Source organism: Mus musculus, chromosome 8, assembly GCF_000001635.26.
Source record: "Mus musculus strain C57BL/6J chromosome 8, GRCm38.p6 C57BL/6J".
Classification (NCBI taxonomy): Eukaryota; Metazoa; Chordata; class Mammalia; order Rodentia; family Muridae; genus Mus; species Mus musculus.
The window spans coordinates 71,588,457-71,812,174 of NC_000074.6; the positions used below are offsets into that span (position 1 = coordinate 71,588,457).

The following is a 223,718-nucleotide window of genomic DNA, read 5'->3' on the forward strand; positions in this document are numbered from 1 at the left end:
AGCAAGGCTATGTGTGTGTTAAGCTACATGAATCTGGGGAAAGCCATTTCAACAGCAACAGGACTCTGGCCTCCATGCTGGCCTGTACACACCAGGGGGACCTCAGGCAGGGGCACCAAGCAGGCATTCAGCTTGCTAATCTTGAGCTTCTGTAGATCCTCCAATTCCAGGATTGGGCCTTGGTGTCTCAGGGTACGGTGATGCATCTCCAAGTGGGGACCAGCAAGTGCTGAAGGAGGGCCTGGTATGCAGGCAGTTCGGCCCATCGATCGTCACAGTCCCACCATACACTTGAGGAATGATGGTGGTGGAGTGGGTCAGGCACGGCTAGTGAGAAACAGGCCCAAAGGCAGTCTGTTGTGTCAATGCAGGACATTGTTTGAATGCGTGTTTTAAAAGGAACAGCCACTTCTACTCAGCAGGCTGCACAGTGAGATGCTTTTTCAGAACAAAACAAAAAGAAGGGATAGCCAGCTGGGTGCAAAGACACCTGTAAAGCCCTTGGGAAACTGAGAAATAGGATGCCCAGTCCCAGGTCAACCCAGGCCCCACAGGAATACCCCACATCAAACAGCCAGAAGAGAACAATGCAAAAAAGGTGTTTTTGTATGTTTGAGACAGAGTTTCTCTGTGTAGCTTTGGGTGTCCTGAACTTACTCTGTAGGCCAGGCAGGCCTCGAGCTCTGATCTGCCTGCTTCTGCCTTCTGAATGTTCTGAGTGTTGGGGGGGATTAAAGGTGTATGGCACCACTGCCTGGAAAATGCCAGAAAATTTGAAAGCCTCAATTTTAAATTTGAAAAACAATGAGCCCATTGCCCTTCCCACCTCAGAGTTCTATCCATTCTTAACTCTCGTGAAGGGGATAGCATTGTGAACCAGTCTACACATTATTCACACTGAGAGGTTCCGGGGTTCACTGTCTCTTCACTCCTCCCTCCCCTCTTTCCTTTTGCATCTTTTAAGATGAATGAAGCCTTGGGACTCATGCACACAAGGTGGTGTTCAATGGTTAAGTCACACCCACAGCCCCTCATTCTACAAAAGGGTGCCACTCCTGAGTAGGGCAAGGAGCTAGCCAGAGGCAACAACCACCAGACAGGAACCACGGTGCCCGATGGAGCTAGTCTGAGATGACCATCAGTCTGGTGCTGCACATGCCTGGGGATTGCAACGCATGCCAGAAGTGACCCCTGCCCAGGACCATAATGCACATACGGGCTGCAGCACTTCTGAGATGTCCCTAGACACTCAGGTACTCCAGGTACCACTAAGAGAAGCAAGTAAGTGGTGGAGAAATGGAAGAAAAAGAGAAGCAGAAAGATGTGAGGCCAGGCATAGTGGCGCACGCCTTTAATCCCAGCACTCGGGAGGCAGAGGTAGTGGATTTCTGAGTTCAAAGCCGGTCTACAGAGTGAGTTCCAGGACAGCCAGGGCTACACAGAGCAACCCTGTCTCGAAGAAAGAGAACGAGAGAGAGAGAGAGAGAGAGAGAGAGAGAGAGAGAGAGAGAGAGAGAGAGAGAGAGAGAGAGAGAGAGAGAGAGAGGAAGAGGAGAGAGAGAGAGGAAGAGGAGAGAGAGAGAGAGACAAGCCAGTGATGTCTAGGACCATAGTGGGGCCCTGGCTTGTGCTGCCATTGAGGGCCATGTCTGGGTTTACAGCCCAGGTGCAGCCTGCCACCAAAGGCTAGGTGGACATCTCTGGTCTGGTCAGCTGCTGGAAGTCATGTTGATGCCTGAGGGCTGTGCAGAACTGGCCTTACTCCTCACTTGAGTGTCATGGGAGAGTTGGCACCTCCCATAGCCAGAGAGATGCCCTCTTTCCTCTCTTGTTCCTCACCACCTGTGGCAAGTCAGAGAGTTGGCCCTAGGTCATGAGAGTGGGAGAACTGGCCATGTCCCTCACCAGCTGAAGCATTCAGGAGAGTAGGCCCTATACCTACATTGGGCAGCATAGTACACCCTGGTTGCAGGGTTTGCTGGTGAGCTGTCCCCAAGGGTGTGAGAACCCCAGTGGGCTGACCAGCTCAGATACCTCTCAGGCCAAGACCCAGGGCTTTGAATTGACCCACCCCAACATCTACCCCACTGATGAACTACTGGGGTACATGAAGGGACCAGTCCTACATATCCAAAAGTACAATGACCTCTATGACACAGGGCAACAACAGGATATCCAAGACAGTCCCATTGACGGTTCAGTATTGATAGTGTAGCAGTAGCCAGAGACCTTGTAGCAGACCAAGTCATTGCAATGAACATTTGCAAGCAAAGAAGTGTGAACATCAGGTTATACTGTGGGACACACTGACACACTACAGCTTCCATGAGCATTTTCTCTACTGGGAGGGTGACAAGGGTGTGGGAAGTTATGAGCTGAAGGGGGGCGGTGAGAGAGGTTAGGGGGCATGATGTTAAATTCACAAACGATAAAAGGTTTTAAAATGTGTTCAAAGGCACATGCCTTTAATCCCAGCACTTGGGAAGGAGAGGCAGGCAGGTCTCTGTGAGTTGGAGGACAGCCTGGTCCACAGAGTTCCAGGACAGTCAGGGCAGCAGCAGCAGCAGCAGCATGTCTTGAATAACAACAAAGTTCTTGCAGTGTTTCACACTGTATAACTTGCCACTTGCAGCCTCACATGGGCACTCAGAAAGGCTGTAGGTTTAGGATTGGGGTCCAGCCAATGGTCTAGCCTGGGCTTAGCATGCAGAAGGCCCTGGGTTCAGTACCGACACAGTGACTGACTGCTTGGATTTTGGAGCTCTCTCGAGTTCAGGAGGGTGCAGTGGCTCAGGGGTTAAGATCACCGGTTCGGCTTTTTACCCTCCTTCCACACAGAGGACCACAACCATCTAACAGTTCCAGGGCATCCCATGCCCTCTCCTGGCCTCTGCATGCACTTGGTTCAAAGATATACATGCGGGAGAAAATTAAGAGAGAGGAACCAGAGGGGGTTTAATTGGGTCTTTGTGGTGGAAACAGCTGTCACCTTCTGACTGATCTACTTGGGTCAAGGCTCTTAACAGTCCTAAAGGTTCTGTATTTTCCTAAAATAGCACGGGCGACTGGGAGCCACCGGCTCAAGCACAAGAACCGGGGCAGTTTCACATTCAAATGCAGATGTTCAACTGTCGTGTGGCGGTTGTCTTGAGGAATCCTCTTTCTGCCGCAGACAGCTGTGAGCAGAAGACCTTACAAACTGCCGCATCCGCTGGAGTAACAGAGAAGGGGCGACTGGCCGAGATAGGCGAATGTGGGGAGAGCCGTGCAGGCATGGGGACGTCACAGCCTCTAACTCCCGGCTAGCCTCCTGTCCTTGCCACCTGAGAGCTTACTGACCTTATCACGCTGCAGCTGGCGCACTCTGTGCTTCCGACCGCACCCTGAAAAACGCTCAAGAGTGCTGTGGCACTCCGGTCACCCCAGCACTCCAATCAAGAACGATCAGGAGCGTGAGGCCAGTCGGAGCTACTAGACTCCAGCTTAAAAACTAAATAAAATGCGAGAAACCGGGCCAGCAAGGCGTGTCTCGCCCAGGGAAGCGCCGGGGACTGCCCGCCCACTACCCACCTCAAAGCCCTGCGGAGCACTGCGGTTTCGGGAACCACCCGCTAGCCCGGCCCCGGCGACGCTTCTTTTGTGCAACTGCACATGCGCCACGACCTTGGCTCAAAGTGCTCGGACCCATGGCAGCGCGGCCGTCGCGCAGGCGCACTGGCGTACTGGCCTCTGCCGGGAGCGCCGCCGCCTCCCCACCGCCATGGCAGCACCCGCGCCCAGTCTCATCTCGGTCTTCTCCAGCCCGCAAGAGCTGGGCGCGTCGCTGGCGCAGCTGGTGGCGCAGCGGGCCGCGAGCTGCCTGGAAGGGGACCGTGGCCGCTTCGCGCTTGGTCTGTCAGGCGGCAGCCTGGTCTCCATGCTAGCCCGAGACCTGCCCGCCGCCGCCGCTCCCGCTGGACCAGCCAGCTTTGCGCGCTGGACGCTCGGCTTCTGCGACGAGCGCCTCGTGCCCTTCGACCACGCCGAGAGCACGTACGGCCTCTACCGGGTGAGCGCTGCGGGGGCGCGCACCGTACGGGCTACGGGGGCCGCCGTGGGCCACGCCGAGCTGGCTCAGCCTACCGTGGAAACTCAAGATACAAGGGCCGCCGTGGGCCACGCGGAGTCGGCTCAGTCCGCCGAGGAAGCGCGGGCCACGCCGAACTGGCTCAGCCTGCCTAGGAAACGCAAGGATCTGCTTCAACGCCTACCCGCGGGCTCCGGGCCCCACGGGGTCTTGCTGGATGCGCAGTGATGTCCATCCAAGTGCAGCCTGACGGGCCTCCGTCCCCCGTATCTTCCTAAGGGCCGTACCTTGGCTGTGGGGCCTCGTGGGTCATGGCTGTTTGTGCACTCAGCCTGCCTCTAGTGTCCAGGGTGTGTTGGGTCTCAGTTTTCTTTAACAAGAGCCGTTGGCCATCGCCTCCCAGCAGCCTGGGGTATGATGGCCACAAGGCGCCCTATAGGTTACAGAGGTCCCTGCGTCACACACAGGGAAACTGAGGCATGGAGGATTGAGCTCTGAGCACACTTGGATGACTGCCACCACCTCCTAGGGGAAGCTGGTCCAGTGTCATGGGTCTGAAGCAGGGGAGGAAGGGCCATTACACTTACTTACAGGTGGGGAAACAGAAGATTCATGTCGCCTTGACCCTCATCTAGGGACCTGAAACTGCACCACTTTGAACACGATGCCTGCCCAAGAACTTCACTGAACTGGCTGTGTGTACTAGCACAAGGCTCAGTTGGTAGGGTACTTGTAGCTCAGTTGATATTGTGCTTGCCTAGAATGCTTAAGGTCCAGGCTTCATTTCCAGTGTCATATAAACCAGGAATGATGGTGCACCCCTGTCTTCCCAGCAATGAGGAAGTAGAGGCTGGAGGATCGGGAGTTCAAGGTCATTCCCAGCTACCCAGTTCGAGGCTAGCCTGTGCAACGTGAGACTTATTTTGATGCAGCCCACTCAAGAAAAATAAAGCTAAGACCCCTAAGTAGGCCCCTCTGAGGTGACCTGGTTAACAGCTGGGTCTTTGAAGGAAGCAGGATTTCATCACCAGGAATCTGTTGACACTTTGAGCAGTAGGTGTCTTGCCCAATGGGCTGAGACAGGAGCCATGTAGAGTGGACTCAGCGGCCAGTTCTCCTTTGCCTTCCTGGCTCACCTTCCTATGGCCTTCAGTCTGGAGCCCTGTGCTCCTCTGTTCTCCAGGGTCCCCAGCGCCCTGAGCATTGTTGGTTAACAGAGTCCCCAGCACCCCCATCTCTAGGGCACAGCATCCTGGCATTCTGACATTTGCCCCCAGCCTCTCCCTGGCATTGCTCCACTGAGCTGGACTTACTCCAAGAGCCAGACATGGAGACACAGGCAGGGTGTCTAAGAGTAGATCACAGTCTTCTTCCTGGAGTTCACCTCTGTATAGTCAGGTGCCAGCTGTGTACTGGATGCAGCCAGGCTGAGTCCCTGATTGAGGGAGCCCGAGCCACTCCGAAGAGTCAGCCAGGCTGTGGAGAAGAACGCCGTGTGACTCAGGGTTCCTGGCTTTAGGCAAGTCATGTTACTCCTTGACTATCCCTTCCCCTTCTACAGACACACCTGCTCTCAAAGCTGCCCATCCCAGACAGCCAGGTCCTTACCATCAATCCTGCCCTACCTGTGGAGGATGCTGCAGAGGACTATGCCAGGAAACTGAGACAGGTGGGTCCCGGGACAGGTAGGAAAGCTGTAAAAGACTGCGGCAGAGATGACTGCTTAGGGACACAGACTGTCACCATGGTGGGGAGACTTGGGCTGGAGCCTTACATCTCAGGGACACTCATCTGCAGACCTGAGGTTCTTGTCCACTAAAATGGGAAACAAGCCCCCGGACTGGATCAGTCAGGTGTGGTAGTGCATCTGTGACCCCTAGCACTTAGGAGACTAAGGCAGGAGGCTTTTTGAGGCCTGCTTGGGCTGGAGGGTAATGCTTACCCTCAAAAAAAAAAAAAAAAAAATCCTACAGACCTCATACCATGTTGAAGCTGCCCTGTGCAGGAGTGGCCACTGTTGTGTAGGGAATGTGCTGAGCGGGCACATTCAGCAGAAGGTGGTCTAAGCTGAGATAGAACCAGATTTCAGCTTTTTTGTGTGTTACCTCTGAGCTCGCACACACTTGACCCACCATCCTTCTGTCAGGCCTTGCAAGGAGACGCTGTCCCTGTGTTTGACCTGCTGATCCTGGGAGTGGGCCCTGACGGCCATACCTGTTCGCTCTTCCCTGACCATCCCCTCCTACAGGTGAGCGTGGGGGGGGGGGCCTCCTGGCCCTGATACACCAGGCTGTGTCAGTCTTCTGGGTATCTGAGCATCCGTGCCCCTCAGTTCCGCCCTGCCGAGCGTCAGCTCCCATGATGATGGTGGTGCATGTCTGTCATCACAGCATTTGCTGTGAGGGTGAGGGCCACCTGGATACTGAGTACGGCCCTGTCTCAGAAACCCAAGAGAGCAACAGGAAAACCTGTTGGCATTGTAGACCTGGTGCTTGGAGGGGCGGTTCCATCCCAGTCCTCACTGGCTGCCTTCCCCAGGAGCGGGAGAAGATCGTGGCTCCCATCAGTGACTCCCCAAAGCCACCACCGCAGAGGGTGACCCTAACGCTTCCTGTGCTGAACGCAGCCCAAAGTATCATCTTTGTGGCCACGGGGGAAGGCAAGGCAGCTGTGCTGAAGGTAAGAAATGGACAGTGGAGGCCAGTCAGGGGACAGACATACTGCCAGTGTGTGAGAGGGCAGTCATCGACAAGGCCACAGTGTCCTGGGGTAGAGTCCCTGCACCCCCTCCCCCAAACTCCTTCACAAAGAATACCAAGGCTCCTTGGCCAATGGTCTGTCTCCAGGCTCAGTGAAGGACTGTATGAAGGGGATGAGGTAGAAGGTGAGAGAGCAGGACACTAGACACACACATTTAAAGAGAAAGAATAGAAGGGGAAAAGAAAAGGAAGAAGAAAAAGGTCAGGGTCAGAGAGAGAGATAGCTACCAACCGGTGAGTACCCGACTTCCATTCTCAACTAGTTGTATCTCCAGCCCCAGGGAATCCAGCACCCTCCTCTGGCCTCTGTGGGCACCAGGCATGCTCATGGTACAAATACATATAGGAGTAACACCCATACACATTAAATAGAAATAAATAAGTAAATAAATAAAAAAGAATTTGCAAAAAGTGAAGGGCGGGGATGGGGCAAGATGGCTTAGTGTGGTTATAGATGCTTGCCCCCAAGCTTGACAACCTGAGTCCAGTCCCCAGTACCTCCTGTTGTCTCCATACTGGGGAGGCAGAAAGGAGGAGTCCTTGGCTACATAGCATGTTCAAGGGCAGCCCGTGCTAGATGAGGCCCTGCCTCCTAATAAAAACAAAAACCAAATCCAATTCCACACCTCGAAGCTTTGGATCCCACGGTGTGCGAGGCGGAGCGCAGAGCAAGGTTCCGTGGGTCCCGGGTCCCCTGTCCCCAGACCGAACAGACCAGTGTGAGCCCCAACTTGCTCTGCGTGGCCTCTGAGGCAGGTCCTGGTCTCGCACACAGCGCATCCTGGAGGACAAGGAGGGCACGTTGCCCGCCGCCTTGGTGCAGCCGCGCACGGGCGCCCTCTGCTGGTTCCTGGACGAGGCAGCTGCCCGGCTGCTGTCTGTGCCCTTCGAGAAGCATTCCACATTGTAGGGGGTGCGCCATGCACGCCGTGGGCACTTCGGGTGTTGTGGGAGCGGACTAGCTGCGGATTAAACAGCTTTGCTGGAACTATTGTTTCTGTGGTTCTTGTTGGGGGAGGGACAACAGAGCAGAGCATACACACGGATCAGAGAAGCGTGGCCTGGACTTCTGGCCCGGCAGTGTATGCTCTGTTCCAAGTCTGGCCACATTCTCTGCTCCAAGGGTCAGAACTAACTCACAGGTACCAGGCTCCTTGCGGTCCCGAGTGACTGCTTGTGTTCTAGCCATGGTGAAGAGAAGGGTTCACCTGGGGCCTCAGCCAGAGCCTTCATGGCCCCCTGAGGATGCACTGTCTCCTGCAAGCTTGTTCGGAGCCTTGAGCAGGGTGAGCTACCTGATAAGGTTCTCCTGATGTTGTCACAGGGCCCCCTACCGATGGGAGAAGTGTCTGGGGTGACTCTTGGGATGCTTTCTCCCTTAGACAGTTTTTTCTCTTGCCGCTTATAAAGACTGGGATGTGGGTCCAGAGACTGGAGTATAAGCAGCCAGCTTGGAGCATGAAGTGGGTCGGTGCATCATTGTCCTGACCCTGCCAGTTCCAAGGACCTAGTTGGAGAGGCTGGTGGGCTTGTCTGAGGGAACATCCCCTCACCAAGGTAATGCAAGCCAGGCAGGAGGTAGGAATTGAAGCCTCCCAGAACCGACTTGGCAGGTAGGCCAGAAGGGCGGGGCCAGAACCACAAATGTGAACTTTCTTTAGATGTCTGGTCCCTGAGGGCTCCTCAGCTGTGGCAAAGAGGAAGTAGGATAGGCTGGGGCAGAAGCCAGCAAAAGACACAGTGGAAAATCCTGGGGACTTCTACAAGAGCAGGTGCCACCCACGCACCAGCCAAGCAGAGGCTGAGACACCCTGAGAAAGGAAAGGGACATAGGCATGAGGACCCCATGTGAGCGCTGTGTCCCTTTCTCAAGGGGGAATTTACTGCTTTGCCATTGATGCATAGGACCTGCCTCATGCTTCAAGGTGGCCACTTACACTCCAGCCATCACATTCCAGCCTCTGGAAAGGGAAAAGAAAAGGAAGGTGCCTACATGTAAGGAAGCAGGCTACATGGGGATGGGTGTGTGTGTGTGTGTGTGTGTGTGTGTGTGTGTGGTGTCCCTCCATACTGATAACCTACTCCTTGCTCATTCATTTGTTCAGTCAGCAACCCATTCCTTTGGCTTTCAGAGATAGGACTTCATGTAGCCCAGGCTGGCCTCCATGGCCTAAACTCCCCATCCCCCTGCCTCTGCTTTCTGAGTGCTGGGATGGCAGAGATGTGCCCCACCCATCCATCTGTGCCAGGGCGTTGTTTTTTTTCTCACACTCCCTGGGTCTCCCCTGGGGCTGTCCCCACTACCCCTGACAGAAACCACCAGTCTTGGTCCAGCCTGTCCCTTGAGGCCAGGAGGAGGCAGGTGCAGACAGGAGGGGTGGAGAGTGGTACCAGATGGCCATATGTACCCTCCTGGCACTTGGGCCACTCAGCTGCCATCCAGTATCCTGAGCAGAGGGACCCAGGACAGCTCTGTATGGTGGCAGGATGGGGGCACAGCCTTCCTGCCCCCTGGGTAGACGGCAGCGGCAGCAGCTTCAGGGTAAGCAGACAGGTCAGGGTCAAGTCATGCTGCCATTGCATGCGAGGCCAATGCTGGCATGTGCTCCTGGTGCCAATACAGGGTTCATTATTTTAACTGTCTCTGGTCTTGTCAGGGGTGGGCTTGTGTTGGAAGATTTCAGATTTTTTTGTTCAGTTTTTCGAGACAGGGTTTTTCTGCGTAGCCATGGCTGTCCTGGAGCTCACTCTGTAGACCAGGCTGGCCTCGAACTCAGAGAGATCAAAGGCACACTCCATCCTGCCTGGCTCTGGAGGGCTCCAGATTTAAATGAAATCCAAGTAGCTGGATACAGTGTTACACACCTGCCATCCGAGCACTTGGGAGGCACAGGCAGGCAGATCTCTGGGAGTTTGAGGCCAGACTGGCCTAAAGAGTGAGTTCCAAGACAGCCTGGGCTATATGCAACTCTGTCTCAAGACAAAACAAAGTGAAATGTGAAGTTTTTGATTTGTTAGTGGAAGCTAGGGCCCCACTGAGGTTGGGGGTAAGGGCACGGTCAGGTGGTCTCTGAGGCTGGGAAGTCTGTCTGCATGGACACTGGGACTTGACTAAGGCTTAGCCAAGGCCAGGCTGAGCTTCAGCTCCCTGTCCTGTCCCACACCTTGACCTGGGAGAGTGTCTAGACCAGCAGGACTTGGTGGATGTCCCCAAGGGAGGTGGCTAGACCAGGCTGGAGGAGGGTGTGTGGTTACAGTGAGTATGAGAACAGCATTTGGGGAGGGGAACAGCCCATGCAAAACCCTGCATGTGCTGCTGAGTAATCTCTCCAAGTCCCAGGATTGACCACCACTTGTATTTGCTGTGTGCCACTGGGTGAATAAATTGCCCTCTCTGGGCCTCATTCTCCTGAGATGCAGCAACATATTTGGTTTTTTGGTTTTGTTTTTTTGAGACAGGGTTTCTTTGTATAGCTCTGGCTGTCCTGAAACTCACTTTGTAGACCAGACTGGCCTCGAACTCAGAAATCCACCTGCCTCTGCCTCCCGAGTGCTGGGATTAAAGGTGTGCGCCACCACGCCCGGCTTGCAGCAACATATTTGGAAGAAAGGCTTTTGTGTGTGTACATGTGCTTGCCAGTGATTAACATCAGCTGTCCTAAGACTGCTTTCCACCTTATTCACTGAGGCATGGTCTATGCTGGCACTCACCAGTTCTGGCTACTCCAGTGAGCCAGCTGGTCCTGGGATGACAGGCAGGTGTCCTGGTCCCATTGCTGATCCTTTCTCACTACAGGTCAGGTGAATGGCATGCTGAGGACCTTCCTGCCCTGTTACCGTAGGCAGCTGGCTGCAGCTGTGCTCAGACACATTTCCCAGGAGCTGGGACCCCAGGACCCAGCCGGATGCCAGCTGTCCCACACCAAAGTGAGTACCACCAAGGATGAGGCTACCTGCCAGGCACCCAGCTGTAGTTGTCTCTCTTGCATTCTCAGTGGTGCTGACATGAGACTGTGGGTGTGGGGCTGGGGAGGGCTGACCACAGGACCTTTGCACAGGTGGACCGGGACGCTCTGGAGGTGGAGGCAGGCTGAGGAGGCTTGGGGAAGTGAATTCCCTGCAGGGGCACAGCATGTGCAAAAGTCCTGAGGTTGGCAAAGACAGGTTAGATGTGAGCAGGGCCCCAGCTGTGCATGTGCTTGCTCCATCTGTTGCAGCCACCATGTCAGGGACACACTCTTCATAAGACCCCATGTCTTTTGTCCCCTTATCCCTCTGACTCTTGGCAGCTCAGAGGTTGTTACTCAGATCTAACAGCCTAGAGCTGGAGCTACTAATAGGGCCCAGGGCCTCCATCTGCCTCCTATCTTGGGAGAGTCTTTGATGAGGAAATTCAGGACCAGAGAGGTAGAGTGAGCACCTGAAGGCCACATGGCACTGATACAACTGGAACCTGGGATTTCCCACTGGCTCCTTTCCCTCTTTGCTGAGGAGAGGCTCTGTGGACAGAGGCCCCGCCTCTGGGGACTCTCCCTGTCCCATGCAGTCCATCACCCACACCTGATACAATTTTGTTTTTGCTTTGAGGTGGAGTGTCATGTAGCTGGTCTGGTCTTGAATTTGCTGTGTAGCTGACGCTCCTTCCTCAGCCTTCCCAATGCTGAACTAACAGGGTCTGGATAGCAGCTGCAGCTTTTGAGCTTTGGGAGTGTTGCTCGTATGTGACCAAACTGAAGAGTTCAGGCAACCCCAAGATCTGCTCGAGCCATAGTCAGCATCCTTTTGCAGAAGCTGCCTCGAGTCAGGGAGCACCAAGGGCCCTTGACCCTGCTTCAGGGCCACCCACCACAGTGGCAACCAACCTTCTGTGTTCTGCGTGGAGACGGACGTCTAGAATGGTTCAGTCACAAGGAGGTCAGTGGACAACCAGAGTCCCAGCTCAGAATCCCCCCAGTGAGGGGGTAGGGATGTGGCTCAAGGGTGGAGCCCTGGGCAATAACAGGCAAGGTCCTGAGTTGCATAGAGGGCATATAGAGGGGTCGTAGAGTGTGTTGTAAGCTGTGTGTGTGTTTGCTGACTTGCCCCCTGTATTGGGGAGTGGTAGCCAGTTTTGTCTCATGTCTTTGGTCACAGAACTATGAGTCTGGGGGTTGTCCGCTGGGCTTTGCAGCTCTGACAGGATATACACTGCTCACGTCCCAGCGTGAATACCTCTGCCTTTTGGATGACCTCTGCCCCAGCTCCTCTGGTAAGGACCTCTGGATCCCCTTAGTAATTCATTTCCCTTCCTCCCAGTCCTTTGGCCATTCCACCATCTCTGTGCACTTCACAAAGCTGCCCTGGGCTTCCTCCACCAGTAGCAATTTCCTACCCACAGCGTGTGTAACTTCCAACATGTTTGCAGATGTTGCCACCCACCCCTTGGTGTGTGGCATTGACCCTTGAGTGAGTACTCTTGCTTTGGGAAAGAAATGAAGCACCCCACTGTTCATGGGAGGAGGTCAACGGGACAAAACCCAAACAGCAAACCATCTAAGGAACAAAGCAAAGATACTGCTGGTGGTGCACGGGGAGGCGGTGCCCCGAGTTCTATGGCTGGCCAGGGGTTCTATGCCAGCCCGCTCTGCACAGTGAGCTTCAGGCTGCCAAGGCTACATAATGAGACACTCCCCCCTCCATCACCTACGTGGTGGTTCACAACCAGTTGTAACTCCAGTTCCAAGAGATCTGAAGCCCTCTTCTAACCTTTGCAGCTACCAGGCATGTTCTTGCTGTGTATACACACATACTGGGAAAACATTCCTACACATGAAATAAAGTAAAAAAGTTTTAAGATAAAAGTCAGATGTGGTGGAGCATGCTTTTTTTTTTTTTTTTTTTTTCCTCGAGACAGGGTTTCTCTGTGTAGCCTTGGCTGTCCTGGAACTCACTCTGTAGATCAGGCTGGCCTCAAACTCAGAAATCAGCCTGCCTCTGCCTCCCAAGTGCTGGGATTAAAGGCGTGCGCCACCAATGCCCGTCTTGGAACATGCATTTAATCCCAGCATTTGGAGGCAGAGACAGGTGAGTTTGAGGACAGTCTGGTCTACAGAGTGAGTTTCAGGACAGCCAGGGCTACACAGAGAAACCCTGTCTCAAAAAAACAAAACAAACCAACAAAAACAAAACTAAATTAAAAGGGGAGAGACTGGAAAGATGACTCAGTGGATTTGAGTTTGATCCTGGCACTCGCATCAGGCTCGGCTCTGACCTCAGGTGTCTGTACACACAGACAGACACACACAGAAGCATACAGGTAATTAAAAATTATAAAAAAAAAATGCAGTGTCAGTAATCTCTCCTTGCAGTCTCTCTGCAAGGACAGAGACAGTGGGAAGCAGTGGGCAGGTTTGGGCCACCTGGGTCCTGGGCTTCCGGTTTCTGTCCCTGTTCACCTGCTCCAACAAGATGAAGAAAATCGATCTTGCAGGGTCCACTCGTATTAGGGCTTCTGCTGTGTGTAGGTTCTTTTTTTGGGGGGAAGGGGTGGAGTTCGAGACCCTTTCTCTGTGTAGCCCTGGCTGTCCTGGAACTCACTCTAGACCAGGCTGGCCTCAAACTCAGAAATCAGCCTGCCTCTGCCTCCCAAGTGCTGGGATTAAAGGCGTGTGCCACCACTGCCTGGCTCTGTGTGTAGTTTTTGAGACAAGATTTTCCAGACTTCCAGACCGGTCTGTAAGTCACAATCCGATGACAGGACACCCTACACCGTGCTCTTTCAGGCTGCTGTCCTGAGAGAATGAACAGAGGCCTGAAGGGCTACTTCTCTTGCTTTCAGGAGATCTTGCCCTGGAGGAGCCCCTGCGGGTGCTGGAGGAGCCCGTGAGCTTCGCGCTCTTCCTCGTGCACCCCTTCCGGGCTCACCTCTGCTTCTGCGCTCGCTCTCGGAAGGCGCACCGCGCCTGGAGGCTCGGCCTGCAGGGTGCCATTCGTCTGAGAGCCACCGGTGCGTAGTGGGAGCAGCGGGGTGCAGGAGGGAGGGGGCGGGAGTTAGAACGGCAGCGGAGGTGCCGGGCTCCCTGAGCGCAGTGGGCTCTTGATTGGGCCTTCAGTCCTGCAGCGCAGCCGAGCGCCCGCGGCCTGCGCCTTCCTGGATGCCGTGCTGCTCTATCGACGACGCCGGGGCTACGCTGGTGGAGACGACGGGATACTGGGCTCCGACGCAGAGGTGAGCGGTGTCCCGCAGACCCCGGGCGCGTTCCGCCGTTCGCCGCCTAACAGCCCCACACCTCCCCTTCAGGTGCTGAGCGCGGAGCTGATGCGGGAGTTGTTGCCCGGGCTGCGAGCACAGACGCTCCGAAGCCTGCGCGGTGCGGGACGTGCCCGAGCCCGTGCTTGCGCGGAGGTGCGGAGCATGGGGTGGCAAGGCAAGGGGTGGAGGAGAGAGGGAGGGGACCTCCCTAGGACCCACAAGCTCACTCATGCTGCCTTCGAACTCTGCAGTTCCTCGACGCCGTGCACACGGCCGTCCTGGCCTGGGCATCCTCGGGGCTGCGTGCCTTCCAGCCAGAGAAAGACGCACTACTGGCGGCTCTGGAGAGGATGGTGCGCGCAGACCTCGAGCAGATCCTGCAGCAGCGCGCACTCGGAGCCCGGAGAATAGAAGGTGAGAGGGGCGGGGCGGGAGTGAGGCCTGGGATGAGAGGCGGGGCCACAGGTGAGAGGTGGAGCTAGGAATCCCCTGAGGGAGGGAGGGAAGGCTGCCTGGTGAGCAGGGTGAGGTCACGGAGCGAGGGGAGTGGCTTGGGGGTGTTGGCTCAGGGGGCCGAGGGACATGTTTATTAATATTAGGGGAGTGGCCTGCCCGGAGCAAGCCTGGAATTTCCAGAGCTGGACCAGCTAGCGAGAGTGGACTGGAGGCAGGATCAGGGCGGAGCTTGCAGGGAAGGCAATTGGTCTGTGGCGGTTGGAAGGCGGGACGTAGTAGAGCAAAGCGTGGGATCGAAATTTGGGGGAAGTAGCAGATTGGGTTTAGAGTCACACACTGGTTCCTAGTGGGAAGAAGCCCTGAGAAGTGCACCGCGAGAGGGTGTGGCCTGGAGCCTAGAGGGACCAGGCCTGTTAACTTGTGGGCCAGGTAGGGAGGCAAGGAGGTAGCTGTGGCCTTGCAGGATCTGCTCTGCTGCCCAATTATCAAGACCTGGGTTTGAATCTCCTTCCACTTCCTCTGCATACGCCTTTGGGCCAGGTCTCACTGCTCCTAGCCTCAGTTTTCCAAGCTGTAAAGTGAGTATACAGCTGGCCCAGCTGGTCTCTGCTCCTATACATCCACTGAGTGCCTGGTGGGGAAATCACCAGGCCCACATTTCCCCTCAGCCGAGATCCAGGGCGCAGTAGAGGCATGCCTGTGTCAGAAGGTGGACCCGCAACTGCCCCAGCTTACCCTTGCGCTGCTGAGCCCTGTGGAAGCCACGCTCCGAGCTGTTCGGACCCTTCTCATCCAGGGGATGGACCGGCTGTGTCACTACCTTCGCAAGAACCCTTCTGGCACTCGGCTGTGCAGGGAGGTTAGCACGTAGGCCAGTAGTGGCTTGTCCACTTTGGTGTGTCTGTATCAGAGGCGAAAGATAGTTTCTCATCCGACTGGTATGCATACATAGGTTTATGAATTTGGGGAGATACCATGGGACCCAGAGTTGATGCAGGCCTGCTACCGGGAGGCAGAGAGGAACCACAGCCATCTGGTCCAGCTGGCAAAACCCTTTGACTTCCTGGGGATGCGGAGCCTGGTGTTTGGGGCCCAGGACCTTGCACAACAGGTGAAGAAAGTGAATGGGAAGGATGCTTTGGGCACATCCCGAGGAGAGAGAGACGGGGTGGGGGAGGAGTGGGCAGCTGGTAGGAAGGCGGAGCCTGAAGAGAGTGCAGAGCCTGTGAAGGACAATATGGAGCTCATCCATCTTGGGTGTGAGCAGGGAGGGACATGGCTGGAGGTGAGACTGCTGTCAGGAGCTTCCTCTATAAAGGACAGAGGTGGAGGAGGCTGGGACAAGCCCTGATGCAGATGCAGGTGTTGTCGAACAGGCCTGTTCTAGCACAGAAGAGGTGGAGGCAGGGGCATCCGGATGTCAGGCTCGTTCTCAGCTTCATAGTGACATTATGTGAGGTCCTGTCTCAAAGAAGAAAGGCATGTTTGGAAGGCTGAGGGGTTGGGCCCTGCCATGAACATGGTGTATGAGGGAGGAGCAGACCGAGGTGATCCATCGAGCCTGACACAGTTTGTACACTACATAGCAGTTCTCCCTCTGGGAGCCTGATCCCTGGCTGCTACCATCTTCCAGACAGAGGGGGATCTTTCCTGAGACTAGAGCCTGGAGGACTAGGCAGGAGACAGGCCAAGTTCAGCTGCTGGGAGGCATCAGGCAGGCATTAGGAGCCTGAGGCCAGAGCAGGGGTCATCGGGCACCTTCTTCACAGCTCATGGCGGCCGCAGTTACCACCTTCCTGCAGCTGGCTGACCAGTGTCTGACATCAGCTCTGGATCGTAGCCAAGCAGCTGAGCAGCTGGGGAAAGTCAGGGGCCTTGTATTGAAGGTAAGGTGTGTGGATGGGTCCCCATGGGCAGAGTTCTGAGGGCCACTATACAGGCTGCCTGTGACTCCTGCAGAAGTTCACCTCAGACAGTGAGACTACGCGATGGAGGTTCACCCGGGACTGTCTGCTGAGGATCTTCTGGCCCTTTGTATGGAGCCAGCTCCGGCTGAGATGTAACTTGGTGAGTGGACACCTGAGACATCTGTCTGGCAGGGACAGAGTGCTCCTCGGGCTGGGTGGGGGACTTTCTTGGGCGTCCACCATGCTCTTTGCTTTCTCAGGAATCTTGGTTCCAAACCCCCACTTCCACCCCCACACCTACCTACTAGCCACACCCTCCCAGAGTTCTAGCCCACCTCTGCTGAGCATGCACAGGGGAGAACCAGCTGTGCAAAAGCCCTGGGGTAGGACTGGGCTCAGAGAAGAGTCAGCTGAAGCTGGAGTTGAGGGAAGAGACAGTGGGAAGAGTGTGGGTGGGGAGGGCCCAGCCGTCCAGTTACCTAAAGGTCAGGGCCATCAAGTATAGGTATGTCTCGGGTGCTAACAGGACACCCCAGGGCCACAACTGTGGCATTTGGGAGGCAGGATGGATGGATGGGCCGTAGTTCATTTCTGATACTGTGACACATGCTATGGCGTGTGGGGTTGTGGGTGAGCAAGTCCACGTTACAGAGAGGGAAACAAGCCAGAGAACCCAGCAGATCAGGCCAGGGCTGGGGGAGCACAGGCCCTGTCTCTAGCTACGTTCCTAGGAACCGCCAGAGGTGGATGGGGACATCCTGGCCATGGGCTGGCAGGTTCTGACCACTGAGGGTGTCTACAGAGATGTCATCCAGGGCCTCTTGCTGCAGAGGATTGACAGAGGTGAGCTCCCCACTGTGGCTCAGGGAGCTTCTTGTCCCTGTCTGTGCACACTGAGCCTCGTTCAGTCCCTGTCCTTTCCTGTGGACGCTGGCACAGGCCTGGAGGGTCCTGGGTGGACTATGTTGGGGCTGGATGAAGGGGAGACGCTGGGAGGAGATTTTCAGGTTTATGGTGAAGTTCTGAGGAAAATGAGAGGCAGTTGTCAATAAACATGTATTCATTCATCAAACACTCCCTGGTACCAGAGAGTTGATGGTCTGGAATGCCAATCAGGAGCTCCGGGAAGCTTACAAAGCCTGTTTTTGAAGATGGTAGAGGGAAGAGGGACCCAGAGGGTTAGAGGAGTGACAGAAACAAAGATGGTGGCACCCCTGGAGCCAGGGAACAGGAGGAGACTATGATGTGTGGCCAAACAAGAAAAATGGAGCTTTGGTGGTGATGGAAGCCTGCCATCTAAGCAATTCTCCTGCCTCAGACTCCTGAGTTTCTGAGCCCACATGGCCAGGAGAGTACAAGTTTGTTTGTTTTTATTATTTGCTTTTATTTTTTGTACATTGATGTTTTACCTCCAAGTCTCCAGTCCCCTGGGTCTGGAGTCACAGACAGCTGTGAACTGCTTTGTGGGTGCTAAGAATGGAACCCGAGCCATTCAGAAGAGCAGCCAGTATAAATTTTAAATGGCTCCAAGCTAAGTCCAAAAATGGTGCCCTGGATGAGCTTCTGATCCTAAGGCTGTGTTCATCCTTAGGGGAATTCCACTTACCGTTGATTTGTGACGTCTGCACAGAGCAGCTGTGTTGGGTAGAGATGCCAGTCTCCTGGCAAGGTGGAGTACAGGTATCAATTAGCAATATCTGTCCTCAGTGAGACATTGAAAGAGGTTTCTGAGAGCCAAAAGCTGGGCATCCTTAGCTAGGTCCAAGGGCTTATCTCTTATTCTAGAATTGAAGAAGATTCTCGGTGCCAGTGACAGAGCCTGCTCTCTAGCTGACTGCTCAGTAGCCCAGTGGGTCCAGGAAGGAGCAGGTGAGCACCTCACAGATTCTGGGCCATGACAAGGAATGGCTGTGGTTGTGCAGGGTGTTTAAGGGTGTGGCCAGGGTGGAGTGGATGGAAAAGAATGACTTTATCTCCTAACGTGGCCCCATTGGCCAGCATCATAGTGAGCAGGTAGAGAAGACCCAGGCTCTGACACACACATGGGTGGAGGTGTTTGGGGCCTAGTTCCTGCAGCCTAGACAACAGTGGGGTGGATATCTTCTTGGCAGTTACTTTGTGTTAACAATGCTGGGAGGGGGATAGTGATGGTGGCTTGCCATTGGCAAAAGCCCTTGGAGGCAAGATAACTCGAGCTCACTTGTTACACAGCCATTGTTGACTTGGACACTCTCACCTTGATGTGGGCCTAGTTAGTAGTTACATGAAGTCACATAAGAGGAAGGAGTCATCAAAAGACCCTTGGCATGGGGAGAGTTTTATGTACCCTCTGCCTGCCATATATACCAAGGTGACCTGAGTCCATCCCTTTAGGCACATTCAACACTATGGGTAAATCCCCATGGGGATCGCAGGGTGTGAAGAGGCAGGCTAGCATTTTTTCGGGAATCTCCAGAGTGTTCCACAACTGTGACCCATCCACATCTGGCCAATCCACTGTGTTCCACAGCACAGTCAGTCAGTTTTTCTTGATTTGTGAGTCCTGACCACACTTCCACCTCATTACCTGTGTGGATCCTTCAGGCCCCACACCCAGCTTGTAACAAGTGACATTCTTGTGCCTGGTAAGACAGGGAACATCCAGATGACAGCTGTCATTTCACAGAGGAGGAAGCTGACGCTCAGCTCTAAGAGAGAGAAAGAGAGAGAAAGAGAGAGAGACTTACTCTGCAGGCCAAATGCGGCCACTCCATACAACATGGCTTCCAAGAACAGTCGAGAGCAGAGTCTTGACCCACCCACACCCATCCTGGAGGACAGTGGATAAAGACCTGGAGTGGCCTCCCTGGGCCAAGGGTATGAACGCTTCTGGCTTTGTAACTTATGTATTCAACAAAGCATCATAGATGGTGTTCCTGCTAAAATTTGTACACTCAGGTTCTGAGCTAGCCTACCCTACCATAATAAGATACCGTCTCTAAAAAAACAACCCAAAACCTCTGTTAATATGATACATGTAATGACTTATTTTTTCATAAACATTTGTACCTTTCTTTTTAAATATGTTTACTTTGTATGTGTGTGTCCCGGCACATGTGTGAGCCTGTGGAGGTCAGAGGACAGTTTACAGGAGTTGGGTTTTCTCTTTCCATCTAGTGGGTCTTGAGGATCAAACTCACCAAGCTTAGTGGCAAGTACCTGCTAAGCTGTCTCACTGGCCCTGTTTTTACATTTATCAATTGCTTGATTAAAAACTGTTTGAATGACTAAATTGAACTTTAAAATGCCCAGGGCTTCAAGCTTGATTGACCAGAGCCTTGTCCTGGCTTCTGGGCCAGCACTGCCAACCTCTCCTTGCCCTGGCCCCCCACCCTAGGTCGCTGCTTCCCCAGCTGCTTCCAGGCAATTCCAGGGGCTTTCACTGGTGCTCCCTGCAGGGTCTGGAGGAAGTTGGGAAGGTGTGTGGACCAGGAGAGGTGGGGATGGGGGGTGGGGAGAGAGGACAACCACCCAAGCAGTCCAGCTGTGTCAGCTTCAGCCCTTATCTGCCCCCTTCACCCCGTACCTCCCGTCCATCCCACCCCATCCCTGCCTTTGCACTAGAACATTTTAATTTAACTTATACATCTTACGTCTATCTCTGTGGATGCAGCCAGTGTCCACTGTGACCCAGGCTACAATGCAGACGCTAATTCCAGAATCAAGGCATGCAAGAATGTGACCCACTGCCTTCTTTGAGAGCACCTGTTGGTTGCCAGCACCGGCTGTCATTTTAGTTTACTTCCGTAGGTTGAGATTTCATGAAGTCTACAGGGTATAGACTTTTTTTTTTTAAAGATTTATTTATTTATTATATGTAAGTACACTGTAGTTGTCTTCAGACACTCCAGAAGAGGGCATCAGATCTTGTTACAGATGGTTGTGAGCCACCATGTGGTTGCTGGGATTTGAACTCTGCACCTTCGGAAGAGCAGTCGGGTGCTCTTACCCACTGAGCCATCTCACCAGCCCCAGGGTATAGACTTTAAGGGTCTTGTAGTTTTTGTATTTTTTTTTTAAATAAAAAATTTCAAACATGCACTCAAACTGACACTCATATATGTGCCCCAACATTGACCTGTTAGCTTGCCCTGCCACCCCTCAGAATGAGTACTTTCTTTTCCAGAAATACACAAACATGTGTTTGACTTGAGGGAGTACCAGACATTTCTTTGTATGATAACAGGTCTGGATACTTTATAACCAAGGCAAGTGGCCAACTCCCAGGGATCCTCCTGTCTCAGCTTCCCAAGGGTTGGGATTTTAGATGAGTAATCCCAAACCTGGAGAAAAGTTTATTGTTGTTTTTTTCATTTTCTTTTGTTTTTCAGTTGAAACGTACACTCCTGTAGCCCCAGCTTCCCTGAACCTTTCTGGGTAGCTGAGGATGATCTTGAAACCTTATCTGGACCTGGGAGTGACAGGTTACCAGCACTAACTAGCTAAGAATTACTATTTATAAATGTTGTTAGCATGATTATGGGCAAATATACCCTGGAAGGGCTGGGACATGGTGGCACATGCTATTAATCCCAGCACTCCAGAGGCACAGACAGGAGAATCTCCTGAGTTCCAGACCTGGTCTACACAGTGAGTTCCAGGACAGCCAGAGCTACACAGAGAGACCCTGTTTCAGAAAAACAGAACAAAACAAAAAAGCCTGGAAGAGTTCCCATGGAAACATGATCAGTGTCTCCAGAAAACCTACTCAACTGGGTTCAAATGGGAATCACTCCTTTTACAGAAGGACATTGTGGGTGGTGGTTGTACACACCCTTTCTCATTCTCCCTTCCCCCACCGTGATGTCACTCAATCCTTGGGGCCAGTCAGCGAGTGCAGCTCCCCAGTAAAACTACCCATCTTTAATATAATCGAATCTGGCATAAATTGGCTCATTTCACCAGTGGTGGAGAAATAACCTATCAGGAGATGTCTTGTGGACCCTAGGGTCCTCTAGAGGCTAGGGACCAGAGTAGGAAAATCTATGTGGATTTTACCAGTCTGCTGGCCTGGTGGTATATGCCTGTCCCAGAACACAGGAGAATGAAGCAGAAGTATAGCTGTGAATTTATAGAGTGAGCTTGCCGAGTAAGAACCTGTTTTAAAAACAAACCAGGAGAAATGGGCTAGTGGGATGGTTCTGTAGGTAAAGGTGCTCAGACCTGAGTGGTGTTCTATTTCCAACACCACACAGTGGTTGACAACTATCCGCAACTCCAGTTCTAGAGGAGTTGATGCCCTCTTTTAACCTCCTTGGAGAACAGGGACACACACACACACACACACACACACACGTTATACAGCCGTACATGTAGGCAAAACACTGAAACACAGAAAATGAAAACAACAGTAAGAGCAGGAAGGGGCGCACACAAGCCATTTTTTTTTTTAAGATTTATTTGTTATTATAACAATAGTACACTGTAGCTGTCTTCAGACACACCAGAAGAGGGAGTCAGATCTTGTTACGGATGGTTGTGAGCCACCATGTGGTTGCTGGGATTTGAACTCTGGACCTTCGGAAGAGCAGTCGGGTGCTCTTACCCGCTGAGCCATCTCACCAGCCCCACACAAGCCATTTTTAAGAAGGCCAGAGGGCAATACAATTTGGGGACTGAGGATTCTGGATCCTCAGACATGGTAGCAAGCGATTTTACCCACTGAGCCATTTCGCTGGCTTTTTTTTTTTTTAATGATTTTTCGAGACAGGCTTTCTCTGTGTAGCCCTGGCTGTCCTGGAACTCACTCTGTGGACCAGGCTGGCCATGACCTCAGAAATCCGCCTGCCTCTGCCTCCCAAGTGTTGGGATTAAAGGCGTGGGCCACCACTGCCCGGCTCGATGGCTTCTTAAATGGAGCAACGAACAAACAAAAATAACCATGTCGCAACCTTGGAAACTGAGATGACATGGTTCTAAATAGAAGAAGCTTCTGTAAAGAGCCACCGCGTGAGATTAGAGGGCTCCAAAACAGAACACTCTCAGGGCGTGGTCAAAGAACTGTCTGTGTCTTTAAAGCTCGAGCTAGGGGCGGGGCTTCCGGAACCTCCCCGCAAGTGACGTCTTGTGACCGGGTTATTGCGGTCGGCGGAAAGCAGTGGAAGCTTTTAAAGGCGTAGCCTTGTCATGCCTCTCTCCAGGACTCACAGTATGACCCGCGGGCCACTTCCCTTTAAGGAGCGTGTCAGGGGTGGGACCTGGATGTGTCCTTCCCGCCGCCGACTCCTTTAAGGCGCGGCCCTCGTCCCCCGGCAGAAAAGCTGCTTAAAGGCGACGCGTGGCGCGATGGCGGCGTTGCCACGCGGGTCACGCGGGCTGCCGCTGCTGCCACTGCTCCTACTGCTGCCGCCGCTGGGCGGCCCGCGCGGCGCGGACGGCTACTTTCCAGAGGAGCGCTGGAGCCCCGAGTCCCCGCTACAGGCGCCGCGCGTGCTCATCGCGCTGCTGGCGCGGAACGCGGCACCCGCGCTGCCCGCCACGCTGGGCGCCCTGGAGCAGCTGCGCCACCCACGGGAGCGCACGGCGCTGTGGTGAGCTGCGGGCCCTTGCGCGGTGCACCGGGACTAGGCGGGACTCAAGTCTCTACCGGAGGGAGGTTGCTATGCACTTGGGCTCGGCTGTGCGCTGCGGAGACTCGGTCCTCTTTCTGAGGACCTGAGTTATGTACCCCAGGGATTACGCACTTGAGGGGGCTCGGCTCTATATCCATAGTGCCCGGGCTCGTCCCCACTGCGGCTTGGGACCCCAAGCTGCTGCCTCCTCCCCTCAGGTACTTAGGAATCTGTTCTGATTTGCTGCCAGCCCTCACAGCGAGCTACCATCCTAGAACCTCTGACTCCTTAGAATGGGCCAGGCTGGTGCTTCCAGACCCTTATAGCGAACTCCGGGACTTCCAGATAAGATTCCTGAGGCTCGGGCCAGCATTCCACGCTAACAAAGTTAATGAACTTATCTTTGTGACAGGGTCTCACACCAATGTGCTTTCCAAACCAGCAGGTTCTGTTCAGTTGTGTACTAGTGAGCTGGGTGTCATCTTTACTCCCCTGTCACCGATGGATGGGCAACAGGCTTGGAGTGTAGCGAGTTTTATCCAGGGTGTTATAGCTGATGGGTCTGAGCCAGGTTGGGAAACCCCCAGTGCCATCATCTTGTCCTGTCTGTGCTCACAGGGTGGCCACAGATCACAACACTGACAACACTTCAGCCATACTTCGAGAGTGGCTGGTGGCAGTGAAGGGTTTATACCACTCTGTGGAGTGGCGACCGGCAGAGGAACCCAGGTGAGCCTCAAATCCCCGACTGGAGTACTGAAGCTTGGGAAGGTAGGATCTAGAATGCTCCAGTTCTATCGTCAGCTTCCCCACCAGGTCCCTATCCTCTCAGCAGACCTTTGTCCCGTTGTCCTTCACTCCATTGTGCAACTTTGGACACAGCTGCCACACCTTTGTGGCTGAATTCCTTTGTGTCTGGTGGCTACCTACTGCTGTGTCTAGGGTCTTGCCAGCATCCACTCTCCTGTTTAACTTCCTGATAAGCCTGTCTTACTGTATAGTTCAGACTGAGGCCAGTTGCCAGCCTGTCTTATTGTGTAGTTCAGACTGAGGCAGTTGCCAGCCTCCTGTCTCAGTCTCCTGAGTGCTAGAATCACCCAGCACTACTGCATCAGGCTCAGAACCTGTAGGACAGTGTGCAATAATGTGTGTGCATGCTCACGCTCCTGTTCTCAGAGGCACTACGGTGGCCCCAGGCTCTCCCCAGCCATGCAGAGCTTTCCTTGGGTTTCAGCTTGCCAGTAGCTTTTGTGCCTCTGGACCCTTGCACATGCTGGGCTGGCATTTAGGCCCCTGTGTCCTGTCCCCCTCCCATGCTCCACACAGAGGTCTTCAGATCCACTTGCCTGCCACCTCTGTGAAGTCCTCTATGATCCCCTGTAACTGTGCTCTCTGGGTCCCCACGGTGCCCTATAATGTGCACACCATAGCTATTCCTTTGCAGCTCTTACCCAGACGAAGAAGGCCCCAAACACTGGTCCGATTCCCGCTACGAGCATGTCATGAAACTGCGCCAAGCAGCCTTGAAGTCAGCTAGGGACATGTGGGCTGACTACATTCTGGTGAGTCTCTGAGTTGGGGAATCTTCATTATCCACAGGGAGGATAGAATGGATGGATCTAGGAGCTACCAGTAGTAACCCATTTTTCAGAAAGGTAAACTGAGGATCAGAAAGGAAAGGGGAAGCTAGGTGGTAAGTACACCTTTAATCCCAGCCTTTGGGAGGCAGAAGCAGGTGGACCTCTGAGTTTGAGGCCAGTCTGTTGTACACAGTGAGTTCCAGGGCAGTCAGAACTACACAGAAACCTTGTCTTGAAAAGCCAGGAAGAAAAAAGGAGGGAGGGTTGTGGTTACAACTTTGTGTAGAGTGCTTGCTGAGCATACTTGAGGCCTTGGGTTCCACCTAGGCTCCCAAATAAGAACAAGTGGGCCTTTGTATCCTCTTAGGGCCAGGCACTAGATTGTATCTTTTTAAAATACCTATTTTAAAACAAAGTTATTTATTTGTGTGTGAGGGGCATGCGACTTCAGAGGACAAGCTGTCTTCTTGTCAGAGGACAAGTCACTTCCCTACTTCCACCAGGGGGGTTCTGGGGATTGAATTTTTGTGGCTTACTTTCGAGCAGCAAGGGTCACAAGCTTAGGTGGGCGTTAGTGACAAGTTGCTGCTGAGCCTGACCTCCACTTCCTGTTTCTGGCCTGCAGTGGCCTCTAAGGAGGAAGCAGCTGCAGTGCTCGGAGGTGACCTAGCTCCAGGACTCCTGAGGCAGGAGGATGGAGAATTATATGCCAGTCTGCAAGACTGTCCTGAAACTATGATGGGGCTGGAGAGCTGGCTGTTCTTGCAGAGGACCCAGAATGAGCTCACAACCCTCTGTAACCCAGGCCCTAGGGAAGCTGAAGTCCTTTCTAGCCTGCGCTGGCACGGCAGCCGCATGCTGGTGCTGGCGTGACCACCAGTGCAGTTTAAAGAGATCCTTTCTATTAAAGATGACTTATTTATTGTTTTTATTAATTCATTTATTTATTCTTGTATTTGGAGGCAAAGTTTCTCTATGTAGCCCTGGCTGTCTTGGAACTCCCCATGTAGATTAGCCTGACCTGGAACTCAGAGATCCACCTGCTTTCTGAATTTTAGAATTACAGGTGATAGCCCTCACACCCAGCTAGATTTATTTATTTTAATTTTCTGTTTATGGGTGTTTTGCCTGCATGACAATCTGTGTACCACATGAATGCCTGGTGCCAGCCGAGGTCAGAGTAGGGCTTTGGATGCCCTGAAACTATGGTTGCAGATGGTGTGAGCTGCCATGTGGGTGCTGGGAACAGAACCCAGGTCATCCACAAGGACTGCCAGTAGTGTTGACTGCTAAGCCATCTCTCCAGTCCCCAGTGAATTAAGAGTGTGTATGTGTGCACGCGTGTGTACATCAGGCTGGGTATCCAGGGATCCCTGTGTCCTGTCCTAAACAGCCTAAGGCTGCTTTGTTCAGTTGGTGGAGTCAGTCTGACTTGCAGCATGGTCCACAGCTATTGCTGTGGCCCTGAGGGTGACTACAGGTGGATCTCCAGGTCTCCTCAGTTTCCTTTGCTGAGCCATTGACTGACAGCTTGCTATAAATCCTGGCTGTGTAGCTTTCGCTAGCCTGGAACCCATGGTCCTCCTGCCTCAGCCTCTCAGGTACTGAGGTGACTTGTCATGAGCCCACTCACTTTAACATGGTTATCTTTGTGCAAGTGCTAAGAGGAACCCAGGTCGCCTGTGGTCTCATGTGTCCTGGGCAGGGCAGGGTTGGATTGCTCTGCTGCTGGTGGCGTTCTAGCTCTGTCCTCATGTGTCTGCAGGGTCCTTGGCCGCACAGGTTCAGCACAGTGAGGGAGGTGTCAAACCCAGGATAGCACCACAGGAGGGACTCAGGGGATGTAGAGGGTGGCTAGCGCCCAGCCATGCAGACACGGCCCCATTAGCTTTAACAGAGAGCTCTGTGCAGGGCAGGGCTGTGTCGGCTTGATGGTTTTCTGCAGTGCCACCCCTCACCCTGCCATGGGCAGCGGTGTTACATTGTTTTAGTTTCTCGGTTACATTTATGTATGGGTTGTCCCGAGTAGTCATAATCTTGTGGAGACTGGAGAACAACTCAGGGAAGTCTGTTCTCAGCTTCCACCCTGCAAGTCCTGGGGTGAGCTCCAATTATCAGGCTCAGCAGAGCCTCCTGCTGAGTGCCCAACTACACCTCACCTGGGATGGGGAGTCTGGTGACTTTAGCCTGGGGAGGCATGGAGACTCCAGAAGGAGGAAGGTGAGTCCTGCTCCTTAGCCCATTTCACAGATGAGAAAGTTGATGCCGATGGTAGGAAAAGTGATGTGGTATGGATCTGGAATGTTTTGTCAGTTTCTAGAAGCACCTGGAACTTTGTGGAGCCTTTTAGAGCCTTGTAGAGCAGACACCCTGCCCCACCCTTTCTGCTTGCTTTTACTTTTTTCACAGTTTCCCCTTGGCCAGCCTGTCTGGAGGTCACCCTGATGGTAACTCCTATAGAAAGTTATATATTTTTTGGTACTAGGGGACGTAGGAGCACAACACTGGAATATGAAGTCACTTCCTTGGTGCTTTAATTTTTTTGTTGTTGTTGTTTTTTTGAGACAGGGTTTCTGTGTAGCCCTGGCTGTCCTGGAACTCACTTTGTAGACCAGACTGGCCTCGAACTCAGAAATCTGCCTGCTTCTGCCTCCTAAGTGCTGGGATTAAAGGCGTGCACCACCACTGCCCAGCTTAATTTTTTAATGTATTATTATTATTATTATTATTATTATTATTATTATTATTATACAGCCCTAGTTTGCCTGAAACTCTCTCTGTAGACCAGGCTAGCCTCAAAATAGAGATCCTGCCTGCCTCATTCTCCCAAGTGCTGGGACAACAGGCATGCGGTGTCACACCAGGCTATCTATCTATCTATCTTTCTTTTTTTGTTTTTTTCGACAGGGTTTCTCTGTATAGCCCTGGCTGCCCTGGAACTTACTCTGTAGACCAGGCTGGCCTCGAACTCAGAAATCCACCTGCCTCTGCCTCCCAAGTGCTGGGATGAAAGGCGTGCGACACCACTGCCTGGCCAAATCAACCTTTTCATATGCGCATTTCTTCAACATTTAGCCATCACACTGTTCATGCAACTGTCACCTCTTTAGAACATTCTACCTCTGGGATGCAGTCTGCCATCCCTCGCCAGTCCCTGGCAGCTTCCAGTCTTCCTGCCTCCTGCCTGCATTTGCCTGTTTCAACCTGTTCCTGCCCTGGAGCCACACCCTGTGTGCCAGGACACAGCTTCTCAGTGCCATCTACTGTCATCCACTGTGAGGTCTGTGTGTTGTCGCGGCTGAGCAGTGTCCCGAATGGTGGCCTCCCTTTCGCTGCTCGGCAGCCTTTGTACATTTTCCTTTTGGTTCCTGTGATGGGTGCCGTGTTTGAACCCCTGCCTTCAGTATTTTGAGGTTCATTTCCCAGGATGGAAAGTTAGATTGTGTCTTTCTCTAACTGTGAGGGTTGGGGGACGGGTGAGTTGCCAGGCTACCTGGACTCACACATGATTCTAGTGTTTGCAGGGTCAGCACTTCACCCCAAAGCTCCCCAGAGGCAGTGCGGCCTCCTCAGCTGGAGACACCATGGAGCCGTGGAGACAGAGAGGCCCTGTGTCACCATGGCCCTGGGTGGTAGAGAGGCCTTGTGTCACCATGGCCCTGGGTGACAGAGAGGCCCTGTGTCACCATGGCTCTGGGTGGCAGAGAGGTGCGAATGGCGGTTGACATTGTGCATGGGCAGTGGAAGGTTGATCAGTGGCCAGAGCCACAGGAAAGCCACAGCTGTCCCTGGTGCAGGCTGAGTCCAGAATGTGGGGTCTGGCTTGTAGTATTTGCATGTATGTTGTGAGACATGTGACTCCCCTGTCATTTGCTGTACATCAGGTGACAGTACAATGGGGTAGAGCCGGGACTGGCTCTCTGCCACACCCCCAGCCCTAATGGCCAAGGTGGGTGGTAGTTGTTGTTGTTGTTTTAAAGATTTATTTATTATATCTAAGTACACTGTAGCTGTCTTCAGACACCCCAGAAGAGCATCAGATCTTATTACGGATGGTTGTGAGCCACTATGTGGTTGCTGGGATTTGAACTCAGGACCATCGGAAGAGCAGTCAGTGCTCTTAACTGCTGAGCCATCTCTCCAATCCCCCAAGGTTTTGTTTTTAAATAATATTAAAAAATGTTTTTTTATTTGTGAGTTACTCCCTGAGTCAGGGTCTCACTGAAGCTGACACCCACTTGTACCCACTGGCCCATCTCCTGTCTCCATTTCCAGTGCTGGGAGGCAGACACTGAGGGCACAGCTTACTGTTGGTGCTGGGCCTGTGGCTCCTGCTCCTATGCGTGTTCTGCAGTACTTTATCCCACTGAGCCATGCCCCAGCTTCCTCACCCCATTCTTTTTACTGAGCCACCACAGAGGCATTGAGAGAACTCGGGCTCCGTGGGACAGCCATGCCTCTCTACCTGCGCTGGTCAGGTTGACAACATGTGAACCTTTTGCAGTTCATGGACATCGACAACTTGATCACCAACCCCGACACTCTGAGCCTGCTCATCGCTGAGAACAAGACAGTGGTGGCCCCCATGCTGGACTCCCGAGCGGCATACTCCAACTTCTGGTGTGGGATGACTTCGCAGGTACAGTGGGGACTTGGACAGGCAGATTGAGCACCTGACAGACACTGTCAGGACAATCCTCAGACAATGGCGGGGCAGGATCTGGAGGCATTCCCAACCCCTTCATTACTGAGCTTGAAGCAGGGAGAGGGGGTGGTGGTGAGAATCTGGCCCAAATTCACACAGGAAGCAGCAGTGTGTTTGTGTGTAAGGTGGGGGAGTTGGTGCTTCAGGCATGGCTTGATCCAGGTGTTCTAGCATAAGGTAGTGATCCCAGTCAACCAGCCATGTCTACTCCATGGCTCTTGGGGTGCCTGTTGTGGCTGGATGCAAGGAAGCATCACAGGGTACCCCATTCTTGCCTCTGTGAGCTTCAGCGCCCCCTGACCACACCTCCCCATCCTCCTTCAGGGCTACTACAAGCGCACCCCTGCCTATATCCCCATCCGAAAACGAGACCGCAGGGGCTGCTTTGCAGTTCCCATGGTGCACTCTACCTTCCTCATTGACCTGCGTAAGGCTGCATCCAGGAACCTGGCCTTTTACCCAACACACCCAGACTACACCTGGTCTTTTGATGACATCATCGTCTTTGCCTTCTCCTGTAAACAGGCAGGTGAGTGAGGCCGGGCGCTGGACGGTGGTGTGGGCTCCACACTGAGAAAGTTTAGAGAACAAGCGTACAGAGTGCAGATGGGCCTCAGGCTCAGCTGTATTAGGGAGGTTTGGCTGTGCTCCTGGGACTCGATGTCTGTAGCATGGCTGCCTTATCAGCCTTACTCTAAAGCTCCTTAAGACCTGTTGATCATCAAGTATGGTAGTTCACACCTGTGATCCTGGGACGCTGAGGCAGGATGGTAAGTTTATGACACACAGGGTGAGATCCCAAATAACAACAAGGGGTATGATGGATATCACATCTCCCAGTATGTCTACTCTCAAGAGTGTTGTGTGCGTGCATGTGCATGCGTGGGTATGAGCTTGTTCGCCTGTGGGTGAGTAGAGACCAGAGGTCGTAATCAGGTGTCCTCCTCCTCTGCAGCATATTTACTCACTTACTTGTGCACACACCAAGGCACACTCATGAAAACTCCTACAGAGGATACTTTGCAGGAGTCAGGCCTTCCCTTCTGCTGTGGGTCCTGGGGATTGAACTCAGGTCTTTAGGCTTGGTAACAAGTACCTTTATCTCCTGAATCATCTCACTGGCCATGGAGTTTGCATTTAGTGTTCTCCATTTACTACATGGAACTAAAGCCAAAGAAAAAGGAAGATGGAGTAAGAGGGAGGCGGGAGGCGGCAGGGCGGGTGGAAAAGAACTCGCAGAGCATGGTGTGCTTACCTGTAATCTCAGCACTTGGAGGCAGAGGCAGGCGGATTTTTGAGTTTGAGGCCAGCCTGGTCTACAGAGTGAGTTCCAGGATAGCCTGGGCTACACAGAGAAACCTGTCTCAAAACCAACCAACCAACTAAACAAACAAAAAACAAAAAAAACAAACACACACGCGCGCGCGCCCGCGCGCACACACACACACACACAAAACCAAACAAAGAAAGAAAGAAACCTGGCTTACCTGTAAGTTTTTCCAAACCAGAGTTAAGTACACTGACTGGTGAGATCTGACCTCACTTGTGTTCCGCCTTCTCCCCCCCCCCCCCCCCACCTCCCCAGACAGGGTTTCTCTGTGTAGTCCTGGCTGTCCTGGAAATCACTCTGTAGACCAGGCTGGCCTTGAACTCAGAAATCTTCCTGCCTCTGCCTCCCAAGTGCTGGGATTAAAGGCCTGTGCCACCACGCCCGGCCTCACTTGTGCTTTTGAGCACCCTGTTTTCACATTTGTGAAGAATGACCAAAATCTGGAGTGAAGACCAGTGCTTGTTTGCCTGAGATAGGTATCGTGCAGCCCAGGCTAGCCTGCAGCTCACCACACCCCAGCCGCCATCTTGAGAGTGCACAGCACTGACTTGCCTCTTGTGCCCACCCTCAGAGGTGCAAATGTACGTGTGCAATAAGGAGGTGTACGGCTTCCTGCCCGTGCCACTGCGTGCGCACAGCAGCCTGCAGGACGAAGCAGAGAGCTTCATGCACGTGCAGCTGGAGGTCATGGGTGAGTCTCCTTGGGCCCTGGCCTCATTATCATGCATGCATCTCAAGAACTAATTGGGTACTGTTGGGTGGCAGTTCCTGTGTGTGGTGTGTGACTGAGGGAGACCATAGTCCCTGCCACTAGGGAGTTCTACAGTAGTCACAGGGTCAGCTGTCATCCTGGCAGATGCTGCCATACTCTTGTGTGCCTGTGCCCTTTGGTGTCCCCACACCACTGAGAAAACTGAAACATGAGCTGCTGTCTGTGGCACATGCCTGCCAACTTGGCAGTCTGGAGGCTGAGGCTGAGGCCCTGCATCCTGGGCTATAGCTTGAGACCATAGCCAAAAAGACTGCTCTTGTTTTGCAGCAAAGTTATTCTGTTCCTGAGGGTTGGTATACCTGTGTCGCTTTTAGGGGGTCGCATTTGGAGGGACAGCAGCCAGTGTGAACCTCACTGCATTTGTGTAAAGCTTCTGAGAGTTTCACTGAAGTTATCACACATGCACTGCTGGGATAATCCCTATGCATCTATTGAGTGCCTGCTGTTTACCAGGCACTGTTGGGCTCTGGGCATGCAATGTGTGTAGACAGATCCCACAGCCCTCCCAGGATGTTAGAGATGGAGTTAGAAAAGCAGGGATAGTGTCCTGATGGCCAAAGCCTGACACTTGGGCCAGAAGAGCCTGACCGGTCAGAGAGGCCTGGAGGCTCCCACTGGCTGGGCTGTCACAGCTGAGATCTGAGTTGCTCTGGGCAGGAACGTGGCAGGGGTGAAGGTCCTGGGGCATACCCTGGTTATACTGGGAGCTGGGAGAAGGGAGCATTGACCCCTCCTTTCTTACTCTCAGTGAAACATCCACCAGTGCAGCTCTCCCGATTCATCTCAGCACCCAGGAAGACTTCTGACAAGATGGGCTTCGATGAGGTGGGCTGGGGCCTCCTGGGTCGGGGGAGGCAGCCAACCTGACCCTGCCTCACTGAGGCTCTGGCTACAGGTCTTCATGATCAACCTGAAGCGGAGGCGGGACCGGCGAGAACGCATGCTGCGGGCACTACATGAGCAGGAGATTGACTGCCAGCTGGTGGAGGCTGTAGATGGCAAGTGAGTACTGTGTGTGTGTCCGTGTGTGTATGTGTGTGTGTGCACGTGCACATGTGTGTGTGTGCACGCGCACATGTGTGTGTGTGCATGTGTATGCCTATGTGTGTGTGTTCATGTGTATGCCGATGTGTGTGCGTCCTATGTGAGTGCAGCTACCTGTGTGTGTGCTTGTGTATGCATGTGTCTGCATGCACGTGTGCTTGTACACACAACCTTCTGGGAAGCATAGAAGGAATGGAGCTAGCTCTCGCAGACCTCACTCAGTACAGATGTGGTAGAGAAATGAATAAGTCCACAGCCAGGGAACAAGAAGGTTCTCATCCTGGGATAATCTGCCATGCTCTTGTACAAAGTGGTGGGGTGGGGTGGGGTGGGGGTGAGGGGAAGACCCAGAGGGTGAGGCCATTCTCAGGATTGCAGAGGTTCATCAGTAGGCAGGACTGCTTCTTTTGTCTTACCTCACCTCTTTCCATCTGCCCCCTATCACCTCCCTTCTCCCATTCTTCTCTTCATCCTTCTTTCATGCCACTCTCCCTCCTCCTGATCTTCAACCTCTTTCCTATCCCCTCTCCTTTTTCCCTACTCCGTATTCTCCTCCTATCCCCCTGTTTTCCTCCCAATCCCCATTGCTTTTCTCCTCATCCTTGCCCTGTCCCCCATTCTCTCCATCCTCCCCATCCTCCTCACTCTCCTCCCCATCCTCTCCGTCCTCCCCATCCTCTCCGTCCTCCCCATCCTTCTCACTCTCCTCCCCATCCTCCCCATCCTCTTTGCTCTCCTCACCATCCTCTCCATCCTCCCTGTCCTCGCTCTCTTCACCATCCTCCCCATCCTCCTTGCTCTCCTCCTTGCTCACCATCTTGTCCTCCTCTTTTTGCTAACATCTTCTTCCCTCTTGCATCCCCACAGAGCCATGAACACCAGCCAGGTGGAAGCCATGGGCATCCAGATGCTGCCTGGCTACCGGGACCCCTACCATGGGCGGCCACTCACCAAGGGAGAGCTGGGCTGCTTTCTCAGCCACTACAACATCTGGAAGGAGGTAGGTGTCTGGGATGAGGGAGGCCTGATCCACAGTTCTTGTTCTCTTCACAGATTAGGTCAGGTCCAGAGTCCCAGGGAGGAATTATGGTCCCCATGCTACCAGTGGCAGAATCTGTGACTACATTTTGGTGTCTGTTGCATGAACTGTCTTCACATTAGCCCTGATACACCAGAGTAGGGCAGCCACTGCCTTGGCATTGCCAAGATGCAGAAAGTGGACCTGGGGAATAAAGGGGCCTCAGGTAAAGTCTAAAGCTGTGATTCCCAAGTGAGAACTGCTTGCCTTGCAACCTGACTCTGCTCACTGTTTATTGAAGTGATGGCTTCTGGCTTTAATGCCACTGGACAACAGCTGGTGATGTGCCATGATGTCACACAAGAACCAGGTTTGGAACCTGCAAATGGGGCTGGATGGGTGGGGTGTTGGCTCCAGATGATAAGGTACAGGAAGTAGAGCATCTAACTGTTCAAGATGATGGGTGCTTATGTGAGCCACCCTTCTTTCCTAAAGTTCCTCACGGGCATTCCGTTAGCTTCATTAGTTTATAGTGAAGCCTCCTAGACTGGGGGCATTGCACCAAGGAGGAAGGGTAAGAGGAGCCTGCCTGTTGCCAAGAGGAAGGCTTCTTAGTATCACAGGCTAAACACAGGCAGAGGCCCTAGGCAAGAAAAGCCCAGGTAGACAGGCAGAAGAGTGGCATGGTGGGCAAATAGCTGGATGTGGAAGGTTGGGATGCATATTTCCTTCCTAGCAAGCAGTTCTGGGGCTGGGTCTCCTTGACTTGGAGTGGCTCCTTCCCTCAGGTGGTTGACCGGGGACTACAGAAATCACTAGTGTTTGAGGATGATCTGCGTTTTGAGATCTTCTTCAAGAGACGTCTGATGAACCTCATGCGGGATGTGGAGCGTGAGGGGCTGGACTGGGACCTCATGTGAGTGGAGATTGATGGAAGGGTTGGGGATGGGACACCAGCCTCGGGTACTAGCCCAGGCATGACCAGGGCTCAGGGGCAGAGCCTGGAGCTTAAGGACAAAGTAAGGCTAGAACCTGGAGGACGTCAGAGCTCTGCTGTCTGTTGGGTTGACTTGGGTTCTGTTCAATTTCCCTGTGCCAAGCCTTATGCCTTGTCTCTGTGTAGCATTCTCTGGCAGGTGGGGGACATGTAACAAGTCTCTTATTCTGCACCCCAGCTACGTGGGCCGGAAGCGCATGCAGGTGGAGCACCCTGAAAAGGCTGTGCCCCATGTAAGGAACCTGGTAGAGGCTGATTACTCCTACTGGACGCTAGCCTATGTAATCTCCCTGCAAGGTGCTCAGAAGTTGCTTGCTGCCAAGCCACTGGCCAAAATGCTACCTGTTGATGAGTTTCTGCCTGTCATGTTTGACAAGCACCCAATGTAAGAAGGCTATGAAGGGGTGGGTATTTGAGGGGGTTTGGGTGGCAGGCTCGGGTCTTTGAGTCTTGGAAGATCAGGGCAGGGGAGTGTTGGGCTCTGGCTAGGCATGGTGGGGTGAATCCTAGTGGACTCAAAGGAAAGTCTTTTTCTGGATCATTGGTCTCCATCTCCCCTATGTCTCTGCTATCTCCCATAGGTCAGAATACAAGAGTCACTTCTCTCCCCGCAACCTGCGTGCCTTCTCTGTGGAGCCCCTCCTTATCTACCCTACACACTACACAGGGGATGATGGCTATGTGAGTGACACAGAGACCTCAGTTGTGTGGAATAATGAGCAGGTTAAGACTGACTGGGACCGAGCCAAGTCCCAGAAGATGCGGGAACAGCAAGCACTGAGCCGTGAGGCCAAGAACTCAGATGTGCTCCAGTCTCCACTGGACAGCACTGCCCGTGATGAGCTTTGAGGCAACTGGCAAACAGCCAAAGCCACTGCTACACACCTAAACTTCATGTGCTTGCCTGGGACTATAGGGCCACTCAGGCAGACAACAGAGAGCTCTACAAGCACAGAGGTCTCCATGTCTTCCTGTTTAGCAGCCACTTACACACAGGCAGCATTTATGGAGTACTTACTGTATGCCAGAAATAGGGCTGACCACCAAGAGATTGGTCAGGAACAAGCACAGTCAGTTGGGTCCACCATGAAGGAAGTTCTCTTGTTAGAGCAATGAAAGAGGCATGATTCCCCCTTATCAGTGATGAACTGATCATCAGTCTTTTATTGTTCAGACTGAGTCAGGTATTAGGGATACATACTCATTTTTAAAATCCGTTTGAGTATTTATTGAGGGCTTACTGTATATTAGGTACCATTCTTAGCTCTGGGAATACTGAAATAAGAAAAAAAAATCAAGCAAAATATACCAAGCAGCTGCTATGTGCCAGGTCTTAGGAAGCACTGATGAGTTAAGTGTCTACTATGTGTCACTCAGTAGGTGCTGGAGATGGATGTCCCAGTGGTGCTTATCCTTGTAGTGGGCATGATATGCTTACGGTGGAAACAGTCTTATTGACCCTGTGTGCTAGGCTACACGCTGAGCACAATGACAGAGTCTAAACAGAATGTAACAAGCATTTATTGAGCACCTAGAGTATCAGGCCTTTGACTCCCAGTTGGTTGAGAAATAGCCACCCTCCAACCTGTCTGCCGGAGGACACTGGGCTTCCCTTGTCTAGAAGGGAGCATTGCTCTCCTTCCCTTGGTTGACTGCTAGGTTCAAGGATACTCATGACCTTGCAAGTCCCCCACCCCCCGTGTCCCTGGGCTGGGGCTCCCTTGCCCACCCCTTACTTCCAGAGCTTCTCTCTGCCCTTGTATCTCAGGTGTCCCTTGGCTGCTCATATGTTTGGGGCCTTGAGGTGCCCACCTGTATTGGGGTGCTCCTCTTGGCCTGAGCAGTGTGTTTACCAGCAGGCCAGGGTGTTGCTGTCCCTTCAAAACCAAATTGACTGTCAACTGGACAGTGGGTACCATCTTCTTGGGATGACTGCTTGCCTGCTCAGGTCTTGGTAACTTGCTCATGTTTGTATTAAATTCTTATTGGTTTTCACTGAAGTCTTTGGGTTTGGTGCCCCACGTCCCTGTCCCCGCCGGTCAAGATTTGGGGAGACAGTAGGGCTTGTAGGCATGTGTTGTTCAGACCACCAGGCACTGAAGGGAGTGTGGGTGTGGATATTTTGGGAATCCTATGCCCCTACCTCACAAAGGAGCTGTGGGAGAGTCTGGTGGATAGATTGTGCAAGGTCTCATGGTGGCCATTACAGCCTGTTTTCCTATAGAAACAGACTCTACAACTTGTTCAGGGAAGGAGCCCTTCAGGAGGTGACAGCAGTCACTGTCTCCCCTGGACAGAGAAACTGGGTTGCTAGTTTCAGTTCCTGTCTGATGAAGCAGGCCAAAAGCAGCTTGAAGGCAAACTCAAGGCCAGAATTATGAGGAAGCTGCTAACTGGCTAGCTCTGGCTTCTGCTCAGTCCAGGGCCACCTGCCTAGGAATGGTCCACAATGTAGATTCTTGATGTCAATCATCAATCAAAATGCCCTGGAGACATGGCCAAGGGCATGATGTCGTGAGCCCTGAGTAGGGATGACTCTCAGCTGTGTGGAGCTGATAGCTAGAAATCAGACAGAGCCTCTTATACCCAGATGCTAGGGTTTTCTGGATCAGGTTTACCAGGGCCCAGGATCACAGGGCTCTGGCCTGGGAGTGTAGGGATGGTTCTGGTGCTAAGGTCCTGTTCCCAAATCGGTTCTTGATCTATCAGTAAAGATGCCATGGGCCAATTGCTTGGTGGAAGGAATAGGCGAGACTTCTGGGTCCCCGCAGGTAACCTAGCAGTTGAAAGGAGGGGGAAAAGAGTTTTCACCGTGCTTCAGAGGGAGAAAAGCCAACCAGCCATGTGAGATCTCAGGCAGAGTGACCAGGCTGCATCTGCAGGTGGGGGATTGGGACTGTTGAGTTGGGACTGAAGTTGAGTACAGATTTAGGGTGCTGAGCTGGGTGTCCTGGTAAGTGCACGTTAGCTGAGGCAGATTGGAGGCATCCAGTAGTTGGGCCAAAAAGGCAGGTTAAAATTGAGCAATTGTGTGTGTCTGTGATGTTTTTCATCCACACATCCAATGTTCCCAGAGTTTAGGCAGGGTACCAAAAGCTACTCACTACATGGGAGCATGCACAAATGGTATGGTGACTGGTGTGGACTAAGAAACTGTCCGCACTCTGACCAGATGGCTCCTACCACACTGAGACTCATCAGCTTGTCTCTGGGTCTCCTCTGTACCCGCTAGGACAATGTCACTCAATGGCCCAGGTTCACAGGGCTCTTCTCTAACATTGTGTGGCACCCCACAGAGTATGTGCAATTATTTTCTAGGTTCTCATGTAGCCTAGGCTGTCCAACTATGTAACCAGGGGTGATCTTAAATTCTGATCTTTCTGCCTCTACCTCCCAGGGCTTGTGATGACAGAGAAGCACATGCCTAGTTCACGGTGCCGGGCACAGCCCAGGGCTTCCTGTGCTCAAGGCAGGCATTCCAACAACCAAGTGCCCCACCCCCTTCTAACAGGCCTCTGCTTCTCTGTTGGTTTGGGGTGCCCATGGGTATGCTTGCTGGCCGAGCAGGGTATACTTGTTCTGGGAGAAGAAATACTCTGAGTAAAGACAGCCTAGTCTTTTGCATATGTCTAGCCCCCAACAGTTTTAGTGTGTGGAGGTGAAAGGACAATTTCAGGGAGTCTTCCTTCCACCATGTGCATCCCCAGGGTTGAATTCAGCTTCCAGTTTGGCAGCAAGCACCTTTACCTACTAGGCCCCTACTGAGGTTTTGTCTAAAGGAGCTCAAGAACTCCAGCCAGTTTCAGGGATTCTGTGTTTTTTGTTTGTTTGTTTTTTGTTTTGTTTTTCTTTTTGTTTTTTTTTTTAATGTTAATAAAATATTTTTTACAGAGACCAAAAAGTCAAAATAGTGCAAAACATCTCAACGCCATGCACTCATGAACACTCCCCGGGTATGTGTCCCAAGTCACGTGTTGACTGAGAATTGAGGGCATCTTGAAAGATGCTGGACTAACGGGGTAGACCTAAAAAACCCTCCAAAAAAAAAAAAAAACCAAAAACAAAACCCCGAAAAACCAAAAGCACGATACTGGGATTCTACCTTTGCAGTCACATGCTAAGAAAGGCGAGTCAGAGGGGCTCCCTGGGCTGCATGGCAGGGGCTGGGGTCAGGAACCTTCTGGGGTGCAGGGGACTCTTGCTTGTCACCTGTGTCACCCGGATCCAACAGCTCAGCCGAATTTGATTTTTAAAACAATAAGATGTAAAGAGGAGAGGGAGGTGGGTTCGCAGAGCCAGCTTTGGTCCTGAAAGATGCTGGGGTAGATGGGTAGAGTGGGCAGAATCAAGCCGACCCTGGCCCTTGCCCCACCCCCAGCAGGGCTGCCCTTGAGACCTGAGAGGTCTGCGGTCCAGGCTGAGAGAGGTCCCCAGGAGTTCTGGGTGCACTTGATTTTTTGCATGTCTGATGGGGCAGGTGAGGGGACAGGCCCTGGGGCCTGAAACAGACTGGAGTGCAGACTTGCCCAGACATGGTGAGCTGACTGCAGGGCCTTTTAAAATTTTCAGCATTGGGAAAGAAACCTAGAACGATGCATGATTGGCAGGTGCTGAGCTCCACCCTAGGCCCCTGACTGAGGAAGTCTAGGTAGGGTATAGACAAGCCTGGACCCCAGCCCCTTCCACTTGCGCTTCCTCCTCCCTCTTCTGCCCACACTGCAGCCTCCCTCACCCCTTGGCATCTGCCTCTCCTGTGGGTGGGGCTGTGGCTTCTTCCTGCCTTCTGAAGGCGAGGCTAACCAGTCTCCAACCGTCCTTGACCTGTGGATTCTGGAGCTGCACCCCAGTATGTTTTAATGTAGGACTCCAGCAGCGAGGGGCCACCAGGGGAGGTGGTGAGAACTCAACCAGCCAGGCCCTGGAGTAACTTCCTTTCAGGACATTGCTATATCTGGGGCTGTCCTGAGATCAGAGCTCAGCCCTCTGCTCTACTTCCATCTATTGTGTCCTGGGCTCAGCTTGGACACCTCCCACATAGGGGTATCTGTCAAGTCGGGGGGGAACTGTAATGAAAACCATGCATGTGAATTGGGGTCACATGCAGACCGTCAGCCACTCTCATACAATTCAAGTCAGCACGACCTTCCTTCAATGACTGTGACCTGCTTATTCTGGGGAAGCTTGGGGCTCCCTTAAAGCCTCAGCCTGGAATTTAGCCAGAGCCAGGCAGACACCTCAGTCTCATGACATCAGGGCCAAATCAGAAGAGGGAAAGAATACTGGGGAATTCCTTGAGTAATGATTTTTGTACGGGAGTGGGGGTGTGACAGGGTTGTAATGGGTGCAGAGGGATGAATAGGAGGTCTCTAGGTAAATAAAAGGAAATTTCAAACAGTCCTAGCCTGGGAGTCAGAACAATTCCCTAAACAAACACTCCCATGTACTTCCTTCAACATTCTGGGGCTAGAAAACACACACACAGCCACACACACACATGTGCAGAGGTCACCAAAACTATCTTGGCTCTGTCAGTCACACAAACCCCCACATTCTTGCCAGCAATGTAGAAACTTTATATGATTGATCTCTGGTTAGACCACTTCCCCTTTAGCCATGTTTGTTGCCCTAAAGTGTAAATCACTCCCTCCTGAGCTCCAGTGTGGTCGGGATCAAGTCCCCCCTCAATGTATGGAATGTAGCCTCTGAACTCCCTGTCCATGGATGAAACTTGGATCCTATGTAAGAGCCTGAATTCTACCCTGTCACTGCACGTGACATTCAGGGGACATGCTGTGGTTCAAAGCCAATTAGAAAAGGGTCATCCCTTTATCACAAGCACAGGACACTCAGAAATGCACGTTCATATTCTCGCTTTCTCCCTCCTACCTAGTTTCTGATCTCTTATTTCCTGACTGGATTTGGAGAAAAGATGGGATGGGGGCCCTTGGCTCTGGGACACCCCCCCCCTTCTTGACTAGGCCGGTTCCGACTAAAGTCCCAGAAGGAAGGGCAAGGACAGAAACTTGTTTGGCAACCGGTTCAATTGGGGGGAGGGGGCGCCTGGCCTGTGGGGCCCTCGGGGAAGAATCAGGGAGATTCTAAATCGGGTATTTAGCAGCGATGGGGGCTGAGCCTTTCGTCGGAGCTCAGCCCACCGTGTGTGGCACGAGCAGGGTGTCGCCAGCTGCCAATGGGCCCGCTGCTGAGGGCGGGGTCCGCGGAGAGAGGCGCCCTCAGCCCCAGGTGTGCGCCGAGGGCGCGTGTGCTTTTGAGAGCCCATCCCACACTGTATTTTGCACAGACACCAGAGGCTACGACCCGGCCTCCCAGGCAGGCCTGCCCAGCCCATGCCCAGGGCACCGGACCCTCTATGGCTTTTCCAGGGGCAGGAGGCAGGGCCTCACCAGCCAAGGCCACTGAGGTGCAGGGGCGTGGCCTCTGGAGAGACGGTGGCCTACGGAAGGCGGGGTCTCATCCGTTCCCAGGCCCCGCCCCGCCACCGAAACGCGCGCTAGGGCGCAGGCGCGGCACCGCCCTCCTCGGCTGAGCGCGTGTCCGACTTGAGCTTGACGAATTCCTTGGCCACCTCATCGTTGCTGCGCTGCGACAGGATGCGCAGCACTGTGAGCCCCGTGTCGTCCATGTGGATGCGGCGGCCGAGTGGAAGCCAGCACGCGGCGCTCCCGCGCTGGGCCAGCTCTCGCAGTTGCAGCACCGCCAGCCCCACCGTGCGGTCTTCGCGCGCAAAGCAGTAGTCCTTCACGCACACCTGCAGCTCGTAGCACTCGGGGCCCGCGTCGGCGCTCAGGGAGCTGTGGGCAAGGACCGGCTCAGCGAGAGGCCACCGTGAGCCCAGTCACCCGCCGTCACGCAGGGGAGCTACCAGCGAGCGGTTCACACCACACCGCCACATACGTTAGTAGTTCGTACTCCTAGAAAGTTGGCTAGAGAACCCCTTCCACGCTACCCAGGTTGCGCCCAGAAAAAGCCCTCCAACTAGGCCACGCCCACTAGGAAACCCACAGCCCAGACCCGATCTGCCCAGCGCATCCCGTAGGGCAGGCGACTAAGTGAACCCCACAGCGCAGCTGAGATCCTTAAGGCGCAGCAGCTTGAGTTTGGGCTCCGGCCACGCCCACTCCTTCCACCCATTCTGGCCACGCCCCATTCCCGGCCCTGCTGCACCCTGCCTTCTGCTCAGTTTCCTGGGATCGGGCCACGCCAGTCAGCCTCCTGTAGCCCCCGACTATCATCCCATCTCCCCAGTACCCACCTCTGCCGCGTATGGCGGCCATCCCTACCCTGCACCACACTCGAGCCAACTACTCTAAATGACAAAGCTATTGGCCGGAGCAGGCCAGTTGTTCTTAGGCCCTGACCTCTGTGACCTCACTCCCGCGCCCAGGATCCTCTCGCCCATCTTCTCTTCCCTCCTACTCCTACCCCAAGCATATCACCTCCCCAGGGACCTGCCTATCTGAGAACGGGACGGTGACCCGAAAGTCCCCCTTTGCACCTTGGCAATGGCTGTGCCCACCACCCCTGGGCACCAGTGGCACCCACTGGTCCCGAGGTTCATCTGAGGGTGTCCCCACCCGACTCACAACTGGAAGCTCTCGTTATACTTGGGCGCCCAGCTGTTGTTTTTGGATTTGGTGGCGAACTTGCGTTTCTTGTCGCTAAGCTGAGGTCCAACGATGTTGACCTCGATGAACGGGCGGAAGATGCCAGAAGTCTGCCACTTGAGGTCATTGGCGGCCACCACTGTTGGGGTAGAGGGGAAGTCTAGTGATGTTCCTCGTGTGACAAAACCACTCTCTGGTTTTTCAGGTCAGAAAGAGACTCCAGCAAGCCTCTCTGACAGGAGACGGGGGAAGAGGGACTAAGGCTTGGGGTCCTGTTGGAATTCCCGGATGCAGCCAAGCCTGACAAGGATTTAGCTCAGGATTTTTCCATTTTCTAAACCACCAAAGAAATCAATTCCCTGCCCTTGACCTTCAGTGAGTCTGAACTTGGTTCCTTCCCTCATCGGGCCAACTCACCCTTCACTGTGACCTTCTGTTCCCCAGTTCCTGGATGTGTGAACAGCTCCACGTGGACGGACACTTCACCTACAGGGTCCTCCACACCAGAGCCTGGGTGGGACAGGGAAGATGCCTGATGTGAACTAGGCTCTTCCCCACCCACCAGGAGCACCCTCAGTCACCTCCCCCACCCTGTGCTGGCAGCCACAGGTCACCGAAGCACTGAGGGGAGGGATGGCAGGTGCCACTAGGAAGCCAAGAGTCCTAAGTTGTGGGGTTTCGCTGCTTTGATGTGTGACTTGAGGCAAAAATCTCTTTTTTTGTTTGTTTGTTTGTTTGTTTGTTTTTCGAGACAGGATTTCTCTGTATAGCCCTGGCTGTCCTGGAACTCACCCTGTAGACCAGGCTGGCCTCGAACTCAGAAATCCGCCTGCCTCTGCCTCCCGAGTGCTGGGATTAAAGGTGTGCGCCACCACGCCCGGTCCGAGGCAAAAATCTCTTAACCTCCCTGAGCCGAGTGCATCTGCCTCATTTTCTCCTGGGCTCTCTCTCCCGCCTCCTGAGCCTGCTTCAATGATTCTCTCTGGCTGTCAGTGCTGCCGACTCTTCCACAGCTTTTCTCCCTCTCGCCTCTGTCCACCCAATTCCCTGTCCTCACACTAGCCCGAGGTGGTGGGACCCAGAAAAGTCCTGACTATGTTGCCTTCAAAATGTATCTGGAATCTGCTCATGTCCTGCACAGACCTGGCCCAGCTCCCACCCTGACACCCTGGCTAGTAGCTTCCCAGGGTCGGCTCTCCTCCCTCTCGGCCACCAATACAACAGTAAAAACGGCCTGGCCTAGCCCATCCCTCCTCTGCTCAAGAGCCTCCCGTGGCTCCCATCTCAGGCTCCAAGGAAGCACTTGTGTCTTCTTGCAGGCTCCCTCCCAAGAGGCCCTTAGAGTCCAGTGCCCCACCCACAGGCTCCTTCCCAGCCTTCTGAAGCCTCCCAGAATGCCCTGCCCTCTGACATGACAGCTTCTGTCGCCCCTGTCCTGACTCCAGATCTACTGGCAAACTTCAGTTCCCACTGAGCAGCTCTTCAAAAGCTGTGGTGACTTAGAGAGCTACAACAGTCCACATAGGGCATTTCCTGCCCGGGAAGCAGATTGCCCTCTGCATGGTCATGTGATCCAGGCTGGGCTAATAGAAACTCAGTTCCTAATTTTTATTGTAATCTGGCCACAAAGGTCTCCAAGGATACCAATTGACCAATGGCATTGGAATCTGGATCCAGCCATTCCTGATGTCAACAAACCCCTAATATTAGTTTCCTAGTCAACTAATTTGTCTGTGTGGTAGCCATGTGCAGGGCTCCTCCCAATCACCATTAAGTGTCATGCTGGTTATGCTGGGGACTCATGAGGGGTCAGTTTAAAAACTACTGCTTTAACCATCCAGACCTGTGACTCAGATGCACATCCCAGGGCCTGTGAGGCTGTGGCCACCAGCACCTCATCAATACCCCCCACCCCACCCAGCCCCGCCCCGCCCCAGGCAGCTCTCCACTCCCAGGGCACCCCATGCACGGGCATGGCAAGGAAGAGAATGTGGAAGGCAAGATGATCATCAGAGGTCCATCCAGGTTACCTGTGCTGGACAGGAAGTGATGGGGATCAGGAAACAGGGCGGCCAGGAGACTCCTGCGCTCATGGCCCCAGCACTGTCCACCTCAGGTGGTCACCCATATCATCTCAGATACCTCCCCAGTCACATGCTCAGCCCCCTCCCCCCAGGCCAATGCTTCAGCAAGCTCAGTCCGGGCCAGAGGTGGGGTGCTGGGGAGTTAGACATGGTGGGTTGTGTAAAAGGTCAGATCAAGGCCCAGGCTAGTAAGAAGTGAGGAGGGGGCGGTGCCAGCCCCCACCCCAGGTTTGCTGGCTCCACCAGGAAGGGGCTGTCACACACTCCACCCTCCCACCATAACCAGAGTCTCTTGTAGGGGAAGGAGGCTGCCTTGACCCTCAACCACAGGAAACCTCAGGTGCCTGTGGGAAGACTGGACAGGATGCAAGTTCTTTTTGGATGGGGGCGGGTATTTGACTAAGATTGGTGGGAACATGTGATCCCCCTATCACTGCTTCCCAAGTACAGGGACCACAGGCCTGTGCCATCAGGCACACCTGGAAATGTCCATCTTGACTATCCCTGTTTTCCAGGGGACAGAACAGTCAGGGAGGAGGCTGGCTGCAGAATGGCTGACTTAGGATCTGAGCACACTTCATTGTTTAGTTTTCTTGTGCTTTTCTGGGAATGGAAGCCGCAGGCCCAGCCTGGGATGCGTGTGTCTTGGGAGAAAGGGATGGGGACTCCTTCCCTGGGTGGAGCCAGCAAGCCGCCCTTCCCCATGTGCGAGGACATGGCGCCCCCGTGCGGGAAGGCCGGGGTCTTACTAGCCGGGCAGGGGGAAGGGCGCAGGCACCGGGCACCGCGTGCGGGTGGCGGGCGGCGCAGGCACGTACCCATCTCAGGACAAACGTCTTCACTAAGGGTAAACCTAGTCCCTTTTCCACCATGGACTGACCAGGATGGACAGGGAGGGAGGAGGAGAGGAGGGAGGAGTGTACGTGGCGGGGGGGGGGGCGGGGGGGGGAGGCGCAGAAAGGGGGCAGCGAGTGACAGGAAGAACAAGAGAGCAAGAGAGAGAGCAAGAGAGAATGAGAGAGTGAGAGAGAGAGAGAAAGAGAGAGAGAGAAGGGGAGAGAGAAAGAAACGTCAGTGCAGACGGACGGACAGACAGACAGCCTCCCACTCCGGGAACACTAGGGACACCAAAAGCAACAAGAACAGGAGAGGAAACTGAGGCTTGGGCTCCACCCGCTGTGCGGGGTTGGGGGCCATGGATAACAACCTCCCTCGTTCCACCACAAGAACAAAGCCTGAGGTCACCAACCTCTGCCCAGATGGCACCTTTGGGGTAATTCTGAACGGGGGTCCCGAGAGAGAGAGAGAGAGAGAGAGAGAGAGATACTAGGACCTTGGACCCCTGCCCTGTGGCCTCAGCTGCTGCATGGAGAGAGCTCAGAGGGACGGGGACAGAAGCAACACAGACAGACAGAGGGATCGGGGAGACCTGAGGCCCAGCACCTCCCAGGTCCCCACAACTCCCAGGGCCAGATCCTTGAACCTCCTAGACCTGTCAATCATTCCACATCTTTGACTTAGCGCAGAGGCCCCGCCCCCAAGGAGGAAGCCACGCTTTGAATCCATGACATCAGATTTCACCTAGAGCTGTCAATTTTCTCTTATTCTAAGAGTACCATAGAAGTCCTGCCCCAGAGCGGACAACCAGGTCCCGCCCCTCAATGACAGTCACTCCGTTGCCCTGGAAGCTTTAAAATCCTGGCTTCTGGAGTCAGTGAGGTTCCCTCCAACGGCTGCCCATCACCCCTTGTTTCTTTGTCTTGAAAGAATCACCTTTGGTGCCTAGATGTCGGATGCCCCGCCCCCATGGAGTTCTGTCAGTCATTCAGGGGAGGAGCCTGCGGCTGGGCGGGGAGACTCTGGTTGGCTCGGGAAGAAAGCACCAGATTCCCTTACCCTGCGCTGACTGCGTCTGCACGAAGGTTTTGATGAGCAGGTCGGTGGCTTGCGTGTAGAGCGACAGGGCGTAGCGCAGGGACTGGAGGTCCGGGCTCTTCTCCAGGAAGGTCTTCTTGAGGCCAACGCCCCCCGCGTGGAAGTATTGCTGAGGGTGGACACAGTGAGGCTTCAGATGGCTCCCAGCACCTCTCACCCTCCCCATCTTCACCAGGCCACAGCTGCCCCAGGACCACTGTATTTACTGTATGCACAGATGGAAAGTTACTCCCTGCTCGCTACCCATATACTTTACTTTGTAAATTCCTATGCATTCCTCAAATCCCACTTTCTCATGCCCTCTCTTAAAACCCTCTGTAGCCCCTCCCTTACCTTGATGGTGTCCAGGGCCAGTTCAACAACAGCACACTGCTTCGGGGTCAAGCTCTTGGCTTCTTCCCGCACCATGTGATCCTGTGGGGATGGCAGGGAGAGGTTAGGTGGGCAAAGCTTTTACACTGTGAGCCTTTGCTTTCCATGCTGTGGATCAAGTGATCTGTATCCTTGATCCATTATACTCAAGGACATTTTAAGTGGGATTCAGGTCTGGGAGCAGGGATTTTTGCCTGTTGATCTGTTCCTAGTCTTTCTCCTGAGAGCTTCTGCCCCCTCACCTTAAGTTTGGACAGCTGGCCCAGCTCCTTGGCAGCATTGAAGATCATTTGTGTCCCCTGTGGAAAACAGCAGGTAGCTCGGGTGAGAGTGTGCGTTTTCTAAATAGTTCCCCATCCTGAGTGACCCAAACCCAACTGCCAACTTGGTTCCTGTCCAAAGGTTCAAGCAATGCTTGAGACCCATGGACAGCAGGATCAGGAGCTCCAGTGAGATCCAGGGGCACATGGCACCTTGTTGCAGGAGAAGCCCGGTTCTCTGGGAAGACTGCCCACCCTGTCATACCCACCATGACCTCACAACTGGAAGACATAAGAGAAACAGGCATGTGGCCGCCTGTCCATGTGTGGCGTGATGAGGGAGGACAGAGATGGGCTTGTTAGTGGCAATGGGTCCTGAGCCAGGCTGGGCATTCAGGGACCCACCTTGGGGGAATTTCCTTTCCCCTGGTCACCCCTGGGGGTGGTGTGGAGGACTCTTTGAGCATCAGGAAGACTCCTCACATACTGGCATCTGCATACACTTCCCCTCTCCCCAAGATGCCCACCAGATGCCAACTATGGCTATGCAGAGCCAGGCAGGTCTTGGTGAAAACTCCAGCCAGGCTATGCAGCCCTGGATAGGTGACTTAACCCCTCTGAAACTGCTACCCCTTTAGATGGTGGTCACAGCCACCCTATGGCCTTGAAAGAATGTGTAATTCCTTGATGTCTTGTTTGCTGTCTTGGTCTCATCACAGGTAATGCCTGGCAGAATGGGTCCCATCCTCAGATTCTCCACTGAACTGCAAGACCTCAGGCCTAGTCTTTTCTGGGCCTGGTATCTCCATGCTAATTAGTAACTTGTGGGAGGGAAGCTGGCTCCACCAGCTAGGATGGCCCAGGGCTATGGTTGGCCTGTTTAGCAGAGGATGTTTGGAAACACCACCTGGCTTTGAGACTTCAGGCTGTCACTCTGTGCTATTCTGTCCTGCTGGGGATGGAAACCAGGCCCTCACACACACATCAGGACAAAAGTCACAGTCTGGCCCCGTGAGTGCTCAGTGAGCGGCTTCTGCTGCACTACAGCCCTGTAGTCTTAGGGTTCCCTGAGGCTGTGAGCTGGAGTTACCAGAGCCTACCTGTCTGAGCCTCAGTTTCCCTTGTTGCACCCACCTGTGCTCCAGTGCAAAGCAGGGGGCCCTCCTGAGCACCCTCCACGCCTCCCACTGCCCTTCCCTACCCACCAACAAACAAGTCAGACAGACAGAGGAAGAAGAAATAACAGACAGGGCCACAGGATGCCCCCGACGGCACGGACCACAGAGAGGAAGGGCAGGGAGGAAGAGGGATGGGGTGGGAGCCAGACAGACAGTGAGAGGCCAGGCTTACGTCTGAGTGGCTTGGCAGTTTCACCCTGCCCTGTGGAGAGAACCAGGCGGAGGTCAGAGTTCTGATGCGTGTTGGGAGGATACTCAGTGGGACTTCCCTGCCCCTTGGAATCATAGGGTGAGCTCCCCCCAGTCATTGAAGTGGATACTAGTGCCTCCCATCTGAGGCATCTACCTTTGTCTCTGAATGTAGACTTCTTGACCACTGCACATATTGGGGACTCCTAGAAGGCTATAACCCCGACTACAGGAGAAGGCAAGGAGAGGGAGGGCTCGAGGTCTCTGTACCCCCCACATGCCCCAAGCCAGTGTTGGGGAGGCCTGAAATGCCCTGATTAGTCCTGCAAGCTCCAAGTGCCTTCACACACACACACACACACACACACACACACACTCACACACACACATAAACACATATGCTTACATGTACACACAGACACACATGCTTGCACACAGACATGCACACACAGGAGAACATGTGCATGAACACACATACATACATTCTCACACATATGCACGCACACACAGACATACACATGCACACACAGATACGTATGCTTGCACACTCAGACACACACCACCCAGGCAGACCCATACATACACACAGGCAAGCACACATATGCACACAGACACATACTCACTCTAGACCTGCAGACTGATTCTGCAGACATTTAAAATAATAATTAAAAAAACCAATCAATTCACACATTCAGGAACCTCTCAGGCCAGAACACACAACATGCTTTGCATGATCACATGTAAACTCATACATCGTTGACCACAGTGCCTCCAGGAGTGACTGGGAGTGGAAATACCCTATGCTCCAGTCATAACACCAAGACCCATTCAGGGCATGGAGAGGCCCTGATACATTCATTCTGTGCAATCAAGTTCGCAGTCAAGCAACTGCCCACATTTGGCCACATTTGGCCTTACAATAAACATTCATTAAAGCAATAAGAATCCATGTCTCAGTGCAGGGCCATCCAGGATGTGGTCCTTGGAAGAAACCACAGATATCAGCTGAGTCTGGGGCTGAGGGACAGAAGGGCTATGCACACACTCCCCCTCCCCCCACCTCCAGAAAAGGATCTGAGCTCTGACTTTCAGTTCCTAGGGACCAGATCAAGATCAGCCTCCCACTGTGGCATCAGCTGATCTTCCTACCCAAGTAGGAACCACAGGAGCACTCACGCCCGGACACCCGGACCCCGGCAAGCCGAGGCCCTCATTACCTTTTCTAGGCCCTTGCCATGTTTTCTCAAGAGGGTGCCCTGCAGAGACAATGTCATATGGAGGTCAGGACCCAGGAGAATCAGTCTCCCATGTGGGAACAGGAGGGCTGCACTGACTAAGGGTTGGGGAATGCTGGGGAATGTGGAGGCTCACTCCTAAGAGACAGAGGAAGGAGAGGAGACGCTGTATGATCCAGAGAGAGAAAAAGGGGAGGAGGGTGAGGGGAGGAGTGAAAAGGAAGGCAGGGAGGAAGCTGGAAAACAAGGAGGAGGGATGATGGGGAAGAGGGAAGAGAAGGGAGAGACAGACATGGGGGGGTGGGAGAAATCCAGGAAGAGGAGGGAGAGGAAGGATGGGAAGGGAGATGAAAGGTGAGGGAAGGGGATGGGGAGAAAGAGGAGGAGAAGAGTGCCAGGGCCAGAGCCAGCAAGAGCACAAGGTAAACGCCACTGTCAAAATACAAGCCATTTACATTTGGTGTACAAAGAAACCTGCTGGATCCCAGATTAACAGAAGCATCCCCGGTCTGCACTGAGACAGATCCAAACTGACGCCATCACTAAGCTATGGCCTGAGCCAGAAGGCTGCTCTCCCTCCCAGCCTTGGCTTTTCCCACTAGATTGATTGTATTGAGACTTCCCTCAGAGGGCTGTCATGAAGGTAAGCTGTGACAGGCACTGGCTTGTCACAAGCTGTCAGTGTCTTGTTTTCCTTTACGGTTTGCCTACAACTACAACCTGGGCACTGGGCATGATGCCATGCTGCGTCCTCTGGGAAGGTGAGTTTGGGACAAAGTAAAATGTCATGGTGGCCTCGCCTGACCCATAGAGAATTGTTGGAGGGGATGGTTTTACTGAGGGGTCTGTGGGTCACTGGGCAAACGTTTGGATACCGTGATTGCTCCCTTTCACTCTGGTAGCTCAGAAAGCCCTGGCATGGAATTCTTTCCAATTCTTTCCCATTCCCAGAAACCAAGGTTGGGAGTTTCTCCCAGGTGATGGTCTGGACAAAGTGGTGACACCCAGACTGCCTACATACTCTCCAGGTCCCCCAGCTGGGCCTCCACATGTATTGGTGTGTGCCTGTGCACTAGGGGAGTCATGGGGGTGTGCTGAGCAGGCCACATGGCAGACACCTGCATGCGAGAGGGAGGACTCCACCTCCCTCTTTCTACCCTTCAGACTGGGTGGGTTTCCATCTAAAGGACAGGGACAGGATTGGACAGGAAGGAATAGACTGACAGTGTGGATGTAGGTAGGCTCTGCTTTTGAATCTGGGAGGGGTGTGGCCTCCAAGCCCCATGTCCCACCCACCAGCACACAGATACAAAGTCAAGGTGAGGGGAGGAGGGGGCACTGGGAGGGTGGGGGCGGCCCCAGTCCAAACACACAGCGAACGAAAAAGGACGATGGACAGACAGACGGACAAACGGGTCTCTACTTACAATCATCTGCCAGCCGGAATGGGGGCAGGGTGGGGAGAGGGGAATAAGTCACTGTGAGTGGCTCTGGGAAGACACTGAGGCGATGTCGCCCCGCCCCAGCCCTGGCCTTGCCCAGAGGACCAGTCCTGAGTGCCCAGCTACAGGCACCTGGCTGAGGCCTCGCCACCCTCCTCCATGTGAGTGTCCACCCCTGGGCATCCTGCTGCCAGCCCTGGGCCCTCAGCCTGTGTTATCAGTGTCATGTGCAGGCACATCTGGCTCTTATCTCAGATTCCCCAGCTCCTCACTGGATGTTAGGGAAACAATTGGCCTGAGATATCTATGGGCTCTGACTTTCCAATTGTCCCCAGTGTTCACCCTTGATTACACCTGAGTGACCCCCTAAACCCCAGTGTCAGTGTCTTGATCCCTTATCTTGGAGGCACCGCATTCCCTGGGCTTCCCTCACAGAGATGGCCAAGTGTCCTGGGACAGGAGTCTCACCGTCTGGTCAGTGAGCGGTGGCAGGACGATGGTCTTCTCCATTGTGTTCATCACCAGCTTCCAGAGCTCCTTCAGCACCCGCTTCAGAACTGTCTTCTCACAGATTTTGGCAAACAGGGTGAGGCTGAGGGTGAGGCTGAGGTCAGAGAGAGGGGCCACCACCCTCTATGCACAGGTTTGGCCCTGACAGGGTGACAGGGTGAGCACCGCACAGTGTGTGCAGGGAAGTCCAACAGCGGGGCTCTGGGGAAAACACCTGGGTAACATGGTGAAGGTAGGCTGGCTACAGAGTGCTCAGGGCAGACTTGGCAAGATATTCAAATATGAACAAACACTGTGTGCAGTCAAGTGAAATGTGAGGCCTGAAGACATGATACACAGGGATTGAGGTCATAGCCAAAGACAAGGGAGGACAAGACAATTCCTGAAGACTTAGGTAACTTGAAGAGAGGGACAATCTGCCAGCATGGGCTTCCCAGCTGACCCCTCATCTACCAACCTTACCCCCAAATTCACCACCATTATCCCCCAAACCATGTTATCAATGCACCATCCATCCACCCACTACTCACCCACCACAAATCCATCTACTCACCTCTCATCTATCCACCCATCCATCTACCCTCTCACTCATCCATCTACCCATTATCCACCCACTCATCCATCCACCTACCCACCCATTCCCCCATCCATCCATCCATCCATCCATCCATCCATCCATCCATCCATCCATCCACCCACCCACTCATCCATCCACCCATCCATCTACCCTCTCATTCATCCATCCACCCACTCATCCATCCACCTACCCACCCATTCCCCCATCCATCCATCCATCCATCCACCCACCCACCCACTAATCCATCCACCCACCCATCCACCCATCCATCCATCTACCCTCTCACTCATCCATCCACCCACTCATCCATCCACCTACCCACCCATTCCCCCATCCATCTATCCATCCATCCACCCACCCACTCATCCATCCACCCATCCATCTACCCTCTCACTCATCCATCCACCCACTCATCCATCCACCTACCCACCCATTCCCCCATCCATCCATCCATCCATCCATCCATCCATCCATCCATCCACCCACCCACACACCCACTCATCCATCCATCCACCCACCCACTTATCCATCCACCCACTCATCCATCTACCCATCCACTCATCCATCCATCCAACCATCCATCCATCCACCCACCCACCCACACATCCATCCACCCACCCACCCACCTATTTATCCATCTATCTATCCATCCATCCATCCATCCATTCATCCACCCACCCACTCATCCATCCACCTACCCACTCACCCATTCACCCATTCATCCATCTATCCACCCACCCACCTACCCACTCATCCATCCATCCATCCATCCACCCATTCATCCATCCACCCATCCACTCATCCACCCACCCACCCACCTATCCATCCATCCACCCACCCACCTTTCAAGGGCCTGTCCACCATATTTTAAACATCTGTCCTCCATCCACTCTTGTAAGTATTTTGTGACTCAGCCCACCTCATGCACATGCCATTGGTCTATCATGGCACCCTACATGCACAGAAACAGCATCAGGCACACATGCACCTGGCCTCCTTCCCTCCTTCCCCTCGCCCCCTCTTCTTTCCACCCTCACTTGCTGTCCAGAAGATCCATGATGGGCTGCAGCACATTGTCTGCATCCTGGGCCACGCTGCTGCAGGCACTGGCAGGTACATTGCCTGTGCCCTTCACCTGGCTCAGGATGTCACCCATCTGTCTGACGCATTCCTCAATGTGTGGCTGGAAGCTGTGGACACATCAGAAAGGTACTCAGCCCAGGTTCTGTGTCCCAGAGGGTGAGGCCACTCAATGAGGATCTGTGGCCTGGGTCCCCAACACTAGGAGGCAACAGCACCAACAAGCCCAGATGGCGGACATTCTCCCCTGAGACTTCCTATGTGACTATCGGGCCAGAATTCCTTCTCTTCTGGTTCACTGAGGCCGGAATTGGTTAAATGACTCACAGGTACCCCTATGGCCATGCTGTGGGAAAGAATGTCTGAGTCTGCCCCTGGCATGAGCCAAACATCAGAAGCCCAAGATTCGGGGTCTTCCCTGCTCACGTGTCTCTATCCTGGAGATGCCACTCACCTGGTGGCAAACACATGGCTGAGTTCATCCAGGACATTGTTGAGTTTCACCTGCAGCTCCTTCAGGGTGCCACTGGCCTCGGCATCCAGCTGAGGGAGGCAAAGTTGTTAACACCCCTGTCTTCACATGCCCCCGGGAAAGTGTCTAATGGACTGGGGAAAGCAACTGAGGCTCAGGCAGCCAGGTCTCCCTGGTAAGACTGCAATTCACACCCAAGCCATGATCTCAGGAATGGGACTATGGGCAAGATCCTCCAAAATGCATCCTGGTGCCTACCTCCTTCCCGCCCATCGCCTCAAACATCTTCTCCAGCTGCACTCGTAGTTGCTGTGTGTTGTTCATGAGGATGCAGGGCTGGGAAGAGCAAAAGTCAGGCTGGTGACTTCCCACCACCTCTTGGGGACTGGGAAATGGGGGTCCCCTAGGGGATGGGAGACAATAGCCCTGGACATGCATAAACTGGGGAAAGGATCCCGTGGACCAGATGGAGCAGGTCTGTAGCAATATCTCTCTGCTTGTAGGAAGGCCAAAAAGGGGCAGAGAGGAGTCCTCATAATCCCCCTGTCTCTGCTGAAGCTACACCCTGGAAGTCACCCTGGGCACCCAGGAAAGCATATCCTTACCCTCATGTGCACTCATAGGACCCCCCAGATTCACAGTCTCAGTCACACAGGCATGAACACACTCATGACCCAGGCCTCAATACAGCTATACCAAACAGTTAGATGGTTGGGCCCAGAGGCACATAGCTGTCACCCTAGCACTTAGAAAGTAGAGACAAGAGATCAGGGATTAAGGCCAGCCTGAGCTACATAGCCGGTCTGAAGCTACCTGGGCAGTGTAGCTAGCTGGCACTGAGCCTATAATGCATAGCAAGTTCAAGGCCAGTTTGGGCTACACACTGGATTAAAGGCCACCTTGACCTACATAGCAAGGTTGAAGCTAATCTGGGCTACATGGGAAGCTCAAAGCCAGTCTGGGCTTCATTTTGAGAGCTTGTCTCAAAAACCCAAACAAACAAGTAACCACTACCAAACCCCACACAACCAGACAGACAGACAGACAGACAAATCAACACAATCCACACAATCACACATGATCTTGCTGATTCATGTCCCTTCAGTGGAATTTGTTGTCTCAAGTCTCATGTCAGAGCCTGGGAGCCTGAACCCTGAGGGAAGCTGGGCGGGGCCAGGAGGGACGGGGCTGGGAGAGAGCAGGGCCGGCGCCCCAGGTCACCACTTTCTCCTTCTCCTTGGAGCAGTAGGAGGCGAAGTCCTTGGAAACGATGTCTGCATACTGGAGAAGCACATTGCTAATGGTCTGTGGACAGAGAGAGGGGTGAGAGAGCTGCAGCTTCAGGGACCCTGGTCCCCGCCACCATCCACTGCAGACATTATGGTGATTGTGCTGCACAGTGTGCAGGGTGGACATTAGGATGCTTGTCTATCCCAGAGAACCACTAGGACCCAGAGGAGACCCCGCCCCATGGAAGTATTGCTTTCTGTACACTAACTAACTGTTTGTTTGTTTGTTTGTTTGTTTGTTTGTTTGAGACTAGGTCTTGCTGTGTAGTGAGGCTAGCCTGGCCTTCCCAGAGCAAGGATTAAATATAAACCCCACCATGCCCCATGTGCCGTCCTCTTCTGCTTTGAAGGAACCAACCACAGTATTAAACCCCTGATCCCACATGGGACCCAGATGCCAGTGTTTGATCCCAGGTGAATGGCCACTCAGTGAAACTCACCAGAGCCAGCTGTGCCCGTGTGAGTACTCAACACTGGAGAGCCATGCAGAACCCAACCTGCAGCTCCAAGCCCACCCAACCCAGGACACTCACCTCCCCAACATTTGAATTCCTTGGAGTTGATCAATTGTCTTGGTTTTCTACATTTGTCTACTTTTGCTTTGTTTTATTTAACTTTTCTTTGTGTAGTACTGGGTGGGAGTGAGCCCCTGGGCCTCGCACACATCAGGCAAGTCTCTCTCTCTCTCTCTCTCTCTCTCTCTCTCTCTCTCTCTCTCTCTCTCTCTCTCTCGTCTCCTACCTCCCCAACAGAAACTTTTTTTGGTTTGCTTTTGTTTTTGTTTGAGACAGGGTTTCTCTGTGTAGCCCTGGCTGTCCTGGAACTCACTCTGTAGATCAGGCTGGCCTCGAACTCAGAAATTCAACTGCCTCCGAAGTGCTGGGATTAAAGGCATGTGCCACCATGCCCGGCCAGAAACTTTAAAAATGTAATTAATTTGTGTGTGGGGTGGGGTGGGTGGGTGTGAATGTGTGTGCCTGTGTGAGACAGATGACAGGCTTGTAGGACTCAGCTCTCTCCTTCCATTCTATGAATCTCGGGGATTGAACTTGGGTCTTCAGGCTTGGTGGCAAGTACCTGCACCCACTGAGTCATCTCACTAACCCTCCTCAATTTTTTTTTTCCTAGAGTTATCAGGAAAGTTTCACTTTGTTCTTTTGGCTTTTCTTTTTGAGGTACTGGGGATGATGCCAGGGCCTTGGAGACGTTGGATCATAGCTTCGCTGCTAGAATGCCTCCTATCCCTCTACTTCAGTATTGACTCTAACCTCTCCCCTCTAGCCCTGAAGCAACCTGACTTCATCTGCAGTGGCATGGCCCTCCGCCTCTGTCATCCAACTGAATACCATGCCTTAACCCTGTTCCATCTTGCCTCACCAGTCCCAGGTCGCACCTTGGCAAAACGCCGCATGTAATGGCCCACGATCTGGGGGTCAGGACACTCCAGCTTCTTGATGATCTCGAAACTCTGGTTAAGCTGGGAGAAGACGTCCACCACTGAGCAAGAGAACAGGGCGTGCTCTGAGGTCTGCTGGAACTGCAGGGAGAAGACGGTGTCAGGCTAGACCATGGCATTGCTCCCTGAGGGCTCAGGCCACAGGAGGGCGGAGGCCTTGGGCTGGGTGATGACCTCAAACTTCACAACTGCTGAATGTGTGCAGGAGGTACCCACAAACAGGACAGGACAGTGGCCACCACCCATGGCCTGCTCACCCCGTCCTTCTTGTCCCGCTCGAGGGCACCATGCAGGAAGTCCCGGGACACCTCCTCATTCTCATCCAACCACTGGATGACGAAGGGCTCAAACCACCTGGAAAGGGACAGACCAGCTGGGATGCCCCTGTGCACTCTGTTGCCAGCTCCACCCACCTCACCCACTGTGTGCTGGGCCTGCCTCCGACCTGTTACTAGGGTGCAGGCTTTAACCCCAGCTCTTGGACATGGTGACCTGAGCTCTGTCCCCAGATTCCATCCCCAATGGATTTGTCACTTCAGTTTGGTTAGAGTTTCCTTAATATAGTTATTTAAATACAGGGTTGATATAGCCCAGGCTACCCTCAAACTCACTAAGTACCCGAGGATGACTCTGAAGAGGGAGGAGGATAAAAAGAAGTAGCTTCAGTTTGATTAGAGTTTCTTAATTATTTAAATATGGGGTCAGTGTAGTTTAGGCTACCCTCAAACTCACTAGGTTCCTGAGGATGATGACTCTGAAGAGGGAGGAGGATAAAGAGGACAGGAAGGAGGAGGAGCAAGGAGAAGGGAGAAGGGGGAAGAAGAGGAAGGAGGAGAATGGAGGAGGAGGGGGGGGAGCTTTCAGCTTTTACAGGCTGAAAATATTTTAATCATGGCTTTTGTTTCAATATGGTGGCTTCCTTCTTGCCCTGACCTTCTGAACCACGTGATGCAGATGCTTTCCCAGTACCGATGAGGTGCTGGGCTCACTGCCCTGAGTACCAGGGAGTTGGGATCTGACACCCATAGGTCCTGGAATCCTCTTAGGTCTTGGTGACATCAGGACTTACGCAGGGTACTCAGGCACACGGTCCTTGAAGGTGGGCAGCTCGGCCACGTACTCATTGTACAGCCACTTCACCTTGAAGTGCAGGTTCATGTAATCTGCGCTCTTACACAGCCGGTGTTTGTCATGTTCTGCCAGGAGGCACAGAGGCTCAGCCAGGAGGTTTGGGCCTGCACTGCCCATCACTGTTGCTACCCACCTGGGTTCAGGGACTCACCCTCCATGGCGTACTTCATGTCTTGGGCAAATAGGCTCCACATCACCTCAGCACTGATCTTCCCCACATTGAGCTCCTGGGGAAACCTGGGAAATGGATGGAAGCCTGGTACTAGGACAGAGTGAGGGTGTCTGGACCTCCCTGCACCTATCCACAGCTATACACACACACACACACACACATACTAGGATTTCTAGGATTTATGCTCCCCACCCCCACTCTATGGCTCACTTTGAAAGAAACTGACCAAATGGCTCCTTGAGCTACTTGATAAATATTTCACAGAGCCAATCTATAACCAGCTGTGTCCATGCTTCTGCACGACCGCACAGTGCACGGCACTGCGCTGCACCGTGCTGTGTTTGTATAAACTGCATGATTTGCTATGGTTTCTGAAACAGGGATTCTCCACCTCATGAGTAGCTGGGACTGCAGGTGTGCACACTGAGCTAAGCACAAGTATATTAAACAATTATATAAAAGTTCATTTCCAGGCCAGTAGCACGGCTCAGTGGGTAAAGGCACATGCCGCCAAGCCTGAAGACAATCCCTAGAATTCACAGGGTGGACATAGAGAACTGACTCCCACAAGTTGTCCTGTGACCTCTGTGGGAGGTGAAACCATGCCAGGAAGTTTGGTAAGGTAGAGCAGGTCGAGACCCAGAGACTCAGTGGCCACACACCTGAGGCTTAGGTGACTCCCAGCTCCCTGCCAGACTCCTGACTTGGAACATGTGCCATGCTTCTCATGTAAAAGAAATATGTCCTGTGGTCACATAGGCCCCAAACAGAGTTCTCCAAGCTAATGACGTGCCTAGCCTGAGGGCTTAGCCAATAAGCTTCCTTTCTAGACATTCCTCCCTGCAAAAGGTATTTAATCTCAGGCCCACCCTGAGAAGTGGGGTATGGTTTTACGCATTCATTTTTCCACCATGACAATAAACTGTTTAGAACCATAGGCTGTCTCTTTCTGCTGTGGGAAGCCAAAAAGAAGGCCTTTGCCTACAGAGCTGCAGCCTAATCTCCTGTAGAAAGCCTCTCTGTGCTCCCAGCCACAACAGCCACCAAGCCTGCTGCCACCAAGCTAAGGACAATCACCCCCATGGGACAAGCCAGAACTCCCCTTCCCCCCACCTCCACCCCAACTCCATTCTCTGCTCTTCTGCAACTCCCAGCCTGGATGTCCAAGAGTCTGAGAACCCCACAGCGCTGACCTTATCAGGGCCTGTGGACCCCAAACCAGCTCCGGTTCCCTACAGTCCAGCACCAGCCCAGCTGCAGCATGGGATAAGTGCTTTTCGCCTCCCCAAGCAGCCATGCCCTCTGGCAAAGTGGACAAGGGCCTATAGACCTCCACAGTTAACTCTGTGACACACATACACACATATACACATACACACATACACACAGGACCCAGGTTCGATTTCCATCACCCACATGACAGTTGAAACCATTTGCAACCAAAGATCCAGGGGACCTAATGTCCTCTTAGGGTCTCCACAGGTACTAGGCACAAACATGGTTCACAGACACATGCAGGCACAACACCCAAACACGTATAGTAATAAATATTTAAAAGTAAAATAAAGTAAATGCTAATTTAAACATTTTCAAAGTTCATGCTCCAGTTGTAAACACACACACACACACACACTTTTTTGCACACTCATATAATAAGACGCTAAATTTCACAGGTGGATCTGTGGCTCAGGCCTGTCTTCACAGCTTCTCGGAAGACCAAGGCAGAGAAGGCCCTGAAGCTAAGGGCCAACCTGGGCTACAGAGTAAGCATGAAGTCATCTTTACAGAGACCCTACCTCAAAATGAACAGTAAAGAAAGCCAACCTATGGGGCCTCTCTTTCTCACACAGACACACAGACAGACAGACACACACACACACACACACACACACACGAATGGAGTTTTCAGATAGGGTCACTCTGTGACCAAAAACCTAGCACACACTTGCGAAGCCTCTCCCGTGGCCCCAGCCCAAGCTCACTGATTGAGGCAGGGTGTGTAAGAATTCTTATCCTCCTCGATGATAGACACGATGAGGGTGATCAGCTTGGACCAGAAATCCAGGTTCTTGATGCTAGGGCCTTGCTCCTCTGGGGGAACCTCCCCCTTCTTGGCCTGAAAGGGGAGAAAGGGACAATTCGTAGCAGTTAGGGTGTCAGGGGTACTGCAGGCCACACTCTTGCACCACAGACTTGGGACCAAATGGGCTTCATGGTAAGACTCTCATTTCAAACAAACAAACTGAAAAAGGACGAAAAACTGAAAGAAATTCAATCCAAGCCAGTATCTTTTCTTTTCTGAAGCAGAAACTTAAGATGTAGCCCAGGCTGGCCTGGAACAGTCCATCCTCACGTCTCAGTGTCCTGAGGGCCAGGCTGGCATAGGGATAGGCTGTCTTTCTACACCATGCGGGTCTCATGGACGAACCACAGGTAACCAGGTTTGGTGGCAAGCCCTAGCCTGCCCTCTTACCTCTCACCAGCTTTCAAATCTTTCTTTTTAAGATTTCTTTGACTTTATACGTATGTTTGCGTGTCTGTATGTACACCATGTGCATGTGGGTGCCCAAGGAGGCCAGAGGCACTGCAGTTATAGGTGGCTGTGGGCCACCATGTGGGTGCTGGGAATCAAACTCTAGTCCTCTGGAGGAGCAGTAAGTACTCTTAACCACTGAACTTAACTCTAACAGACCAGACTCACTGAACCTTTTGCAAATAGAAACTTTCTACTAACCATAAGGCTTTAAGCCAAACTCAGAGAGCTCATTCTTGACTGCCTGCTGTGTGCTTGGTGCTGTGTGCTCGGTACTGAGTGCTTGGTGCTGTGTGCTCAGTGCTGTGTGTTCTGTGCTGAGTGCTTGGTGCTAAGTGCCCTATGCTGTGTGTTCTGTCAGTCTGAATTCCAGAAGACAACACTGAGGGTCTGAGCACAGCATGTCCCAGGGCTCCTGTGAAGGTGAAGTCCCATCCAAGTCTCACCGGATCCGTTTGGTACTCCCGGCCATAGAGCTCATGGCAGTTGTTGAAGATGTACTCATAGGTGGAGTTGAGGCAGGCCTTCACACAGTCTTTCACTACCTGGCTGGCACGCGGCGGGCTCTGCAGTTCCTGAACCTGAAAGCAGAGAGACTGGGTGAGGAGGCTGGAGCCATAGCGTACAGACCAGGTATGAGCTGCTATGAGTTGGCTGTCTGGTGGGCTTCCCCACAATATTCCTGTTGTTTGTTACTGATTTGTCTCGTTATGTAGACCAGGCTCGGCCTCAGACTCCGAGATTCTCTTCTTCTGCTTCCCAAGGGCTATGACATGGGTGGGTATGTGCCACCACACCTATGTAATTTTCTTGTTTTTAAATCATACGTATTTTTAGCATGTGTGTGTGTGGTATGCATGTGAGCGTGTGATACATGCACATATGGAGGCCAGAGGACACCCTGTGGGGGTCGGTTCTCCCTTCCACCATGTGGGTCCAGGGGATTGAACTCACGGAGTCAGGTTTGGTGGCAAGCACCTTTTCCCACTGCACCATTTTGCTGGCCCCCATTATCTGTTTTGTTTAAGGGTACACTGTAGTAGTGGCCACAGTCAGGCCACGAGGTTTCTTCACGTGGCTGTGCGCGGGCACCCACCTTCATCCGGAAGAAGGTGATGCTGGTGAGCAGGTCCACCGTGGACTTGAGATCCTGCAGCCGCTCAGGGCTGCTGGCTGGGAAGTTGTTCTGTTGGCAGCAAGTGGGTAATGAGAGACTGGGGTCAGTGCCACATGGTGCACTGGTGAGCACGTGTCAGTCCCCCAGACAGCACAGTGGGGCATGTCCATGAGAGGATGCAGGAGCATGTGCAGGCTGTGCTGGGTCCCCAGGCCCTCTCTCTGGGTGACTGTCCCCCCCCCCCAGGTAAACAAGGGGCAGCAGACTCAGGCCCACCAGCCTCACCCGGTACATGGACAGGTCGATCCGCAGAGAATTGTGTAGCTGGTCCAGAAGTTTCACAAAGCGCTCTTTCTAAGTGGAAGATTGGGGTGGGGGTGAAGACAGACCTGGGGGAGTCTGGTGACGTCACTGAATGTAGGCTGCTAAGCTGGCTGAGTGCTCCCTAACCACTAAGCTTTGCCACCCAACCACACCCCGTTTCTTTTTGACAAAAGATCTCTGTAGCCCAGGCTGGCCAGGACCTGAGATCATCCTGCCTCAGCCTCCTAGGAGCTGCGATGACAGCATGCATATTACCATGCCTGTTTTATGTGCGGTGCAGATAGAACCCAGTACCTCATTTATCCAGCCCTCTGAGCTTCGAATGCTCTACCCATTCTTTTTGGGGTTTAGGGAGTTTGTTTTTAGATAGGGTTTCTGTGTGTAGCCCTGGGTATCCTAGAACTGTAAAGCAGGCTGGCCTTGAACTCTAAAGATCCTCCTGCCTCTGCCTCCTGAGTGCTGGGATTAAAGGCGTGAACCACCAACACCTGGACGCTCTACCCACTCATCATGTCTGATTCCATTCTACAGATGAGCAAACTGAGGCTCCGAGACAGGGAAACACTGGGCAGAGGCACACGAGGTGCTACTATGGACCAAAGAAGTCTGTCCAGCCCTAGCCCCTGAGACTGACCCCGAAATTAGAGGCAGCGAAGCGGTCAGAGGCAGACACGTTGGTGGAGGCGGTGGTGTGTGCGTAGTAGGCGTTGATGTTGGCAAGCAGGGTGCTCATGACAGCGGGTACCCCAGGGCACATATACTTGGAGGAGAGGCAGGCAAAGTGGCTGGCGGGTGGAAGCAGAAGGCACTAGGTCTGAGAACCAAGATGTGGGGTCCCCAGAACTCCAAGACACCACCCTCTTCCTGTGTCCTTTCCCTCTGGCTCAGTCCTTTGAGTTTCTATGAAATGCCTGTGTCCTTTCTTCCATGACTTTGAATTTAAGTTTTCATCTTGTAGCCCGATGGTTTCCCACCCAGTATGTAGCCAAGGATGGTCCTGTGCTCCAGATCCTTTGGCCTCAGCCTGAATGCTGATGCCTCGGGTGCGCCCCTGCCTATCCCCATGCCCTCCTCTAGTTCTTGGCCAGTTGCCGCTTTTCTCACCTCTCCCTGGTTCTCTAGCCCCTACCTCCCAATAGCGGCATCCTGATAATCTCCCGGGATTGTGGTATACCCCCTTCCCCAGATCTGCCAGTGTCGCCTAGGCCCCGCCAACCCGCTGCTCCCTCACGTCATGGCTTGGTAGATGGACTCAACACCATAGCGCATGGCAAACTCATCCACGATCTCCTGGGCCGTCTCATCGTAGTAAACCTTCCAGGCGTCGTCACCCTTGGCATCGGGAATCTTCACCACACCATTGTTCTGCACGTCCGTCACAAAGTGGAACAGGTTCTGTACCAAGGAGACGTGGCATTGGGAATGGGGAAGAAGCTGACCTCAGCCAACCTTCCAGGCCCTTGCCCATCATCCTCCAGCACCCAGGTTCCACATGCGCACTAACACTCGTCCTTAGCCACACACCCATCCACCCACCACCTGAGTCCCCCCACAAATCGTATCCATTTCTTGCATTTCCATTTGTCCATCTGTCTGTCCACCTACCAATTTGTCTCCCCATCCACCAACCACTTTTCCGAGTATCCAACTATCCACAAATCCACCCAAGACCATTCAACATTCCGTGCACCCTTTGTCATCTACCTGATCTCTCAGCCATGCCCCAATTGCTCCCTAACTCTGTTGACCTTATTCTTTATTCCTCCAGTTAGTAATCCATACATCGAGTCACACTCATTTGAGAAGCTCCACTTAGGGACAGATTTCTCTGCAGAAGGCCAGGCAGGAGCAGGAGCGCTCAGCACTGGAGCCCAGCTACGAGTGCAGCCATGAGAGCTGGCTTGGAGGCCCACAGGAAGGGTCCCTGGATCGGGGCCTTGATGCAGAGTAGTGGTTTCTCAGGCAGAGGGGACTGTGTAAGGAACCACACAGTGTGTGGGGGAGGAAGGATGTGGTGATGAAGGAGCCAGCTGTATGCGTCTTGGTCCTGTTGGGCTCACCTCATGCAGACAGGTGTACTGGACATGGTAGGGCGCCACCTTCTCCTCCCCTTTGATCTCCACACTGATGTGAAGCCGGATGGCCCCCGACACCGCCGACTTGTCCGTTCTCTTGTCTGTGGTTATGAGGGAGGACATGAGGGGGGTCTCAGGGCAGCAGGTCTGATTCAATACACAGAAGCCTTGCGGCCTCCCTGACGCCCAGGGTCTCTCTTGTCCCGCATATCCTGGGCCATCTCTTTCTCCGACTTCAAGCCCCCCTAAGCTCTGCCCTCACTCACCCAGATTGTACCACACATCCATCTCGCCGCTAAGCGTCCGCACCTCGATGATTGTCTGCCCTAGGAAGTCATCAGACTCCCTCTTAAACCTTTGTTTCACACGGGATTTTATGTCGTCATCTTCATCCCAAACACGAACCTTGATCCGGTCAGAGGAGTTGTGACATTCACTGTGTAGGGAGTTAGACCGAAGGGCAGGCATCAGGCTGCTGCCCTGTGTCCAGTTTCAGAGGTCCCTAAAAACTAACCTAGAAGCAAGGCTGGGAACCCAGCCAGTTACTCACAAATGAAAATTCTCTTCCCACACTGGGTTGAGGTTCCCGTAGATGGTTTTTGTCCTTTTCTTGGTCTTCCCAACCTGGACGGTGACATAAGGGTCACTGGATCCTGTCTTGTCCTTGGCCTGCAAGCCCTGGGCACAGACCACTGAAAGACACACCACACACATGTGCTTTCAAGATGGGGGAACTTGCCAAAAGCAGTCACTAGCACGTGCCCCAGGAGATCTGTGACATGGGCCAGCCACGGCGACAGCCCAGCTAGTCTTGCTAGAGAGTTGCCACAGGGCTCCAAAGCTGATGCATCTACCCTTCCCATATATCCATTTACCCATCTGTCTCTCAGTCCACCCATTCATACAATAAATCCTGCAGCTACCCAACCTTCTATCCACCCACCTATCTATCCATCCACCATCCATCCATCCATCCCTCCCTCTCTCTCTCGTATTTTCCATCTACCCTGCCATCCTGCCACCTACCCACCTATCCAAGCCTTTATCCACTCATCCTTCCACCCACTACCCATCAACCTATCCACCCACCCTTCCATTCACCCACTCCTCTCTCCTATTGTCCACCTACCCATTCATCGATATGCTAGCTCCCTACTCATTCACTCACCACTCTTCCACCCATCTATCTATTGTCATCCATCCATCCATCCTCCCTCATACCCAAGCCTTAAACCTCATCCATCCACCTATCTATCCATCCAGCTACCCATCCATCACCCATCCACTTATGCACCATAGGTGGGACCACTCTCACATGCATGCTAGAGGCAGCTTCCCTGAGGTCCACCTCAAGCTGCAGCCCTCTCTCGGTTCCAGGCACCCCTCGGTTCTCTCCCCAGGGCTGTCTGTGCACGCACACCTGTGATGCTAATTTTGGCAGACCACTTGGATGTGCCGTCCAGCACACTCTGCTTGACAGCTTTCATCTGCTGTGTGTGTGCGCTCTTGGTGACCGCGAAGATCTCTTGGATAAGCTCGAAGATCTCAGGCTTGTTGCGCTCGCGGATCTTCATGCGGTCCTTCAGCACCATGATGATGTTCTGCGTGCGGTCTTCAGCGCCATGCTTGGAACTCTTCTCAGCCGCCCCTGAGTTGCAGATGTACTTGGCCTTAGTGACCAGCTGCTAGCTTCCAACCCTCCAACCCCGGCAGGTCACCAAAGCGCCCTACCCTCTGAGGCTACTCTGGATTGGCCACTCCTATGAGGTTCTCCTCACCTGGAATCTCCTTCCCTCCCAGGGCCCAGTCTCTTGAGACTCTCCCACCCTGAGTCTCTGCCCATCTTTAGGCCCTACCCTAGGCATTTCCCTGTCAGTCATACCCTGAATTTTCTGTCCACTGAGTCCTGCCCCAGACATCACGGTGAGTCATGCCTACACAGAGTCTCTACCTACCTACAAACCTAGTGCCAGCTGAGGGCACATCCCACTGAGATGCGGTCCTCCAAGCCACACCCTCTAGGACACACTGCATAAGGCCCCGTCCCCTCCAAGACTTCCTTGTCACTCACCTATCACCCTGTCTGAGCATCACAGCCTTCCTGCCAGGTGGGCATCCTTCCTCTCAAAGCCCTGCCCTGTTAGATCATCAGCACATTGGGACTCAGTCTCTTAGTCCCCTCCCCTCCTGAGGACCTCCTTTCTCTAAGGCAGGCAGAGTAGGAGGGCAGTCGCCTGTCTCACCCGAAAGCCCCTGTACAGACCAGCACCTGCTGCCTCTACCTCCTCAGCTTTTCTCCACTCCTGCAGCCTCATGGCCTGTCCCAGCTCATAAAATTCTCAACATTCCAATGCAGCCCCTTAATACAGTTCCTCATGTTGTAATGACCCACAATCAATTATTTGGTTGCTACTTCACAACTGTAATTTTGCTATAGTGTTACGAATCATAATGAAAATATGCAGGATATCTGATATGTTTGGGGTCGCGACCTACAAGTTGAGAACCACTTTGCAGAAACCTTGAGGAGCCCGGTCCTTAAGCTAAGCCCCGCCCACATAGCCATGCCTGTTGCCTTACCTCTGGCTCATTATACCAGTAGCATCTCCATTTCACCGCCAGAAGAACCCTGAGCTATTGCAGCCAGCGATTGAGGGCTTCCCCTCAGCCAAGCTGACCACGCAGCTCAACCTTCCCGGCCTGGTCCACTCCAGCCTGGTTCTTCCCCTCTGGTCTTGGGCCTCTACCTGTCCCTCACGGTGCAGGCGGTCTTGCTAACCCTGACCACACCCACCCGTCTCAGTCCCGCCCCTCAGTGCCTGGCCCCGCCCCTTACGCTGCAGGCAATCCGCATTGAGCAGGTCCTGGCACTTCTCGTGGCACTTAACGCCGCACTCGGTGCATCGCATGCCCTGCCGCGCGATGCCCCACAGCAGCCCCTCGCACTCATAGCAGTAGGTGGGCGTGGTGGCCGTCCACACCTCGAAATTGTGCGGCGTGGTGCAGGAGATGGGGTAGATTAAGGCTTGCAGGGTCTTCTTGTAAACGTGATTTTTCTGCAGAGGAACAAGGGCCGTATGTAACGCGGGAGTCTCGGACACCCCGGCTCCCCCCAACCCCCGCTCTTACATCATCGCGGAGTCCCTTCCCGAGCCCCCTACTCACCAGCTCTTCATTGTTCAACGTGCTGGAGGCCAAGGCCGAGGTGATGCCTGCCTTCCGAGACTGCACCAATGACTGTGGTGAGAAGGTCGCCAGTGAGTGCAGGCCACACAAGGGGAGTCTCGGTGCTGGGACTGGGGGCTGGGTCAGAAGGAATCCTGGGGGGCGAATTTCCCACACCCCTAAGGTGGGACTTGGGAGACACCCACTGAGCAAAACTCTCAGCTGGGTCGTGGTGAATAAAGGTAGCTCCCGAGTATGAGAACACCTGTTCTTCTCACCCATGAGCCTTAGCACCCACACAGGGGTGACAGCTGAAAGATCCCCCAATAAGCATGTCTGGGGAGAGACCCCCCCCATCTCCGTTACTCACCATAGCCTGAGGTCCAGGATGCAGGAGGGTGGAAATTAAGGTACATTAGTCTCAAGGACTGCCTGGGCAGTCCCCAGCCTCAGGGCCACCCTGGGCAGTGGTACAGGCCGTGCACTGCTCCTAGCAGTCCCACTCAGGGTGGGAGCATGGAGCTGCTCACCAGGTCGCTCACGAGGGGAATGGGCTTCCGTTTCCTGATGTCTGGCATGCTGTCAATGATGATAAGGCCACCACCAGGACTGCAAGATACACGGGGACATTGAGGGCCCAGTCTTGTGCCCCAGCCTTACACCCATCACTAGAGGTGCAGAACCCCCAACCTCCCCATGGGCTGAGAGTTCAACTGTCAGGCAAAGACAAACTCAAGCAAGCCTAGGAGTGTGACCTTTCTTTGGAATTCCGGCTCTCAGATGGGTAAGTTGGCATAGACTAGTACTCTTAACAAAAGAAAACAAAAAAAGACTGAGCCAGGTGATAGTGGCACATGCCTTTAGTCACAACTTTAAAGGCAAAGGCAGGCATATCTCTGTGAGTTCGAGGCCAGCCTGGTCTACAGAGTGAGTTCCCGGACAGTCAGGGCTACACAGAGAAACCTTTTCTCAAAAATAAATAATAAATAAATAACAACAAACTATTTTCTCCTCTCAATATGAGATCCTCTTGACATTCCACCCCTGTGTGAGCAACAGGTGTGAACCAACCTTGATCTCTGGTTTTAAAATATCCCCCCTTAACCAGGATGCACTGCTCACCCGCCTTTGAACCATAGAGACTTAGACATATCCCCTTCTCCTCGGGCCTGCAGGACAGACAGAAAACAGACACACTGGTCACCCCTCTATTCCTGAGGCAAGCTATTCACCCCCTTCTGTCTCCCACGTGGGTGAAGAATTGGGAAAGCCAGGTCCTACATCTCCCTGTGTAGCCCTGGGTTTTCTGGACCCTAGCCTGTAAAACAGTCTGCAAGAGGCAGAGAGCCTCTCTGTCAATCAAATCCATCGATTCTGAACACTTGACATCATTTTCCCCACTCAGTCTTGTTGCGCTCTCTCTCTCTCTCTCTCTCTCTCTCTCTCTCTCTCTCTCTCTCTCTCTCTCTCTCTCTCTCTCTCTCTCTCTCTCTGTGTGTGTGTGTGTGTGTGTGTCTGACCTGCAATCCCCCTGCCTCAGCCTCTCAAGTGCTGAGGAATGACTGCCCTGTGTCATCATATCCAGCTAAACATCTCTAATTTTTTGTTTGTTTGTTTGTTTTCGAGACAGGGTTTCTCTGTGTAGCCCTGGCTGTCCTTGAACTCACTCTGTAGACCAGGCTGGCCTCGGACTCAGAAATCCACCTGCCTCTGCCTCCCAAGTGCTGGGATTAAAGGCGTGCGCCACCACCGCCTGGTTCTAATTTTTTTTATTGTTTCATTTATTTACATTCCAAATGTTGCCCCCTTCCTGGTCCCCCCTCCAAGAGGTCTTTTCACCCCACCCCCACCCCTTTGCCTCTGAAAGGGTGCTCCCCATCCCACCCCTAAGCATCCCTAACTTAAATTTTTTATTATGATTATTTTTACGTGTATGGATGTTTTGTCTGCATTTGTATCTGTGCATCATGTGTGTGCTCCAGGTGCCCACAGAAGCCAGAAGAGGATGTTTGGTCCTTTGGATCTGGAGTTACAGACAGTTCTGAGCTGCCATATGGGTGCTGAGAGCCAAATTTGGGGTCCTCTGTAAGAGCAGCCAGTTCTCTTAACTATTTAGCCAGTTCCTTAAATACTATTCTTAAATGGGTAAGAAATCTGGTTTGTAATGTCTGTAGTGTGACTTCGGGTGGTCAGTGGTCTTCGGGTGTTCTGCTTCCTGGCGCTCCTGCCCAGTTTGGATGGCCATCTGGACATCAACACAGTTCTTTGCAAAGCTGAACTAAACTAAGGAGCCTTCAGAAGACTCACTGTGACGTCCAACTTCACCTGTCACTCTTCCTGCAGGTGGTGAGGACCTCTCTGCCAAATGTCAATTCTAACACTGACCTCTGACCTCTCACCGCTGTCCTAACCTCTGTCTTTACCCGTGAGATTGATTCCTTACATGGCTTTTCCAGTCTCGGGCCTCCAATTCGGATCATTACAGATTTGGGAAGTCCAGCTTCCGTGGGGCCAGCATGTAGAGCCAGAGCATCCGATAGGGCCACGAGAGTTGAAGCAGGGACCCTCACATCTGTCTGCAAAGGGGCTATAGAACTGAGTTTGTGGGTGGTGGGTGTGGTATTGCTGGGTGTGAGTAGGTGTGGTCTTTTGGGGTTGGGTGGGCGTGGCCTGCTGGCTGTGGTAGGTGGTGAGCATGGATTTATTGGGTAGGGGGTGAAATGATGAGTATAATATTGTTGAGGAGGGGAAGGGTGTTGAATGTGGTCTTGCTGGTGTATGGGCTGATGGGCAGGTCTTGGTGGGAGTGGCCTCTGTGGTGGGCGTGGCCTCCATGGTGGCTGTAGACATGGACTGACTGTGCCACTCACCTCCTGCAGCTGCATGCGCACCTTGTTGAAGGCTCGCAACCAGTTGGCTTTGGCTCTGGACATGGCATCCTGCCCTTCCTGGCCCTCTTCCTCCTCTCGAGATCTGAAACTAAGCCGGGGAAGGCGGGCAGGGGCTCAGAACGTCTCTGTGGGATCCCAGCCTCCCGCTCCAGCTCTGCCTACACAACGTGCTGCTCTCAGAGGCCCACAGAGCCCTCTCAATGCTGCCCTGCACCTCAGTTCCTCCAGATACCTCTCCTCAGACTTGGGGGGCTCGGCTTCCTGCGCACGCTCTGCAGCTGCCTTCTCCTCGGGTGTGGCTGCTTTGGGGATGCCTTTGGCCACCTCGGGGGCCTCTGTAGGCACAGCTGAAACCTTGTCATCCTTCTGAGGCGCAGCCGTTGGGAAGCTGATCCGCTTGAACTCTTTGGGCTCAGCCACAGTGGTGTCCTCCTGCTGGGTGTAGCTGGCCAGGTCATCAGGCACCTCCTCCTCCTCCTCCAAATCCTCTTCCTCCAATTCCTCCTCCCCCTCCTCCTCCAACTCCTCCTCCTCCTCGGGCAGCTCCTCATCTTCCAGGTCCTCCAGGTCCTCCAGGTCCTCATCGTCCTGGTCCCAGCGGGGTGAGTCCTTGTGGTAACTCACGGAGCTGTGACAGGAGTGATAAGAATCGCGGTCCCTCTCGTCATCCAGCTCCGAGCCCTGCAGGCTGTGCTCATCAGGGTCGAAGTCCTCGCTCAGCTGTGAGCTTCCCTGGCTCAGCTCCCCGGAAGAAGCATAGCGGCTGCTGCCTGTGGGGCTGTGGAGAAACGGTCAGACCTTGGCCACACCACCATCCCTCCCCCTGCCAACACCATCACCCAGGGTGTGCTCAACAAAGTCAGAGTGCCTACTGTGTGCTCATTCTTGCTCAAGAGACCAGGAGCAAGACTGCATCACCCAGGCCCGTAAGCGGCATGAAATGAGTGCTTATGTGTGCTCGATGCTGGAACATGGACCACACATCTGCTCATCGTAGAATGAGCACCTACTGGGGGGGCTCATCCCTTTTGGCTCCAGGAACACAGGTCCACCTATCAGCCACATGTGTGCTTATCATGGATCAAGCAGCCATTGTGTCTATGTTACTGCTCAAGACATTAGAAACACGGGGCACAGGAGCCACGCACTTACTCGGCATGAATTGAGCCCCTGTTGGGTACATGCTGCTGTTCAGGCACCGAGCACTGGCTTAACTGAGACTCACAGACCCTTGCTCTACTGGTATAGCTTCAGCCATCTCAACAGTCTCAACCTGTGCACCCACTCTTCCTTCCCTGCAGCCCGTGACACTCTGCCACGCCCAGTCATCTATTATAAGCTCCTAATGTTCAACCTAGATTATTCCAAACGGAACCTGTCCCTGCCCATAGCCAAACCACCTTGTTTGGCAGTTTGGATGTCAACCAGGGGTGATGTGCACACACACACTCCTAGTAGTGAGGTTTTGAAGTGCACCGCAGGGCTGAGCTGGCCGAGAGGCTGGAGTCCACCACCCCTGCTTACTAAAGGGTAGGATTGGCTGTACCAAGAGTCTTCCCTACTGGCTTCCATAGGCTGGGTCTGAATCCATTCCAATGAGTCCCCTGGCTCCTCGAACCCTTGATGGAAACCTTCACCTTTGATGGGGAGATCCCAGCACCATGCTCGTCCCTGTCCTCAACTGACCCCACAGCAGGTCCTGGTCCACTCATGCCCTTTGCAGATGCATGAGCTAGCACTAGCCACAACAGGCAACATGGGGATCAGGGTAGTGGTCTCAGTACACAGACTCTGCCTTGAGTCCATTGCTGTTCCTTAGGCCTCTCCACAGACAAGCTTAGGGGGCCCACACCCTGTCCCACCATCTGTCCCTCCCAGAGATTGCCACCAGACACCACCAGTCAAGCATGAGAGTACTTGCAGTTCAGTTGGCATAGTGCCTGAGTAGCATGTGTGAAGCCTTGGCTTTCATCCCTGGCATAGCATAAACCAGGAGTGGTACCTGTCATTGTTACAGCTGGTAGGTTAGGGCAGGAAGCACATGGAGCCAGAACATTTAAAAGGGGACTCGTACACAGGAAGAGAGGTGGCACCTAAGCCTTGCTTTTGTTTTTTTGAGACAGGGTCTCATGTAGTCCAGGCTATCCCACAACTCCCTACACAACTAGGAAAGGCTCTGGAAGCTACAAGAAAAGTGCCAAGGACTAACATAGGTCTCAGTGGGGTATAAGGGCTTGCCACCAAGCCTGGTGACCTGAGTTCAAAGCCACAAAGCAGTGGGGAGAGAGGGAAGCCAACAACTTGTTATATATAACACACGTACCCCCAAACAAAATAAATGTAATTTTAAAATGTAAATAGAAATGTTCTGTGAGATGAGCCCGTGCATTCCCGGCCACTCCCCCGCTCCACAGCCACCTGAGCGCCCGCGGCTCAGAGAACTCCTCATAGCTGTGCATGGAGTCACTGTAGGACTCCCGGGACCCCAGAGGGGGCGGTCGCACGGAGTACTGGTGCACAGAGGCGTTGGGCTGCGAAGTCGTATAGTAGGGCGGTGGGATGCTGTTGCTGGTCTCACTCCTATAGTCACTGTCCCGGTCATCCACCGCACTGTCGGGGTCGTCATCTGCAAGGAAGAGGAGGGAGAGGAAGGGTGAAGACTGGAGAGCACACAGTGGGTCTAAGCCAGCCTCCCTCTGGGGCGTCGTCAAACTCTGCTATAGCACTGACATAGGCTCTAGCAGGACAGAAGGAAGCTTCCGGTGTGTCAGCTCTCCGGCCTGGAAGGACAGGGACCCAGCTGTGCGGCCTGGGAGGATGGAAATTCAGTTGTGCCACCTGGGAGGACGGTGATCCATCGACTGGGATACGACCAGTGCTGTGAAGGGGACTCTGGTTTCACGGAGCCGCTCATGCTCACTTCCTAGCAGAGCGCGCCCTCTAGCGGTCGCTGAACAAATGTCAATCAGGACCGTTAGCCGCGCTCACTGCAGAAACTAGACCTGGTTATCTAGCTTTTGTTTTTAGCTAAAGCTACATACAGGAAAGACACCCAAACTGGAGTCTGTGCTTTCTACCAACTGTTTATAAAAGTATTATATTATTCTGGACGTGGTGGCGCATGCCTTTAATCCCAGCACTTGGGAGTCAGAGGCAGGTGGATCTCTGAGTCTGAGGCCAGCCTATCTACATACACAGTAAGTTCCAGGACAGTCAGGGCAACACAGAGAAACCCTGCCTCGAAAAAAAAAATATTACATGTATTCATTGTAGGGGCACGTGTGACACAGCACGTGTATAGAAGCCAGAGAAAATATTGCAGGAATCAGCTCTCGCCTTCTGCTGTGGGTGACAGAGACTGAGCTCAGATCCCTGAGTTCCCACTGAGCCATCCCACCTGCTCCAACATAGGGTTTTTGACCAAACTGCCTACCACTTTGGCTTGGAGAGAATCATCTACTTTGGGCCCCACTAGCTTCCCTGTGACACAACCAGACTGAGGCTTTAACCAGAAGTATCTGCTTTGTACAGGCGACACTGGAACCAAGGGCCTCATGGATGTTGGGCTAATGGTCGACAAGGGTAAGGATGTCTTAGGAAACTGGTTTTCCCTCAAGGACATGGCCCTGGCTGCTGTTGACGACCAGGCCCCATTCTCCTGCATCAGTGTGACATGGGGTCACTTCTAGAGTGGTGACAGGGGAACAGAGATGGGGATGTGAGGGTGAGGTCACATATGGGGCCACGTAATGAGGGGCCTTGGGGTCTTCAAGATGCCCACTTCTCTTTACTTACTCTGTTCTCCCCAGCCAAAGTAATTCCAGTTGCCTAGGAGGGAACAGGCACAGTGAACCTCAGCTGCCCTCTCTTCCCGCAGCCCCACCCCCACCCCCCAGCAAGGAAGGCTTATGACTTTCCCCCAGGGCACCACCTTTCCAAGCCCCCATACTATCTCCAGCAGGGGGATTTTAAAAAGCAAAACAAAAGACAAACCTACAAACAAACAAACAAAACCCCCCCAGGGGCTGTGCCTCCCCCTCCTCCTCTTGGTCTGAGGATCTGAGATAGAGTCTCTCATAGGCTCTTGTGCTCCCCAACCAGGCTGGACCACACTGGGCTGTGAGCTACTTCAGTGACAGGCAGGAACAGTGCAGTAGCTCAGCAGTAGCTCGCTGCTGCTCAGAAACCTGAGGCAGGAGGATGGCTGAAGCCCAGGATTTCTAGTCAGGCGGGGTCACACAGGAGTCAAACCCTAAGACAGTGGTGGCTGATGTAGTGGGATGGGGTCCCTCAGCCCTGGACTCCATGTCTGGCTTGGCCCTGGCTGTCACTTTTTCAGGCCATCCAGGCAGCTGCTGGGACACAGCAAAGCAGGAATTGCACACCAGGCTTGGCTGCTAGACCGAGCAGAGGGGGAGTGGGCAGAGGGGGAGCAGGAGCGGGCGGGTGGCACTCACAGCACTGGCTGCTGGGCACTGGCAGCGGCTTGTCCTGCTGGTCCTGGAAGGAGTACTGGGGAGGGGACGGTGTGTCAGGGACAGTGGACACGGCTCACTCTGGTAAGCCCACTGCATCTGACTTTGTGCAGCCACGGAGCAGGACAGAGAGACAAAGAAGGCAAACCAAGAGGAGCAGCCAGACAGCCCTTTGCTGTGTCCCTCCTTCCCCCAAGCCCCAAGAACACCGCATGAGTTTGAGCTGTGGATTGGGACACTCTGAGCACAGAAGGGAGAGCTGCCTAAGGCTGGGATGGCAGGGAAGATGGGGCATTTCATGTCTCCATGTGTCCCTGGAGAGGTTGGGTCAGGAAGCTCACCTGGAGGTGACTCACCTCATCCTGGTCACGCATGGCATTCAGCTGCTCCAGCTTCTTGGCCCAGTAGCGTGCCTCCTCCTCAGGGATGTCTACAAGCAGAACCTTCACGTCCCGGGCTCTGGGGACCCCTGGCCTCCCTCCCTTGGGCCCTGGTTCAGTGATTGGGGAGTTCCTGGGGAACCCCAGGAACAGATGGATGGGGAGGGGCAGGAAGCCAGGAGCTCTGGGAGGGATTGTGAGGACCTTGAAGGATACAGCCTCCCCAGCCCAGTCCCCAAGTGGGCACTGTGACCTTGGGTCTGGCCACACACCCTGGGACTCACCCAACGGCAGCTCGAAATGAGCGTCCAGGAGGATGCGATGGAAGGTGGGGTCCTTGGTCCCACAGATCTCACTGTCCGCCATGATGGCCTGAGAGTCCAGTGTGAGCCACTCTCCTGGGCCCTCCTGGGCATGGGTGAAGGCACGGGACAGGGGTCAGAGCCCCCCGGGGGGAGGCAGGGCCCAAACACTGGCTGCACACTAGCTTCTCTTGAGGTAGCCTCCTCAACCTGCTCTCTCTCACCTTACAGCAAAGGTTAGACCCCACTTCCCAGGTGAAGGATTTTACAGTTGTGCCTCCAGACAGTAAACCCAGTTCCTGGTCACCCTCAGAAAGCTGCCCAAGGGAGTGAGGCCCCCACACTGCTCAGGAAAACAAGCACTGTGAGCAACTGGGGTCCTTCTGACTCTCTATTTCTTTACTACTCATACGATGATAATCTTCCATGGAGAACACTGGCTGCTCCTATAGGGTTCAGGCTACCGTCAACCTGGCCACTGAGAACATCCTGGGTCCCCTTCAAGATACTTCTGGCTCTGGGTCTCATGGCTGCTGCGTGTCTGCTACATGTCTGCGGCGAGTATGCTGCGTGACTGCTGTGTGGCTGCTGTGTTGCTGCTGCATGGCTGCTGCATGATTGCTGTGTGGCAGCTGCTGTGTGGCTGCTGCGTTTGTTCCCTTCCTTTCTTCAGTTATTTATGGATTAAATGACAAGCACAAGCCTTGTCAAAGCCTGGACCACCCTGGGTGCTGTTAGTCCCCAGGAGATCCTGGTCACCAGCCTGGCTTCTGAGGAGCCCACAGTCCTGGGACCCACAAGGCCAGGAAAGAGCAGGTTGGGCCCTTAACTGGCAATACATCTGGAATTCTCTGGTGAATGCTTTAAATCACTAGGTGGTGACCCAAGCTGAGTACATGGGTAGGGGGAGCAAGTCTTACTTTCCTTAGACACAGCCCCTGGGTCTCTGCCAGGCCCTCTTCTCCACCTGTCACTCACCTCATTGGACTGGCGGATGGTCCGCAGCGGGATCCACACAGTACCCACCATCGTGTCCCAGATGAGACCCTTGTTCCACACCTCCACGGTCAGGCCTAGATCCAGGCGGTTGATCTCACTGTGTGCACAGCACAGGGGGATGAGAAGGAGAGAAGGCAGGCTCAGAGAGGTCAGTGCGCTGGCCTGAAGACACATAGCATACTGCAGTAGGAAGCCAGACCTGGAGGAGCCAGTGCCAAGAAAGGCAACACACTGATTCATTCTATGGAGGGGAAACTGAGGCCACAGGGAAGAGCTTGTAGCTCAGACTATTGTAGGCACCCAGAGTTGAATCTGGAAGAGAAGGGCTAGGAACAGAAGGTAGCAACTCACCCTTATCTTACTGGCCCTTTGTGGGGTCATGAGACCCCAGCAAGGCTGGGCAGGCGAGGAACACGTTCCTCCCTGACCATTCTCTTCTGGAGGTATAACTCGGGGCTCACTCTTGTAACATGTGACTTCTCTGGGCCTCCCTTTCTTCATCTATTAAATGGGACTCATGGTAGCAACCCCCCAGTGCAATGTGCACAGTTGATTTAAAAGAATGAAAATAATCACAAAATAGGATGCACCCAGGTGCTGGACATCAGAACAGATGTGATGAGGAACAGGTGTGTTGGCACACACCTGTGCGATCAGCACGGGGGGGGGGGGGGACTGAAGCAGGAGGATCAGGTTTCAGGTCATCTTCAGTGATATAGTGAGGTGAGGTCAGCCTGGGCTACTTGAGACCCTGTCTTAGAAACAGATAAAGCTGAGCCTAACAGAGAGACTGTTTTTAAAATGTGGATGGTGTGGCCTGCCTGGCTGGGGCTTGACAGAGGAAGGAATAGGTATTCAGTGACTAGTGTTTGTTGTGCACTCCCCACCCGACTGATTCCGGTGTAGTGTACCCTCAGAGGTCACCGTGGGCTTCCACCCTCCTTACAGCAGAGGGAGGCTGGGAGCTGAACAAGGCAGGAGTGAGGAACCCCTCCGTGGTGAAGTGTGCAGAGGAGCCAAGATACCTCCGCAGCTTGGCAGCGGGTCAGGGAAGGCGTCCTGGAGGGGGTGGCCATCTGGGGGGGGGGTGCAAAGGCTGAGAGGATGGAACTGAGGGAGCTGCTGGGTGACACTGAGGTGGCTTTCAGCATTTATAATCTTTTCCTCTGCCTGGAGGGGAGCACCCTACAGGAAGTAAAGGGGAGGGCGGAGGAGCAGGTCTTGGGGTAGAGGGGCCGGGAAGTGTGGTAGCTGTGGCCTGTGGGCACGGGAGGTGGGGCCTCACTGTCTCGAAAAGAAAAAAAAAAGAAAAAAGAAAAAAAGAAAAAAAAAGAAGGGCCCTGGAGGCAGGTGTAGAGCCTGGGCTTGTAGTGTGGTCACAAAGGAGATAGGGAGAGGACTGGGCAAGAAGCAATGCAGGGTGGGGGTGGGGTTGTAGGAGGAGCCAGCTATGGAGCCGGATTATTGTGGGTGGGGTTTGTGGTGGGTCAAGTGTGCTTCAGTGGGATGGCCTGAAGAGGGGTGTGGGCGTGGTTGTGGGCGGGGCTTTCTGGTGGGAGGGGATGCTTAGGGGGGCGTGTTTGTTTGGGCGGGGCCTGTTCGGGTTGGGGCTTTGTGTGGGCGGGACAGTGGTGGACCAGACTTTTCAGCAGCTGGAGGGTTTTTGTGGACAGGGCTTCTGGCTGAAGCAGTCCTTAGTGGGGGGGACCTTGTGGGATCTGTGGTGGGCGTGTCAGATGCGGCTGCTGTGGGCTTGGTTCCTATTGACCTGGCCGGGGAGGGCGGGGCTGCACACTCACAACATGAAGTCCTGCTCCCAGCTGGGCTGGCTGCCACGTACAGCTATGGTAGTGCTCTTCACGTTCTGCACCTTCAGCGTCACGTATGTGTTGAACTTCTCTGCAGCGGGAGAGCGGGGCAATGGCCAGCTGTTCCCTCCTGGGTCCGTATGCTCACCTCAACTCGGAGGGTGGCCCAGCAGACCCGGGTCCCAGAACCGCCAGTTATCATCCATTCTTAAATTACACGGGGAAATGGATGCCAAGTCTAAAGGGTTTGGTTTTCATCTGGGACGACCGACAGGAGGGATTAACAAGTCATATAGGAGATGGTGAGTTCAAGGCTAGCCTTAGCTACAGAATGAGTTCCAAGCTAGCCTAGCCAGCTTAGGGAGACCCTGACGTAAAATATACAGACAGTTTGGGGCTAGGGCTGGAGTTTGGTGCGGGCATGTGCAAGCCTCAGATTCCCCTTGGGTCTCAGGCGCTGTCTACCCCTGGGTTCCTCTCCAGGAGGAACCTGACCTAGTTGGGGGACAAAGCTCACACCTAAGATGAACCTGCCCTCTGCATGGCAGCAGCTGCCAAAGTCCTTCCTCAGGCCAAGGAGACCAGACGAACAGACAGGACCACAGCTGACAGTTGACGGGGACAGTACAGGACAGTTAGGACAGAATACTTACCTTGGGCACCGTCAAACTTGGCTTTTTTGACTGTGAAGAGAGAGATGGAGAGAGCCAGGAAGGTTGTGGGGATGAGAGAGAGAGAGAAAGATGCAGAGATGGAGACACAGAGAGACATGGGGAAAAGAGACATAGGAGAGAGAGAGATGGAGGGAGGATTATCAGAGGCAGGGAGGAGGAGGAGGAGAGAGAAGAAGCCATCAGAGAGCCGCAGAGCAGAAGGCATCAGGCCCATGGGCACAGCCCTCCCCTTTCCCCAGCCTCCCTATGGGCTCTTGACCCCATCTCAAATAAAGCTGGAACTGGGGAACTGGCAGGAGGCCTTCCCTTAGAGGCCTTCCAGGATGACATAGACATATGGAGATGAGGGGACAATCCTGAGATCCTGGCTCAGCTGTCACCTCACTCAGTCCAAAGCCTGGTGTAGGTAGAGCCTGAGGTTAGATCCACCAGTCCCTCCCTCTGTCCCTTCTTTGGTTTTCCAGACAGTAGGCAAACCCAGAGCATGGAGGATAAAAGACTTGGAAAGTCAGGCTCTCCTGTCTTCTCAGCCCTCGCTCCCAGACACCATCAGCACAGCTGGCTCCTGGTGACTAGGAACAGCCCATGAGAGACAATCTCATACACACGAGTGATTTTCACTTCACAAATAACAACACACGCACACACGCATGCACACGTTCCAGACCTTGAGATTCTCAGTGTCTGAGCTCCTATGCCATCACCCAGCCCCTGTTGAAAAACTCATTTTTAAAATGCCAATAAATTTGTCTTCGTGCCTTGCACACAAAGGATTGTGGAGTGTGAGTGGGGGAGGGGAAAGGCATTCAGTCCCAGAGTGAGGAAAGGCTGAGCTACATCCTAAAGCTCTGAGCCTTCATCCTAAGTTCACTGTGTTCTCCACATCTTCCCAGACCTCCAGGCTGCTGTCTCCTCCATCTCTCTGTCATGTCCCCCCTTCTCTGTGACCCTCAGCCTCCATGCAGCAGGCCCTGGGGCTGGAGGGTTAAGGCTGTTCAGGTCCTGCAAACCCTTGCTGGCTGGCTGCTCTGACCACCCAAGCCAGGCTTACTCTGAGCTAGGACTCAGGAAACCCAGGACCTGAGTAAGGACAATCTGTAGAGGAGAGGGCCTTGGGGGGGGGGGGCAGCCACAGTGGGGGAGGAGCCCGGAGGAGGGTGGTTAGGGGTGAAGTTTCTGGGAGAGAAAGGGAGTCTGAGAAGGAGAAAGGTGGGATATTCACAAGCGGAGGATTTAGGTTGTCTGTGCAAGGATTCCATGTGTCTGGGGGCAGGGAAGGGTGTCTTGGAGCAGTGGGTGTCAGAGCAGGGAGAGGGAGAGGATACCTGGGGGAGGGATGGGTGACAGCTGGGGGAGGGAGAATGTCAGAGCAGGGGAGGGGGAAAGTATCTGGGGAAAGGTGTGTCACAGCAGGGAAAGGGAGGGTGTCTGGGAGTAGAAGTAGGGTTTAGACCTGGGTGGGGGCGGGTGTGTCAGATAGGGGAGGGTGTCTGGGGGAAGGCTGTGTCAGAGCAGGGGGAGGAGGCCAGGAATCTGGGAGATGCAGGTCAGAAGTTCCGGGTGTCTGGGGTGTTAGAGGGTTGGGTCCTGCTAGTGCAACTGCTCCGTGTATATGTGTGTGTGTTCCCCATCACGTCCCCAGAGTCACTGCCGCGTCACATCCCGCCACCTCCCAGTGCTGGGGTCAGCGGGCGGAAGTGCCTGGTCTGCTCAGCTATTTATAGCGCACCGAGGCTGCTAGCGATTCAGGTTCTGGCATCGATTCAGGTTCTGTCGCCTTTCACGGCCTCAGTTTCCCCGCTGCCCCTCCTTTTGATCCCTTGTCACCCGCACTATTTTTATTCTCTGGCTGGCAGCCTCGGATACTCAGATCCGTTTTCTGATTAAAGACTGTCTAGGGGAGACTTGTCCATATCCATAGGGTAGGGTGGGGAACCTGGTCACCAGGGAAGCATCTAGAAGGGCACAGGGCATACTAAGCAAGGCCACCAGACCTTCAAGGAGCCATGGATGACAACAGTAAGATGCTAGCTGCTGCCTGGGCACCGGGGATGGACAAAGCCAGGGCTGTCACCCTCCATCCTACAGTAACATGAAGGAGACAGGAGGCAGCACAGACAGTCGCAGGGGGCAGGTCCCTGTTGCTGGATAGTGTCAGCTGTAGGGCAGCTGGGAACTGCGTTTTGCAAAGGATTCTGGGAGAGGAGGAAGGAAACAGACCGTGGAGGTCAGGCACCTCACTGAAGGACCCTGACCCAACCTTCTTGCCCAGCCCACAGTTAGCCAGGGAGTCCTCTCCCTGCTGTGTGTTTCTAGGCAAGTGGATGAACCTCTCTGGGGCTCAGTTTTCCTCGTCTGTGTAGTGGGGTTACTATGATGGACGGGCAGGTTCAACTCTGGTACTATTCAAGTTTCAAGACAAATTTATACCCACACCCCAGCTCTCTCTCTCTCTCTCTCTCTCTCTCTCTCTCTCTCTCTCTCATAGTGATTGTTTGTGTTTGTAGATCTTTTTCTTTTTCTTTTTTTTCTATCTTTGGAGACAGGGTTTCTCTCCATAGCCCCAGCTGTCTTGGAACTCACTCTGTAGACTAGGCTGGCCTCAAACTCAGAGAGATCCACCTGCCTCTGTCTCCCAGGTACTAGGATTAAGGTGTATACCACCATGCCCGGTTAAAATATATCTTTTTTTTTTTTTAAATGGAGGAAAGAGCTGTAAGCTAGCTACTATGAAAAAACTAAAACCTGAGTCAGATCCCCTAGAGAGTCAGACTGGATTTGTCTTTTGTAACCGCAGCTCTAGGGAAGCAGGAACAAATGGATCCTGGGATCCCCTGGCCAGCCAATCTGTGTGCTCAGTTTCAGTAAGAGAGTCTGTCTCAACAAAGTGGGAGATGCCTCAGCAGACTTCTTGCCACCAAACCTAATGGCCGAGGCATCTGGGATCTACACAGTGGAGGAGGGAGAGAGCAGACACCCCAAATTGTTTTTTTGACCTCCTCATACCTACATACAGTCAGGTGAGATCACAGGTCTAAGATGTACGTAGTGTATCTGCCTGTGACCAAGTGTGTTTCAGGAGGTGTGGTCAAGTATGTGCCTGTGTTGAGATGGGAAGGGATATTTTTTCCTACATTTTCCTCTGTATGTGTGACAAGGCTTGTTTAGCCCCGGCTGGCCTCAACTCCTGAGTCCCTGCCGATGCCTCCCAAGTTCTGAGGTGATTGGCATGTGCTGACAGGTTTGATGTATGCAGTGCTGGGGATGAAACACAGGCCTTTGTGCATCCTGGGCATCACTGTTTGAACTGAGCTATGAGCACTGTACCAACTGAGCTGCAAGCACTATACCAACCGAGTTATGAGCACTGTACCAACTGAGCTATGAGCACTGTAGCAAGCACTATGCATACTGAGCCTCAGCTCCTGCCTATCTATGTGTATATACTAAACGTTCCTTAGCATCCTGTGTGTACAATCTAGATCTGTATCTGCAACATGGAAGCTTCCATTGCAGAGGAGCCTGGAGCCCCCATATATCCAATGGCAGCCCTAGCCATAAAGCGTCCGTGGGGAGGGTCGTGGGTGGTTGGAATGAAGGTGTTCCCTGACTGTGAGGGTGAGTTCAGGTCCACTGGACACCTCCAGGCCCAGCTTTACCACGCCCAGCGCCCCACTCAGGCCCCACCTGCACCTCCCTACCTCTCTGCCTGTTTCCTCTCCCCAGAGCCCTACCCTTCATTCCCTGTTCTGCCCACCATGGTATCCAGGGAATTCAGTACAAATGTCTCCTGGGCCTGGCTTTCTGGAAGCCTCCTTTCTTAGGCTGCACGCCCTCCACCCCCACAGCTGAGCCTCCGGTTTGCGTCAGAGTTGGGGTGACGCGCCCCCCCCCCCCCGCCCCAGGAGGCAGGATGGGAGGACACGGGATTCAGGGAGCTCCCGAGGTGAGGATCCCCTTCACGTTCAGCTCCGCTTACTTCCCAGGTCTGGAAGCCGCGGATACCCAGTAATCCTGGGCAGTCGGAACCTTCGAGGCACAGGGTCAGAGAAAAGAGTTCCTGCTCCTTTAAGAACACCCGCGTCCAACAGACTAGAGCGATGCACCGCGGGGCGCGGGCGGGCTGGGCCGGGTTTGTGAATGGAGCAGCGAGCGGAGGGGGAGGGGGGGACAGGGAGGGGGAGGGGCAGAGGGGCGGGGCCATCTAGGGCTACACAGCCGCGGAGCTCAAATCCGCACACCGCCGCCCAGGTCTCCCGCCGCCTGGGTTCTGAGGGGATGGAGACTCGCCCTCTTCCTTACACAGCTTCCTGGAGGTGGGAAGGGGAAAGGGAGTAGGGGGTTCACCCCCCACCCTCCAAACCTAGAGCTCACAACGGTATCGGCACGCATCGCTACATGGCCAGTCGGTCGCCCAAGGTCTCCCGCTGTAGAGTTACCTGGCAGCCGTGCCTAGCCCCACCCGGAACTTCGAGGGGTGCAGGGGTCACACCTCTCCCGTTATTCCCTCCCTACTCTCCAAATGCGGAGCGTGGGCCTGGGCGTGGGCCTCGGTGCAGATGGCGTTTTGGCCCCAAAATAGCTGCTCCCCCACATCTCCTTCCCTTCCTCCAGCCCTAGGGGTGAGGCGAAGAGGGAGCCACGAGCTTCCGCGGAGCCTGCTGCACTGTTTAGGGCATACTGGGGATCGGAGAGGTTGCTCCTACGCTCAGTCCGGGCCCATTACCCCTAAACGCCCCACCCTCGCGCGCACGGTCCGCCGTCTCCTCAGCCCCAACCAGGGCCTATAAACCGTCTACACAGGCGCCCCGAGTCCCTCATCCACTCGTGTGAGTGACAGGAAGAGCACCTAGGGCTGATCCAAGTGCGCCCTGAAGCGCGCACCGGGGGTCCCCCTGCTGTGCAGCCCGACTCGGCTCATCCACGCACACCCCGCACTTTTCCCGCGTCCACGCAGAACCTACCTCCCACGCACAGCAGAGACATGACTCCAGGCGGCTAGAGCGCGGCGGGTGCAGCGCGGGGCTCAGGGCTTATGCCGGGGCCCGGCCGCCGGCCATGTCGCTTCAGCACCGGGGGCGCGGACAGCGCCTGACGCGCTCTGACGCTGCGGCGTGGGCGGAGCCGGAGACGCGTGACGGGGCGGGGCCGGGCAGACGCCTTAAAGGGCTCGTAAACTGCGGGGAGTCCAGGCCAGGTCGTATCTGTTTCAAAGCCCTTTGCTTTCTGGCTCAGCCTCGATGAGTATTTCTGTCCGTGCTCCACCTACCTAGGTCTCCACGTTTCTATTTCCTCTCTGAGCCACCTAACCTGTGCTCTTGTTTTACATTCTCCTGGGTAACAGAACTGCTATTTGCTGTCAATTCCCCATCTTCAGTGCCGCAGGAAGCTGTTTGTTTATTGGTTTTTTTGTTTGTTTTTTAATCCGGGTACTGACACTTGCGAGACATGTGCCTTACCTTCCCCGTATGAGGCATATACTCTACCACAGGCACATATCTCTGCCCATTTTATAACTTTACTTCTTGCGGGCCATGGACGTAATAGATCTCTGCGAGTCTGTGGCCATCCTAGTCTGCATAGTGAGATTCTATCTCTAAAAACCAAAACAAACAAAAAACACACGTTTATTGGGTCTGGAGAGCTGCCCAGAGGTTAAGAGCACCAGCTGGTCTTCCAGAGACCCCAGCCTTCTGTTCCTCGCACCCACATGGTAGCTCCCAACCATCCACAGACATGCACAGAAAGCAAAATAAATCTAAAATTTTTTTTATACATTACATTGTTTATGTGTGTAGAAATGAGGCACACACATATCACAGCGCCCATGGAGATCAGAAGGCAACTTTCCAGACTTGATTCTCTTTCCACTATGTGGGTTCCAGGAATAGAATTCATGGCTTCAGGCTTGGCAGGAGGAGCTCACTGGGATATTGTGCAGAGCTTCTTGATTTTTTTCCATGTGTGGAATGTGTGTGTGTGTGTGTGTGTAAGACAGAGTTTGCATGTGCCTGTGTGTGCATGTGAGTATGTTTGTGTGTGTCCATGTGTCTGTGTGTGTGAGTGTGTCTGTATGTGTCTATGTGAGTGTGTTTGTGCTTGTGTGTCTGTGTCTGTATAAGTGTGTGTGTATGAGTGTGTCTGTATGTGTTTATGTCTGAGTGTGTGTTTGTGTATCTGTGTGTCTGAGTGTATGTGTCTGTATCTGATAGTGTGTGTGTATGTGAGTGTGTCTGAGCACACACACCTGTGCATGTAAGCCCAGTGAACAACCCTGGATGCTGTTCCTCATGCACAGGTCACTTATTCATCATTGTAGCTGTTGGTAGCAGTGTCTTACTGGCCCTAAGCTCACAGCTTAGACTGGCAGCTCCTGGAGAAGGGCCTGGAGGTATGTATCAGCAGCTCCTCCTGTAGGCTTTGGAGACAGAATGGCGGCCACCCTGGCACCTCCACTTCCCTTAGGCACCTCAGGAGCATGGTAGCTACCCAGCCATCTTCACAGCCCTCTGCTGCTCTAATTAAAATTTATTTGCATTTATTTTACATTTGTGACTGTTCTGCTTGTATGTCTGTGTCCCACCTCAGTGCTTGGTGCCCACACAGGCCAGGAGAGGGTGTCAGGTCACTGACACAGGGGTTGCAGTGGTGCTGAGCCACCTTGTGGGTGCTAGGAATCAAACTTGGGTCCTCTGGAGGAGCCAGTACTCCTAACCACTGAGATGCTCAATTCCCCTGCCCCCTTCCCCCTTTGCAGAGTGACCTTCATGCTTGCTCACATGCTGAGCTAATTATGTGTTGGTGTAAATTCTAGACTCCTCCTCACTGTTTATAGGGGTGGCCCTGAGTGAACTGCCCCAGACAGCTAAGCCTCCTGTCTTGCGCTGCGCAGCCTCCACTCCCACCTGTGAGCCAGCTCCTCGCAGCCTGAGCTCCTTCCTTTAGTGTCCTTGGCTCCTGTTTTCTTTTTTTTTTTTTTGTTTTTAAGATTTATTTATTGATTATATGCAAGTACACTGTAGCTGTCCTCAGACACTCCAGAAGAGGGAGTCAGATCTTGTTACGGATGGTTGTGAGCCACCATGTGGTTGCTGGGATTTGAACTCCTGACCTTCGGAAGAGCAGTCGGTGCTCTTAACCGCTGAGCCATCTCTCCAGCCCGGCTCCTGTTTTCAATACTGCCATGCTCACTGTCCTCCATACAACCTACTGGGCTCCTCCTGTTAAGCCTCAAAAATCTATGTAAGGCCAGGTTGACCTCCAGCTATCTCTGTCCTAGAACAAGGCAGAAGTTTCCTAGAGCACAGAGTGTTTGGGACAGGAGCCTCATTCAGGTCTTACCCAGAATATTTTGTGACTGGCTGGACATGACTCAGGGGCAGACCCTATCCTATCTTAGTCTTCTATTGCTGTGAAGAGAACTTGACCAAGGAAACTCTTACAAAAGTAAACATTTAGTTGGGGCTGTCTTACAGTTTCAGAGGTTTAGCCCACTATCACCATGGAAACCTGGAAGTGCCCAGGCAGACATGATATTTCTCCATCTGGATCGACAGGCAGCAAGAAGACAGAAACTCTGAGCCTAGTTTAAGCATTTGAAACTACAAAGCCCCAGTGACTCTTCCTCCAATAAGACCATGCCTCCTAATGGTGCCTCTTCCTGATGAGCCTATAGGGGACAGTCTTACTCAACCCCTACACACCGCTGCCTAGGATACCACAGTGTATGTGTGTTGGGGGGACTGGATTGCACAGTGTCCTAGGTTCCATTCCCAATATTCCACCCCCATATCTCCCAACTCTTGGTGCCTCAGTTTTGCCATCTGCAAAAGAGGGATTATAACAAATGACTTTGTGTTTTTGAATCCAAACCTACAAACTCGGGAATCCTAAGGGCTCCAATTCTTTTTTTTTTTTTTTAAAGATTTACTTATTATTATATCTAAGTACACTGTAGCTGTCTTCAGATGCACCAGAAGTGGGCATCAGGTCTCATTATGGATGGTTGTGAGCCACCATGTGGTTGCTGGGATTTGAACTCAGGACCTTCGGAAGAGCCGTCGGTGCTCTTAACCACTGAGCCATCTCTCCAGCCCAAGGGCTCCAATTCTTATGAGTACTTGTTTCGCCGGGTGTGGTGGTGCACGCCTTTAATCCCAGCATTTGGGAGGCAGAGACAGGTGGATTTCTGAGTTCGAGGCCAGCCTGGTCTACAAAGTGAGTTCCAGGGCTATACAGAGAAACCCTGACTCGACCCCCCCCCCCAAAAAAAAAAGAGTACCCGTTTCACTTTTTAAAAAATTTTAATTAGCTTTCAGCAGTAAGGCAGAGGTGAGGCCACTCCAGGACAGAATGGAGGATGACAGGCCCTGCAGGCTCCCTATTGCCCCCCAAATTTAATTCCCTTATTTTGCTGCTTCTTGCTTCTCACAAATATTGCTATGTTCCATGTGCTTTGAACTATTTGTAACAGAACCCAACAGTTGCCTTTTTCTTCTTTTCTTAAAATTTTTTTAAAATTTATTTTGTAAGACAAGGTTTAGTTGTATAGTCTGAGCTGGTCTGAAACTTTCTATGTGGACCAGGCTTGGCTCAGACTGGCAGCAATCCTCCTGCCTTGGCCTCCTGAGTGGTGGGATTGTCACACATGTGCTACAATGGCCTGTTGGTGTCTTCTTCGTGTCCTACATGGGTAGGGCCAGAGAAGGAGCTATGCTGGTGGCCAGTAACAACCCAGCCATACTCCTACCTCCATCCAGCTGTTTTACATGGCAACTGGGATGAAATCTCAGGTATTGGTGCTTATGCAAATGTTCCACCCCTGAGTCGTGTCCCCAGCCCCTCACTGGGGGATTCTAGGTAGGAGCTCCACCAGTGAGCTGTGTGGCACATATTGGTTTGTTCTGCCAGTCTTCTGCCTCATCGTCTGCATCACACCTGCTATCTCTTCACGTTTCCATTCCTGGCATCTGTTTCCTCACGTCATCCTCTCTCAGACAGAGGCCTGACCTGCTGTGTGTGGTGTTAAAGGACTTGTGGATGCTCTGGGTCCCAGGCACCCACCAGGAGGGGCATCTGAGAACAGAACTTGGCATGCTTTAGGGAAGCACAGCTGCACAGTTCTCTCCCCCAGGATCACTCTTAGTTCTACCCCATGCAGCAGACACTGCCACTGGCAACAGATGGGTAAACGGAGGCACCAGGGTGCATAGCCAGGGATGGAGGACTGGAGAACGGGCTCCTGCCATCACCATCTGAGGCCTAGGAGTTCTTTTCAGAATCCTCCAAGCTGTACCTGTGGGTTCCAGTGATGGAACTCAAGTCGATTTGTGTGGCGATAGCGTATACTCCTCAGCCTTCTAGCAAGCCTCATCTCATAGCTTTTGAGCAGAATAAAAGGCGAGGTTTTCAGAGGAAGTGGGGGCACGCCCAGCAAGCAGGTGGGCTTCCCAGGAGAAGGCCCCTCTTAGTTCATTAGGACTGGAGGCCCAGAGGTTTGGTTTTTTTCCGCCCGTAATTTTTTTTTTTAAACATTACGCAGTGTGTCTTTTAGGAGGTTAAAGGTTGGAGGCGGAGTGGAAACTGAAGCCTGAAATGTGTTCTAGCCGCAGCAAGTCCCTGCCCGGGCTGGCTCAGGTTGTTCCAAGGACATGCAAAGACAGGAGCCCGAGGCGGGGAGTGCTCTGTAAGCTCAGGTCCCCAGCAGCACCCCAGCCTTTCTGTCTCTGCACAGCTCCCACCCCAGAAGGGTGGCCTGCGGCACAGGTTTCTAGTCTCCCCCGGGCTTCCCGCCCCGCCCCGCCCCCAGGGCGCCCTGACTTTCCGTAAATGACGGCGGCCAGGAAGCTCAGGGGCCGCACAGGAAGGAGCAGGGACTTTCCTGTCGCAGCCTCGGCTGTCCTTTGCCTCGGCACAGCTGCAGGTAGGAGCGCGGGGCACAGGTTCAGGGCGCGGGTGTGCGGGCGCGGGAGCGGGAGCGGGGCGCTGCCTAGACACCGCATTGGCGGCTCAGCAGCGCGCATGCGCGGCGGGCTCCCCAACCCCACCCTCCCTGTTCTAGGAGTGGGGAAGTAAAGGGCCTGAACTTTCCATTTGGTATAATCTCATACTTCTTTAATATTCGTGTCCGCTTTGTTGTTTTATGTCTTATATTTTGAGGATGGCTCTCCGTCCGTAGCCCTGCTGGCTTAGAAGTCACTATGTAGCCCCAAACTCATAGCAATCCTCCTGCAGCCTTCCCAGGAGCAAAAGAACAGGGAAGACAATGTTGATGGTTTTATTTTTGTACACTTCTATAACATTTTAATCTGTTTTATTCTGCGTGTGTGTGCGTTGCACATGTTCCGAGGTCAGAGGAGTGGGTTCGCGCCTTCTAACATGTGGATCCTGGGGACCAGCAGGCTAGGTGGCAAGCGCGTCTTTACTCCCTAAGCCATGTTGGTCACCCTAATTTGTTTCTTGAGACAGGGTCTGACCTTGAACATATAATGACAGTTGTGTACCACCACCTCTGGTAATAGGTTAATGACTTCTTCAGTTCTCGATTTGAGACAGGGTTTCTCTGTGTAGCCCTGGAACTCACTCTGTAGCCCAGGTTGGCTTCCAACTCACAGAGATTCACATGCCTCTGACTCCAGAGTGCTGGGATTAAAGGCATGCACCACCACCACCGCCAAGCTAGATTTTTTTATTTTTTAAAATACAGTCTCATGCGCTGGCCTGGGACTTCTCTCTCTCTCTCTTTCTTTTTTCGAGACAGGGTTTCTCTATGTAGCCCTGGCTGTCCTGGAACTCACTTTGTAGACCAGGCTGGCCTCCAACTCAGAATCCACCTGCCTCTGCCTCCCAAGTGCTGGGATTAAAGACGTGTGCCACCACTGCCCTTCTTGGCCTTGGCCTTCTAATCTTCTGCCTCCCCCTCTGGAGTTTTCTGGTCAAAAGTGTGTGCTGCTATGCCTACTTTTGTTGTCTTATCATGGGAGGGGTGCACATGAAGAGGCCAGAGGGCAAATTTATGCAGTTAGCATACCCTTTTCACAGCTTTGTTTGGACTTGGTTGTGAGCCTTCTTCCTGGCCTTGAGGACTGGTCTGAGCAGCTGAAGGGCTGTTTCCTGCCTTTTCTCTCAGGCCCAGGCCCCACCCCTTGCCCTCAGCAGCTCTGAAGGGTGGGAAGTGTATTTTCACACAGGCCACTGCAGAGAACCTCCCTACTGTGAGGACCAAAGAGGAGCATAAAATAGATGTTGGACATGGGGTTAAATGGGCTGAAGAGAGACCAGAAAGGGTTGGGAGACAACATAGGTCCCTGTGCGCATATCTACAGATTTATGCACAGGACACCCATCACAGAAGCTTCTGGTTCCAGTCAAGATGGTCCTGTGACCTTTAGACCTGTAGGGAATAAGACAACTGTCCCCATCCTTCTGTACACCCCTGTTTCCTGTTCAGACCTGTTTCTATATCTGCTGTCAATTGCTCCTGCCTGCCTGGAATATTGGCTTGGCTGACTATGCTAGGATGTGGAGGTCTGTGGATCAATTGGTGATGTCTGCAGGGGTGCAGACATGCACAGACTCAAAGACACCTAGTCCCCAGCTTGGCTGTCACTTGGGGGCATGTGGCTCTTCTTCCCTCTTTCAGTCACACCCCCTTCCATGCCTCTTCAGGTTATACTCATGGCACCTCCAAGTGAGGAGACACCTCTGATCCCTCAGCGCTCTTGCAGCCTCTCATCCTCAGAGGCAGGAGCCCTGCATGTGCTCCTTCCTCCCCGGGGACCTGGGCCTCCCCAGCGATTGTCATTCTCTTTTGGGGACTACTTGGCTGAGGATTTATGTGTGCGAGCTGCCAAGGCCTGTGGTGAGTGGGTCCCTAGATGACCATGCCATGTAATAGCAACATCTATTGAGAAAGGGGATGCTGGGGTTTTGAGGGGTGTGGAATTTTGGTAAGGGAGGATCATGGGATCAGCCCGTGTAGTTGACTTGGGTGAACTGATGTGCCCATCCCTTCAGGCATCCTGCCTGTTTATCATTCGCTTTTCGCTCTGGCCACTGAGGACTTCTCTTGCTGGTTTCCCCCAAGCCACATCTTCTGCATAGAGGACGTGGACACTCAAGTCTTGGTCTACAGGCTACGGTAGGAAGTGAACCCCTTGATTTATCTTCAGGGTAGTATTTCTATTCAGTCTATAGTAGAGGCTCTTGAAACCAGAGAGGTTGGGCTGTTTGCTGTAGGCCACACTGCACTTCAGTGACCCAACTTGGGCTCTGGGAAGCCAGAGCTGAGTGGGCCACCCCATTCTGAAACCCACAGCTTTTATTTCCCTGACTGGTTTGGGCTGGAGACATGTCACCGCTTTGGGCTGCGCAAAGATTTGACCAGTGCCATCCTTGACTTACACGTTTTAGAACATCTCTTTGCTCAGGTTGGTATTCTTCGGTGGGGAAGGCTCAACCCAGGGATGGGGGACCCCAAGGTAACAAATCCCAGCACCCAGGACGGAACCTCACCTAACCACCCTTCTGTGGCTGACCCAGCACCGCAGTGACCTGGTGAGTGGGCGCCTCCCGGTGGGCCTTAGCATGAAGGAGCAGGGAGAGTTCCTGAGCCTGGCCGTGCTGGACTTGGCCCAGATGGCTCGTGAGCAGGCCCAGCGCCCAGGAGAGCTGCTGAAGACGGTCAGGTGAGGGCCTCGGGCCACCCCTTCGTGGTCTTCTTTGGCTGCGGATCTAGGGCCCTATCGTTTTCCCTTACTGGAACACATACCTCCTTCCCAACTTGTGCAGCCACCCTCTCCGTCAGCCTGCCCCTGCCGAAAGGTCCCCTATGTCTGTCTCGTGTGTCCTTCGGGCCCCCTCACCACCCTAAGAGCTCGGCGTGCCCCCCCCCCACAGTTACAAAGCCTGTCTGCCGCCCAGCCTGCGCGATGTGATCCAGGGCCAGAACTTCGTGACACGCAGGCGCATCCGCAGGACCGTGGTCTTGGCGCTGCGCCGTGTGGTCGCCTGCCAGGCCGACCGCTACGCGCTCATGGCCAAGTATATTTTGGACCTGGAGCGGCTACATCCAGCGGCCACCACCGAGACCTTCCGTGTGGGGCTCCCGGGCGCCCAGGAGGAGCCGGGGCTTCTGCGTGTGGCGGGGGACAACGGCATCTCCTGGAGCTCCGGGGACCAGGAGGTGCTGGGGCTGGGCCTTGAGAAGCTGGGTCCGCGGGGAGGCGTGGCGGTTAGTAAAGAAGCCCGTCCGAACAATCAGGAAAGTGGCTAGTCCGGGCGGGACTGATTGCACTACGGGGCAGGGGGGCGGGGTCAATTAAAGGTGGGTCCGGGGATGGAGCTACCCAGGGACTGGACCTGGGGGCGTGACTAGAAGGGTGAGACTAGATAGGGGGCGGGGACGGACAGAAGGCGATAGTATGGATTGGATCGGTGGGTGTGACCCGACCAGGCCTGTCTCAGTCCCCTAACCTCGTCCCCCGACCCCATCCACCCCCCTCCCCCCCGTAAGTGGAGGTGGGAAGGAGGAAGAAGGGGAGGCTGTGCTGGGTCAGGTCTGTAATCCTCTGGCTTCTGCCTGTCTCTCTTTCTCTCTTTTTTTTAATGGTTTTGCGAGACAGGGTTTCTCTGTATAGCTCTGGCTGTCCTGGAACTCACTTTGTAGACCAGGCTGGCCTGGAACTCAGAAATCCGCCTGCCTCTGCCTCTCGAGTGCTGTGATTAAAGGCGTGCGCCACTACACCCAGCTACTGCCTGTCCTTTCTTCCTCAGCTTTTCCAGACCTTCTGTGACTTTCCGGAAATCGTGGATGTCAGCATCAAGCAGGCCCCACGTGTGGGTCCGGCAGGGGAACACCGGCTGGTCACCGTCACCAGGATGGACGGCCACATCCTGGTGGGTCTTGGCACCCGTTATTCTGGTGCTGATCCTGGGAAAGGGGTGGGTTCCGTTGTTGCTGAAGAGTTCTCCTGCGCAGGAAGCGGAGTTTCCGGGGCTGCCTGAGGCGCTGTCCTTCGTGGCCCTTGTGGATGGGTACTTCCGCCTGATCTGCGACTCCAGGCATTATTTCTGCAAGGAGGTGGCGCCGCCGCGGCTGCTGGAGGAGGAGGCGGAGCTGTGCCATGGACCCATCACGTTAGGAGCTAGTTGGGGTCACAGTGGGGATGGGGCTGGGCAGCGAGGACTGTCTGGGTTGGACCTGGCTGCTGTCTTGGCCTAGGTTAGACTTTGCCATCCACAAGCTGAAGGCCGCTGGCTCCCTCCCAGGCACCTACATTCTCCGCCGCAGCCCGCAGGACTATGACAGCTTTCTTCTTACCGCCTGCGTCCAGGTTGGTTTACTGCTGGTGCCAGGATGGCTTCCTGGAGGAAGTGACACCTGAGCTGGGACAGAAAGAGGCGTTTCTATTTTTCCTTGAAGAGCACTGGCCTGTAATCCTAGAATTTAAGAGACTGAGGCAGGATCAAGTTTACAGGCCTGCCTGAGCTATATAGAGAAATTATGTTTTCTCATGGAGGAAAAGGTTTTTTCCACCAAGCCTGAGGGTGCTCTTTCATCCATGGCATTCACAGCATGAGAGGACAGAACTGACACCCATAAATCGCGTCTGACCTCCACAGTGCACGGTGACTTGCATCTACACAGAAACACACATAAGTGAATGTAATTTTAAGAACTCGAAAGAGCTCAGGAAACAGTCTCAGCATGGCGGGGGGGGGGGGGGGAGAAGCATCCTTAGAGGTTGGAGACAGAACTGAGCATACAGTCTTCCAGAAAGACGAGAAGGGGTGGGTAGCTCTGCTCCACATCTGGCTCAGGTCGAGGTCCTCTTTGCAGACTCCTCTTGGCCCCGACTACAAGGGCTGCCTCATCCGCCAGGACCCCAGCGGGGCTTTCTCCCTGGTTGGCCTCAGCCAGCCCCACAGAAGCCTGCGGGAGCTGCTTGCAGCCTGCTGGAATTCTGGGCTGCGAGTAGACGGTGCTGCCCTGAACCTAACATCCTGCTGCGCTCCCAGACCCAAGGGTGAGTCAGTTCCTCCCCTAACCAGCCCGGCAGCTCTTGGGTGGTAGCAGAAACCAAGGACCATGGCGATTAGGACAGAGAACACGACTTTTTGGCACAGTCTTCAGACATCAAGTCAGTTATTTTCAGTTGGCCGCCGTTTCTTCCCATGGGTGAATGCCACTAAGGCGAACCCCTGCTGGGACACATCTCCCCTCTGTGGTGTCCTGGCTAACAAAGACCACGGCGGCCTGGAGGGAACCCAGTACGTTCAAATGTTCAAATCAGCCCCAAGTCAGAATCTCAGGAGCGACTTCCCGGGGCGCCCCAGGCTAAGTATGAGGAGTCGAAATCTTGGAAACCTTTGCCTCTGACCTCTGCTTTCTTGCCATCCAGAAAAGTCCAATTTGATCGTGGTGCGAAGGGGCTGCACCCCCGCGCCTGCCCCTGGCTGCTCCCCGTCCTGCTGTGCGCTGACACAGCTGAGCTTCCACACAATTCCAACGGACAGCCTGGAGTGGGTGAGGGTCCCCAGGGTGGAAGCCAGGGCCGGGCCCTTTTGGGAGGACGTGGAAGCCACCTTCAACTGTCCTCGCCTGGGTGTCTCCCCCGCAGCACGAGAACCTGGGTCACGGTTCTTTTACCAAGATCTTCCGTGGCCGCAGGCGGGAGGTCGTGGATGGTGAGACACATGACTCGGAAGTCCTCCTGAAGGTCATGGACTCCAGACATCGGAACTGCATGGAGGTGCGACGGGGACCAGAGAAGGCCTTGCAGAACTGCATGGAACTGGGACCTGGCAGGAGGGTTACTGGAACCTAGAAGTTCAAGACCAGACTGGGGGACATAGTGGGACTCCATCAAACCAAAGTAGAGTTAGCCATGCTGAGCTTGGTTGTAAAACACAGCATGAGGAGGCTGGGGAGGAACTTGCTCTCTCTCTCTCTCTCTCTCTCTCTCTCTCTCTCTCTCTCTCTCTGTCTCTCTCTCTCTCTCTGTGTGTGTGTGTGTGTGTACACGTACGCACATGCAGATGTCATGTCCAACTGATGGTGAGCATGACATCTGTAAGGCCAAGGGCAGGACCAAGGGAGGGTGAGAGTTCAGCTCTCCCCCAAGCCCATCACAGCATGAGAGACTTGAAGTAGCTTCTAGTGGGACTTCTGACCCACTCTGGGCCTAACTGGGAACCAGTGGGGAGGAATCCATCTGTCTGCTCTCCTCTCCCCTTAGTCTTTTCTGGAAGCCGCAAGCTTGATGAGCCAAGTATCCTACCCGCACCTGGTGTTACTGCACGGCGTCTGCATGGCTGGAGACAGTGAGCCCCGCGCCACACCCCACGCCAGCCCTGGCCTCTCCTCCACCCTGCTCTACCTGCATGCCTCTGATACCCTTAAGATCATCACCCCGTACGCACCCACCTCACATCCCAGGCCCACACCCGGGCACACCGATCCATTTCCACCTTGCCAGCTAATTGCTATGCAACATTCCCTCCCACCCCACCCCGTGCCAACCCCTCCTGAATCTTGGCTGTATCTATTCAGTTGAGCTGATAGGAAACAGAAGTCCAGCCTGTGCAAAGAGCAGAGGGAAGATGGGGGCAGGGCCTGCTGAGTACCTGTCACCTGAATCACCACCACCCCACTCTCCCCCTGTCCCCAGGCATCATGGTGCAGGAATTTGTGTATCTAGGAGCAATTGACATGTACCTGCGCAAGCGTGGCCACCTGGTGTCAGCCAGCTGGAAACTGCAGGTGACCAAGCAGCTGGCATATGCCCTTAACTACTTGGTGAGTGTCCCTGTGTCCATAAGGAGGCTTCCTCTATGGATGGGGAAATGAGAGTAGGTTCTGTAGTTTGGATAGGAGCTTGGTAAGGACACAAGCAAACGTTCCAGAATGACGTGAGCAGGCTCAGAGGGCTGTAAGTGTCAAGGGAGAGCACTGTGAACCCATGGGTGTCTAGGGAAGCAGTGAGTGAGGAGGCCAGGCTGAGGGGGTGGGCGGGGTGTAGAGATGGAAACTGGTGAGAAGAGGGGGTGTCTTGAATGGCGGGATGTGGGGCTTTAACTGTCCCTAAAGTCGTGGGAAGGTAGAGAAAGGGGTGTGGTGCTTAAGGATGGGTATGGTCAGTGTAAGGGGAGGTTAGGGTTACAAGACATGACTTCACGGGCCTACAGTGGTTGCCAAAGCCTGTTGTGTGTAGGCAGCATCAGATAGGCTTTGAAGGATGCAGGAGAGTTTGCTCACAACATACTTCCCTGTTCCCTCCTGTAACACTTAGGAGGACAAAGGCCTTCCTCACGGCAACGTCTCAGCACGGAAGGTGCTCCTGGCTCGTGAGGGGGGTGATGGGAATCCACCTTTCATTAAGCTGAGTGATCCTGGTGTCAGTCCCACTGTGCTGAGCCTGGAAAGTGAGTACAGGCTAGCCTCACCCACTATACCCCGTGTCTGCAGCCACACGTGGTCACACAGGGCCTGCACTGGCAAAGGGGACCCTTTGTGCAAAGGTGACCATGACAGTTCTCACTCCCACGTTCTCCAGTGCTCACCGACAGAATACCCTGGGTGGCCCCCGAATGTCTCCAGGAGGCTCAGACACTCGGCTTGGAGGCTGACAAGTGGGGCTTTGGAGCCACCACGTGGGAGGTGTTCAGCGGGGGACCCGCCCACATCACCTCGCTGGAGCCCGCCAAAGTCAGAACCGGTGGTCTCGGCCTTCTGGGCCCGGTGAGGGGAGGGGGATATCGTGAGGGTAGGGTTAAATCGCGAGCTGAGCATCGCAACACCGAAGTGAACCCTCGTCCCTTAGAAGCTGAAGTTCTATGAGGACCAGGGACAGCTGCCCGCTCTCAAATGGACAGAACTGGCGGGACTTATCACACAGTGCATGGCCTATGATCCTGGCCGGCGCCCCTCCTTCCGAGCTATCCTCAGAGACCTCAACGGCCTCATTACATCAGGTGCCGGAGAGGGGGGGGCGGCAGGGGCGGAGAGGGTCCCTGAGCTGGGTCCAGGAAGTTTGCTGGTTCTAGCAGTCAGCGTGAACTAAGACAGCTGCTGCAACAAACCTAAGACCCGATCTGCATTTGTTTTGCAGTGTAGCCCAGGTTGGTGTTTTACAATGTAGCCCAAACTAGCATCTCAGGCTGGATTTCTCCCTGCTTCACCATCATGGGTGCTGGGATTTGGTTTTATTTTGTTATTCTTAAATTTTGTCGACAAGATGTTCTCATCTGAGGGTATCCAAGTCACAGACTGGCGTCACTGCATGGCTCTGTCTCTCGGGTCCCCTTTTGTCTGTAGCCGTTGGGGTCCCACAGAGTGTGCCTTTGCCCGGACAGTGGTCGTTCTCATTCCCCATTAAGTACTTGTGGGCGTCTCATAACGCACAGAGAGAGCAAGGTTCAGGTGGAGTTTACACACCAATTCAGTTTGGGATTGAGGCAGAGACTTACCACTTACCCCACTTCCTCACGTGATCCCCGCCCTAGATTACGAGCTCCTCTCAGACCCCACACCTGGCATCCCGAGTCCTCGAGATGAGCTGTGCGGTGGCGCCCAGCTCTATGCCTGCCAGGACCCCGCCATATTCGAGGAGAGACACCTTAAGTACATCTCTTTGCTGGGCAAGGTGAGTGGGCGGGCATGTGGGGGAGGAACGTGGGTGGGTGGATGGGTCAGGTGGACACTGCCCTCTCATCCTCCCACAGGGCAACTTTGGCAGCGTGGAGCTGTGCCGCTATGACCCCCTGGGGGACAATACGGGACCCCTGGTGGCAGTGAAACAGCTACAGCACAGCGGGCCAGACCAGCAGAGGGACTTCCAGCGGGAGATTCAGATCCTTAAGGCTCTGCACAGCGACTTCATCGTCAAGTACCGGGGAGTCAGCTATGGGCCAGGTGAGCGGCAGCAGCATCTCGGGAACGGGTTCGAGTCCCGCTTCTACCCTTTCCCAGTAGGGCCCTGTTGAACAAGGTCGTTAACTCCCATGAATCCCAGCTTCTATAGCTGGAGGTTGAACGAATCAATACACCCAGTAGAAGGTGCTCGAGAGCTACTGTCGCTGTTCGCAGGTCGCCAGAGCCTGCGGTTGGTGATGGAGTACCTGCCCAGCGGCTGCCTGCGAGACTTCCTGCAGCGCCATCGCGCGCGCCTGCACACCGACCGCCTACTGCTGTTCGCTTGGCAGATCTGCAAGGTGCGAGCATCGCGGAGATCGGGATGGGGTCTCTGGGGTCCGGGATCCCGGGCCCACGTGCTATCATGGCTCTCTGCAGGGCATGGAGTACCTGGGTGCGCGCCGCTGCGTACACCGTGACCTGGCTGCGCGCAACATCTTGGTGGAGAGCGAGGCTCATGTGAAGATCGCGGACTTCGGCCTCGCTAAGCTGCTGCCCCTGGGAAAGGACTACTACGTGGTCCGCGAGCCTGGCCAAAGCCCCATCTTTTGGTACAAGACCAAGACTCCAGACGTCACGCCCACTGAGCCCCAACTCCCGCACTCTACAGCCTTAAACCGGTCCAGACCCAGCTCCACCTCAGTAGCTTTGCCCTCGCAAAGGCCTTGCCCACAGCAGGGTCAGCCCTATAGCCACGATCCACGAAGCCATGCTCACAACTCTACAGATGTACCCCTCTCAACTTAGTCAGGACTACCCCACCCACCCCACAGAGTGATGCTCCACTCGGTTTAGCCACGCCCCCCATTGTTCTGGCTCCATCCTCCTTGACCAGTCTGCAAAGCCCGTCACAGGTCTCTTTTCTAGCTCCGTCCCTCCGCAGGGCCCTGCCTTTCACGCTCTATGGGGTCCGCCCCTCTTAGCGTCTTCTACTTCTCCGTCCATCTTACTCTGCTTTCCCGTCGCTGGCTCCTCCCCTTATGACATTTACGCCTATCTGCCCAGGCACTTTTCCAGCTGCCTGTCATCCAATGCTGACCCACTCAAAGCCCCGTCCTTAACACTTAGAGTCCCTCTCTCAGCCTGGCCACGCCCACAGGTCACCAGACAGCCTCTGAGTCGCCTTCTGGGGGCCGTGCTAGTAGGAAGTCTCCTGTTCACGCCCCTTTCCTCACCCCAGACTGGCCATACTTCACATTGACGACTCCCTCCCCAGGCCACTGTTTCACACCCTGCCCACTCTCCTCACTGGCCACACCACACCTCTGTCCGGCTCTCAGGTATGCCCCGGAGTCCCTATCTGACAACATCTTCTCCCGCCAATCTGACGTGTGGAGCTTCGGAGTGGTGTTGTACGAGCTCTTCACCTACTGCGACAAGAGCTGCAGCCCATCCGCTGTGCGTCGCCTGCCCCATCCCTCGGTCCTCCCTCTTGATCTCCAAATCCCCTCCTGACCTCTAGCCCCTATCCTGACCCCAGCCCTTCCTCCTGACCTCCAGATCATCTCCTGACCTCAGTCCTCCCTCCGGAATCCCAGCCCTTCCTCCTCATCTCCAGATCCCTTCTTGACCCCAGCCCTTCCCCTGACCCCCAGCCCTTCCTCATGACGTCAGCCCCCTTCCTGACCCTAACAGTCCTGCCCTAACTTGCTCCTCTCCCACAGGAGTTCCTGAGCATGATGGGGCCTGAGCGTGAAGGACCCCCGCTCTGCCGCCTCCTGGAGCTGCTGGCAGAGGGCCGACGCCTCCCACCACCTCCCACCTGCCCCACCGAGGTGAGGAAGGAGGACTCAAGTTTCTCAGTTTCAATTCTTGATTGACAGCAGCGGTGCCTGACTGGGAATACTTTACAGGATGAGGGACGCTCAGCTTCAAGGGCTTCAGAAATGTGGTTTTCACTTTTGTTGAGGCAAGGTCTTGCTATGTAGCCTTGTCTGGCCTGGAACTCGACATCCTCCTGCCTCAGTTTCTCCTGGACTGAGAAGACAAATGTATGTGCCACCACAACCACCCCCCAACTCCATATTTCAATTTTTCTTTTATTATTTACTTATTTATTTTTTACAGTGCTGAGATTTGAAGCCAGGGTCTTACTCATGCTAGGCAAGCACGCACCCTGTGTCATGATAATTCGGGGGATGGGGGTTGGGGAAGGGAGGCGCAGCCGCTTCCAGGAGTGAATGGCGCCTATTGGAGGAGCCAGGAGAGGTCATTCCCAGTAGGAGACATGGCTGTGGGCTGGGGTGGAGTAAGAGAAGCAGATGTGCGGCGAGATGGGGGATGTGTGCCTGTCACCCTAGCCATCTGCAGGCCAGGGCAGGAGTGTTGCCACAGGCAAACTTAGTTTCTGTTCAGAGATCCATAAGGAGCCATGGAGAGCTGTGGAGAAGAGTAGGGGGCCATTAAACTGAGTGGAAACCACGCCTCTCAGCTCAGGCACCCCCCACCTTGCTTCCCACCACCAGGTTCAGGAGCTCATGCAGCTGTGCTGGGCGCCCAGCCCGCACGACCGGCCAGCCTTCGGCACCCTGAGCCCCCAGCTGGACGCGCTGTGGCGTGGAAGACCCGGATAGCAGCCAGGGGCGAGAGTGAGCTTGGTTCCTATGATCTGGCTGTGTGACCTCAGGCAGGAAACTGTCCCTTTCTGGGCCCCATCACCCCCTTATCCCCTCTGGCCACTCCTTCCCATCATTCTTTCTTCCCAGAATGGGGATATTAAATATGTGACCCCAGGCTCTGCGCGGTTGTCAGCACCTCTGGAAATGCCTTACTGGCACGTCTGCCTTCTGCAAAACTCAGAACCCCATGTCCCAGCAGCACCCTAGTCTTGGCCAGAAACCCACCCAGACCCCCAAACCCTCTCTTGACTCCAGGTCTGTGCCCAGTCCCTTGCTCCCCTGACTGTGGGCTTTTAGGGGCTGTGAAAGCCTTAGCCTGACCTCCTGACAGTCTGGGTTCTGTGAGTGTTTGTTGAATGAATTCAATAGAAAAGATGGTTTGTGACTGGAGTTGGGGGTGTAGAAGAGCTGGCTTACAGGGTGTGGTATAGGCTGGGGGGACAAGTGTGGGGCTGGAGGGAGGCACATCTGGGAGAGTAGAGGTCTTGGCCAGATCCCAAGGACACCCCATCCCCTCCTGCTCAGCTGTGGTCCTTGGCTCGCCAGGGGAACTGGTTCCGGGCAGAGGCGGTTCTAGGGGCAGAGGCCAAGGCTGGAGCTAGACTGAGCCAGCCCTGTGCACCCCAGGACAGTGCCTGCCGTCACCCAGAACAGTCCGGAGGTGGTGAAACAGGAAAGGAACCATTTAGACTTATCCTTCTGTCTTCCAGCCTTAATTTCCCTCTTTGACAAAACCAAGTCATAAATACCTCCTCCCACCTCCTTTACAACCTAAACTGCCTCCAACTCACAGCAATTCTCCTGCCTCAACTTTTTCAGTGCTAGTAAGACATGTGGGCTTCACCCTTACAAAGGGGCGCTTGGCTTGTTTTAAATGTTGGGGAGCGGCTCCTGGCACAGCGCCGCACCTGGGAGAGGACTTCAAGGTCCCAAGCTGGACACACAGCCCCTGACCGTGACTCGAGCCTCGACCTTTTGGGTGCTGCTTGCCTGTGTTCCCGCCAAGGCCCATGGGCGGCGCGAGGCAGTTATAAGGAGCATCCCTGCCCACTGCCTCCTGCCACCATGCGCGCGCCGCTGCTACTGATGCTCCTGGCTCTGGGGTCCGCGCTGCGCTCCCCGCAGCCCCCCGAGGCACGCGCCAAGCTCTGCGGCCACCACCTGGTGCGCACGCTGGTGCGGGTGTGCGGCGGCCCACGCTGGTCGCCCGAGGCCACGCAGCCTGTGGAGACCCGGGACCGTGAGTGGGGACAAGCGGGGCGGTTGGACACGCGTGGATAACCGAGGGGGAGACGCTGGCACGGTGGCGCCCCCTCCTGATAGCAAAGACTGGAGTCCTCATGGATTTTTAGATTTTAATTTTTCCCTATTTTTGGATTTTTGGGACGGGGGTCTCATGTGGACCAGGCTGGATTCAAACTTACAATGTAGTCAAGCTGAGCTGTTTGCCTTACTTAGGCTTGAGTACTTAGCTGACTGGCATAAGCCACCACTCGGTTTATAAGCCACCACTCGGTTTATTATTTATTAAAGACAGACTCTTATTAGAGTCAACCTAAAGTCATTTCAAAGTCGCGGAATCCTCCTGCCTCGGCAGTTCTGGGGTCACTGGGATATGGCCCTTTCTGGGGATTCTGGGCAGGAACTCTACCTCCAGGCCCAGAGGACGGAAGAGGACAGAGGTCCCTGTGTCCCTGTGCACAGCCGTGGGTGGCGATTGTAGGAATGTATGGTCCCCTCCTGAAACAGAGAGTGCCGTCCAGGGGTTCACAGGGCGAACCCGGGACTGCGTGCAGTTCTAGGGACTCTCACCCTTCCATGGCCACAAACTGGGGTGCACAGGAGGTATATGGGCACACGCAGTTGGGAGGTGAGTGTGGCACCAGGTGAGAGTTACATGGTATTCAGCAGGCGCTCTATGTGTGCTCCTATGTCTCTGGCCGGTGTGGGGGAGGGACTTAAGCTGACTTCTGTTCCAGGGGAGCTGCTGCAGTGGCTAGAGCAGAGACATCTCCTGCACGCGCTGGTGGCCGACGTGGACCCAGCGCTAGACCCGCAGCTTCCTCTCCAGGCTTCTCAGCGCCAGCGCCGCAGTGCCGCCACCAACGCTGTGCACCGCTGCTGTCTTACTGGCTGCACCCAGCAAGACCTGTTGGGTCTGTGTCCCCACTGAAGGGGCACAGGGCTCAGGCGGTGCGTCCTTAATTGCTCCCCACCTCCTGGCTATGTCATTGCAACAATCCAGTTTGCCTTGGAGGATCCCTAGTTTATTCATAGATCGCAGTAAGCAAGGACCACAGGCCCTGTCCCCAAGAAGCCCCATCATGACCTGTGCCCACCTCCTCCCTGTGTCCCAAAAAGTCTAAATAAAAAAGCAACTTCATACTTTTTTTCCCCCCTGGGAAAAGCAACAAGGAGGGGGGGGCAGGAGGATGTGACTCTGCTCTGGTCACACACAGACCAGACCGGAGGCACCACCAGGATCTACTGGGGCAACCAAGGCGTGTCAGGAGCTCTTTACAAGGCTGTGAAGTACACAGTAGGTGCACAATAGACAGTACAAGCACTCCTGAAGCACCAAACACACCAGGTATGTTGTACAATGTTATCCTAGGCTGGTGAGGTGGAGGCAAGGGGATTAGGAGTTTAAGATCATTCTTGGCTCTAAGGGTCAGCCTTGGCTATCAAGGCCAGCCTGGACAAATGAGACCCTGTGTCTAAAGAAAAACAAACAAACAAAATAACTACAAGGTGGTAGGCAGTGTAGGATCAGAACTGAGCTCAACCAGGGCTGAGGCAGCCAGGTGGGGAGACCAGATTGGTCTGGAAGGTTCCCTGTTCTACAGCTGAGGTTTCAGGAGCTATGAAGGGTGCGAGAGCTGGGCTGGGGAGAGCAGAGATGCGCTGAGATTCACTACAAGGTATCCACCATGTCTTTTGGGAAAGAACCTCAAAAGTGAATGGGGGAGCATAATGAGAATTCGGGTTTCTTTTAAAAAACAGAAATATTACCGGGCGGTGGTGGTGTACACTTTTAATCCCAGTACTCAGGAGGCAGAGGCAGGTGGATTTTTGAGTTCAAGGCCAGCCTGGTCTACAAAGTGAGTTCCAAGACAGCCAGGGCTACACAGAGAAACCATGTCTTGAATAAACAAAAACAAACAAACAAGTAACCAGAAATCTTATAGGAAAGTGTTCTCATTTTGATCCCAGGTATGGGGTGTGGGAATGCTTCTGCCAGTCCCCAGCACCTGACTATGCATTGCTTTGTGCTATAGCAGATGCGATTTTGCAGCTTCTGCAATTGTGTGATGTTTGGAATTCTGGGGACTCATTAGAGGGTTTATAAATGCTAGGGACCCAGAGGGTGGGTTGTTCTTGTTAGTGGAGGTTTGCTAAGTAGTCATCCTCGAAGAAGAAACAAGGACAAGAAAAAACTAGATATTTTGACAGGGAAGATCAAAACTTGCCCCAAGGAATCAGCAGGATTAACAGTAACAGCAGGTCTAAAAGTAACATTACCACCTTTCCAAGCGCTGAGACTTTATTGGGTAATCTCTTTTCTTTCCTCTATACTTTTTTCTCTCCTGTCTGGTGTTGGGGAGGGGTTGCAATTTTGGAAGAAAAAGAACCCACAAAGTAGCTACAGGGAAGGGAGCAAGGGGAGGCAGGAGCCACATACAGCCATGCTGTAGATGTGAACATGTTGCAATGAGTTAATATTGAAGGTCAAAGAGAGGTGGGGTAGAGCAGCCGGTGTTAAAACATGAGTAGTGCTGAAAACTAAAAAGGCACTGGCGAGATGACTCAGTTAATGGAGGCACTTGCTGCCAAGCCTGAAGATTTGAGTTCAAGTCCCAGGACCCAAACAGAGAGGAAGACAGGACCTGGCTCCCTTCCTAAATAGATAAAATTAAAACGTGGCAGAGCCCTGAGTTTTATCTTAACCTTCCCCCTACAATCACGTTCAACCTTCTATGGACTTTATTTCCTGCCAGCCCGGTCTGTGGGACACAGGACCCCTCCTGCCCCTGTGGTTCTCCAAGTTCTTGGGAGACACTAGTGGGGGTCAAGTCAAGATCTCTGAGCACCTCAGTTTAAAATCCACCTTGTTCCTCTGCCCAATTCCTTGGGGGCCTGAGAGAGGCCAAGGCCCAGAGCCTAAAACCCATGGGCTCTGTCCACAGCAGTTTTTGCTTAGCGGCCACTTAGAGCCACTCAGAGTTGGCTAGACTCAGAGTTCCTGCTGTGAACAGTACCAAGAGGGTTTCCAAGCGTACTTAGGAGTTTGCCCTATGAACTCCTCAGACCCACCTTTCTGCCCCTCACTTTGAACTTCTCCTTGAAGCCAGCCCTTTGCACGTGGATGAGGCAGGACATGAGCTAGGGGATGTCAACTCCCCCAAACCTCTCAGTAGGCGGGGCTCTGCCTGCCGCAGAGGAGCTGGGGCTGGTTCAGCGCATCCCACATCAGCAGCATCTCGAAGGGCAGGAAGCGGTGCACGAGGAGCAGGTCGCGGTAGAAGCAGGGGTCGAAGGATGACACACGTGGGCTAGGGGGGAAAACCCCCGCAGTGCGCACTCCGCTGTGCGTCCCGGGAGCCAGACCCTGCTGCTGCAGACACATGCCCAGGAACACGTCGTCGATTGGGAACATGGGGAGGACGCGCGCGGCGCGACGTAGGGCGGCCACGGTAAAACGCGACAGCAGGAAGCCGCCGCCACCACAGTAGGGCGGGTATCTGTCCTCCGCCATCACCAGAGCGGGGATGAAGTACTTGCTCCAGGGCACCCGGATGGGACCCACGTTCTGGATCAGGTGCCCCACGAAGAGGTGTTGGTCCGGGTCGTGGTCCTGCAGGTAGGTGACCATGTTGTCCGTGTGTGCGAACACATCGTCGTCCCCATTGAGCACGAAGCTGGCGTTGGTACAGTAGGTTAGCTGCCACTCCAGGAAAAGGACCTACGGATGGAAGGGGTGGGGGCAGGAGCGGGTTTGTGGGCTGGCAAAGCACCAGAAGTCCTCCCTGTTGTAAACCCTCCCCTCTCCCGATATCTCTACGTGGGTCTCGTATGCATACTTCAAAACCCCACGTCCCGTGCCTTCCCCCACGTCTCACCCACCTGCTTAAGCGTCAGGTTAAAGAAGGAGTCATGGAAATCCCACTGGAGAATGTCGCCGTATTTCTGCGCTTCCAGCTCCAGCAGTCGGTTGTATTTGCGTGCTTGTTGTGGGTCGCGGTCTGAGCCCACAAGGAAGAGGCGGCGCAGTGGCGCCCCACGCACCCGTCTCTCGCGCGCCCACGTCGTGCGCAGCATCTGGCGGCGCCCATAGTTTGCAGGCGAGGACTTGATGGCGAGCAGCAGGAACACGGGCTCCGCGCACTTGGTAACCCGCGGCTCTCGGAGCACTGGGAAGTCGCGGCAGTGGCGGTAGAACAAGAAGTCGCGCACGTGTAAGGGCAGCCCCGCGAAGTCGGGGTGCGAGGACACGGATAGATTAGCTCGGCACCGGGCGGGGTGTGTGCGTGGGTGGCCCGTGGCCCACCCGGGGTTGTCTTCAGGCTCCTTGGACCTCTCAGGGGCAGAGCAGCTGGGCGGTGACTTGCTGGTCAGGAGCAGCAGCAGCACCAGCAAGGCGACCAAGACCAGGAGGAGGATCTCGTAGGGGCTCTGCCTTGGCAGCCGCATGGCGTGGGGGCGGAGCCTAGAGCAAGGTCACAGATCTGTGAGTTCCCGCCGACCCAGCCTCCTCGCTCCCCTCCCCGAAGCCGGCATTGACTGGCGCTGAACTTGAACCCACCCCTGGTCCCCACGGCCCTTCGACCCCACCGAAGTTTTCTTCAAACTCAGAGAGATCCTCCTGCCTCTACCCCCTGAGTGCTGGGGCTAAAGATGTGAATGCCTGTCCCACCAGGAAACTTTTATTCCTCCCTCAAAACCCATTTTGGATGATCGTTTTTTCCAGGCTTCCCTCATTCACGCCCCACCCCACCCCCGCCCCGCCTTGACCCGTCAGGTCCCATTGTGGCCTCTCCCAGCATGAGTTGGGCACAGAGGCAGAGGCAGACAGAACTTGATGTTTGTGATAAACTCTTACAAATCTGTCAGCTCCCAGCTCTAATGATCTCGATTTTAGGAAGCCCAGGCTGACCTCAAACTTGCTCTGGAGATGAGGATGGACCTGAGCTGTCCTCAGGTCCTGAGAGCTGGGATGAGAGCTTTCATTAGGCCTGGCTCTCTTGTCTGATGTTAGCCCTCCCCAGAGCTGCAACCCCCCCCTCCCCGGCTCCCAGCCTCCTGTGTATGGCCTGTGTTGTCTGTGGTGTGTTCTAGTCCTAAAGGGTGTTGCTGCAGCATACAAGTGTTAGATCAAACTCTTACTCCTTCATCAAACACTGTTGGCACTCAGGAGCACACCTTCACCCCTGGGACCCAGAGTTGTCCCCCCATCCTGGCTATGTGCCCCACATGCACTGACAATCTTGTCTGCAGGAATGCAGGGACACCATGCCACCCCTAAGTCATAGCACACAAAGTGTTTGTTGAAAGACTATCGAACCTTCCCCCTTACCTCAGTTTGTTTTGGGGTATCCGCTGTCCTGAGTGGTACCTAGAACCCTGTGCGCCATTAACAAGTGTCCTTGAGACTGTAGGCATCAAGCAAACCCATGGCGCTAGTGCCTGCACAGAGGCTGGTTTCCTGGTTCTTTGCCATGGGTTCTGCTGTGTGACTCTGACACAGTGGCTTAACCTCTCTGAACCTCCAGGTATAACAAGATGAACCCTATGCAAAAGCACCAGCGATCTCCTGCCACAGGACCTTAGCACAGACTGTTACAGATTTGTAAAAATCCTTCACTGTAGCTGTCTTTTTGCTACATTGTGAGAGTTTTTGTTCCAACCTTCTCCACCCTTTCAACCCCCTAGTACTAGATAGCAGAGAAGAAAAGAGAAAGGGGAAAGTGGTGGTGTTATCATTACAAGACTTTCTGATGCTTAAAAGTGACTAGTTCCTTGGGGGCAAGTTTGATTTTCACCATCAGGAGAAGCTAATTTCTTCTTTGCTTGCGACTACTTAACAAACAAGTAACAACCACCACCCATCCCCCACCTCTCTGGGTCTAAGCATTTATATACTATGGAGGTTTGAATATGCTTGGTCCAACACTATTAGGAAGTGTAGCCTTGTGGGACCCTCCTCCTAACCACATGAGTGCCAGTCTTTTCCTTTCTGCCTTTGGACCCACATCTGCCTGGATGCTGCCTGGAGACTAAACCTCTGAAACCGTAAGCCAGCCCCAATTAAATGCCCTTTATAAGAGTTGCTGTGGGCTCTCTAATGCCAGCACCACCTCTCGCTTGCCAAGCTCCAGCCGAAGGAGAAATGGGGTAACTAAGGAGGTGCCCATACCATGGCTCGTACAAAGCAGATTGCCCTCAAATCCACCGGTGGTAAAGCACCCAGGAAACAACTGGCTACAAAAGCCGCTCGCAAGAGTGCGCCCTCTACTGGAGGGGTGGAGAAACCTCATCGTTACAGGCCTGGTACTGTGGCACTCTGAAATCAGACGCTATCAGAAGTCCACTGAACTTCTGATCCGAAAGCTCCCCTTTCAGCGTCTGGTGCAAGAAATTGCTCAGGACTTCAAAACAGATCTGCGCTTCCAGAGTGCAGCTATTGGTGCTTTACAGGAGTCAAGTGAGGCCTATCTGGTTAGCTTTTTTGAAGATACCAATCTGTGTGCTATCCATGCCAAATGTGTAACAATTACACCAAAAGAGATCCAGCTAGCACAGCCGCATACGCGGAGAACGTGCTTAAGAGTCCACTATGAGGGGAAACATTTCATTCTCAAAAAAATTTTGTTTCCTCTCCTTCCTGTTATCAGTAGTTCTGAATGTTAGATATTTTTTCCATGGGGTCAAAGGTACCTAAGTATATGATTGCGAGTGGAAACACAGGGGACAGAATCAGGTATTAGCAGTTTCTCCATGTTCATTTGTGTGTGAATTTTTAATATAAATGCAAGATGTAAAGCATTAATGCAAGCAAAATGCTTCAGTGAACACATTTCAACAGTTCTACTCTATAACAATTATAAATAAACCTGCTAAAATTTTCTGGACAATGCCAGCATTTAGTTTTTTAAAAAATAAGTGAACTTCTTATTGACAGCAACTAAATGGAGTCTGTAGCATTTTTATCACACAGTAGATTCCATCCGTTCACTGTACTTTTCTAACTGGGTTGTCCTACATACAAGTACATGTTTTTAGTGTCTATCTTCTGTGCTGTTCCTGTAAGTTTGCTATTAAAATACACACACACACACACACACACACACATATACACATATATACACAGAGAGAGAGAGATGCAGTGGTCATGGTGTCTCTTCACAGCAATGGAAACCCTAAGACACACACCTTCTGAAAAGTCCCCACAATTCCAGTAGTCACACAATTGCAGAAATCATCTGCAACTAGCAAAATTACACTTCTGCTAGAGCATGAAGCAAATCATAGTCAGCTGCTGTGGACAGTCCGAAGTAGCACTATATCCCACACCTGGGATTAAAATGAAAAACATATAATATTTCTGTGTTTTTCAAAGAAACCAAAACTCCAAAAGTCTTACTACACCTTGCATAGGAAACATTTCATAAGCTGCACAGTTTGCCCAGGCTATGGACAGATTCTATGAGCCACACCCCTTGCTATGGATTGGAAATACTTTCATTAGTTCATTCATTCATTCATTCATTCATTCACTTGATAAGTACATATTGGACTCTCAGGTTTTTCTGAAGTTTGAGCAGCTTTAGCTGATTTATTTTGTGTGCCTGGCCCTTTAAAGGACCCTATGGCCTTCAATGTTGACTGCCTCTTGGAATTCTGGGAACAGGGAGCGTAAAAATAAAAATGCCAGCCAAGGCTGAGAGGAGGGTAGGATCAGAGAAGGACATTGCTGTGAGAAGAAAGACTGAGAGGGAGAGATGAAGACAGCTGATAGGGCAGAGGGCTAGCAGACCAAGAAGAGAAGACAGTTGGTGACAATTGTGTCAGGAGAAGCTGAGCTGAGCTGAGCCAGAGAAAACATTGTGAGGAGAACCCAGGGGAAACCCACAAAAAGCACCTGAAAATAAAGAAAGAGGACAAAAGAGAGAAAAGAGAGAAAGAAGAAAGGGGGGGGGTAGAGAGATGGCTTAGTGCTTAAGAGCACTGACTGCTCTTCCAGAGGTCCTGAGTTCAATTCCCAGCAACCACATGGTGGCTCACAACCATCTGTAATGGGATCTGATGCCCTCTTTTGGGGTGTCTGAAGATAGCAATGGTGTACACACACACACACACACACATCTTTCAAGGAAGGAAGGAAGGAAGGAAGGAAGGAAGGAAGGAAGGAAGGAATAGCTACAGGCAGGGAAGAGACTCCTCCTATCTAGGCTTGACCTAACACCTAGGCTAGACCTCTTCTTTGCCTGTGAGACCACCTAAGGCCTAGGCTAGACCTCTTGCTGGGAAGCAGAGAGCGATCCCTTCTCTCTCTCTCTCTCTCTCTCTCTCTCTCTCTCTCTCTCTCTCTCTCTCTCTCACACACACACACACACACACACACACACACACACACACACACACACACACACACACCCCAATGTGGAAGTCTGTAGTTAGGGTCTGGTTTCTTAAATAACCCAGTTATGTTATGAAAACATGTTTTTCTTTAAATCCTGGGTGGGATGTGGGGCTGCTTCAGACTCCATGGAAGCTGACCATTTGCCTTATGTGTGTTCCAGCAGGGGCGTGATCCTGCCAGCTGCAGATAGTTCAATTCTGAGGACTCGGGGGAGGGTATAAATGCCAGAGGCCAGAGAGGGGCAAGAGAGCTTGAAAGAGAGGTGGAGGTTTGGAGGAGGAGGAGGAGGAGGAGGAGGAGGAGGAGGAGGGGGAGGAGGAGGAGGAGGAGGAGGAGGAGGAGGAGGGGGAGGAGGAGGAGAACACTCCTCCTGGTTGCTATTGTTGCAGTTTGAAAAGAAGTTTGAGATATCCTGACAAAATGAATTGGACTTGCACCTATTCAGCAGGAAGTAGTCTAAAGAGAACAACACCCCTTTTTCCTGAAACCTTCTTTCTCCCCTATCTGGAGTTGGTGTGTTGGAAGGAATCAGGGATGGGAGAGTGGTATACAAAACCCCAATAAAGTAGTTATACATACAGGAGAGGGAGGTGGCTGGCCTGGCTGGGGACCTTGAAGAATATGTATGGGGAGATGAGAAACCTCTGGGGCTTTGTATAGGGACACTGGGGAGGGAACCTGTGTGGGTGGGTGGGGTGTAGCCTGTGAGTGAATGCTGCTGGCCTGGATGCCCCGACCATCAGCAGGGCACTGTGGGACATGGTGTCAAGAAACACAAGGTTACAGATGTGAGGATTCAGAGTGATTCTGCTCTGCCCCTGACTGTCAGACAAGTTCTGCCCAGGGCTGTTTGTACCAGGAAGCAATTTGAGCTGCTTCCTCCCAGTTCCGGAAGTTGAAATAAGACAGAGGAAGCAGGCCTTTCCTTGTGCTTCCAGCATCAGTACAGCGATGGCTGCTGCCTGCATTGGCAATGGGAATTACACCAAGGAGACATCATATCACCAGTGTCTGCTGGAGAGATGGGGCTAAAGAGGGCAAAGGGAATCCTGTAGTGAGGGGCTCGGAGGTGGCTCAGGGGTGGAGCTCCTGCCGAGCTGTGCTAGGCACTGGGCTTACTGCCCCTCACCCACTGCATTGGTAGTGAATACCTTTAGTCCCAGCAGGCAGAGGCAGGAGGATCTCTATGACTGTGTGGCCAGCCTGGCCTATAGAGTGAATTCCAGGACAGCCAGGGCTACACAAAGAAACCCTGTTCCCAAAAAAAACAAAGACAAACAAAAACCAAAACTCAAAAAGCATAAAAAGCCATGGGTGTGTGCCCAGAGACCCAATGACTAATTCCTGAATATTTGAATAGTTCCTAAGCCCCCAAGACTCACAGCTGCTGTGCTATCTTGTCCAAGAAGCAAAAAATAAACAGTTTGAGAACTGCTCACAAAACCTTCTTCCTGGGTGCTAGGCTGGAAAAGGGCCATGACCCATGTCATAGACAATATTGCCCTGAAAAACACAGTTCCCAGACACTGGCTACACAATTAATTATTGACCAGTTAATATTGCTGAATTCGGTCATTAATTACAACAAACTAACCAAATGTTAATGAGCCACAGAACATAAGAAAATGTTGCTTCTTCTGCCGGGAGTGGTGGCGCATGCCTTTAATCCCAGCACTTGGGAGGCAGAGGCAGGCGGATTTCTGAGTTTGAGACCAGCCTGGTCTACAGAGATAGTTCCAGGACAGCCAAGGCTACACAGAGAAACTCTGTCTCGAAAAAAACCACACACACACACACACACACACACACACACAAAACCACAAAAAAAAGAAAGAAAAGAAAAGAAAATGTTGCTTCTTAATGAGACGTTGCGTATTAATTATTCACTGCATATTGATGAGCCATTGCATAGGAAGGACACATTGGATACTGAAGAGGCACTGGCTAATCAATGTGTCAAAGTTGAACTGGATGCCTCATCAGTCGACATGCACGCACAGGTCGATGGCCAATGACCTGACTTTTGGCTCACAGACCGAGGTTCATAGCGCTGCTGCTGTGACTATTAATGAACTTCATCGGAATATTAATGACTTTAGCTAAATATTAATGAGATTCATCTTGATATTAATGACCCATAGAATGCTCATTACTATGTGTGGTTCAAACACTGAGTCTTAATGATGGGCTTGGTTATTTCTTTATGAATATTCATGAGCCCTGGCTCCCCCTGCCCTGGGTGGAAACGGTCTTGTGCCCTTGGCCCTGACTTGGCAGCGGCCTTCAGAAGGCTACTGAGGTAGAGGAATGACACGTGCTCAAAGAGGCATCAGGGTGGATACTGACACGCTCAGACGTTCTGGATCATTCTCCCAGAGTGAGGGATGCGGAGGATGCTGGGTGCTTCAGGGACAGTTCCTTCTGTGCGTCCCAGCTGGACGTGGGGTCCCCAGGTTGGTGTTTGTCCCTGTGACCCTGAGCCCGGGGTCACCCAGCGCTTAGCTGGGTAGGACGAGCTGATCAACTGACCCCATGGCAGCTCCGTTCAGGTTTGTACTAGCTCCTTAACCCTGGGCAATTTTCTTTTTACGAGGAACTTGGAATTTTACCGACAAAAAGAGAGTTCCTATAAAGATAAAGCTTCGGAGGCCCAGGTCTTGATGGCCCTGCTTTCACACCCCAGCTTTCCGGAGGTAACGCCCTGCCTTCACACAGCTTCTCCGAGGCTACACAGCGTCCCCCAGCCCCCCACCCCCAACCGGGAAAGAAAGCCCAGCCCGGCCCACTTCCCAGACAAGGAAACGGAGGCTGGGAAGGTGCTGGCCATTTCCTTGCCCTTCCAATTAGCAGAGCAGCCTCATAGGCCTGGCGTCTGGGGTCACCCTAGATCCCTACCCTCTAAGCGGGTCCCATTCTCTCGTCCCTCTTCCGGTGACGTTTACACCAGGATTACAATAACCTCTTTAATTTTTACAATCAAGATAAAATGTCACAGACACAAGATCCCTGTAATCAAGAGTAAAGTAAACACGCCGGCCCCAGCCCCACCCTTGCTGGGCTGTTAGCGCCTCCTGAGGGGACCCGAGGCAGGGGATCAGCTTAGCACAGGGACTTGGACCAGGCACCCACTTCTGCCTCCAGCGCCCCTCCACGCAGGACAGGGAACAAAAGTCCGCGGGGTTCCAGACCTCGGAGGGGGCAGCAGAGTAGTCTCCTGGGGCCCCTACAGGATCTTCGCAATCTCAGCTATTGAGGGGAAACGCCACGCCCAGGGGAAGGGATCCGGCCTGGGCTGGCTGCGCAAACACTGACCAGATGGGCACCAACTAATGTCCCCTAAGCGGCCGCACCTTCTCCTCCTGACTCCACAGAGTGTGACAGGCCAGGATGAGAAAGTGAAAGTGGGGACCCGAGACCAAGCACTCAGGAGGAAGGTAGACTGTTCAAAGACAGTCTCAGAAAAAAAAGGAGAAAAAAGAAAAGAATGGGAAATTTACCCCAAAGCGTCAGAACCTCGGTTAGCAATACAGACTATCAATTTAACTATGCTGCCACCACCACGCCTCGCAGTTTACTTCACCACAGCCTAACTCCCATACAGGGAAAGTTTCACAAACTCGAACAGGGGAAACCGAGTCAGAGCCGAGGCCACCCGGCTGTGCAGACACTGGGGAAAACGCGGGCTTCTGATCCTGGAAAGTAGCGGGGCTACTTCGCGGCGTCTAAGAGACCCGGAGCCCAGGAGTATGGCCGGGGCTGCGGAGCATCTTCAGCACGGTGCAGCTAGAAAGCGCCACAGATTTCAACTTCGCACCACCCCACCCGAGACCCTGGCACTCACTGCGATCGCGGGCTCCAGACAACCCCGGAGGCCACACTGTTTACCTGGGCGACCGCCTTGAGCTGGCTCTTGGCTACTCGCCTTCCTCCGCTTCTTCCCTGTTCTCCCTTTCCCGCTCCTCCCTCCAGTGAGTCGAGCTTCCTAGTAGCCAAGGAGAAAGTCTCCCTCCTTCCGCCCTCACCCCCCCCCCCCCCCCGTCTAGTTCCTTTCCCTTGCCCCTCCCCGTCCTGTTCTTCACTGTGGTCATGTTCTTCCCCACCTGTCTTTCTACCTGGACTTTGGCCCTTCCCCTCCCTCTAGGCGCCACCCTGCGTCCAGATTTACCCGAGAAGGTCCACGTCTCCACCCTCCTTCCCTCTTTCTTGGCCATGCCCATTCACTTTTATCCCTAACCCCCACCTCCTCCAGTGGACCTCTATTCCCAACCTGACCTCTTCCTCCTCCAGTCCTACCCCTCCCCTGGGAGTCTAACTCCCTCCAACCCCTCCTTCATTTAGAGCCCCATCTTCCTCTTCCACGCCACGAGAGGGAGCAGGAGCTCCCCTGTCCTGAGCAAGTCTGTCTGTCTGTCCCCTACTGCAGCGCCTCTCCCACAGCTCAGCCCAGGCTTCAACCTCCGCCCTCCTTCCTCATTTCAGCCCCTGCTGTAGCCTCTTGCCTCCCTCCCAGCCCCCCAGCTCAGCCAATGCTGCAGCTGCCCCCCCTCCTCCCTCTTCTCCTGAGGAAACATTCAGCCTGGAGGAGAGTGAGCTCAGAGACTTAGAAGATCCCAGGACCTTAAAACCTGTTGGTAGGCCCTCCAACTCCTAAATGCCAGGATCAGGTGTAAATCTCCTAGGAGCGTCCCCAACCACGCCCTTCCTCAGAAGTTACCTCAAAAACTTGGTGGTCTTAACTCTGAGTCCCAGGCCCTAGTAGCCTGCTGGAGGGAGAAGTAAGCTCCTAAACCGGAAACTGAGTCCTCCTGACACTGGCTCCCTGGACCAGTACACAGTGGGCAGAGCTCCAGGATTGTCCCTTGACGTGGTAATCCTTCCCTGAGTGCACCCAGAGGTCACAGCAGCCCTATTCACGGGCACTGGGATATTAGTGAACCATAAAAATGATTGAAGAGGCCCTGCTGTTGAGTGACAGCAGCTAGTACAAACGTCCCACCTGTGTCACACGGCAGAAAAATCCACAGACAAGGAGCAGGTCAGGGGCGGGAGGGATGATCTTGTGGGGGCAACCATGTTCTGGCAATGCAGCAGGTAAGGCTGCCGGGGGCCATGTTAACTGCCACTCACTCCAGCTCCCTGCCACAGAAAACACCTCTTCTGGCTCCTGCTCAGAATGCAGGTGACTCAGCCTGGACCTGCCTGACAAATGTTCACTCACTGCATAGTTGAGGTTTTGGAGTCACTTCGGTGAAAACGGCAATGGCATTATAAACAGGCAAGGACACCCCACCCAAGGCTCTGCCCCAGCTGCTGGGACTCACCCTCCTGAGATAAGCACCTATCTCCCTGGCTCTGGGAGGCCTGGTGAGGGAAGCCAGGCCAGAGAAAAAGGACTCCTGTGTTTTCAAAGCTGCCCTGCCTTCCTGTACCCCAAGGAGAGCAAATTAAAGCCACCAGGAGGTGCCATGTTCTCAGCACTTATCAGATGGGCCAGTGTCTTAGTTAGGGTTTTACTGCTGTGAACAGACATCATGATCAAGGCAAGTCTTATAAGGACAACATTTAATTGGGGCAGGCTTACAGGTTCAGAGGTTCAGTCCATTACCATCAAGGTGGGAGCATGGCAGCAGCATCCAGGCAGGCATGGTGCAGGAGGAGCTGAGAGTTCTGCATCTTCATCTGAAGGCTGTTAGGAGAACACTGACTTCCAGGCAGCTAGGACAAGGGTCTTAAAGCCTAGGCCCACAGTGACACACCCACTCCAACAAGGCCACACCTCCTAATACTGCCACTCCCTGGGCTAAGCATATACAAACCATCACATTCCACTCCATGGCCCCCATAGACTTGTTCAAATACATGAGTCTTTGGGGGCCATATCTAGTCATAGCATAATAAAAAAGTACAATAAATTCAACTTTCAAGATCCCTGTAGTCTATAGCAGTTTCAACAATGCTAAAAGTTCAAAGTTTAGTTTCTTCTGACATTTATCCAATCACTTAACTGTAATCCCCAAAGCAAGATAGGAAACCAGGTGGGCAAGCTCCAAACTCTGCATCTCCATGTCTGATGTCAAAGCAGTCTTCAGATTTCCAACTCCTATTCATTTTTTTTTAAGAGTCATAGACATTTTACTGGTTTGTTTCAGACATCCTGGAGATTTAAAAAAGTGTCCATGGAGCCATGGATGCTGGTGGCAGGAGGCAGCAGAGGGGCATGAAGACGAGGAAGACTTGTTTACAAGTTCAGAGCAAACCCCCTCCTGGATCTAAAATAAAGGCATCTTTAAACAAAAACCCAAAGTCTCTGCTTGGAGCAGATGCAGGTCACAGTCGGCATGGTGCACGGACCGCATGGTGCACGCACCATCACTGCTGCATGTTGTTGATCATGGCCAAGATGCTCATCTTCTCCTGGGCACAGTCCACATCCTCATTCTGCTTCTGGGCCACCCCTGTGCCCAGGCCATAGAGGCGCCCACAATACTTGGCATCGTCAATACTGTCCTCAAAGAATAGCTCTTTCATCCTGAAGAAAGCCATCCCTGTCAGCAGAGAGTCTGAGCCTGCTTGATGCTGCCTTCCAATCCTCTGCAGATCCAACTGATCAGCCACCTCCTGAAGGCCTCCCTTCAGATTTTGCAGCTCTTCATCAGGTATTTCACATTGTAAATGGACGGGAAGAAAAGATTCAGGATGTGAAAGAACTCGTGTTCTTCTTCCGGCAGTCGAGAGTCTGTTAGCAGCTTTACCATGTAGCCAAAATCATAACCACTGTGAAATGAAAGCCACTTGACGTTGTCACAGAGAACCACTCCCGATGTCATAAGCAGCTCTGCAAAGTGCAGTGTATCAATCCCTTTCTCCTCGTGTTTCTGGAACTGCAGCCTTGAGTTTGCAAGCAGATCTATGGAATCCTGGGAGTACATATCCTCAGTCAGGTTGAACTTGAAGTTGAACTGCCACGTGTTGATTCCAGATGGGTACTCCCCCTTCTCGTTGGTGAACGTAAGGCCCAGCTGGATGATTTTAAGAAGGTCAACATTGCACCGCAGAAGCTGATACTGGTAATCTATGGAGCTTTGAAATTCACCGATCGGCCATACAACAACACCTGGGAACTCTGTGTCCCTGGCTGGCAGCCCCCGCCGAGTGCGGGGCACGGCAGCGGCCCTTGACTCCTCCCTCTCCTCCCTCTTGCCCCCCTCCTTTTCATTTTTGTTGACTGCAACAAACTTCTTTTCCTGGGCTGGTCTCACTCCCTGTTAGCAGCTTTCCTCAGCAGATAGCCCACGGCTCTGGCACCTCAAACATCTTAGCAGCTTCAATGTCACAACTTCTTGTTTCAGTGTCTTGAGATCCACACATGATCTTCTGGGCTCCTCCAAAGGGCTTGGGTCACATCTTCAGCTTTGCCCTTTGTAGCACTCTAAGCTCAGGTTGATCCACTCCACTACCACTGCTGTTCTTGGTGATCATCTTATGGTACTGACATCTCCAATACACCGGGGTCTTCCGCTGCAACTAGGCTTCACCAATAGCCTCTCATAGGCTCTCTTCATGGTACCAAGCCTCACCTCCTTTGCATGACCCCTTCAGTCCTGGGCCATTAATTGCAAGCGAGGCTGCATCTTCACCAATGGCCTTCCATGGCCTCTTACAGTGCCAAGCCCCAGCTGTTCGTCATGACTCCTTCATGCCTTCAAAACCAGTACCATCTGGGTTACTCTTACACATTACCAAGTCCAGCCACAGCATGAAGTACAACCTTGACTATCTCTGGAACACAGCCTCTGTCTCAGAAAACAGTTCCCAGAAGATTTCACCTCAGCAATGCTGGTTTCTTCTTCTTCTTCTTCTTCTTCTTCTTCTTCTTCTTCTTCTTCTTCTTCTTCTTCTTCTTCTTCTTCTTCTTCTTCTTCTTCTTCTTCTTCTCCTCCTCCTCCTCCTTCTCCTCCTTCTCCTCCTTCTCCTCCTTCTCCTTCTCCTTCTCCTTCTCCTTCTCCTCCTTCTCCTTCTCCTCCTCCTTCTTTCTTTAATGATTTGTTTATTTATTATATGTAAGTACACTGTAGCTGTCTTCAGACACACCAGAAGAGGGTATCAGGTCTCATTAAGGGTGGTTGTGAGCCACCATGTGGTTGCTGGGATTTGAACTCAGGACCTTTGGAAGAGCAGTCAGTGCTCTTACCTGCTGAGCCATCTCGCCAGCCCCGCTGGTCTCTTCTTCTTCTTTTTTTTTTTAAAGATTTATTTATTTATTATATGTAAGTACACTGTAGCTGTCTTCAGACACTCCAGAAGAGGGTGTCAGATTTTGTTATAGATGGTTGTGAGCCACCATGTGGTTGCTGGGATTTGAACTCCGGACCTTCGGAACAGCAGTCGGGTGCTCTTACCCACTGAGCCATCTCACCAGCCCCCGCTGGTCTCTTCTTAATCACCACTAATTTCTTAGCTTCAGCTAACCAGCATCAATAGTACCAGTAGTCTCCCTCTCTTGACTATAAAGCCAGAGCTGAAGTTTCCAAGTTCTGCTGCTTGTAGGAGCTTTAACTAACATGGCTTCCTTGTTCTATTACATTATCACTAGCTTCCTCTTTTCCAACTCCTTCACTGCCTAAGCTTGGCTGTCCTGGATCTTGCTCTGGACATTGAACTTGAACTCAGAAATCTGCATGGTTGTGTCCTGGGATTAAAGGTGTGTACCACCATGCCTGGATTTAAGCTTTTCTTCACCTAGAACTTGCTCTGTTTCAGGCTGGCCTTGAAGTCAGAGATCTGCTTGTTTTTATCTCCTGGGATAACACACACACACACACACACACACACACACACACACACACACACACACACACACACAATGGTCTCTAGGCCACACATTCAAATTCTCCACTGAAACCTCTTGGGCCAGGTCTGCACAATTCAAATCACTCTCAGTAACAAAGTCTTCCATATTCCTACTAGGATATCCCACTAAGCCCTATTTAAAGCATTTTCCACTGCTTTCCAGATCTAAAGGTCCCAAATCCATATTTTTCCAAACAAAAGCATGGTCAGGCCTATCACAGCAATACCCTAGTCCCTGGTACCAACTTCTGTCTTAGTTAGGGTTTTATTGCTTTGAACAGACACCATGGCCAAGGCAACTCTTATAAGACAACATTTAATTGTGGCTGGCTTACAGGTTCAGAGGTTTAGTCCATTATCATTAAGTTGGGAACATGGCAGCATGGTGCAGGCTGAGCTAAGAGTTCTACATCTTCATCTGACGGCTGCTAGCAGATACTGGCTTCCAGGTAGCTAGGATGGGGGTCTTAAATCCCATACTCACAGTGACACAACTACTCCACAACTGCTTCCAATAGTGCCACTCTCTGGACCAAGCACATACAAACCATCACAGCTGGGAAACACGTGCAAACCTGTGCTGCAGGCTGCTGATGGTGACCCCCAGGCATGGGGTGGGGGGGAATGCTGATGGTGACCTACCACGTAGTGTCTGTAGGGCCATCAACAGGGTCCAGCCACCAATCTACAAACACAGATGAGAAGGGTGGAAAGACAGGTCTGGTGGTACCTGCTGGGATCCCCCTGCTGAGACCCCACTTTCCAGAGACTGAGGAGGGGACCTTACAAATGGGAAGTTGAGGCATGGAACAATATATGAGATAGTCCAGGGCAACTCAGACCCCATCTTAGCAGAGGAAGATGGGAAGGCCAGAGAACAAGAGGGTTTCAAGGCATAGCCTTCCTTTTTCTTATTTATAACACTAGGCAGTGTTCCACCTGAGCCTCCCGACCCTCACAGGGTGGCGGGGGGGATTCTGGGTAGGAGTAGTCCTCCTTCCACTCCACCCCTCCCCGCCCCTGCCCCTCAGCTACACTCCCAGCTTCTAGGTTATGGATCTGCAGTCCAGTCTTGGTCAGGGATCTTCAGAGCCGTAAGGTTGAACCGAGGTCCCTGAGGTCCTTTGAGGTTCATGACCTGCTGGTTCTCCAGTAGAAGCTAGGAAGCTGGAGTACTGACGTGGATCACACCCAGTCTTCTCGTGCATATGTCAAGTGCTCGGCCTCCCCACAGAACCTTGACCAGCCAGTCGCAGATAAACCCGAGTTGCACTCACATCCTTCTGGTTACTATGGCTCGCAAGAAATGTTTTGTTTGTTAAAACTAGTTCTACTTTCATTCATGTATCTTCTTCCTACATCCACATGAGTGCAGTGCCCTTGGAGGCCAAAAGAGGGCGCAAGGTCCCTTGACTCTGAGTGCTGGGAGGACAATCAGGTCCGGCCTTTCAGCTGCTGAGCCTAGACTATCAGGAACTTTATCCTGCTTCCCACCCTGTCTGTCCCTGAGTTGACTGCTGGCTTCCTCACCAAGCCCAGCTCTCCCTCAGGTGCCCGTCCTTCTCTAGTTTATACACTCCTATGTATACTTCAGAACCCTCTAGGTAGCAGTTTACTTCTACCCCTTTGGAGGGCTCAAATATAAGATATCCTGCATATCAGATATTTACATTATGATTGACAACAGCGGCAAAAATCACAGCTATGAAGTAGAAATGAAATAATTTTATGGTTGGGGGGTCACCACAACATGAGTAAGTATATTAAAGGGTCTCAGCATTAGGAGGGTGGAGAAGCAGTGTTCTAGGGGTTCATCTACTTCTCCCTCCCTGTAGCCTAGCTGTGTGTCAGCAGGAATAGGCAGCTCACACAGCCCTGGAGATGAACCGCACAGTAGGTATCAGCTCCTCCTTCCCCCCTCCCCATCCTTCCCGGTCTGAACCGGAAAGAGGATTCCTCTTTATTTTGTTAGAAAACTGTTTATTTAAAGAATACTAAAGGCCAGGGCCTGCTTGTGGACGGAGGAGTTGGCTGAGCCAGGCTGAAATGGGTGTTCCTGTCCACGGAGTCCAGCCTGGGGGAGCCGGCAGAGGCAGGAGAGCAGGCAGTCCCCAGCACTAGGAACCTCAGCAGCTGACGAGGTACATCCCTGTGGGGATAAAACAGCGTGGGGGCTTGCGTGAGCTCCCCCTCCCGACTACCCACCCCACCCTGCTTCTCCAGCCCCAAAGGGCAGCAACTACCTGTAGCGAATCTCCGCTTCACCAGGGACATGCGGTAGCCACCACCTAGCAGCTCCAGGTCCAGGCCAGACAGCGTGGCGCCCTCACTGGTGAATTGTGCGGCCACGGGGCTGGGAGTGCTGGGCCCCGACTGCGGCTGCCAACTGGCTGACAGGTGGCCTGAGCCTACGGGGTGAGGGGTCAGCCTCGACTAAATCAGACCTCGCATACCCCTTGCCTAGACCACGGGTCCAGGATGTGCTCCTGTCACAGGCTCTTTGTCACAGGCTCAGGATACAGGTGGTCCTGTATCCTGAGAACCCTCCTCTAGAATTCGTCAGTTCCCACGAACTATGTCCAGTTTTAACAATCTGCCCACCCGCGATTTCTCCCACGCAGCAGCCCTCATCAGAGCTGTGACTCACCCCCTGCCTCACACACATCTGGAAGCTTCCACGTGAACCTCTTTTCCTCTGTGTTCCTGGTGGCAAGGAATCTGGGTCAGACTCGACAGAGAGGTCTCTGGCAGTCAGTTAACTGTGTAGCCTTTGCAAACCCATGCCCAGCCAAGCCTCAGTCTCCCCACCCGTGCAGGGGTGTGTCGTGGCACAGCTATCCCAGGGCTCTTGTTGGCTGGCTTGTATGTTCCCAGCTGGGCAGGGTGGCTTACCAGGTGGCCGCAGGCTGCAGCCGCACACTGGTCACCGGCTCCCCCACGGGCAGGAGGATCTGGACATTAGTGAGTGGCGTGGACACAGCAGTGGCGCCCGCACGGTAGCTGTACTCCACCGAGACCCGCGTGAGTGTGGGCCCGCACTGCCAGTGGGCGCTCATTTGCAGGGGCACTGACTCAGGTCCAGGGCGGGAGAACTTAGGAACGAAAAGACAGAGGTGGCTGGGCGACATAGCCACGGCCGGTCACAAGGGCTATGCTGCCCCCAGCCTAGTCCAAGCAATGTGCAACCACCAGTATCATACGCAGTACCGCGAGTGGCCAGCAGAGAGCAGGAGAGCTCAGAGGACACAGCACTATCTATTATTTGCATTATTTATGTAACCCGCCCTCGCCCCGCCCCCGCGCAGCCCCACCTGGTACCGCAATAGCACCAGGTTGTAGTAGGAGGCGGTGGGGTTCTGCTCAGCCTGGTGCTGTAGGGCCTCCGTCAGCGCCGCCATATTCAGCCAGAAGTCTTTGGTCTCCGGGTCACTCTGGGAGGGGTCACTGTAGAGACAGGGACAGAATATCCTCACCCCTCGGGAGACGCTCTCCCATTCCAGACTGGGCTGCTGTGGGTGCAGTAGTAGGTCCAGAGAGGAACAGCCACTTGCCCCATGCCACACAGCAACTAGCAGGGGGCGCTATAGGCATTTAAGGCCCTGGGCCCCTGGCTCCACTGACATCTGGGACCCTCTCCCACGGCCCATGCAAGGCACCTGAAGATCAGGTCAGCGTTGGGCTGGAAGTGTTCTACAGGGGCCGTGTTCACCAGCCGGAAGCTGAGGACAGGTGGTGGTGGGGTGCCACTGAACACACGCACAATGCCCGCAGGGAAGGTCATGGTTAACTCCCCGGTGACTCGAGCCAGGCAACTAGGAAACCAGGGACAGTATGGGATCAGGGCTCCGCTTGGCACTGGACCCTCCTGGTTATACTTGCAGCCAAAGCTCCTGTGGGGCTCTGATTATTCTCAGCATTGTCTCCCCAACTTCTTACTCTTCCTTCCCTGCCTGGCAAGATGAATTTCTCCAACCCAGCCTACATTTAAGTACTAATGAAAGTACCATCCCTAGATCCTCTTCTCCTGGGCCACTAGGAGTCCCAACCTAGAATCAACTGGGTGTTCTGAGCATCCCTAGGTTGGGTGTAGAGTCTAACACTCTACTCTTCTTTGTGGCTTAATGCTAATGTCTCCTCTTGCATATGGCAACCCCAGGGAGGGCAAGCCAGCTTCAGAGCCCCCAGTTCACCCTTGACCTGTTTCTACTACAAGTCCCTTTGGCTCAGTGCCCATGGACTCCTTAGAATGGCCTCAGGATTGCTAGCCTCACACAAAAGCCCTCTGGTTGACCCCACACTTGCCATCACTGCCTACCTGGGGCTGTGGCCACGGAAATAGGCATGGACATACTCAGTGAAGGCTGTGGCCACGGGCAGGGCGTCCTGAGATCCCAGGACCACTGGGCTGGGGCCACGGGAGATGCCTGTGGGAAGGTTAGGGTCAGAAGCAGGGCAGGCCTCACCCACTCAGACACCATCCCAGACAGAGAAGGGGCCCGAGGCTCCAAGGTTCCCCACAAACCATGTCCCATCTGGGTGGAGAAGCTAGGCCGATCGGGGGGGATGGTGGGGGCAGAGGATCCCAGTGGGGATGGGCTGAGCGACCGGCACTGGAAGACAAGAGAGAATGGGGCTGTGAGCTACCCAAAGCTGTCTGCAGGGGCAGCTTCTGGCCTCTTCCCAACCTGGAGTCATCAGCCTATCACCCACCAGGTCCCCATTGCTCCTGGTGAGTGGGCAGGACACTTTCCTGGACCGTGGTCTTCTCAGTGTGGCAGCTAGGCCCTCCCTGGTGGGGTCAGCCGGCGTCAGTGAATCTAGAGGAAGGACACGGCTGGACTGAGACTCCCAGGAGTTGAGAGTATTAACCCTCAAGAAGAGACAATGTTTCAAGGGTTTCTGGCTAATACCCTAGGCCCCAGATGTGCTCAGATGGGTAAGGGAGGGTGCTGTTACTGGGTCTGTACCAGGAAGGACTGATGGGTTAGGAGGTGGGTAAGCCACAGATCTGGTGATTCAGTAGCCTACATCTTCAGAGTGACAGAGTCCCCCACATCAGCTGTGCCTCTGTCGGTAACTCTGATGTCCCACCCCCTTAGCTCTGTCAGGAACCAGATTCTTTCCCTTGCATGCCAGCTAGCTGCCTGAGTTGGCTTCCTGCTTCAATGACATCTCCATCCATTGGTGGCCACAGGATCCACCCGCACTTTCTCCAGCACAGGTGTTTAAGCTCACCCCCTCCTCATGGGGACCAACTTAACATCCCCCTCCTGCCTCAGGGCCTTTGCTTGGTCATCAGATGGTACCCCCTATGAAGGCCTCCATCTGTGCCCAGCTTGCCTGGGACACCTGCTGGGTTCCAGCTTACCTGCACCTCCCTCAGGCCCCCAGGGACCTGGTGAGGGTGCACGGGGCATTAGGCCCCTGGGCTCAGGGTGCTGTGCCCTGCAGGTGGGTGGGCTCTGCGGGGTGCCTGGCCGGGGGACCCAGGACTCAGGTGACGGACCAGGGGCAGCATGTGACGGAGAATCCAGGCCCGAGTCCTCCACATTCTCCGGAGATGAGGATGAGAAAGGAGACGGGCTGGATGTGAAGCCCAGGCTGCTGGAGCCTAGGAAGGAGGGCACAGTCAGAGGTCACCGTAGTCCATGCCTAGTTGTCACCGCCAATGTCCGCAGACCCTCCACTCTGTCCCTGCCCCCTAGTCGAGCCTCCATGACTCCCATTCCAACCAAATCCCCACCCAATATGGCCTTCTGCCCCTCCTGCTGTGCACACCCCCTCTACCTGTGAAGTCATCGTGGTCGAAGGCGGACTCCAGCGGCGGCCCAAAGAGGCTCTTGGATAGTGGCTCCTCCGAGGCCAGGGGCTTCTCTGCGCAACTGGGAACAGCGACAGGAGCGAGTTCGAGCTTGCTACCTTCCCACAGGCTGTTCCTGTTCCCAGCGCGTGACTTCACCCGCAAATCCTAGGCCTTTCGGGTTTAGTAGTTACATCTTCCCCCAGGACCCTGCCTATGCAGCATGGCCACATCCCACTCATCCGCGCATCCAGAATTTTGACCCTTGTCTACAGGCTTCCCAGAGCCAGCACAGCACAAGTACACAGCTGGCACTTAATAAGTGTCCAATAGCTGGACCTTAGGCCAGGGTGAGGGAGCTAGAGGCAAGGACTTGGGGCCCATCTGCCTGCTCCATCATGTCCCGGTGAGACCCACCTGCCAGTGCGTGGGGCCGAACGAGGTCTCTGTGGCTTCCCAGAAGTGTCCCCTAGGATGGACAAAGCCTTGAGTTTCTGTCCCACTAGGACCATAGCTGGCATTTGTCAGCCACAGGCCCAAGGTCAGCAGAGGGACTGAGCTGGCGGTAGCTCCGTGCATCTGTGTGGCCCAGGCTAGCTGAAAAATCCTGCCTCTGCCCCTGCCCCTGCCCCTGCTCCTGAGTCCCGCTTGGCTCTAGGTCTGGCCCTGCTGCCAGTCCAGTTCCCGTTGTGTAATGATGCTGCTTTGTAGAAAAGGCGAGCAGCTCAGCAGCCATCTCCAACTAACTCTAACTCACAGCCATTCAAGGAATTACTCAGTTCCCTCCAAGGCACTTCCAAACCCAGCCAGCTACTCACGTGATGAATGACGTTTCATGGTGCCCTGCGGAACAAAATCAAGAATCAAGCAACACTAGGCGCAGCTGCATCCAGTTGTACCCCCGTGCCCACACGTTAACAACCCCACCTCACCCCTGGGCCTGGAGGGAGGATGAGGCTGCCAGCCGTGGCCCTGAGCTGGGCAGCTGCAGCCTCAGAGCTGCAGGCCACGGCGCGGGTGGGGGCGGGCTTGATGTGAACATAGAACTTTCTAGGCTCCTCATCGTCAAAATCAGAGTCACTAGAGGAGAAGCGTGGGGGCTCAGCCCCATGTGGGTTGCTGTCAAGGAACCAACCCTGAATCTGACCACATTCCTCCCACCCAGAGGTCCTGTACAGTATGCCCAACCACTAAACCACAACACTGGTGCCCTTCCTCCAGGATGCTGCCCTGGATTTTCCCCCAGAAAAGTCCATCTGTCTTGCCTGTCTGTCTTTATTTTGAAATAGAATCTCTCTACATAGCCCTGGTTGGCCTGGAACTCACAGACTGGGATCACATTCAGAAATCTGCCTGCCTCTGTCTCCTATGCTAGATTAAGGGACACACCACCACTGCCGGCTCTCAGCCTCCATATCTTTACCATCCTGAAGCACACAGGACAGGTGCCTATACCCAGCCCTCTCAGGTACACAGAGTCGCCAAAAAGGATATTGTTCTGAGATATATCGGGGCGCACAGTGAAGCCTTCGTCATCTACCTCTGGAGGCACCTGGGGAGAGGTGGGGGTCAGGCTTCATCTTGCCCACTCAGGACCCAGAATATATTCCAGGAATGTAGGCAAATCCAAGGGAGAAAACTGAGGCACAGCAGAGTTCTCAGTTCTTCACATGGGGGCCACAGAGGTGAGATTTGATTCTGAGCCCCGCACTGGGCCCCTCTTGGCCCCTCCTTCTGGGCCTTGAAGACCAATCCCACCCACCTGCTGCCCCTCCCCACCAGTACTCACCCCTGAGTCAGACTCCAGGAAATCACTGGGGACAAAGGAACAGGGGTGAGTGACCAGAGCCCCTACAGGGTGCTCTATCGTATTATTTCAAGCTAGCCTATAAAGTGGGGGCCTTGGGGCTTCTTTGAGACTGTAGCGGACATCTAGAGGGAGCTGAGTCAGAGATAGCCTCAAACAGTAGAACAGGTGGGAGCTAGACTTGACAATGCAAGGGATCATGGCCAGCCTAAGGCTACAATGGGCCAAGCAGCTTTTGGCCCAGCCTGGGTTAGAGGAAGAATTCTAGATCAGCCTGAAGAATGGCATTATTGGGCTAGCCTGGGACAGGTTTTTCTGGAGTAACCCAGGCAGAGATGATACTGGGTCAGAGTCATATAGGGGACTTCCATTTTTGGGGTAGCCTGGGCAAGAGTGGAGCACTTCCTCACACAGATGCACGTGGCTCCCGACGGCTCAATCCTGGAAGGCGGAAAGCCTTGGCTCCACGGAGACGTTTCATTGCTATTGACAGAAGGGGGTAGCTGAACTCTGGATGGTTCTTTCCCTCTCTATTCAGTTCCCCCTCCCACACCCTGGGTCTAGCCTGGGCATCCAGGCCCAGACGTACTTGCCTTCCTGCAGGGCAGCTGAGCTGTATGCATCGAAGTCCAGAGGCCCTGGGGTAGGGGGAGATGGAGATGTCTGAGGGGTAGAACCAGGTCTGCTAGGGACGGCAGCACCCAGACTCCACAATGGAAGCCATGGAGGGGTGAGAAGGGTCCTAGGCATGGCAGACCTGGGGCTGACAATGTAAAGACAGCAAGGAGCGCTTGGCTTTCCTGGCCACCTGGACCAGGGGATACAGCGTGCCAGCAGGGAGGGGGTTGTGATCTCCACTGCAGCAAAGAGGAACTGGCTCAGGTGAGTCAGGACATGCGACTAAGGTCACACAGCAAGGAATGAGAAAGGACGCAAGCCCAACCTGGCTATAAAACTCTCAACAAAGACGTTTGTGCCCAGTGCCTTCAATGGCTTTCTTACACTATGGAGGCGGCAAGAAACAGCCAAACCTCTGAGCTGACCTTTCATAACCCCCCTTGGGAATCAGGTCTAGGAAGCCAATATGTGAGAGCAGCCATCAGGCGCCTTCTGGGGGACCTAGAACTGCACTACCCTATTTTTGTAAAGAAGAAACTGAGGATCAGAGAAGTCCTGATGTCACTCACCAGGCTTCTCGCGCCCGGTGCCCTTGCTCTCTGCAAATTTCCTGAGGAGCATGTCCACCGTCACATTTTCCACATTCTGCTTAAATTCCTCATGCACCTGGGTAGGGGAAAGTGTGAGGGGCGGGGGATGAGGGGGTGAGGCCCCGGTGGTGTGACATGAGGGCGGAGCCTCTCGCTTGCCCAGCTTACATTTGTGGCCCGTTCTCACCTGCCCAATTTGCACATGGGTGTCCTCCACAGAGTGCGCATAGGAGCCCAGCAAGGCCTTCATGTGCTGCAGATGTGCCTCCTCCATGGCCTGAAAACGCTGAGGTGGGAGGGGCATGTGACCAAGCTAACCAATCCAGTCAGCCCAGCTCCTGTCTGCTCTGCCTGGCTTAGAGAAGCTTAGCATTTTTGATGCAAGTCACAGTCTTTATGAGTTCATGGAACAGCCTGGCCTACATAGTGAGACCTGTCTCACGAAAAGAAAAATCACCGTGCTGGATTAGAGATATTCTACGCTTCACACACACAAACCTCCCAGTACATCCTCTGTCAGGCTAGGAGTTCCTAGAAAGCAGTGACCAATGGCAGAGATGACATCTTAACTAATGACACCATTGGAATGCCTGGATCCAGCCTGATGCCACTGCACTCATTGATCAAGGATGTTTTCACTTTAGTAAACCCATATATATAATCCGTTTAAACAAGGACTTCTACTTTCTTTCTCAGAATGCCCAGGCTAACCTTAAATTCACACTCACACACACACATACACACACACACACGTATATACACATTTGTAATATATATATATGTATATATACGTGTGTATATATATATACATATATATACACACATACATACATATGTGTGTGTGTATGTATGTATATATATATATATATATAAAATCTTGAACGCCTGATCCTCTTGCCTTGAGTCCTAACTGCTAGGTAACAGGTGTGTGTTACCATAGCCATAGCTTGGCTTCCCAGCCCATGACTCTAAAGCTCCTACAGCTGAGAGACAGCTCCTCCAAGGATGGGGAGCCCCAGCAGGGACTGTGAGATCTACAGAGCGGAGCGGGCTTCTCACCAGGGCTGAATCAAGCATCTTGATCTCAAAGTCGGCTCGGGCTGAGTTGTATTTATCCACAGAGCGCCGCAGGCTGTCGGCAGCCTTCTTGCTTTTGGTTTCTGCCTAGAAACCATAGATGGGGGACAGTCAGGTGGCTTTACCACCCTGCCAGTGTAGTGCCTATCACTTTGTGGCATGCTTGCTCTCTCTCTCTGGTCACGAGACTAACAAACCTTGTCCATCTCCTTCTGGCTGGTGTTCTCTCTACGCAGCCTCTCCAGGTCCATACAGCGGCTCAAGTAATTCTCGCGAGACTTTGGCAGGAGCTGCCCGACGCCTGACAACATCTGCACTGCATCCACAGTGCCTAGAACTTCCTCCTTACACTGTGGTGGGATGAGGAGGCAAGCAGGGAAGGAGTGTGGCTTGGGGGTGGAACCCTGCCTAGGATTTCCCCCCAACCTCCGGAGAGGCTGGGTTGTGGCTCTCATGCATGCTCTTCTGGGCCCATCCATACACACTAAGTTACAGATGTGTACACAAGCTCATCTGGGGTCCCGGGAGCCCCAATGACCCTGCATACCTGCTGGGGCAGCCCATTACCTTCTTGTGGGTCTTGAGCTGCTCCTCGCCGTAGCGCAGCACATCCTTAAGGAGATCGTGCAGCTTCCGAGTAAGCTCCAGGTGGCACAGTGCCAGTTTGTCCGAGGACACACGGAAGACCTCCCAGAGCGGGGCAAAGGTCCTGGGGACAGGCAGAGTCCAGCTCATCTGATACCCCAGGGGCCCCTCACACACAACACTGCCGTCATTGCTGATATGGTACTTGGCAGTTGTGTCCATCTGGTCCCAGGCCAAGGTCACTTGAGTGTCCCTCACCCATCCAGCTGCACTTACCCCATGGGGGTCCCGTTGCTGGCTAGCTTGGAGAGTTTGGCCATGGCCTTCGAGTATGTCTCCTCGATGTTGGCCCTGGGTCAGAGAAGGGGCAAAGAGCAGATTACAGTACCCTGAGAAAGGCATTTTCCTGCCTCAGTTTTCCCATCTCTACAGCTTGCTCTCAAAAAAGAGTTCCAAGTTGACTGGATAATTATTTCCTTTGGGTAATTTTGTATTTCCTTAAGTAATATTTTTATTTTATTTAGCTGTTTTTTGTTGTTGTTTATTTTATTTTACTTTGACACAGGAACTGGCCATGTGTGTGGCCTAGATGGGCCTCAAACTCATGGTAATTCTCTGGCTTCAACTACCCCCAGTGCCAGCAATATATATATTTTCACTTCTGATGCTAGCACTCAGAATCATAACTCTCCCTATGAGTAGTGATCTTCATTTCAGTAGAGGAGACATCAGACCCCTGGGGCATGATTTAAAAGGGGCATGCAGCCCAGTGCAATGGCTCAATGGATGAAGGTGCTTGCAGCCAAGCCCAGTGACATGAGTTCAAACCCCAGAACACACACGATGGAAGCAGAGAACCAGGTCCTCTGCCCATCACATGCCCCATGCACACAGACCCTCTACACAGATAAGATCAAAATAGAAAGTAAAATAAAGATAAACAAAGGCATCTCAAGGCAGAAGTGGGCCTGCGGGATTGGAGGAACTGGGATGAACAGGTCATTTGATTCCCAGAACCCCAGAAGATCTGCCCCCTTGACCCTTCCTGGAGTCCCAGGGAAGGTGCTTTGAGGGAGAGCTCTGGTGGGCGTGTCCCAGCACCCAGTCTCCGAGTGGGTGTGGCTCACCTTTCCCTAATGAAGTCAGCCAGCTCCTTGGTGGCCACAGGACCCTGCTTCACACAATGGTAGAGGACCTCAAAGCCATGGTTTTTGTCGCCCTGTAAGGGATGAGAGGAGATGTAGAAGTCAGAGAAGGGCATTTAGGTTGCCTAGCAACACAGACCAGCCTTGGAGACCAAGGAGCCAAATGACTGTAGAGATGGAGGAGAGACCTAACCAATCAGCAGGCTGCATTTCCCCACTGGCTTGAGGGAAGCATCCTTGAGACCTCCACTTCCTGGGTCTCTGTGTGGCCAGAGGTCCACTTAATGTGTCTTCCTCCATCGTCCTCCATCTCATTTTCTGAGTCAGAGTCTCTTACTGAACCAGAAACCCGTAATTAAAGCCCCAGAGATCCGTCTCCCTCCAACTCCCCAGTCCTGGGGTTATCGCCAGCTTTTAACTTGGCTGCTGGGGTCTAAAAATGAAATCCTGATGCTTGCAATAACAAGCACTTTTCCTACCAAAGCCAAGAGAGGGACAAACCCATGTCAGCCTCAGGCCCAAATGTCCCAGCCACAGCAATGACAAGCACTTTTCCTACCAAAGCCAAGAGAGGGACAAACCCATGTCAACCTCAGGCCCAAATGTCCCAGCCACAGCCCACCATTCCTCACTTTAGAGTCATTGTAATCAGTAGCTCCTACTGTCCATTAGCTGCCCCAAAAGTCCTTAGGGTATTTCTGCCTCCCCCAACCCCCTCCGCCCCAGCTTCCCTACAGACCATTCCACAGCTCCATAGCTACGCAGAGCTCCAGCCTCCCGACAGGTCATGGTCTGTTCCTCCACTCCCTATTTTCTCTCTTCCAACTGAAGTGCAATGGGCCACTTGGGGCAGTGGCTGCACCTCTCTGAGCCTTAATTCTGTCGTGTGAGAAAAATAGAGGCGATGATGGTAGCAGCTGCCACACAATGGCTTTATGAGTGAGATGTGTCTGGCACTCTGCTAGACACACAGGCCTTCTGGGTAATAATGAGGGCTCCACACACAGCTCCCACTGAGCCTACCTGCTGCTGCTGGGGATCCTGGGTGAGGCTGCACCAGGCACTGCCGCCCAGGGCATTATCTGGGGCTAACACAGAGCCACCCACTGGCCCAGTTCCCAGACCTGGCAAGCCCTCGGCACTTTCTGTCTCCACAGAGTGGGCAGGCAGCAAGGGTCTGAGGAGGGACTTCTAGGGCCTGTGTCTCTGATCACAACTCCTGGGTGACAGCCAAAGGACATTCTAACACGGTTTGATATCTACTGCTTACACATCTGCCGTAGCTCCTCAGTGCTCTCTAGGCTTTTGACCTGGACTTACCTCAAAGGAACTGGGGCACACCAATACCAGTCAGCATTGGGCTCTCAGTGAGGAGCTGGGCATGTGGCTCATGAGTGGAACCCCTGCCTAGAATCCTCCAGTGAGGGGCTGGGGGTGTGGCTCAGGGGTAGAGCCCCTACCTATTACATGTGAGGCCCTGAGTTCTATCCCCAGCAGAGCAAAATCAGAAAAGGATTCCTATATATCAGCCACAGACCTATGTGCAAAGATGCAACTTTCATTCATTTCCTGTCCTAGGCACACTGAGGCTGGTTGGCCAGCCCCTTCCTAGGGAGAACCTCTGAGCCAGTGGGATCCTGAATCAACGGTCTGAGCCCCTTTCAGCCATGCTATCTTGGGGTATGCATGGGAGGGAAGTTGGGGTGGCTTCTATTTTCTCTTTGCTCATTGACTTCTCCTCTCCCCCGCCCCCCCGTTTTTCACACCTCGTGGAATATAAAACACTGACAATCCACCGAGGTGCTACTGCCACCCCTCCTAAATGTGGGTGTCTCTTGGGCTGCTGCTGCAGGACAGAGGTTCCATGTAGACCAGAGGACGACACCTCCAGGGGGACACTCAGCCATTCAGAGGCCATGGGAGAATATGAGTCTTAGGGAGAAGCCTGAGCCCTGCAGGTGGCAAGGGATGGTGGGCCCTTTAAGAAAGCAGAGGCAAGTTAAGAAGAGCTCCAGCTGGGGAGGGAGTGGGGATTGTTGCTAGGGGCAACGGGTTGCTTAGCAACCAGCTACCACTTTGCAAGCTGTGGGCCTACCAAGGAGGAAGGGGCTTTTGAGCCTGGTGTCTCTCTGACTCCATGCTGCTCCTACATCCTTGGTGGCTCTCCAGTTCCCTGGCCAGACCAACCCGGAGGAGACCTCGGTCCTTGACTGCCACCCAGTGTCACACCTCTCAGATAGATTCAGGATATTTCCTGATGTTGTAATGGCATTTGCACATCCTGAAAAGTAGCCTTCGGGGCTGCAACAAACTGGGCTGTAGGTTGCACTGAGATGGACTGAGCTGCAGGATCAGGTTGGCTCTCTAGGTCCCCAAGAATGGAAGTGGCTCTCTCAGAGCTCAGATGCAGCTTTGTGAGAGTCTCTCATTCCCAGACCTGGTTTGCAGCAGGACCTAGATGGCCAAGGGTGCAGAGGTCAGGAGGGAGTCAATTTACTCCTTAAAAAAACCCCAAATTCCCAAGATGGAAATAAACACGGAATTTCCCTGGCTGGGTTGGCCTTGATCTGGGAAATTTGATTTGACCCCAGGTTCGAGGCCAGGTTACGCTGACATGTTATCGTGGAAACATGTTCCTCTGCAGCTCAGGCAGGTTTGAAGCTGCCATTCTTCTGCCTCAGCCTTCCTCAGTCCGCAATCCCAGGTGTGTACCCCCACACCCAGCTTTGTACTGCTGTACTGTGTGATTCTCAGAACACACATGCTGCTCTGGGCTGAGTTCTCAGTGCATTAATCTGTTCCTTGCTTAGGGTCAAGGCAATCCGTGATTTAACCTCTGTCTTTCATCTGCCTAGTCTCCCCTTGACCATAAAAGTCCTTCTATCCCTTTGTGAGCTCCCACAGAAATGATAGCAAAGAACAAAACAGAAGAAACAGCAGGTCTTACCCAAAAATGTTCCCCAAAATAGGACATCCTGGTGGCCTCTGTCCTGCGTCTGTCTGAAAAGAGAGGTAGGGTGGAGGGCTTGGGCCATAACTAAGGGCCTGAGTAGGGAAACTCCAAACACCTTCCCTGTTACAGGGACTAAGGGAGTGAAAGCCCAGATCAGGAGCAAGTCCAGCCTTAGTCCTGTAGCCCTAGGCAACAGGAACACATGGGGCTGGGATGGGACAGGGGGAAGGGGACAGGAGCTGGAGGGGAGGGAGCAGGTGGGGTTTTAAAGCATGGATTTGTGGGGCCAGAGTGGTATTGGATGAACTGAATTATAGACGATGGTTCTGGGCCATTTCAGATGTAGGGAAACTGAGTTACACCCCAAAAGGAGAAGCTACTTGCCAAGGTCAAATGGCAGGAAGGGACAGTGGATTTTGCGACTGAAACAATGGGGTGGTTTCTGTGGGAACAGTCTCAGCATGATGAGCCTGGGAGGGCAGGGTCCCCTTGGGCATCACGGTCAGTTCCCACATCAGGGGCCCCAGGAATACCAACCACTGCTCAGAGGCCACTGCTCACCTGGCTCCAATTCACTCAGCTCTGTGCCTCAGTTTCTCCATCTGTAGGAGACAGAACACCCAGAGAAGGTTTAGCTAGAGACTTCAGGTCACTTTGTATAGGGGTGGGGCCAAGCAGCAGCAGAAGGATGTGTAGAATCCTGGGCACAGGGAGGCTCGCTGTCATAGGAGCCTGTCTGTTCTCATCCATACTTCATGAGCTGCTGGGCTGTGTGGTGACAGCTGGAGCCCAGGAGGCCCAGCGACAGATGAGACGGGGCAGTTGACCACAGGACCACAGGACCGGACCACCCGGGCCCCACTGGGAGGGTACTCACTTAACCCTTAGCTTCAGTTTACCTAACATTGAAATTAGCTGCCCCCCTTTTTTTCTCTGTAGCCCAACCTGGTCTAGAACTCTGGGTCCTCCTGCCTCAGCCTCTGCAGGGACTCAACTGCATGTCACTGCACCTGACTGGAGCTGATGGGGAGCAGGGGACCTGGGCACAGGCTCCCCTGGGCCAGCCTAGAGAGGCAATGTGTCCCAGATACAGGAAGGATGCTGGGGATTTTAGGTCCAACAGGAGGGATCTGGCAGCTGGGGTCCTTCAGCAGATTATGAGTGCATTGGGCAAATGATGATTTCATTTTCCAATGGACACCCTCCAGCCTTGGCTTGGACCATGCCTCTCTTGTGTAAGACTGGCTGATACTCTAGGGTGGAAAACAGCAAATGTCCATATTGGGAGGTTTTTGTTTGATTATTTTTTTAAGCAGAGCCATACCCTGTATCCCAGGCTGACTGCTAACTCAGGGTCATCCTCCTGCCTCAGTCTCCCAAGTATTGGGGTGACAGGTTGGAGCATTACACCCACCTTTCCCTGCTTATCCTGGTGTCTAGCTAGGACCAGGCAGCCTATCTGAACCCCCTAAAGTGTCCCGAGGGACCAGGACCCTACACCAATGTGGCAGCTTGATCTTTATATAAGTAAAATCCATGTCCCCTGTGAACCAAGCCCTCCTGCACACATGCCTGGGGGCCACGCTGGGTAGATGACAGTTGTCTTCGTCATCTTGGGCAACAGTCTCCCGGAAGCCATCAATGTCCCCAGAGCTCATGTTAGACAGCACCCTGCTTCCCGCCACCCTAACATAAAAGCCACTCTTAGGGGGCATACTTCATGCTGTTCCCTACCCCACCTGGCTAGATACCAGCTATCAGGGCCATGACCACCCATCTGGCTCTACCCAGCAGCCCTTGATGGGCCACAACCTGCACCCAGATCAGGGCCTCCCGCCTGAAGAGTAGGGCCAAGGATAGGCCCAGAGGCTGCCACCTGGCCAGGAAGTGACAGACCGACCGTTGGCCCCAGACCCGGAGCCACGGCTGTGGGATAACTTCCTGCTCTGAGGAGACAAAGATTGGGGTCAAACTCACCGATGGGCACTGAGAGTTGGGGCCCCTGAAGGATGGGGTAGGCACCGGGAGGCTATGACCCCTGACACTTCCGCCAGCACTAACTGGAGGCCTCTGTGTCTGGGGGAGGACAGGAAGCCTGGCCCGCCCTGCCTGCCACCCAACCGTCACCTCCCCGCCCAGCATCCCTGGGACCTCCCCATAGTCACAGGGCAGCCACACAAATGGGGGAGGTGAGGGAGCAGACTGGAGGCGACATGATCATTACCAGAGAGACAGACAGCCACAAGTGTCTACCTTGGCCTGCGCTAGGTCAGTATGCCCATGAGTGGAAACCGAGGCTTGAAGACAGGTGAAGCCTCACCCTCAGAAAGGGAAACTCAAATATTCTTACAATTACTTTAGGATCAACAGATTAAAGTTTGTTTTTAGAAATGGTCTCAAGTAGCTGAGGCTGGCCTCAAAATTCACTATGTAGCAGAGGATGGCCTCACATTTTTGATCCTCCTGTCTCCTCCTCTGGGTGCTAGGGTGATGGTGTGGTGTAAATATTAAGTACTACAAGGCGTCTCTCAGCCCCTTGTTCTTGGGGTTTCGTTTTGTGTTTTTAAACCGTGTGATTTGGAAAGAAGTTAAAACACCAATAGAGGCCTCTGAAAATGTTTTAGCCTAAGACAGTTTACCTAATGTAACCTGGGGCTTTCTGGGCTCTACAATACTAGAATAAGGTCCAGGGACAGACACTGCTCAGAGGCACAGAGCAAGCACCCCATCTCCTGACACCGAGTCCCCAAAACCTGAGGCTTAGGTGGGTGAACAGCACCAGGGAACTGAGCCAGGCAAGACTAGACCAGAGCTGCACTCTGGGGGTTGGATACAGGCTGGCTGTGCCCACAGCCATTGATCCCTAGTGTGACCCTCACTGCCTCCCCTCCCACACCAGCCAGAAATCTACAGGGAAACTGAGGCCACTGTGCAAGCCTTCCACTGAGTCATTTCATTTGTCACACATACTTTGAGCACCACTGTGTACCCAAGTCCTTGGGGTGCTAGTGACACTGGTCACACCCTTCAAAGACATCTCACTGCCTCCTTGGCTGTGACCCCATTTAATGAATGCAATATCATAATTACTATCATAGGAGTGGGTGTTTACGGCGCGCTGTCACTCCCACAACCACCTCTGATCTTCCTACAGACTTTCAGTCCACTTCACAGAAGGCTCAGTTTAAGTCCAGTCTGGGCACACAAATTTGGGGGTGTCAGGCTTCCTGCCTGGGACTCACCCTACTATCCTGCAAGAGGCAGGGACTAAGACCTGACCTTCCACTTGGGACCCCGCCCAGGAACCAGCCTAGGAACCCTATTGTAGGTGATGGTATGTGGGTCAGGGTGTGACCTGGGCAGCCACATGGGTGGGACCACAGTGACAAAGTCTGGGTCTTGATTGGAGGCCCGTCCATCTTATGGTCAGATAGAAACTGTCCTCTGCTGGCCTTAGGTCTCGCTGCTCCGCCCCAGGCTAGACTGTATCCATCAATCAAAATCATGGTTTGTTTTGTTTATGCTTTTTTAATGAGGCAGAGTCTGTGAATGTAGCCCAGGCTGGCCTCAAGCTGCAGATCTTCCAGCCTCAGCCACCAGAGGATTGTAATGACCACACCAGGCTCAACCCCTTTTAAAGTGCCAAAACCAGAGTGCCCTAACATTTGACTAAAGATTGTGGTCCCCATCTGGAGAAAATGGGGCACAGGTGTTGGGAATTTGAGACAGATAGTCTGGCTTCCTCAACCTCTATATTCTGAGGAGGAGACTAAGGATCAGGGAGGTGCTGTCACCTGCCCAAGGTCACCATGAAGCAGGTCCTGCGACGCTGAGGGCAAGTGGAGGGGCGGCCATCCCCGACCTTCTCTGCACCCCATCCTCATTCACCTAGACTAATTCTGTCCCTTGGAGCAGATGCCGGCTGCCCCCCTAACAGGGCGCGGGAGTCCCTGGTGCAGGCTCCAGGCCTCTCCAGGCCCCGTTCCCCCGGGAGGGGATCCCGCGCTCCATACTCCAGATACCCCGCAATTCCACCACACTCGCCCTACAGAACCCCCACCAGCCTACCAACCCTAGAGCGGGTGCAAAGGAAAGGAGGAGACCCTCGTTCCCAGGCGAGGAAGAGGGGCAGCGAGGGAGGCGGCCCCCAGCTTAGGGCCAGGCTAGAGACCCGGAAGAGGGATTGGGGGTCCTGGGGGGGGTCTCAGCCTCCCAGCCCAGGATTGAGAGATGCCATAGAGTGGCGCCCCGCCTTCTGCAGACGGCACCTGCGCTCGGGCCGGGTCAGGATGGAGGCTGCGTCCCCGCCCCGCACCCCGCCCCCGCGTCCTGCACCCCGCACCCCGCACCGGAGCCCCGCGCCGGGGACACTCACCGCCTCTCGCGGCGCTACCTGCGCGCTCCAGACCCGCGCCCCGCCCTCCCCGCGCGCTGCGGAGCGCGCTGCTGGCCCCGCCATGGGTGTGGTCAGGAGGAGCTCCGCCCCGCGGTGCTTCATAAACCCTGCACTGGTTGGCTGAGCCTGGAAATTCATCCGCAGGCTATTTGCATATTTTAAAGTGACAGGAGAAGCTCCTTGATCTCTGCACCTGTCAAGTCTCTCGGGAGACTGGGAGGGAAAGAGGGGATAGCTTTTATTAAGTACCTACTGCATACATGGCTCTTTGGAGAACCCCTCCGAGGCTGTGAATTAGGTGACATTTAATATTGAGCCTCATTTTACAAACAAAGGAATCAAGGAACATGGCTAGGAGTTGCTTTGGAGGTCATATAGCAACTCTGGTCTATCCATTCATGTGACATGCCATTTATTTATTCAGGCTGTGTGCTGGTGATGAAGCCAGGCTGCCCCAGCATTAAGCAAGAGCCACATGTCCACTCCACTCCCATATGACAACTTCGAGAGACTTAACTCCCCGGCCTGGGCTCCGTTTCTTGTTCAGGGTCACATGGCAGCATGATGATCCTCAGGACTACTGAGCCATCTCTCTCCCTGCCCCAGAAGCACCTCCAAGGAAGTGGGACCACTGGCCTGGGCACAACCAGAAAGCTAAGTGCCCTTCATCTCCAGTACATGCCCCTGCAGCCTTGGACCCCAGACACCTCAGTTTGGGCATTTTCCTGTGGTGGGAATCAAATCCAGGTCCATCCCAGACTGAGGCTGCCCCACTTCTTACTTGAACCATCTACTGCAGCTCTGCCCCAAATGATGCCGGGTTCTGATGGCAACCATACATAGCTAAATACTAGCTTCAGGGCCGGTGAGATGGCTCAGTGGGCAAAGATGCTTGTAGCAAAGCCTGGATTTTTTGAGAGAGTCCTGAAAAGTATCCTCTAACCTGTGGCATGTGCACACTACCAATGAATCAATTAATCAATTTATGCATCAATTCAAACAATAAAGATTAAACATTTAGATAGGCCCCACACCCAGCTGACTGGTGACCATCTGCCACAATTGGTAAGATAGCCCGCTCTCCATTCTCCATGCTGTTCACATTTTTCACATGTCCTTTTGTTGGCCCAAGAGCCCTCGAGTCACCTTTGGGTTCTGGGATTTGAGAATGGTAAGAAAAGCATCTCTCTCTCTCTCTCTCTCTCCCTCCCTCCCTCCCTCCCTCCCTTCCTTCCTCCCTCTCTCTCCTCCCCATATGTGTGTGGATGTGTGCATGCATGCCATTGCTGTGTCCAGAGCTGGAGTAGGGTGGGTTCCAGGGGCTGAAGCAAAGCCATCAGAGTCGGATGGAACAGGTTTTGACCTGTGATCACTGTCACCTGTCATTGACTGGTTCTAGGCAGGTGCTGGTCTAGAACTCAAGACTTCCCAGGCCCTTTCAGGGGTGTGCACCCCCATAGCAGCCCTCATTCTCGACATGACTCAGTCGTATCTCCGTGATGAGGACACAGGAAATGGGAGAAAGTTTCCCCGAATGTGGACTATCAGGAGGAAAAGTGTGATTGTAATTGTGTGTGTGTGTGTACCATTTATACACATATCTCAACTGGTGACTATTTGATGACCGTGTGTCAACATGACACAAGCTAGAGTCATCTAGAGAGGAAGGAGCCTCAGTTGAGATAAAGCTTCATGAGATACAGCTGTGAGGCATTTTCTTAATTAGATATTGATGGGGGCAGTATAGCCCATTGTGGGTGGTCATCCCTGGGGTGGTGGTCCTGGATTCTGTAAGAAAGCAGGCTGAGAAATCCACAGGGAACAAACCAGTAAGCAGCTCCCCTCCGTGGCCTCAGCACCAGCTCCTGCCTTCAGGTTCCTGCCCCGTGTGAGTTTCTATCCCTACTTCCTTCGGTGATGAACGACAGCCAGTGATTGCAATATTCCCACCCCATTACTTTATGTTCATCACAATAAAATACTTTGCACTAGAGCCTTGAAAGGAACGGGTCAGGTGTGGGATGTCCTCCCAAGGGTATAAAACCTGCGGAGCGAACCACTGACTGCCATAGTACTTCCTGCTTGGATCCCAGCACTTCAGAGGCTAGCCTGGGCTCCTACATTGAAAAATTCTGCGGGCTGGAGAGATGGTTCAGTGGTTAAGAGCACTGACTGTTCTTCCAGAGGTCCTGAGTTCAATTCCCAGCAACCACATGGTGGCTCACAACCATCTGTAATGAGGTCTGATGCCCTCTTTTGGTGAGTCTGAAGACAGCTACAGTGTACTCACATACATCAAAACAAAACAAAACAAAACAAAAAAACCTTCTGGGATGCACCAATGGGTTGAGTCCACCAATAACTCTCAGCTAAAGGACCGAAGAGATGATGGACACATTAGGAGGCGTGGCTTCAGTTGGAGGAAAGGGTCACTTCTCCCTTTCTTGGGCTCTGAGTGGTGAGGTGGTGAGCAGATTTGCTCTCCCATGATGCTCTGATATGACCAGGGCTGGCAAACTATGATCTGGGTGGCCTTTTCTAGGTGACCGTGGTCTGAGCCCAAGACGCACGCCAGGCCCTGCCCAGTCCCCGTGCATGTCCCACCCGCCTTGCAGGAACCTCCCAACACTGTACGGTGTTTTTTATTTTTATTTATTTATTTATTTTTGGTGGGGTGGAAGATAAGGTGGGATTGAGACGTCTGCGCACACTCAGATGATGTGCTACACTGGGCCACGCCCCCATCCGCCAGCTCCCCTACTGATTGGTCATCTTCTCGCCTTTAGCTATTCTGGCTCCAAAGCCTCCTGAGAACCTTGGAAAGGTTACCCAGTGTGGGCTCTGTCCTCGAAAGGCCGGGAACCTGGGGAGATGTGATGCCTCACACAGCTGTCAAACGAGGTGTCACCCACATTCCCACACCCGACCCTCCTTGCAAATCTGAGCCAGGAACGAGCTCAAAGAGGAAGCCAAAGCTCAGAGGCTGTGGCTAAGACCAGGAAAGGCGATACTGAAGCCTCAGGAACACGCCAGGGCGGAGAAGGCGCAGCCTCTAGACAACAGCGCGAGTCCCTGAAGGCTCCTTCCCCCTGCCCCACCCCCGCTTCACACGTGTGTGTGTGTGTGTGTGTGTGTGTGTGTGTGTGTGTGTGTGTGTGTGTGCATGTATATAGGGTGATCCTGGGGAATCAGCAAGTCCAAGCACCTTCCTTTCTTCGCTGTCCCCCTCAGTGTTGGGATTACAGGGCTGTGCCACTTTTTTTGTTGTATTATTTTATTTATTTTACGCATGTAAGTACATTGTCTTCAGACACACCAGAAGAGGGCTTTGGATCCCATTGTGAGCTACCATGTGGTTGCTGGGAATTTAACTCAGGACTTCTGGAAGAGCAGTCATAACGGCTGAACGTTCACATCTCTCTAGCCCCACAAGAGCAGTTTTTTTTTAAGCAGGGTTCTGGGAATCTAACTCAGGCTTGCAAGGCAAATGCCGCTTTTGATTTTTTTCTCCTCCTCCTCCTCCTCCTCCTCCTCCTCCTCCTCCTCCTCCTCCTCCTCCTCCTCCTCCTCCTCCTCCTCCTCCTCCTCCTTCTCCTCCTCCTCCTCAATTTCAGACAGTCTTACCACGTAGCTCGGGCTGGCCTCAATGTCAATCTTCTTCTGCCTCAGCATCCTGGAAACTGCGAAGGTACTTGGCTCCACCCCTGCCTAAGACTCATCTCCGCCTCTGCACCAGCCCTTCTCCGCCGCCCCTCCTGCCCTCAGTCCCAGCCCCTTCCCGCCCTGCGCTGTGCTAATTCCTCTCACCAACCTTCCCCCAAACCAGCCTCCCTCCGTGCCCGCCCCTCCCCACCCCAAACAGGATTCCTTGTAGCCCTATCAGTCAGACCCCGGGCCACCTGGGTCCTGAGTCCCTGCTGAGTTGCCAGGGGAGTGGGTACCATGGAAATCAGGTGCCAAGTTAGGCCACTTGCTCAATGTTACACTATGGCACTGTAGTGACACACATTAAAGTGTTGACAAGAGTCATCTGAATGGCAGCCTCAGGACCCTGGGCCGTTCTGTGTCTTCCCTAGAACAGTTCTCAGGAGGAAGGACTACAAGCACTTACCCACTCTTTTTTTTTTTTTTCCTTTTAACTTTTAAAAAAAGATTTTATTTATTTTTTTATTAGTTATTTTCCTCATTTACATTTCCAATGCTATCCCAAAAGTCCCCCATACCCTCCCCCCCCCAATTTTTTTGGTTTTTCGAGACAGGGTTTCTCTGTATAGCCCTGGCTGTCCTGCAACTCACTTTGTAGACCAGGCTGACCCCTCCCAAGTGCTGGGATCAAAGGCGTGTGCCAACACTGCCCGGCTAAAAGATTCTTTTTTTTTTTTTTTTTTTTTTTTTTTTAGTTTTTTTCGAGACAGGGTTTCTCTGTGTAGCCCTGGCTGTCCTGGAACTCACTCTGTAAACCAGGCTGGCCTCGAACTCAGAAATTCGCCTGCCTCTGCCTCCCAAGTGCTGGGATTAAAGGCATGGGCCACCACCGCCCACTCACCCACTCCTTGGCCATCTGTTAGCTCAAGAAGCCCTAATGGAATGACTGGTGGTGAGATGTCCACACATCGCCATTTGTTTACAGCTTGCTCAGGGTCAGGGACGGGGTGAGGGTGAGGGACCACTGAGTTGCATCCTAGTGAGACCATCAGGGCACCCTCACTTCTGTGGAGTCCTTTTGGGGGTGTTGCTATCCAGGACTGCTAGGAGGAGCAATGGACAGAGCTGCATAGAACCTCTGGCCACAACACAGCAAAATGGCCTCAGCTTGATCTGTTCCCAGCCACCTGAATCCACACTCCATCTAGGGTAGATTGCTAAGCACCCACATTCTCCTTAGGACCCCAAGCCCATCTCAGTCTGGTCAGGACATGTTTTCTGTCCCTCCATGACCCTACACGGTCTAGGGGAGAGCGCTAACCCAGACCCATGACTGAATGGACAAGACAGGCCTGCCACCTCCATGCCCATCATGAGCCTCCTGCCTGTGCATCCTTCTGATTGGACGCTGTCTTCTTCCCTTCTTCCCCAGGGGACCTTCCAGGCCTGGACTTCTGGAAGTTTCTAGAGTGAGAACACAAGTTGGTGCAGAGAGTCTGCTTACCAGTTCATTTCAAGCAGTGGCAGATACCTGGCTATGCCAGTCTGAGAAGGTAATGTGGGAAAATAGACACGGAGGCCTTGCAGACCTGTAAAGGTCTGGTATCTCGTCCTCAGGAGGGGAACCTGGTCCAGGGCCAGAAGGGGGCTTGGTATATTACCATCTTATGTGGGGTTGTGCCAGGATTCCCCTTCCCTAAGGAGGCATCCCTTGAGGAAGAAAGGATTCTGCCAAAACTGCCTTAAATCTCTCCCCTGGAGGGGAAAGCTATGTATGATTCAGTTTCTCATGGGGCTAGAGTCTGTTTTCTGAACCCTGAGCAGACTGGCTTTGAAAGGGAGGTCACAGAAGAGGTAGAAACGGACAGAGATGAATTCCTGTCATCTGTATGATTCCCACATAAACTCTTCGTCTTTGCATTCATGGGCTGTAGCTAAATCCCCTCTCTACCCTGGGTGGCTGAGGATAAATGTGTGTGTATGAATAAACAGGCAGGTAATCCAATCTCAGCCCAACCTCGAGCCCTTTGTACAGTTACCCCAGCCAACAGCTGGAGTGGGGCTATTGTCTGTCTCCTTAAAGCCCCATTAGGAGTCCTCTTCTCTAAAGCAACTAGTGGGAGGTTTGATTGGTTAGGGCTGGACAGGAGCTCAGGCACTGGCAGCCTGCCCCAAGTAGAGCTTTCCTTATTTACTGACAGGAGAGTTGCTTTTGGTTAGGGTTGGGTACTGAGCTAGATGTGGGTCTCTCTGTTGAGTTCTGTCAGCCTCTGCTCAGCAGACAGAACTTTAGAGAGCTCTCACCATTTAATTCTCCTGCATGGGAGTAACCCATTCCCAGGGTGGTACTGGGTTGTTACTATTTCCTGTTGTGACAACCCCATCTTTATGCCAAAGCTAGACACTTCTCACATTGTTTGTGAGGTCCTGTTGTTTGCAGCATTAAAAAAAAAAAAGTCTGGCTGCTTCCCCCAGCTGCTGCCTCTCAGGTCTGGACCACTGCTGTGGCACCTACCTTTATGTTTTTGGTGTGCAGCCTCAAGTGGCCCCAGGGCTCCACCTGCTGGTACTTGTCCCTTCTTGTGGTCCTTGAGGAGGCAGGGCCTGTGTTACTGCTGACAAACAGAAGCACAGTGAAGGAGCATAGCTATGGGAAGATGTGGTTCTGCCTTCCCTTATTTGGAATCAGAGCCATTGGCCCAGCAGAGAGCTGTCCCGGGTGAGGAGAAGGTACGTGTCCTTCAGCTGCCACCACAAGACATCCTTGGCCCCACTGGCACCAGGACCTTGATCTCAAGGTTCTGGCTGGACCCAGTCCAGTTCCTGACCCACAGAATTCATGAGTCTATCCCTACATGTTTTATGTTGCTAATTCGGGAGCTGTCTATTTAACTGTAGTAACTGACCATTGCACCCACACTCTGTCTCCAACAGCCAGAGAAGATTCCATGAAAGACCCAAGTTGCCTCACATTGGCAACTTTGTCTTTATGGCCACCTCCTGCCTCCTGTGTCCCTATCCCATCCTCTTCCTCCCCTCCAGCTGCCTTGGGCTGTTCTGTTCTCAGAGCGTTTGCTCATCCTCTGCAAGGGATGCTGTTCTCTATGACCCATGGATTACTCAGTGCTCACATTCTTCCCTATGGGTCCTTCCCAGCCCTACCTTGCTAACTCCTCCCACTGTCCTAGAACTTGCTAAACACCAGACTCTTCACAACCAGGAAATAGGCAATCAGGAGAGCAGGGTTTTGCCCTGTGATTATTTTATTTTATTTTATTTTATTTTATTTTATTTTATTTTATTTTATTTTATTTTATTTTATTTTTTTATTCCCTGCTCCCCATCTCAGGCCCAGAGCAGTGTCTGATGTACCCGCCTCTGGCCTTTCCTTTCCAAGAACTAGTGAGTTTATGAGCCAATGATTTTCACAGAGATATGAAGGTCACAATAGAGGGGTCCCTTCAGGTTCTGCAATATTCATGCCTGACAGGAAATCCTCATAAAGGTTTCCCACTGTGATGATAGAAATGTTACCTTCAGAATCAGTCCTAACCATCAGATTGTGTAGACCACACAATACTCTTGGCACTAGCCTGTGCTGATAGTTGAGGCTTAATGTAGGACCCTTTGGTTAATGACTCAACAGGTTACAACCCATTCCTCTTACTGGAGGTGTAACTTGGTGGCACAGGATGTGTAGTTGGAGCCTTGTCTCCTCTGTCAGTTTTTGGCTCCATAAGGATCCCTTGCATAAATGTATAGGAGGCTGCTAGAGTAGCCGATTTCCATATAGCTTTTCAAAGGGCCTTTAGTGTTTGTGGTCCCTCCCCTTATTTCCTACTTTAGCTAGGCCTGCATGCCAGGGCTGTGGGTGCTTGCATAACCAAAGGAAACGGACCCTCTACATTTTCAGGTAGGAATCCCTGGGCCCATTCTAATGGGCAGCCAGCATGGGTAACCTGGATACAACGGAGAGACTCAACTCCAGTCAATATCATGGTCATGAATAGGAGGGGCAGGTAACGGAGCCTGAAAGAGGTGAGGGCTGTGGAAGGGTGTACCCCATGCCTCTACCTTTCTCTCCCAATTGCCTCTTATTAAACCCTCCTGTTCTAGCTTTTCTTTATCTCTTTATAACACTATACACTACTTCTTCTTCCTTGGGAGATAGTCTTTTCCCACTGGTTTCTTACAAGATACTAATCCTGTGTGGTTATTTAGATCATAGTTCTCATTTCAGATCCTTGAACACTAACATCCTTATAAGAAACCACATGACATATTTGTGGTGTTGGGTCTGGGTTTGGCAACACAGGATGATTATTTTTGCCCCATCAGGCCAGTTAGGTCCACATATTGGCAGGGCTGCAGGGTTGCAAAGGATCTGAACCATCACCTATCTGCCCTCAGTATTCCCTTTGAAGGCCATGCACGAAGATCTAGTGCAGAGTCAAAACTGACAGTGCTTTGCCCAGGCACCCAGGAGGGTGGGCTCCTGCCACCACAGTCTGAGGCAGCCATGCTTAGAGCATAAGCATAGCACCATTGTGTGCTCAGAGGATGTCACTGTGGTGGTGCTAGCAGGGCTGTACTGCTGCTACGTGCTGAAGTACAGTTCACTTCACAGTGAACTGGCTGTGCTCTCCTGCTTTTTAGTTACAAGACTTGCCTTTTTTTTTTTTAATTATAGAATTTGGGAGGCAGCGATTAGCTAAAGGGAAGGGAAGAGAGGGAAGAAGGTTCGTGGGCGACCCTAGGCCCCAATAATGGAGGAAGATCTTAACTATGATGCCCTGACAATAAACATCCCCAGAAGGGGACGCTGGTACACCTGCCTGTGGCATTCATGTCTGGGCCTTAGATGCATGCATCCTCAGAAAAAGAAGAAATTTCCCCTCTACTGGATTGGCTATGACCCCATGGGTCCATTACAATGAGCTGCCAGTGTGGGTGACCTTGATACAACAGAGAATTTAATCCACTCCAGTCAACATCATGTGGATGAGGGGGGTGGGACCTGTCAGGAATACTCAGAGCCAAGCAGGGAGAAAAACTTCCAGGATTACATCCTAATGGAGGAGAGATGGCATGCTTAGGTTCATTTTCTCTGGGGTCCCCTGCATTGTCTACGTGTTTAATGCTCTTAGGCATATGAGACCTGCATACCCTAGAAAACCAGCTCCTAGGCCTTAATCAAACTACATTGTTTTACTATTATGTTTATAATTAAATTTTGTAGACATACACAGCACAGCACACACAAACACACTCTCTCTCTCTCTCTCTCACACACACACACACAGGTGTTTTGTCTATGTGCATTTTTCTTTTTCTTTCTTTCTTTTTTTTTTTTTTTTTTTGAGACAGGATTTCTCTGTATAGCCCTGGCTGTTCTGGAACTCACTCTGTAGACCAGGCTGGCCTCGAACTCAGAAATCTGCCTGCCTCTGCCTCCCAAGTGCTGGGATTAAAGGCGTGTGCCACCATGCCCAGAGTCTATGTGCATTTTCAATGCTCCTTGTGTGATAGAATCAGGTACTTGGTCCCCTGGAACGGAGCTATACACAGTTGTGAGCTGCCATGTGGGTACTAGCAATCAAAACTGAGTGCTCTATAAAACATACCTAGAGCTGTTAACTACCAAACCATCTGTCTAGATTTGTCTCAATATATAGACCATTAACACTAATATACAACACTGAAAAATTTATCATAAGATAAATCGTCAACTTTAATGCAAAAAAAATCACTAAGAAATCTCAGATCAATATGACCCATTTTTGCTAATGGATCAAAGACATTTTGAACTGGAACAATGACACAGTCCCCCGCCACCACCAACCCCGGTTCTCATCATATGTACATGTTATTTATGCATTGATACACATGTGAAGGGACTGACATTGTCTTCCTCCTACTTTTTTGTGTCCCACACATGCGGAACTAAATGTGGGGTGATCAGAGAAATCACCACTTGACAGTTCTCTTCTGCCACATTGTGGGTTCTGGGGACTGAACTCTGGCCATCAGAGCCCCTGATGGGTTCCACCCAATGGTCCCTCAGTTTTAGAGACATGTTCACTCACCCAAATCCCATGGTATGTTTGATTTACTCTCTTGGAGCACATTGATTCTCAGACTTGCAGGCAAGTAAGGTTTAGGGATTCCCATATCCCCACATCTGCATTCAGGTTTCCAGGGCAAGTGTTTTACCAATTGAGTTTTACCAACCATCCCAGCCCCTCATTCTTATTTCCTATTTTTAGGTTGTACTAGGTTGTGACAATGACACAACTGTAGACTTCCTGTAGTCCACATGCTTCTTGAACATTTTGTAGTTCTAAGAGGCTTTAAGTTGGAGCTTCATATAAATAATAGATGAATAAATTATAAATTATAGTTTCAAGATATTGTTTTGCTTATTAAATGTCTTCTTTAAAGACACTGAGTTGTCCAACTGTAGTTTTTCATTCTGTCAGCCCATTCATTCCCCACACATAACTTAGATATCTACTGTGAAGAATACACATTCTGCTCTCTCTCCAGATCTTTCCATTCTTATACCATTATGTTTCTCTGCCCAGTCAAACTTCTTTACATTCTATAAATTTAAATGTTAAATGAACTGAAGCATGTTCATTGGAACCCTAGTTTCATTGTGTTTATAGCCTTTTGAATATCAAGCATAGGAGCTAGGATGGCATAGGTTATCACCTTGTATGGATATTGACCCAATTTTGGTGTGAGTCCAGGAGCACATTGACCATTTTATGGCACAGCATGAGGTCCTCCTTTGCTACCATCTAGTGCCTGGATTACCATGGATACTGTATCTATTACCTAAGGACTAGGTTGTGCTCCCCCTGCTACCAGGTATGGAAACACTACTCATGGGCATAAAAAAATTTGAACTGTAGAAATGAAAAAAAAAATCAAAGAGCAGGGCAGCCTATTTGTGGTATATGAGGCCATAATTTGAAGCCATGTGTTTAGCGGATGAACTTATTCCCCAGCTAAAAGGAGAGAGCTGGCGTTAGGGCAGAATGGGCTGAGAGGTGGGGGATCCTCCACAACCAGCAGTTCCTCTCTGTTTCCTGTGGCCCTCAGTTTATTTTTCTATTGTCTGTGTTTGTATCCTCTTCCCACCCCACAGACAGGGTCTGACTAGGCTGGCCTGGAATAATTCATCCTCTTGCCTCTATCTCTAGAGGGATTAGGATCACAGGCAGGTGTGAACCACCATACCCATCACCTAATTACTATTTGGAAGCAGAATCCAAAATGTGCTGATGAAGGACTGAAAGCAGCTGATCAGACAGGTGCAGATATCACAGCTGTAGGAGCCTCCTCAGACAATGACCCACAGATATAAGATGGTCTCTCAATGCAAAGGCCATCTGGGAGTTAACAGAGCATCTCACAGCTCAGCTTCTAGGTGGATAGTCCAGTGTCCATAGGAGGAGCTCACAAGAGGAATTCCCTCCCCCAAGTAGAGATGGGCTGGGGGCGTGGCTCAGGGGTGAAGTCCCTGCCTAGAACCCTCAGTGAGGAACTGTGGGGATATAGCCTAGTGCTACAGCACTTGCCTCCAATTCAGAAGGTCCTGGTTTCCATTCCAAACACATTGAAAAGAAAAAAAAAAGTGTAGGTGGCCCTAGGAATGAATCATGGGTTGGCTGGACTCCAGCCAAAGTCCAACAGGGAATACCAGGAGAACTGTAGGTAACTACTTGGCTCAGCCACTGCTGAGAGGCGTGTTGCGGGGAATATTTACAAAGATCATCCAGCCATCTCTCCTGCTCTGCTGCCTGCTCTAGGACCGGTACTGGCAGGCCACAACCTATGTCCCAGTGGGGTCCAGCTTGGCATGTTCCCACCGCTAAGCTACTCTCTCTCAGCTCGTGAGTTCATCACACTTCCATACAACACCCCACACACCCCACGATCAACCATCTCAGCACCTAGTTACCCAGTAGAAACAGAACTCTTAAAGCTTAATTATCCAATCAGATTTATGTAACAATAAGAACACAAGATGCCAATACAATAATTTCAGAGCCAAATGATAAAACTTTAACCCAATTATTCTAACCTTGTTAAATATAAAATCTTAGCTACTTGTGGCTGTTTAAAACCATGTGGGATCAGGATCTTCTTCCTGTTTGTCTGCCTCCATGTTGGCTTCCCATCTTCTCTCCCCTGCTACCTCTCTCTCTCTCTCTCCTTGTTCCCCAAACTCCTAGTTCCTCCTTCTTCCCTTTTCCTGACCAATCACAGGCCTGCCACTGCCCTAATGTGAATGGACAGAGAAAATCCTGTAACAGAGGCACATCCCAGGATGCCCAAGGGACACAAGGCTTCGGAGGAAAGGCAGGGGTATATAATAACTTCCAGCCAGAACTCTCAGCTTAAGCCAGCAGCATGGTGCCATCCTTCAGATTGGCAGTTGGTTGTGCTCCTCCCTGGGATTCACATCCACCGAGAGCCTCTGAGTGTGAAGCTACTTGGGAAGAGGGCCATGACAGAAGCCAGGGATTCAGAAGATATCATAGGAAGGTAGAATGAGCTCTAAGTGGCACCCTTAGAAGACACGGGCGAGCCGGGCGTGGTGGCGCATGCCTTTAATTCCAGCACTCGGGAGGCAGAGGCAGGTGGATTTCTGAGTTCGAGGCCAGCCTGGTCTACAAAGTGAGTTCCAGGACAGCCAGGGCTATACAGAGAAACCCTGTCTCGAAAACAAAACAAAACAAAACAAAACAAAACAAAACAAAACAAAACAAAACAAAACAAAACAAAAAAGACACAAGGCCAGCTTGAATGGTGGCACACTCCTGTGTTTATAGCACTTGAGCCAGGATCTCAAACACTGCTCCCCCCGACCCAAGACTGAACACACACTGGAGATGTTAAGGTAGGAGGGTCTAGCAGTTCAGGCCACCAGGGATACTCATCAAGACCATGTGTCAAATAAGGCCATAATAAAGGACACAAGAGATGGAGACTGCTGGGATGAGACCTGAACCATGGGCCACTCAAGTCCCAGATATAGAGGAGGCAGGAAGGAGTCCCCCTGGAGCCTCTCAAGACTGTAGTCTCCAGGATTTGGGACTTAAGGCCTCCAGAGCCAGAAAATTTCATTCTTGCTGTTTTAAGACAGCTGGCTATGGGCACTTAAAACAACCCAGCACTGCCTCTAGGGGATATGGGGTGTTCTACATGCAGTGGTTCTGTGGTGTGCTAGCAAGCCCTGCACTTTGCTGTGGCCTTCTGCCTCCCCAGTATGAACATGGTGAGAAGGCACCCTTGGAGCCTCCCCTAACTCCACAGCAGAGCTCAGAACAAGACATTCTTCCTTTCTGAGGCCAGGAGACAGCACCCCTCCAAGCATGAGCTAGGCCACCCTAACTACCATCTGACACCCATCTTTCAAGACAGATGCCTGGAGTCTACCTGCCTGTGTCCCAAAATTCCAGTATCTGTTTTGTCTGTCTCTTTCTCTCTCAAAAATGTCTCATGTAGCTCAGGCTGGCCTCCAAATCACCATGCAGCTGAGGCTAACCTTCCAATTCCCAGACTTCCTTCCTGCCTGGATGTTAAAGTGTGTTTATGTGGTGCTGAGATAGAGTTCAGGGTTCTATGTACCATAGGAAAGCTTTTCAACAACTGAACCCCAGCCCTGATCTACCTGTCTTCTTTGAGGCAGAGTTTCTGTAGCTCAGGATGGTCTAGCACACCTCATCTTCCTAGGTCTTTTTCCTCAATGCTAGGATGACAGGCTTGTGTCCTTCACACCTTTCTTTCCAAACAATGAACACCCCCTCAGCATTCTCAGGGTCTGGTACTGGGTTACCATATGGCCATGAGGGAGGTAAATGACACTCAGCCAAAATAAAGGCACATTCCCACAGTCACAGAGACAGCCTGGACAGGACTGACATGATCAGCACCATTTTTGACTGCCATTGCTTGAAGCAAGGTCCTCCAGTGTCAGGATAACCATCCATACAGCAAAGAAGGATCTGCCCCAAGCATCTGAGAGTGGGGAGACCCAGAAACCCATGTGTCAATATGGGCATTTGGGACAGGGAGGTAGGGAGGCAGGGAAGCAGCCAGAGCTGGACACAGCTGGAGGGAACCAGGCACACAGGGAACATGGGGGCAGGGACCACATGAGGGCAGGGCCATAGGCCATCTGGGGTTAGTTTGGAACAGGGCTTCAGTTTGGTATGAGAGGAGGCAAAGTAGGAATGGTCAGATTCTGAGGCCCCATAAATGCGGGAAGGAGCTTAGACGGTCACTGGGCCATATAGGGACATTATGGGCACAGATGGAGGGTCTGGGGGTTGCAGGGTCCCCTGTAGTGGTCTCTACAGGTGTCAGGGGAGCTTACAGTGGCTCTATCAGACCTACAACAAGTAGTTAGGGGACAGGCCCTGTGTGCAGTCAGGTTCTAGAACATTTCCATTTTGTGAAATAAAGGCAAAGGATACTGGGAAGCAGGTGGGTTCCATGCACAGGACATACATAGCTGTAGACCTTTCTAGAATTTCTACAGACCATCTGTCACTATCCTCACCATGGAAGGTACCAACATCCTGCCTTCTACTTAAACTTGGTGAGACAGCTAGTCTAACTCCAGTAGCAAGGCCTCAGAAAAGTCAGGAAAGCAATCACACCCCACCCCCTTTACTATTGAAACAGGGTCTCCCTATGGAACCTACAGTGGCCTTAAGGTCCTAATCCTCCTGCCTCAGAGTGATTGGAGACCTCAATAGGCCTTCAAGAGCAGTTGATTTATAGATTACTGCCCTGTGGTTGGAACTATCTAAGGCCCCAGGGTGGTAGGATTACTAGGGACCTAGTGGGCTTCTCCAGCCTAACAGTGCAGCCTGAGTCAGCTCTGCTCTGAGAACCCCTCCACCCTCCCAGTGACATCACACCATGGGACTCTCTATCTCACATAGGCTGCTATGGAATGAAGTAGCCACTCAAAAAATACTGGCTTGGACTCCTACAGGTCAATAATCCTCTGTGGGAAATGCCTGGAACCACAGCATTTTAGATTTTGGATCCTTCTGGCTTTTAGAACACTTATAAATATAAAAAATAGGAGATGGGCATAGTAATGTATGCCTGTAATCCCAGGCATGGGAAATTGAGTCAGGAGGACTGAAGACTGTAAGTTCCAGGCCACCCTGTGTTTCAAGAAAAACAAGTCATGGTGAAGATTCCACTCAAGTAGAAACCAAAAGGCTTCCACATGGGCCCTGCCATCTACTGGTCAGCCCTCCCACCCTCACAGCCCCAGGGAGACACTCTGCAGCATTTCCCACGGTCTCTCTTTGGATGGCAATCCATCCCATGATTCCATGTGAGGAATCTTCCAAACATGGCACCATGTGAGTGACCCAGAAAGTTCCAGGTTTGGGAGAATTTAGGAGTTTACATATAGGGATGATCTACTGCTGTGGTGGAGCCCTTGCCCAGCACGTGGGGGCCCCAGGTTTGGTCCCAACAGTAAACACAAAATCCTAAATAATAACACCAACAAAACGTCATGAAGCCAACACTCCTGACCAGTCTCCTCAAAAGTCCACAGGGACCTGGCTCCACATTTAGGACAGAGCACAGCCTCTGTGACCTGTGAGAAGGGATCTAACGGGGAACCTTTGTGGATCCCTTTGGTGTCAGTCATTACCCAACCCCTTGGAAACCCATCTATATGGGGGCTCATCACTCACATCACCAAGAAAGCCCAGGCCCTAGGGCCAGCATGGACAGGTGGTGTAGAAAGCATGTCTCTCATGAATATCAGTTGCTGCCCCTGGGCTGACTCTCTCCTCAGGGGACATCACCCCAGAAAGTATGGGTGTCAATTGGCTCTTCACAGGCCAAGGCTGGGACACTACTCAAGTTCCTCAATGCACAGCACTGCACACTACTGACCATGACATGTCCCCAGTACACACCTCTCAGAGGCAGAGTAGCAAGCTTCAACAGAAGTGACTGTCACACAACTCAGGGTCCCCTGGAGCCTCAGGACATTTACACAGCTGGGGGGAGGAGACTGCCCTGAAGCCTCACAGGGACAGGAGCTGGTAGTCTTTCTCCTTCCCCATGCCCACAAGCCTCATGACAGGTCTAGCAAAGGGCTGTGAGCACAGTGACCTGGAAGGATAAGCCCCGCCTCAGGGTTGAGTCAAGACACCTGTATTTACATGTCATCCCCTAACCTCATCTTTCCCCCCAGTTGCCACCTTAGCCATGTCCTCTCCGCAGCCTCTGCAGTCACTATTCAAAGCCAAGGTAAGGCCGACAGACTCAACTCCCCTCAGCGTCCCCATGTCCCCAGCCCTCGCGCCTCAGGACCACAGGAGTAAGCCGTCCCCAAGTCCCCAGCCCTCACGCTTCAGGACCACAGGAGTAAGCCAGTGAGCAACCGGCTTGTCTCCACTCACCTGGCCTTGGCCTCGGAGGGCTGCCTATTCCTGGGCAGTCCTCTTGCTGCACCAAAACAACCAGCCTTGCGCGGTGCTTCCAAAGGGGCTAGGTGGGCGGGGCACCGGCGGGTGGGAGAGGCGGGGCGCCTCGAGATCACGCCCCACCTGAAAAGGCACATCGAACCCCCCACTGGGGTTGGTGCATTCCCTTTGCCAAGAGTTCTACAGCTGAGAGGGGCGGGTGCCAAGATAGCCACGCCCCTCGCCAGCAGTATTTTTTGCACACTCTTGAGTGGCGCTTCTGGTCTGTCCAACTTCTTGAAGCTACTCCTGTAGGACAATGGCCGATTCATCAGAGCGGAGCACAGGGTGAGTCCGGAGCCCAGGCTAGGCGGAATTTAGGGGCACCTGAGGCTTGACTAAGGCCAGATCCTGGGCTGACAGGCAGCCGAGCTGGAGAACTGGCATCCCCAGAGTAACTGCCCAAATTCCTCCCAGTTTGGAAGGCTTCTATTCTTTGAGCGTGTTAGTGAGCTAAGGTCCCAGATGCAGCTCAGAACTGGGGTTGTGCTGGCAGCAGGTGGCTTACCTCAAAGTGCTTAACTTTCGCATCTGCAGCCCATTCAAACTTCTCTGTTTTATGTTAGGCATTTTCTGGTATAGTTTTGAGATGGGTGTCTTGTAGCCCGAACTCGCTTTGAACACACTGTAGCAAAACAAAAACAAAAACAAAAAAACCCCAAACAAACAAAACCAAAACCAAAAACCGAATCCTCCAACCCCTCCTGAGTCGAGGGATTCCCACCTCCAGCTGTGACCATTTTATTGTGGCATCAGAGGCATCTGTGTTAGAGTGAGCTTTGGAAGTATTGTGGCGCCTATTGTTCCTTAGCATTCAGGTTTCTTTATTTCCTGAAAGGAGTTTTGTGACATGATGAAGATTTGGGAGTTACAAAGTAATTACTTTAGAGTAGCACACCTGGTGGCACCCGGGTGTGCTCAGTGAAGGTCAAGAGTGAAGCATGCCTGTTAGCACCAGAGTGAAAGTGGGAGGATCCAGGGTTCAAGGACAGCCTGATTTACCTACCTAACATCCTATCTCAACAACAAAATATTTTTAATTTTTTTTTCTTATTTATCTGTGAGACAAGTTCTTACTTTGTAGCCTTGGCTGTCCTGGAACTCACAAAGATCCACCTGTCTCTGCCTCCCAATTGCTGGAATTAAATGCATGTGCTGCCGAGTCTGGCCACTAGTTAGTTTTTAATTGAACATGCTGGCACACACCATTAATCCCAGTGCTCAAGAGGCAGAGGCTGTTGCAGTAAATCTCTCCATCCCAAATATGACTGGCAATGAAAACACGACTCAGTTAATATGATTTCATGCTGTGCACCTAGATTGGGCAGATCTACCACTACACTACCATCTTCCCCATCTATGAGACCCCTTAGAACTTGCGGTTTCTCCAGGCTACATGCTTCTGCTCCATTTTATTTTCACCTCCTCCTCCATCGTCCTCTCTCTCCCACTCCTCCTCCTTCTCTCTCTCCACTTTCAGTTCCACCTTTCCTTTATCTGCCCAGTCACTGGCTCTAGCCTTGATTTTACAAATTAAGGTGGGAAGAAGGTGTACAGGAAATCACCTAAGTGCTGACTCATTCCTTATTCGCAGCCACTCACATTGGAGATCGGAATTAACATCAAATATAATTAGCTCCAGGGCTATCCACAACCAGTCACATATCTAATTTCCAGGCCAGTCTGGTCTACAGAGAGAGTTCCAGAACAGCCAGGGCTAAACAGAGAAACCCTGTCTTAAAAAATCAACAACAAAAAATATTTTCTTAAAAAATAGCGGAATGATTTAAGAGAGGATTAGAGGAAGAGATCCAAGAGACAGTGGGCAATGCAGAGTCTGGCTTCTGAGCATGCCTGGACACTGGGGTGGGTGGGGTGGGGGAGTTATGGTGAGGATTCTCATAGTGGCGTCAGGGATGGAAGGCTTAGTCAGAATTCTCAGTCAAGAAGGTGCTGTAGGATGGTGTTGAGCAGTTCATGCTCCACAGACCCTAGGAGATGTCCTAGAAGTCAACGAGGCTGAGCTGTGCGGATGGCAGGTCTTCAGGAGAGAGAAATGATAACCAAAGCCACTAAGAAATTCCTGAATCATAGCATCTGTTAACAAGATATTTTGTTTACTAAGAGGCTCTGAGTCACACAGAGGCATCTGAGGAGTGAGGGGAGCCCTGTAGCCATTGTTCTGACACCCACTAGGGTGTGAGAAAGGTGGTATTCTTCCTGTGGAGCCTGTCCTGGGAGCAGCCCTCACCTAGGGCCCAGCTCCCACTGTCAGCAGGAGGCAGGCAGCTCTGGTCTTTGCACATCTCTCTCCTCTCTTGCAGGAAGTCTGCAGCTGCTGGTGCTTGTGCTGTTCCCAAGACAAAGGGAAGGAGAGTGCAAGGTGAGGGCTGCCAGGGTCCTTTTAGGAAGTGTCTGTCTGTTTTGTCTTCACTAATATTTCTGTTAAATTTTGTTATTCCATGTGTATTCATCTCATTGGAGGGGTGTGTGTAGAAGGTAGAGGACAAACCATGGGAGTCACTTTGACCTACCATGTGTGGTCTCAGGCGCTGAAGTGGGTCATTGAGCTTGGCTACAAGGACCCTACATGCTGAAATTCTTCCTGGCTCTGATTTGAGACAGACAGACAGAGAGAGAGACAGAGTGAGAGAGAGAGAGACAGACAGAGAGAGACAGAGAGAGACAGAGACAGAGACAGAGAGACAGAGACAGACAGAGAGAGAGAGACAGACAGACACACTGATTCATAGAGCCCAGTTTTGTCCACTAAAGTCCTGATCCTCCTGCCTCAATGTATTGCCACCTAGTTCATGAAAGGGTTCATGTTATTGGGGGAGGGCACAGAAACGAGTCTGAAGCTTTCTCTGCTCAGTGGCATGCCTTTGGGGACTGGTTGTTTCCATCATGAGGTGTCATTTGACTGCAGTGGGCCTCTGGAGAGTTGGAGTCTCTTTTGTCATGGCGTCAGGCTCTCAAGACAGGCCTCAAAGGTGCAGGTCTGGAGGCCAGGCCTGCATTCCTCTTCAGAAGCTGCATTCCCCACCCTGGACGATGCTGGTGGCACAGGGCTACATATCCAGTTCCTCCCTGAAACCTGCTGAGCTGGGTGGTGTGGGTGCTGGGAAGCAAATCCAGGTCTCTTGCAAGGGCAACAGCAAGTGCCTGTCAACCCCATACTCTTGCTTTTCTTAAATATACTCGGCATGGGGGCACACATGGCATCCATGTGGGGGTCAGGCACAAATCAGGGGAGTTGTTTCTCCTCTTGTACCATGGCAGTCCTGAGGGTTGACAGTGATCCCTGGACCTGGTGGGTTTGGGGTAGGGAATGGGTGTTGATGGATGGAGCCCAGGACCTCACATATGCTAGGCCAGGGCCTAATCACTGAGCTACACCCCCAGCAGATTCTGTTTGCTTGTTAATAAGATGGCAGGGATGGAACTTGGGCCTTCATCATGCCAAAAGCACCCTATCACTTAGTGGCCCCAGCCTGGTAGTCTTGTTTGTAACCTCTGGTCTGTTTGCATGCTGCCTGGTTTTATTAATATAGTCATGTCCTCAGGGTGACACAATCTTCATGGAGACTCCTACTGTTAGATAACTGCAGACAGGGACTCTCCCGGTGCTTTTGTGAAGCACTTGCATGGTCATGAAGCTTTAGTTCTCAAAACTGTGACTCAGCAGTAAAGTCCCTGTCTCTCTTAGTGTCTCTGTCTCTGTGTATAGGTTTTTATCTTTGAGCCAGGCTTTCATTGATTTAAAACCCTATTTCCCCCACTTTACCCCCAAGTGCTTGTGGGCAGCTGGACAAAGGTTTGAAGGTGGGTACCATGCTGCTTTCAGGAAGGCTTCATCCTTGCATCAGGATGCTCCTGTAGGGGATGGCTAGTGGACAAAGGCTCCCTAGGCAGGTCCCATGGGAGGGATTTTCCAGGAAGTAGGCACTCTAACATGGGAAAAGAGAGTTGTCAAAGGAACAGTCTCCTAACACGACACTAGCTGACTTTCTTGCCCTCCTCTGCCCACAGCCTGGCAGGGCTACAAGCATTATGAGCAAGAAACCTTATCAATATCCTTCCGGTTTGGGATGGAGCTTGCTGACCTAGCTCTGTTAGTTTTCCCCGTTAGCCTTATGCCCCAGGGACTAGACAGAACCTATCAACAGACCTTTCTGGACTTTCCCATGGGAGACAGTCCCTGTTAGGTACTGGGTGGGCAGCAGTGTAACCCCTGGCCACCAGTTTCCAGGCAGCCTGTTGGCAAACAAACCAGGGCTCCTGCGCCTGCAGTTGACAGGCACACTGGAGTCACCTCCCAGAACGCAAGCTCTAGGAGGGGTAGTTTTCACTGAACCTGGCTGTGGGCAAGTTTCTGTGGTATTGGGCATGGACCCAAGGGTGCATGTCTGAAGGCTCATGTGTATAAATGTGTGGCAGAGCTTGCATGAGGGCATGTTTGTATGATCTTGTGTGCACAGGGCAAGTGTGTTTGTGTGTGTACTCACGAGCATGTGCATTTGTGGGTCCACAAGTAGTGTGCAGTCAGGTCTCATTTGGCAGATGTTTTTCAATGTACATCATTAGTCTTTGTTGTCATTTTGCAAATATCATGCAGCAGACTAAGTATCTACACCATCACTAGTTGATGTCATCTGCATGACCCCCTGTTGATTCTATAGGCCATCTTTGATTGAAGGCCAACAGGCAGTGAATAACTGGCATGTAGGTGTGTTAAGGCATGTAGGTGTAGACTGATTAAGGCATAGAATTTCAGTTTGAGTCCCTGTGTTTCTCACACAAAATGTTCTTGAACTCTGGTGTCACCACCTGGAACTTTCTATGATTGAGTTTCAGAGTGGCCTGAACTGCCAGGCAAGTATGGCTGTGAACCCCATCCCAACCCCTTACTGTTCCTACAGACTCCCAACCCTGTCCTTGCTGAATGAAGCAGGGTCTGTCTAGTTGTTGTCCAGGCTGGCCTAGAACTAGGGATCCTCTTGTCTCAGCCTCGCAAGTACTGCTATGCATTACCAAGCCTATTTCTTACTTTTTGATCAGTGGGATTTGTTCGACTTTCCATTTTGTTAGTGTGTAAGTGTTAGTGTTCTGTGGAGCTCACAGGACACATTGTGGGAGTAGGTGCTCTGCTTCAAGCAGAGGTGATCCTAAAAATTCACTTCTTTTCAGACTCGGTGGGCACTGTCACCTGCAGTGTTGTCCTCCCTCTGTGGTCCAGGCCATCCTCAATATAAAAGTGTGAACCTGTCACAGGAAGTTTGTGTGGCATTGTAGGTTGTGGTATAAGCCTGCTACTATGACCAAGATCAGAAGCACATGGGTCTCCTGACCCTCTGTATCTTGTCACCCAGAAGCAGCCAGCAGCCAGCAGTCAACAGTCAGCAGCCAGCAGCCAGCAGCCAGCAGTCAGCTAGCTTCCTGTGTGGCTAGCTGGGTTTTAGAGAATGGAATACACACCCTGAGTACTTCCACTTTATTGAAATTGTGTAAAATTCATGATTGAAAGCAGACAGTTCCTCAGTAGTTCAGTGTTGTGCAACCCTCACAGCTGTCCATTCCAGAACTTGTCCATAGCCCTAGAATACCCATCACTCCAACCCCTGGCAGCCTCTGTTCTGCTTCCTGCCTCAGTGGACTGGCTTGTTCTGGACATTGCTTGTCAGTGGGGGTACACACACACACACACACACACACACACACACACACACACTGTCTGTGCTGGGATATTTCTTTGTTTTTGTCATGCAGACCAGGCTGGCCAAAACTCCCTATGTAACCAAGGATGTCCTTGCATTCCTGATCCTCCTGCTTCCACTGCCCCAGTGCTGGGGTGGCAGGTGCAACCACCTTCAGACTACATTTTGGGGGATGGAACCCAGGACTCCACATGCTGGGTAGTCACCCTGCCAGCTGAGCAATAGCCACATCATGTTTCCTAACTTCACCCATGTGCTGTGGACTAGTGCAGCATTCCTACTGTACCTGAGGGCTGTTCCCCCTGTGGTTGGACTATATTTTATTTATCCATTCATCATTAGTGTGTTTCTGCCTTTAAATGCAAGCCACACTGCATACAGTCCCATCCTGGGATTTGAGTTCCTGAGCTTTGGGGTGTAGAAGAGCAGAATTGTCAGGTCTGTGTGTAGTGTTTGGGGGCCAGTGTTTTTCCAGTTTTGTGGTTCCATCTAAGTATCAGAGGGTGGTACCTTTTGGTACCTGTGCTATGTTGAAGTTGTCCATCCTCTAGCTATGGCTGCTGTGGTGGTTTCTAGCTCAGGGATCTTAGAAACACAGTGCTGGGGATGTTCACCTGCCTCCTCTTTGTTTCTCTAGAGAGATTCATGGAGGGTGGGAATGACTGGTATCTGCTGGATTAAAATGATTAACATTTAAACCAGCTTCCAGGGGCCAGTGAGATGGCTCAGCAAGTAGAGGTGCTTACTGCTAAACCCAGTGATCTGAGTTCAATCCCCAAAATCCACATGGTGGAATCCTGCAAATTGTCCTCTGATACGCACTTGTGCATCCTGACACAGGTGCAAACACAAAATATGGAAAGAAACAAATGTCCCAAGGCCTGTGGTGTACAACTGGGACCCTAGCACTCAGGAGGCAGAGGCAGGACCTAGACCACAGGACCTTGGCTGGTCAGGCCACAGTGTGAGACTGTCTGAAACTACAACAACAACTAAACCAGAACATGGCCCTCCAGAAGTAGAGGCAGGCCTGTGGATTGAGCCAGCCTGATTCACATAATGGGTTCCAGGGTACCCAGGTCTTCATAGTGAGATCTGTCTGAAAAGACAGGCCCAAAACAGCAACGGAGGTCACAGGACTTTTGAGAGATGAGTTTCCTTGCCGGGTGATGGTGACACACACCTTTAATCCCAGCACTTGGGAGGCAGAGGCAGGACGGATTTCTGAGTTCGAGGCCAGTCTGATCTACAAAGTGAGTTCCAGGACAGCCAGGCTACACAGAGAAACCCTGTCTTGAACCCCCACCCCAAATTATTACCTGAGATGAGTTTTCTCTCCTTCCTTTTTAATTTTTTTCATTATTGTTTGATTTTTTTTTTTTTTGAGACATGGTCTGATGTATCCTAAGCTTGCCTCCAACTTGTTATATATGGGAGGCTGGCTTTGAACTCAATGATCCTTCTGCCTCTGACTTCCAAATACCAAGGTGACAATAGTGTGCCACCTCACCTAACCTCTGCCTTGTTTCTGAGTCACAGTCTCCCGTTTCTGCAGCAGTGGTGCTGTGTACCCCAGGCAAGCTGGGCTTTGAGCTTCTGAGTACCTCCTATCTCCTCCTGTCTCACTGTGGAACTACAGACTTGCACTGACACATCTGGCTCTCTGTGTGGGCTCCAGGAATCCAGTCTAGTTGTCAGGCACTTCTGCCCTCAGGGCCATCAACTTTTGGTCCTGAAGACAGTAAACCATGTCTAGATGTCTTTTATTTTTTAATTTTTAAATTTTTTTACTGTGTATATGTGTTTTGCATGTATATATGTGTCTGTACCACTGCATTCCTTTTGGTAGTTAGGACATTTAGAAGTAGAGGCTTCAGAACTGACCATGTATTAAAAGCACTGGTTGCTCTTCCAGAGGGCCCAGGTTTAGTTCCCAGCACCCACATGGCTGCTCACAACCATCTGCAACTGCAGTTGCAGGGGATCCAGTGCCCTCTTGTGGCCTCTTTGGGCACTAGGCATTAGTGGCACTGATCCACAGATGGGAGTTTTCTGCAGATTGTGGATCTGGCTATGGGGCTGGCTGCGTGTGTTTGGGCTTTACCTACTTGAGAGTTTGTTTCCTGCTGTTTTGAAACACTGTATGTTGAAGGCCTTTAGGCTTGTGCTGTAGAGTCACACCTGTGATTTCAGGTCTGAGAGCATCCAAAATGGGAGATGGGAGCAGCGGGGCTCACATGTCTGGTGTTCAACTGCCCTTCAGGTCCTGGGCCAACAGATTGATGTGCTCATGTTGAACATCACAGGGCATTCCAGGGGCGGCAGGGAAATGGTGCTACAGCATATTGGAGGGAGACCACTTCGGATCCCGCACCTTATGCCTGCTGCCCAGGATCCCAAGTAACTAAATTTCACGGGAAACATTAATATTTCACTGTGGGCAAGCCTTCTGGGCATGGGTGACAGAAGGGATGAGTGAGTGAGCCCAGCTCTGGGTATTTTAAGGCAAGATATCAACATGTCTCAGGTCATAGTACATGAAGGTCAAAGGTGACTGGGCTGGGATCTGCAGTTGAGGTCCCAGAAACAGCTCCACTTGGCTCTTCCTCTCTCCCCCTCTCCCCCTTCCCTTCTCTCTCCCTTCCCCCCTCTCTCCCTCTCTCCCTCTCTCCCTCCCTCCCTCTCCCCCTTCCCTCCTCTCTCCCTTCCCCCTCTCTCCCTCTCTCCCCCTCTCCCCCTTCCCTCCTCTCTCCCTTCTCCCCTCTCTCCCTCTCTCCCTCTCCCTCTCTCCCCCTCTCCCCCTCTCCCTCTTTCCCTCTCCCCCTCTCTCCCCCTCCATTCCCCCTCCCCTCCATTCCTCCTCCCCTCCCCCTCTCTGTCTGTTTCTCTTTCTTAGTGATAAGCTTTTATTCATTGTGTATGTGTGTGTTGTGTATGTGTGCAAAAGTATGCTGGTGTGTGTGTGTACACATGCATATGTATGTGTATGTATGTGCATACATGGGTGTTTGGCTTGCATTCGTGTCTGTAACTGGTGCCTGCAGAAACCAGCAGAGGTATCAAATTCCCTGGAACTAAGTTATGGGCAGTTGTGAGCTTCCATGAGGGGACTGGGAATTGAACCTGGGGCCTTTAGAAGAGCAGCTGGTGCACTTGAGCCATCTTGTCAGCCCTTCTTTCTCAATAGGCTTTTTAAAAAGTCCATTAATTTTATAAGTGGATATGTGTGTGCCATAGTGCACACCTAGATGTCAGCAGACAACTTTCTGAGGTTAGTTTTCCCAAGGTGTGGATCCCAGGGATCAAACTCAGATCTCCACATGCCTTACCCACTGAACTACATTGCTGGTGCCAGTGGGCTTTGGTTTTTTTCTTTTGTTTTGTTTTCTTTCTGAGACAGGGTCTCACTTTCTACTCACTTTGTAGAACAGGCTGGCCTCAGAACTCACAGAGATCCACCTGCCTCTGCCTCTCAAGTTCTGGGATTTAAAGTGTGCCACCACCAGGCTCAGTAGGATTTCTTTCAAGGCCAGAGAGCGATGAGCAGGTAACAGACCTCTCAGGTACCTCCTCTCAACTTTGCGTCTTCTGCTTCGTTGCACTGTGGTGTGCTATTATATCTGAAGCCAGTGTGCTGGGCTGATTTTACCCAAGTCTATAATGCACCTCAGAGCTGTGTCTCCATGTACGTGGGTACCAGTGTGACATCCTGGGCTGCCACCTTAGTGTGGTGCAGTGTCTCCATCACCCTGTGAACCTGGTTTTCTTCCTTGTCCATCCCCACCTACAGTCTTCATCCCTCCACAGGCTCACTGGTCACAGGGCTAGGCTCACTATGCCCCACTTGCTGTTTGGTCCTATGAATGCAATTGTTCCTGGGTGTCCTCAGCCTTTTGCGACTCTTTTTTCTTCCCCTTGCTAAGTAGCATCCCCTGACAGTTGATCCTCCATATGTGCAGGCTCTGTGTCCAGCTGACTGAAGGCTGGTCCATGTGGGCACTAGGGGTCAGCAGAGTGCTTTCCTTAACAGCACAAGAACTTGGGTTTGACCTGCAGAACCCTGGGAAATGCTGGGCATGGCTGTGTGCAAATTCCAGCACTAGGGGCAGAAACAGGAGGCTGGGGCTTGTGGGCCAGCCAGACTAGGGTAAGGGCTGAGCTCCAGGCCAGGGAGAGGCCTGCCCCAGAGGATGCCAGCAGTGTCCCAGGTATGACACCCAAGCTGTCCCCAGCCTCCAAATGCTGCTCACTTGCATGCATGTCCACCAATGCATGCACAAACTTTGAAAGATCAAATGGGGCTGGAGAGATGGCACAGCAGTTAAGGAAACGTAGTGATCTTGCAGAGGACCAAAGTTCAATTCTCAGCACCCACATGATTTGTCACTGCCATTTGTGATGCCAGTTCCAGAAGATCTGGTCACCAAGAGCTCCTACACATGCCATGCACATAAACTCATGCAAACAAACACGCAGAACAAATAAAATACATAGGCAATGTTTTTTAAAAGGCAAAAATGGGAATATGGGGAACACATTTGATGAGTTCTTCCCTGTCATTATCCTCAAGCAGATTCTTAGTGATGTAGAGATTGGCATGGGAAAAGTTTCAGGAATGTGTGGCCTGGAGGGTCTTGAACCAAGTCTACCACCACCCCTGCCCCATGAGTGCCAAACCAGAATGAGGCATGACCCTGATGTCAGAGACTTCTTTATCCCTGAGGGTCCCTGGAGTAAGGAGCTGGAGTTGGTGGCTCCCATTGACCTATGACCTCTTGCTCCCACCTCCCCTACCTCCCACCCTGTGTGGATGGCTGCTGTCTGATGTGCAGATTCACTACAGTTGCTTCTAGCCTGCTGTGTTCATCTAGGTTCCTCTTCCACCAAGATCATTGTAGGCCATCATGTGAGGTCACAGGACTCAGATTCACACCAGCTTGGGTGTTGGTTCTGCTTTTTGCTCAACAAGCCAAAGGAAGGTTCAGCATCCCATGGTGCATAAACTTAAAAAAAAAAAAAACAAACCAACAAACTAATCTGGGATCCAAAGGGTAGAGGTAGGAAATCAACTCCAGAAGGCTGTCCCCTGACCACCTGCACATAAGTATGTGTGTGCATACACACACTCAAACAAATTTTAAAAGCTGAATGTAAAGTTTGACTTGTTTCTCTTTCTGGTGACGGATCTGGCTTCACACATTAAGGACGCTGTGCTGCACTCCTGACCCTGGTTTCTTTTAAGTCAAGCAAGGTTTCTCCGTGTGTCCTTGGTCGTCCTGGAGCTTACTCTGTAGACCAGGCTGTAGACCAGGCATGGCCCTGTGCCTTGTGTTTCAGTCTTTCCTATTTTCTCACTAGGTTGTTGGTCTGATTACTGAGCTCTGTGCTGCTGTACAGAAAGCACAAGGCAGTCCTCGCACTCACTGGGCAGGCACTCTATGGCTGTCCTGCACCCATTCCCTCTTGATGAATTATGTGTCCATCTACAGTGTCAGAGTGACACGTGTGCCAGAGCATGCGTGGGGGTGGCTGGGAGTGCCTCGTCTCCTCTACCTTGTTGAGGCAGAATATCTGTCCTAGACTGCTGGGATAAAAACACTCTGACCAATGGCCACTTAGAGAGGAGATCAAGACAAGCCCCCAGACAGCCCAGGGCCAGTCTGATCCAGGCTATCTGTCAATCATAGCTTTCCTCACAGATTGACTCTTGGCAGTCAGGTGACAAGGACAGCTAACTGGAATTGCATGCACCTGTTTGTGGCTCTGCATACTATGGGCTCTCTAGCCTGCAGCTTCTAGCTGATTCTGTCTTCTCTGAATCCTATCTCTCTCTGTAGGAGTGTGGGGACGACAGATAAACACCACAAATGGCTTTTCATACGGGTTTGTTGCTATGGAACTCTGGCTGTCAGGTTGGGGAGGCCAGTGCTTTACCCACTGAACCATGGCCTTGGCTGCCCCCGCTTTCCCTTCTGCTGAAGAGTAGGGGCATCTGACACACACAGGTCCCTGGCTGCATCCATACCATTTGCCTCTATAGAGCTACGTTTCCTCCCAGTTAAGTTCAGGGCACCCATGAGGTAGGGGAGCAAAAGGGACTACAGTGTCCTCAAAGCCCAGGCTTGACACTGATGCAGCTCGGGTCCCCTCATCACTAAACACTTCCAACTACAACTATTTTGAAAATTTCCAAGTATTCACTTTAATATTTTTAAATTTTGAATCTTCTGTGTTTGTGTATTTATGTGATATATATGTTTGTGCATGTAGGTGACTGAAGAGGCCAGCAGAGAGTGTCAGGTCCCTTGGTACTACAGTTACAGATGGTTGTGAGCTGCCATGTGGGCACTGAGAACCAGTTCTTGGAGGCCCTCTGAAGGAGCAGCTGGTGTTTCTCTGCTGATGTCTTGCCTTGCTTTCCAGTGACTGATTTGCACGCTTCTCCACTGCATTGACAATCTGTGGTGAGAAGTAGGGATGGAATCCAGAGTACACAGGCATCGCAGAGTATCATGCACATACTCTTCCACATATAGCACATAGTCTTTCGGGGACATGGCGGGGTCAGTTACATGTGTGTATGTGGGTGTCTGTGCATGTGGAAGCCTCAAGTCTTTCTGGATCTGTTTCTACCTTACCTACTGAATCATGGCTCTGGCCACCATATACACTTAGGCAGGGTCTCACTGAGCTCACCCATTTGGCCTGTCTAGTTGGCTGGCTTGCTCTGGGGACCCCTCCTCTCAGCCTCATGAGCACTGGGATGACAGGCAGCTGCCACACTCCAGTGCTCAGCCTTCATACGTGTTCTGGGGATTCAAACCCTGGTGCTCACGGCATTTTAGTACCTTAACCATCCCCCAGGACCTCTCAGGTCCTCTACAGGATATCTTTAGTTCTGAGTGGGGCATGTCCCTCCAACCACAGGCATGCATGCACCTTCCAGCCATGCTGCTTGATGACTTGGGGAACCCAGAACAGCTTGGATGCTTGGGCCGCAGGAGTAACAGTGAGCGTTCCCTGGGGACCTGTGATGTTCCAGGCACCATCTTAGGCATTTTCAGGGAATCCTCCCACACACGAGGGTGGGTGCAGTAGTTCTCAATGACAGATGAGGAGCTGAGGCCACTACAGAACACTATGGGAAAGAAAGGTTCTAATCAGATCTCTCCACACCCACTGATATGTAGACCTCTCCACCTGAGCCCGGTTTTTAATTTTATTTGTCTTGTGTTGTTGTGAGACATGGTCTCACTGTGTGTGTTCCTGGCTGTGTAGACCAGGCTGGCCCTGAATTCTTGGGAGATCTGCCTGTCTCTGTAGGACAGTGCCATTAAGCCTGCAGGCCTGTGGGGAAACTCAGAGTGCAGGGCAGGTTCTGAAGGCACTGCTTGGACTCTTTGATTCCCTTAGAAGGAGCTGAAGAGACTTAGTGTTTAAGAGCAGCTGCTCTTCCAGAGAACCCGGGTTCCATTCCCAGCACTGACAACCATTTGTAAGTCCAGCTTCTTGAGATCTACCACCCTCTTCTGGCCTCTGTGGGTACCACACATACCTGGCCAAGCTGTGTCAGTGCTGTGTGTCTGCTGGCTTCACTGAGCTTCTCCCTTGCAGCTGCACAGGGCTAGACTTCTCCTTTGAGTGCTCTGAGGAGCTGGATGTTAACGCTTTTGAGGAAGGACATCATGGCTTTCTATGAGAGCAGGAAGTAAGTAGCAGCCTTCGCACCAAGACCAGGGAGGCACAGGCCAGAGCCACCATCTGGGAGCTCAGAGCAGCATCCTTCCTGGGGACACACTGCCATATTTGGCCATGTAGGGCATATGTGGGGCTGGTAGGAGCCCCTGCTCTGAGCTTTCTAGACAGGAAGGCTGCGCAGCAAGTAAAGGGACCCATCAACTCGGTGTCACCCATGTTGTTTTTTGCTCTTGTGTCTCCCTGGAGAGCGAGGGAATGGAGGTAAGTATGGCATCCATCTGGACACGAGGCATGGTGCAAGTATCATAGTATGGGGCTGCATACAGGGCCACCTTCAGGTCAACTGTCAGAGCCTAAACATGCTTTTAGTGAGTGAGGCTGGCAAGATGGCCCAGTGGTTTGTAAAGGTGCTTGCCACAAGGCTAACCCACCTCATTTGAATCCATGAATCCACATGGTGGAGAGATCCTATTCCTGCAAGTTGTCCTCCGACCTCCACATATGTCAGGGTCCAATCTCAACACAGGATGGGAGTTTTCACCTGGAAGCAGGGATATTTGGAAGGTGCATAATAAATATACACAGACTACTTTTTGGGTAAAAGCTGACAGGCAATTTTTCAAGGCTTAAAGTTTCTTTCTCTTAAAGAAAGCAATCACAAGTGGGGAGGGAAGAAGGGACTTGGGAGGGAAAGTAGATGGGGGGGAGGGAGTAGGGGGAAGAGGGGAACCTGATCTGGTATTGTGTGAGGGAAAAGGACTGAAGCCCTGAGGGCCAGCAGAAAGAATGGAAACAGGCAACCTTAGGAAATAGGAGGCTGGGGGCACCCTCCAGAATGTACAGAGATCTGGGAGGTAAGATACTCTCAGGAATCAAAAGGAGGGACCTTAGATGAAACACCTGACAGTAGAGAGAGGGAACTTATAGAGCCCACCTCCAGCAGGAAGACAGGACATCAAGTGAGGGATAGGGTTGCCATCCCACAGTCACATCTCTGACCCATAATTGTTCCTATCTGAAAGAATTACAGGGATGGAAAGAGACTGGAGGCCCCAGGGAGTTTAGAGGTCAGGTGGGGTGGGGATTGGGGTCTCCACATGAAGATGGGGCTGGGGTGTGGGGAGGAGGTGTGGGATGTGGAGCAGTTGAAGGGTGAATGGGGGGCAGGGAATGGAATATGGAGTGTAAAATAAATTCATTTAATAAAAAAAAGGTTCTCTATTCTCTGGTCTCTCTCTGTCTCTCTCTGTCTGTCTGTCTGTCTCTCTCTGTCTCTCATTCACTCTTAGCCTGAGGCTGCACACACTCTTCTGTGCACTCTGCTTTTCTTGAACTCCCACATGCATACACACCTCTGTGTGTTCCCCTCACTCTCACACACACTCTTCACACACATCTCACACACACCATATGCACTCTCCTTTCACTCTCAAAACTCTTCTTACACGCCTCAAATTCTCTCCTCACTCACTCTCCACATTCTCTCCTCACTCACTCTCACAGTCTCTCCTCACTCACTCTTCACATTCTCTCCTCACTCACTCTCCACATTCTCTCTTCACTCACTCTCCACATTCTCTCCTCACTCACTCTCCACATTCTCTCCTCACTCACTCTCCACATTCTCTCCTCACTCACTCTCCACATTCTCTCCTCACTCACTCTCCACATTCTCTCCTCACTCACTCTCCACATTCTCTCCTCACTCACTCTCCACATTCTCTCCTCACTCACTCTCCACATTCTCTCCTCACTCACTCTCACATGCTCTCCTCACTCACTCTCTACATTCTCTCCTCACTCACTCTCCACATTCTCTCCTCACTCACTCTCCACATTCTCTCCTCACTCACTCTCCACATTCTCTCCTCACTCACTCTCACATGCTCTCCTCACTCACTCTCCACATTCTCTCCTCACTCACTCTCCACATTCTCTCCTCACTCACTCTCCACATTCTCTCCTCACTCACTCTCACATGCTCTCCTCACTCACTCTCCACATTCTTTCCTCACTCACTCTCCACATTCTCTCCTCACTCACTCTCCACATTCTCTCCTCACTCACTCTCCACATTCTCTCCTCACTCACTCTCCACATTCTCTCCTCACTCACTCTCCACATTCTCTCCTCACTCACTCTCACATGCTCTCCTCACTCTCCACATTCTCTCCTCACTCACTCTCCACATTCTCTCCTCACTCACTCTCCACATTCTCTCCTCACTCACTCTCAATGCTCTTCTCATGCTCTCTGCATTCACTCTCTCACCTGCTCTTCACATGCTCACCACTCACTCTCTACATTCACCTCACATACTCCTCACTCGCTTTCTACATGCTCACTACTCGAACTCTTGCCTTTCTCTTATTGCCCCAGTCTTTTATTGATATTCCAAATGGAGGTAAAAAAAAAAGACATTGTATAATTGTTGCCAAGTTAGATTTAAAGGAATAACCACAACCCACAAAGAACCAAGAATTACAATTGCTCTCCAAAGTTTCAAGGCCTGTTCCTAGGCCTATAGCCAAAGTAATAATAATTGCAAGTTTATCATTGTTTAAACTTTAACTTTGATTCATTATACACAGTAGCTCAGAGGCCAGCTACTTGCATTTTCCTGTGAAGCTCTAATGATAAATGACATGGGCAAAGCTGCCAGGCAGTGGCCAGAAAGAATCAAGTTAACCCTTAACTCAGCAGTTCTGCTAGCTTTCTGTGTCTGCACATTGCACACAATGCTATAGCTGTCTCTTGTGACTACGCCGGGGCCTAGCAAACACAGAAGTGGATGCTCACAGTCAACTATTGGATGGATCACAGGGCCCCCAATGGAGGAGCTAGAGAAAGTACCCAAGGAGCTAAAGGGATCTGCAACCCTATAGGTGGAACAACATTATGAACTAACCAGTACCCCAGAGCTCTTGACTCTAGCTGCATATGTATCAGAAGATGGTCTATCGGCCATCAGTGGAAAGAGAGGCCCATTGGTTGTGCAAACTTTATATGCCCCAGTACAGGGGAACGCCAGGGCCAAGAAGTGGGAGTGGGTGGGTGGGGGAGTGGGTGGGGGAGCATGTGGGGGACTTTTGGGATAGCATTGGAAATGTAAATGAGGAAAATACCTAATTAAAAAAAAGAGTCCCAGTGTTTTGACTTAGTTTTACTAGTGTAAGGTTTTACATATTCTATACTTGTTTATTCAGGAACCATTCTCAAATGTTGTGCAAAGCTCATTTCATGGGCTGGAAAGATGGCTCAGCAGTTAAGAGCACTGACTGCTCTTCCAGGCGTCCTGAGTTCAATTCCCAGAACCCACATGGTGGATCATAACCATCTGTAATGGGGTCTGACACCCTCTTCTGGTGTGTGTTGAAGACAGTTATAATTGTACATAAAATAAATATTTTTAAAGAAAACTCATTTCATAGCATCAATAGTTTTTTTCTTTCTTGGGGTCCTAATGTTGGCTCTAATTCATTTTCTAATAAGTTTTTCAAACTTTCTCTGCAAGTCAAGCATTAATCTGGAGCTACCATTGTGCAGTTATTACATTGTTTCCAAGATGAGAGCACACAGCATGCCTCAGTTTTTAATTGTTTAAGAATCATTATATCAAGAAACATCTAGTTTCACAGAATTCATTAGAGCAGAAGGAGAAAGAAATAAGAAAGTCAGCTATAATAGAATAATTATGCACACCAGGGCCAACTGAAAAGCAGTCATGCACAAATGAATCAGCTGTTGTTCAGGGCTATGTTTAGGGGAAATGGGAACAACTGTTTTTTTTTTTTTTTAAACAAAGAGTTGCCATGGGTTACTAAGATGTCTCTACTTCGGCCTACTGCACGCAATCCCTGTCATTGTATGCTGTTCCCAGCACACACACGCATCCTCACACACACATAACTGCATCCACACACATGCACTGTCACATGCACACACAGACACAAACACATACACATGCATCCTCAGACACACATGCATGTGCCCACACACATGCACATACACACGCACCCTCAGACACATGCGCACAAACAGACACATGCGCACAAACATATAGGTAAATACTGAAGAGCAAGTGAGAATCAGGGCGAAGCTCAGTAGCAGAGCAGCTGCCCAGGATGTGTGGGCCTTGGGCACCGTGCTGGCAAACGTGTGGGCACAGAAGTGGCTCAGTATTGTTGCAGAGGACCCACCTGCCAGTGTTCTCGTGGGCCAGCTCACAATTATCTGTAGTTCCATTGCCAAGTGTTCTGACCCTCTCTTTCAGTCTTCATGGTCACCGCACTCGTGTTCACAATCCCATACATATCTACATGCTTATGCACGTAGTTAAAATAAATTTTTAGTGCCAAAAGTACCAAACCCTAGAAAGAACAGTCAAATGTCCCCATGTCTGGACACAGATTGGTCCCTTGGGGCTAGAAAGAGGAAGCTTGGTCACCAGCTGAGAAGTACCAGACAATGAGGGGCTCTATGGGCTTCCAGGGAGGTCAAGTCTGAGCCATGCTCTGCAGACCCAGCCAATTTCACACAAATTACAAAGATCATACAAGATCCCAGCTAGCCGAACAGCTCAGGAGAAAGGTGCTCGCTGCCACACCTGATGCTCTTGCATTTGCTCTCCAAGTCCCCACATGATAGAAGGAAAACTGGCTGCTTGGAGCTGTCCTCTGACTTCCAGAGTTTGTGACGTGTCTCCCAAGATATAAATTAAAGCCACTTAAAAATAGAAGACCATGACACTTGAAAGATGGCCCGCAGTTGGGAGCATTTGCTGTTGAACTAGAGTCTAGATCCTAGCACCCACATGGGCTACTCACAAATGCTAGTCACTCCAGGTCTGAGGCACACAGCATCTGCTCTGGCTTCTAGCATACCTAAGCTATGATGGGCTACCCTTGACTGAGAAGATCTCCCACTGGAGACCGGCCTTCACCTGCCTGGCTGTCCTGGGCTGCTTCGTGTCACTGCTGGCCATGGGCCCGTGCTATGGGGCCACCCTTTGTGCACTGGTGGCCAATGGCCAGCGCTACAGCCATGCACTCAGACTGACAGCCCTGGTACTGTTCTCAGCAGTGGCCTCTTTCACACCTAGCAATGTGCTGCTGGTGCTGCACTATTCAAACCCGAGCCCTGAGGCCTGGGGCAATCTCTATGGAGCCTATGTGCCCAGCCTGGCACTCAGCACCCTCAACAGCTGCGTAGACCCTTTCATCTACTACTATGTGTCCCGTGAGTTCAGGGAGAAGGTACGCGCTATGTTGTGTCGCCAGCCGGAGGCCAGCAGCTCCTCTCAGGCCTCCAGGGAGGCTGGAAGCCGAGGGACTACCATTTGCTCCTCTACACTTCTGTGACTGGTAGCTGAGGTGGGAAGGGGGCATTCTGGCTTGACTGGGTCTCCCCTTAAACTACGTCCCTCTTGAACCCTCAGGACATGACCTTATTTGGATATGCAGTTGGTGCGACCTTCATTAGTGGAGCTGAGGTCCATTGGAAATAGTGGGAGGCTTCAATACCCCACTCTCACCAATGGACGATCATAGAAACAAACTAAACAGAGACACAGTGAAACTAACTGAAGTTATAAACCAAGTACATTTAACAGATATCTACAGAACATTTCACTCTAAAACAATAGAATATTGTTCTACCTTCTTCACAGCACCTTATTTACAGTGCCTTCTCCAAAACTGACCATATAATTGGACACAAAACAAGCCTCAACAGATACAAGAAGATTGAAATAATCCTATGCATCCTATCAGATCATCACGGGCTAAGGCTGGTCTTCAATAACAAAAAGAACAGAGAGCCCATATATTCATGGAAACTGAACAACTCTTTACTCAGTGCTAACTTGGTGAAGGAAGAAATAAAGAAATAAAAGACTTTTTAGAATTCAGTGAAAATGAAGGCACAGCATACCCAAACTTATGGGACACAATGAATGCAGTCCTAAGAGGAAAACTCATAGCTCTGAGTGCCTTCATAAAAAAATTGGTGAGATCATACAGTAGCAGCTTAATAGCACACCTGAAAGCTTCAGAAGAAAAAGAAATACACCCAAGAGGAGCAGATGGCAGGAAATAATCAAATTTAGGACTGAAATCAACCAAGTAGAAACAAAGCTATACAAAGAATCAACAAAACAAAAAGCTACTTCTTTGAGAAAACCAACAAGATGTATAAACCCTTAGCCAACCTAACTAGAGGGCACAGAGACAGTATCCCAATTAACAAAAACAGAAATGAAAATGGAGACATAACAGAAACTGAAGAAATTCAACAAATCATCACATCCTACTACAAAATCCTATACTCAACAAAACTGAAAAGTCTAGATGAAATGGATGATTTTCTGGACAGATACCAGATACCAAAGTTAAATCAGGACCAGATAAACCATTTAACAGTTCTATAACCCCTAAGGAAATAGAAGCAGTCATTAAAACTCTCCCAACTTAATAAGTCCAGGGACAGAAGATTTTACTGCAGAATTCTATCAGACCTTCAAAGAAGACCTACTACCAATACTTCTCAAACTATTTCATAAAATAGAAACAGAAAGAACACTGCCCAATACATTCTATGAAGCCACAATTACACTGATACCGAAACCACACAAAGATCCAACAAAGAAAGAGAACCTCAGACCAATTTCCCATATGAATATCGATGCAAAATACTCAATAAAAATCTTGCATACCAAACACATGAAACTGAAGAAGAATGAAGACCAAAGTGTGGACACTTTGCCCCTTCTTAGAATTGGAAACAATCACCCATGGAAGGAGTTACAGAGACAAAGTTTGGAGCTGAGACAAAAGGATGGACCATCTAGAGACTGCCATATCCAGGGATCCATCCCATAATTAGCCTCCAAACGATGACACCATTGCATACACTAGCAAGCGTTTGATGCAAGGACCCTGATATAGCTGTCTCTTGTGAGACTAGGCCGGGGCCTAGCAAACACAGAAGTGGATGCTCACAGTCAACTATTGGATGGATCACAGGGCCCCCAATGGAGGAGCTAGAGAAAGTATCCAAGGAGCTAAAGAGCTCTGCAACCCTGTAGGTGCAACATTATGAACTAACCAGCAACCCGGAGCTCTTGTCTCTAGCTGCATATGTATCAGAAGATGGTCTAGTCGGCCATCACTGGAAAGAGAGGCCCATTGGACAGGCAAACTTTATATGCCCCAGTACAGGGGAATGCCAGGGCCAAAAAATGGGAATGGGTGGGTAGGGGAGTGGTGGGGGGGAGGGTGTGGGGGACTTTTGGGATAGCATTGGAAATGTAATTGAGGAAAATACGTAATAAAAAAATATAAAAAAAAAAAGAAAAAAAATCTTGCATACCAAATCCAAGAAAGAACACATCAAAACAAGCATTCACCACCATCAAGTAGGCTTCATCCTAGGGATGCAGGGATGGTTCAATATATGGAAATCCATCAAAGTTATTCACTATATAAACAACCTCAAGGGAAAAAAAACCCCACATGATCATCTCATTAGATGCTGAAAAAGCCTTTGACAAAATACAACACCCCTTCATGTTAAAAGTATTTGAGAAATCAGGAATTCAATATCCATACCTAACATAATAAAAGCAATATACAGTAAGTCAATAGCCAATATCAAATTAAATGGAGAGAAACTTGAAGCAATCCCACTAAAATCAGGGACAAGACAAGGCTGTCCTCTCTCCCTATCTATTCAATACAGTACTTGAAGTTCTAGCCAGAGCAATTAGGCAACAAAAGGAGATCAAAGGGATACAAGTTGGAAAGGAGGAAGTCAAGATATCACTATTTGCAGGTGACATGATAGTATACATAAGTGACCCCAAAAATTCCACCAGAGAGCTCCTACAGCTGATAAACAACTTGAGCAAAGTGGCTGGGTAAAAAATTAAACAAATCAGTAACTCAAAGGGTAAAAGGGCTGAGAAAGAAATTAGGAAAACAACACCCTTTATGGTAAGTCACAAATAATATGAAATATCTTGGTGTGAAGCTAAGCAAGCAAGTGGAAGATTTTTATGACAAGAACTTCAATTCTCTGAAGAGAGAAATTGAAGAAGACCTCAGAAGATTGAAAGATCCCCCATGCTCATGGATTGGCAGGATTAATATAGTAAAAATGGCCATCTTACCAAAAGCAATCTACAGATTCAATGCAATCCTCATCAAAATTCCAACTCAATTCTTCACAGAGATAGAAAGAGCAATTCTCAAGTTCATCTGGAATAACAAAAAAAAAAAAAAAAAGGATGGCAAAAACTATTCTCAACAATAAAAGAACTTCTGGGGGAATCACCATCCCTGACCTCAAGCTGTACTACAGAGTAATTGTGATAAAAAAAAACCTTATGATATTGGTACAGTGACAGGCAGGTAGACCAATGGAATAGAATTGAAGACCCAGACATGACTTTTGGTCACTTGATCTTTGACAAAGGTGTCAAAACCATCCAGTGGAAAAAAGACAGCATTTTCAACAAATAGTGCTGGCTCAACTGGCATTTAGCATGTAGAAGAATGCAAATTGATCCATTCTTATCTCCTTGTACAAAGCTCTAGTTCACATGGATCAAGGACCTCCACATAAAACCAGATACAGTGAATATAATAGAAGAGAGAAAGTGGGAAAGAACCTTGAATGTATTGGCATAGGGGAAATTTTCCTGAATAGAACACCAATGGCTTGTGCTCTAAGATCAAGGATTGACAAATGGATCCTCATAAAATTGAAAAGCTTCTGTAAGGCAAAGGACACTGCCAATTGGACAAAGTGGCAACCTGCAGATTGGGAAAAGATCTTTACCAACCCTATATCTGATAGAGGGCTAATATTCAAAATATACAAAGAACTCAAGAAGTTAGACTCCAGAGAACCAAAAATCCCTATTAAAAATGGGGTACAGAGCTAAATAGAAGATTCTCAACTGAGGAATTTTGAGTGTCTGAGAAACACCTAAAGAAATGTTCAACATCCTTAGTCATCAGGGAAATGAAAATCAAAACAACCCTGAGATCCACCTCATAACAATCAGAATGGCTAAGATAAAAAACTCAGGCAACAACACATGCTGGGGAGGATGTAGAGAAAGAGGAACACTCCTCCATGACTGGTGGGCCTGCAAACTGGTAATACCACTTGGGAAAACAATCTAAAGGTTTCTCAGAAAATTGGAAATAGTTCTATGTGAAGACCCAGCTATACCACTCCTGAGCATATACCCAAAAGATGCTCCAACACATAACAAGGATATGTGCTCCAGTACATAGCAGCCTTGTTTATAATAACCAGAAGCTGGAAACAACCCAGAGGTTTAGTCTATTATCATCATGGTGGAAAACATGGCAGCATGTAGGCAGAGAGGATGCTGAAGTAGCTCAGAGTTCTACATCTTGGTTCGAAGGCAGCAAAAGTAGCCTTTGTACTGCATGAGGTGAAACTAGAGCATATATGAGACCTCCAAGACCAACTCCACAGTGACACCCTTTCTCGAATAAGGCCACACCTACTCCAACAAGGCCATACTTTACCAAGGCCACACTTCCATAGTGGCTGTCCCTATGGGCCAATCATTCAAACACTTGAGTCTATGAAAGCCATTTCTACTCAAACTCCTACACAAAGTGAGAACATGGAGTCTGTATCTTAGAAGATAGATAGGTAGGCTCAGGAGACTTTTGTAACCTCTGGCTTTGTATACTAGTTTGACTTAGAACTCATAAGGCCCCTGCCTATCCTTTGGAACATTTATCAACCAACATGGATTATGATGGTCAACTATAACAACAGGTATTTTGGCTGAGGCATAAGGCAGTATGATGTATATGGGCTTAGAGGAGGAAGAAGAGGATGGGCTTTTGGAATTCTACTGGGGTAAGAGGGTAGGCAATCTAGTTACCGCAGTGCCATTTCCTTTGAATAAGGAGCTAATTGAGTTGTTTGATGGATGTCATGTTATTTTAGTTTTAAGTGAGCATCCATGTCACATGTACATACATGTACAATCCATCACAGGCTTCCTCTTGTCACTCTGCCTCATTTACTCTCAACTCACCTCCATTTATCTCTGACGCATCCCTTCCATAGGATGTTTCTGTTGTCCCATGGAACATCCAGTTCAACCTCCCAACCAAACACTGCTCACATTTTGCCTACTGGGTTACAATAAGATGGTATGTGTGCCTAGCTCTCTACCCATACTATCTCTGAAAGAGATGTCAGTGTTTCATGAAAAATGTCTCAGTCAGTTATGGTGAGTCACAATTGTAATCTGAGCTCTCTAAAGGAAAGTCTTGAGCCCAAGGCCAGCCTGGACTACTTACTGAGAATATGTCTCAAAAAAAAAAAAAGAAATATAAATGTCCTCTAAACCACCTCTTTGCAGAAGACATGACTTGTGTAAAAAAACAAACAAATAGGTAGTGGTAAGAACAGAACCAGAAAGCTATAGAATCTTTTGCCAGTTTCTTTGGAATGCCAAAAGTTTCTTTGGAATGCCAAAGTTGAGTGGACAGAGATCTCTAACCTACTGTCCTTTAGTCTATCTTCAGATTCTGTTCTTTGCTTCACATGCCAGAAATGATGTTCTGTATTCTCCTGTGCATCAAGATTCCTGAGACATGTTCACCCATGAGCAGGCATGCTTATTTCAGGTTAATGAGTGGGGCACAGAAACAATAAGAGGCTTCATTTGAAGAGGCATCTGCCTGCCTATGGTGGTTACAGAGGTGTGAGTAATGATGCAACATGTGTGCACATGTGTGCAACTTGGAAAGGTATAGTTAGAGGGACAGGAGAAACACTTCTCAGATAGAGAGACGTCTTGCTCGAACTCCCGTGTCTCAGTCTCCCAAGTGCTGGGATTCCAAGCTGGCTGTCTATCTATGCCCCCCACCCTTTGGTATATTCAGGAAACCTAGAATTCAATAGTTAAATAAAGCTTAAAATTAATCCAAGGTCAGGACCAGGAGGAAGCAGCAGGTTTTCGGAACAAGAGTATGTCAGAAATATTCTGTCAGAAATATCCATGCTATTAGTGATCCTATGCCTCTCCTCCCTTTAACCTGCACCTTTCAGGCCTGGGCTGATACTTCCTGGGCAACACCTCTGCCTTCAGTCTGGCCTGATTTCACCATCTTACCCTCAGTGTATTCTCAGACAGGCAGTGAAAATGTGGGGGTTTTTCGTGCTGGAGATGGAAACTGAGGCCACAACCCTTACCACTGAGCTGCTTCTCTAGCATGCCCCAACCATGTGTTTCCACTTTATTTTTTTAGACACGATCAACTTAGTGCCTAGGCTGGCATTAAATTCATTTTTGTGTCCTGAATTTATAAACCTCCTGTTTCAGCCTCCCAAACTGCTGGGATTATTGGCTTGAATCATCAAGCCCAGCTTCAGAGTGAAAAATTTCAATTGGATTTTTTGAGGAGCACAGTGAGGTGGCTCTGTAAACACATCAGGTTAAGCAGTGCCCTTCTAACACCTCTAGGCTGCTAGTTTGCTTCTTGTTAAGCATTTATTTATTTATTCACACCCCAAATGTTGCCCCACTTTTGGACCCCTCACACACCTTCCTTCCAGACCATAGTGGTGGTCATGTCTTTGCAGGATTAGGCACATCTTCTCCCTGTGAGGCCAGATAGGGCAGCCATCTGAAACAAATGTTTCAGGAGCCTTGCAATAGCCCATGTATGCTTTTTGCTTGGTGTCTCTAGTCTCTGGGAGCTCCCAGGAGTCCAGCTTAGTTGACACTTGGCTTTTCTGTGGGGTTGCCAACTCCTTGAGGGCCTTCATTTCTTTCCCAGGGGTTCTCAACTTCCATCCAATGTTTGCATATCTGCATCTGTCTCAGTTAGCTGCTGGGTAGAGCCTCTCAGAGGGTTGGTATGCTAGTTTCCTTCTGCAAGTACAGCATAGCATTATTAATAGGGTAAGGGACTGGTGCCTGTATATGGTCTCAAAATGGACTGACTAAAAAAAATAGGTCATTCCTTCAGTATCTACTCCCTGCATTTTTTTTAGACTGGGCCAATTTTGGGTCAAAAACTTTGTTGGTGGGTTGGTGTTCCCATCTTTCCTCTGGGGGTCCTGTCTGGCTACTAATGACAGTTATGCTAGGTTCTTGTTGGCAAGTATAACAAAATATCATTAATAGTGTCACATGTGGGTTCTCTGTCATGTCTTGTGTCTCAAGCTGGGCCAGTCAGTAGCTGTTTATTACCTAAAATTCTGTCCACCTTTTTGCCCCTATATATATTGTTGAAAGGAGAAATTGTGGGTCTAAAGTTTTGTGGTTGAGTTGATGACCTAATCTTTGCATTGGAAGGTTTTCTGGGTTACAGGCAATGCTGGTTCAAGCTTCATATCTCTAGTTGTTAAGAGTCTTAGATAGGATCACCCACATAGAGTCCTGATCTGAGAGTTTCCAGTGTGCTAGGTTTCCAGCTCATCCCATAGGTGCATGCCCAATCCAGTTGTCTCTCCCAGTATTCTCCTTCTCTGTCCTCCCACAACCTCATCCTTTCTGTCTCCATCTTCAAACAATCCCTCATCCAGTCTCCTCCCTCCATCCATACCTGATATTTAATCTTGTCTCCATAGAATTCTAGCAGCCTCCTGCCGCCTCCCTTGGGCCCTCTTTGTTACTTAGCTTCTTGAACCTGTGGTTTATTGCATGGTTATCTTGAACTTCATGGATAATATCCACTTATGAGCTAGTATATATTATGTTTGTTTTTCAAGGTTTGGCATACCTCACTCAAGGTGATCTCTTATAGTTCTACCTATTTGCCTGAAAATTCCATAATGTCATTGTTCTTAATGATGGAGTATTACTAACTTGTGTAAATGTTGTCTAATTTTCTTTATCCACTCTTCCATTGAGGGATATGCACTCTGTTTCCGTTCATGGCTATTACAAATAAAGCTGCTATGAGCACAGTTGAGCAAGTATCTTTGTGGTTGGTAGAGCATCTTTTGAGTATATGTCCAGGAGTGGTACAGTTGGGTCTTGAGGTAGATCAACTCCCAATTTTCTGATAAATCATCAAATTGGTTTGAAAATTGATTGTACAAACTTGCACTCCCAGCCACCAGCAATGGAGGAGTGTTCCCCTTGCTCCAGATCTGCTCCAGCATGAGCTGTTGCTTGAGGTTTTGATCTTAGCCATTCTGACAGGTGTAAGATGGGATCTCACAGTCATTCTGATTTCCAGTTCCCTCATGACTAAGGATGCCGAACATTTCATTAAGAACTTCTATGTCATTAGAGACTCTTGTGTTGAGAATTCTCTTTAGATCTGTATCCAATTTTTAATTGGGTTATTTGGTTTGTTGATGTCTACTTTCTTGAGTTGTCTACATATTTTGGATCTCAGCCCTCTGGGAAATGTGAAATTGGTGAAAATCTTTTCTTTCTGTAGGGTGCCATTTTGTGCATTTGACAGTTTCCTTTTTCTTACAGAGTGTTTTCAGCTTCATGAGGTACTATTTTTTCATTGTTCTTTATGACTAAGTTCTTGGTGTTCTGTTGAGGAAGCCTGTGACAATGCCTTTGAGGCCACTCCCTACTTTTTCTTCTATAAGATTGAGTGTATCCAGTTTTATGTTGTGGTCTTTGATACAATTGAACTTGAGTTTTGTATAGAGTGATAGATGTGGATCTATTGTCATTTTCCTACATGCAGATATCCAGTCAGAGCAGCAATCTTTGTTGAAGATGCTTTTTTCTCCATTGTGTACTATTGCCTTCTTTGTCGAAAATCAAGTGTCAATAGATGAGCGGGTTTATTTCTGGGTCTTTAATTTGCTTCCATTGTTGGAGTTCGTCAAAAGACCCTCACTCACAAAGACCACAGAGACCGCCGCCATTGCTGCAAACTGCATGAGGATTTTTATTGATCCAACATGTTGGGGACTCCCCTCCCAGCACACAGGCCAGAGGAGAGACCCAGAACAAAGAAAGAACACACTTTTTATACCTTTGTAAGGGGCAGATTTGAGCAACAGGGTTCTCATTGGTGTAGCAAGTAACCCTTTCAGGCATTGGTTGGTTTGTATAGTGACTAAGTAACCCTTTGGCCTAGTGACTCACTTTGCTTGCCCCCATAGTGGGTTATTATGATTTGGTCAGCAAAGTAATAGTACATTTGAACTTATGGGTCAGTCACAGCTATTAATGTCACAAGGAATCCTAGCAAGGTCAGGGTGGTTTGTGGTCTTTTTCAGAATTCAGTGTGGGGCAGGGTAGGGGGATTTCTCTGGGAGCTGCTATCTTGTTATGGTTATTTCTCTGAGAACAGCTAATATTATTTTGGTAGCTACAAGCTTAATCATTTTGACCACTAAAACTATGTTTTTACATTTGTTTAGTCAGCCAGCTTCCTTATCTGGCTCTGTACTTAGCCTGCTAGTATAGTTTGGAAAGTCATTTTCAAAGGGAGAAGGTACTGGGTGGTCTTGAATTCATTTTGGATACTACACCATTTATTAACTTTTCCGTATTTATGTCAGTACCATGTTCTGCTTTGGACAGCATTCCAAATGTTCTCTGCTTATGACAACCTTCTCTGGGGATCCCCAGACAGCTCATCCAGATAGCTCAGCCCTAACAATCCTAGGCACATTCTTTGATTTAAATATCAATGCAGCAATGCAGTCATTTATCCCAGGTTCCCTTTGGTTATCTCATTACTCAGCATTCCACACCACAAGCCCCTGTTTCTTAGAAAAAGAAAGGAAGCACATGTTTTAAATATTGCAAATGAGTTCAGAGATCTGACAGCCTTTTTAAGAAGAAAAAACTGAACTTAGCTGAGTAGGATATTGTCCTGGGATTACCACTCAGACTGAAAGATCCTGACAGAATGTAAAAGGTCACAGAAGCCCTGAAATTGGCAAAATAGATTTCACTGTTAGTAGAACTAGCTTCACTGATTTAGAAAAATAGAGGTGCACAATGCTCTGGCCACTCCTTGAACCTGTGTGTCTGCCAATGTTTTGACCATTCCTTGAACCCATGTGTGTGCCCACTGATGAAGCCCATTGCCAGGTGTTTGTGATATTGGTTGCTGAGAAAGAGACAGAAAATCTCCCCAGCAACCACAGCCCGGCCAATCCTGAGTTGCTACACCTGCACCAGACTCTTTCCTTGTACCCCTCCCATACCCATTTCTTGAGAATAGACATTGTTTAGATCTGGAAATCCCCTACTCCCCCCCTTCTCCTTTCTCCCCTGAGGGCCTATAAAAACTGGGACCTCTTTCCCCTCTAGGTAGACTCCTCTACCCCTGCGTGGGATATGAGTCATCCCCAGAGCTCTGGCTTTCCCCGAATAAAGCCTCATGTGGTTTGCATCAAGCTTGGCCTATCGTGAGTTCTTGGGTGTCCGCTATTGTCCTGAGGCCTGAGCGAGGGGCTCCTCTCGGAGTCTTTCATTTGGGGGCTCGTCTGGGATTGGCTTGACCACCCACGACTCCGAAGACCCACTTGAAGGTGAAATTTTTTGTCTAAAAATATTTCTGTGAGCTGGCAAGGTTCAGTGCTGAAATTTTCAGCCTCTATGTTTCATGAGAAACGGAGACCTTTGCCTCGGGATGAGGCACTGAGTGTGAACAGCAGTCGTGCTGGAATCACCGGCTGCTGCTTGCTCTGCTGCTTGCTCTGGGGAACGCCCTGAGCAAGGGGAAGGACTCCAGGAGTCCATCTGGGGCGGGGAGTGCACTTCTCCAACCTTCTGCATTTCTGAGTTGGTTTTGTCTGTCCGTTAGAAAACGGGCATCTGTCAGTGTGTGTATGTGTGTTTTCTGTGTTTTTTTCGTGTATTACGTGGTGTAAACAATGGGACAGACTGTAATGACCCCCTTAAGTTTGATTTTAGACCACTGGACTGAAGTTAGATCAAGGGCCCATAATCTTTCAGTAGAAATTAAGAAGGGACCTTGGCAGACTTTTTGCGCCTCCGAGTGGCCGACTCTTAATGTAAAATGGTCACTGGAGGGGACTTTTGGTTTGACTCTTATCTTTGAAGTTAAAGCCATTGTTTTTCAGAGTGGACCTGGGTCCCACCCAGATCAACAGCCTTACCTCGTCCAGAATTCACTGCCATAAATCAAACCATAGATTCCCCGCGTGTCTCGGAGCTCCCCCCTCTCCCCAGCCCCCCCTCCCATGTGCGCGGGTGAGCCAGCACAGCGCCCTTGCTTTCTGCCCTAAGAAGCAGTAAGCACAGTGGCGGTGGCAGTGGCAGTGAGGACCCTGCCTGGACCAGCGCACTTTCTGGCCTGGTGATGAGAAGGCACGGGGCTCCTCCTCCAGCTGCTCCCACTCCCCAGGCGAGCGCACAGCCCCAAGCCTGAACAGAACTGAAACCACAGGCTCCACCCGAAACAGAGCCTCCTCTTCAACCCACAGGTCCTCCCAAGCCCGAGTGGCCAGAGTCCTCTCCCCCTCGCCCTATCTTCTGCCTCAGCAGGTCCCTGCACCCAGCTCTAGAATTGCTGGCGGCAGTCGGTGGACCAAGGACCGGCAGCTGGGACCCGGAGCCAACCAGCCCAGAGTCTCCCAGCAGATGAAGCTCCTGACACCACTTCTGCCTTTTCCTTTGTGAGCTGTAGGTGACCTGCCCACAGATCCACAGTCTTGGAAACAGAAACTAAACAGAGACACAGTGAAACTAACAGAAGTTTTGGAACAAATGGATTTAACAGATATCTACAGAACATTTTATTCTAAAAAAAAAAAAAAAAAAGATATACTTTCTTCTCAGCAACTCATGGTACCTTCTCCAAAATTGATCATATAATTGGTCACAAAACAGGCCTCAACAGATACAAAAATATTGAAATTATCCCATGCATCCTATCAGATCACCACGGACTAAGGCTGATCTTCAATAACAACATAAAATAATAGAAAGCCAACATTCATGTGGAAGCTGAACAATACTCAGCGATAACTTAGTCAAGAAAGAAATAAAGAAATTAAAGACTTTTTAGAAGTTAATGAAAATGAAGCCACAACATACCCAAATTTATGGGATACAATGAAAGCAATCCTAAGAGGAAAAATCATAGCTCTGAGTGCCTCCAAAAAGAAACTAGAGAGAGCACACACTAGCAGCCTGACAGCACACCTAAAAGCTCTAGAGCAAAAGGAAGCAAATTCACCCAAGAGGAGTAGACTGCAGGAAATAATCAAACTCAGGGCTGAAATCAACCAAGTAGAAACAAAAAGAACTATACAAAGAATCAACCAAGCCATGAGCTTTTTTTTCTTTCTCTTTTTTGAGAAAAGCAACGAGGAAATCCAAAGCATCATCAGATAATACCACAAAAGGCTATACTCAACAAAACTGGAAAACCTGGATGAAATGGACAATTTTCTAGACAGATATCAGGTACCAAAGTTAAATCAGGATTAGATTAACGATCTAAACAGTCCCATATCCCCTAAAGAAATAGAAGCAGTCTTTAATAGTCTCCCAACCAAAAAAACCCAGGGCCAGATGGGTTTATTGCAGAGTTCTATCAGACCTTCAAAGAAGACCCAATTCAAATTCTCCTCAAACTATTTCACAAAATAGAAACAGAAGGTACTCTACCCAATTCATTCTATGAAGCCACAATTACTCTGATACCTAAGCCACAGAAAGATCCAACAAAGAAAGAGAACTTCAGACCAATTTCCCTTATGGATATCGATGCAAAAATACTCAATAAAATTCTCGCAAACTGAATCCAAGAACACATCATAACGATCATCCATAATGATCAAGTAGGCTTCATCCCAGGGATGCAGGGATGGTTTAATATACTGAAATCCATCAACGTAATCCACTATATAAACAAACTCAAAGACAAAACCACATGATCATCTTGTTAGATGCTGAGAAAGTATTTGACAAAATCCAACACCCATTCATGATACAAGTCTCAGAAAGATCAGGAATTCAAGGCCCATACCTAAACATAATAAAAGCAATATACCGCAAACCAGTAGCCAACATCAAACTAAATGGAGAGAAACTTGAAGCAATCCCACTAAAATCAGGGACTAGACAAGGCTGTCCACTTTCTCCCTACCTATTCAATATTGTAGTTGAAGTCCTAGCCAGAGCAATTAGATAACAAAAGGAGATCAAGGGGATACAAATTGGAAAGGAAGAAGTCAAGATATCACTATTTGCAGATGATATGATAGTATATATGCGACCCTAAAAATTTCATTAGAGAACTCTTAAACCTGATAAGGAGCTTCAATGCAGTAGCTGGATATAAAAATAATTCAAACAAATCAGTTTCCTTTCTCTACACAAAGGATAAACAGGCTGAGAAAGAAATTAGGGAAACAACACCCTTCACAATAGTCACAAATAATATAAAATACCTGGGTGTGACTGTAACTAAGGAAGTGAAAGATCTGTATGATAAGAACTTCAAATCTCTGAAGAACGAAATAGAAGAATATCCCAGAAGATGGAAAGATCTCCCATGCTCATGGATTTGCAGTATTAATATAGTAAAAATGGCTATCTTGCCAAAAGCAATCTACAGATTCAATGCAACCCCTATCAAAATTCCAACTCAATTCTTCACCGAGTTAGAAAGGGCAATTTGCAAATTCATCTGGAATAACAAAAAACCTAGGATAGCAAAAACTATTCTCAATAATAAAAGAACCACTGGTGGAATCACTGTGCCTGATTTCAAGCTGTACTACAGAGCAATTGTGATAAAAAACCGCATGGTACTGGTACAGCAACAGACAGGTAGATCAATGGAATAGAATTGAAGACCCAGAAATGAACCCACATACCTATGGTCACTTGATCTTTGACAAGGGAGCTAAAACCATCTAGTGGAAAAAAAATAGCATTTTCAACAAATGGTGCGGGCACAACTGGTGGTTAGCATGTAGAAGAATGCACATTGATCTATTTTTATCTCCGTGTACAAAGCTCAAGTCTAAGTGGATCAAGGAACTCCACATAAAACCAGAGACTCTGAAACTTATAGAGGAGAAAGTGAGGAAAAGCCTCGAAGATATGGGCACAGGGGGAAAATTCCTGAACAGAACAGCAATGGCTTGTGCTGTAAGATCAAGAATTGACAAATGGGACCTCATAAAATTGCAAAGCAATTTTTTTGTAAGGCAAAAGACACTTTCAATAAGACAAAAATGCCACCAACAGATTGGGAAAGGATCTTTACCAATCCTAATCTGATAGGGGACTAATATCCAACATATACAAAGAACTCAAGAAGCTGGACTCCAGAAAATACAATAACCCTATTAAAAAATGGGGTATGAAGCTAAACAAAGAATTCTCAACTGAGGAATATCGAATGGCTGAGAAGCACCTGAAAAAATGTTCAACATCCTTAATCATGAGGGAAATGCAAATCAAAACAACCCTGAGATTCAACCTCACACCAATCAGAATGGCTAAGATCAAAAATTCAGGTGACAGCAGATGCTGGCAAGGATGTGGAGAAAGAGGAACACTTCTCCAATGTTGATGGGATTGCAAACTGGTACAACCACTCTGGAAATCAGTCTGGCAGTTCCTCAGAAAATTGGAGATAGTACTACTGGAAGATCCAGCAATTCCTCTCCTGGGCATATACCCAGAAGATGTTCCAACTTGTAATAAGGACACATGCTCCACTATGTTCATAGCAGCCTTATTTACAATAGCCAGAAGCTTAAAAGAACCCAGATGTCCCTCAACAGAGGAGTGGATACAGAAAATATGGTACCTTTACACAATGGAGTACTACTCAGCTATTAAAAACAATGAAATTCTTAGGCAAATGGATGGATCTGGAGCATATCCTCCTGAGTGAGTGTGATGGTTTGTATATCCTTGGACCAGGGAGTGGCACCATCTGAAGGTATGGCCTTGTTGGAATAGGTGTGACCTGGTTGGAATGGGTGTGTCACTGTGGGTGTGGGTATAAGATCCTCACCCTAGTTACCTGGAAGTCAGTCTTCCACTAGCAGCCTTTGGATGAAGACATAGAACTCTCAGCTCCTGCTGCGCCATGCCTGCCTGGATACTGCCATGTTCCCACCTTGATGGTAATGGACTGAACCTCTGAACCTGTAAGCCAGCCCCAATTAAATGTTGTTTTTTATAAGACTTGCCTTGGTCATGGTGTCTGTTCACAGCAGTAAAACCCTAACTAAGACAGTGAGGTAACCTAATCACAAAAGAACACACATGATATGCACTCACTGCTAAGGGGATATTAGCCCAGAAATTTAGAATACCCAAGATACAATTTGCAAAACACATGAAACTCAAGAAGAAGGAAGACCAAAGTGTGGATACTTCAATCCTCCTTAGAATAGCTCTGGGGACACTTAGCACAATGGGGCTTTCAATCAGTCCCCAGTGTCTCTGCCAATCCCTGACTTACCTTAGAGACAAAAGCAGGACCATTGTCTGATCCAATTACCTTGGGCACTCTGAACCTCTGGAAAATTTCTTCTAATATCTTCTTGGCTACCAGAGTAGCTGTTTCCTGCTTGGTGGGGAAAGCCTCAATCCATCCAGACAAAGTATCCCCAAACACTAGAAGGTATTTGTAACCATATTTCCTGGCTTAACTTCTGTAAAATCGACCTCCCAATATACTCCAGGCTGTTTTCTCCAGGGTCTTTTGCCCTGTTTACTCTTGGCTGCATTCACTTGCTGGAAATACCTGACACTGTTCTACTATCTTTCTGGCCCAGAACCTGAGTCCTATTATATATACTTAAGATCTCTTAACTGCTTGGACAAGCTTTTTATCCCCTAAATGAGTCCATCTGTGCATTTGGCCTAGTAAGTCTTTTGCTTGCTTTCTGGGGGGGTATAGTTTTCTTTCTTGTGTGTGCCATTGTCCTTTCTTCTCTAGGTAGTAGTTGGTATGGTGACTAGCAATCTGAGTCCTTTCTTCTTCTACATATATTTTAAGTGAAGCCATCTCTTAGTTCAGTCCCATTTCCTAGCAGGTGTTCCTTGCAGGCCCATAACCAGGATAGGTTCCTGCACAGCCACTTGATCTGCCTGGTTATTTCCCCGGGACACTGAGTTTCTTCCCTTCTGATGTCCTGGGCAGTGAATAATACTCACAGTTGCCAGCTTCAGCAGGGCATCCAAGAGATCCAAGATTTCTTGTTTGTTTTTTTGTTTCCTCTGATGTGAGCAGTCCCCTCTTTTGGCACATAGTCCTGTGGACGTGGGCTGTGGCAAAGGCATACCTGCTATCCATGTAGTTGTTAATTTTCTTGCTGGCTCCAAGTTCCAAGACCTTGGTGAGGGCAATTAGCCCACTTTCTGCTTCAATGTGCCAGGGGGTAGAGGTGCCTGGAGGTGGGGGAGGGTAGAGGTTCTGCCCAGATGACATTTGTGCTGTCCACCACAGCAGTATCTGCTCGTCTCTGACCTTCATGGGGAAAACTACTTCTGTCTGTAAACCAGGTAGCCTCGGCTTTTAGCAGGGGTCAGTCAAAGAGGTCTCTCCTTTTGGGCCAGTTAACGGTGGTCCACCAGGCAGGAAGTGTATCTGGGCATCCATTTTGAAGAGTATGTCTCACCCCAACGGAGGATAGGGACAGTCTGGGGTGACCCAAAATGAATGGGATACCCGACTCATCACTAGGTCCACTGTTCTTCATGAATACATTTTGGTTTCTTGGATCCAAGATCTTTTCTTGGAAATGGGGCCATCGGCTTGGAGGACCGAGGGCTGAGCCCTTGTGTCTACCAAGAATTGAATGGGTTTCCCCTCCACTCTCAGACTTACCTTGGCTTCAGGGAAGGGATACAAAAATCCATCTCCCCTAATCACCGTCTTCACCCAGGGCTAACACCTTTGTCATTTGGGGGCACTTTTTCCAACGTCTGGGATTTCCTCCTTCAGGCTTCCATTTGTTAGGGCATTCTTGGGCCCAGTGGCCTCTCTCTTTGCAATATGTGCACTAGTCCTTTCCTGTCTTCTATTTATTTATTTATTTGATTTTTAAAATTAGTTTTATTATTTAAATGCATTTTATACATCAAACATATTAATAATATTGAGTGTTTTGGGAATCAAATAATACATAAAAATTTGTTCAACTTTTTTTTTTTTTTTTTTTGAGGCAGGGTTTCTCTGTATAGCTGTGGCTGTCCTGGAACTTACTTTGTAAACCAGGCTGGTCTTGAACTCAGAAATCTGCCTGCCTCTGACTCCCAAGTGCTGGGATTAAAGGCATGCACCGACACACCCAGCTTGTTCAACTTTTATATTCGTATCCTTTCATACCCTAAAATATCATTAATAAATATTTAATACTATCTATAACTAAGGATCCTATGTCTAATGTTGAATACACATTGTTTCAAAACATACAAAATATTCTTTGTAAATTAAGCATAGTAAAAGAGCATAAAATATTAAAAGTGAATCATTAAGAAATATATTCAAAGACCTTATATGATACCACCAGACATAGTGAGAGAGTGTTTAAAATGCATTATATATCTGTGTACTTTGTCTAACAATTGGTTTACTTAAGAAAGATTGTCAGTGTTTCTAGGAGAGAAATTATTTTAATAGTAAGTATATTTATTTAAGAAAAAAAAATCTTATATACCTGAAAGAAAATGTTAGCTAAACATCCTACTACACAGTTCTTACTCATAAATTCCCTTCAGTGTGCTTTCTTTCGTGTCTGCAAAAACTATTGTGAGATATAAATGATTACCCATGTTGTTTACACACTAAAATTTTACTCCTATAGGAATTCTGTCATGTCCTATACAATAATGTTTGGGGCTCCCTTCAACTACCATGGCCTGTAGTAAAACATGGTTTTGCCAAACTTAACTGGGCAGGATTTAACTTCAGGTGTCAGATGCAGATAGTTTGTTGCCAGTATGTTTAAGCTGTACAGTTTGGACACATTTTTCTCATATAATAAAATCCTGTGTGTATAAGGAGGCATAATTACATAGAAACTCAATCAAAGTACAGGCCATTTCTTCCAAGATTATGGGTTCTAGAGAGACTACAAGTGTTAGCTTCAGCGCTTAGGGGAGAATCTGGCTTTGTCTCAGTCCTACAGACAGATACCAGAAGTTTTTTGGGCTATTAGCTACCTCTGTTCCTGGTTGTTGGTGCTTAGGGGAACCCCTGGCTATACAGATGATATAAGGGTCTGTTTAAACTGTTAGCTACCGCCAGTGCTGGTTGTGTGACATTGGTAGTCAGTGGTCCTTCAGAAAATGGAGATAACCAGGCTACTAATCATCTCCAATTCCCAGCATTCTGTGTGGAAGAACATGTTATACATCTCCTCTTATGCAAAGAGGACCCAACCCATTGTCCATAATATTTCTGGTTTCCCTAGTGACCTGGGGCACAAAGACCTTTTTCTTGCCCATAATAATGTTTACACACAAAGGCTTTACCGTATGATTTAATTCATATGGTCTTTCTCCAGCGTGCACTATTTTATGCCATTGAAGATAACTGAAATTTGCAAAGGCTTTATCATATTGGTGGCATTAAAATGTTTAACTCTAGTATAAACCTTTGCCATAGCTCAGTTTTTGAAAGCAAATGTTTTGACAGTAATACAGTATGGCTGTCATGGGGTATGATTAAAACAGTGACAGTTTTAAAGGCAGGGTCCAGATACGCCTGGCAAACACTATAAGCAGTCTTACAATGAAGTATTGATTTTGTAAACATAAAAATTATCAGTATGGGCCACACTTCTGCTGTGCGCCTCCTATTGGCCTTTGGCGCCAACCCCAGTCACCGCTGCCTGGATGGCAGCACACCCATGCATGCAGGTGCCTCCTCGGGCTGTGGCTTGGTGTTATGGCACCTGCTGCAGGCAGGAGGTGACTTGTATCTGTGTGACCAGCAGGGTCGCACGCCACGAGATTGGGCCGAGTAGGGTGACAGCCAATCAGAGCTGGGAAGTGCTGGAGCTGTTGCAATGGTGCTGGACCCACATGTCAGCACTGGTCCAGAGTGGGAGTTGGCGCCCAGTGTGTCCCTGAGTCAGTTGCAAGCTAGCTCTGGACACAGCCTGTGTGGCTCCCTGCCCTCACTAAGGCTGGTCTAGGCAGATCAGAAGATCCCCCAAAAACCCCAGCGTTGGGGTTCGTCCAGCTGAGCAGCCTCCAGCCATTAGCACTGGTAATGGGCATCCCAGTAGTAGACCCCAAGGAGCTGGTGCCAACCCAGGGTGAGCCTGAGTGCACCCTACGACAGCAGTTCTCATACTGTCATGGCCAACCTTCTGTGGAAGGGCCGCTGTACGGTTACTGTACAGCAGCTGAAGAGCCCTGAATCCAGCCCTGATGTGCTATTGGCTAACCTGCACTGCAGCATCCTGCAGCACCCTGGCCTGCTGCTGCTGATGGCACTGAGCCCCTCAGAGGACCTGTCCAGACTGAGTCTGCTCTGAGCCAGTGTGGCTGGACTCCCTTTATTTCCTGCTGCATTCTATGAGAGTGGATGAGGAAGGTCTGTCAGGTTTGCTGCCCAGCCCTCTGCTGCTCCAGGTGTTGGAGGTCCTGCTGTTCCTGCAGTTCTGTTGCTGGGCCCATGCTGGCCTGACTTCCTATGCTGTGCAGCTTGTGCGGCCAGGCCTGGCTAAGGTGAGCCACCTAGAACACGGGCATCTACTGCACTAGCCCAGACTGCAACAAGACTGCTCCCAGAGAGACCCAAATCCAGGGCTTCCCCCACCCCCTAAACTGTAACTATGGCTACTACTTGAGCTGATCCATGGCGACATGCCAGCCACTATCTCAGACCTCTATAGCTTCTGCACCCTGGCCCAGGAGGTCTTCACTGAAGAGCTGCCCCGGGCTGGAGGAGAGGTGCCTGAGGTGAAGGCTAAGCTGGAGGCATGCCAGAGTCTGGGCCTGGGCCCCTTGCTGCAAGCTGCCTACTGAAAGACCCCACCATAAGGCTTAGCAAGCTAGCTGCAGTAACGCCATTTTGCAAGGCATGAAAAAGTACCAGAGCTGAGTTCTCAAAAGTTACAAGGAAGTTTAGTTAAAGAATAAGGCTGAATAATACTGGGACAGGGGCCAAACAGGATATCTGTGGTCAAGCACCTGGGCCCCGGCTCAGGGCCAAGAACAGATGGTACTCAGATAAAGCGAAACTAGCAACAGTTTCTGGAAAGTCCCACCTCAGTTTCAGGTTCCCCAAATGACCGGGAAATACCCCAAGCCTTATTTAAACTAACCAATCAGCTCGCTTCTCGCTTCTGTACCCGCGCTTTTTGCCCCCCAGCCCTAGCCCTATAAAAAGGGTAGGAACTCCACACTCGGCGCGCCAGTCATCCAATAGACTGAGTCGCCCGGGTACCCGTGTTCCCAATAAAGCCTTTTTGCTGTTTGCATCCGAATCGTGGTCTCGCTGATCCTTGGGAGGGTCTCCTCAGAGAGATTGACTACCCAGCTCGGGGGTCTTTCACCTACCAGGCCTTTGTTCAAGCTGGTCTGGGTCTAGAGCCTGCTGACCGCTGGGACAGCTTGAAGAACACTCAGTACCTGTTGCGAAAGGCCATGGCCAAGGACTCGGCACCAAAGATCAGCTCCCCACTACAATGGACAACACTGTCTCCTGTAACCCTGGGTTCTCTGCCAGAGTATTTGTACTGTGAAGGGGCTCCTAGGGCCAGGACCAGGCTTGGGCTCCCTTTCCCAGACCTTTCTCAGGCTCTGGAGACTCCTGAGATCACAGGTCACAGTAGAGGCCAGCAGAATCCAGGCTGGGACTCCAGCAGTAGCTTGACTCTAGGTAGTATCAGCCTCAGCCTCAGCCTCAGCCTCAGCCTCCTCAGCCTCCTCAGTTCCCCCAGCTTCCCCACTCCTCCCAACCCCCCCCCCAGCGTCCCCAGCCCCCAGCTCCAGCCCCAGCCCCAGCCCACACTGTTGCCCTGAGCCCATCTCAATAGTACAGATTCCCCTACCCCTTGCTAACCCTTGCCTCCAGAAGTCTCCCGGCTCCCTCGGCTCTGACCTGTAGTTCCTTGAGCAGCCCTGCTCCCTCCAAGGGCCTCCACTGCACACCAGCCTTCTGGAACCAGCCTCCCTGCTGGGGAGGAAGTTCCGTCAGAATCTAAGCTCCGCAGGGGCAGCTGTGGCACACATGGAGTTATTTGGACCCCCCAGCCCTGGGAGTCCACTCCTACATGCTGACCAACAAAGAGGCTTCAATGCCCAGCGAACTGCTGCCAGGGAAGGCCATAAGTAAAGCACCCAAAAGACCCAGGCTCTGAACCTGCAGGGCAGCTGCTGGCAGCGCCAACCTTTCCTCCTGCAGAAACCTGCTAGTGAGGATCGTGAGCTGACAGGAGCCAGTCTCTTCTTCAGCCTACAGGAGTGAGATCACACAGGCTGTGGTGGGCAGCCCTGGCCCCTCCCTCATCCCTGGACTGAGCCCAGGTCTGTCTCTACCCTCTGCTGCCCAGGATGGATCTGTTGGAGGAGATCATGGCAGAGCTGCAGAATAAATGCCACCTCGAAACCAAGCCCCGGCTGAGTCCCAGTCTTAGCCCAGACTCCTAGGGTGCCCTCCCTGCAGTGTCTCCCTGCAGACAGTACACTAGGCGCCCTCCCAAAACCTACCCCAACCCTCAATGTTTGCCATCAAAAAAAGAAAAAATTATTAGTATATTTAAATCTGTGCTTATTTACTCTGTTGCATATTTTGAAATATCTGGGGTGAGCTAAAATTTCTTCAGAGGGACATTGTATTAGATTATACATGAAAGTCACATTCCATTTTTTTCTAGAATTTTGACATATTTTAAAATATTGTAGTCTTCACGTTGTTTCTCAAAATACATTACCAGACTATGTATAAAGTATTTTTAGAAATTATGAAAATGTTTTATGAAAATTTTTATTTTTCAGTGAACACATGTCTGATTTATTTAACACCCTGTTTTCCCACAACCTAAATCACAGAAGGGCATAGATTCACAAGAAACTTAAAAATCTATTTATAATATGAAGCAAAGCTCACATTCTTACCTATAGCCATGAGTTTTGCAGATTATCATCATGACATCTTTGTAAAGATTCCTCTGGGAAGGATCATATATTGTATAAGTGTTTCACTTTCTTTGTTATGGTTACCTCAAGATATTTCATATTATTTGTAGTCATTGTGGATGGTGCTGTTTGCTCAGCCCTTCCGTGGACAGTGCTGTTTACTCAGTCCCTCTGCAGATGGTGCTGTTACTCAGGCCCTCTGTGAGTCATTTGTATATAAGAAGGCTACTAATGCTTTTGTTTAATCTATCTAGCCATATCACTGAAGGTGCTTATCAGCTGTAGAAGTTCCCTGGTCAAATTTTGGGGTCTCTTATGTATACTATCATATCATTTACAAGTAACGACAGTGACTTCTTCCTTTTGAATTTGTACTTTATTGATATTCAGTTGTTTTATTACTTTAGCTAGAACCTCAGGTACTCTATTGAAGAGATAAGGAGAGAGTGGCTAATGTTGTCTACTCATATGTGCTACAGTATAGGCTGGCTGTAGGTTTGCTTTATTATATTTTGATATGTCCCTTGTATCTTTGAACACTCCAGGATTTTTATCCTGAAGGGACATTAGATTTTGTGAAAGGCTTTTTTCAGAATCTAAAGCCATGGACTTTCTTTAAGTTTTACTTTAGAAGGAAGATTACATTCACTGATATTCTCATGATGAATTGTCTCTGAATGTCTGAGATGAAGTCTACTTGATCATGGCAAATGATCTTTTGGGTGTATTCTTGAAATTGATTTGCAAGTATTTTATTGAATATTTTTGTGTCCATATCCATGAGAAAAATTGGTGTCTAATTATTTTTCTTTGTTGAGTTTTTAAGTGGTTTGAATAACATAGTAACTGTGACCCTATAATCTGAATTTGGTAATGTATCTTCTCTTTCCATTTTGTGAAATAGTTTGAGTAGTATTGGCATTCGCTCTTCTTTGAAAATCTGGTAGATTTCTGTGCTACAACTTTCTGGCCGTGTTGGGATTTTTTTTTTTTTTTTTTTTTGGTTTGGAGTCTCATAATGGCTGCTTCTATTTCTCTAGGGGTTGGAGGCTAATGCAATTGTTTTATTTGGTTCTGATTTAACTTTGATAAGTGGTATCTTACTGAAAAAATTATCTATTTCTTTTAGATGTTCCAATTTTTCCAAGTATAGGTTTTTAAAGTATGTCTTTATGTTGCTCTGGATTTTCTAGGTGTCTGTTATATCCCTTCTTATTTCAGATTTTATTAATTTGGATGTTCACTGTCTTTTAGTTGACTTTTCTCAAGAACCAATCTTTGTTTCGTTGATTCTTTTTATCATTTCCTTCATTTCTATTTTACTGATTTTAGTTCTCAGAGTTATTATTTCTTGCCGTATACTCCTCTTAGGTGTGCTTATTTCTTCAGCTTCTAGAGCCTTCTGATGTGCTGTTAAGTTGCTTGTATGAGATCTCTCCCATTTTAATTGGGTTATGAACTTTCTGTTTGCACTGCTTTTATCGTGTCCCATAAGTTTGGATGTAGTGTTTTCATTTTTTTTTTTTTTTTTTTTTTTAGTTTTTTGAGACTGGGTTTCTCTGTGTAGTCCTGGCTGTCCTGGAACTCACTCTGTAGACCAGGCTGGCCTCGAACTCAGAAAATCCACTAACTCTGCGTCCCAATTGCTGGGATTAAAGGCATGGGCCATCACTGCCTGGCGTGTTTTCAATTTTTTATTTAAAATTTGGGAGTATTTTCTATTTTCATATATGTATTGACCCATTTTTCATTTGGTAGAGAGTTTTTCAGTTTCCATAAATTTGTAAGTTTTCTGTCCCCCACAGCCCCGTGGTGGTTGATATTCTGTTTTAATCCATGGTTTTCTGACAGGAAGCAAGGAGTTATTTCAACTTTCTTGTTGGAGAAGACTTTATTTTCTGGCAGAGTATGTGATCAGTTTTGGAAAATTCCATGAGGTTTGGAAAAGAAGGTGTATTTTGGGGGGTTGGGTTAAAAGTTCTGTAAATATTTGTTAGGTCCATTTAAAGATAACAGCTATTAGCTGCAGTATTTCTCTGTTTAGATTTTGCCTGGATGACCTGTGCATTGGTTAGAGTGGGTTATTGAAGCCTCCCATATACAGTGTTTGAGTGTTAAAATAGGATTTATACTTTAGTGGTGGGTTTTTTTCTTTCCCTTCCTCCTCCTCCTCCTCCTCCTCCTCCTCCTCCTCCTCCTCCTCCTCCTCCTCCTCCTCTTCTTCTTTTACAAGAGTGGGTGTCCTTGTATTTATGGCATAGATTTTAAGACTGAAAATGTGAAGTTAGTTGATTTTGTTTCCTTTGAAGAGTATGGGGTGTCTTTTCACATCTCTTTTGATTCATTTTGGTTTGAAGTCTATTTTGTTAGATATTAAAAATGGCTGTACCAGCTTGCTTCTTTAGGTATATTTGTTTGGAATATCTTTTTCTAACACTTTATTCAGAGATAATGTATAAGCTTAATATTGAGATGTTTTTCTTGTATTTGGCAGAAGGATGGGTCCTATTTTCCAATCTATTTTGATAATCTGTGTCATTTCATTAGGATATTGGGTCAATTGTAATTGAGAGATATCAATGATCAGTGTTGGTGGTGGTTGTGGTCTCTGCATGTATGTATGTACATGCAAGCATTTTCATTCTTTGTTTTTGCTGATGTGATCTTATTTACTCCCTGTATACTTATGAGTGGAGTTAGCTTTGATTTTTCTTGAAACATCTTCTGTAAGACTGGATTTATAGATCAATAATGTTTAAATTTTACTTTATTATTTACAACATCTTTGGTGATGAGTTTTACTATAGTTGTACTATAGTCATTGACAGTGTGGCAGTAATCTGGGTTGCTACCTGTGGCCTCTTAGAGTCTGTAGCACAGCTGTCCACCCTTCTAGCTTCTAGTGTCCCCACTGAGAAGTGAGGTATAATTCTCACAGGTCTATCTTTGCATGTTACTTGGTCTTTTTATTTTGCAACTTTTAATATTCTTTCTTTGCTCTGTATACTTAGTATTTTAATCTTTATGTGGCTGGGGAATTTTTTTTTTCTGGTCCAATCTATTGGTGTTCTCTGTGCTTTTTGCACCTTTCTGGGCATCTCACTCTGTAGGTTAGGAATATTTTCTTCCATGATTCTATTGAAAATACCTGGGCTTTTGAGCATGGATTCTTCTTTTTCCTCTATTCCTATTATTTCTATGTTGGTCTTTTTATACCGCCATAGATTTCCTGGATGTTTTATGTTACAGATTTTCAGACGTAACATTTTCTTTGATTAAGGTATCCAGTTCTATCATATCTTCAATGGCTATGATTCTCTCTTCCATCTCTTGTGTTGTGTTGAAGCTTGCCTTAGTAACTCCTGTTCACATTTGTAAATGTTTCATTTCCAGTATTCCTTCTATTTCTGCTTTCTTTATTGTTGTATTTCCATTTTCAGGTCTTGAACAGTTTTCCTTCTTTTCTTCATCTGTTCATTTTTTCTCAGTTTTCTTTAAGGGATTTATTCATTTTCCTCAATTGTTTCTGTTTCCCCGGCTTTCTTTGAAGGATTTATCCATTTCCTCGACTTGTTAGTTTGTGTTTTACTGAAAAATTTAAAAGGGGATTTAAGCACTTCTTTTAAGTTCTATTGTCTTTTTATATTTGGTTTTTAGATCTTTTTTTCTACTTCAGCTACATTGGAATTAACCAGGGCCTGCTGTGGTAGGATAGCTATGCTCTGGTGATGAAATATTGCCCTGCCTGTTATTGATTATGTTCTTATGCTGTCATCTAGGAATCTAGGTTCGGAGTGATTTCAGGTCTAGGTGCTGAATTCTTGATTTGCCTTGGTTTAGTGGATATTTTGTTACTTAGTGTGATGGTTAGTATATTCTTGGGCCAGGGAGTTGCACCATTTGGAGGTGTGGCCTTGTTGGAATAGGTGTGACCTGGTTGGAGTAGGTGTGTCACTGTGGGTGTGGGCATAAGATTCTCACCCTAGTTGCCTGGAAGTCAGTCTTCCACTAGCAGCCTTTGGATGAAGACGTAGAACTCTCAGCTCTGCCTGCACCATGACAGCCTGGATGCTGCCATGCTCCCACCTTGATGATAATGGACTGAACCTCTGAACCTGTACACTAGCCCCAATTAAATATTGTTTTTTATAAGACTTGCTTCTTGGTCATGATGTTTGTACAGGAATAGAAACCCTGACTAAGACAAGTTAGTACCAGGGACTGGGGTATTGCTGTGATAGGCCTGACCATGCTTGTATTTGAAAGAATGTGGATTTTGGGACTTTGGATTTGGAAAGCAGTGGATTGCTTTAAATGGGGCTTAATGGATCATCCTAGTAGGAATATGGAAGACTTTGTTGCAGGGAGTAATTTGAACTGTAATTTGAACCTGGCCCAAAAGATTTCAAACGAGAAGAATTTCAGAATGTGGCATAAAGACTGTTTTTGTGTTATTTTGGTGAAGAATGTGGCTACTTTTTGCCCTTGTCTGAAAAGTCTGCCCAAGACTAAAGTGAAGAGACTCAGATTAATTGCATTGACAAAGGAAGTTTCAAAAAAGCCCAGCAGAGACTTTGTTTTCTGGTTAAGTCTTATGAAGAGAAGTTTGAACAAGCAGAGCAAACTTAGAAAGGAGAAATACAAAATATATGGTTCAACTATTAAAGAGGTACCAGGAAGTGAAATGGAGCAAAATCCTGTGTTCTGGGAAATAACAGATTAAGGGAGTGGGACTTTAGGGCAAGTTCCTATCCAGCTAAATTTAGATTCAGGCCTGGTGGTACACACCTTTAATCCCAGGAGACAGGCATGCTGATCTCTGCGTTCAAGGTCAATCTACAGAGCAAGATCCAGGACAGCCAAGCTTAGGCAGTGAAGGATTTGGAAAACATAAAGCCAGTGACAATGTAATAGTACAAGGAGGTTATGTTCTAGTTCCTGCAAGCAGCAGAACTCAGCAGCTCAGCCATGTGGCTTTGGCTTTAGAGTTAAGAATGGAAGGAACTATTGGGACAATTGATGCTGGTTAGCTGGAGCTAAGAAATTAGCAATGATTAAGAACAGACCATCATCATTGAGGTGAAATCTTCTGGAAATTGTTTTCTGGGGGCACAAAGAAGTTGTGTTCCAGAGATAGCCAAGGTTGTACCTCAAGCTGCGGCTGGACTTGGTAATGTGTAATAGTCACCCAGGTGGTACTGGTTTTGAAGGCATGAAGGTGTCATGAAGAACAGCTGAGGCTTGGCATTGTGAGAGGTCATGAAAGGCCATTGGAGAAGGTGTTGAAAGATCCTGACAGAATGTAAAAGGTCACAGAAGCCCTGAAATTGGCAAAATAGATTTCATTGTTAGTAGAAGTAGCTTCACTGATTTAGAAAAATAGAGGTGCACAATGCTCTGGCCACTCCTTGAAACTGTGTGTCTGCCAATGTCCTGACCGTTCCTTGAACCCAGGTGTGTGCCCACTGATGCACCTCACTGCCAGATGTTTGTGATATTGGGATAGAATCAGAAAATCTCCCCAGCAACCACAGCTGGGGCCAATCCGGGGTTACTGCACCAGCATTAGACTCTTTCCTTGTTTCCCTCCCATACCCATTTCTTGAGAAATCAATCATTTTACATTGCTTAGATCTGGAAATCCCCTACTCCCCCCTTCTTCTTTCCCCCCTGAGGGCCTTAAAAACTGGCACCCCTTTCCCCTCAGGGTCAACTCCTTTACCCCTGCATGGGATATGAGTCATCCCCAGAGCTCTGGCTTTCCCTGAATAAAGCCTCGAGTGGTTTGCATCAAGCTTGGTCTCTCGTGGGTTCTTCGGGGTCTGCTATTATCCTGAGACTTGAGTGAGGGTCTCCCTTTCATTGGTCTTTCATTGGGGGCTCATCCAGGATTGGTGCGACCACCCATATCTCCGAAGACCCACTTGGAGGTGAGATTTTTTTGTCTAAAAATAATTCTGTGAGCCGGCGAGGTTCAGTGCTGAAATTTGCAGCTGCGATGTTTTGTGAGAAACGGAGACCCACTCCTCAGGGTGAGGCATGGAGTGTGAACAGCAGACGTGCTGGAATCACTGGCTGTGCCACTCTGGGGGATGCCCCGAGCGAGGGGAAGGGCTCCAGTCTGGGGTGGGGAGTGAAGAGTTGGTAGTCTTCCTAGACTGGAGGACTTACGCACTTCCCCGACCTTTTGCATTTCTGAATTGGTTTTGTCTGTCCGTTAGAAGATGGGCATTTCCCAGTGTGTATGTGTTTTTTGAGTCTGTTTCGTGTTTTCCATGATATTGGACAATAGGACAGACTGTAACGACCCCCCCCCCAAGTTTGACTTTAGACCACTGGACTGAAGTTAGATCAAGGGCTCATAATCTTTCAGTAGAAATTAAGAAGGGACCTTGGCAGACTTTCTGCGCCTCCGAGTGGCCGGCTTTTGATGTAGAGTGGCCACCAGAGAGGACTTTTGATTTGACTCTTATCTTTGAAGTTAAAGCCATTGTTTTTCAGAGCGGACCTAGAACTAGGAACTAGAACATACCCTCCTTGTACTATTACATTGTCACTGGCTTTATGTATAGAATTCACTGCCATAAATCAAACCATGGATTCCCCGCGCATCTTGGAGCCCCCCGCCCACCCCCCCCCTGCTCTCATGCATGCGGGTGGGTGAGGAGCACAGCTCCCTCTCTTTCTGCCCTAAGAAGCAGTAAGCACAGCAGTGGTGGCAGCAGAGGCAGTGGCAGTGTGGACCCTGCCTGGACCAGTGCGCTTTCTGGCCCTGCAGTGAGAAGGTGCATGGGGCTCCCATGTCCTCAGTGCCAGCTCCTCCTCCAACTGCTCCTGCTCCCTGAGCCTGAACAAAAGTGAAACCAAAAGGTTCCTCCCAAAACGGAGCCTCCTCTTCAACCCACAGCTCCCCCCAAGCTCCTTCCACTCCACCCTATCTTCTACCCCACTGGGTCCTGCTTCTCAGCAGCCCTAAGACCACTGGTGGCACGCCAGAAGATCTGTGACTGGGACCCAGAGCCGACGAGCCCAGAGTCCCCCAGCAGATGGCGCTCCTGACACCACTTCTGCTTTTCCTTTGCGAGCTGTAGCCGACCTGCCCTCGGACCCACAATCTCTGCAGACCCTACCATGTCTCCTTTTCTGAGAATCTGGCCAGCCTGATGGCCGGAGTCTCTTATGTTTTCTCATCAACCCACTTAAGATGATTGTCAGCAGCTCCTCCAGGTTCTGTTTACCACTGAAGAAAAAGAGCACATTCTCCTGGGGAGGCTCAGAAAAATGTTCCTGGAGTGAATGGAGTCCCAACCAACCTACCTAATGAGATTAACGCTGGGTTCCCTCTGGACTGGCCAGATTGGAACTACAACATGGCTCAAGGTAGGGGGAGGTTGGCAGTTTACCATCGGGCTCTGGTCACAGGTCTAAAGGGAGCGACGAGACCCCCCACCAATTTGGCTAAGGTAAGAGAGGTGATGCAGGGCCCTACAGAGCCCCTGTCTGTTTTTCTGGAAAGATTGATGGAAGCTTATAGATGCTATACTCCTTTTGACCCGGCCTCTGAGTGTCAACAAGCCTCAGTTGCTATGGCTTTTATAGGGCAATCAGTATCAGATATTAAGAGGAAGTTACAGAGACTAGAAGGATTACATGCCATGGCTTTACAAGATTTAGTCAAGGTGGCAGAAAAGGTGTATCCCAAGAGAGAGACAGAGGAAGAGAAGAAAGAGAGGGAAAAGTGTGAAGAAGAAGAGAGGGAGAATAAGAGGTATAGAAGACAGGAGAGGAATTTAAGCAGGATTTTGGCCGCAGTAGTAGGGGAACATAAAAGAAAGAATAGGCCAGAGAATAGGCAGACAGGGTACTTGGGTAACAGGGAACCTAGACCTGGAAAAAAAAAAAAGATCTGTCCAGAAGACTTTAGAGAAGGACCACTGTGCCTATTGCAAGGAAAAAGGACTGTGACTCAAATACCAGCACTGGCTACTCCAAGATAGGTGAGAGAATTCTTGGGCACCGCTGGGTTCTACAGACTTTGGATACCTGGGTTTACCACAATGGCTGCCCCCTTGTACCCCCTGACCAAAGAAAGTGGAGAATTCTGATGGTCATCAGAACATCAGAGAGCCTTTGAAAATATTAAAGAGGCCCTGTTGACTGTGCCAGCCTTGGCATTGCCAGATCTAACCAAACCCTTTATCCTCTATGTTGATGAGAGGGCAGGGGTGGCCAGAGGAGTTTTTACTCAGGTTCTAGGGCCATAGAAAGGGCCCGTGACATATCTAAAAAGTTGGACCCAGTGGCCAGCGGATGGCCCACATGTTTAAAGACCGTTGCTGCAGTAGCCTTACTCGTTAAGGATGCTGACAAATGAACTTTGGGACAGCAAATAACTGTGGTAGCCCCCCACTCTTGAAAGCATTATCCACCAGCCCCCAGACCAATGGATGACAAACGCCTGGATGACCCACTCACTACCAGAGTCTGTTGCTGACTGAATGGTTCATGTTTGCTCCTCCTGCTATCCTCAATCCTGCTACCTTCCTGCCTGAAACGGATGACTCCTCACCTGTTTACTGCTGTGCGGACATCCTTACGGAAGAAACTGGGACCCCTTTCCCCTTGGGGTCGACTCCTCTACCCCTGCATGGGATACGAGTCGTCCCCAGAGCTCTGGCTTTCCCCGAATAAAGCCTCGTGTGGTTTGCATCAAGCTTGGTCTCTCGTGAGTACTTGGGGGTCTGCTATTATCCCGAGACTTGAGTGAGGGTCTCCCTTCAGAGGTCTTTCAGTGTAGCCTCAGCTGAAGTTGATGGCCCAGGACTGAAGGGGTCATGCAAAGATTTGAGGCTTGGGACCATGAAGAGAGCCTATGAAAGGCTATTGGTGAAGCCTAGTTGGAGTGGAACACCCTAGTGTATTGGAGGTGCCAGTATCATGGGATAATCACCAAGAACAGCAGCCGTAGTGAAGTGGATCAACCTGAGCTTAGAGTACTACAGAGTGCAGAGCTAGAGAAGTGATGCCAGCCCTTAGGAGGAACCCAAAAGATCAAGTGGAATCCCAGACACTGAAACAAGAAGCTGTAACATTGAAACTGCCTTGGAGACTCAAAGACGTTAAAGGTGCAAGAGCCATGGGATACATGCTGGGGAAAGCTGCTAACAGGGAGTGGAACCAGCCCAGGAGAAAGCAGTTTGTTGTAGTCAACAAAGATGAAAAAGGAGTGGAGATCTGAAGACAGCTTTGACATCAGCCATGGAGATGCAGAGTTTGGAATTTGCCCAGCTAGATTCCTGTCTTTCTTTGGGGATTACAGTTAAGTGATTGGATGAATCTCAGGAGAGACCTTGAACTTTGGACTTTTAACATTGTTGAAATTGCTATATACTGTGAGGACTTTGAAAGTTGGACTAAGTGCATTTTGCATCATGCTATGTTTAAGTATGCCCACCCCCCCCCATAGACTCATGTGTTTGAAAAGTCTGAGGGGGCCAGGGAGTGGAATGTGATGGTTAGTATATTCTTGGGCCAGGGAGTGGCACCATTTGGAGGTGTGGCCTTGTTGGAATAGGTGTGACCTGGTTGGAGTAGGTGTGTCACTGTGGGTGTGGGCATAAAATCCTCACCCTAGTTGCCTGGAAGTCAGTCTTCCACTAGCAGCTTTGGATGAAGATGTAGAACTCTCAGCTCTGCCTGCACCATGACAGCCTGGATGCTGCCATGCTCCCACCTTGATGATAATGGACTGAACCTCTGAACCTGTAAGCTAGCCCCAATCAAATGTTGTTGTTGTTGTTGTTGTTGTTTTTTAAGACTTGCTTTGGTCATGGTGTCTGTTTACAGCAGTAAAACCCTAACTAAGACACTTGGTGTCTGTTTCCTCTCTGGATTTTCAGAGTGAGTTGACCTGTTTTATTTGTTCATTGATGTGTTCACAGGAAATTCCTACTTGTGTCAGATGATGGGTAGTTGGCATGATTTAGAGGAAGAAAAGTTAGAGGAATGGGTCTTTGTGATCCATTCGTAAAGAATTCAGAGTGGAAAGAGAGACCACAGTAGATTTCTGCAGGACAGCAGGCATGGGGGAATAAAGAGGATGGGAGAGAACCCGCATCCCGCCAGAGTTCTGGTGCTCTGGGCAGGCAGATGTGGAGGACTGCCACGTGCTCTCCACGCAGCCCCAGGTGGGTTTCTGGCTGTGTGAAGCCACAGAACCCTTTGGGGGGGGGGAGGGTTGGGTGGATGGACAGGGAGCAGTCCAAGGTCTCTGGGCCTCACAAAGGCCAGAGATAACAGTTTCTCAGTCTCCAACATCCCAGATGTTGCTGTATGTTGAGGAAGCACTGAGAACAAAGTGGGGGCCCCAGGGGCAGCTCAGCCAGCCCCTGGGCCGAAAGGAGAAGAGGGCAGGGGGAGAGGGAGTACTAGGTGGTTCCCACTTGGGTGAGAGTCCTTACTTAGTCCAGTCCGTGGCTGGAGTGCAGGAAGGCCTTCTGGCAGAAGGTTAGACATGGCTCTTTAGAGGAAAGCCTATTCCATTGCTCAAGCATGGTGGATCTTGATGAACAGAGACAGTCTATGGTTTTAGAGCTTTATTGTAGAAAGGCAGGGAGAAAGAGAGAAAGACTGGCTATGGCCATGTGGAGAGAAGGGGGAAGGGGGAAGGGAGGGAGAGAAAGTGAGCTAGAGATAAGAATGAGAGGTAAGAGCTTAAGAGAGCAAGGAGGGGCCTAGCAGTTCCTTTTATAGTGGACTGGGCTACCTTGTTGTTGCCATGTAACTGTAGGGAGGAGCATACCTGGCTATTGTCAGGTAACTGTGGGGGTGGAGTCTAGCCAGAATGCCAGGAGCTTGGGACATTGTCTGCATGACTTATAGTCACAGGATTATGGAGTTGGGGGCTCTATGGTGTCAGGCACCTATGTGTCTGGGAGCATGGCTCACTGTTCCATCCCTTGTAGAGTTTCTATTGGGTCTCCAGAGTAAGTCTCGCTTGACCAGAAAACAGGCTGCCTTTCACAGTCCCACAGGTTTCCAGCTACAGAGGTGGGGATGTGGGTGGGTTGGATTTCAGAAACAGTAGGAGCAGTATGGGTCTGCCTTCAGACTACATGTTGCTCTGAGAACAGCAGCCCTTGGGTTAGTAAGGGTACCTGCTGAAGTTAGCATCTGGGATACAACAAAATGAATAGTGGGAAGGAACTTATAAGATATCCCTTGGAATCCACAGGAAATATGAGCAGGGCGCAGGAAGGCTGAAACTGGTGCTCTGTTGCAGTGCTTGGGACAAGACTCTGGAATTGGGTCTAGGGAAACAGAAGGGCAGGCAGTCTGTGGATAGCCTATCTGGCTTTCTGACAGGCCTAGTCTATAGTTTAACAGGGCACCAGGGCCAAATTCCTGAACAGAACACCAATGGCTTGTGCTGTAAGATCAAGAATTGATAAATGGGACCTCATAAAATCCCAAAGCTTCTGTAAGGCAAAGGACACTGTCAATAAGACAAAATGGCAACCAACAGATTGGGAAAAGATTTACTGACCCTACATCTGAAAGAGGGTAAATATCCAATATATACAAAGAACTCAAGAAGTTAGACTCTAGAGAACCAAATAACCCTATTTAAAAATGGGGTAAAGAGCTAAACAAAGAATTGTCAACTGAGGAATATTGAATGGCTGAGTAGCACCTAGAGAAGTGTTCAACATACATAGTCATCAGGGAAATGCAAATCAAAACAACCCCGAGATTCCACCTCATACCAGTTAGAATGGCTAAGATCAAAAACTTCGGTGACAGCAGATGCTGGCGAGGATGTGGAGAAAGAGTAACACTCCTCCATTGCTGGTGGGAATGCAAGCTGGTACAACCCCTCTTGATATCAGTTTGGTGGTTCCTCAGAAAATTGGACTCAGTATTACCTGAGGACCCAGCTATACCACTCCTGGGCATATACCCAGAAGATGCTCCAACATGTAATAAGGACACATGTTCTACTGTGTTCATAGCAGCCTTATTTATAATAGTCAGGACCTAGAAAGAACCCAGATGTCCTTCAAAAGAGGAATGGATACAGACAATGTGGTACATTTACACAATGGAGTACTACTCAGCTATTAAAAAAGATGAATTCATGAAGTTCTTAGGCAAATCGATAGAACTAGAAAATATCATCCTGAGTGAGTGTATTAGTCAGGGTTCTCTAGAGTCACAGAACTTATGGATAGTCTCTAGATAGTAAAGGAATTTATTGATGACTTACAGTCGGCAGCCCAATTCCCAACAATTGTTCAGTCGCAGCTGTGAATGGAAGTCCAAGGATCTAGCAGTTACTCAGTCTCACGCAGCAAGCAGGCGAAGGAGCAAGAGCTCGAGCTAGACTCCCTTCTTCCAATGTCCTTATATTGTCTCCAGCAGAAGGTGGAGCCCAGATTAAAGGTGTGTTCCACCACACCTTTAATCCCAGATGAAAGGCGTAGCCCAGATTAAAGGTGTGTTCCTTAAACTCGGAGATTCAATCTTCTGGAATCCATAGCCACTATGGCTCAAGATCTTCAAACCAAGATCCAGATAAGGATCTCCAAGCCTCCAGCTAAGGCTCACTGGTGAGCCTTCCAATTCTGGATTGTAGTTCATTCCAAATATAGTCAAGTTGACAACCAGGAATAACCACTACAGTGAGGTAACCCAAATGCAAAAGAAAACACATGGTATGCACTCACTGATAAGTAAATACTAGCCCAAAAGCTAAAAATAACCAGGGTACAATTCATAGACCACATGAAACTTAGGAGAACCAAATACTTACAGGAGCAAATATGGAGATAAAGTGTAGAGCAGAGTCTAAAGGAAAGACCACCCAGAGACTGTCCTACCTGGGGATTCATCCCATATACAGTTACCAAACACAGACACTATTGTGGATACCAAGAAGCACATGCTGAAAGGAGCCTGATATAGCTGTCTCCTGAGAGGCCCTACCAGAGCTTTACAAAAACAGAGGCAGATGTTAGCAGCCAACCATTGGACTGAGCATGGGGTCCCTAATAGAGGAGTTAGAGAAGGGACTGAAGTAGTTGAAGGAGTTTGCAACCCCATAGGAAGAACAACAATATTAACCAACCAGACCCCCCAGCCCCTCAGAACTCACAGGGACTAAGCCATCAACAAAGCAGTACACATGGCTTCAGCTATATTCATAGCAGAGGATGGCCTTGTCATACATCAATGGAAGGAGAGGTCCTTGGTCCTATGAAGACTCGATAGATGCCAGTATAGGGGAATTGAGGGTGGGGAGGTGGGAGTGGGTGGGTGTAACACCCTCATAGAAACAGGGGGAGGGATAATGTGATAGCGTGTTTCCGGGAGGGATGAAAACTGGGAAAGGGGATAACATTTGAAATGTAAATATAGAAAATATCCAATTAAAAAAGAGATTATTTTTTCTAATTCTATCATGTTTAATGTTCCAAATAAATTTTAAAAGTGGTTGAGTGTGTTTTATTTTTAGCTTCAGAAGACATCATTTATATTTAAGAGGAATTTCAATATTATAAATTATTTTGATGACTTTAAAATGTTGATTTTATAATAAATTTTATTAGTTTAATAAAAAAGCAGGTAGTTAGGCACATGACACCATGACAACTTTTTCTTCTGTTACCTGCCAATATTTGAGAGTCAGGAAGAAGAATTACACATTAGCTTAGTGTTGCCATTGTGAAAGATGTCTCTCTTTTGTTTTTATGCATTGACTGTCTTTTGACTCCTATACTACACATATTCCATTTTCCTTACATTTGTGTGTGTGTGTAATATATATATATATATATATATATACATATTACACATACATACATTATAGTATTTTGGTGTGGTAGATCTTTTTATAGGGGAATTGAGTCCAATGTTATTGAGATATATTAATAATCAATGGTCACTATTTACTAATATTGTCAATAGTGTGTGTGTGTTTGTGTGTGGTGTGTATGTATGTGTCTGTTTTAATTCCTTTGTTTTTGCTGGCATGACACGATATATTTCCTGTGTTTTCTTGGGTGTGGTTCACTGTATTGGATTGGAATTTTCCTTCTAATATTTTATGTTGGGCTAGATTTGTGGATAGATACCATTTAAATTTGGTTTTGTTATGGAATGTCTAGTTTTCTCTATCTATGGTGATTGGAAGTTAAGCTGGGTATAGTATCCTGAGGTGGCATTTTGTCTGCAAGACATCTGAGGAGGCCTGTCATTCTGGCTTTTAGTGTCTGTTGAGAAGGAGCAATTCTGATACATCTGCCTTTATGTATCGCACTTGGCCTTTCCCCCTTGAAGCTTTTAAGATCCTTTCTTTGTTCTGTAGATTTTGTGTTTTATTACATGGCTGGAGGATTTTCTTTTGGGGTTCAGTCTATTGGTGTTCTGTAAGCTTTTATACATATACAGCCATCTCTTTTTTTAGGTAATGGAAGTTTTCTTTCATGATTTTGTTGAAGTTTTCTGGGATTTTTAACTGGGAGTCTTCTCCCTCTTCTATTCCTATTATTCTTAAGTTTGGTTCTTGTATAAGTTTGGTCCCAAATTTCCAAAAGTTTTGTGTGAGAAACTTTTTAGATTTGGCATTTTCTTCTACAATGTATTAATTTCTTCTATTGTATAGTGTATGCCTGAGATTTCTCTTCCATCTCTTATATTCTGTTGGTGATGCTTGTGCCTGTAGTTTCTCTTTTCTTTCCTAAGTTTTCCATCTTCAGGGTTGCCACATTGTTTTTTCCTTATTGCTTTTATTTCATTTTTCAGGTTTTGAACAGTTTTATTCATTTCCCCCAACTGTTTGAATATATTTTCCTGTATTTCTAAAGGGAAATGCTTCCTCTTAAAAGGCCTCTACATAGTCATTGTATTTTACTTTATGTCTTTAAGAGATTTATTTACTTCTTTAATGGTTTCTATCATCTTCATAAGATGAAATTAAAGGTCATTTAAAGAGATTCAAGGCCTTGCTCTTCAGGAGTGTTTGAAAATCAGAGGTGAGTTCTGATGATGCCATATTAGACTGACTTTGTTGGTTGTGTTCCTGTGCTTGCCTTTAGCCATATGGTTATTTCTGGTGTTGGCTGGCCTGGTTGTTCTTGGTAGTAACAGGCTTCTGGGACTGGTTGTCCAAGGTGGCAGCAGGCCTCCCTGTAGGCAGCCAGCCTTGTGGGCCTGGGGATTACAGGTAGAGTTGTTGAACTAGAAGATGGAGCTCAGAAAGGATTGGGCAGATATCAGATTTCACATTTTCTTTGACCAAAGTATCAATTTTTTTTTGTCATGCCTTTTGCACCTGAGATTCTGTCTTCCATCTCTTGTATTCTGTTGGTGTTGCTGTGTCTGTAGTTTCTGTTTTCTTACTGAGGATTTTATTCCCAGCACTCCCTCAGTTTGTGTTATCTTTTTATCTTCTATGTGCATTTTCAGGGCTTGAACAGTTTGATTCATTTCCTTCCCATTTGATTGTATTTTCCTGTATTTAAAAGATTTATTCAATTCCTATTGAAAGGTCTCTATTATCTGCATAAGAGTTGACTTAAGGTCATTTTCATTTGTTTCAGTTATATTGGGGTACTCAGAGCTTGCTGTAACAGGATATCTCTGCTATGGTGGTGCCATGTTATCCTGGCTGTTATTGGCTGCGTTCTCTGGTTAACCTTTAGCCATCTGGATTTTGCAGTTAGTATAACTTTAGATGATAATTTCATAGTTTACCTTTTGTCTTTTTTAGGGTCTTACTGCTGTGAACAGACACCATGACCAAGGTAACTCTTATTAGGACAACAGTTAATTGGGGCTGGCTTAAATGCTCAGAGGTTCAGTCCATTATAATCAATGCAGGAACATGGCAACATCCAGAAAGGCATAGTGCAGGAGGAGCTGAGAGTTCTACATCTTCATCTGAAGGCTGCTAGCAGAATAGTGGCTTCTAGGAAGCTAGGATTAGAATTGTAAAGCCCACATCCACAGTGACACATCTACTTCAACAAGGCCACACCTGCCACTCCCTGGGCCAAGCACATATAAACCATCACACCTTTGTTGGATGGGTGAGGCTTTTTGTTTGGTGTGTGTGTGTGTGTGTGTTGATTTTTTTCAGGTTTTGGATGATGTTTCCCATGTTATTTATATTCTGCCTTCTGGCCTGAGTGGTTTGGGCCTCTGGTGACTATTGGTTCTTCAGGTCAAGTAAGGTGTCTCCCCTAGTCTCTGCATGCCCTATGGTATTTTGGGTGTTTATCTTGCCTTTGAGGTTTCTAGTACCACCCTAACCTGGTGTCCCTGGTGCCAACTGGTCTCAGGAAATGCATGTCTAATTGTTGATCAGACTGGAGTACAGGAAGTGAGGTGCAGTTTATGGCTCTTTGGTGTGTTTTCAGGAAATTTGTCTTTCAAAGGCTTGGGACAAGTTCTTACCTAGTTGTCCCTGATAAGAGCAGGCCTCTGAGAAAGGAGGTAGCATCGAACAATTGAAAATGGAGCACAAGAGACAGGGTCCTCTTTATTGCTGTTGGGTGTGCTTTAAAGTGACTTGGGGGTTCAATTGCTTGGAGCAAGTTATTACTTTGTTGTCCCTAGTGCCAGAAGCCCTCTGGGGAGGCAGGCAGAGTTGTAGGCTGGAAAATGGAACACAGGGGATAAGATGCTGTCTATTGTTCTTTGATGTGCTTATACCGGATGCTGACTGACTTCCTGGCAAGCAGGCAAGGTTAAAGGTTAACCTGAGAATACAACTAATAACAGCCAGGATAACATGGCACCACCAGAGCAGAGATATCCTGCCTCAGCAAGGTTGAGGGCCAGATAATGAAGCAAAGGAGACAAGGTGCATTTTATCACAGTTGGGTGTGTTTTAAGGGTAATTACTAATGTACTTCTAATACTAATACTTATTTTAGTATAATCCCTAAAGGATCCAAATGAAAGTGTTCTCAAATTCTTTTGATCTCGAAAAGACAAGAAAAGAGCCCTGGGTCCTGTGAACCTGTGAATCTGGAGAAAAGTATATAATTTGAGCCTCAGATAACTCACTAGTGTCTTGAGTCAGCAAGTGCCACATGTTTTAAAGAATGCCACAATCACGTTCTTAATTATACCATAGTCCCTATAAAATAGATTTTCCCGCAATACTTCCAAAGTATTCTACTAAGGGAGTAGGAACAATTGGATCCATGTGCAGATAGGAATCAAATACTCAGAAGTCAAAGCAAGGGTTCAAGGCTAAGAAGGAAAGTGTTACAAGGGTTAAAATTGACGAAGAGGAGTGGAGTGGAAGGTACTTAGGAAGGTAAGAGAGTGGGAGACCTGGAGTAGAGTCAAGGTAGGGTCTGCAGGGATAGGAAAACCTACAGGAAAAGGGTAAGCAGTAGGGTACAAATGAACAGGCCAAACCTGATGTCATTGTTTTTTGGACTGTCGTTGAGTTCTGTTAACCACAACCTGGGTTGGCATAGATTTTGGCCAGACATAAATCCCAGAGTATTGAGTTTCCAAATGTTATCAGATGGGTAGAAAACTGTCCCTTTGAGATGGGATAAGGTTTTCCCTTGCATACTTTATGTTTTGTCTAGTACCAAATGTATAAGAAGCCCAAAGGAGCTAATAGGAGGGAAACCCTGTCCCTTAGCTTGAAGTCAATTGGTGCTTCCTTGCCTCCTGACAGGTTGGAGTGGGTGATGTGTGATCAGCTACTGGATTCATGAGCTGTGGAGGGGTTGTCAAGGTTTGCAGGCAGACTTTTCAGTGGGGGCTCTTATCAACATCCAGGACATGTTTCTTTGGTAGGCAGCGATGGAAAGGTTTCTGGTTACATGGGGGAAGAAGCAAGACGACAGTTCTGCTACCTATTCTGGTGAGCTGCCGGCACACACTGATACTCCCCTTCCCTATTTTGGGGAAGAACGCAGGGAGACGACAGTGTCTTGCGGCCAGCGAGAAATGGGAGTTGGGTTCTGAGCTGATACCACATGGAGTTGTGCCAAACGTGTACTCTACTTTCTTGAGCACATGGGGCCTATGATTGAGAGGTGCAGTCATCGTCTAAGCAGAAAAAACGTGGCTATCCATAACAGATGTTTCTTCAACCTCATTCTTTACTCTTCTCTACCTGCCCTGCTGAACACATGACTGAAGTATTCCTGTCCTAAAGATGACAATGATTTGACCAAGTATGGAGGAGGAGTCAAGAGTTTGGGCTATTGAGGATAGAACTCAGAGGAAGAACATCTTTCTGCTGGTAGATCCCCACATGTACATACAGGAACCAAGAGCCAGGGTAAGCTTAGGAGATCTGGTAGAGCCAGAGTGGAAAGAGCAAGTGAGTAAGTGATGGGGTTTTTGTCTCTGACCTCCACTCCTCACGAAGCACACTCAGAAATATGGATTCCTGCCTTGTACTGACTAGAAAAACATAGTTCAAGTACTGGCCATTGGTAGCTCTAAGTCCAGTAAGGAGTTGAGCTAGGAATGTGAAAGGATTTGAATATAGAGGAAGATGTTATACAGAGCACTGGCTCCACTTCTCATCCCAGTAGCACACTGGATACGTTTCTTGTCCTTTTGGGGCATCTGTCCACTCAATATTATTGTGTGAAAAATTTCAGTATGAAATGCATTAAAGGATTAGTATATATACATACAGAAATATGTGCAAGTCAAAGTTGACAAGTTTTGAGTTTTCAAATCAATAGGACACATGCCAATACATGGGTGCTTTAGTTGAGTGTGATGGTATACTCCTGTAATCCCAGTACTGAGAAGGTAGAGGCAAGAGGACCATGGAGTTTAAAGTCTTTCTCACTTTACCAGTGAGTTTGAAACTAGCTGGGTCTACATGAGACCTGTCTCAAAATGAAAACAAAACAGACAGGAGCTTTAAAGTTACCTCAGAAACTATTATTTCTATTCAGCTGCTAGCATGATCATTTATTTTTAATTTAAAGAAATTCAAATTTATTTATTTATTTAATGTCCATGTACATCAGAAGATGGTATCAGATCCCACGGGACTACAGTTACTCACAGCTGTAACCTGCCATACAAGTGCTAGGAATTGACCTCAGGACCTCTGCAAAAGCCGATCTTAACTGTGGGGTCATCTCTCCAGAACTATGTATGGTGACTTTTATCTCTCTTACAGTAGCAGAATCATACCATGTACTTCTTTGTAGTTCTTCACTCTGTTGTATATAGGAGCCACTCCATTAATTTACTTACTCTCTGCTCTATGAATGGACTCATCTTCTAATAACAACAATTACAATTTCCTGACTTTTCCACATGAGAACTCACTGCATATTGCTGCCAGGACTCTCAGTGAGCATATGAACACATCCTCCATTGTATGGAGGAAAGGAACCACTGGGTCCTATATTCAGCTTGAATAGACATTCTGGAAACATGTTGAAGGTGCTAAAATATGTATTCTGTTGTCATCAGTGGATGATTTTCACACCACATCCTCACAAATAATTGGTATTATCAGGCTTTTTCATATTGTCATTCTAATATTCATCTAGAGGCTATTACTTATAACCTTTGCTTGTATTTTCTGGAAAACTAATCACAAGGAATATCTTTCCTAGTCCTCTGTATATCTTATTCCACATGGGACTTGTTTAAATTGTTCACTCATTTTTAACTTGGCCTGACTTTAACTGGGAATTTATGAGTTCCTTATTTTGTGTGTGTATTCTGCAACTTCTTTACTAAATATGTGTATAGTAAATGTCTTTCTCCACTTACAGATTTGTCTTTTTACTTCTAATGGGGCTTTTTGACAAAGAAAAACTCTTACTTATCAATATTTTTCCTTGGTAGTACATTTTATGCCCTGCCTGAGAATTATTTGTAAAAATCAATCAATCAATCAATCAATCAATCAATCAATCAATCAATCAGCCTCAGCTCTGATGCCTGTCAAGAGGCTGGCTCTAACCCAACACACGCAGCTTTTCCTACCTCCAAAGAGGTGGGCCATTACCCAGCACATGCAGGTGAGACACTACCCCTACCCCTATACAATCTCCCAGTGTGCAGGGACTCCAACAGTCTGCTTCCTTCCAGTCCAAACCTACACCAGCAACAATCATGGAGTACCCACAGCTCTGCATACCTGCCAAGAGGCCAGCTCCAACTGCCACCCCTACATACAAACAACTCTGCCTACCACTGAGGTGGCCTGCTCAAACGTGAGACACATATCTTCACCTGTCTTCTGGGAGGCCTGCTTCAATTTAAGACACTCAACACCAGAGACTACTAGATGACAAAAGGCAAGCCCAAAAATATAACCTACAGAAGCCAATGTAATATGGCATCATCAAAATGGAACTCTTCTATGACAGCAAGCACTGGGTATCCTAACACACCTGAAGAGCAAGACTATGACCTTAAATCCCATCTCATGAAGATGATAGAGGCCTTGAAAGAGGATATAAATATTTCCCTTAAAGAAACACAGGGAAACATATTCAAACACATAGAAGCCCCTAAAGAGGAAACAAATCTCTTACACAAATACAGGAAAATACAATCAAGCAGGTAAAGCAAATGAATAAAATGGTCCACGATCTAAAAATGGAAATAGAAGCAATACAGAAAACACAAATAAAGGCAACACTGGAGATGAAAAACCTATGAAAAAGAACAAGAACTAGACATGCAATCATTAAAATAACACCTATGAGGCAGCTCACAACCATTTTCAAAGCCAATTATAGGCTATCCAAATCCCTCTTGCATCTTCACAGGCCCAGACATGCACACAGTGCACACACATACATGTAGGCAAGACATACATACACATGAAATAACATAATTTATCTTTCAATAATAATGGGTTTACAGGTATGTAATACACTTATGTACTAAGTTCATTCTTTGAAAGTATACAATCTAGTAGTGCTTTCTTAGTATGTCATTAAAATTGTGCACCCATCACTCTATTTGTTTTAAAAACATTTTTATCTTTGAGAAGAAACCCTAGCAATGTATTGAATCATTCCTGCATCCCTGGATGAAGTCTACTTGACCATGATGGGTGATATTTTTAATGTGCTGCTGGATTTGTTTTGCGAGTCTTTTCTTGAGTATTTTTGCATCAATGTTTATAAAAGGAATTGGTCTGAAGTTCTCTTTCATTGTTCAGGGCTTCTTGGTTTAGGTATCAGGGTGACTGTTGCTTATACAATGAGTTTGGCAGTGTTCCTTCTGTTTCTATTTTGTGGACTAGTTTGAGGAGTATTAGCTCTTCTTTGAAGTTCTGGTAGATTTCTGCACTAAAACCATCTGGTCCTGGGCTTTTTGGTTATGAGACTTTTTTTTTTAAAGTATAGAATAGAGCTTATTTAGGGCATGGAGAGGGGAGTGAAGAGGGTAGCAGAGTTAGAGAAAGGCAGACAGAAGGAGAGAGTAGAGACATAGGGGCTGGCCATGGTCACATGGAGAGAGAGGGGAAGGGAGTGAGAGAGAGGGGGCACAAGGGGGAAGAGAGAGGCAAGAGAGCAAGAGGGTAAGAGCTGGTTGTGAGGCTTTTACTGCTTCTACTTCTTCAGGGATTATAGGACTGTGTAAATAGTTTACCTGGTCTTGATTTAACTTTGATAAGTGGTATCTGTCTAGAAAAAAAAAAGTCCATTTCATTAAGATTTTCCAACTTTGTGGATACAGGTCTTTCAATAAAACCTATTAATTTGTTGAATTTTCTGATTGTCTATTGTTATGTCTCCTTTATCATCTCTGATTTTGGTTATTTGGATACTGTCTCTATGCCTTTATTTTGGATAAAGGTTTGTCTATCTTGTTGATTTTCTCAAAGAACCAGCTCTTGATTTGGTTGATCCCTTGTATAGCTCTTTTTCTATTTGGTGATTTCAGCCCCGAGTTTGATTCATTCCTGCCATCTCCTCCTCTTGGGTGTATTTTCTTCTTCTTGTTCTAGAGCTTTCAGGTGTACTTTTAAATTTCTGGAATGAGGGCTTTTTTGGGGGGGGGTGCAGGGAGGGAACCAGAAAAGGGGATAACATTTGAAATGTAAATAAAGAAAATATCCAATAAAAATGAATTCAAGTCAACAATTCAAATAAGGAGTTTCATCAAAAAACAACTACAATAACACCAAGCCCACCATGTAGGCCCCTCCCTGACTGCAGGGCCTGAGAGCCAGGCCTGGCCATTGATAAGTCATTTACATAGTCCTCTCCCTTCTGCCTTTATCAATATATGATGGCAGGCTTCAGCATGCTTTTGGTGGCAAGTCTTTCTGGAGCCCCTTCTCATGTGACAGTGATGCAACAGAGGTCTCAGCAGGAGCTCACATCACAAGTCACCTCCTTCCTGAGGTCAAGGTGGCCCATGATTGGCTGGGCAGCTGTGGCTGGAGCCAGGGCATTATGTTGATGAATCCTAATGATGTTGGAAGGCCTGGCAAGCCACCATGCAATTAGAAGCCTGTTCATGTCTGGGTGGGTTCCAGACAGAGGCAGGGCTAGGATCAGGCAGGAGCAGGCACATCTAGAGGATCTGCTTTGCAGGTGGATGGGGTTTTTACATGGGTCATCATCTCCAAGAGAAACCCACGGAGGGCCATTTAATTAAGTCCAGCAGCTGCTCAGAAACCATAGTCACGCCAGAGCAGTGCATGATGTCTCTGTACAGGTTACAAGGAGGAGGGCACTCCCCACTACAATAGCACAGGTGGCTGCCCGCACCCTCGGAACATCAGCCTCTGTGAAGTTTCATCACTATCTGCATCCATTAAACTGTCTTTGGCAGTGAGGCAGCTGTGTCTGGTGATAGGGTCTGTTGGTAAATAAGGGTGTAGTGACAGGTTCTGGGGGCCAGGGATGAATATACAATGTCAGTTTCTGACCTCATCTCAGATAAATAGGAGGGGATGACAAGGCAGGAGGATCAATTTGCAGCTGCTTGGTATCTCTGGTCTGGATTCCTAGTCCATAAATACCTCAGTGCCTTCAGGAGGCCAGACATGCTGGCTGCACCAGGAGCCTATGTAAGGGGCCACAGCTGACTGTGGAGCAGGCACTGTTGAACTCCACAGTTCTTCCTCTGATATAGAGATGTTCCCTGGCTTGGAGAGTCTTCCGAACATGGATTTATTATTCTATAGGAAAGAAGCCTGACATTCTGTTGGCTCAGACCAAGGTACTTGTTTGGGGGCCAGAGACCTGAGCTTTCTTCTCTGGATGTTGGCACCCAGACCTGGCTCACTCACATAGATGGAACCGCCCCAAGACCTTCTCGGGACACTGGGAGACTTTATAAGGGACTCCATTTCATGCTCATTAACCTGGACTGGCTAGACCATTCACAGGTGGCTTGATCCATTTGCTCTACCTCTACCTATGGTAAGTTCAGTATAGTGAGAGAGCTGGGGTTTTTCTCATCCACTGGCAGCTGTGTGCTCCTCTGGATGGGCAGGTAGGGTAGAAGAGGGAGCTGGCAAAAATCTTGGAGTCAGGTGCCCTTCTCTGGTTCCCCTTGCTGGTCCTGCGACACTGTGGGTCACTTCATGCTCTTGTGCTAGATGCTCCTCTCTATATTTCTTTTTTCTTTTCTTTTCTTTTCTTTTCTTTTTTCTTTTCCTTTCCTTTCCTTTCCTTTCCTTTCCTTTCCTTTCCTTTCCTTTCCTTTCCTTTTTTCCTTTCCTTTCCTTCCCTTCCCTTCCCTTCCCTTCCCTTCCCTTCCCTTCCCTTCCCTTCCCTTCCCTTCCCTTCCCTTCCCTTCCCTTCCCTTTCCTTCCCTTCCCTTCCCTTCCCTTCCCTTCCCTTCCCTTCCCTTCCCTTCCCTTCCCTTCCCTTCCCTTCCCTTCCCTTCCCTTCCCTTCCCTTCCCTTCCCTTCCCTTCCCTTCCCTTCCCTTCCCTTCCCTTCCCTTCCCTTCCCTTTCCTTTCCTTCCCTTCCCTTTCCTTTCCTTTCCTTCTCTTTTCTCTTTTTTCTCTTTTCTCTTTTCTCTTTTTTCTCTTTTCTCTTTCTCTTTTCTCTCTCTTTTCTCTTTTCTCTTTTCTCTTTTCTCTTTTCTCTTTTCTCCTTTCTCTTTTCTCTTTTCTCTCTCTATTCTCTTTTCCCTTTTCTCCTTTCTCTTTTCTCTTTTCTTTTCTGTTCTCTTTTCTCTTTTCTCTTTTTTCTCTTTTCTCTTTTTTCTCTTTTCTCTTTTCTCTTTCTCTTTTCTCTCTCTTTTCTCTTTTCTCCTTTCTCTTTTCTCTTTTCTCTCTCTTTTCTCTTTTCTCTTTTCTTTTCTGTTCTCTTTCTCTTTTCTCTTTTCTCTTTTCTCTTTTCTCTTTTCTCTTTTCTCTTTCTCTTCTCTTCTCTTCTCTTCTCTTCTCTTCTCTTCTCTTCTCTTCTCTTCTCTTCTCTTCTCTTCTCTTCTCTTCTCTTCTCTTCTCTTCTCTTCTCTCCTCTCCTCTCCTCTCCCCTCCCCTCCCCTCCCCTCCCCTCCCCTCTCCTCCCCTCCCCTCCCCTCTCTTCTCTTCTCTTCTCTTCTCTTCTCTTCTCTTCTCTTCTCTTCTCTTCTCTTCTCTTCTTTCTTACTTACTTCTTTTTTCCAGTGGCATTATCTTTTTTCTGGTCCAATATCTATTGACAAATTCAGACAGTGCTTAATAAAACTTTAGTTAGGTCACTGTACACCTTCCTGATAAAATTTGTATATTCAGCTTCCATTTATTTTTTTGTAGAACATGATTTTAATATTTTCAACTGTCAATATTCAACAATAAAAATAATGTTAAAAATATATTTCGTTTGTATGTCTCCCTTGTTATTTCTGATTTTATTAATTTGGATACTGTCTCTGTGACTTCTTGTTAGTCTGCCTAAGGGTTTATCTATCTTGTTGATTTTCTCAAAGAACCAGCTCCTGGTTTGGTTGATTCTTTGTATAGCTCTTTTTCTTTCTATTTGGTTGATTTCAGCCCTGAGTTTGATTCATTCCTGCCATCATCTCCTCTTGGGTGCATTTTCTTATTTTTGTTCTAGAGCTTTCAGTTGTACTGTCAAGCTGTAAGCTCTCTTCAGTTTCTTAATAGAGGCACTTAGAGCTATGAATTTTCCTCTTACAACTGCATTCTGTGTCCCATAAGTTTTGGCATGATATGTCTTCATTTTCACTAACTTCTAAAAAGCCTTTAATTTCTTATTTCTTCCTTGACCAAGTTATCACTGAGAAGAGTGTTGTTCAGCTTCCATGTGGATGTGTGCTTTCTGTTTTTTTTTTGTTGCTATTGTTGTTGTTATTTAAGACAAGCCTTAGTACATGGTGATCTGATAGGGTGTATGAGATTATTTCAATCTTTTTGTGTCTGTTGAGGCCTGTTTTGTGATCATTTATATGGTCAGTTTTGGAGAAGGTGCCATGAGGTACTGAGAAGAAGGTATGTTCTTTTGCTTTAGGATGAAATGTTCTATACATATCTGTTAATAAAAGAAAGATGAAATTTCAAGACCTGTAAGTCATATAAAGTACTCAGAAATTGCTGGTTGTTTGTGAGCCTAGAGGCTGCCTGGGGCTGAGAAAAAACAACAAACAAACCTGGGTATGCCCCGTGGTTAAAACATTGCTGGGAACAGCTTAACCTAAAGAAGAGTGTGAGGACAAGCAGGGCTATCTTGTTTGGGTCAACACCACCTAGCCGGAACCTCCCCTCTGTCTACTGCCCCTTGATGCCGGGTAAAGTCATACATCAACTGGTTGCTATGTGAACAAAGATAAGCCCCCAGCCCACAGGAACAAAGTCCTGATGCCCTTTTGCTGACATGTAATCTTTCTGTTAATGTTTAAATAAGCCAATAGTGTGTCGCTATGCTGAATTCCACACCCCTAAGCCCCTTACCCCATAAAACTCCCTAGCTTTCAAGCCTTGTGGCCGACATTCGTTATCTCCTGTGTGGAATGCATGTTGGTCCGGAGCTCTGTAATTAAACGACCTCATGTAATTACATCAAGGCATTCTGTTCTGTTCGTGATTCTTGGGTGCACGCTGGATCAGAAATTGAGTGGGGGTTTCCCCACTAGGTCTAACATTAGAACCATTGCTACTGTTAGTTTCACTGTATCTCTGTTTATTTTCTGTTTCCCTTATCAGTCCATTGCTAAGAGTATCCCACTATTATTGTGTGGGGTGTGATGTGTGCTTTGAACTTTAGCAAAGTTTCTTTTGTGAATGTGGGTGCTTTTGCATCTTTGAGCATAGATGTTCAGAATTGAGAGTTCATCTTGGTGGATTTTTCCTTTGACCGGTATGAAGTGTCTTTCCTTGTCTTTTTTGATAACTTTTGGTTAAAAGTTGATTTTATTCAGTATTAGGATGGTTACTCCAGCTTCTTTTTTGGGACCATTTGCTTGGAAAATTGTTTTCCAACATTTTACTCTGAGGTAGTGTCTCTCTTTGTCACTGAGTTGGGTTTCCTGTATGAAGAAAAATGCTGGATCCTGTTTATATATCTAGCCTGCTCACCTATGTTTTTTGGGGGGAATTGAGTCCATTTATGGTAAGAGTTGATGAAAAGTAATTGTTACTTCCCTTTATTTTTGTTGTTAGAGGTGGAATTATGTTTCTGTGGCTATCTTCTTTTGGGTTTGTTGAAAGATTGCTTTCTTGCTTTTTCTAGGGTGTAGTTTCCCTCCTAGTTTTAGAGTTTTCCATCTATTATCCTTTATACAGCTGGTTTTATGGAAAGATATGGTGTAAATTTGATTTGTCATGGAATATCTTGGTTTCTCCATCTATGGTAATTGAGAGTTCTGCTGGATATAGTAGCCTAGGCTGGCATTTGTGTTCTCTTAGGGACTGTATGATATCTGCCCAGGATTTTCTAGCTTTCAGTCTCTGGTGAGAAGTCTGGTGTAATTCTGATAGGTCCGCCTTTATATGTTACTTGACCTTTTTCCCTTAATGTTTTTAATATTCTTTCTTTGTTTAGTGCATTTGGTGTTTTGTCTATTATGTGTCAAGAGGAATTTCTTTTCTGGTCCAATCTATTTGGAGTTCTGTAGGCTTCTTGTATGTTCATGATTGTCTCTTTCTTTAGATTATGGAAGTTTTCTCCTATAATTTTGTTGAAGATATTTACTGACCCTTTAAGTTGGGACTCTTCATAGTCTTCTATCCTTAAGTTTGGTCTTCTCATTGTGTCCTGGATTTCCTGGGTGTTTTAGATTAGGAACTCTTTGCATTTTGCATTGTCTTTGACTGTTGTGTCAATGTTTTCTATGTTCCCTTCTGCACCTGAGATTCTCTTCTCTAGCTCTTGTATTTTGTTGGTGATGCTTGCATCTATAACTACTGACCTTTCCTAGGTGGTCTATCTCCAAGGCTGTCTCTCTTTGTGATTTCTTTATTGTTTCTAATTCCATTTTTAGATCCTGGATGGTTTTGTTCAATTTCTTCACCTGTTTGTTGTGTTTTGCTGTAATTCTTTAAGGGATTTTTTTTTAATGTAACCTCTTTAAGGGCTTCTGTTTACGTGTGTTCTCCTGCATGTTAAGGGAGTTGTTTACATCCTTCTTAAAGTCCTCTATCATCATCATGAGATGTTATTTTAAATCAGAGACTTGCTTTTGTGGTGTGTTGGGGAATCCAGGGCTTGCTGTAGTGGGAGAACTGGGTTCTGATGATGCCAAGTAGGCTTGGTTTCTGTTGCTTATGCATTTGCCCTTGCTTCTTGACATCTGGTTATCTCTGGCACTAGCTGGTCTCACTGTCTTTGACTGTGGCTTGTCCCTCCTGCAAGCCTGTGTGTCAGTACTCCTGGGAGACCAGGTCTCTCTGGGAGGAATTTGGGTATGAAAAGCTGTAGCACAGTGTTAGCTCTGGGGTGCAGACAGAAACCAGAAGGACCTGTCCATAGCTGTTCCTCAGATCCTGTGTCCTGAGGGTTCTTACAGTCTTACCTGTGCTCACAGGTATGTCTGCACTCCAGTGCTACCCACACTATCCCTGTGATATTTGGCTATCAGCTATGTGCATTTCTTATGGATGATTCTCAAGCTGTGGGGAATTCCTATGGATGATTGATAGGATATAGGTTTTTCCTCAAGATGATTGCTAGGTTGGGGGTGTGCCATGTGCATAAACAACAGAATGTAGCTATTTCCTGTGGATGATTGATTGGTTGTGGGCTTTTCCTATGAAGATTGACAGGTTGTGGGTATTTGCTATGGATAATTGACAAGCTGTAATTGTTTTTTTAAAAAATATTTTATTAGGTATTTTCCTCATTTACAATTCCAATGCTATCCCAATAGTCCCCCATACCCTCCCCCCCCCACTCCCCTATCCACCCACTCCCACTTTTTGGCCCTGGTGTTCCCCTGTATTGAGGCATATAAAGTTTGCATGACCAAAGGGCCTCTCTTTCCACTGATGGCCGACTAGGCCATCTTTTGATACATATGCCGATAGAGACAAGAGCTCCGGGGTACATGTTAGTTCATGTTGTTGTTCCACCTATAGGGTTGCAGATCCCTTTAGCTCCTTGGGTACTTTCTCTAGCTCCTCCATTGGGAGCCCTGTGATCCATTCAATAGCTGACTGTGAACATCCACTTCTGTGTTTGCTACACTCCAGCATAGTCTCACAAGAGAGCTATATCAGGGTCCTTTCAGCAAAATCTTGCTAGTGTATGCAATGGTGTAGGCGTTTGGAGGCCGATTATGGGATGGATCCCTGGATATGGCAGTCTCTAGATGGTCCATCCTTTTGTCTCAGCTCCAAACTTTGTCTCTGTAACTCCTTCCATGGGTGTTTTGTTCCCAATTCTAAGAAGGGGCAAAGTGTCCACACTTTTGTCTTCGTTCTTCTTGAGTTTCATGTGGTTTGCAAATTGTATCTTGGGTGTTCTAAGTTTCTGGGCTAATATCCACTTATCAGTGAGTACATATCATGTGAGTTCTTTTGTGAAGGGTTACCTCTCTCAGGATGATGCCCTCCAGGTCCAACCATTTGCCTAGGAATTTCATAAATTCATTCTTTTTAATAGCTGAGTAGTACTCCATTGTGTAAATGTACCACATTTTCTGTATCCATTCCTCTGTTGAGGGGCATCTAGGTTCTTTCCAGCTTCTGGCTATTATAAATAAGGTTGCTATGAACATACTGGAGCATGTGTCTTTCTTACCAGTTGGAACATCTTCTAGATATATGCCCAGGAGAGGTATTGTGGGATCCTCTGGTAGTACTATGTCCAATTTTCTGAGGAACTGCCAGACTGATTTCCAGAGTGATTGTACAAGCTTGCAATCCCACCAACAATGGAGGAGTGTTCCTCTTTATCCACATCCTCGCCAGCATCTGCTGTCACCTGAATTTTTGATCTTAACCGTTCTGACTGGTGTGAGGTGGACTCTCAGGGTTGTTTTGATTTGCATTTCCCTGATGATTAAGGATGCTGAACATTATTTCAGGTGCTTCTCAGCCATTCAGTATTCCTCAGGTAAGAATTCTTTGTTTAGCTCTGAGCCCCATTTTCTAAAGGGGTTATTTGATTTTCTGGAGTCCACCTTGTTGAGTTCTTTATATGTATTGGATATTAGTCCCCTATCTGATTTAGGATAGGTAAAGAACATTTCCCAATCTGTTGGTGGTCTTTTTGTCTTATTGACGGTGTCTTTTGCCTTGCAGAAGCTTTGCAGTTTTATGAGGTCCCATTGGTCAATTCTCAATCTTACAGCACAAGCCATTGCTGTTCTATTCAGGAATTTTTTTCCCTGTGCCCATATCTTTTGACCCCCTTTTCTTCTCGGGGGAGAGGCCCAATTCAGAGATCAGGACAATAGTTTTGTCTTAATAG

At 50.3% G+C, this 223,718-nt stretch overlaps 8 protein-coding genes, 2 long non-coding RNA genes, 1 other non-coding gene and 1 pseudogene across 53 annotated transcripts; 6 read left to right on the plus strand and 6 right to left on the minus strand.

Moving 5' to 3' along the window:
* The first annotated feature begins 3,727 nt into the window (after positions 1-3,727).
* Positions 3,728-7,811, plus strand: Pgls (6-phosphogluconolactonase). 2 transcript variants are annotated; one of them, NM_001294269.1, is made up of 5 exons: positions 3,728-4,332; positions 5,628-5,735; positions 6,213-6,314; positions 6,605-6,745; positions 7,601-7,811. In NM_001294269.1, the coding sequence occupies exons 1-5, from the start codon at positions 4,294-4,296 to the stop codon at positions 7,733-7,735; spliced, it is 525 nt and encodes a 174-aa protein (NP_001281198.1). In that variant the 5' UTR covers positions 3,728-4,293; the 3' UTR covers positions 7,736-7,811. The 2 variants fall into 2 exon arrangements, with proteins under 2 accessions (NP_001281198.1, NP_079672.1); NM_025396.3 differs by having other exon boundaries at positions 3,728-4,048.
* An 88-nt stretch (positions 7,812-7,899) lies between these two features.
* Niban3 (niban apoptosis regulator 3) lies at positions 7,900-19,690 on the plus strand. 9 transcript variants are annotated; one of them, XR_379027.3, is made up of 15 exons: positions 7,900-9,367; positions 10,622-10,752; positions 11,614-11,739; positions 11,959-12,073; positions 13,643-13,810; positions 13,917-14,032; positions 14,105-14,209; positions 14,308-14,470; positions 15,181-15,371; positions 15,465-15,623; positions 16,282-16,398; positions 16,452-16,579; positions 17,151-17,262; positions 18,205-18,288; positions 19,053-19,480. XR_379027.3 is itself a non-coding variant. In XM_006509530.3 (15 exons), the coding sequence occupies exons 1-15, from the start codon at positions 9,313-9,315 to the stop codon at positions 19,244-19,246; spliced, it is 1,944 nt and encodes a 647-aa protein (XP_006509593.1). In that variant the 5' UTR covers positions 7,900-9,312; the 3' UTR covers positions 19,247-19,480. The 9 variants fall into 9 exon arrangements, 6 of the variants coding, with proteins under 6 accessions (XP_006509593.1, XP_006509595.1, NP_001371058.1 ...); XR_003947209.1 differs by having other exon boundaries at positions 19,085-19,480; XM_006509530.3 differs by having other exon boundaries at positions 16,472-16,579.
* Positions 19,691-21,585: 1,895 nt separating this feature from the next.
* Positions 21,586-36,455, plus strand: Colgalt1 (collagen beta(1-O)galactosyltransferase 1). 3 transcript variants are annotated; one of them, XR_003947259.1, is made up of 12 exons: positions 21,586-22,988; positions 23,628-23,738; positions 24,454-24,571; positions 29,094-29,228; positions 29,619-29,823; positions 31,196-31,315; positions 32,145-32,221; positions 32,292-32,398; positions 33,308-33,440; positions 34,247-34,374; positions 34,582-34,840; positions 35,037-36,455. XR_003947259.1 is itself a non-coding variant. In NM_146211.3 (12 exons), the coding sequence occupies exons 1-12, from the start codon at positions 22,744-22,746 to the stop codon at positions 35,302-35,304; spliced, it is 1,854 nt and encodes a 617-aa protein (NP_666323.2). In that variant the 5' UTR covers positions 22,568-22,743; the 3' UTR covers positions 35,305-36,455. The 3 variants fall into 3 exon arrangements, 2 of the variants coding, with proteins under 2 accessions (NP_666323.2, NP_001351372.1); NM_146211.3 differs by having other exon boundaries at positions 22,568-22,988; positions 34,634-34,840; NM_001364443.1 differs by having other exon boundaries at positions 22,712-22,988; positions 34,582-35,067.
* Positions 35,669-83,318, minus strand: Unc13a (unc-13 homolog A). 15 transcript variants are annotated; one of them, XM_006509692.4, is made up of 45 exons: positions 83,170-83,317; positions 78,185-78,214; positions 77,523-77,622; positions 75,703-75,820; positions 74,707-74,830; positions 74,399-74,472; positions 74,025-74,079; positions 73,363-73,395; positions 71,986-72,193; positions 69,800-70,345; positions 69,547-69,655; positions 67,799-67,845; positions 67,207-67,285; positions 67,047-67,052; positions 66,677-66,748; positions 66,348-66,567; positions 64,932-65,159; positions 64,062-64,203; positions 63,778-63,947; positions 63,497-63,612; positions 62,668-62,831; positions 62,071-62,221; positions 61,398-61,466; positions 61,092-61,181; positions 60,442-60,576; positions 59,445-59,578; positions 57,442-57,527; positions 57,229-57,355; positions 56,417-56,513; positions 56,097-56,240; positions 54,636-54,719; positions 53,673-53,750; positions 53,397-53,485; positions 52,900-53,052; positions 51,244-51,367; positions 50,761-50,766; positions 49,316-49,354; positions 48,082-48,111; positions 46,714-46,770; positions 46,433-46,513; positions 46,061-46,208; positions 44,983-45,039; positions 42,498-42,590; positions 42,060-42,219; positions 35,669-41,267 (listed from the first exon to the last, which is right to left on the minus strand). In XM_006509692.4, the coding sequence occupies exons 1-45, from the start codon at positions 83,189-83,191 to the stop codon at positions 40,967-40,969; spliced, it is 5,196 nt and encodes a 1,731-aa protein (XP_006509755.1). In that variant the 5' UTR covers positions 83,192-83,317; the 3' UTR covers positions 35,669-40,966. The 15 variants fall into 15 exon arrangements, 13 of the variants coding, with proteins under 13 accessions (XP_006509755.1, XP_017168364.1, XP_017168363.1 ...); XM_017312875.2 differs by having other exon boundaries at positions 54,639-54,719; positions 74,384-74,472; XM_017312874.2 differs by having other exon boundaries at positions 74,384-74,472.
* On the plus strand, positions 41,063-42,806 carry Gm39195. Its single transcript, XR_870506.3, has 2 exons — positions 41,063-41,370; positions 42,286-42,806. It is a non-coding gene; the product is annotated as a predicted gene, 39195 (long non-coding RNA).
* On the minus strand, positions 42,591-42,650 carry Mir6769b (microRNA 6769b). The gene has a single exon (NR_106035.1). It is a non-coding gene; the product is annotated as a microRNA 6769b (primary transcript).
* Positions 83,319-87,926: 4,608 nt separating the features above from the next.
* Jak3 (Janus kinase 3) lies at positions 87,927-102,121 on the plus strand. Of its 2 annotated transcripts, NM_010589.6 has the most exons (25): positions 87,927-88,127; positions 89,873-90,065; positions 90,221-90,344; positions 90,522-90,633; positions 90,746-90,891; positions 91,103-91,388; positions 91,979-92,101; positions 92,184-92,341; positions 92,427-92,538; positions 93,045-93,231; positions 93,607-93,731; positions 93,826-93,957; positions 94,444-94,528; positions 94,876-95,003; positions 95,497-95,629; positions 95,761-95,912; positions 96,028-96,178; positions 96,710-96,849; positions 96,929-97,118; positions 97,293-97,417; positions 97,497-97,669; positions 98,399-98,516; positions 98,783-98,893; positions 99,584-99,706; positions 101,716-102,121. In NM_010589.6, the coding sequence occupies exons 2-24, from the start codon at positions 89,882-89,884 to the stop codon at positions 99,689-99,691; spliced, it is 3,303 nt and encodes a 1,100-aa protein (NP_034719.2). In that variant the 5' UTR covers positions 87,927-88,127; positions 89,873-89,881; the 3' UTR covers positions 99,692-99,706; positions 101,716-102,121. The 2 variants fall into 2 exon arrangements, with proteins under 2 accessions (NP_034719.2, NP_001177759.1); NM_001190830.1 differs by lacking the exon at positions 101,716-102,121 and having other exon boundaries at positions 99,584-99,857.
* Positions 100,796-102,121, plus strand: Insl3 (insulin-like 3). The gene is made up of 2 exons (NM_013564.7): positions 100,796-100,976; positions 101,716-102,121. The coding sequence occupies exons 1-2, from the start codon at positions 100,802-100,804 to the stop codon at positions 101,907-101,909; spliced, it is 369 nt and encodes a 122-aa protein (NP_038592.3). The 5' UTR covers positions 100,796-100,801; the 3' UTR covers positions 101,910-102,121.
* Positions 102,122-102,916: 795 nt separating this feature from the next.
* Positions 102,917-114,170, minus strand: B3gnt3 (UDP-GlcNAc:betaGal beta-1,3-N-acetylglucosaminyltransferase 3). Of its 3 annotated transcripts, none has more exons than XM_006509753.4 (3): positions 114,091-114,170; positions 104,861-105,443; positions 102,917-104,699 (listed from the first exon to the last, which is right to left on the minus strand). In XM_006509753.4, the coding sequence occupies exons 2-3, from the start codon at positions 105,425-105,427 to the stop codon at positions 104,148-104,150; spliced, it is 1,119 nt and encodes a 372-aa protein (XP_006509816.1). In that variant the 5' UTR covers positions 105,428-105,443; positions 114,091-114,170; the 3' UTR covers positions 102,917-104,147. The 3 variants fall into 3 exon arrangements, with proteins under 3 accessions (XP_006509816.1, XP_006509815.1, NP_082465.3); XM_006509752.4 differs by lacking the exon at positions 114,091-114,170 and adding an exon at positions 113,218-113,372; NM_028189.3 differs by lacking the exon at positions 114,091-114,170 and adding an exon at positions 113,262-113,344 and having other exon boundaries at positions 103,263-104,699.
* A 1,378-nt stretch (positions 114,171-115,548) lies between these two features.
* Gm18860 (predicted gene, 18860) lies at positions 115,549-116,580 on the minus strand (annotated as a pseudogene).
* Fcho1 (FCH domain only 1) lies at positions 119,931-140,874 on the minus strand. Of its 14 annotated transcripts, none has more exons than NM_028715.3 (28): positions 137,177-137,225; positions 133,363-133,403; positions 132,796-132,848; positions 129,831-129,922; positions 128,980-129,054; positions 128,686-128,827; positions 128,316-128,468; positions 128,101-128,205; positions 127,229-127,327; positions 127,021-127,117; positions 126,427-126,471; positions 126,244-126,316; positions 125,816-125,840; positions 125,521-125,578; positions 124,959-125,137; positions 124,845-124,869; positions 124,444-124,495; positions 124,014-124,108; positions 123,595-123,837; positions 122,937-123,043; positions 122,749-122,836; positions 122,542-122,650; positions 121,883-122,038; positions 121,538-121,670; positions 121,119-121,318; positions 120,874-120,929; positions 120,470-120,634; positions 119,931-120,375 (listed from the first exon to the last, which is right to left on the minus strand). In NM_028715.3, exons 3-28 carry the CDS (start codon positions 132,820-132,822, stop codon positions 120,353-120,355), a joined length of 2,622 nt encoding a protein of 873 aa, NP_082991.3. In that variant the 5' UTR covers positions 132,823-132,848; positions 133,363-133,403; positions 137,177-137,225; the 3' UTR covers positions 119,931-120,352. The 14 variants fall into 14 exon arrangements, 8 of the variants coding, with proteins under 8 accessions (NP_082991.3, XP_030099665.1, XP_006509829.1 ...); XM_030243805.1 differs by lacking the exon at positions 137,177-137,225 and adding an exon at positions 140,822-140,874 and having other exon boundaries at positions 119,937-120,375; XM_006509766.4 differs by having other exon boundaries at positions 119,937-120,375; positions 132,796-132,844; positions 137,177-137,262.
* A 22,699-nt stretch (positions 140,875-163,573) lies between these two features.
* Positions 163,574-167,739, minus strand: Gm35572. 2 transcript variants are annotated; one of them, XR_870507.3, is made up of 5 exons: positions 167,713-167,739; positions 167,210-167,319; positions 166,636-167,018; positions 166,020-166,218; positions 163,574-165,539 (listed from the first exon to the last, which is right to left on the minus strand). It is a non-coding gene; the product is annotated as a predicted gene, 35572 (long non-coding RNA). The 2 variants fall into 2 exon arrangements; XR_379080.4 differs by lacking the exons at positions 167,210-167,319; positions 167,713-167,739 and having other exon boundaries at positions 166,636-167,201.
* Positions 167,740-223,718: the final 55,979 nt, after the last annotated feature.

Excerpts from the sequence above, each read along its gene's own strand:
- Pgls (NM_025396.3), top strand. The coding sequence starts at position 3,761 with ATGGCAGCACCCGCGCCCAGTCTCATCTCGGTCTTCTCCAGCCCGCAA. Across the intron at positions 4,049-5,627 it reads GCACGTACGGCCTCTACCGG|ACACACCTGCTCTCAAAGCT; the intron begins GTGAGCGCTGCG and ends CCCCTTCTACAG. Across the intron at positions 6,746-7,600 it reads GCAAGGCAGCTGTGCTGAAG|CGCATCCTGGAGGACAAGGA; the intron begins GTAAGAAATGGA and ends TCTCGCACACAG.
- Niban3 (XM_006509530.3), top strand. The coding sequence starts at position 9,313 with ATGGGGGCACAGCCTTCCTGCCCCCTGGGTAGACGGCAGCGGCAGCAG. Across the intron at positions 9,368-10,621 it reads GCAGCGGCAGCAGCTTCAGG|GTCAGGTGAATGGCATGCTG; the intron begins GTAAGCAGACAG and ends TTCTCACTACAG. Across the intron at positions 16,399-16,471 it reads TCAGGGGCCTTGTATTGAAG|AAGTTCACCTCAGACAGTGA; the intron begins GTAAGGTGTGTG and ends TGACTCCTGCAG.
- Colgalt1 (NM_146211.3), top strand. The coding sequence starts at position 22,744 with ATGGCGGCGTTGCCACGCGGGTCACGCGGGCTGCCGCTGCTGCCACTG. Across the intron at positions 33,441-34,246 it reads ACTACAACATCTGGAAGGAG|GTGGTTGACCGGGGACTACA; the intron begins GTAGGTGTCTGG and ends TCCTTCCCTCAG. Across the intron at positions 34,375-34,633 it reads GGGCTGGACTGGGACCTCAT|CTACGTGGGCCGGAAGCGCA; the intron begins GTGAGTGGAGAT and ends TCTGCACCCCAG.
- Unc13a (XM_017312874.2), bottom strand. The coding sequence starts at position 83,191 with ATGTCTCTGCTGTGCGTGGGAG. Across the intron at positions 67,286-67,798 it reads TCTCTATGGTTCAAAGGCGG|TCCTGGTGGTGGCCTTATCA; the intron begins GTGAGCAGTGCA and ends TGTATCTTGCAG. Across the intron at positions 63,613-63,777 it reads GGATGTGTGGTACAATCTGG|ACAAGAGAACGGACAAGTCG; the intron begins GTGAGTGAGGGC and ends TCATAACCACAG.
- Jak3 (NM_010589.6), top strand. The coding sequence starts at position 89,882 with ATGGCACCTCCAAGTGAGGAGACACCTCTGATCCCTCAGCGCTCTTGC. Across the intron at positions 96,850-96,928 it reads ACATCTCTTTGCTGGGCAAG|GGCAACTTTGGCAGCGTGGA; the intron begins GTGAGTGGGCGG and ends ATCCTCCCACAG. Across the intron at positions 98,517-98,782 it reads AGAGCTGCAGCCCATCCGCT|GAGTTCCTGAGCATGATGGG; the intron begins GTGCGTCGCCTG and ends CCTCTCCCACAG.
- Insl3 (NM_013564.7), top strand. The coding sequence starts at position 100,802 with ATGCGCGCGCCGCTGCTACTGATGCTCCTGGCTCTGGGGTCCGCGCTG. Across the intron at positions 100,977-101,715 it reads GCCTGTGGAGACCCGGGACC|GGGAGCTGCTGCAGTGGCTA; the intron begins GTGAGTGGGGAC and ends CTTCTGTTCCAG.
- B3gnt3 (XM_006509753.4), bottom strand. The coding sequence starts at position 105,427 with ATGCGGCTGCCAAGGCAGAGCCCCTACGAGATCCTCCTCCTGGTCTTG. Across the intron at positions 104,700-104,860 it reads TTAACCTGACGCTTAAGCAG|GTCCTTTTCCTGGAGTGGCA; the intron begins GTGGGTGAGACG and ends TTCCATCCGTAG.
- Fcho1 (NM_028715.3), bottom strand. The coding sequence starts at position 132,822 with ATGTCCTATTTTGGGGAACATTTTTGG. Across the intron at positions 129,055-129,830 it reads GCTGACTTCATTAGGGAAAG|GGCCAACATCGAGGAGACAT; the intron begins GTGAGCCACACC and ends TCTCTGACCCAG. Across the intron at positions 123,044-123,594 it reads GGGGCCTGAGGGAGGTGCAG|ATTCACTGACGCCGGCTGAC; the intron begins GTAAGCTGGAAC and ends TCCTTCCTCTAG.